Genomic DNA, 288,358 nt, shown 5'->3' with positions numbered 1-288,358 from the left:
AGCTGAGGAACCATAAATCTTTAGCACCTTAAGATTTTCCTGAGCGAAGGTGAGAGAAGAAGAAATTTGTCTCTAGCTGTCAGTGTAAATTCTTCATTAAAATGCTGCAAGGCTTTTTTTAAGACCAAAAGTAAACTGCTTGGGCAGCACTTTTAGCAGAGCTGCACAAGAGAATCGCAAAACCCCTCCAGATTGTGGTTCTCCAGCAAATACAAACCACACTGCAGCTTCCCTCATTGAAAACAGGATAAGAGCAAATTCGCTGACAAGGAAAATAGGAGTCTATACAACTTCACATCCAATTTAAACAAAGTTCACGTCCATTACAAGCTAGGAAGCATGTTCATATTCAAGAGGAACCCATTTTCCTGCACCTCAGCAGAACATTGCAAGAGATAAATAGGGGTTGGCCTCCTTCAGTGCAGGATGCTCACTCCTGCTCTCCCCTTGGGAATCACGCCAGCATAAGAAGCGACTTCTAAAATATGGCCTTGGAGAAGGTTTTTAAGTCAGAGTGAGCCTGGATGTGGATTCGCCCCACATTGTTTTTGAAGTAAAACTGCAAGTGGCCCCTGGAGGAAGGACCTCAGGAGGTCTCTAGTCCTACCTGCTGCTCAGAGCAGGGACGGCTGTGGGGTCAGAGATGGTTGCTCAGGGCTTTATCCAGTCAGGCCTTGAAGGCTTCCAAGGATGGAGACTGCACAACCTCCCTGGGCAACCTGCTCCACTGCTGGCCTGCCCCAACGATCAAGTGTTGCAGTGGGGTGGCGGTGGCTGCTGGAGGGTTATCAAATGCCTACGGAAATAGAAGTTAGGAGCAGAATAGGATTGTAACAGTCAGATTGACCCATTGCCTGGTGTAGGAGGAAGGCAATAGGCAATTGCTGACATGTGCTACTGCTCTTTTATCGATTCCAGGTGTACAATGTTCACTATACAATGAGCATTAACGGAAAAGTACAAGATGGATCGATGGAAATAGATGCTGGAAACAACTTAGAGACATTCAAAACGGGAAGCGGGAGTGAAGAGGCTGTTGAAGTTCATGATTTTCAGATTGTAAGTACCACCACACTTGCCCTTCATGTAACATGCTCCAGCGCTGGACTCTAAGGATACCCTGCCCTGCCCGGACTTCACTGCCCCAGCGGGTCTCAGGTTCCAGCCCCCAGCTGGCTGGAACCACAACCACTCACACTCTCCCAGCTTACCTTTACAAGGCAGGCCATTTCCTCCAAAACAAAGTCTAAGTGCCTTTTGGGGACAGGTCGTGCCAGGTCCCACTCCGGGAAGCAGTATGGATTAGGCTGCACCGGGTTTGGCTCCGCGTAACACTTTTCCTTTTCAAGCCACTGAACACAGCTGCAACATGTGCCCTTGGGGTCTTGCTAGAAAAACGTTCCCGGAGGCTGTGACACAGTCCCTGCGTGATTTCATGTGATTTGAACCAAAAAAACCACCTCCCCCTCCCCAAAACATCACCATTTTAGGAGCACAGGGTGAACACTGTAAGTCGAGTAGATGCCAGGAGAGATGACTATACAGTGCTGGACTCGGGCAGCATCTCCACAGCTTGGCCTGAGTTCATCCCCAGGGGAGAGGATGGAGGCATTTAGCACAGCTTAAGCATCCGTGCACCAAACGCACAGTGCTGGGCCACTTGGGCTGACAGCAAACACACTGGGGTAGCCCAGGGGGTTGGCTGCGGCAGCTCAGCACAGAGCCTGGGCTAACAGATGCCGAACCTCAGCGGAGCAGTTCACCGAGCTGCACCACCTTTGATCTACCAAAGGCACATCTAGGTGATCTTGCAGAAACCTATTTATAGGGCCCCGATCCTGCGATTGATGTTCTCAGGGGTGAAACGCTCTACTTAGCTTCAGAGTTAAGTCCTCTGTAAGTCCAAGCAACACCTAAAATAGAGGTGGTGCTGTCAGGAAGACTTGCCCAGGGCTTCTGGAGCAGCCAGTTCCCACTTGCTGAATCCAGAACGGTGAGGAAATTCAGCTCCTTGGTTTCTCGGGAGTACAAACAAATCCACTCCAGGAGACCCAGGACCCCGACTTATCCTGACAGCTGCAGTCCAGCCTTTGTGAAACTCTCGTTAACATCACCATAGCAACATTATTAGCAGCTGAATAACAGCACCCACAACGAGGTCTTCTCATTTGCCTTCACCATTCCACATCTGCACAAAAGCACAACTGATGTCCTCCACGTGTGCCTCTAGTAAGCCACCGTCTGTCACAACCCGGTCAGAAATCAGCTCCCAACACCGACCAGGAAAAGGCACCTCCCAGGGATTGTGCAATTACAGCTGGCCGGGGACAGGCTCAGCCAGGGCAAAAGGATGCTGCCAGTTGGGCTTTGCGCCAAAAATGCACATCAAGGAGAAAGAAATGGAAGAGATGCGCTTCCAACGGCCAAGCATTTACATTAGCAGCTCCAGATTGACTGGCACCGCTCCAACAATTGCACGCTGGGCGAAGACTTGGATTTGGCAATATTAGGATGCTCCTAGCACGCTTGGTGCACCACGAAGTCTCATTCCCCTGTGCGCTCATCCCTGCATAGCCATCCCCTCTCTCGCCGCTTCACAATCAGTCGTTTTGTTTCGATGGGCGTCTGTCCAACTGTACAGGACTTGCAGGTGCACGGGAGGAGACTCAGGCGCCTCAGTACTGTCCATCTGAAGCCCCACTAGATGCCTACAGTACCTACGATGCCCATACAAGGCAGATGAGAGAGGCTGTGATGACACCCATGCCTCCCTGGCCCGGCAGCTAGAGGCCAGGCAGAAAACCAGCATATCTCAAATGGCACTAGGTATTTATATTTAGGTGGTCGAATGGAGCTTATGCAACCCTATGAGAAACATGCAAACCTTGCCATCTCCAAGAAAGCATCTGAATTCATAACATAAAGGAGAGCTCTTTTACAGGTACCCCAAAACCTACAGCAGAAACATGGAAACTACAGACGAGGTTCCCCTGCCCAAGTGCTGGCATAAGGCTGGCAGATACAACCCCGGACCTACAGGAGACCTGCAGCCCTCTGGAGCTGCTGAGATACCCTTCTCTTGCTTTAAACTAGACATCCATGGTTTAGACAACTGCCTTTCACCCTCCTAGGCCAGATGAAGGAAGTCCCACACACAGATTTCTGCACCAAATTCCCCGTCACGAGCTTCCCCTCGCTGTCACAGCCACTTATGTGTATAAATTGGACCGAGCTGCCCCCATATTTTTGTTCAGTCTGTGTCACAAGGGTATCGCACTGCCAGCTAACACAATTTCGAAGCTGCCTACGTTGGGTGCTAAGTTACGGTTCAAATCGTGTCAACTAATTCCTTAACAGAGCTACTTTGAGTAGCCTACAGCTGGCATGGAGGCACTTATATAAAACACCCCCATCCTTCAGAAATGATGGAGTGAAAACTTCTAGACCCATTTGACCAAAACTGTAAAGCTAAAATGAAGAGGGAAGAGCATTTTATTGCAGCTGGTTTTAAGTAAGATTTAACCTTCAGACTAAAAATTCAGTGGGAATTTCAGCTGAGCTCGAGCACTTTCTTGGGGGCGGTGGGGAGCTGGAGGGCTGCGCACAACCCCCTGCCTTCTGCTTTTCCAGGGCATAACTGGAATCCGTTTTGCTGAAGGAGAAAAGTGTTACATCAAAGCTCAGCCGAAAGCTCACGTCCCCGAAGTTGATGCTATGACTAAAGCGAGCCTCTCATCCGAGCTGGTAAGGGGTAATTTAACTTATTTTTTAAAAACAAATCTTTGTATGGAGAGGGACTTAAAGGGGTATTTGAATACAAACAAAAATGACATATGAAAACCACTGAAGAAGTCACAGAATCGCGGAATGGCAGGGGTTGGAAGGGACCTCTGGAGATCATCTAGTCCAACCCCCCTGCCAGAGCAGGGGCACCTAGAGCAGGTTGCACAGGAACGTGTCCAGGCGGGTCTGGAATGTCTCCAGAGATGGAGACTCCACCACCTCTCTGGGCAGCCTGTTCCAGTGCTCTGCCACCCTCAAAGTCAAGAAGTTCCTCCTCATGTTTAGGTGGAACTTCCAATGCTTACGTTTGTGCCCATTACCTCTTGTCCTGTCACTGGGCACCACTGAAAAGAGCCTGGCCCCATCCTCCTGACACCCACCCTTTAAGTATTTGTAAGCGTTGATAAGATCCCCCCGAGTCTTCTTTTTTCCAGACTAAAAAGACCCAAGTCCCTCAGCTTTTCAAAGTCATAGAACCATAGAATGGCTTGGGTTAGAAGGAACCTGCAAAGCCATCTAGTCCAACCCCCTGCAATGAGCAGTCATCAGTGGAGTGTTGAGGGTTCATTGACTGATTGCAAGGGGTCCCTGAAAGGGAAGAAAAGCAAGACTGGTGACAGAGATGCACTTATTATGCTGCATCCAGGGGCATGGTGGGAGTCTGCAGGCTGGGGCGTGGGGGAAGCCATGGACCAGCATCTAGCAGATCCACAGGAGACCTCAATGACAAGCGTATCTGGCTGAGATCAGGCTGCACACAAGGCTGGAAGGGAGAGCGTGGAGGAAGCAACTGCTTTAGTCAATGCAAAGAGGGATAGTGGTAGATCCCAGAAGATTTCTATCAACACTCTTGAGCAGAAGCAGGGACTCCATTGCTCAAGTCCTCTGAGATAGTCAATAAGGGGGAACTGTGGAAAACATTATTGCAAAAATTTAGCTAACTCATAAGAAATAAGAGCTAAAAAATTCAAGAATTTGCCTTCTTAAATGGCATCAGGCTTCATTCTAGGACATCGTGTTAACTAAGTTTCATGGAATCTGCATCGCAACCACCACAAAAGCTGCAGTTCTCACCCAGATACTGTCAAAACCTCTCCTTACCTCACATTTGTAAAAATGCCCATGGCTTTAGGTGCGCAATGCCTGAGTTTCCCAGAGCTCAGACCCCCAAACCCATCGCTCAGACAGGAGTGGCTCCGGTGCCTTCAGTACAGCTGAGCCTGGGCACTGGCAGGGGCTCAGCCACCGGCAGGAGATCACAGGAGTTCCGCAACCCCTTTCCCTGGGTTTGCTCTGATCCAGAGAAAATAAGAGCAGATACAATTAATTGGCAGAGCGGCACTGTTAAGGCTGCACCTGCCTGCAATGCTGCCGTGATTACTAAACATCTACTTTAAAATGAATAGAAAAAAGGCGTGCCTAAATCCAGTCAGCAAGGCACCAGCAATGCTAAAAGGCCCCTGAAGTTGGTGAGGTTTTCCCCATGATGGGGAAGAGATCTTGCCCAAATCCCAGGCAAGGACCCAGATCTTTCCCGCCTTGCCTTATTTTAAAGGCAGGCTGGGCTTCTTGACTTCATTAGCACTATTGCCTACAGTCAAGGTTTCAATTTTTCATCTTTTCGTAAGAATAAAGTCACAGTCCTGAAGACGTTGTCCTAAAATAGTCAAAAAGTTATTTCTAATCTTCCACCTGGCTACAGTATACTTATTTCCTTGTCCTGTTTTCTCTGCATCTTCTCCAAAGATGCATCACCTACACAACCGCTGCAACAAATCGTACGCACGGAGGCCAAACCAAGCCGCCGACTCAGTGCTACCATTGGGATATTAACCTTTCCCTGTTGCTCAACTTTCCAGTTTAGATGCACAACGGGAACGGCCAAGTAGTATTTATTTTTCTAGAGCAAGTCCCCTCTCTGTATTTAGGAGAAAGTACGTATTCTTACAACATGCATCATAACCAACACTGCCTATAAAAAAATGGTTGATCAAAATAAGCTTTTATAGATACCCAAACTCCGCCGGCTCACAAGTCAGGATCATCTCAAACAGAAACAAAGGATATTTTTATTTCTGAAAATTAGATTCAGATATTTCTGATGCTGATAAAAGCTTAAGTGGGAGAATATAAATAAAGAGCACTTCTCACTAGACAGATTGGATTGAGAACTTAAATGACTTGAGACCTACAAAAGAAATCAATAAACACATTAAAGGAACAGCAACGCGACGGAATAAATTGATCTAGTCAGTTATATAACAAGTTTTGATGACTTTTATGGAAGCAATTTAGAATTTTAACTTTGAAATCATACTGGTTTTCATGATTCACAAGTTGGTTTTCTTTTAATATTTCACTGTTGCTATAAAATACTTACACATTTTATGTAAAGTAATACTTTGAACTAACAACTTTAAAGAATCAATCACTGGCATTTTCCTACATTACTTTGAAGATATGAACCAAAAACCTGCAGGGTACACTTCAAAAAGGCAGGCTCCTTTAACTCGCACTTCAAGCTTTTGGTCAATTGAATTGCTTTCACCAAACGAGACCTTTAATCAGACCGATCATGTTGCCTTAAAACTGGAAGCTGGAGCAGTTCTCAAGGTATAATCCTCTCCAAAGCTTTTGAATGAGATTTTTTTTTATTTTTTTATTTCCCCCCTATTGTAAATACAGTTAACTCTTGAGAGTACATCAAATGAGAACGGGGCATGATGAAAGATTAGGGTCTTGATTTTAGCTGGTGTATTTCATTGCTGCTCTGCTGAAGGTGGTAAATCTTCACAGTTTCTACCACCTGAAAAATCTGGTGCTTTGGGCTGAAAGATCTCCAACGCCTAGTCCTTGCACAGGGGGCAAAAGCCTTCCAAGAGAGAGACGGGTGAAATTTTAGCCCTAGCAAAGCTGACAGTAGTTTTGCCGTTCATTGCAGTGGTGGCAACCGTTACTCGGGCTTTGGCTCGGTACAACCCATTCACATTCATGAAATACAAGGATGCTCAGTATTAGCTGCAGCAGGTGATTATTCAGTTTGATGCTCAAGAATTAGCAGCAAGCAGGCACCTGACTGTTCACTGAGCTAGCAAAGGATTTATGCTCTTCTATTTGCAGGAAGATGAAATCATGCCTGTGAGATTTGACGAAAACTCCCTTATCTGGGTGGCTGCAGACGAGCCTATCAAGCATAACAGTTTCCTAAGCCCCAAAATTTTAGAGCTTTGCGGGGATCTTCCAATTTTCTGGCTGCGACCAACGTATCCCAAAGGTAACGCTTCTTTTATTTGAAAAGTATGTTATCCCTCCCTTCATCTAAATACCTCCCCCAAATCAGGTTTGCCACCGAGACTTGCACATCTGGAACACCAGGATCCTTTCCTCCTTTGCCCAGCCTGTCTTCCCAAGCCCTTGCGGGCTGGTGCCAAGACTGCAGGTTTGGAGTTTATCCATGCTTCCTAGATGTTTTCCATATTTGTATTTCCTGAGACAATTTATATAGCCCATGTGGGTGGCTTACTATGAGATGAAACCGTTCCAGAGAGGTCAGCCTCCTCCTACAGAAGGACAAGACTTACACTAGCTTAAACAAGGCTTAAACTAGCCCCCAAAACGTTTAGGCAGCTGACAGCAGGATATCAGGTACCTACAGGTATCAGGAACACTATACCTGGACAAGAATTGGGGAATATCAAGCTCCTGATCTGGGACCATAGCCTGTCCTGTTCTCTACCCAGCTTCTCCAGAGGATTTCACTGGAGTAGAGGGACAAGATGCTTTAGGTAGGCAACCGGCAAATGAAGTTTATGAGGTCCTGGTGGCAGTCCCAGGACTGAAGTTCTCCCATCACCCACAGCCAAGCTTAGCAAAAGGTGTTCAGGGGTCACCAGGGAGGCAGCAACTTCTTCAGGTAACTTCCAGGCCTGGGAGGAGAAGAGAAGGCTTGAAAAGATTTAACTCCTCCTTGGCCCAGTTAATACTGGACGCTCAAAGAGGGGGGGGGGGGGGTGGGGAAAAGAGGAAAAAAAAGAAAAGAAAAAAATCCCACCACATTTTCGAGCACCTGTGGATCCAAACTGCCAATATTTTCCACTTTTCTCACGACCCTGCATATCCCACTGGGCAACAAAGAGCAGTATCAAAGCTGTCCAGAAGCTGTTTCCACTAGTTTCACCAGCTGCCCTTGCGAGCAGGGCACCAGTCTGTCACAAAAGCACTTTAAAAAAAATGAGATGCACATGACCGGTCTTGCTAGTGCTGGCAGCTGCTGCCGAGTTAACATCAGTGACCACAGGGTGGCTCAAAAAAAAAAACCCCAAACCCAACCAAATCTCCTCACACCCGTTTTGTCTACAGGGGAGGAAAAAGCGGCGGGGGGGGAAGGCCATCTCACACCCCTTTGGACTGACACTGTCTGCAGATACAACACAGGGAGGCAAGCAGCTCCCATGGAGATGCTCATCAAGTTTGCCACCACAGTTTTGTCTCTCCCTCTGCCCCCCTCCCCCTTTTTTAAAAATATTTTAAAAAAAAAAAAAAATCACAAAAACCTTAGTGTGTGGATAAATACAAGGACACACTGAAGATTATCCTCCTGTGATTATTTCTTCAGATAGCCCAAGGAGAGAAATGAAGAGAAACAAACGCCAATCAGAATCAAACTTTGATACAGAAGACTTGGGAGCTGCTACTGAAGAAGTAAACACCAGATCGCCCACCACGCAGCTGACTCGAGAGCTCCATCACCAATCTAACGAGACCAGGCCAATGGGACAAGAAACCGATGAAACGCTTAATCCGGACAACCCATATAATGTAAGTATTTGCACTGTAATCTTCTTTCAGAGCCCAAGACTGTTGTAGACAGGTAAATACTGGTGATGGTGGGTTTTGTTTGTCTGTCTAATCTGCACAGTCTTTGGCTGTTCAGCTTTTCTCCGAAAGTAGAGACTTGTAAAACACCTTCCAAGAAGTTTAAAAAAAAGTCTTCCCCCAGTCCTCTTCTCTCTCCCTCAACATAGTTTTCATTAGACTTCAGTCTGAAACAAGGACAAGTGCTTGAAGTGCCAAGATTACGGCAATTGGTGCCAAGTGGCTTTTCAGGGTTCCGATCCACATGGAAGCAGCACTAGCAAGGTTCCAACCAGGACGGCAACCATCTGAAAACAAACCAAAGCTGCTCTTGATCAGACAGCTGATCCCCATCATGTACTGACAGTGTAAAGAAAGAGTCCAGTAGGTAGAAACATAGTTTGCCCTCAAACAGAAATTAGTAACAGAAGTGACTACTACAGAGGAAAGCAGTAGTAGTGCCTGGTTGCAAAGAGATTAGGGTTAGGCCAAATAAATCTGTTTTCTCAGCCCCTACTCTATGAGAGTAAACAGTCCTAAGTCTAGCAAGCAATTCACAGAAGAGAACCCGTTCAGAGGCACCAACAGTGGGTGGAGGATGAGAATCTCAAAGTTTATTCTCGCACTTTGAGACGAAGCAGCCCACAGAAAGAGCACAGGAGCCGCCACGCTGAGCCCCAACACCTTTGTCGCGCCGCAGGAGACCTGACTGTACGGTAGGCACCTTCCAGTCTACTGCACCAGCGCCAGACAATTTACACCCACCATTTGGTGCAGCAGGAGCAAGTCATTTTAATACAACACTGTCACAAGATAAATGCCTCCTGCTTTGGAAGTAAGTCCCAGCTCTGACTTGACATTTATGCAACAGCAGGAGATCATTATACTGTGACAGCGTTCTGCCGAGTTGACATCCCTTAATTAAACTTAAATTAATCACTCCAAATAAAGTGGATCTAAATCGACTCTCTCACGAGGTCAGTAAAACAGCAGCGGCTCTGGAATGTTAACTTCTCACAGCTACTAACGGGACCATGTCCCATGGGGTTCAAGCTGCCCTGTCTCTGGAGGGCAGCGGCAGAACAACTGCCGCGGGTCCCTTCTTCCAGCCAGAGGGACCCCGGGCCGAACGGAGAACGTCTCATCAGACACGGTCACCAGACTTCCCTCAGCCTGCAGGGCAGGATTCACCTTCACTAGCAGTTCTTCCATAGATGCCTATATCCAAGCTTTCTTTAGAGGGAGACTCGTTCAATTCAAAAGGACCACTAATTACACTGTAGGCCTTTCCCGTAGGATGAAACGAATCCTCCCTAGAACCATTTCTCATCACCTGCTATGAGTAGAGTCTGGACAATGAGCACAGGTGTAGAAGGTCACACTGCTGATATCTGAATTCAAGGATGATGGATCCTGCCCAAGGAAATGACACCCTCCCTGCTCTCACAGCTAGGGGCCCGAACGACACCGAGCTGTCACTAGTGTCCCGTACAAGCCCAGACAAGACATGGCACCCCCTTTCTGTGCCTCACCTTTTCGGTGTGCTGCTAAGTTTTCTGAATGAAAAATGCTCAGGTAAAAAGCTAAGTGTTACTCTTCAATTTGTTCTTTGCTGCTGCTTTTCTTGAAATAACACCAATGGGAAAAGAACAAATGAGTTTCAAAAAGCAGAATATCCAGGTTACTTTTTCTCCCAGAAAGGAAGAAAGGAATTTTGAAGGGCAGTAGCAAAAGCCTGCCTTTACATATTTTTTTTACATATTTTATGCATGTCTTGCTCCACATAACTCCTTACTGTCAGATACAGAACAGGCAGAACTCTCACTGTCCACAATGCACCTAAGTGTAGCCAAGAGGAAAAAAAAAAAGCAGACTGAAGACAAGGGAGAAATATTCAGAAAACTTCAGTGTACTAGCTTCCTGAATTATTTCCTGGGAATGCTGTATAAAGCATTAAAATACAAAAATTAAAACAAAACATTAAAAACACAGCACACACTTCAGACATTGTCATCTACATAAAAGACCCAGACAACGGTCTTGAAATCTTTTCCATCGCTAGTATTTATTGGGAGTTTACTGGTTCTGGATCTTTTGCAAGGACTGTAGAAGAAAAATAATGAAGTAAGAGCTCCCTGTTGTTTCTTTCCATTTTACATGGGTGACTGCACCAATTCCACACTTCCACCAAACAGAGCAAGACAAAAGAGAAAAAAAAAATAAAGCAAGATGCACGGGTCAGTTAGTAGGAGTTCTGTTAACTTTGACAGGACCAAGATTTCAGTTTTTATCCTTTGTAGGGTTCTACATTCTGTGAGAATGAGAGCAGCGGGATGACGTTGAGTATTTTCCATTTCAGCAACTGGAAGGTGAAGGGATGGCTTTTGACCCCATGCTGGATCACCTGGGCGTGTGCTGCATCGAATGCAGACGAAGTTACACGCAGTGCCAGCGAATTTGCGAGCCTCTCATGGGCTACTACCCATGGCCTTACAACTACCAAGGCTGCCGTACCGCCTGCCGAATCATCATGCCCTGCAGCTGGTGGGTTGCTCGCATCATGGGTGTCGTGTGAGAAAAAGCATCCGGATCCTTGGCAAAAGAAGCAGGAATGCAACGACGACAAACTGGTAAAAGACTACAACCAAAGCAGCAGTACCAATCCTGGGTTTTAAAAAATAAATAAATAAATAAATAAATCAAAGTGTGCGTTACTGCACCAAAAGCAAAGTCAGATATTCTAACCATAAATAAAAATTTGCAGTTAACATTCCATTAGCTTTACAAGCGATAAGGGTATACGAGCACTTACTGAATTCAAAAAACTAAGACATCCCCAAAAAAGACAGTATTAAACTTTGCTCACAAACTGGTTTAGCAGTCCAGAAGCTTGCTCATAAATCCAAATTCAGCCTTTCGAAACAAAACCCTCTCTTTCCAAGCTAGATGTGAAAATTTACGTCCAATTAGGCAACTAGCTCAACTTGTACACTTGGGAGTACCTTTCATCCATGTAGCTTACTTAAATAAATCACAAGTTAAGTTGCTCCCCGTTGCTATTCATACCGAGTTGCCAGGTCATTATGAATGGTTATAAACCAATTACAGCATACCTTTCCCACAAAGCTGCTCCAGGGGACACGGGAAAGCGCATATTGTGCTAAATCGGAAACAAATGGCAGGAAAAGGGGCTGCGGAAGGGAATGTGCGTGGCCGCAGAATCAAAACCCTTCGCACATCCCAACATCAAAGAAACCTCTCCATCAAGAATCTTGTATCCATGATACCACTGTAGTGTCTAACAAGTATCTGCTATCCAGCTACTACGGCAAAAGTATTTACATGCAGTTGCAGACCAAAGAGTCTCAAGACCCTTCAGAATCTACAACAGCCACTGTATTTATAAATCCTTGAACTAGACACTTTTGACACAAGATTACAACCCCTCTTTATTCCACATGGATAGCAGCCATTCATGCTAGCTCCTTTAGCTTTGCTGAAGCTAACCTCCGTTCCCTGCAAGAGAAACTGCTTACCAGTAAGGAGAAAAAAAAAAAAAAAAAAAAAAAAAGAAAAAAGGTTTATAACCTCACCCTTTTTGCTTACTTGCAAAACTCTGCAATTACTGGGATTGATCCTATTACATATTAAATCTCGAAGGAAGGTACTAAGCTGAAACACTCACAAAGATGGAATGACTTAGGATTTCTAGTCTTGAAAAACAAAGACAGAGGTACTGCACTGCCTTCATCCATACTGTACGTCTTGAACTCTACCACTGAGTTTATGGAGCCATCTACACAGGCTTTAAACACACAATGGTCCAATTTTTCTTAAGTTCAGTTTCTGGAGCATTCATTTTTGTGACTAAACAGCTCTTGAGGTGTTGCAAGCCCAGTAATGTTATTAACACTGCGTGACACACAGAAAAGAGGAATTAATTTGACATAATCGTGGCTTAAAGAAAATAAAGACAACCTCATGTGGAATGCTAAACTGCATATCTAAAAAGCAAAGTGTTAAATGAGAATAAGATGAGAATAGAATTCAGTATTTTGCTCTATTGTAGTTGTTTTTTTTTTTTTTTAATATAAGCTTCACCTTCCCCTAATCTGAAGAACAGACTTGCTTTGAAATATTTAAATTAAAAACTTCTTAAAGTGGGATTTCAAGGCCTGTTAAATTTGAGTTTCTGCTTTTCAAAATGAAAATGACCTTGATCATTTTGTTGTTTTAGAAGTACATAATTCATATGCTTAGAAAAGTCAGGTTTCCTTTTGTTTGGTTTTTTTTTTTTACTGCAGATTAAACAAATACATTAAAAAACAGCAACCGCCTTCTGTGCTTTTTTCAATGTAGAAAGTGTAACAGTACCTTTACGTACATGTTCAAGAACTGTTTGGAGAGGAAAACAAGGGGATCGGCAGGTGAAACACTGAAGGCAAAGAGAAGGAAACGTGACTGTATATATGAACTGGACTGTAGCCCTCTTGCATCTAAGGCCATCTTGAGGCAACCCATGACCTGCTTCTCCCTGTGACCCCCCAGTAAAAAAAAAAAAAAAAAAAAAAAAAAAAGTCTTCAGAAGATGATAAAAAAACCCCAGTCTCGTAGGTGATTTCCATGTCTACGCATTCTTAACAAAATTAACTTTTTTACCAAAAGCTTACATGCTTTGTTTTCTATAGGCACTCACAAAGCATGTAAGAAGTAAAAAAGCATCCTACTCATGGATGCATTAAACTGCCACGTACAGCATGTACATCTTGAGAACTCTTCTGTACGCAGCATGCCAAGAAAGCCCCAGTGATCACACGAGAAGCAGATACACTACTTACATGGTCTGTGACTAGTAAAATTGCTGGAACTACAACATTGCCTAAGTACTTCACAGAGGGCACAATTTACCCATTTCCGAAAGAAATGCAGCAAAATGCCTTCCTCAACTCATGCTTCAAGTAAGAAAATTTTTGTTTACCTACATATTGCATTCAAAGTAAAAAGTAAAGATCTCTTGCTGCGGCAAGGTTGAAAAATCTTATTTAAGTGCAACATCTAATTTTGAAGGAAACATTCTGAGGCGACATAGGAACAACAATAAAACCAATGATCCAACAGCATGAAAAGACGTAGCAATATTCCCTGCAGTGGTGGCTCAGGCTACAGTTCTAGCTATCCGCAGTGATCCCATTCATTTCTGTACAGCATTTACTACCAATGTTGAAGACAAGTCTTCCACTGCCACCACAAATATAATATCTTGCACACTAAAGAGGTTGTTACAACATGTCCGCATTTGGGCGGCTGGGGAGCTGGGGGGGGGATGTTCCTGGAATCTGACCCTGTGCTAGTACAAATCAGTTCAAAACCATCCTTTGGCCAAAGTTTAGGCGAGGAGGAAAGAAAGAGGGATGAGCTTGTCACCAACAGTGTTTCCCAGCCACAGGTGGGTGGATGTTAGAGCACCACAATTCTACTATCCTTAATCACCCATGTGGTTGCGTACTAGGAGGATTAGGATGGCAGAGCAGATTAAAGCAGAAAAAGGGGATAAATACAGGCTGGTGGAAAAGAGAAGGAAAACAGCCCACAAAGCCATAGAATTAGAAGGACTGAAATCCAGTGATGGGAAGGCAGGAGGAGTATCTTTTCTGCATCTACAGCCCCTTTTTCCTCCACTTACATGGAATGAACCTGAGTCTCCTCTCCCTTTTTCCTTTTTGACGTGGGAATCATCCTCCACTTGTATCTACACCGAGAAAGTAAGATGCAGCTGGGGGGCATAGTAGGGAGAGGTCTGTCTGCTGCTTTCCATGTAACACTTCACCCTGCTGCAGCACGAATAAATTCCAAGAAAGTTTCAGCGAAGAACAGATTGATCACTTGTTCCATGCAGTGCAAAAATAAAAAAAAATATTAAAAAGTGTAGAGAAGCATAAAACTACAGTTGGCAAAGAACAGGCTGTTGATTGGCACATTGGGGTGGACAGAATCTCTGCTCAGAAAGGGCAAAAGTTAGACTACACCAGCAGCAGCACCATCTTCTGCTTCTGAGAAGCTCAACTGATCTTTTACAAACACTGCATGAATACCAGAGATGAGAGGCAGCCTTAAGCTACAACAGACAGGCATTTTCTATGACCCCCAGAACAGTAGCAGAGAGTAATCCCATCTGTGATATTAAATGGGAAAGCTACTATTACCTCTTGCTGTCCTGTTCCCGTATTTGCAACAAGACCATAAATCAGAGCACTGAGGTGAAACTGCCTTGGTCTTCTGTACAGTACTATCTACAGATGACCAGAAGGCTTGGGGAAAAAAACCCTCAAGAGAAGCCTGAACACAATTAAAATATCATCCACTCTATCCTTGCAGGCAGTTCTCTGCCTCCAGCCAACTCATTGCCAGTCCTGCAACAAATTCCACTCATCCTCTCCCGAAGGAAATTCCCTTTGCCACTGGTACCCTTCACAGCCTCTATCCAACCTCCAAGCTCCCTGCTAGTTTTCTCTTGACCTAGGGCTTCTGGAATCATTCTGTGCATGTGTTTTGCCAAGACCAAAACATCTATTGTTCATAAAGCACCTTCACAACAACTTCATAAGGAGATTTTGACTACTGCTTTAATCCAATCCCTTCCCACCAGAAAAAAAACAAACCCCCTCCCCAGCCTCCCCCCAGTTCCACCCCCCCATAAGGTAACAAGGGCTGCCATTATCGGTTCACCTAAATTGTCAGGTGGAACAGATACAGATTATCTGTCAGTGCTCAGAAACAGGCTGGAATTATGTTTAGACCCACAAACTTGGCTTACAGGATTGAGATGGACAGGGAGGTCTACCACTTGATTGCTACAAGTTTTAGCCCGAAGCTAAAGCATTACATTTGCATTACATATGCCTCAAGAGTACATAAGTAGCAATGCATTTTATTTTACTTTTTGCCTTAAGCTAAGTGAATCGAGTCCTAGAGCAGTGAAACAGTACCCACTTAATACAAGAATACCCTGTGCTTATCTGACAAAATATTCCCATGGTCTTTCTGTAAGTGAAAGCAGACAGAGGAACCCCTACCGTATTCCCTTCAGTAAGAAAGAGCAACTTGATTGGCAGAAAACATCCTCAAATTACTTTTTCATTTCTATTTAAGAGATTTTTATCTAGACTTTTCCCATAGCGAGTCTTTGCTAAGCACTGTTAAGTGCTCTGAATGACATTTATAAAGTAAGGCTGGCCGGGAGACAAGAACCCAATTTTGTGACAAAGTGAAGCACTCAGACATTTGTCTTCCTTCTGCATTAGAAAGGAAGAAATGCCTTTCAGAGCATAAATAAAAAGCAGCAAAGCACTTATCCAGGAGAATCAAGTTCAAGTCCCTGTTCCAAATCCAGTCAACTTCAATGTTAGCATCCCATATGGATGCCAAATGCTCTAGGTATTGAGCAACTAGTTACTCAGAATTCTCTGAAGGGCAAGAAATTTCCCACTGAAGATAACAAACCTTCACTGAAACATGCCACAAGTATACGCTCTGAGAAACTCTTCCAAGAAGCAGACATTGCTCAGTGAGAGTCAAGAGGTAAGGCACACACAAAAACCTTCCTAAATCCAATCCATCTCCCTTCATCGTACTCAAAGCCCAGGATAACATTCAGTTCTGAAGGTCATCAAATCCAAGCTTTGGAAAACATGAGTCTGTTCTGGAGAAAAAAGTGATTCAAAAAGAAATCCAAGGCTTGCACTATAGAATAATCATGACTTAAGTGCATCAAGAAACTGCAGCTATAAAACTGCAGTCATAGTCTACAGCTGCCAAGTATGATGTTCTGAAGTTCACAGATATGGCATACATCCCAAAACAAGCTCTTTTTAAGATTTGTGAGATTTTAAACCCTTGGTATTTATCTACTGCACAGGTACAGTAACAATACTAGGAAAAAAACAACCCACTGCACTTCCTCATTGTCACTCCAAAACTTAGATTCCTAGTCCGCAGGAGGAACAGAATACTTACTTTCTTCCTCCTTAGTTTTCAATCATCTTTTACATACATTTACTACTGTAACAGGTGCAGACTTCACTTGTCCTATTAAAACACCTGTTCTAATAGCCTTTATATTTTACCAAGCTAATCCAATTCTCCCTGCAGTAAAATAACATATCAAATACAAAGAAAACAGACAGAATAACAAACAATCTGGAAAAGCTTACGTAATTAGGAATGCAAGAAAAAGTAGCAAACTTAAAGCAGCATCCAATGGTTAGCAAGGAATGAAGTGGCTCCCAGGGGGCTGCCAATACTTGCAGTTCATGGGGTTTTCTAGAATCATAGAATATTCAGGTATCTCTGAATTCCCAAAAGACAGCAGCACGTGGAATAGGCATGTTTACCACAACTTTGTAAGTTCATATTCCTTTCACAGAACCACAGAATGGTTGAGGTTGGAAGGGACCTCTGGAAGTCATCTTGTCCAACCTCCCTGCTCAAGCAGGGCCACCCAGAGCCAGGTGCCCAGGACCGTGTCCAGACAGCTTTGGAGCATCTACAGGCCCTTGCAGGCTTGTATTCAAGCACAGACGTTATCTCTTATGTTTCTCTGTTCTTTCGCTGTGAATACTGCTATTTAAAATTTGATCATGATGGAAAAGCTGAACTGATAGAAACAAGGATGTATGGGCTCTTTTCTAAAATATAAATGGCTTCCAGTATTCTGAAATAACAGAACTTCAAGCAACTGCTTGCTATCTTTGCTTTCAAGCAACTGCAATAGATCCTTCTTTTTGAATATAGAAGGCAGACAAAGGACCCACTTTTCTGTAGAAATTTCCAGTCACTACTGACTTTCTCCCTTCCATCGCATATGACTGCAGTTCAACCTATCACCCAGGTGGAAGGACTCCATAAGTAAAAATTTTATGTCTGCAACAACAGCAATCTCATCCTCTTCACTGAACACAAGTTTTGCTCCCACACACACCAGTTGCTTTTTTTTTTTTAAAGCAGTGTATTCACATCCTTACCTATATGCTTTCAGTGATGCCCCCACTGAAAAATAAGATTACTAAAAATGAAATGAAGCAACTTCCGTATAGAAAAAGTTATATTTACAGTTTTATTTAGCAGAGTTAAAGAGCAAACAATTTTAACACTGTTGTTGAAAAGTGTTTTTACCCAAAGTTGCCAAGATCTAATAAGTTATTGAACAGAAATATCGGGCGTAAGGCAATAATCCTGACCAGCCCATTAGAGATCACACCATCCCCAAAGAGCAGAGCTGATAAAGGCGGTAGAAAATTTAGGCTGTGATTGACTCTATTTCCAAAAATTAGACAGAGATGATGAAAATAGGGTTCCACTCTTGAGTATATCTTTAACATCTGCAGATGAAGGAATTTCTAAAGCACGCAAAATGCAAAGACAATTCCTGTTTCCAAGGGAACATTCAGTGCTTTGAATCCAAGAATGCTATGTCCATACACAGTGGTCAGTACATGACTATGGCAACACATAGATGGTAAAAGATTAAAAATAGGATTAGAATTTTTTCCATTCCATGTCATCAGGAGGATTTACTTCTACCTTCCTTTTACCAACGTCAGACCAGTTGGTGCTCAGAACTGTGCCTCCAGACTCCATCTGCAACATGAGAGAAAACTTGTTTAGTTTGCTAGAGAAATTCTAGCAACATAAAAGCCACATTTCTTATAGCAGATTAACAAATTCTGAAGAAAGGTGAAGAATTTAGCTTCAAGTAGAAGCAGCTTACATAGGAATTCTGTGTATCAATAGAATAAAATTTGACAAAGCTGTCATTCAATAATCTTCAGCCCAACAATACTTGGCCACAATGAGACGTTACTTCACTAACAAGAAGCTTTTAAAAGGTCAGTCAGGTTCTTGCATACATGGGCTACAAATACAAGGAACTAGATATAAACAATTAAAAAGTATTCGATCCCTTCATTCATGGCAACTCTTCAGGCTCTGGATGAGTCAAACCCTGTATTTCCTTTGATAACACTTATTGAAACAAAGAGATCATTGACGAAGCACAAGCTTCAGTGAGGCACAAACTTGGACTTAAAGAGTCACATTCGTTAGTGTACAACATTGTAGCTTTCAGCGAGACTCATTACACCAATAGCTCTGACAAAATCACTGCCATTCATTATAGGCCCAAGGCTTTGGTAGCCAGAGGCTTCCCAGTTCATGCAAAGCTTAGTAAATTGTGTCAGCATGCAGTTACACGTTTTTTTCAAAGAAAAAGAGTGAAGACTTACAAACGATTTGTTCATGGCACGTTTCACTTCATCTGTACCATCTGAATAAATCTGCTGGAAGAGTTTATTTAAAGCAGCGTCTCCTTCTAACTTCTCATTCTTCTCCTCCTCTTTGATTTCAACTACCAGTTTGTCCCAGTTCCTCGTATAGTGAGAGGATGATGGATATAAGTGCTGGGTATCTGAAAACAGAACTGTTACTTAACTAAGCATTTTCTCACGACTTTTAGAGCAGCAGAGAACACATAGATATATATGTATCCAATGAATCAAGAGACAATAATGGAACATGAATCCGAAAATGCAAATGGATTCTTCCTTATTGATATAAGCATTGCAGTAAGAAAAATAAAGGAAATTAAGAAATGCTACAGACTATGTTCAGCAGCTGCAAAAGTTTACATTTAAGTAAAGTTACATAATTTAGTTATCCAACAACAAAGTGGTGGATACCAGCAACGCAAATAATTGAAGTCAAAACAAGGCAGAAGATATCGGCTGACAGTAAGAAAACAAACAAAAAAAACCCCAAACCAGCCATCACCCTAGAGACATAGGAAAATTTGAGCTAAATTTCAAAAAATATCTGAAAGCAATAAATGAGGAAGTTCAAATTCTCTCAAAGACAGACTGTTAATCTGTCTTGAAAACCTGCAAAAGTATTACTTTAAGAGCGATGGAATACTGAAGTAAATAATAATTAATTATTTAAGCAACATCAGAGGCATTACAATGCACAGAACTGCAAAACAGTGACCAAAACAGATAGCAAACAGATAAAGCCAGAGGAGTTAATGACAAGCATATATCCTTAACAATCCATAGATTAATGGAAGTTATGACTAAATTTAATACTTAAGTTTTAGTAATGCCCTGCAGACTTTTTCCTGTCAATTCTTGGCAGCAAAAACAAGGCTATTAAGCTTTTCATTGTAAATATGAAGCAGTGTTTTTATAAACAATATTTAACACAAAAAAAATATTATTAATAACTGCAAGTAACTTAATACAAATAAACCATTTAATACTTAATAGTTCAGAGAACAAACCTGGTGTAAATTGCTTTAACTTAGGAGAATCTCCCTGCCCCTCCAGCTTCTCCCATCTTACAGCCTCCGGCTTCTTCATTTTTATCTCAACCTACAAAACACAAGACAAAGAACGTATTAATCCAGATGGCAAAGAACTCTGCCAAATAGGCTTGAATTAGTTGGATCCTGTCGCAGTAAGAAAATAAATTTGCTTTCAGAAACACAGTCTCTAATATGAAACCTGTATTTTAACAAAATTTACCCACCTTACAAGATGAAGTTACATGACTTCAAGTCACAGGTCAACTAAGCTCTTATGTGGCTGCATAGCTCTTGTATTGGACTTTTACCCTTTTGTTTAGTACCACATACTTCCTTTTGCTTACTATTCACTTGGTTCTTTTTGTAAATTATGGTATCCCAAAAGTAATGATCAGTCCCAATGTCTCTCTACTGCCAGGCACCAAAGTATTATCTTTCAAGCATCCCGTTCTTGCCAGCCAGCTCTAATAATTAAACAGTACTTTTGAAGGACTGCAAAATCCAACTTTATCTAGGTTTACATTTCATCCACCAAAAAAATTCATATTTTACGTGCAGTACATAAACCAGAGAAACATCCTGGGACTATGCAGATCTTCCCACTGGAGAAATTCAGAAGCTGTATTAATTTGGTTCAATGAACACACACTGCTATGGAGAAAACTGTCTAGTATTCATTGACAAAACTGGCAATTAAAAATAGATATGGTTGCAATTATCATAGGAGATCACAAAATTAAGTGAAGTATGTCATGCCCTATTCACAACTACACGTAATCCCATTAGACAACCATATTGAAATGTTTTTTCGTAATTAACCTTATCCTTTGGTTGCAGGGTTACAAAGTTGCAAAACAATGTCTGCAAAACAAGGACTGTCTAATGTCACTCCAAACAACAAATTCACTTAAGAAAATGTCACAAAGTTCACATGACGCTATTAATTAACTGAAATCAGTGCCTGCTAAACTTCAGCAGTTCCTTATTTGTGAGCAGCTCAGCAGAAATGAGTTCTTAGCTCTACCTAAAGCCACTACAACCTGGGGATCCCTGCAGACCCAAGAACAAAGGCACCACTGTACAAGCCAACCCTAGACATCCTAACAGCAAGCTCCTCGCACAGCATCAAGTTGATCTGAAACTTGAACCTTACTTAATCCATTCTTCAAATCAGTCACTGGTAAGCAACAGACTGAGATACCTTATAAAAACAAAGAAATGAGCTCATTTAAGGTTCAAAGCTTCCATGTTTGCAATCATGATGCATTTTAAGAATCAGAATATTTAATTACAATTGCTTCTTTTTGTATTTTTCCCCCTGGGGAAGCTACCATTTCCCTAGACAACTTTAAATACTTTTTTCCCATCACTAACTTGTAATAACTGAGAAAAACAAATGTTTAAGAAATGAGGCATGGAATGCCCTTCAAGGCAGGGAAGAGTTTCAGTAAGTTTTTAAGTCCAACACCCACATGCATTTGACTTCCCACTCCCCGTGTCTGTTGGATTTCCAATGTTTTTAGCAACTTTTTAAGTAACAAATTAAGCATCAGTTTTTAAAATAGTGCAAGTCACAGAACCAAAAATAAACAAACAAAATACCGTATTACTCTAGTTGCTCAAACTATGTCCCTAAAGAAGGCCTGTATTCCAGAGTTTAATATTGCAATCTGTAAGGACGCAGATTCTGTTCAAACTATGCAGAAGCAGCACTCAAACTGTGCCAATGGTTAGTCTTCAGTAGAACTAAACAAGTCAGCAAAGGTTCCTTCACTGAACTCTTCTAAAAACACTTTGGAAATTACAACCTGAAAGTTCATTTTTGAACACCTACACTCATAAATCTAATGCTCTGCAATTAGCTTAAGGAAGCTAAAATATTTGTATATCTAAGACAAACACGTAGTTCCACGAGTGCCAGAACTACCAGGGTTGGGGTTTTTTTCCAATGGATTTGGAGCTCAAGAGTCAAACATTTAAGTTAATTAGCCACTTACAAAGGCACTGATTTGAGTATTAATTATAACTCATTTCAACCTGAGGAAACTGTATGACCAATTCATTTGTACATTTCAGTTGAGCATACCCCTATATGATCTATTTAAAAAAAAAAAAAAAAAAAGAGAGAGAGAGAGAGAGTAAATGCTTGATACTGAGACTGCTCAACCCTATACATCTTCAATTTCTCTTCTGTTTGTTTCTTCCTTCACTATCTGCTCCTACTCCTTACACTTCAGGCTTTCCACCAGTGTCTTTCAGTATTTCAAATACAGACTATTTCATCCACACCAAGAATGACCTCTAATGCAATGTAACGCTTGATGGGAACTCCTAAACATGGACTTTTTTCTTCTCAGAATAAAACCCTCCTCAACGAACGCTTATAAAGACCTTTGGCTATTCATCAGAGCATTCTGCCCACACACAAAAAGAAGAAAAAAAGGAAGATCTTTACTTCTGCTGCTCCAGTAATCCCCCTCTTTTTTAATCTGCTAGTTCTTACACTTTCCTCCCTGAAACTGTCCCTAAGATGGTACTAGATGACAAACATCCCTAAGGAAAAGGAAATGCTACAAACTAATTCCCAGTGCAAGATGCAGATTTCTTAAATCTAAACCATTTCAACCCTGCCGAGCTAGAAGTATAGACAGCTGAAGAATTGAGACAGAATGTATTTATGACATGATTAAACCTCTACCCCATCTACTCCATCCACTTCAATTGAAGCTACTCATTAGGCAAAGTGGCAGGCAAGAGCAAAACTAGGGAAATCATTAGCTGTATACCATTATACAACCACGTTTTCCAAAAATATAAAGCTATAAAATTCTGCTTGTGAAGGCGCATATTTCTTCAACTTGAGAGCTTTATTTGATCTAAGGAGAAACAAGTTTGCAAGTCCCAATTATGCACACAAATGGCAATAAATGCATTTTAATGAACATTTTAAAGCAGATACTGATAGCTATCACACAGAAAAGTAACATCAGTATGGACATTTGTGTCATATCTAACACACAAGTAATGTTAGCTTTTTCCTCTCCTTTGAAAAAAAATTCAGTACTCAGGCAAGAGAAATACATCAACACTTCGCCAACTACTTTGATTTAACATTTATATTTCATAAAATGTATGCCTGTGTGCCTCCTGCCAACTTCAGAATAAAAGACAGGAAAATTTTATTGCAAATTAAATGCTTTGCATGCCACTTAAGGACAAGCCTAATTCCTCAGCCTCCACTTGTAGCTCATGCCATGCAGCCACCTGACCACCTTGGTAGCCCTCCACTAGGACTTGCTCCACGTTAGTGCCTTTCTTGCATTGGGATGCCCCAAACTGGACACAGTACTCCAGATGTATGAAAAGTTTCAACGCAGAAATAATCCACCTTCTGATGTAATTTTTAAACTCCTAGTATTTCGGGCTCAAAGTGAGCAAAGCAAAAAAGAAAAGAAACATGGAATTTTGATAGAGTAATTCATGCACTATTTGTTTGAAATACCATCTTGACAGAAACCTACCCTTCTGAGAAGAGGGTCAAATGGGGGACTCATCGTCTACAAGAAACCCGATCCTCAGTGAAAGGATACAGAGAAGTTTCTAGTCACAGAAGTAACTGATTTTTTAAAACCTATCAGAGATTTACACAAGTTTGTTTGCAGCTTAATCCAAGCACTACCTATCAGAAAAGATGCCACAGAGTTGCTCTCAAAAGCTATTCTAAACTATTTGTTAGTATAAGAACACAAAACCCCCTTACTTTAAGAATACTGGCATAAAAGAAGATTTAATCCAGTTTTAAGAAAGAATTTCTCCCCTTAGTTACAGATAAACACAAGACTAGTTAGCCAACATTAATTTCCTAGGTAGAAGCTTATTGTTAAAAAGTCTAAATCTTCGATGAACTAGATTTCACTTGAACTTACTACGTTTTGGGACAGGCATTGCCAATTTAACTGAGAAACATTAAAAAGGGAAAGAAATTTTACCTTCCTCCCTAGAAGAAGATGCTGGTATACACTGATGAGTTACAAGAATTTCTTTTTCTGATTTCTACTTCTTTTATATTTTACAGTCCATGCTAAGGGAAAGTTCACTTACCACTGTCAAATTTGTGTCAAGCTCTGATCAGATGGATGAAGGAAATCAGAACTGGCAAAGATTAAGCAGCAGTTCAGCCATTAATATTAAGATGCATCAAAAAAATACCCTTTTAAATTGTGATGTTTTGCTATAGCAAAGACACGAGAATTCAGGGTTTCCAGTCAACTACTTGGACATTTACTGAACTACTGACTGCCTTGTCCAAGTTGTAAATTTTAAGTGTTTAGAGTTGTAATTTTGCAATCATCTCATGTATTTTGTAATCTAAATTTAAGGGTAGGACAAAACAGCACTATCTTCTAAAAATGTACGACCTATTCAAACTTACCTCTAAGATCACATGCACATACAGTTTTGTTATCTCAGTTATTCAAAGACCTTTTATACATTGATTGAACTAGATGATCTGAAAGATCCCTTCCAACCTAGGCAATTCTATGGTCTTTGGTCCATAACTTTAATAAAGTATACTGAGATGAAAACAACTCTTATTTGTTTTCACAAATAAGTGAACATTAAGAAATTTATTCTGTAGCAAATATATTGCAACAGAAGGGATTTAGTGGACACCTTTCAGTTTCTTTGCCAGCTATGTACTATGGAGAACTGAGTGGAAAAAGGTCAAAGTTTCCACCTTGCTGATATTACACAGCAACCACTTGTTAAAATTTTGAATTTTACAGAATGAGCTAGCAATACCGATCATTTTGGAATCCTAATACTCTTTCTTAGTGCTTCCTCAATGTAAACAATCGCTATTCCAATAGTTCTTCAATCCATCTTCTGTTAAGAGAGAGAAAAACCCTTATGCATAGTTTTCCTATATGTATTTATATAATGCATGGGCACTGACTTTTATGCTTGTTTAAAATATAGTTCTGAGTATTTACAAGTTTAAACCTGCCCCACACCAACCTGCATTCATAAGAAGGAAAAAAAAAAAATCAAACTTATTTTCAGCCAAATAAATATCATGCCTATCATTGGGATGGTTTCTTTATGGTCTAGCCAGGAAATTGCTCCAACTAGCCCTGCCTAAGAGACACAAGAAATTTCAGAAAAGTATCCAACTCATATCTTAAATATCAGTTTATAATTTACAGAAAACACTCAAGAATACATACGGGAGATATGAATCTGCATTAAAGCCTCACAGAGAAAACAAGTACATGAGAGCAGGGAAGTCTGCATTGAAGTGTCTGCAAGCAATTTAATGAAAATATCCAAAATGAGAAAGTATCTTTTAAGGATCGGAATGCAACGGTAAGAACCAACTTCAGTTAAAATAAATCTGTTCCTCTGTTTATCTATTTGTGTACATTCGCCTCTGAATAGAGACTCTGACGACAGTCCAAGAGTGTTTGAAACAGTTTCACTCTTTGCCTCTTCCCAGACTTTGCAAGGCAAAATGTTGGTCTGAGGAAAAGAAACATTCCACTGATGCGCACTACCATATTCTTGGCATGAAGCTGCTGAGAGCGTGCTTCTACCTCAGACATCTCTATTAAGTAACAAATGTCAACTGTAAAAGAGGCCGAGGATTTCTAACGCCTCCCCTGTTTGCAGCACAACTTTACCCCAGAACTGTCCTTGAATTAGAGATCAAAGAAACCACTTTTCCAAATGGCTCTAAATTGCTGCAAGTCATTGCTTGCAAAAAGCCCAAACCACTGAAAACTGAAAACTCACAGTAATTGTCCCCAGACCATTTGTGGATGCAAGAGCAGAGGGGATGAAAAAGAGAAAGCACTATCTCAAGTTTCCTTCCAGTTCATAAGCACACGTGCTAAAAGCACATACTCGTCCTCATGCTCCTCTTCTAGGTCCTACAGAGAAGAAAACCCTGAGCATCACCTAGAACACAACAGAAGACCGAGAGAAGTGCTCACGTTACACAAGTTTCCAACAGAACACGGCAGAATATTCCCCTGGAATCCCCAAAACACTGACTGATAGACTGAATAAAAGAAGGAAAAGAAAGCGAGGCTGATTGTGCACAAAGAACTATTTCAGAACATTAGAAATCCTTACACTATTTATGCATTTCTACTTTCCTGCCGTATTTTCTGGACGGAGACAGATCAGATAGCTTTGTCTTAAACATATTTAGTCATTCATTTGAAGTTTTTGTGCCTTTTTTACTTTTATGAAGGGGGCACGATGATATTATGCACTCTGAGCTACAAGATAACTGCGCACAGGCAACTTCCTGAGAGCAAACTCGCTCCAGCCTTTACATTTTGGCTCCCTCTTCTGGAAAGAAGTAAAAAAACTAAATTGCATCACTAAAGGCTACCTTCCTCCTGTTAAACAGTTTTCAGTGTGGCACAGTTTTTCCCCCACTTCACCTGACACATGAACAGAACTAGGGATCATAGAATCATAGAATGCGTTGGGTTGGAAGAAGCCTTTAAAGGTCATCTAGTCCAACCCCCCTGCAGTAAGCAGGGACATCTTCAACTAGATCAGGTTGCTCAGAGCCTCACCAAGCCTGGCCTTGAATGTTTCCAGGGATGGGGCCTCTACCACTTCTCTGGGCAACCTGTTCCAATGTCTCACCACCCTCATTGCAAAGAGCTTCTTCCTAAGGGATGACCACCAAAATACACAAAATCCTACCTACTGCGTACAAAGTCACGCTACAGACAAAGACCAGATCAGCTTCCATTTGTAAGACACAAATCTCAAATTTATATGGTGCTTTTTGGAGCTGCTGTTACTTTTTGCTTATCAGATTACTACAGTCAGACACCTTTGACATGAGGAGTATAACCAATAACATCAATTGATCTAGTTGTTCTAATTATGATCTATCAACTGTGCTGTTCATCTACAAGAAAAAAATACCATGCATATATAGCAATTCCCTCAAGAGAAGGACTCAATACAGTTGTATTCAGCATTTTCTTACATGAACATTAGGTTGAGGCCTTAGATCATAAGAATTATACGCTGGACAACACGGGGCAATTCTAAGTAACTCATGACTAAATGCGAGCAAGAACCATAATAATAATAAAAAGCTGAATTCGCAACTAGCGTTATCTATTAAATAGCAAATTTTGAATTAGGTAAAAAAAAGTCTCCAAGCATGGCAGTAATACATACAGCCACTATTAAAGGCAGTCTGTATCATCTGTAAAACTGTTGACAACTAGAGTATATACAATACCAGAATGCATAAAGAAAGAAATGAAGATTTTATTTCAAAACTGGACTTCACCTACACATTATGCTGTTCTTGAGTCGGACTCAAGTGTTTTACCTCTTCTAACTCACAGCTTGAAGTCAAAAGTCTGCGGATTATGAACACTAATTTACTCCTGCTCATACAGAAACCATTCAAACACCTCCAAACATCTATTTGTGCTACCTCTGTACCCTTTGCTAGTTCAGTTCTTTTCCAAACAGAGACTTTGTATCTCAGAGCCAGATACAGCATGGACTTACTGAAAGGTATAATTTCTATTTCATTGCTAGTAAAGAACCAATTCTTAAGGTATCAACTGCATTTTTCACCACTGTTAACGTTCCCAGAATCAATCCCAGAGTCTGTAGGTTCTGTCTGCTCGCTCTTTGTAGTTATTTTAGAATTTGTAATTCTGCAAATGTAATTAAGGCTATTTTCTCCTCCCGAATTTGCATCTTTACCTTTATTCCTTTGCATTTCTGAAGTGATGCTGAATTTTCAAGCAGTATTGTGAAATCCCTCTCCAGCTTCTCTTAGTTACCAAAACACACAGGATTGTTCTACTATCTGCCAGTTCTGCTGTTTCATCCTCTATCCATTACGTTTATTAGCTTTATGAAGTTCATGGGAAACCTGAACTATCCACCACATAACCTGCACATATATTTGACTCTGTTTCCCCATATATTTCCTCATATAATTGGAAAAGAAAGACGAGACTCTTCGTTGCCTAGTGAAGACTACACGATGCTAATGGCAATGTGGCTCACACGTTCAAAGGAGCAATACAAAGTAAAGCAGAGTGAAAACATGCTGCTATTCTTATCTGAAATTATTAATCCACAGCTGTTCCTATCCCATGAAAATACAATTTCTTTAGGAGTGTACGGTAAAAAATTCATGTAATTGGGAAGATAATGAAATTATGTCTTTCTTTCCAAGTCCTTAGAAAAGGACTTCATGTAAACGGTACAAAAGAATTTTTAAAGCGTTTGAGAAGTTCTAAGTAATAAGATAGTTTACTCAAAGTAATAACTGTGTATTTTCCACACCACTTATAAGAAGAAAGTACATACACAAAACTTTTGAAAAGAAATCTGAATTTCTAGTATTCAAACACTAAGGCCACACTATTCCCTTGAAGTGCTTAATGTTTTTCAAAGTAAAATATTCTAAACTTTTAAAGAAGTCTTTGCAGGCTTTACGGAGACCTGCTTTTAAGTGTTTTTCTTCAGCCAGACTCCATCTGCTGGTCAGAACCAGAATTAGCTGGGGCATGATTTAAATTGTATTTCCTTCACTATGCTTTCACAGGTGTCCTTATATTGTTCTTTTCTGCAAGAGGAAGAACATGTTGAAGCACTGCATTCTGCTGTTAGAACACCTCCTGCGTTCTCTCTCATCCCATTTAGTCTCAAAAATATTCTTTCACAACTACATAGGAACAGTAACATTTGGAAACAAATGCAAAACATTTACAATTCAGACACTGCCTGAACAAAACTAAAGCTTTCACACCACTTTATAAACCTCAATCTAAACCAGGCTCCAGACTACTAGAGGTTATTCCAGAAATTAACCCAGGCTAGAGACAGTAGCAGAGAAAGACAAAGTCAAGTTCATTTCAACAGTGCAGATGCTTCATGAAAGTAATGGTACACTTCAAGACAAGTGAGAAGTATAACATAAGCTAGATAGGAACATAAAGCAAACAGGACACCTCACGGTTACTCCTCTTGACAAGGCCCATGCCCATTCCACTCAAATTTATACAAATACTAATAGACTAGCAGATTTCCTACATACTTTGAACACTCTGCTCATCTCCCACAGCGTAAACGCTCACGTGACTCAATCACATAAACTGCCCAGCTTCCTTAGAGCCAGGAGTGGAAAAACAAGACCAGCTTTCTATAGCAATCCACTCCTGTCATCTTGAAATCCCTCTTCCCTGAAATGATGCAAGAACTATTATAGGTACCTTTCTGAGAAAGGAACAGGTAAAATGGAACAGGAGAACACAAAGGAATTTCCAAAAGCTCTGCAGAATCAACAATACATTCCTGCTTCAGAGATTCATGTTTGGCTCTACGGACAAAGCATATGTCTGTCTATGCACTGTACCGACAATATATGCTATGCCAGACCAGTCAGTTTCTTATTTTTCTATACCTGTAATGTAAAAGAAACAAAACTGAGACAAAAGCATTCTCTCTCACACCATGTGATTTTCAAGTGCCTCCTACCACTTGAAGTACTATTTCCAGGAACAGCACAGAACACACCCTCTTGAAAAGCCAAGAACAGTTAACTGCACGGCTAACCTTTACCAGCAAGAAAAGGTCATGAAAGTCTAAAGAATTATTTCAACACCGAAATCCTCAACGTCTGACTTTTATTTATTGGGCACACAAAGACAACAATGCTTCAAAAGGCAATATCAGCTCCTAAAAGTTTAGTAAAAGGGTGTCCATACTTTCCCGATACCTGAATTGTAAGAGTGAAGACCAGTCTTCTTTCTACAGTAACAAGTAAAACCATCCTCAATATAACTGTCATTTGCACTTCAGTAAGCTCCATATTACTATTTCTGATATTTGCACAAGTTTAGAAAGCCTTCCATTGGCTGAAAGGCACCCTGAAGAAAGAAAAAGCAATTCTATATGAAAAATAAGATATTATGACTTGCAGAGAGACAAGACAATACAGCAGAAGCGTTTTCAACATGAGGGACAGTCAAGGAAATAATTTACACTTTAAGAAGCTTACCTTTGTTGAAAGCACTTTAAATGTACTTTGCTCTGGCACTATAGAATGAAGAAGAACAAGCTTTAAGTTGTAGTCTTCACCTGATGGAAGTCTCACTGATGCATTCATCTGTTAACAGTTGAAAACACGTCTCTGGTCATCTTTGAGAGCAGTTTTCTATTTCCAAGTAAAGCATTGTCATTTGGCACCAAGATTAAGTGATTAAATTAATGACCCTTCACTGGGGCACTTAAAGCATCAGGTGTCAGAATTTCAGACGATGCCATTACATTACTGCATTATTGAATAAGGTGTTTCTAAAGTACACTAGAAAATGAACAAGAGATTTCAATTCTTAGCCAGCAAGCACTCAAAAAGCCTATTATCTTGTCAGCTTGATCTGCATTCTTTGGCTGAAGAATTGTATGTCAAATGAAGTCTCAACACATTAATAATGGAACATGAAAACAATTCACAACTTCCCTTCTAATACACGCAAACTACGTGGCAAGTGCTCACACAATTTTAACCATCTAAAGCAGATAGCAACAACCGAGTACGTCCGGTAGTTCATGAAGGAGCAACTTAGTTGAAAGTAAGAACTTAATTCTTCAATATTCTCAGCTAAATTAAACGTGATCATCAGTACTGCACATGGTATTACAATAAAGAGATTACTGCACCTCCTTGAAATATATACGTTGCTGCCATTGACAATTTTTGTAATGCCAAAACCAAGAAAAAACCCACCCACCAACATTCACTCTTTTTCTACAGTTGTCCTAAAGCAAGGTATTACTCATTCATACATATTTTTAGAATACCTTGCTTCTGTCCATTCCTACTCCAGATGTATGCATACTCAAATATTTTAAGTCCAGATCACTTTCTCCTCCACCCCTCCAAACAAACAGGCAGCCAAAACCGAGATGTCTCCTTCGCAGCATGCACACTACACTACCGTTTGTGTATAAGTCCCATGGACACTGCTGGGACAACAGATCCCAGTTCACTTGATTGGGCGTATACACATCTACAGCACAACCGTACATAGAAAAGCTCAGACAAAGGACCTCTTGTACCATTTTTTTCATGCTATTGCAGCAGATAACATTCACTGGTTTAATTACTGCGTCTTAGGGAATCTAGGGACACGTATCAATAACCAACACAAATCACCTCTTTCTCTGAGAACTGCACACTGACATCATCCTTCTGTGCATTCTTGATCATTATAGTCACAATTACTTGAGATTCTGTTTGGTACCAGTCATACCTGAAAAGAAAAAAAAAAAATAAGAAAGAGGAAAAACTGACTGCAAAGAGATGTACAGAAGAATACCAAAAGCTGGAAAAGTGCATTGTGTAGTTTAACGAGGGAAGACACAGAAAATAAGATTTCTTCCCCTTCCTCTAACAGATCAGTTGCAGAATTGACAAGATAAGTGGTTGAAGAACAAATAATCATTTTTAATCAAGAAGCATATCAAAATTAGGTCACTTTCTTAACCAATGCATAATATTGTTTGCCTTCTATAAATTAAATGGCACTTTTTAGTTCAGGATCTTAAATGCATCTCAAAAACATTACCTATACTAGGCACAATGGGCCAGTCTTTGAATTAAGCTCAGCATGAGAATTAGAAACAGAATCCAAAATGCTTACTCCATTCCCCACTCTCTCAGTAGGCATAATCTCCGGAAAGTAAAATTCAGTCTGAACAGAAGCAATGTCACAGTTTGAAATACATTTCACTTAGACTACCATGTTCTCAAGCTACAGAAAACGAATTATCTTGCTTCTCCGATCCCCAAGCCAAAGAATAGCTACTTGTCAATTATTTTAATTCCCACAGTAAAGCAAAAGTCAACTTACTTGATCTTTGGTGGCAGAGGTTGCTGCTGCATATTCTAGTTGAAGCATATTCCATTGGAAAGAAAGTTACATCAGTGTGAGTGAAAATATACCATGAAGTACTTTCCAAAGACACAAGTTATTTTCACAGTGATTGCTGCCCTTCTCTTGATTTATGCATGAGCATTAACTTAAGAGGTAAAGCTCTTCACTGTTCTTCCAGCCATTTATGCCAGATTAAGAATTAAAGAGTTTCAGTTTACATTAAACATGTCAGTCTATAACTCAGAATATATTGGTAAAACGTCTTTATAAATAGCAGTAAGTTCAGCTTTAACTCATTTTCTTCCTGGATAAGAAGTATACCTGAAAGACACACAGTGGCTATGTTGCTAATCTAAAAGTCAGGAAGGAAACCTGAAACAGATCTGAGAACTTAGGTATAACTTTTAAACATAAAAACCTTTTAACTGTAAGATCAGTCTTTACATACACCCACCATATTTCCTGTACACTTTCCTCCTCTATCCTATTCTTAAAATGTAAAAAATGGAAATTACTATGAAAGAGGGAGTAGAACATGCAATGCAAATTCCCATTTTTGTCTAAAAAAAAAAAAAAGAGGGGGTCTATTTCAACACCACTTCTGAAGATTTCCAATAAAAAAGAAAATTAAAAGCTGAACAAGTTACAGCAGAAAAAATTCCACACAAACCACCTGCAGGCTACTGGAAAACAAAGTTACTTTCCAGCAGTCACAAGCAAGTTAGTATTAAGATGAGCTGGTTAATTTGTAGAATTAAGAAGCAAGAAAGTTAAAGTTTACTTCAATGAGTGCACTGTAATTGCCAGATTTAAATGCCATTCCTAAAAGTTTTCAGGGCTCAAATTTCGCAACCTTGGTCTCAAATAAAAAAAAAAAAACGCATTTAGAAGAAAACTTAAATCCTTCAGAACTGCATGAAATAGAAAAGATTAAAGTCTGAAAATTTTAAGAAGCCACTGAGGTTTAGAACCATGCTTTAGCTTAACAAAGAAATTGAAACTGTAAAGGTATTCAGGAAAACATCTTACCGCTTCTGTCTGTGATGCTGCAGAAAGAAAGGAAAGTTGCACTTTCAGAAGAGAGATATTGAACGTATATGGCATACATTTATTCTAGCTTTTCTCGGTTATTCTAGACATTCTGCATTTATTTCACTCTCAACAGTAACGAGTTAAAAACATGTCAGTTCTACCTCTAGTATATTGCTTTTATGACAACCTACTTTTTAATCAGACTTCAATCAGCAACTTGAGCAATGAAACAACTGTAATATAGAGCATGTTCTGATTAACAGAAGGAACAGACTTTCCACTACTTTCCCTCGTTTATCAGAAACCTTTTATAATGAAAGCAACATCACAACATACAAAAGTTTTCAAAATCCCTTCCCGTAAGTCTGTACTAGGTTTATCATCCATCCATAGGAATAGCACAAAGTTCTCATCAAATCTGTATCTCCTGCTAGGCCAATGCAATTGGTGAATGAGACAGAAACCTGGCAGAAAAATTCACTTATATGGCCTTAATAATATTGTAAATACTTTGATCTAAACTATAGCTCAGTATTTCCCCTTCTAAACATTTTTTCCTAAAATATGTTTGAAAAGAAACAAACTTTCCCCTTGCTTCTTTATAATGCGTACAGCTAAAAAGACATAAAGATTAATAAAAAGAAGAATATAAAGTTGTAATTAAGAAATTAGAGGTTTTGGGGTTGGGGTTTTTTGGTTTCTTGTTTTTCTTTCTTTCTTTCGACTCCTTTTTCACAAGGAGTCACATGGAAAAGATAAAGGGTAATGGGTACAAGTTACTCCTGGGGAGATTCTGATTGGACACAAGTGGAACATTTTTCACAATGAGAACTATCAGCCATTGAAATAATCTCCCCAGGGAAGTGGTGGGTTCCCCAACATTGGGCACTTTTAGGATTCAGCTGGACAAGGTGCAGGGTCACCTTGTCTAGACCGTGCTTTTGCCAAGAAAGGTTGGACCACATAATCCTTTATGTCCCTTCCAACCTGGTATTCTATGATTCCATGTTATTTATTTTTCCTGGAGTATCAGAGAATTAAGATAATGGCTCAAAAAAAGAAAAGACAGGGATGAATATTCAAGACGAAACAGGACAACTGAGTTGAACCAGACAAACACTGCAAAAAGTAATGATGACATTAGAGAAAAACATGTATTCTAACCTCTTTCCTTGAGAGGGCAAAGAAAGTTGTCACCCAAGATAACTCTTTGCAAATAAGACTACGCATACTGATCACTTCCCTAATTTCTCCAAATAAAAATAAACCTGGCAAAAATGTATCATGAAGCGGAAATTTATTCATTCCTATACAACACAGAAGGCTTCTCTTTTATTTGGTTTTTAGTCAAGAGGTTGATGTGAACTTGTATTGTTTCTACTGTGTGCACCACACAGAGGAGGGAAGTCACAACAGGTGAAGGAAAAAAAACTAAATCAGTTATCGTGTTGTACCTCACTAAAATCCACAGGCAGTTTAAGCTTGGTGGATGACTTCATTGCCAGGGATGTCAGTTTGTAGGAAGGTATGAAAGGAACCTATACTCACACTCACTGACCACCACAGATAAGACGTCAGAGCAGCAACTAGCACCTGACTAAGACACTCTCAGACTGTCTGGAATCAGAGTAAAATCCCCAAATTTCCACCTCTCTTTCCAACTTTACGTTCTGCAAGACTTAAAAACTGATTTTGATGCTGGTTTTAGAAAGCAAGTTGATACATGCTTCCAGTTAAAATTAGCTAGCAGTTGTATATGAAAGCAAGTTAAAATTATTTAAGATTGGACTTCAAATACGTACTCCTCTGTACTAGCTAACTATTACATTAAAAACCCAGTATTTGTGTTCCTTTAAATCTGAGGCATAGAAGCGTTCAGGATATATAGTCTGAGAGAAACAAAAGATAGGAAAAATTGACTTTTTTTTTTTTAAACAAAAATTTCTTTTGTTGTAAGTAAGAGATAAGCTGCAAGTCTTTGAAAAAACATGACACAGCTCCAAAGCACAGGGCATATCAAACCCCTTATCAAGTAAGTGTGTTTTTTCTTACCGTTTAGTGTTTCTTCACATCTTTTAATCCAAATACTAAAGGTATCATCTACATCTAGAAGAGATCAAACACAGTAACATTAAAACTCTTCAAGAACTACACATATTGCATAAAGAACAATTTCTCACAACTGCCAATTGGAAGAAATTCATCCCAAACTCGCATCAATTTACTAAAAAACAGTATTATTCCCAATTATCTTCTTGTAACCTGTCATTCCAGTTAAAATTTTAAATAGTAGAGTTGTGTAAAAATATTTAACTCTGTTACATTTAATTAACTTCAAATTAATTTGTAGGACACTCGATTTTCTTTGAATTGACCCAAATACACTATCGCTTTCCAGTCTGCTCAACCTCTATATAACTCTTTAGAAAGCAAGAAGTACAGTTTTACATATTTTTCCATTATTCTTAAGATATTTTTTTTTCCAAACACTCAGTCACATGCTTCCTCTCTAGAGGAATATCGGAAGAGACAGTCTGTTCTTAGGAAAAAGTTGCACAAGTTTTCACAAACACCATGTATTTTCTCCTGCTGGTTTTACACAAACTTTAGAAACACATCTGAAGTTTCAGGGATGTTAGGAATACGTAGGTGGTCATTCCACTCTATGAATCAAAATCACAGAAAAGTTTGCTAAGACCTTGATATTCTAGGAAGCAAGCTCTCCAGATAGAAATAAAGGTAGTGGTGTAACGATGGAGTGATCACCTTATTTCAACAAAATTCCCAGAAAAATCTCTCACAGTCAGGAAAATAAAAAAGTGGCAATGTTACTGACCAACTACTAAGAATAGCTAAACTTTTTATCTTTTTACAGTAGAGAGAATTCACACTGAGGGAGTTCACACAGTCAACTACCCAGCAAAGGGCTTGAACAGGTTCAAAAGAAAGAAGAGTTCCCAGCAGACATGCACGTAAGTGTGACTCCACTGCAGTTATGCAAAGTAGTCACAGCAACCCCTTCAAATATAAAACATACATCAACTTTAAGGTGTGCCTTAGGCCTTAAAATTGCTATGCCACTTCTAAGGCCACCTCCCCTTCCCTTTTATTCTGCCATCCCCAACAGTAATCTTAAAAGTTACCTAAATTTTAAGCTACATAACATTTATGTTACCTCTCAGTTCCTGCTAGAAAAAAGTAAAAATTCAAACAATATGGCTGTCTTGACGTTACAATAGAATCAGTCACTGACTGCACTGTCTTTTCTATAATCCTAACAAATCCTGGAAAGAAGATTCCTATTTTCAGATGGAGTTTACCAAAGTTAACTGTCAAAGGGTTCTGTTGGGATATCCAAGGGTTGTCTTCAATTATCTAATGTACACTTAAGGTATTCAAGATGACTGAGGGCAGACTGTTCTCAGAAGTACACTGGGAAAGGAAGTGAGGCAAAGGACCCAACATGCTGCAAAGTAAGTTCTGATCAGAGAAGGTAAATTCTTTACTAAAAATGTGGTCAAACAGTGGAGCAGGTTGCCTAAAGAGGCTGTAGAATCTTCAGCCTTGGAGATACCTGGAAATCCGCAGTAGAAGGATCTGAGCAAACACACACAAGTTCAAAGTTAATACTACCTTTGGCCAGGGCATGGAATTAGATGAGCTCCAGAGCTTCCCTGCAACCTAATTTAATCTATAATTTTAAAAACTAGGAGTCTTTTTAGGGTATGGATGCTAAGTTTTGCATCTGGGAACAAAGTTTATTAATCAAAAGAGGAATTAAATGAAATTAGTTCAGGAGTCTAAGCAAAAAGAAACTGAGTCAAGTCTCCACTGATCCAGCCTCTGACTTTCAGCAGCAGGTGAGAAATTCTCTTTTCAACTATGTAACACAAATTTTAAGAGAAAGGTCCAGTGTTATCTGCCCCATTTTCCTAGAAGACCCCCCTCACCAGCCACTGCCTCTTTCCCTGCAGCTCAGCACATTTTATAATTTGAGGCAAAAGAATTTTTTTTGTGTGCTCTATAATTGTGTTATTCTCCCAAAGAACTTACCAACAATTTCTACTAACAACTTTCTAGTTCAGAAAGCCTAACTGGGTCTTCACTTACCGATCGTCTACTAACTCTTGGAATATAAGAAAAGTACGTACTAAGATGTTTCTTTAAAAAATTGGCACATTACACCTTTATTAATTTCATTAGGCAGTGACAGCAAAAAAAACCCAAGAAAGTTTGATTATAATTGTCCTAAATCCACATAACATACTGAAAAGTAACAGATCACACTGCTTTTTCAATCTAAGGCACATTAATGAACTCCACAAATCCACATGCGTCTAGTCTCACGGTTAAGTGAAAGAAATCTTGTTTCCTAATGTTATTTTATAAAATAGAAACATTGCACATTTAACAATTCATCACGTCAAGCCATATTTAGATATCACCGTAGGTGGGTAATGGGAAGCTTGCTGTAGTACCCTGGGCCTGTCAGGCCTACCAGTAATGAGCACAAGTAGGAAGCTCATCATTGTTAGCATTCCCGACTAAGATCCTTACATGAGCAAGGAACAGAAAAACATACCGGTGTACTTCCACCCCCTTGCGTGGCAAAGACACCAGCCTTGCCAGCAAAGAATTCCCCACCACAGCAATTCTCTCTGAGGCAGGAACAGCTAAAGTCTTCCCTCTTTATCACCTGCTTAGCCGTATGTGGCAAATTTTCCCTCTGCGCTTTGTTCGTTTTGCACTAGCTGCATTTAACTGGAAGTTAATTGTTCTTCTAAAATGCTTATGCTCACAATTGTTTTCACCTGGGATCCATCAAACATTCCACAGAAATGCAAAGGCAAATTCTATTACTGACATAAACTTGCCAGCAAATTAGGTAATACACGGAAAAGAATCAACTAAAAATATGTATTTGTAAAAAGGCCTTCAGGAGAGTCCTCATCTCACAGCAGGTCACAGAATTTTGTAACGAGACACAGGAAGCACAGCGGAAACTACCTTCAGATGCGAGAGTAATCAGGAAGGACTGGGAAGCTTCAGAAACACTTGAACTGGGTAAGCAGCAAAACAATGGCAAATTAAATTCAAAAAGGTAGAAGTCAAGCAATTCAACACAGGAAAAGGATGTGCTGTATTTCAGGGATTCTGAGTTAGCTAAGACGGTCCTGCAGCTCTGTGTGCTGTTGCACCCTACAACATAAGTAGGACATGAGGTTAAACAGAACCAAAAAAAAAAAAGTGATACTCTCACCTGAGGACGTTTTTTGTATAACCTGGATTTTAAACAGTCCAACTGACAAACCAGAAAGGTGACAAAATCCATACATGTGAAAAGGCTCAAACTGACAGTGATTGCTTGGGGTGGTGCAAGAATATGAAAAAAATACAGATTAATCATTAAATTAATTAAGTTCAGGAGCGATGAGTTTGGAGATGTATGAAAAGTTACCTATCAAGTAAGGAAAGCTACAGAAGTCACTGGAAGGAATCACTTCCTTTCACGGGAAAATACTAGAGAACTTGGCTAGACTGCAGACGTGCTTGTCTTTTTAGTGTACAAACTAGTGGAGACTATCTAGTTATCCAAACTAACAAAACTGAAAGAACTTTAGGCAATGTCTTATATTTTAACTCCTATTCCAGAGCAGCCTAAGCTGACAACTAACAGTTGCTGCAATTCCACCACATCCCCCTTCCACCACCATTACCCCAACGCTGCTCTGCAGCTTCACTTCTGTAGGCTTCAGCAGTCAGACCCTTCATTGCTCTATTTCAACACATTAATCCAGGGGGAAAATACTTTAAAAATAGTAGTTTTCTGAAGACTTAAAGCATTGAAAGAAGCAGCTAAACAAGCACAAGAGTGGGAGGGAGCACAATCACTTGGCAGCAAGCATATAAATTAGCTTACACTCCCATGAAACTCCAGTTTTAGATCAGAGAAGCAGATCACTTATTTGGGGGAAGCAAAGTAATTACATTTTTGCTAAACCTTCAGGTCCCAGCCACTGTTACAGATAAGACAGCACACTAGAAACATCTGAGACCATGAAAATGCTTATCAGATTAGCACACTTTGCTCTGTGTAACCTTTCGAGGTACTTTTCTTACTATGTTCTTCTGCTGTTGGGAAGGGATGGAATGGGGTGAGTGATTTAAAATATGGGGGATATGAGAAAAGAAAAGAGAAAGACATCACAACCACTAGAGGGCAGAGAGGAGGGTGCACAGCAAGCTCACTACCATGGACTTCAGGAGAGCAGACTTTGGCCTCTTCAGGGATCTCCTGAGTAGAGTACCATAGGATAAAGCCCTGGAGGGAAGAGGTGCCCAAGAAAGTTAGTTAATATTTAAAGATAACCTTCAAGCTCAGGAGCAATGCATCCCAACAAAGAAGTCAGGCAAAACCACCAGAAGGCCTGCATGGATTAACAAGGAGCTCCTGGACAATCTCAAACACAAAAAGGAAGCCTACAGAGGGTGGAAGCAAGGACAGGTAGCCTGTTAGGAATACAGAGAAATTGTCTGAGCAGCAAGGGATCAGGTTAGGAAAGCTACAGCCCAGAGAGAATTAAATATGACCAGGGACGTCAAGGGCAACAAGAAAAGCTTCTACAGGTACGTCAGTGATAAAAGGAAGACTAGGGAAAACATGGGCCCTCTCCGGAAGGAATAAGAGACTTGGTTACCCAGGATATGGAAAAGGCTGAGGTACTTGGCCTTTTTGAGGGTTGTTTTTTTTTGCCTCAGTCTTCACCAGCAAGTGCTCTAGTAACACCACCCAAGGCGCAGAAAGCAAAGGCAGGGACTGGGAGAATGAGGAACCCCCCACTGCAGGAAAAGATCATGTTCAAAACTATCTGAGGAACCTGAGGGTGCAGAAATCCATGGGACCTGATGAAATACATCCACAGGTCCAGAGGGAATCAGTGGATGAAGTTGCTAAGCCACTATCCATCATATTTGAGAAGCCATGGCAGTCCAGTGAAGTTCCCACTGACTGGAAAAGGGAAATTTTTAAAAAGGGGAAAAAACAAGTAGGTGCTCTAGCAGGGGAGTTGGACTAGATGATCTCTAGAGGTCCCTTCCAACTCTGAAGATTCCGTGAAGATTCCGTGAAAAGGAGGAGCCGGCGAACTACAGGCCACTCAGTCTCACCTCTGTGCCTGGCAAGATCATGGAGCAGATCCTCCTGGAAACTGTGCTAAGGCACATGGAAAATAAGAAGGTGATTGGTGACAGCCAACATGGCTTCACCAAGGGCAAGTCATGCCTGACAAATTTGGTGGCCTTCGACGACAGGGGTACAGCATTGGTGGATAAGGAAAGAGCAACTGACACCATCTACCTGGACTTGTGCAAAGCGTTTGACACTGTTCCACACAACATCCTGGTCTCTCAACTGCAGAGACATGGATTTGATGGATAAGGAATTGGCTGGATGGCTGCACTCAAAGACTTGCGGTCAATGCCTCCATGTCCAGGTGGAGACCAGTGATGAGAGAGGTTCCTCTGGGATCGGTACCGGGAACAGTGCTGTTTAACATTTTTTGCTGGCGACATGGACAGAAGGATTGAGTGCATCCTCAGCAAGTTTGTCAACAACACCAAGATGTGTGGTGTGGCTGACATGCTCGAGGGAATGGATGCCATCCAGAGGGACCTGGACAGGCTTGAGAGGTGGGCCTCTGCGAATCTCATGAAGTTCAACAAGGCCAAGTGCAAGGTCCTGCACATGGGTCATGGCAATCCCAGGCACAAATACAGGCTGGGAGGAAAACAGATTGAAAGCAGCCCTCAAGAGAAGGACTTGGAGATGTTCGCTGATGAGAAGCTCAACATGTCCCAGCAGTGCATGCTTGCAGCCCACAAAACCAATCGTATCCTGGTCTGCATCAGGAGAAACATGGCCAGTAGGTCGAGGGAGGTGATTCTGCCCCTCTACTCCACCCTGGTGAGACCCCAGCTGTAGTACTGTTTCCAGCTCTGGGGCCTCAGCACAGCAGAGACATGGACCTGCTGGAATAGGGCCAGAGGAGGGCCACAAAGATGACCAGAGGGCTGGAACACTTCTGCTATGAAGACAGGCTGAGGGAGAAGGCTCCAGGGAGACCTTATTGTGGCCTTTCAGTACCTAAAGTGGGCCTACTGGAAAGACAGGGTGGGACTCTTGATCAGGGAGTGTAGCGATAGGATGAGGGCTCATGGTTTTAAATTGAAAGAGGGGAGATTTAGATTAGATATTAGGAAGAAATTCTTTACTGTGAGGGTGGTGAGGCACTGGAACAGGTTGCCCAGAGAAGCTGTGGCTGCCCCATCCCTGGAAGTGTTCAAGGCCAGGCTGGATGGGGCTTTGAGCAGCCTGCTCTAGTGGGAGGTGTCCCTGCCCATGGCAGGGGGGTTGGAACTAGATGATCTTTAAGGTCCCTTCCAACCCAAACCATTCCATGATTCTGTGATCTTGCAATTGTTTTGCAGTATGCATTCCCATAACTTCTACCAAAGCTTTCTGTATTGATCTACTCCCTTCCTGCTTCCAGATGAAAATCAGATTTTTAAAAAAAGCTCTAATTCTCCGCAAACTAAAACATGTGTGAGTCCAGCTGGGAGGCTAACACTTCAAGAAAGAGACAGATAGTAACTACGCTTCTGTAATTAAGTGATACCAAATGTGAGGTAAAAATCCATTTTTGCCAGTTTTAACACCCATCAAGGTACACGTCCTTTCTGAAGACCAGTCTATCAAATGGTTTAACTACTAAGAAATTCCAGCTGCATGTAAGGAGCCTTTTCCATTCAGAAGCTTTTCTACTTGACATTGCCACCATTTATTTGTGACCTCCAGGAAGCAGGGAAACACCGCCCATTTTATAAAGAAAAAAAATAAATTCATATACCACTTGCTAATAATTTTGATACACATTTTTAGGCAGTTTTACTCTTTAATGCAGTGATTACAAAAACCTCTACAAAAGCCAGACATCTCAAATCAGGCACCTAATTCATTAGCCTTCTAAAGAAAAGAAAGCCTTTATCTTTACTTTCAGCTAACACATTAGAAAAAGGTTTTTTCTCATTAGCAATGAAGTACTGCGCACACAAGAAATTGTAATACTTACTGTCCAACCTCTGTCCCTCTCTGAAAGACTGTAATGCAGATGCATAGTTTTTGGTATGGTATTCACCTAACCTGACATGAATAAAGGAAAACACAAGGAAACAGTAATTACTTTTCGATCTAATTGATATTCTGAAGATCACAACATCCTTAGTTTACACACTATATTGGTTAAAATTACACATGTAAGAATTTAAACCGACAAAGAGGTGTGTATTTGAAAAGGCCAGGATAACGTCAAGGTAAACACCCCAAACTAATTTGCTTCTTACAACCGCAGCTTTATTATGGATGGGTTATAAGCAGTATGGCATTAAATTTATTCATTCATGGTGTTGCAAAAAGCCTGTATAGAGCCATAATCCAAATGCTAATATTGCCCTACAGATTATCACAATATTACCAAAACACAATATATGATACATACCCTTTTCTAAGGAGAGCTACAGCATTACTGGGGTTGAGTTCTAGGGACTTCTTTGCATCTGCAACTGCATCTGTTGGAAGTCAGTTTAAAGGTGAGGAACATAATAACATCTTATAAAAAGCAGCAAACTGCGAGTCTTTTAGTAGTGAAAATTTTGGAAGGTGTACGATGCTAGCTTTCTTAAGTTGCACACAAGTCACACTGAATTAAATCCAGCCACAGCTGCTACGGGTGAACCCTTCATTCAGCTACAGAGCTAGCTCTATTTAAGACAAGGCATGACTTAGTGAAATCCTCTACTTAGATCTGAAGTGTGAACCTGTTTGTTTGGTTTTTGCTGTAAAAAAACCAAATAGACCAAATCTTAAGTTATTCAGTTAATCTTTTTCCCAGGCATTATTCAGTTACCACATTCCTACCATGACAGGATTCAGTCTCTACCAAAAACATAAGGATGGAAGATGCTTACAACACAAAACTTAAAATCTGCCTAATAACTCTGCTTAAAAAAAAAGGTGCCAAGATAATACTAGGCTAAAATCAAATGGAAAGCTGGGACTGCAGAGAACCCAATTCATTGCAAGTTTTGCAGAAACAAAACAATCAAAAAAACCTGTAAAATTATGCCCTAACTGTAGAATCAGCATATTAAGTTACAAATAACACTTTCTGCTACTACTATATTTGGCTGCAGATTTAAGATATCTTCTGTACAGAACATGTCATAATATACTTGTAAGAGGATTCTCAGTGTTGTCTGAAGATGTTACCAGCATATTTCTGTAGAAGGATATGAGCATAAGCTCGTTGACAATAACATTCGGCATCATCTGGATTCTTCTCCAAAGCTGTTGTCAGTTCCTGTAAAGACACATCGAAAAACATGAAATGGCACCTCAGAAGTCACCTGTCAATTAAGAGACTTTTCAGAAGAAAATATCCTAAGTGGAATGACCGTTTACCTGTCGCGCAGTTCTCACTCACAAAGCTTAAACGTTAAATCTTGAAGTACAAGGAACCTGCTAATTGTATCAAATTCAAGGAGCCTGTTTTCAAGGAAACAGGACTTTCAGCTGCCTTAAACATGAAGTCTTAACACACACATGATCCTCCATATTCCAAAGACCTTCCTACAATTCTCAGCATTTTTGTACAGAAATCTGCTGGATTTGAGGAAGCACTGCAGGATCAGGACTTTGGAAATCAACATGCAGTGTGTCAAAACACTTGTGTGGGGATAACACACTCAAAGCATTGTAACACATGATGAAATACCACATTACATGATATTAGTGAGCACAGGAAATCGTTCCGATTTATGCTGAGCACAAAAACAGGAGAACAAAAGACTTATGCAGCACAGGCCTCACAGGAAATATCGCACAATGGAAATAAGCATTAAGTAGTCCCTTGCTAGGGGAATCACTGGGTATACAGATTGAAATAATAATAGTATGCTCACTATGAGAAAAGTTTATGACTTTTGCATAACAGAATAAAATCACAATGACTCGATGCACACACCTGGAAAGAGCATCTGCAATTCCCCCCTTATTAATGAGATAAGTTCTTCTCTTCGCTAGAAAACAGTAGGTCTTCCAAAGCCACTAGAGTACATCGCTAAGTACAGTAACTCTGTTTACTAAGTTGACTGGACCCCTACTCAGAATTTAGCAAGCTCGAGGGTGGCTAAGATACAGGCTTCAAACCTGCATGAATATTAGTAGAGTGCAGCTGCCAGAACACTGTCCCACCAAGACAGAGAAAAAGAGCAGAAGGACCTGCCTTAGTTTTAATTCAGATGAGTACCTTGCTCTGTTTCACAGCTGTCACACAAAACACGCCAACTAGGAGTTAAGTGGCAACAACAGCTTTTTTTTAGCAGTAGCATGAGTTTTTATTAGCATAAAATACAAATAGGTACAGCATATGCTTCTAAAACATTTGGGGTCTCTAAAGAAAGTGGCAAGAAGTAGACAGTTGTAACCAGCAACACTTGATCAAATTATACAGATGCCCTCTTAAGATTTAAAGCCATGTAAAAGCAGTCATTACAGAAATATTCATGGCTATAGGTACTCCACACGGGATGGACATGAGGTAACACATATAATAAAATAGGTGCGTATTATGCTGAGAGGTGAAGTACAGCTTTTGATCCTCAAAACCAAGCACGGTCTGACTCTGATACTGAACATTACGGGCACTTCACAAGCAGAGTCACTTCTGTGACAGGTCACCTCTCACTCCAAACATTAGTTCCTGTGATTTACGCTGATGACAGAAGCCCTGATTAGAACCACCGCACAACATACGAATGGATTCCTCTGCAGAACTAGCCCTCACACCAGGAAAGAAAAAAAAACAAAAAACAAACAAAAACAAAAACCAAAACAAACCCAAACCCAAGCATCCTGAAGAGCATGAAACTCACCTCTTCGTTGGCTTTTTGGCAGTAAGTTGTGACATCTCACTCACACACATGCAAAGTTACTCCTATAATACAGCTATTTGAGAAGACAGCCAAGTAATACTTGACGAGCGCCACGAACTCCAGATTATGGACATGAGCAACAGTCACTTAGAACAAGCTTAGACCTAGTCTTCAAACTCTCAAGTATGTGCTCTCTACATGTTTTTACTCTAAAGGCCCTTACCATGCAACCAAGTTGCAAACATATTTCTAAATACATTGGGACCTCTCATGTCCCTCCATGCTCATGATAAGGAGTTTGTGTGAATTAAAGGTATTTTCGGTTTTTTGAGTCACTAGTGCCTGAATCTAAGAGGGTCAGCACCCTTGTTTCTCATTTGGCAAAACACCAAAACAATGAATGTTTGTTTTAACATACAATTCTGATTGTCTCCTGAATCATCACCACTCGCATTGAAGAGTAACTAGAAAACATCCTTATTCCACACAGTAAACTATTTTTTCAATTTAAAATGCCAAAAAAGTCTTTAAAGAGTTTACAGCTTTATCATTCAGATGGTATTTAAAGATGGATGATGACCTTTCAGTTGTATCAGATCCAGGTGCAGAAAGCTGAAGCATGCTCTCCAGGACTTAAAGGACTTAAGAGTCCTGACGACACAGAGCAGAAATGCCACGCCACGCTTCAGGCATGGAAGCATTACACAGCACCATTTATAGGGTATCATGTCCTAGATTAGAAATATTAAGCACATGAGCTAAAAGACCACACCTAAGGTCGTGCAAACATGGTGTACTACCCGTAGACCCAAGCTTCTAAGTCAGCAAAACGCTACATTGCACTACGGGACTTGGCAGTTCAGAGATTATCAAGCACAATCTGCCTACTCAATTCAGTACTTTTCAAAAAGGCTACACAAGTGACACCAGTATTACTGTATCAGGTAGCAAATATTGCCCACAGAATGTGTTACATATTGTTTTGAAGCACTGAATGTACAAAGAACTGAAATATAAACTAGAAAAGCAAAGCAGCTCTGTAAATACAGAAAAAAACCTAAATGCACATTCTGATAGTATTCTTTAATACTTCGAAAGGCCTTTTGGTGTTGGGGTTTTTTTTGGTTTGTTTGGTGGTGGGATGGTTTCTTCCCCTCCGCAATTGGAAAGACTTGTTTTTTAGATCTTAAACTAGTTTTACTATGCCAAATATATTTGTTTATTCCAAATTGCTTTTTAGATATCATTTATCTTCTGAAAAACTTTTACAAGCTACATCCTAAACCCCAAAGAACTTTCAGCTTCACCATTTTCCTTATGGAATGATAATTCAGCATCATCTTATGCTTCTGCCACCTACTCTACTGAAGCAGAACTAACCCTTTACATCCTCCCCCCTTCCAAGTACGTTAAATGGAAATGCTTATCCACCCTCCAGTTCTGTCTTCTCATTAACCCTCTGTTTTAAGTAAAAACAACCTTTGAAAGCACGTTAATAACTGTTAATGGGTAAAATCATAGAACAGGCCAGGTTGGAAGGGACCTCAAAAGACCACCTTGCCCAACTTTTTGGGGGAAAGGCCCAGGTGTGGTTATCTAGCACCCTGTCTAGTTGCATCCTGAAAACCTCCAGTGATGAGGGCTCTACCACATCCTTAGGGAGGTTGTTCCAGTGAAGGGCTGTTCTCACCGTAAAAAAAAATTATTTCTTACTTCGAGATGAAATGAAATTCAGTTCTGTTCCCCACAAAATATAGAAAGAGGAAAAAATATAGATCTGGGGAGAATAAAAACTAATGAAGATTGAATACATTTCTCCAATAAACTTGGGGCTTTTTTTTAAACTGCAAATAGCAATTGATTTAGTTAACTGAACCACCATCTACACAGAAGAAAAAGTTTAGGGTTCGTTTTTTTTTTTTTTCGTTTTTGCAACGCAGGTAACACAAGTATTTTGACAGAAGGGCGCTAATCCGAACCATTCTATGATTCTATGAACTCCTCGGTAGCCAGACCTCACCCCAAAGGGGCTTCCAAGAGAAAATCTGCCAGACACCCCCTCACCCCACCCCCGCTCGCCTCAGCCCTTCCCCTCGCTCCCACCAGCGGCACCGCACCCCAAAAGACCGGGGCTCCCGCCGGTACCGCTCCCCCCTCGGCTCCCTCCGTCACCCCCCGGCTCGGCAGGCCGGCAAACTTCACACAGCCATGGGACAAGGCTCACCGCCCCCGAACCCCCGCCGGCCCGGGCCGGCTCGGCTCGGCCCACCCCGGCTCGGCCCACCCCGGCCCTCACCTCCACCGCTGCCGCCGGGTCCCGGTCGACGTCGCCGTCCGAGAACCTGCCGAGGAAACACAGCGGCGTGAGAGGGCGAGGCGGGGGCGGGCGGAAGGAGCGCGGGGTGAGGAAGCAGCGATGGGAGCTCACCGCGGAGGGGACGCCGCTCCCGCCGCCGCCATGGCGCCCGCCCCCCCGGGAAACTTCTGGAGCCGCCGCGGCACCCGCGCGCCGAACCCCAAGGCCGCAGCCGCCGCAAGGCCTGACGGGATGCGGCCCTGCAAGCTCCTCCCGCGCCTCCCCGGGCGAGGCGGGGCTCAGCGGTAGCTACCGAGGCAAGCGCGCCTCCTCGCCGTAGAGTTGGAGGACCGGCCGTGGCAGAGGCGATCCCGGAGCCCTTTCCGCGCGCCTCTTTTGCCCCTTACGGCAGCCCTGAGGGAGATGATGGTGGCGCCTTCACTGACGAAGCTTGCTGCAGGGCTTCCCAAGCAGGGTCCGCGCAGACACGGGGGAAGAGCGGGCGGTTGGCGAAGCCGCGCAGCCGCCATTTGGAGTGCGAGCCTGAGGGGAAGGGCGAGGGGGTGAAGGCTGAGGCCGCCCAGGAGGCGCCGGGCTTGCCTGAAGCTCCGGCGCCGCCTCTCGGCCCAGCCCGGCGGGTGCCGGCGATCGCCGCGCCTCAGCGAGCGCCGCCGGGCAGCTCCCGCCCGGGCGGGCCCGGCGCTGGCAGCTTGAGGCCTCCTTCCGTCCTCCTCCCCGGGCTGCCTTCCGTGAAACGCCTCAGGCAAAAAAATGCCTTTTTTTTTCTCCTCCGCAGCCTCACACGCCTGCAGAAAAGAACGGCGGCCTCATTTTTTCCCTTTCTGAGTCAGCAGTGGCTGGGATTTGAGATGGTGGGTTGTGTTTGGCCGCTGCCACAGGCACAAAGGCATTGCCCAAACTCCGCTTTTATTATTTATTCCAGCTTCTCCCATCCTTTGTCCTAGTAAGGATAAAAAGTCTTTTTAGAGCACAAGTCTTGTGAGGAACGGCTGAGGGAGCTGTGGTTGTTCAGCCTGGAGAAAAGGAGGCTGAGGGGAGACCTTATCGCTCTCTACAACTACCTGAAAGGAGGGTGTAGAGAGGTGGGGGTCGGTCTCTTCTCCCAGGTAACAGGCGACAGGACAAGAGGAAACGGCCTCAAGTTGCACCAGGGGAGGTTTAGATTGGATATTAGGAAAAATTTCTACACCGAAAGCATTGTCAAGCATTGGAACAGGCTGCTCAGGGAAATAGTGGAATTGTTGTCTCTGGAGGTATTTAAAAGACGGGTAGACATAGTGCTTAGGGGGATGGTTTAGTGATGTTTTTTGTCCAAGTTAGGTTGATGGTTGGACTAGATGATCTGAAAGGTCCCTTCCAACCTAGGCAATTCTATGATTCTAAGGAGAGCTAGAAGTACAGATACACCCGGCTGGCAGACTGGAGCCTAAGGGACATGGGAAGGGAGTGATTTTCATTTACTGTTTGTTACACAACCGAGTCTGCTGTTGGAGACACTGTTACCGTCTGCTGGAGATTTTCTCTGCTTCTCCAAGTGATACAAACTAAGGAGACAAATCATTTTTCCTTTGTAACGTAGTTGCATCTATGGCAAGAGGTTTTGTTGTCAAAGTTGTAACCTTAAGGAGTGATTTATTTTTTTTTTAATTTATTTTCCAGGTTTCCGGTAAATTGGCAAAACAACATCCCTGCTTTTCAAAATGTCAGTCAAGCGTTATCACATCAGGTTTCCTAGTATTATGAAATACTTGCACTACAGGAAAAAGTCCCTATTTTAACCTGAATTAAAAAAAGCTATCCTCCCTCTCCAGTGCTTTCCTCAATCTGAAATAGCCCTCAGGATGAGAACTGTATCAGATCAGCATCCTTCATGCTTACCCACATTCCTAGCCATATTGCCAGCCCTCCCCAGCAGCGGGGAGCGCTGCCAGATAAACAACCCCCGGTCAAGCTGGCAGCTTCGGTGTGGGTATGCCCAGCCTTCCTGAAAATGGGGTGAAACACCTGGGATTTGCAGGTGGAAGCTTGACTGCATGGGAGTCAGAGGGAAGAAACATTGACTTAAGCAGGGTGTTTTCAACTGCCAAGAAACAGGGCGGCTGTGGCAAAGAACTGCTTGTTCCGTACAGTTTGTAGAGTTACATGTATTCAACTAGACCAAACTGTCTCTGCCTAGTTCTGCTCCCACTAGTTTTTCTAGTACTCATGTGCTTGTCTTTAACCTTATGAACCAATCCATAAAACTCCTAACATGAATTCAATCATAGAAAGTCATATTCCCTTTAATTTTACATTCCATGAATCTTACCAGGCATCGTATTTATTTTTAATTCACCTTCTGTTGAGACATTGCAATATGCAAGGTTTTGAAGCCCTAGAAGTTTGGGCCAACGGTTGTGTTATAGGAGCTACAAAGACCTTTGCAACGAATGGCACTCCAGAATGACATTCAAAGCTTTGAATTGTTGTCTGTAACATATTGGGAAGTGACAGAAAAGGAGAAGTTTAAGTCCCATTTCTGAACTTAGCTCAACTTTCACTGGAGCTACAAAAACATACAGTATCGCTATTTCAAAGGATACCCAGGGCATGTTGGGTGTGTTGGAGTCTGTTCAGAAGTGATTTGTGAATTGCTCGTGTCCCACCAGACCCACACTGATTAATGACATTGTCCCATTCCTCAGTGTATTTTGGTTATTTATGATGACCATCAAAACACTACAATAATATAAAAAACATTTCAGAGTAAATACAGAAAAATGTTTTTCCACTTGATTTATTTTCATAATAAACCAATTAAAAATACAAAAGACAAGGACCCAAGGTTCAGAGGGCTCCATCATTTAAAAATTTGTCTTTAAATACAAATTCACTCTGTAATATGAATACATATAACATTAAACCTCTAAACATAATGATCTTATTTGCATCTATCAAAAATTTGTTTGGAAACAAATTAGCTGAAAAAACTTCCTTGTGACATTGAATGTACATTATTTACAATCAAAAAAAGAACTCTTAGCAGTATTAAACTCCAAATACCTGCATAAATTTATATTTCATTTCCCTCCCCCCTTACAAAATAATCTGAAGTAGAAAGCAAGATTGTTAAGCTTCATAGTTGCAAAATGGCATGAAACGCTTGCACCTGCAGTGATGCTGTTAGCTTCTGTAATTAAATATATTTGATGTTTTCATATAAAATATAGACATGGCATTGTCCAGTACTGGAATAAATGCGTACTCTCAATAGGAGTGTATATTCCATTTTGCACGCACAAAAAGCTTGTGCTGCAAAAAATGCAAGAAGATACCTGGTTATCAAAGTCTAAAACTGGTGTAAATTCACCAGTACGAAAAAAGATACTTGATCATAAAAATTCATACACAAGGAATGAAAAGGTCCCACTAAAAGTAACTGTTGCTTCAAAAGTTAAGTGATACACGTACGGATTAAACAGAAAAGGTTATAATAACATTACTGCAAGGTAAATCAGTGACAGACTGAAAAGATACAGTAAGAAGTTTGAAACTTTGGCCAACAACCTCAGGAGAAAGTCTTCATAGCATAAAAAGCATGTTCCTTCATGCCTGTATTTTGAAACATAAGTAATATATACTTTTATTTGTATGATAACATTTAGCAATTAATAGAAAATCAAAATCCATTCTAAAGCATGAATTCTAACAATTAACTGCAGAAATTAAGTAGCTTTGCAACATCTTGCTTCAGAATCAAATCATATATACATAACTGAAAAAGGTCCCATCACATTTATGAAAATAGTCATCCACAGGGTCTTTTTTTTTTTTTCCCCTCAAATTTATTAATACGAATTGGGTTCCAATGGCTCATTTTCTTGCTTCACTTGCACGTTAGACGGGAAACCATTCGAACTGGACACTACCATCACAAACGGTTGCTGCTGGAATCTCTGCTCCGACTGCTCAGCATCATCTGATTTGTCACTGTCATCTTCTTTTGCCGCTCCTTGTCCGCCGACCTGTTTCGTTTCTGGTGCTTTAATGACTGAAGTGATCACCGTGCCCGATGGATGAGCCACCACCTGTGAGCTGCTCGGCGAAAACGTTACCACGGGGGTAGTGGCACTGAAGGATGGAGACGAAGCCATGTTGACTGTTCCATTGCAAATTGTCTGCACGCTGCTGGTGAGCACCTGCTGAACTTGCGCTGGGCTCAGCACAATGGAGGAAGGAGGCGAGACTGGCTTCTGAGACTGCAGCATGACGTTTTCTTTAAGAACCGTCATGGGTTGTGAAGTAGGAATGGCTTGTAAAATGAATTTTTGGGGCGTTGTTGCTGAGGCTGGATCCGTGCTGGCTATCACTGTCGTAAGAGGCACTGTCTGGAGTGTTACAGTATGCAGCTGCTGATTTCCAGGAGAAACAACCACTGGAACTTGAGTTGGAGTCTGTAAAGTCCTATTAAGATTAGAAAAGATTATAGGGTCAGAACACTTCCACGCTGAGTTTTGAAAAATAATTACAGATTTACTATTGAAAAATTGCTTGTCATCATAAACATTTCATTTACCCAACGGTTCCAGAAGAGGTAGCAGTCACCCTCCTAATAAAACAAGAACTGGACCTGACCCCTGATTTCAGCAACACAGTTCCCAAGGTAAAGGTACCCAGCACAAACGCTACTACCATCGCCAAACTGAACAGCCAGCCTTTGAGACGTCCTGTAGTTCATCAGAAAACCTGGAAATCACATCCAAGATCTCCTTTTCAAGCATCAACCAACATCACGAGCATGACGCGCTACATATCTGCCATCAATTTCATGAGGTACCCTAAATAATTCGTAAGTCACGAGCCTAAATAACGCGTAACTCAGGCCTCAATTCTCCTGACATCTGTATATACATTTACCTATATGCAAAAGTATCTGCACTGGAACAGTGAGTCTGGGCAGGACCTTCTCAGACTCCCAGGACACACAGTTCTCTCTCTGCCAGGCTTGTACGCACCTTCTGGTAAAGCAACTGAACAGAATTTGCTCCCAGAGCATCAGTTTAACTTAGGAATGATTCCATCAGTTTCAGGCTCACAGACTTGGGTACCACCTTACTTTCTACATACGTACAGCTGAAAGGGCAACATTAGAGAATTAACAGCCATATTGCTGAAGCACACAATTACTACAATGGACAATGGTGAATGAAGAGGTACGGCTGAAACGCATATACTCCAGTCACGCAAATCAAACCAAACCAAACAAACAAAACCCCCAAACCACAACATAGTCCTGGCGAAGTAAATGATTTCCAGGGGCGGGAAAGAGGAAGGAAAGGGTAAGTGCTTCGACACCCTCCCACAGCCTGCTGCAGCCCACCATGCCACGCTGTCTCTGACAATCTTTTTCTTTCCTTCTGTCTGCCCTGCAAGGTTCTCTCCAATCTTCCTGCTTCTCTTCAGTGGCAACGGACACAAGCTGGGACACAGGAAATTCCATCTCAACATGATGAGAAGGAACTTCTTGACTTTGAGGGTGGCAGAGCACTGGAACAGGCTGCCCAGAGAGGTGGTGGAGTCTCCGTCTCTGGAGACATTCCAAACCCGCCTGGACGCGTTCCTGTGCAACCTGCTCTAGGTGACCCTGCTCTGGCAGGGGGCTTGGACTAGATGATCTCCAGAGGTCCCTTCCAACCCCTACCATTCTGTGATTCTGTTTTCTCCTGCCTGCCCACCTCCCCTTTTTCAGTCTTAAGCTCTCCCTTGTGTTTTCTTGAACATGCTTGACACTGACTGAAAACAAAAATAACTGTCTCCTCCTCCTCCTAGCTTATTTCTGCCCCTGCTGAAATCCCTTTAAATGGAAAGCAATTTTCTGTCAACATTTGTACTTTCAAGTCCTTGCACGCTCTTCCTTCTGAAGCCTGGTCCTCAGCTATGCTGTAAGGGTTGCCTACTATACATCTACCATGGAATGTCCTCCTTTCTATAGTCCTTCTACCCATGTCGTACCTATTTTTTACAGCTCTGTGAAATCCTGCTTGCCAGTGTTTAACCACTGACCAGTCAGATCAGACTCAGCATATTCAAAACTTCAACTTAAAACCATGCTCTGGCTATCATAGTTACAAAAAAAAGCTTACCAAAGCAAGGCTTATGAAATGCTGAAGCCGTGGGGCAATGTGGATGCAGATGCTGCTGCTGGCAATAGTCCAATTGCACAGGGAGCTGCACTCCCCCTTTCTTAGTGCGGCAGCAGAGACAAGTGAAGGAATATTTGTAGAGGACTTCCCAGGTCCCTCTCCGCTCAGTCCTCTGGGAAAGGCCTCTAGTTGAGCTCCACAGATTGCGCCAGCAAGGGCAGCGCTCCAGTAACCCAACTGGTATCGGGCTCAGGGCGCATCAGTCCTCCCCAAGCATTGTCCAGCTGCCAGTCCCTGCTGTAGGCAATCTCTTCCCCACCTCCTGTGTGGCTTGGTAATACAAGGAACAAAATCTGTATCTGTAGCTTTCTCATCCTCACAAGAAAGACAGGTTGCAGTACCCAAGAATGCTGCTATAGCAAAACAAATCCCAATCCTTGCCCATGAGGCTCCCACGCAAGTCTCATCACAGAGGCCATAATAACCAGGACACAAAATTTGATGCAACGACACCAGAGTCAACCTTGAGCTCCAGTTTCACACAACTGGAGACAGCTCATGGAAATGGGGGCTGGACGGAGGTGAAGCACCAGCTAGAGCTTGGTGCTGCACAGCAAATACCAGCAACCAAACTTAAAGTGCAAGGCTCAGAATGACAGCACCAAAGCTCACACCAAGTCTGCTGAGGGTTATCAGTGCTAACTTCCCCCGCCCCCCCCACCCCCCCCGCTATCAATTCCCCCCTGGCACCTTGATAGGAAAATCACAAGTGTCTGTGTCAGAAGTAGTAACAGGATGAGGGCATCCACTAGCTTTAAAAAAAAATAAATAAAAAAAAAACCCAACAAAACTACCTACAGTTAAACAAGCTTGCAGTAAAATCGCAATGTCATATAGATACAGTTCAACCCAGGAAAGTCTACAGAAAACAGCAATGCAAGTGGAACAGCTAAGAAGGAAAGACAACTGACACTTGCCATCAGAAAAGCATTAAAAATATCAGAGTAGATACCAAGCCAGCTCTTAACCCATGAAGAAATTTACTTGAGCCTGAAGGATTAAGACCAACTCAACTGTAGCAGTTTTGAAAGCAGCAGCTGAAGCTGCTAGCCTGTGCTGGTATGCCATCCAAGTATTTCTTTGAAGCTACTTTCTTGCTCTTTAGCCATTTTGTTTTAAAACAAAACAGTAAAAATAAAAGCTTCTAGCCGCTAAATGGCTGTAAAGGACAACCTCAAGAAGTGTGAACTGGATCTAATCAGTGCAGAAGGTATTCTGCAAAGCAGTATGAGCAACAGCTCTGAGAGGACCGAACCAGAGTCTCAGCAGACTGTAATTAGTATTCGCATATTGATATTACACCAATTTATTTCTTGTGAAAGCAAGTCCCATACCTGTAAATCATACTGTGACTAGCAGTTTACTCCAGATGCTCTATCTTCTCCATCAGTCAAGATACATACATATGATACGCATACATAAACATGTATACACACATATATGTATACACACTCACAGAGTGTGAACTTGCTCCAGAGAAAGCATGCAGCAGATGTCTGTACAAGCACAGGATTAAGTAGCACACAGCACCATAAATACAAATTGTTATTTATGCTAATGGTGGCCAAGCAAGACATTTGCCTTAATTGGTAAGACTACAGACAACTGAGTCTGTTTACACACTAAAAATTTACCTGCTCAAACTATTTGCTTTGAACATCATTGAAAACAATACAGGTTTGATTAATTGTTTTGCCTGTTTAAAAAAAACCAAAGCAAAACCACATTACTTCAGGTGATCTGCTAACACTGGGCTACATTATTTTAGGTGCTTTAAACTGTGTATTTTGCTATGCTTCTGATGCTTCATCATCAATTTGTTCACACCCTTCTTACTCTAAGGTACAAATCTATTGGGTGAATAAAAGTTCCTGCAGAGGTTACAAAAAGAACAAGAACATTGAGCAACAGTGATGAAAAGGAAACGCTGCCATAAAACATTCTGGTTACAACTGAGAAAAGAATGACAAAAATTCTGAAGTGATTTTAGCTTGGCGGAAAATGATCATCTATGTCGTGGTCCACTTGGTATTACTCTTAACAGCCTGGAATTGTGCAATATCGTATTAGCTCATCAAGAGGTAACTAGTGATAAAGCAAACAATAAGTGACAGGCAGGAAAAACAGCTTTATTCACAGTAATTTATGTTAAATTTATTAAATGGAGAAAGAGAGAAGATACAAAAAAAACCCCAACCCACTGAAGCTATAAGGCAAGGTAAAACAAGTATTTCACAGCACAATAAGAAAATAAAACAGGGCAATATTAAGAAATACATAAAGAGAGAGGTAACAGAGGAGAATTCCCTCTCCAACATACACATTGTTCAACCTACAGCTATAAGGTAAAGGATGGCCTTGAGATAAACGGGCGGATTTCCAGGGACTTTCCCCATTTGTTCAACTAACTGGTTGCAAACAACTCATTTAGTCAAGCCAGGAAGAGCGAGGGAGGTGAAGGGGCGGGATGTGCCTGTTAGAATCACTTCAGATGCCTGAGTTGAGAGGCAATCTCTTTTGAGGGACTACGGGAAGCATCAGGAGCTCTACTGTCACTGCAAACTGCTCCACAGCTGCACTCGTGTACATCATCCTCACAGTCGCCAACAATCTTGTTGATACTGCACCCCAGCGTATCACTGTCATGGCCACTGGCCCTTTTACAGCACAAGCCACGCAGACAGGAGCTGCTAAGCAGTCTAGGGGGAGATGCCCACATGAGGTAGAAATGCACTTGATGCCTTCATGCCCAGCCTGAACACCGTCTCCTCCAAAGGTAAGGCAGAACTTGCCTGTTCTTGTCTAGCTCTTTGCCTAGACAAGATAATCTCTTACAGAGGTTAAGATAATCTCTAAAGGAAAGAGACAGAGGACTTAACTCTCAAGTCTAGCGTCCTTTTTACTGACCCAACACAGTCTTACAGTCTTCTTTCCAGAATTTTTCAAAACTGCACACTCGCCTGAATTAAAAATCAGAAACTTTGCTACTAACAGAGACATGCAGAAACCCCACCTCTTTCGACAGTGGCAAAGACACGTAAAGAGAACTCCTGTGGATAGTTTGTCATTGCGCAGAAACAAAACTGACATTTCTAGAAGACTCTGAAGTCCCTTCTGCCGTAAGCAACCTTCTTCCTACCTACCACAGAAATTAAATCAGAAATGGGCTGAAGAAAAGGTCTTCTCAGCTGCAGGAAAATCCAATCAAAACATCTGGTTACAACCAAAGTCTTTGCTCTGATAGAAATTGTCCCTATTGACCTTATTTGGCATACAAGTATCTAAAGGGTGGGTTGAAGGAGGATGGAGCCAGACTCTTTTCAGTGGTTCCCAGTAACAGGACGAGGGGTAACGGGCACAAGCGGGAACATAGGAAGTTCCAATCAAATATGAGAAAAAACTTCTTTACGGTGAGGGTGGCAGAGCACTGGAACAGGCTGCCCAGGGAAGTTGTGGAGTCCCCTTCTCTGGAGACTTTCAAGACCCGCCTGGATGCAGCCCTGAGGGATGTGCTTTAGGCAATCCTGCTCTAGCAGGGGAGTTGGACTAGGTGACCTCTAGAGGTCCCTTCCAACTCTGAAGATTCTGTGATTCTGTGATACCTATAGCAATGGCAGAGGAGTGATGGGCCACAACATTAGTTGATATCATGCAGATCTGACACTCATTCTTACTCAGGGAAAAAAGACTGAAAGCAGATGGTCAATGCAAAATCTCAGCAGGACGGTCCCAGACTGCCTCCCTGTGTCTCTGTGGTTATGCAAGCTTGAGTAAAACCAATATAGATAGGGTGTAAAAGTATGATTACAGAACATAACAGCGACATTCACTGCAGAACTTACACAAGCTAACGTCTATACATGGCACAAGATGAAGACACTTCATTTGAAATAGCAGCTGTAATCACATTTTCAGAGTTGATAAACTCAGGCTAGCCAAATCTGTCTGTTTTTCAGCATCAGCGTAGCTGCAGTCAGACCACCAATACATCACAGCCTGGACACCGAAACAGATTATGGAACAATAGCAGAAAGCGTATATGTTTGCTTGGGGTAGACATGACTTTCAAAGGTAATTCCCTCTGCTTATTGGGACAATCCCTTGTGTTAGCATATTGTTGGCTTTATCATTGTTCTCACACAGAATGCTCATGCCCAGAAAAAACATGATTCACTTTCAGCTACTTCCTTCTCCTCTTGAACAAGGATCTTGCCACTGTGGTCCACGCTTGTGTCACCTTCAGGATGCATTATTGCAACATTTTCTACCCCAAAAGCTGGAAAAAGGTCAAGCTGAAAGCTGTGGCTGATTCATCATGTAGCAGTTCTCTGGTTCAGAAGGGAACACGCAGAGCATATCCCACTGGTCCCCTGTGGACCCCAGCTACAGAACAGAGTCACGATACTGGTCTTCTAACATTCTCTGTCCATGCTATAAAAACAACAACTTGAAAATACAGAAAAGTAAAAATAAACTGAATTTTGATAGAAATATCGTGTTTGAAACCTTAAGTCCACTAAAGCATTACACAGGATCTGTCAGTAGTCAGCTAATTGCAAGTTTCTTGGTATACAGAGCTGCCAGCTGGAAGACTCGGCTATGTCCCGTACAGTCAAGAAGAAACAGAGACATGAAATTTTAAATTACTCACAATATGGTCTTCTCTGAACCATTAGTAACATGAGAACCTCTTTTGACTCCATCCAGAAGACACTCCACCTTGAATCACTACTACTCTAGATTAAAGGTAAATGAAAAGGCATGTCTCTACCTGCAGCCCTAATCATTTAAGGGAGCAATTTAATTGCCCCAATGCAGGCACCTTAGAGCCCTGTATGATGTCCTAGATTCTCCACAACAAGGTAAGTCCCTAACCTTACATGAAATGTACACTTTCTAGAGCAACAGAAGGGATGCCCTTTATGCTCAGAATGACTCGAGGAGCATGGAGCTGAATCCAAGGCCTACTTCAGTGCCTCTGAATTCCAAGCTAAAACACAATTACTCCAATAAACCAGGTATTCTGGTTAACCTGTATCAGTTATTCTAGTTTAAACAGAACAATTTTACAAGCACTAAAATCAAACACTTATTTTTTTTTCTTCCTTAAAAAAGCTGGCTCATCGGAAAAAGTGAGAAATAAATCATCTCATCCAGAGAGGCATTTTTATTTTTGTCCTATCACTGGAAACATGTGGTGCCAAATTCAGCTCCCAGTTACACGACTGGAGACTGCAGTAACTGTCCTTGCATCCACCAAGCCAGAGTGATTAGATCTGCAGAACAGCAGTGAGTTTGCAATTCCAAATATTCCCACTGGTGATACTAGATGTCTTCCCTGGTCCACCAAACCCAGTTTACGTGACCTGACCCCACTCCTGCCCCGTTTCCCAGCTTGGGTTAGCACCACATCATCGCCTTTTCGTTTAACCACTAGCGACGAAGAAGAGCCATATTCCCCTGACCACTTCTTGTCTCCTGCATACAGCAGCACCAGAACTTGTATAAAAAGCCCCTTAGAAGCCATCCAGAAAGACAAGACCTTTCCACTTTGGAGTACGACACTACCCTCCCCTCAAAAGTGCACAAAAACTCTACAAGAGCTTTGTGCAGCTATAAATGAAGCCACTGCCTGTCTCCTGCAAAGAGCCAACCCCTGATTTTCACTGTCCCTTTCTTTGAGAAACACAAAAAGGCCTTGGGGAATGGCTGCCACACACACTCCCAGCAATGCTCTAGGAGTAGGCTTTACCAGGCAATGCCACCTAGCGCAGGGGAGGATGGTGACACGAGCCCTTCATCACATTACACAGAATCACAGAATGGTAGGGTTGGAAGGGACCTCTGGAGATCATCTAGTCCAAGCCCCCTGCCAGAGCAGGGTCACCTACAGCAGGTTGCACAGGAACGCATCCAGGTGGGTTTTGAATGCCTCCAGAGGCGGAGACTCCACCACCTCTCTGGGCAGCCTGTTCCAGTGCTCTGCCACCCTCAAAGTAAAGAAGTTCCTCCTCACATTAAATGGAACTTCCTAGGTTCAAGTTTGTGCCCATTACCTCTTGTCCTGTCACTGGGCACCACTGAAATATGATTCTTTTCCAAATTTCTTAGCAGAGAAGATGCATGTTCAGACTTCTGCTATGAAGGATATGGTTAAGTGTCAAGAAGGCAGTTGTTTTGACCTGAAAAATCCTCAATGTTTTCTCTATAGCATGTGGTTAATCATATAAATCTTTTTCTTCTCACAACACAACAGAAGCAAATCGCTGCAGAGAGAAGAACACTTATTTCCGTGAAGAAGACCGGAGAACATTTATATTAACGAAACTTTAGAAGCTACATTGCGTCAAGATAAATTAGATGGGTCCAAGATGTTCATGCTTAAAGGCAGAGCCCAACCACTAACCAATATGCATCAGAAAAACTTCTGAGGATCATTCCCAAACCCTGGTTGCCCTGACTCCAGAATGACTTTGACTATCTACATGCTCCAACCTCTGAAGAGAAACTGGCAAGCAATGTTGCTATTTGTCCTCATGCTTCCTTGTAAAACGGCTATAAAGTGACTCCAGCCACAATCCCGCAGAGAGTGTGCATACATCAGAAGGTTTGTCAGCTCTTACTCTATAATGGCAATTGTACGTGCTGTACATTTTCAAATCATGTAGACCACTTATTTCATCCCTTATGCAAACCCCACTGCAGCAATTCAGACTGTGTACACAAACACGTTCAGCTGCTACAGATTTATGGCTGCTTGAACAAGCAAACCCAAAATCCAGTTCCTTTGTTTTAGCCTTATTATAAAACAAGACCTAAAACATATGCTCAAAAAAATATTCCATGTGTCCTTCTACCTCACAGAACTATTTTAAGTCTGCATTTTGAAACTGAGCAGAAAAGTATCTGTCATAAACTGTATTTTGAGAGTCACTGCCCGTTCCATACTGCACAGGACTCATCACCACCTTGGTCTGCAGACTGGCACATAAAATCTGGGTTGTGTTTTTTATTTTCACTCTAACTGCTCAGACACCTCAGTACATTCTTTCTTAATTAGCAGTGCCTCTATACCATTCAGTAATTACATACTATACTGAAAAGATCCGATGGGTCTTTTTTTTTTTTTCCCCCCCCTTCATCTGAGACACTTTGTCATCCTGGCTAAGGGAAGTGCAATTGAAGACTTCGTGTAATAATGTTTTAAGTTCCAAACACGGGATTAGAACCAATGCAATACAGAACTCTATGGCTTTAAGGCTTTTACTTCCTTGGAACTTACACATCTATCATCTCTACTACTTTTTTCCCCTTAGCTTATTGCCCAAAGTCTGATTGTGAAATGCCATAATGCAATAATTGGATGTCATAATGTCACTGAGAAACTTCCCAAATGTTCGCCTGGACTTCTTGCCTGCCTGCCTTATTAGGTCTTACAGATACTTCTGTTTATTACCATTTTTTATACCATCTATACTATAGTTATTGGTTTTGATATATAATCTAGTGTAGGTCTAAGACTAGAGCTATTTAACTCTGCAAATTGCAGATCTTTCCCCCTATTAATGTTTAATAGCATTATTCTACTGAGTTAAATGATACTGTATAGCTTCAATTATGTCTGTACTTGTTTCCTTTCACTATATTGCCCCAGTCAATTTCTACACGTAATTAAATCCTTCATCAACTCTGAAATCATAGCATTGATTTCAGAGTAGCTTCATGCCTAAGCTTTAAAAACTGACAAGACATCACCTTGATGCAGACTCCTATTAATTTTCTAAATTCATTCCAAAACCGGTTCTTTTCCTCGGGGGCGGGTGTGGGGGGGTGGGGGGTGGTGGTGTCAAATTCTTCATAATTATCTTTCAGTAAACTTCCGATCAAATATAATCCTTCCCTCCCCTATCTGCATCTTGAACTAATTCTAGTTGGTTAGAACAATAAACAAAACTCAATTGCATTTCAAATAACGCATTTCAAAATTAAAAGACAAATGAAAACAGATATTGTCTACTTAAAAATGGTAACTCTTTCCATTTTATTTTACAGTGCCTACCAGTAACTATGAAAAATACTTCTGCTTTCATGGTCCCATGTATTTATTCCCTTGCAGCCTTTACTAACCAATGAATTTCTCTTTTCCGTGTGAATTTTTCATGTTGCAGCGTGAATGAAAACATTTCATAACCTTTAAGGGAAACTTTAAAAAAAGCAGGATTCAAACTAGGAAGACTAGGGATAATTTTAAAGTTCGGGGGTTTTGTACCCCAAGTAAAGAAAAGATAATATAACTTTTTTTCTTGATTGAAGCTGCAGTCTGCGTTTGTCATTTCCTGTATATAAATCTTCAGCTTCCTCAACTACTCAGTTATCTCCTAAAGCGTTTCTTACTGATTCTATTGTATCAGTCACCAGAGGCTGATCTAAACAGTTTCAGTCGTTCTTTCAGTTGTTCTGAAAAATTTCTTACTGCTGTTCTGGACTTTCCTTTTATGTAAGTGGAGTTTTAATAACCAACTACCTTTTACAGCATCCCCCTCGTAGCAGAGATGAGAGGGCAAAACTTATTCTTTGGAAACAAAGAAATTATTTGGTCTCATTACTTTCTGACAAAATTGTGTGGTCAACCCCAGATAGTCAGCACCATTCCAAATCTATTGGTGGCTCTGGATGTAATTTTCAAAGGAAAGAATAGAAGGAGGTAGTAGGAAATAACATTATTGCCATTTTGCAGCACAAAGTTATACCCATTATAATGGTGATGTTAACAGAACAAATCTCAAAAAAATGCGATGCTCATAATTCATTAAGAATGTGCAGCTTCTGAATTATATCCTGAAATAGCTTTAAGGTCCTGAATCACAATATACAACTCTGACGTTCCTGTGAGGAACCTAGATTACAAGAACGTAAATTTGGTTTTGGTCTTTTGTAGTCAGTGGAGATGCACAAGCTCCATCAGGGGACGCCCTCAGGCTACGGTAAAACCAGGCTTAAATAATTGTTTTTAAAGCTTCTTCAATTAGGGTGCTGCTGCTAACGAGTAAGTGCAAAAGAGTCATGATGCTTAAACCCTGTGTAGCATTAGCCAGTTGACTGACAAATTAAGCACGGAAGCATGACTATCTCCCAAAATAGTCTGCAGATACCCAGCTCCCACGAGATTATTCTGTTAATTGTTTTCTGAAATCAAAAGAACATGCTCTTGTAACTGCAGCAACATGCTAGCATAACACCGAGCTTTCCCTTGTTGTAACTCGGGACAATACAAAAGATGAAAGAGATGACAAAAAATTCATAGGAAGAAAAATTAAGAAGCAAGAAGGAAAATCTTTTTGAAGGGGTCATACAGACACACCATGTATAATTCAAAAGTGAAGACACCAAACAGTCAGTGAAAAAGCAGAGCCATGAAATTACTGCCTCTGCTGTGGTTCAGAACTGACGATACCAATTTGAAAGGGAAGTTAGGTATTTTTCCTCTCTAAAGGACTTGCATCAGGCCTAATACCAGAGGAAAAATGCGCTTCCCTCCACCAAAGGCAGAGCATTTATGAGTGTACACGTCGCAGTATGCTGTAATACCTCCCAATTCCTAGGATCAGCCACAAAGACAACGTTTCGCTTCAACCAAGCTGGGAGACGAGCGTTTTTTGGAAGCACAACAAAGAATCTAGTCTATCTGGCCATCATCCAGGGCATTTATTATTATTCACACATTTATTTTCCGTACATTTTCTTACCTTATATTCTGAACTGAGGGATTTAACGTTTCATCCGAAACATTACTGGCTACAGCAGCATGTCCTTCTGTGAGGGACTGCAATGGCTGCATTACATGAACTGTCCGAAAAAGCTGAGTGGGATGTACTGGCTGCGGAGATTGCATTGTCCTCAAAACTTCTGAAGTCAAGCCAGGTGTCTGCTGCTGTACAACCTCTACGTGCTCCTTCAGCTTAGCAGGCTTTGAGTTTCCTGTTTTTAGCACTGTGGTCGATCCTCCCTTTGTTCCCGCGTTTGCAGACGCTCTAGATCTGCTTGACTGGTTTCTATTGGCCACAGGAGTTGAGAGCAGAGTTGAATCTGAGGGTTCAGTGCTAGGGCTCGCATCTTCATCATCTATGTAGACGAGATCTTTTGGCATTTCTTTAAATTGATATACTAGGCGCTGACCTTCTACTTTAGCCAGTATTCCTCTTTGGTAATAGTATCTGTTTAAAGTGTACACACATCAAGTTACAAAGTGTTTTTTGACCAAAAAACCCAAACAAAAACAAACACAAAAAAGGCACCAAACCCCCCAGAAAATAAGACCAGCAGTAACAAGTAAACGACATTTTAAGTGCCTAGGTTCTTCATTATAAAGGAGCAGCCAGTTTAGTAGCGTATTTTTATCACAAACAACTTTCTTTTACTGGTATTTCTTGTCACCTTTTAATTTCAACTTCAGATAACTCTGAGGAGAAGAGAAGAACTCCGTGACTTGGCAGCTCTGCTATCAACTCATACTCTTTAAAAGTTGCATGAAACTTGTAATCCTCCTCTTGACTCATACAGTTCTTTCAGTTACCTGAATTTATGGTAACGAGTAAGCAAAGGCAGACATTTTAGCTACAACAAAGCAAAGGGAATAGGACAGGAGAGCGCTACTACTGCTACATTTACGAATTATATGGCACTTTGAAATGACACACACTGAAGTGAGGGGTGAAGGGAAATAAAAAGAAATGCACAGCTGCTCAGTTGGACAATTATCAATCAGCAGGTAAGACCGAAACGTTGTGGATGTCTGCATATTATGTAGTCTTTTATGTATGAGAAAAATCCCAGCCTGGTAGGCAGAGGCACGTGATAAGATGCTTTAAAAATGTCTGTACACGCAAGTTCAGAGAAGAGCCACCAGACCTTAATTCTAAAACTATATTTTTCACTGGAAATGGGATCATTTGCAACAAGTAGAAATGATTTCATTAATACCCCTGAATTTAGGATTTTTTTGGAGAAAAGAGTTCAAATTTTATGTAAAAGGCTTGCCCCACTTGGAATCTTCAGTCTCTTACATCGTCTGGCTGACTGTGAAGATGCAGTTTTTGCAGCGGTACTGAAAATGTCTGAGCTGAGACTGAAGGTGACTGATTTGGGGTTGAGGTTAGTAAGGGTTTCTCTTACTTAGCTAATTTATTTTGCTGAAATAACTTAATTTCCCGAATGGATAGAGTATTAACTCTTTTCTGTTGTCACACGAATTAGATGAGGCAGTTAATGCATGCAAACACTAAGGCAACAATACCAGTCTATTATTAAAAATGCACATACCTGAGAGCTCTACCCATTGTTTCGTAATTCATGTCAGGTTTGTTTTTGTGTTTTCCCCATAACCTGGACACAGCCTTGGAATCTACCAGTTTGAAAATGCCCTTCTCTCTTTGAGTCCATTTGATATATTTAGGACACGTAGCTTTGTCCTGGAGCAGTGCTAGTAAGAACTCCCAGAGATAAATTGTATTTCCTAAAATAAAAGTATTTCAGGACACAGAAAAAGAAAAAAAAAAAAACATTAGTTGACCACATTTTATTAACGATGTAAATAATCTAAAAATTAAGAAGCTGGTTTTGTTACAAATACACTGTAATAGATCATCAAGACTAGGAAATAGTGATGGAAGGGCACAGGAAGGGACTCTTAGTTACTATAATCTGGGTGCCCAAACACCCCTGCCACTGTCTGTAACCCACGGAATCAGGTACCAGTCAACCTACGGTCACCCCGATCCAACCACCAATGTTAGACAGTGTTAGTCACCTATGGGGACACTTCCCTCCAGCCTAATCCAGTTACAAAAGCCGTCACTATTGCTTTGCCTCGAATAGGAACATGTTCAGGTCCATTCTCTGAAAATGCCGGAAATAAAGCCCTTGCTTAAACACTTTGCTGAACTGAGATGAGTGTTATAATCCTTTAAAAGGCTAAACAAAATCCTTTTAACAATTAGATTTATATGGGGCGATCAGTGGCATGTGCTGAGGTAGGCAAACCTTCAAGAGTAAAATTCAGAAAAAGATATTTTTTTTTAAATCCAGTGAGCGCTTGCACTTGCTGGTAAACAACATTCAAATTTAATTTTCCAAACAAAAAACTTACATACAAGCAATTTACAAACACTTGTATATGGAAATCCATCACACCTGCTTGGTGTTTACCACATATAAAGAAACAGTACTAAAATCATAGATTGTGAATACTTATAACTGCTCCAAAATTTGCATATTCTTTTTTCGAAAAGCACTAATTAAACCCTTTTTCCTGCTTTTTATAAGGTTTTTTTTGGTGCCTGATGTTCTTTTGGACACTTGAAGCTGCACATAAGCTTCTTAGTGATACGTTGTTAGTCTGAGAAAGGAAGAAAAAACTTTTTGTACGAAAGTATCACCTCCCACAAACAGCCCTGCAAAAACACAGCAAGGACAGCGTGTGCAGATTTCTTAAATTTCACAAAAAATGATGCCCAGTGCATCAGAAGGCAACAGGATCTCTTTTGTTAGTTTCAGTTTAACCCGGCGTTTTTTTCAACTTTAATAACCACCAGTCTGAACTTTTTTCGACAAGAGGAGGTGACTTACAAACTAAAACTCCCGTACAACTGCATTACAATCTACATTCTGCAAATATTCAGCAAAGTCACTAGCTCTGGCAGTACAAAACGTTAGCAGTTCCTTCAGCAGGTGGAAACTTGAAAAGGGAGCATCCCTAGAGAAAAAACACTGCCTTTGCAACACGTCTCCCAACTTATATAAAAACGGCCAGCCTGTTCACCTTCAGATACCCCGAAGGCAAAGGTTAAGACTGCTTAGGCAAGACACCATGTCAGCCAGGAGTAAGAGCATTCCCAGCCACTTAACATCTAATCCCGGGTGCTTTTGTCGTAGTCTAGACTAAAAATGCTCAGCTGCATCCAGGCAGTCTGAAAATTTGTCACTGCTTAGCTACTGAAAATCACTGCGAAGAGGACTGTCTGCGAAAACCATGTCTGCTTTACTCACAGGCAGAATTTTTAACCTCCTCCGAGTCACAGCATAAGAAGAAATATGTAGAAAACTGAGTTTTCTTCATGCATCACATCAAATAATTATATGGAGGGCTTGCTATTTTAGCATACATGTTCCCCTTAAGGGAACACTGTGGATACTGAGACACAGGCAACTCTCATGATTTTCTAGCTGCTTCCCTGCCATGGCCAGTTATATTAATATCCCTTTTACTTCAATTCTATGTTCCTCAAAATGCAAAACATGTGCTTCTGTTGTAGCTTTTTTCATAACAGGCAGCGGCTTCGGGCAGCAAGTTCCTTTTTAATTCCTTCTGAATTAGCAATTTTGTAACAATGGACAAATGTGAAACACAGCGTATCCTTGCTATCAGAAGGAAACTCTTCCACCCTTCAATTCTGTGGCTAGCTGCTTTAGTATTTTTTGTTATTTCCTTTGAGCACTACCTGTAGGTTCCTCTAATACTTTTCTTTAATTTTTACTTAAAAATCATGTTTTAATTTTTAAAAAAGAGGCAACAACGCATACTCAAAATTGCTGGTATTAACCTGTTAAATATTTATTGTTTGCCAACAGTTTGGTTTTTTTTCTCTGTTATTGCAGAAAATCCCTCTTCAGAAGAAAAAAAACCAAAACATAACATCCTCATTTGTCAGTGTAGTGATTTTTCTGATTTCAAGAAAGCCTGACATTCTTATGCCACCACCTTCCAGGTTTGGCTGGACTTCTGTTCTGGCAAGGACTCCACGCAGGCTAGCACATCAGTCCCTAGACATGTGTGCAGGCGCTCGTGATGACACCGGGGGGGCTCATTTCCAGCTCCCACCCAGCCCAGCAGAACCCAGTGAGGGCTGGGGCATCAGGCTGCCACCCAAACACCAGCCCGAGCACTGGTGTGGGCACCGGACCCAACAGCAAAGCAACCCAGTTGTTGACAAAACCGACAAGCACTACTAAACAGTTCAGTCTGGAGGAAATGATTTATTGTATCAGTTATGTGGTATTTATTTTCTTTCTTCCTTTTCATCACAGGAGGAATGAAAGAAGTATCGAAAATGCAAGTTTTCTGCCCAAGTCTTCAAGCTGTGTTATAACTTTCCTCAAAATTCACGGCTTGGTACTTCCTGCTGCCAACTGGCAGCCTTGATTAGCCCCTCATGCAGAATTAGACACACACAGATGGAAAAAGTTTTCAAAGATCATCTGTCAAAATAACCACAGCCCAAGAAACACTAATACAATGCAAAGCACTCCCCAAGACTTCACTCAAAATGCAGCAGCTTCTGCAGGGGGTTGAAAAGTTTCCAAGAACCCTTGCAACTAAAGTGAAAAATACATTATTCTCCCTAGGAACCGGGTATTTCACCAAGAAATCTCATGCGCTATTTTTTTCCTTGCCTTAAGATGAGATGTTAACCACCCCTGAGCAATAAGACCTAGTTTTACATCGCATGAGAACCAGTGAAGCTTTTCTTTTTACAGGTCACTCAGAAACAACGTCCTTTTAAAAATTTTAGTGACAACTCTTTGACTTACCCTTTCCATCTTTGTTTTTCTTTTTCACAGATATGTTTGGAGTTGTAGTAGGGGACTCAGGACGAGATGGTTTCGGCTTCTTCCCTGAAATAAACCACCAGTAAGTCAACTGCAGCTTAAAAAAAAAGGAAATAAAAAAGAGCAAAGACCTAAAAAGGGAAGAGATTTGTTTCCCAATTCAGAGAGGATTCAATTTCTGCTAAGTTAGGAGATCAGTTCTATGCTGAACTTTTTCAATTTCTACAGCAGGATTAGACCCCCCATGCTCTTAGTGTACTTCCAGTAAGGATTATGCTCACTTTTCTGAAGTCCATGTACCTTGGAAATTTCTATGTCTTTTTAGGTACTCTTAAGAGCACTTAAAACATACGAGATGAGAAGAATAAGCTATTAACTGTGGGCACGAGTTTAAACAGGAAAAGCCAGATAAAATACAGAGCACTATCTTGTTCGCTCACCACCAAAATGGAATTTGGGGATAAAACAATATTGTCCGCTTGTTTAATAGACTGGAAGTCTTCACTGACAGCAGCAAACTACACTGCCATGTGAAGAAAACATTTTTCAATCCTACTGTCTTCTACACCTTTCTCAACAGTGGCTACAGGTAAAGGAGAGTCACTTGTTTGTTTGTTAAGACCAGCAGAACCAGTAATGGGCTCCGAAAAACCACCAGTTTTTAGTCATAAGCATGGTGGCTCTATCTGGTGAGGAAGACTGAAAGGAAGAAGTTAGTTACAACCGATGACAAGAATGAAGAGCATTCATTTGAAAATGTTGAGAAATCAACTACCTAAACGTAAGCGGAGTAAAAAATATAAGTCGTGCTAAAGTATTTTTCAACATAAAACCTTGAAACTATTCCGTTACTAGTTCTCATTCCCTGCAATAGCAGCTTTTACAGGTAATGTAATTAATCAGAAACCTTCAGAACTTAAACATTTCTCTTATCAGGTTTTGCAGTGACCCCTTAGTACATTGACAATACCTAAATTATTCACATACTGCCTTTGCTCCTTTGTGAGGCAGAATAGACCACGCAGACACAGGACTCGGAGAAACATATTTCTAGTCCAAGTAGCATATTGTCATAATTAAAGATCTAAAGAAAAATATTTTTCTTTTTCTCTATTTATTGCATTTCCAAAGAGTTTATGTCCTAAGGAGGCAAGACCAATAGACCTGTGCAATCCCATACACTATGATGTTCCACTTTTGGTTTTGTTTTTAGGGGTTGTTTTAGAAAGGAAATGTCTCTGCTGCAGAGTAAAAGTGAGGGTTTTTTCACTAGCTCTGAAAAAAAATGCTCTGTGCCAGCCAGCGCTGTCTGCTTTATTCTAGACTTCCAGGTATCTATAAAGAAGTCATAAGAAACACTGGCTTGAGCACTCACCTTTTGATATGAGCAGTCTTGCTAAGCCCACCTTTGGACCTTTTTCTTTCTCTTTCTTTTTTTGTCAGGGCATGGGGGAGGAGGGATAGCTAGTTGAGAGCGCTACAGTGAGGAAACTCTAGTAATTTTCTTGCTTCCATTCAGACAGGATTCATGACTGAGGATGGGACACAAAGTTCAGCCATCGTCTTGGCCAGTAACGTCTTCCTTGATTTGAAAGAAGATGGGAGGGAGGAAATCCTACAATATTGTCTTTTTCATGTAACATCATACAAAAAGATAAAGAACTACTGGAGTATATTTTTAGCAGCTTTGTTCCACTCACCATTATTGGTTGCAGAAATGTCTGTTTTCCCTAAAATGTCTCAATGAAGTCAGTCATAGGTGAGTTTCTACTGCACAAGTCATCCCTCAGGGTAACTTTGATAAGTGCTTTGCTCCCCTTAGAGTTTTGCCATGGCAAGACTCTGTTGGGTGCTCACCCCCTCTTGTAGAAACGTGAATGTATACCAATAAGGAGCAGGGAGTGTTATTTTGATGTCATTAATTACCTTGTGTCCAAATGAGATCAAGTCTTAAAATAAAGTGAAGTGGATAAGGGTTCAAGTAGGTCATGACTGAACTTCTGCTGGTCAACTTCAAGAAACGTGAGTACCAATCACATATAATTTGTGCACTTCTGAGTAGGGATAGCCTAGACTACTAAATATGAATACTACTGCTACAGCAACTCGAGGCTCTCTTACTTTATCCTAGACTACTTCAGGACATCCTATTCGAACAAGTCTCTACCTGAAATCCGTCCAAAATTAGAAATCAGTGAAGAATGTGAAACTCATTTACGGAAAGGTATTGATGTTACTGCTCTATATCTGCGCTAGAGATACTTAAGATGATGGTTTCAGACTACACTGTGAGCTATAATCTCCAGGCGCTCACTGATACCATCAAAAGCACAGTTATCAGAGACACACAAGATACGTTTCCTTTGTTTAAAAGAAGGTATTTTCTGAAAGCACATTAAGCATTAGCACGCTTCCTCCTTTGGTTCAACAGAGCATGAATTTGTTACCTTTCAGAGTGCACCACTAAACTCCTTTTTAGGAGAGAATTTTACAAAGAGGAAGGATGAAGTATGTGCCAGAGCTAGGCCTTATGTGGGGCTATCATAATTTTGTATAGCTAACCAAATTTATAATTGGTATTTCCACTTTCCTATTTCCATGGTTGCAAAAACACTTAAGGTTAGAAATTCATGCTACAAATTAACGTGATATTTAGACAGTGAGATGCTCATCCTGATTAAAAAATTTATACCACACCAGAAAGAGTTCAATACATTTTCTTGCACTGTTTTCAGTAGTTTTTATTTAAAATAATGTGTGTATAACTTATGTGACCACCTACTGCCACACACCTCCCATAGCAAAAACAGGGCTGAAGGTATTAGCATAGGAAATTTCCAAGTTTCTTTCTCTGACATCCCTTTGTTTTTCCTGTCTTTCTGATCTGTAGTTTGGCAGCTCAGTGCTCAGACATTCATAAGTACAAACATCATGCTGAACATAGGTTTGGAGTTGAGCAGATGGGTGGATGCAGCTCTCCTGCTGCAGCAATAAGGCCCACAAGGAAAGGAAGTGAAATCACTCCATCACTTCTGGAGAACATTTTCTTGGAGGAGCTCTACATGGCAGTGCCATTCTGGCTCAGTTAGCTGCCAAAGCTCTGCACAATGCAACCCTGTAAGTGTAGCTGATGGGTTATATATGCTAGAAGCCTATAAAATCGTAAGTGGTATGGATAGGGCAAAATGGTCCTTTGCTGTGCCATAAAACTGACCAAAGGAAGGAAAACAGATTGCACTTAAAAAAAACCCAACAACAACAAAAAAAAACCCAAACCCAAAAGAACCCCACCCACACACTGCACATCATCCTAAAGTGCACTACAAATTAATAACATTTTGCAGCAACTGTTGTACACCAATGCCTTGCAAATCCCTGGAGATTTTGAAGTAACACTTCAACAGCACTCAGACCATACCATCTACCTCATGAAGTCTCAACTTCATTGAAAATGAGTAGTTAATGAAACACTAAGCTGATGCATCTTTTCTCGTATTTTTTCTATCCGATGTTAACTGTCAAAAACAAGCACACGCATTTGCTGTGAAGCAACTGGTTTTCTAACCTACGTCTAGGGAGGAGGAAGGAGTGGGAGTAAGCAGAAACACAACACTGAAGAGGGTATGAAAGCATCAAGCCAAAGAGGTTAAATGTCTGCCAGACAGCGGCTCCTTGTTTTGACCCAGATAGCAGCCAACATTAAAAAGAAGAAGAAAAGAAAAGAACAAAACCAAAAAAACAGTTTAAAATCCTCTTACGGTTGGTTATCTTACAGTAGTGCACATCGCACGGTAGTTTCCCCAGCAGCACTCTCGGGGCAGCTGCTGGTAAAGCTCTCCTCCACAGCGGTTTCAGTTCAGCTTTCTTAGGGGAATCGGAGACTTCCTGACCCACACCCTTCCCTACCAGACCTTGTGACACACACGGGGCTCAGGAGGCTTCCCCAAGACCTCCACAGGCTGATACGCTCTGACAGATAACAAGTCCCAACATTTGGAAGCAGCAGCAAAAGTAGCAGTAAAAATGCACTCTCTCATTCAGCAGGAGCATGGCAGGGTAGCAGGAGACCTGTTCTGCAAGGCTTCTATTTCACAGGAGAACCTGTCAAAGTCATAGTGCTCTGACTCAGCCCTATGATTAGTTCCAGAAATACGGCACTCTCGGTTTATTTTTCTTTTCTTTTTTTTTTTTTTTTTTTTTTTTTTAAATTTGTTGCAATGGCACCTTACATCTGCCTGCACTGCATGACTCCCTTCCACTGTAGACATCAGCTTCAGGACCTCTGGTAGGGTCCACGCTGAAGCAGCGTGAGAAAACAGGAGCAGAAAGTCTGGCTAACACCACCTCATTACTCTTTGGCGCAGCACCGACTCCAACGGAACATTCCTCGGTGGACACTGTGTAAATGTTATCTACTGAAAATGGGACTTACACTTATGATAGCACACAGGTACTTAAAAAAGTAAAATTAAACCATTTATATTTAAGAAAAGCTAAAAACCCTCCTGATTCTCATCCCATACTCTGAACAGATCAAGTATCTTTAGTCGAAGCTAAGTAAGAGCCAATTAAAGTGCTTCAGGATTCACAGTAACAAAAGCTCTATAACTTGTATAACTTTACCTAGGAACAAGCAGAGATTCGTGTTTCCTTTGGGATAAGCCATCATTGCTACCTCTTCAACATCATTAGTATCTGAGCACCAGTGTCTGTGCTCACATTACCCAGTAAGAAAACGCTTTCTCTGCATTTCTAGCTGAGCCCACTCAGTTGTTTTGATCTGACACCCAGAATGGTTCCAGACACCCACAGGGGAGGTGAGCACCCCACCCACTGCTCTCCTACTGCACGCCACTGATCTCCAGCAGCATCTTACCTTTTTTCTTCTTTGGCTGTTCAAATTCAGGAGTCTCTGGTGATTCAGCGTAAGGGTCTGGGGCTTGGTGAACTTCCACCACCTCAGGGATCCCATCAAGGGTGACGGACACATGTGTAATAGGAGGCACCATATCATCCTCTTCACTTGCACCAAACATAGTTGCTTATGCGAAAGAGACGATAGTAATATTTTCACACAGCCACAAGGACTTCTAAAAGGCTATTTATTTTTTTACAGCAAAAATTTAAACATAGAATAAAATAAAACTATGCCACTCAAGACCTTCATGGGAGAGATGACTAGTTCATAATGGAATACACGTGCCGATAAGATTTTACACAAGCAGAAGCACTATTAAAATAGAACAATTTAATGATATAACCCACTCTCCCAAAAAGCACGATTATTTGGTGATCACACATTTTTACTGATGTTTAAGGCAATCTGCAGATATAAGTGTATATTCTTTTATCGTGGTAACATAAACAGACTAATCCTCTATCAGACAAACAAACCACTGCAATATAAACCACCCGACTTCACTCACACCATCCCTCTGTAACTTCTGATTCCTTCCTTACCTGTTCAACTCTGGCATAGCAATGAAATCCTTCACTGCATGCAACATTGCACTTCTGATACCCAAACTATGTATGTAAAGGCTACCTGGAAGCAAAATAATCTTACCAATTCCATGCAACCATGCTGTACTGAATCCCTCCTTCTTTCACAAATAAACAAGGCAAATACAGATTGGATTTGCTTTCACAAAAAACTTACTTATTCTTTTTTCATCCAACATAGGACCAGGGGAGTCCATATTGAGAAGTGCTTCAGCAGCCTCGATTGTTTCCATTGTTTCATCCCCATTATGACAAGATGCTTCGACTAAAAGCAAGAGAGTAAAATTAATTCTTAACAAGCTACAAACTAGACTTAAAACTTGACATGATATTTATTCCTATTTCATTTGCAGAAAAAAAATAAGTGGTAAACACGGTCTTCCACTAGATCATTAGTAACAGGTTAGCTGGGGGGAAAATGCACACTGCAATCGTTTCATTTATTTATTGTATGTACTAAAAGTCCCACAAAAACAACACAAACCCTGTATTTCTCCCTCATTGTTCTAACTCCTCTCTTTGCTGATCAAGCATATGCAGCAAAACACAACACCCATGAACTCTAAGAAATATCACTATCTTCTGATGGTGTTCCAAAGGAAGTGGGTTCTGTAATTAAGAGATGCTCACCAAAAATATCCTGTCATTTAGCCTGGACGACAGACAAGAAAATATCCCTCAACTTCCATTAGAGAGCATGTGATCTGAACCCTAAACCATTCAAATCCATGGGGATTACAGGTAGGGCTAACAGTGCAGGCTGCAGGAACACATTGGAAAGCAAATGTCAAACACGAAAAAGCAATGCAGAGGGCTGGTAAACTTTTTTAAAAGTTTTGACTACTAGACAATATGTCATCAATCTCAGGAGGGTGGTGATCAGACAAATACAAAGTTCTTGAGCGTTAATTTATAATTAAGGTCATCTGAGGCTATAAAACAAAAAAATCTAGTAAAATATCATTTTGCAAAATAACAGCTGTCCAAGAAGATAATATTGGTTTGACTGGAGGAGTACCTTACCAGAGGATTTTTTTCAATATAATTGTAGCATGACAAATAAGTTAGATATTAGTTCCAGTACCTGGTACCGTAAACCTTTAGAACTGTTTAACACATTATTTTAGAAATTACTCTTTGTTGTATGGAAATGCTCGGGCCAGGCTTCCTTATCCTTCGACACAAATTTGAAACTCTGTTGGGGAATTCACTTGCATCTATCAGAGCGGTCCAAAGGGCTGCATTAGTATTCCCCTCCCTAGGATACCGATGAACCTCAGTTACTTTCTCAGTCCGGTAATGAGTCAGCTTCTCGCCCTCTCTCCCTGTTTAGCTTTGAGGAATTTTGGGTGGGGCAGTCACATACACACACACACAAAAAGGAGACAGACTGACGGACAGAGCAGGCACAAATGCACCATAAAACACAATGCAATGACCTTGGAACATTTCTTCTTCGCGTAAAAGCAAGAGCTTTATGCCAGAATTTCTATACTTTAAAAAATAATAATAAAAAAATCACTATAACAACAAAGCACCCAGCTCACTAGCACTAAACAATCCCACAATTAAAAAAACAACCAACCAAAAAAAAACCAGTTTCACCCTAAATATTTAAAGCTTCAGTAATCGTATCATTAGGAGAGGGCAAAGATGAATGGAGATGTTCACGCATCAGCCTTACCTCCTTCACCCAGCTGTGATTTACAGGCAGCACACCGTGTTTGCTCAGGAGCAAAACACACCATGTTTTGCTCAGTTCTCTCGTGAGCTCAGGAGAAGCCTCCTTACCTTCTGGATTTTTTTCTTGACCTTAGTCCTACCATGCCCCAAGAGTCAGAGGCTTAGGCTAAGACAAAGTAGATGAGCATTGGATACCCCCGACCTGTACAGCCACTCACCCTGTTGTCTACAGGACCCCCTTCACCCTGCATCTTACGCAGACATTCAGGCCGTTAAGGATCCTCACCTTCTGGCTGATATCTCCCAACAGGATTAAGAAATGAGAAACACAAAGTTTGGGAGGATAGCATGAAAAAAAAGGGGAGGTAGTGAGTATGGACCAAGGTCCTGGCTTGGGAAGCCACAGAGTGAGTCAGGGCAGCAAACCGCTGACACTTCTGTCATGCAGCTTGCAGGCTCAGGAGCTCAGCCACAGAATATCTCAACGCCCAGAGCCGAACAGCATCCCCAGGGAATGCCTGGCCAGCTGAGGAGAAGACAGAACCAAGCGTAGCCCATGAGTCTGCAGGCATGCTCACACTCGGCCTGGCAGTGCTGACCTGATCGCTTCTGGTTCTAAGTTTTATCTGGATGGGAACTTCCCATACCATCTACCAGCATAACAACAACCACAGTAAGGATGTCACCCTAAATAGAGGCACACAGCACTGCCAAAGCAGCTGCCATCACTTCTGACATTGTCTGAATGGATGGGAAGGTAACCCTCCACGATCCAGCTCAGCCGAAGCCATTGAGCGGGGCTGGTTTATGCTGCAGCAGTACCCCCTGGTTCTCAGTGCTATGGGCGGGGAGGAGGAAGCAGCCGTTGTTTGCTCTTTTGTCAGCGAGAGCTGTACAAAGAGCAAACCCTCCCGCTTGCTTCAGGAGCTGAGGTGACAGAGCAGGGTCTGCGAATTCTTCACTCTGAATAATGGCAAGCGAGGCAGAGGTTGCCAGCTTTACAATGCTGTTACACTGTGTGGCTAAAAATCGACCATCCATATCCAAGACTAATAAAAGGAACCTATAATAGTCATATAAATAATGTAAACATAGAAATTAATACAATCTGATGATCACAAAAAACCATAAAGAGTGCCAGCTATCTGTCCATCCACAAACACAGAATGGCAAAAATATTTTTTAACCACATTAATGCCCTTGCTAACACCCTTCAAGCCTCTTCTTAGGTGATGACTTCACAAGGTGGTTTGAGCCAAATTGATATTTCCCTGTTGCTGAATAAACAAGGGCCGTGGTTCTTCCTCCCATCTCTGCCCCTGGTTCATGATCCAAATTCCTGTCACTTAACACAAGCCAGGCTTCGCGCTTTTTTGATCATGCAGCGAGACAGTTTCGTTTTATAAAATGGCTCAAAATGAGTTTTTTGGGTTTTGCTGGGTCAGCAAGTTGAATTACAAAAACTCAAGAGCTAACACAACCAAGATGTGGGGTACTGTACAGAGGAGATGGAGAACCACGTCTCTGTCCCACTAGCAGCAAGACGCTAATATGCATCACTGAACTTGAGACAGCGCTTGGAGACAACCAACTCAACTACCAAAGACAAGTCGGTGTCTGTTATTTTAGTTCTGATGTTGCAGAGAGCTATTCCAATCACTAACAGTTATGATACATTCACAAATTTAAGAAGAACTGGGATGAAATACTTCATTTGTTACACTTTGGCAAAGCCAGAGCTGAAAGAAGGGGGGGGGGAAAGTAATCTCTGAGAAGCACCAGATTTGAAATGTTATCTTAAATAGTTAGAAATGTTAAAAAAAGAGAGGAAAAAAAGCGGGGGGGGGGGGGGAGGAAAAGGAGGGAAGGAAAAAAGGGAAAAGGAAAAAAGAGGGGGAGAAGAAAAAGGAAAAAAAGGTAGGAAGAAAAAAGGAAAAAGGGGGAGGAGGGGAGAGAAAAATAGAAGGGGGGGAAGGGAAAACCACACCCAAAAGTAACTTCATTTTTTTCCCAGGGTACTCTACAAGTTCTTGTTTATCTGAGCAAGCCACAAATATAAGCCTCTCTATCTGCACGCCAATTACAGCCTAGTTACTGCGAATCCAAGTTCGCTATGAATCAGCGCTTCCCGTTTACGCAAGGCTTGCCCAAACACACCTTTCTGCTCTTCTCACCTGGTGGAGAAAGAAACTGTGCCTCATGCTGGAAGCTCCCCACCTCAGTCCAAAGTCCTGCTTTCCCTACTCCTGCCTAGAGTTTTTTGAAAGCTTTATACCGCTTTTGGAGGTCCCATCCTGTTCCCGTTGCTCCCTCGGTGGCTGGCAGCTACAGAGAGTGGACAATGCGAGTCCTTGTCCAGGCCACGACAAAGAGCTGTGCTAGTCACAGCTGGGTTTAAATTCACTGCTGGTTTTACTATAGACAAAAAAGAGGGACCACAGAGCCTCAAAATAACGTCGGAAGAAATCTAAAGTTGCTAGAAGCAGAAAGAGATCCATTAAACATGGACAGAGCCCCCTTTTGCAGACTAGCTAAACGTAAGTGAAGAGTTAAATGTAAGCGATTGCTTTTTAGTACCAGCTCTGAGCTGATTGTTAACTGACATTGGAAAACCAAGTTTAAGAACAGAGGTATTTCAGGAGACCTACACATCACCCTTCATTTTCTCTTTTAAATAAGGCTTTACAATTTGTAAAGAAAATTATCTCATTGGAGAGCCATACCAAAAAACCTCTCACTAGTTTTAACCAGATGGTATGTGCAGCAGTGAATAATTTCTTTGCAAAGTAACTGAAACCGTATATATATTTTTTTTTTTTTTTTACACAATTGGCATCTTATCAACTCAAAATCCTCACGGATTAACACTATGAAGTTCAGTTTCCACCTAACTACTCCTTTGGATTTCTCTGAAGCATCATAAATGGTCACCGATAATGATGGGTTTCTGCAGGACTCGGTACCCAACAGCTTTTTGCCTTCGTTCTCCTACCTGACCAGCTTGGCTTGTGCCACGAAAGCTAGAGCTTCACCAAACGGACAAGCCAAATGTTAGCCAACTTTGAAGTGCTTTAAAATAACTTGTGAACTGGTTATTAAGTACCACTATCAATCTGTGAAAATGCACACTTCCATGCTCCCTATTCAGACCAGGGCACAGGGCATCTAAGCTCCATTTTTCTGTCCCTCCTCACTTATCCCCCCAAACTGTCTCAAGTGCAGACGCTTCCCTGATCCCATGAAGACAACTCCAGAAGAGGTGAACCACAAAATGGCAGAGTTTGATTAATTGTTATTTTTCTAAATTAAACTGTCCAGAAACAGCAAAGTTAAAAAAAAAAAATAAATTACTAACTAATTAAAAAAAAGTTTTCAGGAAGTTACATAATCCAATTAGTTCCTCCTTCCTATGCACCTTATAACCATAGTCAGTCACATTAAAAAGGTACATAAAGTGTAGCAAATTGTACCACCTGACAAGTTGGCCTAGAATTTATTCTGCACAAAACATTACACCCTGTATTTTTCAGAGAACAAACCCGCCACAATTCAATATTCCCTTTAGAGATAAAGCTTAATTCAAAGCCAAATGCTCCAATTTATTTTGTTAATCACCCTTTACTACATGATGGTTAATCATTTAAAATCCTATAACATTGGCGACAAACTGACCATATAAATTGCCACTGCAGCTTTACCAGGGAAAAGTGCTTTTAAAGAGGAAGGTGATAAGGCAGGTCTGCCTATTCATTATAAAAAAAATTGCTGCGTGAGCATTCACATAACTAAAAAGCTGGTTTTTAGCCATCTTTCAGCAGGGTTTCATGTGAAACAGATGCTGTTCTCAGTTTTCTGCATGGTACAACTTCTATTTCAGGTAAGTAATCACCAGCGTGGGATAGCTGTGGTTTTGAAGGGCTGAAGCTACATCCTATAGATGGAGAAACCTACCAGCATCTGTCGTTCTGCAGATAGATCCCTAAAAACTAATTGCTTCAGTTTCAGGAGAGCTACTGCTAATTTCTGTTAGCTTAGGAGAAAAGACAAGCTTAACGTATGACAGAGTCATTGAAGAGTACTGAAAAACTGGTAACTTAAAAAAAAAACATATCATGCATGTTAAGCAGCCATTTCTCAGTAACGTTTTGCACAAATGATGGCGATTTCAGTTTCATTTTGCAGTGAACTTCAGTCTTACGAATATTTTAATGTGGAATTAGTATAGTCTTTATTATAAAGTCTGATCCTCTCTCAAAGGCATGACATGGAAGTGATTGAAAAGACTGGTACAAACTTCAAAGAGCAAAACAACCCATTTTGCTGTTGAGACCAAACTCTCCCCATGGAAAAAAAAATAAAAATCAAGAAGGGAACTTCAAAGAAGGGAAGGGGGAGAAAAAAAAAGCAGCTGAATAAATAGAGCAGGTGGGAAATTTCAGTTATGATCAGCCCCATTTCAGAGGCAGCCTACAGGCAAGCCGTGCTTGAACTAGGTCTCTTCCACGGCAGCCTTGCAGTTCAAGCGAGCAGGGAGGTGACGGGGTGGGGGGGTACTCCTTCCCCAGTGTCCTCTCCTCACCTCCTGTGGGGTGCCTTTGCACCCCTAGGCCCCCGAATTCTGCCCCACCTGAGTCAGGCTGCCAGAAACTAGGGGCTGAGCTGCCACCACTGCCCGCCTTGCATCCTGAGCAGGAGCTTTCGGCAGTGGTGCTGGTCCCTGCCCGGCCTGGGCTCATCAACTTTCCTTTCCAAGGAAACCCACAGCATGCACAGTAGCTAGCAGGATGGAGAGTGTGAAACAGATAACTAGTTAACACCTCCTTCACAACAATAATCTCTGCAAAGTGGCGGCTCTGGTTTTCTAAGGACTTTGCCTTTACAGAAAACCAGACTGCTTGAACTACAATGGATGATGGGAACAATACCCGTATTTGTCTGCCTCCAAAGTATCCCAGAAACCCTTGGACACCATCGGTTACAAGGATTACATATTTTCAGTCTCTGGCAGCAATTTGCAAACCCTTCTCATGTGACCAGCAACAACAACAAAAAAAAAATGTTAATAAGAGCATTCACAAGAGTGGAGTTTCACCATTACTCATATGCAAGTAAAAATTCACACACAATATATTACAGTGAATATGGATTCATAAAAACGATCTGCTATGAAAAATTTGCACAGCCGCATTAAGCAGTGCTTAAGTAACACGCGGAGGAAATGCCAGTTGCAGTGTGAATAATTAATATGAATAGCAAGTGAATAGTTGGCAAGGGGTCTCAACTTGAAATAATGTTTAAGTATGAAAAACCTTCTTGAATAATCAGCTAACTTATTTGTACGGTCACAGTCTGTTCACAGATAATTCACTACTGAAAAAAAAGCCATTTTTATAATAAACCATTATAAAATGGTTTATTATAAAATAATATAAAAGATAAAGAATAGATAAAAAAGATCTTATAAAAGATAAAACCATTTACTGAGAATAGCTCACATCAATTTACTCTGTGAACTGTTCCTCATGTTAAGTTTTGTTGAGTTTTTGGTTTGCTTTTGGTGGTAAATGATTGTATCAGAGTACGCCTTTGGAAATAACGTCAAAAGCATGACTGAAACCAGTACGCTGTCTCCAGCCCTGGACACAGTCCAGGTGTGGAGCCTAATGGCTGAAAGAAGATGCAGAAACAGATCCTCTCTATGTGAGGTATCTACTCCACCTTTCAGACTTGTTCTGCACAAATGTTTCATTTGCATTCATTCAGTGAGGGGTTATTTTTTAAAAAACTGTGACATATCTTTGAGCCTTCCTCTTGAGAACTGTTTTCTCTTTGGGGCTCCCTTTTCTAACAGAACTTACACAGAACATCTGAATTTTAGGTGTTAATTATTATTAGCAATCCAAAATGAATACTATGCTGAGTACACTTACACCAGTACGTCATGCTAACATGCATATTTTATGGCTAATTGTATATCCTTGGGAAGCTAAAAGCAGTACATCTACACAAGCTGCATATTCCTGCTTTTTGGCATGTATGCTTACTTAGGTATGTACCAACCATTAAATAAGAGCAAACAAATCTTATGAAGAGCAAAGAAAGATCTTGTTAGTACTCTGAGCAGGACTCTGTCTTAATCTCTGTTGATGGATGAAACTCTTCAGCATTATCAGCTGCGCAGCTGGGACTGCAAACCACCAGCTAACAGTACTAATGCAATTTTCTCCATCTTGTACAGAATTAACAGTATTCAATACTACTACAATTTTGTTTCCTGTTTTTTGTCATTAAGCTTTTTTTCCACCATTAGCCACAGCCACCTTGGTGCAAAAGCATGTCACAGAAATGTTTTTATTGCCAACCTGTGAGGGTGATATCATCATCTTCTATGATTTGCTCTTCTGCGACGTCCAGAGAGCTCTCAGTGATCATGTCACTAGGTTCATCCACGCAGGTTAAGCCAGAGTAGTTATGCAGGAGGTCTGCGCTAGGAACATGTTCCACGATGACAGCAGGGAAAATAGACGGATCACCAAGCTGGGGGGTGGGGGGTGGAAAAAAGAAAATTAAAATAACAGTAGTTAGTCTACAGCGAATCTAACCCTTTACTTCAACGGACCTATACTACATCACTTGAATATTAGACAGTCAGAAGGGAGTACCAAAGAACGAGATGATTTTTAACACATAAAACCAAAGTAGCAGCAGTGTCCCACTGAGTATCACTGTAGTATCTAATATATTGACTTTACTCCAGTAGATAATACCAAACTCCCACAACGCTATTTTGCGGCATAAAAGCTGACAATACAGAGAAGTGGCACAGCAGAGTGAATGCTAAACTTTGCTGGCAATAGTACTGGGCAAGCAACTTGTTGCAAGCACCTTAACCATTCGCTCTTCCCATCAAGCTGGGGGTGGAGGAGTCCTGTGGCTGTCAGGATGGGACAAAGCTCTCACAGGCACCAGGTTTCCCCATGAGACACTAGTTGAAGATCACTATTTTAGGGGACGCTTGCTACAGGAGCAAGGGGTGTAACAGAGAGTGCTTGATACACGTGTTGTATTACTTTCCCTCTCTAATTCTTATGGCTTTAGTCACTTGGCGTTACTTCCCCCCTGCTTTCTTCCTTAGCCTGCTTTCAGACATCGTCTTTCTGTCTCGATAGCTATTTTGCATCAGATACAGAAGAGGCAGCTGGGAAAACAGAAGTCAAGCTGACCAGTCGTAATAATAAGATGCACATTCTCTGAAAAAGCAACCATTCAACAGAAAGAGATTTTCAGAAAATACCATTTACTACAGATACAGTATTTTCCAAAGCGAGTCTTTTAAAATGTCATTTGCGGGAAGAAAGTCATAGCTGATGATAGCAGAGCAGGCTCAAAGAAAGCCCAGTGTAATTCTAAGGCTCTTTCACTATAAAAATAAACAACATTCTGAATGCAGAAAGCTTAAAAACAAGAAAACAAACCAAAAAATTGCTAAGGCATGTTTTTGAGAAAACCAGCATATGTACATTTGGTCTCACCCTCCAGAGAAGAGTGCAGACATGCACAGATCAAGCAGGTTTTTTATTTTAACCACACAAGAAAAAAAACAACCCAGTCATACAATTATGAATGTGCTTAGGGATTGCGTATGTCTCAATATCTCACCACCATGCACACCGCCACCAACGGAAAATGGCATCAGAGCTACTGGCTCAACACATAGACAACGGCTATGGGAGTAAGCCTCTCCTAGGGAAGAGTCAGTCGCTTCAGGACTGAAAGTAGAAAGTGCAATTAGAAGTTTTAAAAAGCAGTAATTACCACTTTAAATTGCTCTGCGTTTTGTAAAACATGTCTCAGCAGCAACTGTGGTAAAGGGCAATCAGGAAAAAAGGGGAGAATCAAGAAACAAAATTAGGATTTCTATGAGCTTCTATCATGGACAGTCTGCTAAACAATAAACCTCAACAAAACTAAAAACAACAAACCTCCTACCTACTCTACCAAACATAAGCTTCCAAATAGAATAACACGGCTGGAGATCAATAAAAAATAACAAAGGGCAGACCAGTTAATGCCCCCTTGTGCATCCACGTTGCCAGATGATGGGCATATATCCAGTCAAGCCATGGGACAGCTTCTACCCCACACCTTTGCGGCCACCTCTATCCAAGGTTGCATCTTGCTGGAGCTGAGAAACCAGGAATCAATGGTGGCCAAGAGGCCCTCTCTTTTCCTCAGAAAGAACCGTGTTCACATTACGCATCCTGTTTGTTTACTGACCCCAACATCCCTGATCCCATTTGCTTCCAGGCAAGAATAAAAAAATAGATTTGATTAAATAAAAGCCATATCAATAAAAAAAGGTAAGGACTGTAAAGAGAGAAGAAAAATAAAATACTGTATGCATTAAAAAAAGGTTTTGTTTTCAACAATATATTCCATAAACTAGAAGGAAGATGGCCCATTACAGACTCATTACTGAGATACAACTCATACTGTAAAAATAGTTTAAATACCTCAATTTCAGTAATACGCCAGAGTCTATAACTTTTGGGATATAAGTTACATATTTTGTGCACCCATATATGTAACAACATTTAAAAAACAATTAAAAAAGGATGACATACAACACTCCACTCAGGCTCCTGTCACCTGCAAGCAAGAAGAGTACATACTTTGCAAGTACCTGTTCAGTATTCTACTGAGCAGGTAAAAACTATGGATTCTGGGTATGGAAGATGCAAGCAAGAAGACTTCAGTCCTCTCATCCTTAGTTCATAGACACTAAGGGTGAAGTTCATCTCATCAGACTTCAGACAGCTGTGGCGCAGGCACTCGGACTTGAGCTGGGAACCTCAGGTTTCCTTGAGAGCCAACGGAGACAAATAGGTATTTCCAGGGCACAATTTCCCTGACCAGTTTCAGGCTCCTGTGCTACGATAGGATGAACCATGCCCTAAAAATGCCTATTCCTCTCCGTTGACTATAAAAGGGAGGAGGCGTTGGGGTGTCTATTTCTAATGTAGGTGTCCATCTCCTACATGCTCATCAGCAAATGGCCAGCTGCCTCCCCACCGTGTCTTCGAAGTGAGGTGCTCCTTCCTCCCTGCTTCTGCCATGGCACCAGCTCGATAGCTGCAGCATCTTCAGCAACATATGGAGTTGCCTGTGCCTCACCTTAGCTCCTTCTGGATTAAAAAAAAATAAATTACTCTGGCTCAGCACCGTCCTTCTCTAATGACTGACACTCATGTCACTGACTTGGCCTCCAAGAGGCAAAACCAACTCCAGTGCTGCTGTTATTCTTCAGTGGGGACAAGTCATAAAAAACCGTTTCAGAATAATAAATGACACACAGATAAAACCAACCGCTTGTCACACGTTTTTCAGCTCAGTTTCTCAAAGCCCTGTTTATATTACACCCTACTCGTCACTCTGCTCTGAAACCTAATTACAAAAGCCCGATCATCCACATGTTACTGAAACACGCTTCACCGCTGACTGAAATGTTTCCCGTGGTACTGAGTATTGCTGCTGCCACCCATTTCAGCAGCAGTTGGCTTGATCCGTATGACCAGATGTGACCTGCTCTGCAAGGTTAAACTGTATTTTGACCATGTCTAGAAACAACCATCATACACATACTCCAACACGGTCCCTTTGTCTGTCTACAGGCAGAGAAACCCCCACGGCAGGGGTGTACCTGGTCACTTGAACTCAGCGCCAGACCATCCGAGGAGCTTCCAAAATACAAGAGATGACCAGAAAAGCACTCACTCATGGTAAGACACTTTCAGTGTGGTTCTCTTTAAATTAACAACAGTTTTGAGCTGGGAGAATCAGAGTAAATATCACTCCTTGCGGTCTTTTATTTTAAAAAGATTTTTACACCTGCTTCCAACTTGTATCTTATGGAGGTACAAAGTATGGATTTTCTTTCCTGCCACACTTGTGAAAAGGAAAGGCTGGAACAAATATATGATATGCTTTCAGAAAGAAAAGCAGTCATGTAACTGCAAACAAATCTGATTTGAAACACATTTTTGCAGAAACCGTCACCACGTTTTTGCAATTGGTTATGATTTCCTTAACAAGCATTTTATTCAGTTTTAAAAGCTACTACTAATCTACGCTGATGTTTATATGACCGTTGAGAGGTAAAATCCTATCTCAGTGCTTCTGTAAGTCCTTGATTTCATTGAAAGCACCTGGATCCCAGTCGAGAGCCAAGCTAAAACTTCCTGTAGCTCTGTTGTTGCAAGACACAGAAATAACTTTGTCCACATTTAGAACTGCAGAATAGCCCAGGTTTACTACAGCTCCCTTTGATGATAGTGTGTAATCAGAATTACACACAGGGAAAAAAACATTAAATACAGGAATTGAAGGTAGTGATTCAATTAAGACAAATTAAATTACTTATCTAATAGCAAGATCACAAAATAATTTATTTCTAACGCAAAGGTGGTTCTGCACGCACTAACGAAAAGTGCAAAGTATCCCAAAATTTAAAAAACAGTCCCAAATTAAAGTGTCAGCAATGATTTTCAAGAAATCAATACATAAAACCATAGAAAAACAATTTGTGCATTTTTTCTTTTGCCTACTTCTGCTGCTTCATCTTTCTTGTGCAAAATACAGTTAAAATATGACATGCTAGCAGTACCAAAGCTTTGGCTTGTCTTCAATGCATCTCCCACATCTGCTGGACACATAAAGGAGTTGAGCTACTGCTGAAACCTTCCCGAGTCTTAGACACCAAATTCCTCACTGTAGTTTATCTACAAACCAGTCCTGCAGACTGACCTTTAACAATTTGGAGGAGTGCAAAGCTTCAGACAGATGCTGAAGTCCATGGAAGCTCCCATGAGCAGGTCCCTGAAAGCACTGGTCATGCTCCATGACCCCCTGAAAACTGAACCCTGTCCTCCTGCAGGGGCCAAAGGCAGCGATCTTCCTTCCTGCTCTCAAATTCTTCTTGAGTGTTTGACATAATGACAAGGTGTTTCTTTTTTTTCCTTTGAGAGTTTTCTCATCAGCTGTCACCAACCGACAGAAGATCAAAACACCACCCTGGTTGTGGAAATGGAAAGTAAGGAAGGGGATTTCTTCTGCTTTGGAGGCATTGGCTTCTCATACTACAAGTCCTCTAAGGAAGAAAACTTGTCCTTGGAATAGGTGACTAACTTCTAACTGGTGTAGAACAGATTTTGTGCGAGTGATGGGTGGGAAGAAAGGCACGCAATACACAGGAGCATGGAAAAGCTACACAGAAAAAAAAAAAAAGAGAAAGAAACCTCAGTGAAAAAAAACGGCCTTTTAACAGAGCAACAGAATTCAGACTTGCGATACACTTGACCATTTATTTTTTTAAAATAAAACTAAATGAAACTAGGCAAAGTGACCTTGGTGAGTAGAAAATAGGCTTTAGTTTTATCTTGCTGAAGTTCCTGTGCCAACAGCAGAGGCAGCCTCTTGACTTTAAAGGCATTCCCACGGCCAGCATCTGAGAAATTACTAAGTTTCACGGAGGGACGCTGGAAGTAGATAAATGCCACTTGCTTTCCTGAAGAGATAACCTCATTATGGATCTCACAATCATTTCCTGAAAGTCTTCATGAAACTGCAAGTGGATAAGGGGGGGACTTTCAGCAGGAGCTGGAAATAGCCAAAAGAACGTAGACCTTGGTGTTGACCAGGTGACTCTATGTTTCCTGATGTTTCCCATGGCAATGTGGAAGAGCAAGCCAAGGCACGAGAAGCTGGTGCAGAATTCATGGCCCAACCTAAGGGTTTGGACCTCTCTTCCTCAGAGGAAGGGAAGAGAAAAACATCCCTTGGAGATACAGAAGGTGTCTTCAGGCACAGGTTATTACATATGTCAGAGCCACTTGTTTTGCTGGCACAGAGCCATCACGCTGGGGACCCTGCTAGTAATTTAATGGTTGCAATGATTCAGCATGTCCCTGGCACCATTTAAAACTTCCTAGTATGGATCCAGCCTCTGTGGCTGCTTTTATTCATCTTTTTAAATCAAGAATGTCCCGGTCAAGTGTCACGTTAAGAGTAAGTTAACAAAGGGCTAAATGAAAAGACATTGAGAGAAGCTGCAGACATAAAGAAAAGCAGTTTTAGGCAGCGGCACCGACTCAGCCAAAGCCTGTAGCTCCTGCCCAGTTTTACACGTGCAGTCTCTCTCTCAAAAAAAAGGGAAGAAAAGAATTTTAAAAAAAAAAAAGCAAACGGTCTATTTAACCAGGACCTCTGACATGTAGCCGCAGCCAGTCAGGTTATCAGTAGCATTGGTGCAAGCCACTTGTTCCCTTCTCAAAATTACAAGTGTATTTTCACCCCATTTCTTCCTCGCCATATATGCATAATGCGATAAACGAACCCCCGCAAGAAAAAAAAATTTAAAAAGAATCATTATTTTCTAAACTGAAAAGGATAGAGCTGATAAGAGAGAGACTCTCCCTTTCACACGAGACCACATGATTGAGTCCCTCCCACTGGCATCTGCCACTGGCTGAATGCTTACATTTGCAAATGGACTGTTCATAATTTATTGTTGTTTAACCAAGACTTTTAAAAAAAAATTAAAAAAAATAGCCATGAATTATGACTTCCCTGAAACACCGAGTGTAGCTGCCATCTAGACCCCGAACCTCTCCCCACAGCTGTTCCACGTCCTGACAGCTCTTGGCACACCAAGGCTCTGGCAAAGCTTTGACAAGAAAAAAATTACCAAAATTCTTTCAATGACAGCTATTGTGGGCATCACAAAAAGAGTTATCCAAAAGACCAGTTAACTGACACCCTTGTATCACCTTCTGTATTCTGATGAAGCTCAAAAAATGCTTTTGACCAACGCCAGAGCAGTTCCAGAGCTAAATTTTTTGCAAAGCATACAAATCATGTTATCTATCCTTGAATGCAATTTACCTGTCCAGGAATTAAAAACTTCAGGAGTAGCAATAGCTCCTATGTTGTAAGAAGATCAACGAGGGATACACATAATCAATCGTTTTAGGTTAATGTTGAAGCATAAATCCTTGTCTGAGCTAAATCTTGCTACAGCTTCCCAGATTTTTCCCTATGCAGGATTCCTTTTCTACAACTGAGTATTTAAGATCCATCTTTGGTGCAGCCAGCTAGCTGGCTACCTGTACCTTTGATATCTGAACTAAGGTAACCCAGTGATTTAAGAGGAACTTGCATCCAACTGTTTGCAGTGATGGACCTTCTGCTATGCACTCTCTCCGGCCTTTCTCATCTTTGATTTCATCATTTCGGGTATGCTACAGGACGCCTGCTTTCTTCAGGCTTCATCTGGAGTAGGATTTATTGGGGTTATGAGATAAATGCTAAAGTTGAGTTTGTTTTGGGGCTAGTGAAAGTTCTGTTTAGGGAAGTTTTACTGCCCTGTTGAGTGCTCTTTAATATTTTAAAAGTTTTTCAGGTGAGCATCTGAAGTTGCAAGAGGCAGAACACACAGCTAAACTGAACAAAACCACGTTTGCTTATATTACCCTTTCCAGAAACCACACTGAAGTTAGCCCTCCCCATCTCAACTCTCCCCTCTCCCATTGCCTTGTAAAGTAAAACCAGCAATGAACAACAAACAGAGGTAATAAATAAGGCTCGTTTTCCACTGTGTTTGTGCAATTCCCATATCTAAATCCCCAGGCTACCACAAGCTCTGGAAAAATACAGGGAAGGAAGTTACATTACTAGTTCCACCCAAAACTGAGTTAGCACTTTAGACAGACAACGCTCAGTTCATTGAAATGATCGCATGATTCTGACAGCAGAAACAGGCCACTGACCCAGCCAGACATTAGGCCATACAGAAACCCCAGAGACAAGATTATAAAGCCAGAAGTATTTTTGAGAGAGGGGAGAATAAATGCTTTTCACATTCACAAAAAGAGGAACAGTTTGTTGTGGCACTTCGCAGCCTTTTAAGAACTGTCTCTCCACAGTACCCAGACACCTAATTTCTTGTTAACAAATGCAAAATCCTACTATTAACCACCACCTACAGAGGATCTGCCTGATTTTTGTAATAGGAATCCTTCACTGAAGCCTCAGGACCCACGGGATGTGGTTTAGATAATCAACACCTAACTGAGAGCCTCCTCGGTTAGAGAGACATATTTTCCCTGCAGTGTGAAAGAAATCAATTTAAAATTACTTTGAAGCTTATTTCTGAATAGTTGATTCTGAATCAACCTGTAAAAAGCAGTGAGCAGGTACCTACTGCTCTTTCTAGTCACCTGTAGTGTTACCATTACCTTTATGCAGAATTTCATCCTAGCATGCTAGGAAAGTTAAAACTACTGTCAAATAGCATAATTTGGAGAATTTTGCATCACAAATGGATGGATTCTACTGGCACAAATCAGCAACACAGGAAAAACATTTTCGGAGGAGGATGTCTCTGCAATACTGCAGAAGTTATAACATTTCAACCAATTTCTGTTTTGCCCATGGAAGTTACAGGAAGCAACAGGAAGATTTTGAAACAGCACAAAGATCTGCTGCAACAACAATGACCTCGATATTAGCTTTTTTGTGTTTTACACCCCATTTTTTCCTCATGTTTTCATAACATTCCTAGCACCAACTGGGACGAACATGGCTTCTTACAGTATCCCATACCTGCTGCTCATCCTCCATGACGTTGCTGGCAAATTCAAACACAAGCTCATTCTGCTGTACAACTGCTGCCATAATAACGCATTCCCAGGTCTCAGCTCCACATACAAAGAAAGATGTTCTCGAATGCAAACGAACGGAGAGAGTCACCGAGGTCCAGCTGGGCAGAAAGGCAGGATCACAGGATGAATCAAGTATCGTTGTCGGTACTTCTTAGATCATCGGTATTCCCAGGTTCTTGTCTTCTTGAAGGGAAACAAACCAAGGGAAATCTTGTCCTGAGCTGTTCTTCCTGCCTTGATAGCCTTTATCGCTGTGGAGGGAAAAAATAAAAAAGTTATAATTAATAAACAATCGCTTTAGCTATGTGAAATAGTAGCAGTCACAATAAAGCTTGCTCCAAACTACAACTGTTCTAAGTCTGACGAAGTCAGACACCTTTGTATCTTCAGAGGTATCACTTTTACTGATTAATACATGCAAATTTTCATTCCCTTAAAATTACACTGTTTCAGGAAGTAAAATATCAGTTTCAAAGCGTTTAATATTAAAAGCATGGGACTAAGAAAAAGTTAGGAAAGGTAACAAAAAGAAAATCCATCTTTTCATTTGACTCATATACACAGTTTTCACATCCATTAGCAACTCTCATCTTTAAGGTATGTTCAAAGTAACGATACAAAACCCAGACGGACCTACTCAGCTGTAAGGTATCTCGAGTATATCACCTTTCTTCTTCATACACAGTGCAAATTTAGCAAAGTTACTATTTTAAAAGTAAAATGCTCTCGATCTTGATTCCCACAGCGTCAACCAGATGAAACCAGCACATAAATTCTTTGTGCAATCCAGAGAGCCCCCCGAGTTCCTACACGAAGCAGATCTTCAGCTTCTTGTTAAAAATGCACTGTAAACGTATCCTTATCTCTACCACAGGCTCGCAAGCAGCCGGAAGGAAACAGCACTGACCACGTCATGGCAAATTAGAACAGGCAAAAAAAAACTGCACAGTACAATAGCAAAGAAAAAAAAAAAATCCCAAACTATGGAATGTAAACAGCTTCACTGGAGGGATGCGTGCCTGCAGCTCCCACATTTTCATTTACTCATCAGTGCCAAAGGTAAACAAGAGGTTACAAAGAGATGTGCTGTATCACTCCTGGGGAAAAAGGTGAGCACAAAACATAATGTTTTTATACAACTAAGGTGACCAATACATTAAGAAAAAAAATAATCTAGCATTTCAACATAACAACAGAAGCAGGTGTCTAAAATTAGGAACCTAAGGGAGTTTAAATTAATATGTTTTTAAGGAAGCAAAATGTGTGCTGCCTAGCATTTTGATCAAAATTATTTAAACTGCCTTAGACTAAGGGCTGCTGTGAGAGAAGAATAAGGGGCAGAGGTCTACCACATACCCATCCAGACTGAGACCCCCAGGAAAGGCTCTGGGTGACTTCAGTGCCATTGGTGAGGATTAATATCTGCCTTTGTACAGGAGGTTTAGCTTTGCCTTGTTTTTGCAGTAGGCTGAAACTAAAAAAAAAAAAAAAAAAAAAAAAAAAAAAAAAAAAAATGAAGGGCATCTTGCTCTCCTCAATGCCAAGCAATTTAATTAGGGAGGATCATGTCACAGGCTCATACTCCCTCACTCTAGGAAATGTAACAGCTGTTTTTCCCATATAGATTGTGGTATTCCAAAATTCCTAAGTAGTGATGGCAGAGCATTCAAGCATTTAAGTCACTAGATCCTACCCTTCTAAGAAATCAGGAAACCCAAGATTATGCAAACAGGAGAACCTCCCCAACTTCCAAAGCATGCTTTAATTAGCTGTTAAAGGGTTCATAAGAGTAGCCACAACCCTAACGAGAGAATATTTGCACTAATGAGAGCTACATGCATGAACAGAAAAGGATGTGCTTTGGGAACCGTGACTGTTCAACCTCAGCCCTTGCCATTTTGCAGGATGCCTTAAATACTTACAAGGCTTTCTCTGTACTTCAGCAAGACTACGGCAGTGAAAACATTACATGCAACCATATAATGCTGGGTAACTTCCCTAATTTAATTAGTTGGCCTCGCCTTTGAGAAGATAAGAATGCTATTAAAAAGTTACACACACTCCAGCAGTGGGACTAACACCAACTTGTCCCATCCCAGACTCTTGCCAGCTTTGTATGCCAGCCTCAAAATAAAGTATGTTATCTATAAAATACATAGTTTAATCCTACAGTGGTTGAAATTGGTCAGTATGGGTCAATAGGGACATACCAGCTCTTTCAGAAGAGAGGACAGGTATGGAAATTTATTTAAGTACAACTTCTATTTTGGTTACTGCCTAGAAACAAATTATAACTCTCCAACAAGATGAAATAATAATACCTGAAGTCACTCCCTCTAATCAGTGAAGAGTAACTCCAAAAGATCACCGGGCAAATACAAGAACCTCCTCAGCTTCCAAATGGAGACTTATTTTAAAACGGGGGTTAACCTAATTGTCTAGGGAGAATGAGAGCCGGAATACAGCAAGGACTTATAATCATCTCCATTACACTAATTGAAGCCACGTGTATGAACAAACAGTACAAGTTCTTAAGGTCCAGTAACTTTCTAAGGTCAGTAACAATTAACAGCGTCAATGTAAAATTAGGATAAATGAAGTGCCGGAGACATGGGCTACCTAGGAAGCTCATGTGGTACAAGGAAAAACGGAGCTATAGCCACCGTGACAGATTTTAGAAGATCACTGCATGCACTGGGAACTGGCATATTCTTCCATTAATGCCAGATCATTCTCTGTAAAATAAGGATATTTTACAGTACATACTACAATACGAAGATGCACACTAAATGTGTAAGATCCAAAAGCTTTGGCAGCGCACTTACTAAAAGCCATCGAGGTCTTTTTTTACTTTTTATTTTTTAAAAAAACAACAAAACGCTCAATGCAAAACTAATCATCGTGATTTAACATCATTTAAGAGAAGACAGCAGTGTAATGCATTTGATCCTGAAGGGATCCACATGAACACTACTTACAATAGTCACACTTATTTTACTTTTTTGAAGTTCCTAATCATCCAATACTGTTGCGGGAACAGCTATTCAAAAGCCGTTTTATAAATTTTGCACCATGGTGATGCAGTGATGCAAGAATATATAGCAGACTGTTCCTTCTCCCTACACCCCCTCCCCAAAACCACAAAGAAGGAATCTATAAATAAAGTAGAATGATACCTTTTCACAAGAAAAGAGCCATCTAACCACAACATTGCCACCAAAGTCAAAGACAAGTGAGTGAATAGGCTTTAGTGGGCTTTTATATCTAAGCTTATAAAGGTTAGGCACTCAAACTATTCTTATTTATGGGAAATTTTTCATTACTTCTTTAGTGGTAAGCAGTAATAGCAAATGATCTATCGGGCAATAATAGCATGGCAAAATAATGCAAAAGTACTTTCCCTTAACCCATATCACTTTCTCTGGCATACAGAAAACAAGCACAGCTTTTCACAGAAGCCAGCGCAATTCTAAACCAGCTACATTTTCCTGCACATCTATTTTTATAAACTGTGCTTTCATTATTCCAAGTATCACAGGATCCTGCTGTCTATAGGCTAACACAAACATAACCGTTGTTTTTGATATATAATGCCACTTATCTCCCTGCCTGGTTATATGTACATCTGTGAGTAGAAAATTAATTATTTGCAAACAGCACAAAATGTGTACATTGTATTCACATGCACAATAAGCTTGACTACATACAAATAGTCCTAGGAGAAAGGGAACCCAGTATATATTACCATAAAATTTACATCAAATTTTCAGAACTACAGAATAAGTAAGGTTTTGCTTTCATATTTACTAATTGTTGTACAGACCTGTTATAAAAAGCTATATTAAGACACAGCAATATATATAAACATCTTAGTTTTCCTTAATCCTTGAAACTGAACATACAAATAAATTACTTCAATCCCTCTTGGAAATTCCCCTCCTCTAGTTATTTCAACATCTAGAAACAAGTCCTCAACCAGTCTGTCAAAAAGCACATTCAGCCAGTTTAACCCTTAGTACACTGCCGCTCTGGTTTCCCAGAAGATACATTGCAGGACTCCTTCCAGCTAGAAATCACAACATTTTTCCCCACCACCCTTCACCATATATACCCTGCACTTGAACCTTAGCCCTATTTAGCCAGTTCAACAAAGCTCATAAGAAATACTTCCAGAACGAGCGTTTTTGGTCCCAACGGTGAAGTTGCAATACTGCAACTAGGCTCCAACTTGGAAGCAACAAATCCACAATTATACGAAATAACACAGTGGCACCATGCTGGAGCAGGTAGCAGGCACCAAAGTGCTAGGCACAAACATAAAATTTGCTGAAGGAGCTCAGCTGTAAGCTAGGAAGACCCAAGTCTTGGCACTGAGAGCACCCCAGCTAAGCAGAAAGACACCTCCAGCCAGCTCCCGGATCCAGTCCCATTTAGGGTTATTACAGATGACTGTAATCATCCCGCGCTGCCTTTTTTTGGTGAAATTAGTAAGATCATTCATACATTTAAAATTAAGAACCAGCTTAGCTGCTTTAAGATTCAAACGCAGATCTGAATCCCGAGTCACTGCTGAAACAGCTCAACTCGTTAAGCACAGGGACAAATGACTTGGGACTGAAGTTTCACAATGATTTTCTATGACAGTCTGCAGCATGAGCTCTAGCCTAGAAGTATGGAAGTTGTGACTTAACAGAAACGCAAAGCTGAGCCCCTTTCTCAACACCATCTTGGATGTGGGAGGAAGATGGGAGTGAACGAGAGGAAAGGGAAGAATAAAGACATCACCTGGAAATTTTGGACTGAAGGACTGAAAACCATCCCAGGTGAAGTCAGACAAACACACGGATGGTAACTGCACCGTCTCACTCAAGTTTCTAATTCCTTTCTACCAGTGGAGGTTAAGGACAGATCAAGCCAGAGGCAGTCCACGCTCTGCAGAGTCACATCTTTTTAAGATAGAGTCTGGTTTTCTTAAAAAGGGGGGAAAAGCTGAATGATATTGCAGTTCTTGTAATGCAGAAATCCCAAACCCATGATGATCTTCTTTACATATGGTCCACACTGAACATAGATGCTAACAACATAGTCTACTGTGGCATTCTTCACAGATTGATTATTCCTATTCAGCAATATTAAGAAATTGCACAAAACAGGAGCTTTGAACCATGTCCTTAGACCCAGGGCACCTGTAGTTGTCAGAATGACAAGCAAGAAGAACAAGTTAATCTATGTTACTTGGCACAAAAAGTTTCTGAAGGCTCAGTATCTCAACTGCTCATACAAATTAAAGGAGATAGGAAAACAACATGGTAAGGGGCTATCACCGAGTAAGGAAAGAAACCACATAAGGAACAGCCTGAAATCTTCTGAAAGCATCCACACTGCCTAGGGGAAACTGCAAAAAGCAGCTACATAATAAAAGTCAACAGAGTGACCTTTGCAGAGCTTTCGTTAAGGACAAAGAAATCTTCGGTATCAATAAATCCCTGTTTTGCAGCCAGGCTGGAAACTAGCCTATGTCACCACGGGCTCTCAGTACACATCCAGCAAGAGGACAGAGAGTAAGAGGCTTCATCTGTTAAATACAAACAAGCATAAAAGAAAAAAGAATAGGCACACAATTCAGTCAATACAAAAGAAGTGAAATGAACCCCCCTTCCCTAAATCTCACATAAAAAGCACACGCTTACTCCAAAGAGAGCAGAAAGCACAAACGCAAGCAACAAGCTCTTCTTTGCTGTCACCAAAAAAATCACATTTTCAACGAGTATCTTTTTTTTTTTTTTTGCAACTACTTTTTTTTTTTGGCAACTACTTCTTTTAGCCTGAATATTTAATATGAGGCAAGATTCCTTTCTAGACTATTAACGGTAACAACTCCAGCACTGTTTACACACTCCCCCACCCCTGAAAACCTTCCTTTTCCTATCTCCCATGTTCCTTCATACTTTTTAAGTCCCTTTTATTTAGCACATTTATATAACACAGCTGTTGTACATAAACCCAGCAACCTGGTGAAGTGCTGCAGGGAAATCTGAAGAAAATTACAGTGTGGTTCATGCTTTTTTTTCCTCTGTATCCTCTCCCGCCAGCATGCTCGACGTATAGAGGTAGCCCCAAATCAGTGTAAGTGTGTAGACGTAGAGCACTGTAAATAATTGATTTATGCTGCAGCAACAAAAGATGAGACTATCACCAAAAGGCCAATCCTAAACAGCAAGCTAAAAGATATTGAGGCAAGGAAGGCTCTCCCCAACTCAACTACTGAAGCTCTTGAGCTCTGAATACAGTATTTGAATATCCGCTACGATAAAGAGCAAGCCTCCCTAATCCGATCAGGAAGAGAAAGGCCATGCTGGGTTTTAGTCACCTCTCTGCAAAGTGTTTGCTCTTTCAAAGTAGAGCCAACTCAACAGGAAAAGTTATCTGTAACTTGTCCTAAAGCAAGGGAGCCACGGCATTCCAGGGGGAAGCAAGGGTCCAAATCCTCTCCCCCCCACTTCTTCATTCACCTGAGAAGAAAATAACTGAATTTTGCATTTCTACAGGTTGGGTGCATGGTATAAGAAAAAGAGGTTAGGGAGATGGGACATCACAACATCAATCTCCCCAAATCATGTCAGAGATTGGAACTACTTCCCTGCCTGCCCCCTCCCCGTATCAAAACTGTTTAGTGGATTCAAACACCATTTTGCAGCTGCCCAAATTGCACTTTCTGGCACATCAGACACATAAAAGAGAAGATGAGGGTAAATTTTCAGAAGTGGTTATGTGAGCTGGCAGTCTTGGCCATCCATAGGGCTTTGAAACTTTTCAGATTGAATTTGGGTTACTAAAGCCTCAGCTCACAGATAAGCTGCATTACTTCAACTACACTTAGATAAAAGCCACATAATATTGCTTTAATGCATAGCACCTACTCAAGATGCCTGGGTGGATGCACGCATACACCTATCAGTTGCAGTCACATAAAAACACTTTACCCCTATTTTTGTATGTGTATGTGTACACCCAACATAAGAAGGACATGGACGTGTTACAGTGAGTCCAGAGGAGGGCCACGAAGATGATCCGAGGGCTGGAGCACCTCTCTCATGAAGACAGGCTGAGAGAGTTGGCGTTGTTCAGCCTGGAGAAGAGAAGGCTCTGGGGAGACCTTATAGCGGCCTTCCAGTACCTGAAGGGGGCCTACAGGAAAGATGGGAAGGGATTTTTTACAAGGGCATGTAGTGACAGGACAAGGGGTAATGTTTTTAAACTAAAAGAGTGTAGATTTAGATTAGACATTAGGAAGAAATTCTTTACTGTGAGGGTAGTGAGACACTGGAACAGGTTGCCCACAGACGCTGTGGATGTCCCATCCATGGAGGTGTTCAAGGCCAGGCTGGTGGAAGGCATCCCTGCCCATGGCAGGGGCGTTGGAATTAGATGATCTTTAAGGTCCCATCCAACTCTAACCATTCTATGACTCTATGAAATGTATGCTCTTCTAATGCTTTGACTTTTTACATTTGGTGTAGCTGTTTTGGCTACCAAAGAAGCAAAACTCCCACAACCTCCCACATCCCTATACAACAGGGCGATACGCAGAAGTGCTCCTTCTCTGCTTTCAGTTCAGTCACCTCCACCCATTGCTGCTCACCACCACCTCGGTTCCACTGGGAGAATATTTAGCTTGATCTTCCCCTCATCTGCTGAAGGCCAAACAAAGTAGATTAACTGGACACCGCCTCCCCCCTCCCCCCCCGCAAAAGGACAGTGTCCCCCCAGGCAGTGCACGGGGAGTTCACACAGTCAGCCAAGCCTGCAAGAACTCAGCAGTCGGCCTACCAGCCTGGGGAAGAGAGTAGCACTAACATCTCCGTCTTGCAAAGATAACATCTGTATGTAGTTATGGTCAAAAAGGGGAGAAAAGTATGTGCAAGTCAGGCCTTCACCACCTGAAAAACATTGGCCACAAGCACACCAAGCTTCCTGGTGACCGACAGCATGACTGCCAGTCTTTCTAAGAACTCCGTGATGGTCTGTCTAGAGTCCTCTTATCCTAACAACCATCAGGTTTTGTTATGAAGAACGTTTACGAAAGCGTGGCCTTATTTAGCAATATAATATAGGTCCAAGGACCAGCTTAAAACAGCAGCATTCACAGCAAAGACCTGCTTCTCTTCCTGCTACTGCATAATGGTACACGTGCGTGCTTATCTCCAGTAAACGCAGAGGCTGGGGAGTGCGGTTTGCTGGTCCAAAACTCTTGGGAATCACTAACATGGTCTGTCCTTTAATTCTGCCTTTGTAGTTAATTCATCACTATTGGTAAAGAGGAGGAACAAATCAGGTGCTCATATTTCCTAGTTGATAAAATGAGAACAAGGAGACGTTCAATTAAGTCGAGAAGCAACTAGTTTTGAAAGGACAAAAGGCAAGCATTTAAAAATGCATCAGCCTAGACGTACTTGCTCAAACTCCTTGCTACAGACATGACAGAAGTCAAAAGCTTAGGAAAATTATAAAATGTTTTAAAAACAGCTCGATGTAATTAGAACAAATCAGCTTCATTACATAAGGTTTTCGTTTTAAACAGAATGGAAAAGACCTGTCATAACACAAGGCAAACCTCCAGCAATGCAGATTGCAACCACACATTTCTACAGGCAGGATTTTGCTGCCTTTTTTTTTTTTCTTTGTACTTGCTCACTTCTGGACTCACTTATTCCCCACCAGAAAAAAAAATACATTAAACACTCCAAAACCAGAATAGATGGACTACAAGTTTAATATGACACTGCAAGTGTCCACATAGTCTAGCTCATCAAGAGGTAAGTGATACTGAGTATGGAGAGAAAGGAAAACAAAAGATCTCTCATTACTCCCTCTCCTAAAACACACTGTATATGCTGTTTTATCCAATACTAAATTGGATTGGTTTATGTGTTATCATAAGATAAACAAATTACCAGCATTAATAAGTAACATTAGTATCAAAGATGTCTTACTATTTTTTATATTTCAGAAAAATCTCAAAAAGCTGGTTAAAAAAAGATACCGAGAAAACTGTAAATTGATAAAATCCCCAACCTGTTTCAGAAATTTCTGCAAACAAAATGAATTATTCCAGTGACACAGAATAAATGCTTTAAAAGGCACCCTCAGGCGGTTTCTGGCCTTTAACAGCACCTTTTAAGGAGCATTCAGACCACGATCCTATAAGCAACTATAACAAGAGAGCGGCAGATAAATCAAATCTCACTGATTTCAAAGGGAAAGGGTCTCAACATAGAGACAGCCGAAGGGCTGAGCTCCAAGACAGCTACAACAGGATACAAGGAAACTTGTAAAGGAGGGTGGAGGGGGAAAGAACTGCTTGACCCCCAGAGGTTTTGCTCTTTTGATTAACACATACACACAGGAGAATGAAGAGGTGGCAGCAGGAGGAAGAAAGATCAGGGGAAACTAAATGTAATTGCTTTGGCTAGGTGCCAAATTTCACAAATTACCAGTTGCCAGTCTGTACCCAATACTGATATAAAACTGTCAACCGTTCTCTAAAAATTACTTTGCCCACAAATTAGTAATGCAGTCATTATTTTTAAATCACCTGCAGGTAAGTTAAGTTTACCAAAGAAAAATACACTGGCCAAAAGACATAGACTTTTTTTTTTTTTGAAGCTGGAATATAAATGCACATAAAAAATATACATTAAAGGGGGAAACTGAAAAAAGGCCAGCGGAGATCAGGTTCAAGTCAAAAGTTTCTTATTCCAGGCGACCTTTTCCAGCCAAGCGTTGGTAATTCTAGATCAGGGAGTTAAACTCCCACAGGATTTTTCAGCATTCTGCAGAAGATGCTACAAGACCAAGCTCAGTAAAAATCCCTGTTACAATTTCTGCAACACGGATTTTTAGCATTCTGTGGCTTTCCTTTTGCAATTAATTAATTTAAACTTTTCCAACTGGACTGTCAAGCACAAAGAACAAAACATTTAAACAAGTTCAAAATTACTCTCTGTTGTAGCCATAAAAATACTGTGTGATTTGCATTTCTAGGAGTATCCAAGCAGTTTCAGAAGTCTGAACTTGATTTAATTGATGTGCACCAACTAGAAAGGGGGACAAACTAATCGACGCAGAACTTGCTGAAGCTGCCCCTTTCCCAAACACACACAGGCACAGACTTCAAGCTTCAGTTTACTCCTATCGACGATGTGTATGTTCAAGGCTACATTCAGCAACTCTGCCCGGTTGAGAAATGTAAAATGTCTTACCTTTGCAGTGTCTTTAAAGAACCTGTATGAATACAGAGCAGATTAGGCAATGTTTCTGTTGTTTGCCTCTCATTCGCTGTCAGCTGTCAGCAATACGAACAGTCAAAACCCTTTGGAGCAGGCTGGTATTAGTCAGCTAGACTTGAATTTCCAGTTCTTTTACATTGCTCTCTATTTTCCTTCATTAAGTTAGGCTGTCCTACCCTGGCATCAGATTACACGGAGCCAACATTTATAGCACCTTGCAAAACAGTCAAACATATCACATACCTAAGTCTGCCTATACCTGTTGCCCTCAATGTTTAACCCTTGCTACCAATGGGAAAAACTTTTATTCTAGCATGTATCACCTAAAAAACATTTGTAGCAGAGGAGTCATTTTTCCTTCTTACCTGACAGCTAGAGGACGGCATGAGATTTCGTTTTAGGAACTGGAGGACACAGGCTGGCTACACCAAGAACAGCAGCTCTGAGATGCCCTCAAGAACAAACCCAGAGAACCAGCAGCAGAGAGACTTCTCCTACCTCCGATGAAAACCATGGCCAGGAAGCACTTGCTGCTTATTTTAGCAGGTCTCAGAAACCCCTAACAGCTTGTTCTGGGTTCAAGATCATTTAATTACACTAATTTCTCACCTCCCTTCAGACCCTGCTGCTACAGCAGGAGGCAGGCAGGTATATTTTCAGTACATGACCAGCACAGCATGAGATGATGGCTTTTCCAGCCCATGGCCCTCCCAGCACCACCAGCTTCCCTCTGCCCGGCCAGGACACGGTGCTGCCCTGGGCTTGGCTCTTCCACCTTTTCCCTGATGGCCTTTAGCCTGCCTTCTCTTTCTGGAGCATGTGCTGCTAATCCTGTTTCCACAGTCTAGGGTCTGCAGTCTAGACAGCGGCGAGTTAAACCCCGCAGTGCTGGAAAAAAAGTAGCAGCGATTTATCTCTTTATGCAAGATGCATGGCCATCCCTATGAACGTCAGCTGTGACAGTGACGCTTCAGAGGACTACATAAGGTATTTTATGTGTTCTTGTATGACAGGTGCCTTAGCTTTCCTACACGCACATAGAATGGTTAGAGTTGGAAGGGACCTTAAAGATCATCTAGTTCCAACTCCCCTGCCGTGGGCAGGGACACCTCCCACTAGACCAGGTTGCTAGTTATGAATGGGTTACTCCATGTGAAAGGAAGTCATAAAAAGCACACAATCAACTTGTTAGTGAATGTTCATGAGCTGGTTCAAAACAAGACACTGGCAGGTTGCAACCACTGGGGACAACATGCCACATTCTTTCCTCCTCTCCAGCTGCCAGCGTTGAGAAGATCCCCATAACACAAGGAAATCCACAATACACTTCAAAACCAGCAAATCAATGTGTTTCCCTGTGATTCCATCTCGGCCTTACTCTGCTGCTTTGAACAGGGGTGCTACGTTGCACGCCTCAATCCGTCGGTGTGCAACTCTACACCTCACCAGAATCCCACCTCCACAGCACACACTTCAGCAGTCTCCTAAGTTCATACACCTTGGAATTAAACAGCGTTTTAACAAATAAATATGTATACTCTTACAACTCACAGAGGACTACTCAGGCAGCATCCTTCTTGGGACAGGTGGTCCATTTTGCTAAAGCTGAGAATACAAGATAATACCCCATTACACTCACACAAGCGAGCTAACTTGGAGAGCATAGATGAAACAACCAAGAAGAGTTTTAATCGCATGCTGCTTTAACCTAAACCTTTATTTAAATAACTTTTTAACCCTTCAGACAAGAGTCACAGGCCCAATCAAAGCAAAGCAAAAAAATAAAAGGCTAAGAGAGCTTGTGTCAAGAAACAGTACAGCCAGTATCACAAAGCACTGCAACTATAAGCTGCTTTCTTAAAACAGCGTTAAACAAGCATTTCGGTCTTTCAGAGTTTCTAGCTCCAGATTTAGAAGAGCACTTAGGTTTATATTTAAGTTAGCATTGTGGTTAACAATGACGCGCGGGTAAAATATAGATAGAAACATCAGATTTTCAGTCTTTCTTATTAATAAAGCTTATCAGTTAAAACACATTTTTGCAAACTGTGCCTGAAGCTTTTTAATCTAATTGTCACAAAGATCCTCATTGAGCTTTTCCCACCAGCTTTACCTCAAATATAAGAAATGAAAGTACTCAGTCACGCATTTCCAATGGTTATACCACAGGAATTCATCAGTGAGGTTTTTCGCACCAGGCAAGAGGTGACCTGTTTTCTCCAGTCTGTGATCAGACAGAGCACGGCACCCACAGGGTGCCCCAACACACACCTTCCTTAGAAATCCCCAAGGGTCCACTTTGTCTCCTGCTCAACCACGACCGTTGAGGTTACTTCTTCTTATAAGTTCTTTCTGAAATAGTTTGATGGGTGTACTAAGACGAGTACTACTGTGAATTTTTTATGTTTAAGAGCTTGGAGAGTCTAATACTATTACTAACACAGCCAGGGAGTTATTTATGAGGTTGGGACAGGAGAGACACTTCTCAGTCAGCAAATCTTTCAGAAAAATTAAGACAAATCTTGTACTTCGTCAAAATCACAAAGCTAATGTTTGCACTAAGCTTTCATACAGATTCCAAAAAAAACCTCAAAAGGCAACAGAAAAGCCCAACCCAAGAGTGAGTGACACCACCTTCTAACATTTCACAAGCACAAACACTTGATTCCAAAAAGCCTGTAGAAACAGGAATGCAAGGTCATACAAGAGGAGGTGCAAAGTACCAAACCACCAAACCGTACCTACCATCAGGCAGACTGATAAGGAACAGTTGCACACAGGGAAGTCAAGAGATGTCAGTCAGACTCCAGGAGCACCCTCCCACTAACCTCCAGGACTGACGAGTCTTTTTTTTCCACACTATTTGGCTTTTCTAACGTAACTGGGTCTTTTTAGCCTGAGTGCATTCAACTTTATTTTTGGCTTAATCAGGTTCTTTAGCTCAGAGCGTTCATGTAAGAAGAATTCACGTAGGCCATCATAGTCTTGTTCTCCTAAATGGGACACCAAAACAAACTCCACACCTTCAAAACAGTGTCCCAAATCAAGGCGTGGGGTTTGTTACTCCTTTCTGAGCTGAACTCTTCCACCTGATTTCTAGTTTATCATATTTTACAGATCACTGTAGCTGCAACTCATGTAACTTCTACAGGCCTAACCAAAAAAAAAAAAAAAAAATGAAAACTGTACAATGAGGGAGCTTAGCTTTTAAACTCACAGGCAGAAGGGCTAAGGATAGAAGGCTGTAACCGTACGTTTTCCCTCAGCAGAACGAGTCACAGCTCTGAAGTGGTACGTGCTTACTGCATGGGTAATTCATACCAGCGTTCCTGGTCACAGCTCACCACAGAGAAAGGCAAGAAGCAACAAAATACTCCAGATATGCTCAAGTAAACACGATTAGTAAGCTCTCCGGCAGCATGCAGGAAAGGGAGCAAAGTAAGCCACCAACCAGTTTGCTCTGAACTCAAGGAATACTCTCAAAACATTATTTAAAACTGAACTTGAGCTGGAAACAACTTTAGGAAAGCACCAACACACACATGCAAAGACAAGGAGGGAGGGATGTGGCCTTGGTTAGAAAAGGTGAGCATTACATAGCCAGAGAGACTTGAAAAAACAAAACAAAGCAAAAATAAACCCCACCGAACCCTATGCTCTCACTGTAACATGTTTGGTACACAAACCACCTTGTTTCTAGACAGCTAGCTACTTAATGGGCGTGGAGCGCACAGCATGAAGAGCTCTACATGCAAGTTATCCCAATAATCTCGTCTAATGTAGACACACTGAATATACTTCCACTGTATACGGAAAAAGGTACAGAATTGTCTTTGTCTCTCACCCTTCTGGAGACGACAACTTCATCCATATAGAGACCGCAGGTTTGGGTTTTTTCTTCCCCAACCTTTGTCATCATCTTTTCTTCTTTCTCCTATTAGCATCTTCAGTGTTAACTCACTTGATATACTTAAAGAATATTGTTTTGAGAGGCAAATGCTTCTACGTTTCTCTTGTTTACCTCTTGGATACCTTTGTCTCATTTCAGCCAGCTTTTCAAAAGGTAATCAATCATCTGTGTCCAGGTTCCAGGTGTTTGCCAAGTCAGACATTCACTGAACAGTTGTGCTGTTTTCACAGAATGGTTGGGGTTGGAGGGAACCGTTAAAGATCATCTAGTCCACTCCCCCTGCCATGAGCAGGGGCATTTTCAACTAGATCAGGTTGCTCAGAGCCCCATACAACCTGACCTTGAACGTTTCCAGGGATGGGGCCTCTACCACCTCTCTGGTCAACCTGTTCCTGTGTTACAACACCCTTATTGTAAAATATTTATTCCTTCTATCTAGTCTAAATCTACCCTCTTTTAGTTTAAAGGCCGTTGTAAGGTCTCCCCAGAGCCTTCTCTTCTCCAGGCTGAACAACGCCAACTCTCTCAGCCTGTCCTCATAGGAGAGGTGCTCCAGCCCTCTAAGCATTTTTGTCGTCCTCCTCTGGACTCACTGTAACAGGTCCATGTCATTCATATGTTGGGGGCCCCAGAGCTGAACGCAGTACTCCAGCTGGAGTCTCACCAGAATGGAGCAGAGGGGTAGAATCACCTCCCTCGACCTGCTGGCCGCGCTTCTTTTGATGCGGCCCAGGATACAGTTGGCTTTCTGGGCTGCAAGCGCTCATTGCTGACCCGTGTTGAGCTTCTCATCAACCAGTACCCCCAAGTCCAAAGACACGGAATATTGTGGTGCCTTTCCCTTTTCAGCCTGCATAGCAAGAGTGGTCATCTCCTGACCTGACAAGCTGCCTTTTTTAAAATGATGCCCTTCACCTACTTATTCAGTACTACCCTTCCCCAAAAGCTGCTGCTGGGTTAAATCAATGAAATGCTGAAGTCTGCCTAAATTGGAGAAGGAGCATTAACAGTATGAAGAGTACAGGCATTTCTGCTCTACTGAACATCTACCCAGGACGCACCACGTGACAGATCTGATTCACTTAACTGTCTGCAGAAAAAAAAAAAAACTTAAGTAGAGAACCAAACAGAGAATACCACGTCTAAAATCATGCCTTAAACCTCTGCAAGGTGAGAGACTGCTTACACAGTTACAGTGCAGAAGAACATTCACTCAAGCCATAATTAAAAGTTAGATAATACTTTTTAAGCTGCCAATTTTAATGCACTCTAAAATGCAATGTATTCATTCATATTATTCTGAAAATGTGTGTACTTCATGATGCTTAGCGTAATTACAATATTAAATACATTAACTTGCAGCTATGTAGGATAAGACAGAAGCTAATACTCCCATGCCATCTGTACATTTTTATTCTTACAGATCAGTGTAGCTTAAATTTTATGTCCTAAAGTATTTGCATAGGGTGGGATTAAGAAGGGAGACTATTTGTCTGGGGAATTTCAAACTAGTGAACTTGGCTATTAAGGGAATATAAATTATCTCCTGGCTTGTTGCTAGACGAACAATTCCCACCGTGGGGTTTCAAACAATGAAACGCAAGTTAAAGACCAACAAGATTAATATAGAAAAGCAAAAAGATTTCTCTGAAGAGTGATGTGGAAAAGGAGCAGGGTCTGCAAAGGTCCCTCCAGGGAAGGCAACGTCTGGACAGGCCAGTATTTCTCATTTCGTAATGTCTGGGGAAATGTTCGCACTGAAGCCAAAGTCACTCTCATATGAGCACACACCTGCCCCTGGGAGACACGGGAATTCACTGCTAATGAACTAGACACAGAATTTATGAGTGCTACATTAAAAGACCGACAAAATCAGGGTATTCTGGAAAGTTTCAGAGCCCCCACAAAGCAGGTGTAGAGAAATTCAAGCCTCACCTCTTCCTCATTTCATCATTCAAGTTCCTGTGTCTTTTGCAGAACTAAATCCGGCATCAGAGGTGGCTGCTGTGCACGTCTCTGTGCCATCCAGCTGTAGCCCCTACTGCAGGGCTCTGTGAGCCAGCCTGACTCCCCAGCTGCAGGGGGAAGCAAGGTAGCAGGGCTGGAGGGGGGGGAACCAAATCACCTGGGGAAAACACAAAATTGCCCGGTCACCTTGGGCTGAGTTGCGTGCCCAACTTGGTCTCGCCCCGCAACAGAAATCAGCACAACCTTGCCAAAGTCACCGGCTCACAAGCCTGGAGACCTCTTTCTACCTCCCCTTGTCTCTGCAGAACAAATAATACAGATATTACGGCACCCGGGCCTCATAAAGATTTTGATATGCAGCTTGTCAGCTCAGGAGATGACCGCTTTTGCTATGCAGGCTTCAAAGGCAAAGGCAACACCATATCCCATGTCCCTATTCACAGAGGCAAACATGCACATGCAAATGTGCGCCCACACACACACACATGCACTTGCCCATCTCAGGCGCTGTCTGAACAGGGCCATTGCGCAAGTCCACCCATGCCTCCCAAAAGAGAAATCCCGATGGTGTCATACACAGAAGGGTTGAGCAGACATGCACCCACACAGCTTCTGCCATCCGGAAACAATTTTCTCCTATGACAGCTTTTCCGCCTTTGACCCACAAAGTAGGATTTTTCCTGACAATCAAGTCCTCTAAATTCAGATTAATTCTAAGAAACTCAAACACCTCGGTAAGAAAGGACTTTGGTTGCTCTAGCTTTTCCCTACAACCAATGGGAGGAAAGGCAGGCTGCATCTCCTGGAGATGAAAGGCCCTTCCTTGAGTCATTTATCTGAGTTGCCTAAATTATTAGGAGTTGATCCAGGCCTCAAGTCATAGAATCACAGAACGGTTTGGGTTGGAAGGGACCTTCAAAGAGCATCCAGTCCAACCCCCCTGCAGGGACAGGGACATGGGCAGGGACATCTTTCACTAGACCAGGTTGCTTAAAGCCCCATCCAGCCTGGCCTTGTGGGGCAGCCACAACTTCCCCGGGCAAACTGTGCCAGTGTCTCACCACCCTCACAGTAAACAATTTCTTCCTTATGTCCAATCTAAATCTACCATCTTTCGGTTTAAAACTGTGGTCCCTTTTCCTGTCACTACAGGCCTCGGTAAAATGTCTTTCTCGATCTTTATTACAAGCCCTATCTATCTATATATATATTGGAAGGCTGCAATCAGGTCTCCCCAGAGCCTTCTCTTCTCCAGACTGAACCACCCCAACTCTCTCAGCCTGTCTTCACAAGAGAGGTGTTCCAGCCCTCTGACCATCTTCATTTAGCTCTGTGGGAAAACAAGCACGCAGTGTGGTTGAAGCAAGCATTCCAGCCTTTCTCGCAGCACAACAGCCTCATCATGCAAGAAGCTCCTCAGCGGCTCAGCAGACATCTGCTCTTTTATGAAAACGTGCAAATTATCACAGAAACCAGAGATTAAAAAAACATTCTATCTATCATTTCTACCCTACCCTTTCCTCACCCAGCATGACATTCAACCTGTACACAGTCAGGACAAAAAAAGAAAAAAAAAAAAAAACAAAAAAAAAAAACAAGGAAAAGCTGAGGTTAAAGCAAAAGATTAACTAGTACCATAAACAAGGCAATGCAGGGAGAGGTTGCTTTACAGACTTTCTAATCCATCCCTTCATTTATCCTTCAGCCTCCTTTCTTTTTCTTCTTTTCTGTTGCCTATCATTTCATCTACTTCTGTGAAGTCTCAGTGGTTTGCTGTGATCACAGATATAATAAATGAGTATCAGAACTGTGGGTGGGTAGGGAAAAGGAAACAATATTACGCTTTTTTCCAAGATGCCATAGACTTCAAGCAGAGTTTTGTGGAGGTTTTACTATGTGTTCCCTCCAGAGGATTGTGCCCCGTTTGTACCTTTCCTCTTTCAAACAAGACAGTACTAAGAGAAACAATGCTCAAAACTGAAAGGAAAAAAGGTTAGCAGAAGCATCCTGTTGCTGTGAAGGGCTTCCAGCTCAGCTATGCTAGAAATGCGAGAGCTGGTGCCTTTCACAGAGGCAAAATGCAGAGTTTTGCCCTTGTGGTGCTGGCTGTGGCCCTGCAGAAACCCAGCGGGACCAGAAGCTGCTCCCTCGGGGTCAAGGCATCGCCAAGAGATAGGAGTGGTGCCTGCCTCTGTGAGAGCAGCTCTTCTGCCAAGCGCGCAAATTCTCCCCACCTCTCATGCAGGGTGTGATGCACGGTGCTCCATAACCCACGAGAAGTCAGGAGAACAAACAAAAAAAAACCGCAAACCCCTTACCCATCCAATCTCACTGCCCCTACAACCTTTCTACTCTTCCCCACCCAGAGGATGTGCCCCTCAGGCTGAGAGCCTCTATTATAAAGAGCACGTAGTACAAAAACATCTTATCACGCGGCAAAGACATCTCCACTCAATGCTGGCTAGTCAACAAATAAACAGTTTAAGGGGAAAAAAAACCCAGTATTTTGGGAGTTATGCTGTCACATGAGGACGAAAAGAGCATAAAATCAGGCAAAAAGGCTGAAATGAATCCACACAGTTTCAGTTCTAACATAATTTTGATGCGCAGAGTACTTGGTTCTCTAAAATCTGATGCTGGGGAAGATATTATTAGAGTTCTAGCTCCAATAAATGAAGTATGTTGTAATAATATGTGTATCTTCAGAAATCATGAGACCTACTTAAAAAACATTACATCTTTTAGAGTAGAAGGCTTTGCGTGCTTTTTCTGTGCATTTGTAACAAGTTATTTAGCTGAAAGCCGGAGCTGCCTCAGAAACACACAGATCCACAAGAGGATTAAAATGAAAAAATTAATAATAATTAAAAAAAAAAAAAATCACTCCAAAGATCACAGAATCTTACAATAAAACTCACCGGGTCAAGTAACATAGCAGCATCTGCGCAGAAAGATGTAAATGAAATTGCATGACTTCATGCTTAATCTGTCTGTTTCTCATATGCATTTAAAAACTCCTACACTGGCAGCAGTGGAAACAGAAACACTGGACCTCAGCTCTCACTGCATTAGGATAACTCCCATCGTTACTCTTTTACAGTCCATGCTCCAAGAGTTCAAGTACTGCTTTCTGTGGCACTAATTAAAATTCTGATCTTTACTCTCAGATATCTAAATGAGGGTCTCGGACGGATAACAAAGTCAAAAGCGTATGGGCACGAGTACGCTCTTGAGAAGACAGTTTGTTACACAATGGCTGCCTGGGGCAGACGGAGGAGTCGTCATCTCTGGGTGCATCTGCTCCCCTGCTCGTGGTTTAACTGACAGGAAGCACAGACAAAGATACCGGGACCCAGCGACGAGTGTTTCCTGCCAGCACAGCCACGTGTGTCGTGTCCGTCCCCCGCCGCCCCGCACACTTGTCACTGAGCGCGCCTGTCCTCCTGCACGGGCCACGGCCTCCCACGAGGGGGAGAAAACCCATGACACCTTTAAAAAAAAAAAAAAAAACCCAGCAAAAAAATTTAAATAAGTTAAGCCCACGCACAGAAAGCCAGACAGCTGGATGGATGAAAACTGATCAGGTCAAGCGTGTTGAAATGGGGCCCCAGAAAGCCACCAAAACAGGGTATAAAAAGCTGGTGGCACGTTCTCATCTGGCAAGCCATCTCTGGTTTTAGAGTCCGGCCTTCCTCAAACGGACTTGTACACCACCAAGGAACCAAGCTACCTGACTTAACAGATGAGGAAGCAAACAAGCAGAAACCTTCAAAAATGAACCGCAACCAGCGTCAGAAACCACACTGCCAAATAAGGCACCAGCAAGCCTACTTAATGGGACCACCCCGTCCTACAGAAGGGGACAAGTTAGATGACCTATGGGGCTTTTCTAACACTAATACCTAGAGTAACACCTGTTAGTCTACCACAAAATTGAAGTGCTGAGGAAGCACTGAGTACCAACAGGATAAGCACAAGAATGAATATAGCTTAAGTAAGCAAAGAATCAACGGCTAGATACAGAAAAATTTCAGTGAAAAGCAGAAACTCCTACTGTTACTCCTACTGTAATTTCTACAGTATCTATATGCAAAGCTATACTCAGCCCCTCTCTAAGTAGTCTTCTGCTCAGTCTTAGATCACCCCATAATGTCACCCGTCAGAAAACACCCTCTCCTACACCTCCAGGTAGGATGAGAAATTATTAAGATGGCCTCATATCCTTCCTCCACCAACAGCCAACTGGTGGTATAAAACTGAGGAAAACCGATTTTGAGTTATATCTGCAGGGTTGCCAACTAAAGCAACAGAAGACATGTTACTTGTGCAATTAAGTTGGGAAATATATCAACTGGTAGATATCTAGTACGTTTAATACTAGCATCTATTGCTATAGTATACGAACATTTTCTGCATAAACTTTAAAGCAGTAAAAAAGTCTTTATTGGATTTCATGGAGTTTCTGCCACAGTTCACCCTTTATGGAACCAAGCGTCTCCATCCTAACACGCTCTCCATCCTAAGGTGCTCTCCGTCCCTGTACCAGAACAGCTGGGAATAAAAATGCCTTTACATGGTGACTGGCGCTGTCAGTAGAACAGCCATCTCAAAGTCAGGGGTCTGCAATTTCCTGAAAATGACCAGCCTTCAAATTCTCCTCATTTTTAGCTAGAAACCTGTTCTGTAACCAGGTTCCTCTGACAGAGCATGCTTTGTCCCCAGCTTTCACGTGCTTCCATCTGAGCTCTGTGACCATCTGGGTTATCCCAGAGAACCGCAGCTGTCCAGTGCTTCAAAAGACAAGACTACATCCCTCCACGTCACTGGGCACTTGACCCCTTCAGGCCTTGAAAGTCAGAACAAATGCCCTAAACCAGGACCCATCAGACATTAACACAAAGCCAGTGGTTGAACTTTTAGCAGAAGTTCGCTTCTGCAGCGTTTCTGAGGTCCACTTAAGACACAAGTCCCACCCTCAACAAATACTCAAGTAACCCCAAGAAGCCAACAAAATTAAAAAAAATACAAAGTTACGGTTGCTCGAAAGCCTTTCTGAACAAAAAAGCCTCGCAGCATGATCTGAACCTTACAAAATTTTGCTGGATTGGCAAAAGGACTTAGAAGAGAACCGAAAAAAAAAATAAAAATGTATTTTCCATCTCAGATTCCAACAATACTATGTAGCCAACAGCATTTTGTAGATTTGCTTCTTAGCTTGTAAGTCACGTTGGTCATATCTTGCAACATGTACTGGCAGGATTCAATGTTTTCCTAAGAAAACTGGGGTGGCAGACGCTGACACTGATCCAGAAACGGTTTATTCTCAAGCTGGATATTCTTTTTAACCCTGAAAGTTCATCTGTGTCCCGCTAATGAATTACAGATTCTATTACAGCAAATATTTCAAAATTCTTGTATGTATTTATTTTCATGGTGTATTACTATTGTACTAGCTCTAAGCGTAACACTGAAAAAGTTATATTTACAAGCATAATAATTTCTATTATACTGATTATAAACTATTAAATTAGACAAAAAATTAATGTAACAGAAGCATGGGCCTAGAATAAGGGTGGGGGTGTTCTTTTGTAAATGATTTTGCGGCACCTTAAGATCACCTAAGTTTTCAAAGCTCTGTATATTTTAAGGAAAAATGGAAAGGTAAGTGTTGCGGTATTTATACTTACAAAAGCAAACCAAAAATCAGGATGCCTCAGTTCTTGCAAAATTGAAAACGTGAATACGGCGGCTGCTGCGTGGCATCAGCAACACACCCGCATGCTCCCAACTGCCTGCCCCCTGCGCGTCTTCCTCCGACGTGGTTTTACAGCTACCAGGGGAGGAGTGGTCTCCACAAAACTGCTTTTCCTGCAGAACAGCTATGAGTCAACTTGTCTCACGTCTCTGCAACCAGCAGCCGAACGGCCTTGCTACCCAGGGTGTTTTTTGAGGAGGTAGGAAGGATCACACCTCGCCCAAGCGCTGTAGAGAGAGAGGAGCAAAAGCGAAACCGAGCTCATCGGCACCCACTGACCAGGCTCCCCACACAGCAAGAAAGAAAATGCCTTCCCGGATTTCTATTTGCTATAACCAGCTGCAACAGAGGGGAACATGATTTTTAATCCTACCATGTCCCTTTAATAAACACCCCAAAGAAGACATTTTCCAGATAACCAAGGAATTTTTTACAGTGTTGACTTACCAAGCAGAGCACAATAACCAGCTATTCTGTTTGTACTACAAGGCAGTACAGTGCAATGAGTTAATAATTTATCACGGCACTGCTCTTGGCAACTGACCATAATCAACTTTTAAAATTCTTCCTCATTCTTACATTTTTAGCCTTAGCAAGAATATGGCATCCTTAGAGCTTCAGCTCTATCTGAACATTTTCTAGCTGAGGTAGGAGGTTTAATCTTCCCAAACACCTGCTTTCCTCCTGTATTGTTTAAGGCTCAGAGCAAAGGTCATCATTTCATTTCAATAACCTGATTTAGCAGGCAGGAATAACTAGAATATTTTTAACAAAGCAAAAAGTTAACACTATTCTTTTGAAAGCCTCGGCGGTGCAGTTCTCATCCCTGTGCTTCCTTCCCCCTCCTCTCACAGAAGGAAAAAGAACAAAAAAGCCCAAGCTTCTCCCTCAACGTGAAGCTTTTATTTGCAAATGTTCCCCAACCAACAAGCAATGAGCTTTTCGTCCCATTTTACATTATCAAGTCTTACGCCTCTATATAATTTTGAGCAAAACCTAATTTATTAGTTAACACGCTCTTCCTCTCAATCAGAAGGATCCAGCTGTGGTGTTCAGACAACTCACTTGGAAAACAAGTTTTCAAAAGAGTTTAGATGTGACATGTAGAAGAGCGTTAACTGTCCTAATTACCATTTTGTGGAAGCTTTGGCCATGGACAACAGTCCTCGTCCAAGGACAACCGTGCTACTTCATCCTCCCCCTTATTTCTCAACCACAGCTCTTACAAACTCCCCAGCTCCACCACTCTGAAATCAATCCTTAACCTGGTTCGGTCAACCAGCCCAGCAACTTCTCATGGTGTGGACACCTGACTTGCTCATCTTGGCTGAACCAGATAAGAGGTTGCTCACACAAACAGTTTGGACTGCAGATGGGAGGGGAGGGCAATAAAAAAACAGGAAAAAACCTATGCTGCCAGTTTGGAAAAAAGAGGGTGGCACGCCTCAAGCAGCACGGAGGCAGCTGGATGAGTACTCCTGCCATGGAAACATCTAGGAACGATCAGGCCCACCTCTAACTGTTTCACTAAGGGTACGCTTTAAATTAAATTAGGCTGGTGCAAGTTTGTACACTCACAAAAATGTACATCTAGAGTTTAAATTGCAACTTTACCTCAACTAGTTCAGCTTACTGTTGAGTCAAGAACCTGAAGGCAAGCTAAGGGCCTGGGCAGATGCTATATGAGCTAAATGAGCCATTTAAGGATTTATAACCCATCGCCTCCAGGACAGTTCATTACCTGAGTAAAACTTGCTTGATCCAAGCCTCCCTTCGGTGCTTCAGGGCCTATCCAGGTAAACCCTTGCCGTGTGTGTTTTAACGGGGTAGTTATGCACGCAGCCTTTGCTGATGAGTGAAAACGAGCAGCTGGGGTGAGGCTGAAGCACCTTCAGTCTGCACGTAAGCTGGGTAAGCACATGGTGCGTGGAGTTACTGGAGACAGCATCGAGGCACGAGCATCATTCTCTCATCTAGTCAGTAAATACCAGGCTTCTTCATGACAGACAGCATAGCAGGTTCATCCAAGGCAGCCTCTGTCAGAAAGCAAGCTGCTTCCTCCACAGTCGTCTTTTTTTACCAATTTCACCCCATCTAGATATCCTCATGTAAGGCAGCAAAAATGAACCCACAAAACTTGCCACTGATTTTTTTTTTTTTCTTTTCTTATTCCTGAATGCTGCATCCATGCAGCACGTATGGATCAGTGGTTCTGGGTCTCTTCTCTCGGGGCAGCGACTATTCTATCCAGCTAGCTATTTGTAACTAATAACTGCTACCATCTCTCCCCTCAAATGCACACATTTTAAAACACAGTATATCAATAAAACGTCATCACAGCTCTTTTGTTTACAAAGCCTGGTAGTACAAATTAACGAATTCTTCCTAACTCCACCTCAATGCAGGGCACCAGTAAGAGAAGCTTTAAACATTAGGAACGTCAGTATCTAGATACAAACCATACCCTTTCTAACTACATGGCTTCAAAAGTATTAAACCTTTTCTGCAAATATCCCTATTATTTTTAAACAAAATATTTGCAAGACCAAGCCCTTATCTTGTAGTTTGGCAAAAGTTTTCTGACATTTCTCACTGTTGAGAATTATTTCTAGTCCATTACCACTGAAACAACATTTAATACAGCTCATTCGAAGGACTGTATTAAAAGACAACTAGTTTGTTGGGTTTTTTTATAAAAACAAACGGTAGGATGTTGTATAATTAGACATATATCTTTCAAAAGTGTACACTTAGTAAAGCAGCCATCCAGCGGTAACCTCCTCCTCGGTTTTCTTCTCAGGAAATCCCTCCAGAGCCCATTCTTAAATGGTCAAAATTAATAGCTTTCTATATTAAGGCCCCACCAGACAAATGAAAATTGTATTTCACTTAGTTGCTTCAAAAGAGACTAATTTCATTGTTGATTTTAGCTGGTACTAAAAGAAAAACAATTTTTTAATTAGAAAAGGGCCAGTATTTTTTAAAATGCCACAAGCCAACCCTAGCAAACTTGCGACTGTTTCTCAACACAGAAAGTTTCATTTTCATTCATATGTCTAAACCACCTTTGTAAAGAAAAAAAGCCCCCGAACAAACACTTCCTTACTACAGTTCCTTCTTTTCTCTTTTTGAAATAAACAAAAGTTCGTTGTTTTTTTGAAAAAAAAAACCAAAAACAAACAACCCCCAAAAAACAACAGGATGGCAGCCTCTCAGTAGCACACCACCAAGGGCATCTTGAGCCCCTTGCTGGACTCATAGAGCTCTCGGCAAGCTGGTTCAGAGGCACCAGGGGCTGGCAAAGTAAATTCTTGCAATTTATGCAGGTTTCAGACCCTTTGCACTCCAGGGCAACGCAAGCTTCATAATTATTTTTTGATAGCTAACACCCTCATTGGCATGCTTAATTTACAGGCACCGTGACAAAGCCTGAATAGCTACAGAGAGTAAATAATTTACAGAGGCTCTGGAGAGGGGAGGGGGGGGAAACAGTACAAAACAGCAAACATACCAAGAGAACGGGAGTCGAAAATGTAACCCCCACCTCCAAGGACAATGTCAGGACAAATTTTGCCTTCAACAGACAACACGTAAGCCCTGGTGCCTTCAAGATCCAGTTTTCATGAAAGCTCTTCCTAAGAGGGTCATCTTCTGGTCAGAAAGACAGCTTCCACTAAAAACAAACCATGCCATCATATCCTTGGGAAACTATTCTTGTTAGCTACAAAATTATCTAGTGCAGAACATGTAGCATGCACAAAGAGGAGAAAACTAACAGTATCTTTGTGAACTTGCTTTTAACTTGAAATTGAGTCTGCTTGGAAGAGCAAGTTAAAGATTAATTTTCTGACAGTGGTCAGCCCTGGGTATCACAAGTTGTAACCGTAGTTTCACAATCAGGTTTTGCTGCTTCTTTCCCTCGCTGCAATATAAAACTGAACAAACACCGAGATAGCCAGGAACTGGAGAACAGCATTAGTGACCTGCTGCAAAGCTCATAAAAGCAAGGTAGCTTTCTCCTAACCGGTCAGCTTTATTAACTCTGTCGAAAGATTCTATGAACAACATTAGTAACCCTGGAGGAACATACAGCATGACAAAACAGCATATGCAGCCACAATAGATATTAACATGTTTTTTTCTGTCAACAGCAAACAACAATTTGAATCAACCAAGCACACCGCTCCATTACAATTCTGAAACCCAGTCTCATGTGGGATGACATTTATACTGAGAACACTGAAGAAGTTAAACCACTACCACGCAAGAAGGTAAATGAGGCAAATGCGGAAGGAGCTCGCAAATGGAGTGATGAGACCATTGGTAGGCTAACGGTAACCATTCAAGAAGCACAAAACATACCCCTCAAAAATCAAAAATATATTTGGTATATTCACACAGAAATGCTGACGATGAGTTAAATATAGGGTGTTCTAGAAATAGACTAAAATGTCTAATTATGGAAGTGGACAGTGACATTCAATCCATCTAAAAACAAGCCTTTCCCACAGTTTCCAACCTATGTATTTAGTATTCCTATTCCTAGCACATTATCTTAACCATAATATTTTTCCCCCCCAAACAGAAAGAAATAATTTTTATGTGCAAGTATAAGAACTGGAGGCTCTTCCCAGGCTAACAAAACGGCTATCATTTTCACATTTAAACCTGAACCTAGTACAAAGTCATACCTGACCCAAGATGACTGATCTCTTTAAGGACAAATAAATGACCTGAGCTCTAGCCATCCGATTCATCACTAAAGATAGCTGGTAGGTAGTTAAGGCCTAAAGCACATCAAAGTAAGAATGCATAAACTTCAGTCCCTATCTAATGGGATCCTTTTAGCACAAAGGCTGACGCGGTGGGAAGCTTTGCCGCAGGACAGACCCATACTGAAGAATAAATCGTTTTTACCTCTACACAGATTAGCCCCTTCAGGTCAGGAGAGTTGAGAATGTCTAGAGTCTTTCACATGGCTGCTGCAGACTTTTGATAAGCAAAAGACTTCAAATTTCAGTATGTATAGTCTCTGTCAACTACTTTATCTGTGAAGGAACATTTAAGTAAGATTTATGAAAGCAACATTTAAGTAAGATTTAAGGAAGCAAATAATCTTTAAAGCACATCAGTGGCGTTAAAAGGATAAGCACAGTAAATCACTGGCGTACGGTAGCAAAGCTTCAGTGCTTACGGAACGGATCATAACCAAGGCTGGAAACGTGAACTCCACCTCCTGCCACTCCTGTGCTGAATCACTCCGGCGGGGGAAAGTCCTTGCTGCTCCTCACACACCCAACAAAACTCCAGCGAGTTACCAAAACTGTCAGTGAAAACAACAAAATCTGCCAGCAAAAGCTGAGAAACTTTTGCTAACGCTTGCAAGAAGTGAAAGCTGTTTTGGAGATCAAAGCGTCTCCTCTGATACAGAGGGAAATCCCACGTTTTTCTTAAAAAGTCTTTTTCATCAGCTCACCGAACGCAGCCCTACTGTAGTCCCCTCCCTTGAATACAGCTGTGCTGAAGAGAGAGAAAAGGTTACTCTTCTACACCTCATATATTTATTTTTTTTATATATACACAGAAGTGTCCCAATAGTAATGCACACCACTGAAGTATGAGTTTGCAGCAATACTGAAACATCAGGCTATACCAGGCCAACAACATTCTTCAAATCTGGACATTCACTTCTTTTATTTTCTCATTTGAGTGCCAAGATCACGGACTTGGCAATTCTAATATTCAACATCAACAGATGAAAAAAAGCGCACATTAGAAAACAGGCACTTCTGTAAAAGCATGGGTCTGGAAATAATGTTCAAGCTAACTGGCATCTAATGATACCACTCCCATGGTTCATCTCTCAACAAGCACTCAATCCAAATTGAAAGATCCCTGCCTTAGGGTGGGGGGAAAAAAGACAAGTTGGGTTTTTGGGTTTTTTTGAGACAAACACAGGTTTCAGCTATAAAAATCAACAAAAACTAATGCCATTTCTCTGTCCCTTCTAATCCACCTCTCTGCCTTCTAGAAGATCTGTACAAGCTATCATCTGCAAGGCTTGGAGGACTTTCAAATCATGTTTTCCTAGCTCCACCACTGCATCCCAGATGATTCTGTAGCCCTGGCGCAGTCCTTTCGTAGCAGCGAGAGCCCAGACATGGCAGCTTTGCCATCAAAGAGGAACTGCTCCTTCACGAAGCCCTGCTCGAGAGAAAGCAGCAGCAGCAGCGACTTACCCTTTAGCACACAAAAAGTGTCCTGCCCAAGATAAGCAGCTACAGCTTGGGAGCTGACTGAGGATAACTCAAGGTTTTAAGGCTGGATGTCTTGGCAGGGTCCGGCAGAAAGAAGGGGAGGAAAGAGGCAAGGAAAGGGAGGTCTCTGCTCTGCCAGTTGCAAGCATGGCAGACAGTTGTTGCCTCAGCCCTAAGATCTGAAAATAAAACTCACGATGAAAAAAAGGAAGATGCAAATACCTTAAAGAATTTTTCAGTAAAAAAACCTTTTACCACTAACTCAAAACAATTTTTTTTCCAACTGGTTCCTCTGTAGTTCTATTATTTTCTCAGTGGATTTTTTAACATGAAACAAGGCACCAAATAAATCTCCCAAACCCTTGCAAAAACTGTTGCTTTTCGAAAGAAAAAAGGCAAAACATACAATCAAAAGATGGTAAAAACCACACCATACTGTAAGATGTAGAAGGAAGATACAGGTGAACACTGGAAAGGCTGAAGACAAGAGACAGCCTCACCCAAAACACGACCATTTACTTAATGGTTGCCTCCCTCTACCTCTCCCCTGTACCGACCACAGTATTAAGCAAGACTCCATTACTCCATTATACTTCACAGATAGAGGCTCCATACGCTAAATGAAACTGGAAAGTTTCATTTATGTGCAACAGTTTGAGCTCACTGTCACTTCATTCTCAGTAAGAAGATAATCAACTTTATTTCTCAACTGAAAGACTGAAATATAGGGTTGAAAGTTATGTGCCCATACAAAAATTCTAGAGGTATTAGCGTGCATTTCTGTTCAACTATAAACAAGGTCGAAACACTCATTCTTTTCTAAAATATTGTGCTGTTGTACATAATTAGGAGAATCAAGGCGGTTTTAATCCACTGAAAGTTTAAAAAGCAATTTGACACACCGCAATTACCTCCAGGATTTTCTTCTCCCATTACAACCACCACTAAGCCCATTTTATAATTGGTCTGTCCCTCTGCCATGAACACCATCCCCATTACTATTGTTCCCTAATCATTTTCAGGAAAAGGTGAGTACCTGCCCATTTTTTCCACACGAAACAACTTAACCCCCTCTATTTTAAAACGACACCGTGGCGGCTGGCGCCGATGGAGTTTGTTTCGGCCGAAAGAGAACCGCAGTTTTAAGGTGGCGGGCGCAGAGAAGTGATCCATCTTTGAAACGACAAACCTGCCATTTTACAAGCCCTCTCAGGACCACAGCGGGCGAAGGGCGGCGGCAACAGAGCCAAGGTGCTCAAAGGCGCTGCTGATTACTAATACTTTGCCCGAATCGCTTTGGACCAGGCTCTGCTACATGCTAACTGGGTCCCAGGTAAAGGCAGATTGGGAATAAATAAAATTAGTTTACCGTACGGCAGCGGCTGAGGGGGTCAGACCAGCAGCCTGCCCGACAACCCCACGGCCTTCGAAGGCGACAAAATTATAAAAGATACAGCCAAATTACCGATCAGGTCATGAAGCGTGTTGTTCAGAGCAGCACAGTAGCGTCTGCTGTGCCCTTCGCCCGCAGCCACACGCTCAGCTACCGGCACCTCCCGGTGCTGCTGCCCCAAAACCCAGCTCAATTTATTTTTTTTTCCGCTTTTCCCCGAGGACGCTGCACTTTACCAGAAGTTCCCTTTTTAACACACCCCCCCCGCCAGTCCTCCCCAGACGGCTGAGGAGAGCTGCTCCAGAAGCGGGCCCCGCACGTCGGAGGCCACCAGCCCCAGGAAAGCCGCGTCCCCCCCGCCCCGGCCGCCCTTCCCTCCCTCCCCGGGGAGCACGTACCGCCTCGCCGCGGGGCCTCCGCCACCCCGGCCGCCCCGCAGCTTCGTGCAGCTAAAATGGCTCCTTGTCGAGGGGGGGAAGTGGTGCCCGGGCCCCGGCCGGTGAGTCACCGCGGGGCCGGGCGGGCTCGACGCGGCTCGGCTCCACACGACACGACACGCCCCGGGCGGCGGCCAAGCGCTCCGCCGGGCCCGGCCCGCAGGTGGCGGCGGCCCCGCTCCGCTCGCCGGGCTGTGCTGCCGACAGGGTGCCTTGTGGGGAACCGGGGACGATGCGGGGGGCCGGCCGGCTTCGCGCCCCGCTTCGCCTCCCCTCGTGTGAGGAGCCTGAGCAGGCGTGGCTCCATGTCCCGGCTCGCACCAGCCCTGGGCTCATGGCGGCGGCTCCCCTCTCCGTCCCTGAGGGGGCCCGGGGCCAAGCGCCCACACCTAGGAGTGCTAAGGTTAACATCCCACCTGCTCCTCTTCACGAGTAACAAATAAATAAACACACACGTTTCTGTGGAACATCTGGCCCAAATCGCTGTGGGAAATTCAGTGAATGCACAGGGTTCAATGACGTACTGACACGCACCTGATTCCAGAGCCAGGGTTTTCAGGCATCCGCAATAAATCACCTATATCCTCCTTATGCTCTTCAAACGAACTTCTGTGAGGAGTAAACACGATGCTGGAAGCTGCCCAGCCCATGGGCTGACAGCAAGGAAAGGGCTTGGGATAGGCTCTAGGAACTTACAGGGCACTCCCAAAGGCCCCACAGAAATTCAGTCATAAAAACATGGCATGGAGAGCCATGCATCAAAAGAAGCGTGGCCAGCAATTCAAGAGAGGTGATTCTGTCCCTCTACTCTGCTCTGGCGAGACCCCACCTGGAGCACTGTGTCCAGCTCTGGAGCCCTCAGCACAAGAAGGACATGGACCTGTTGGAGCTGGTCCAGAGGAGGGCCACAAAGATGATCCGAGGGCTGGAGCACCTCTGCTGTGAAGACAGGCTGAGAGAGCCGGGGTTGTTCAGCCTGGAGAAGAGAAGGCTCCGGGGAGACCTTATAGTGCCCTTCCAGTACCTGAAGGGGGCCTACAGGAAAGCTGGGGAGGGGCTGTTTGCAAGGGCATGTAGCAATAGGATGAGGGGCAATGGTTTTAAACTAGAGCAGGGTAGGTTTAGATGAGACATTAGGAAGAAGTTCTTTACAATGAGGGTGGTGAGACATTGGAACAGGTTGCCCAGAGAGGTGGTGGAGGCCCCATCCCTGGAGACATTCAAGGCCAGGCTTGATGAGGCTCTGAGCAACCTGATCTAGTTGAAGATGTCCCTGCTTACTGCAGGTTTGGGACTAGATGACCTTTAAAGGTCCCTTCCAACCCAACACATTCTATGATTCTATTCTATGATTCCATGACAGAATTGCACCCACCTTTTACTGTGAAGGGTAAGCGCAGCCTCTGTTGGCAAGCTGGCATGGGCATTCGTTTTCCACCAGTTTCCAGAAGGACGGAGCCCACCACAGCACGCTGGCCCTGAGGGACAGCACGGCACAAAGACCCAAGCCCATGCAGACAAGGAGAGGGGCAAAGAGATGAGAGGCTCCTTGGGGAGGAAAGAAAGCAGCAGAGGCGACCTTGCAACAAGCAGGGAAGGTGTGAGTGAAAACCTGAAGCTACATCTAGCAAACACACTGAAATAATTACAAATATGATTAGGTTAAATCAGGTTGAAATTAATAAACTATTACTCCCCCCCTGCCCCGTAATAATTAAACAGTAGTCCCACAAGTGGTTCATTGTTTTACGGACATTAATATCTCCAACTACTGTTCATGTTAAATAACTGAAAAGAAAATTTTGGGTTTACTTCCAAGTAATTCAGTTCCTATGTCCTATATTCAGTCCTATACCTGCCTGGCACTCAAAGGCAAAACTGGCTCACAGTTTATTGTCTAAAGAGCAGTCATCCAGGTACAATTTTATTAGATGTATTTTATCATGTTATTTTGTAGCCTGCTTTAGCAGGAGATCTGAAAAAAGAAGGAGCAGGATATTTTTTATGACTTACTGAGCAAAGGTATCAAGTCACTACTAAAGTAGCTTCACTAGAGCTCTTTATTAAAATATGTCTTCATTTGTATTTCTCAGTTGAAAAAAGACCATGTGGAAGAAACACCACAATCACAGAATCTTCATGGTTGGAAAGGACCCTTAAGATCATCGAGTCCAAACAAACAACCTACAATCTCTGCCACTAGAGCATGCCCTGAAGTGCCACATCTAGACGTTTCTTAAATACCTCTAGGGATGGTGACTCAACCACCTCCCTGGGCAGGCTGTTCCAGCGCCTGACCACTCTTTCAGTAAAGTAATTCCTCCTAATATCTAATCTAAACCTCCCCTGCCGCAACTTCAGACCATTTCCTCTGGTCCTGTCATTATTCACCTGGGAGAAGAGGCCAACACCCACCTCTCTCCAACCTCCTTTCCGGTAGCTGTAGAGGGCAATGAGGTCTCCCCTCAGCCTCCTCTTCTCCAAACTAAACATGCCCAGCTCCCTCAGCCTCTCCTCATATGACCTGGTCTCCAGACCCCTCACCAGCCTGGTAGCTCTCCTCTGGACACGCTCCAGCACTTCAATGTCCCTCTTGTACAGAGGGGCCCAGAACTGAACACAGGACTCGAGGTGAGGCCTCACCAGTGCCGAGTACAGAGGCACCATCACTTCCCTGCTCCTGCTGGCCACGCTATTCCTGATACAATGTTATGTTAGTCTCCATATATTTTCCACCTCTCACAACAGATGTATTTTCCCTCTCTCCAACAATTCTAATCCAGTGTTACATCTAAAAGTATTTGTTTCGTGTGCTGCAAAGCCCTTTGGGGCTTTCCCTGCGGAAATCTTGGGGCATTGAGAGGAGAAATCTGACCCAGAGGCACAGCGGTTACAAGCAAACTGTAACATTGGCACAGGGAGAGTGCCATTTTAATTAGTAAAGAAAGTCTAATAGTTGTCTTTTACAGGGGGAAAAAAACAACAGTCTTATCCAGGCAATCAACTAAATTGAAAAACCATTTCGTAGTGATATATGAGCACAAGCTATGCAAACATTTCGCCGTTTCTAAGCTAAATCTGGAAGCAGTATTTTTTTTTAAAGCGTATGTAAAATGTAAACATACTTAGCGAGAGAGAATGCAGGTAGATGTTCATCCCCGGAACTGCATCAGGTTTCTTGCTAATTGTAATTTGGGCTTAAAGAAGTGACCTTGCCCATTGCTGGGATGAGTATCTCTACGAAACTTAGATCATCGTTTGCCTAAAAGACATAGCTAGACACTGACCAACAGCATGACTTAAGCCAATTTAAACAGCTTTATCCCTCTGCTCCGTCCCGACTGCATATTCCTCACACCAAGCTACTCCCCCCACTGTTTCCCAGCGCAAATATTTGTGCAGCCGCACAGGGCGGCAGAGGGTGGATACCCACCAGCGGAAAAGTTAAGGCTGCACAAAGAAATAAATAACGCATAATACAATTTTCACGTTGCCGTTAGCCCCAGCTCCCAGAGAGACGCATGCCAAACGACACCCAGAGGGGAGCAGTGCAGCTGAGTAGGCCACACACTGGCTGGGGCGGCAGAGACCTGGATGCAGCTCCCACTTCTGCTGGTCTCATGCGTGACGCCAAGGAAGCCGCTTCTCTTTTCACACCCTGGTTTGGTAATCGCTGTCCCCCCTTCTCTACTGGCTTTGAAAGCTAACAGTCTACAAGAGTGGGATGGGATGGGATGGGATGGGATGGGATGGGATGGTTCCCCAGAAGGGGACCACAGCAGCCTGCCTGCACAAGGGATGGCATGAGGCTCTGAAGCCACATGAGGACAGACCGGAGAGATGCGCTCTGGAGGTATGCTGTCCCATCTGAAAGACAGATACATTTTAGTCTCATAAAAATGGGCTGAAAGGGAAGGTTGTGACTGTGTAGAGCTTTTGGGTTTGGGTTGGGGAAGAAAAAATATTATTTTGACAAAGGAAAGGGAGCAGACACTTCAGATTTAAAAGCTCCCTGTTTTTTATTTTCCTGCTATCTTATACACAAGGTATATATCAGAAGCCTATGCTTCACCACATGAGAAGCCTAGCAAGCTCCCATTTACGTGGGACCCTGTGCTGCCATTCCTAAAGAAGCTCGAGATGCCGTAACTCCTCTCCACTATTCCAAGAGAAGATCCCACCACCCTGCTTCTCAGCTCAGACTCATACCGTCAACTCACATAGGCTCGGGGCCTCATCAAACTCTGGCTCAAGACTGGATAAAAACCTGATTTAAAGAACTTCTGTTTCATATTTGTTTTTGTAGGATCCCAGCATCTCAAGCCTTCACCCAAGCCTTTGAGTTAGCACCCGGACTCCTGCACCTTCCCTTCTTCTTGTATACAACATCAAGAAACAGTAGTACACTGCTACAATGTTTTAATGTAATACAGATCTATCATGGTGTTACTGTCCTGGTACTTTGAATTTGTGGACTGGCACCTCCCGCTGTGGTAGGTGCCACATAAAACACAGAATGAAACTATTATGGTTTTCTAACACTGCCAGATGCATAATGACCTAAATATTTACGCATGGAGAAATTCCATCAGGAGATAAGGTTACTTGCTCCTATCCCCACAGGAAGCCTCTGCTGCAGGACATTAGGTATAGAACAGTTCTCATCACTGTGTTATTTAACAACTTAATCACAAATTCAGACCGTATACTTCTGATAATTTTAAGATGATTGTTTGCCGTCTACAAACCTCTTGCATTTTCAGAGATTTCAGTAAAAAAGCATCTCAAAGCAGAAACATGGAACCCAGGGTTTCAGATACCTGGAGTGCATCCCAGGCAGCTCACAGTTCTTAATTTGCAATTTAAAAGTATGGTTCAGTGATGTCTCAAATTCAGCACAATGATTTTGAGAGAAAACAGGCTATTTTTTTGCTGTGCTGGTCTTCTGAACTTTAGTTGAATTGTAGGAAAGGAAAGGTGGTAGTAAACAGAGTGGGTATGAACAGGCCACCATTCTTTTCAGAGGCTGGGAGGGAAGGAATCCCAGGAGTCCTGTGTTTAATTGGAATCCTTCACATAGTAAATGTCATCTTCTTTCAAAACACAGAAGAGAGTCTTTTGCAAGCCTGTGGTCAGGAAACTCCCAAGCCTCCAGAAATTATGCCTTGGCAGCAGAAGGGGCAAGAGAGGTGTTTGAAATGAAATGGACTCAACTGAGCACCAGGCAGCTTTAACCTCATCCATTTTACGCTTCCAAGTTTGCCTCCAGTGGTTCCTAGTGAAGGCAGATTTGGCAAGGTGGCTGCCTTTGCCAGCAGCACAGCAACATTCCACACAGCTACAAACCCCTGACCTTGTACAGCCTTGCACAAACGCTTCTTGGATCACCTCTAAGGTATTCCTAGGTCACATCCCAGAGATGACAAGCCTCTAGGAAAATCGACTTATATAGTCACTTTTCCTCGCTCTTTTAAGTTCCTTCCTTCCTCCTTTTGTTATGGGTTTGCCTCTGCTGAGAAGTATGCTTCTCAGTATTTCTGAGAATGGTTTAAAAGGCGGTTATATCCTCCTTTCTACTGACAAGCAGGCTTTGGAGGGAAAGATTGCAAAAATCCAGGTAGTAAATACAGTTCCAACACCCGATAACCACTGATCCACTCTCAGCCAGAAGCTGCATGATCCAGCTTCTCTCTGACACTTCTCTACCAACCCCGACCACACTTTTCTCTCCTTGCATCCCCTCCTCTACTCCATGCGGTACCTGTTAAACCTTCCACTGATCCCATTAAACACCTTAATGCGGCAGAAAGCTGACTGGGGTGGGTGGGGAGCCACTGGCTGCTCTTCAGTCAGCTCAAAAAGGATATGATGAGCACGGCCAGCAAAGGACATAGGACCTCCCTCTGTGGGTGGTAATGCACTTCTAGACTGGCCCAGCACTAAGGTAAATTTTCACTCTAAGACTCACATGATTGTACAATAGCTGAAAAAAAAAAAGAAAAAAAAGCTCATGGCATGTTACCTGGGGAATGCTGCAAGCAGGAAGAAGGGACAAACATGCCACTTAACCCATGGATCTTAGACCTGAGCTAACTCTGTTCCACCCTCCCTCTGCACACTACTTGCCCACTTGTGTTGGACAGTGCACTGAAAGTCATTTAACATCCCATAAACACGCCTGCCTGTAGGTGCCACAGAAGCCACACTAGTAAATCCACAACTCTGTCGCACAAAGAAATCAAAACAAGGGCAGGACAAATTTATAGCTGACACTACTTCTCTCAGCAGGCTTTAGACCCCCCCCCCAAAAATCACAAAACAGAAAGAATTAAGCCACTATCTGCAAACATTTGTAAATCACATGCAACATTACCTGTTCTTCTCAGGTGACAGAGAGGAGAAATCCTTGTGCCTCACCTAATGTTATCACCAACCCCATTCAGACAGGCAGTTACGGCTCCTGCATCCTGAAACCCAACTCACTCACAAATTGCTGCTTCCCAGTCCTTCATTTGGGATCATGAAACTCTTCCAACAAGGCCAACATCCCTTACATCTTTAAATATCACCTCTAGACCCTGTTCCAGCACGGGCCCTAAAACAAATCAGGCAACTACTGGAAAGACTGGGAAGTAAACAGGCAGATAAATGTATTTTATACCATCAAATGGGTAACTCTATCTGGATTTTTTATCGTTTTTCATCTAGAAGAGCTTACTGCTTGAGAAGACAGAAACAGTTTCTGAAACAAGGCAGAAGACAGTGTAGTTCTACTTAATGCCCAAGTATAGCTATGCACTGTAACGGTAATGCTATTTTATGGACAGAGCACCTCACTACCATGTATTTGCAACAAAGCAAGCCAAAATGACCTCATTTTTGTATGGTAGTAATTACTGGATATCCAAAGAACCAGCAAGGACATAGCAACACAATGTTTTTATCCCAAATTCTCATGTAATATGTATACCAGCCCTGAAAATTCTTTAAAAATGTACCATAATATCATACAAGGCTATGCAATCCTGACTGCAGTCAGATTACGGTAAGATCCACAGCTCTCCAAAGGAAATTATCACCTGGGTGTACAGCTGGTTTGAAAGACAAGCATTAGGTCGCCTATGTATTTCTATAGATTTGCACTCCAAACGAAGCTTTTAGGCAAATATGGATTTCCCCACTCTTGTGCAAGACACAAAGGCGTAGGGATACTAGGCATGAAGTGAAACTAATAAACAGTGTTAAAATTTAAAAAAAAAAAAACCATACGCATGAAAGAAAAGGCCAGATTTTCCAAGAATAAGAAACAATCTTCCCAGAAAGAAAGTCAATGTTGATTTTTGAAGTAGATCAGCGCTGGACATCATCCCACAAAGTAAGCTTCAGATTCCCCACCATTGTACTCCCTCAGAGCTGTGTTGCTTTAATGGGATGGTTATATTTGCTCTGGAGTCCTTGCAAGGATAATTTTTAAGAATATAAGCTCAGTCTAAAACTATTAGAGATGTTACTATGCCAGTAACAGTAAACTTAGCCTTTGCTCTTTTCCTTTCTAACAAAAAAAATAGAAAAACTCCAGAACTATTTGTAAACATGCTGTTCTGTGGTTTTTGTTTGTTTTTAATGTCAGAATTTTGTCATCCCTGATACAAGGCAGAAAAAAAAAAAAATCGGGCAAATGAATGAATAAAAATATATACCAAGCGAAACTATGTTGCAAATGCACACAGAAGGAACATGAAAGCAAGGGCTGGGTGGGTTTTAGATAGTCAAACAGTGGTTTCTTAACTGGGATGCTTGTAGTCCTCTGAGAAATCCTCATTAAAAAGCTATAACTGTATTTTTCCTCTTCTATTCTGTGAGTCACTCATTACATTTTTGGATGTTGCAACACATTCATGCATAATAAACACATACTGGGAAGAAGAAGAAAAAAAAAACAAAACAAAACCCAGCGTTCGCACTGGATTTTTTTTTATGTCTATATTTATCAGGATAAAAATCAAATCAAGAATGAAGCTGAGATTTGTAAAAGTTTCTATGCAAGGAATGCTATTAATCATAGACGAAGTATTTGGTATACTAGGGAGAAGCGTACAGATATGCACAGAAGTTACAGCACGGCAATGTTAGTATTACTATTATTGTTTGGCCTTTATACAGAGCGAGAGGATCAGGGGAGGGATCATAATGTTCCCCATCAAACCCTCTCCTAAGGGAGAACAGCCAGGCGCCGCCCTTAGCTAGACAATTCTGGACCCAAAGCTGTACTTTTGCAGCTGCTTTTTTTTTTTTTTTTTTTTTTTTTTTCCAGAGGCTAGGGAGTTAGGTTGCAGAGACTGAGCAGCCCCAGAAAGTCAGCCATGGTACAGGAAATTATTGTTGACATCTTGAAGAAATACCAGGGAATTATTTATTCACGTTGGTGTTTTAGACAACAACAAAGAGCATCTCACATATGCTCATGTCAGGGTGGTGGCTGCAAGGTTTTCCACTGCTCCAGTCAGATCAAAAAACCGTTTGCTTCTCTTCCAGTTTTTGCGGTCCTTTCGATCCCGCCACCCCAGGCAGGCCACACTGGCTACCTCGCACACTTGTGCCGACTCCCTGTACGGATGCAGGCCAAATTTATGGAATTAAAGGAAATCCAGATAAACATCGGGTTTGGTTTTTTTTAGAAAAATGTTGAGCTAGAGTTCCACAAATATTTTACATGCTTGTGAGAGTGCAATGGGGTATTTCTGCACTGCTCAGGATGTGAACACAAAGGAAAGGAAAGTGTGTTTATTACTGCTCTTCCAGCTGCTCTAATTAAAGGAAAAAGATAAAAGTGCTAATTTGGAGAGGCAGGATTAAAAAAAATTAAGTCGTGCAAAAATTAAGCTCATGTGAGTGAACGCATTTTCCATCGCAACGCATTCAGATAGGGAATGGGCTATTAAAGAACAGTTAGCTAGAAACACAACCCGATTACTTGTTTGTTCAGGAGATAATCAATCCTTTTAGTAGCAGGCTTACCTATCCAAACACATGCTACGCTAACCAGTTGGTGAATACATAAATCATGGAGAAGAGAGAAAAGAAATAAAGACTGCGGGACACACAAAGGAGGGGCGTCTGGGAGCTTGGTGCCGCTGGAAGGCCAACATTTTGATTTCTCAGCTACATTTCAAGGTGCACAAACAGCAGCCTCCCATCTCCAAGCTGATCTCCGGACGGGTGAGCAATCCTACCAGAAAATCCTGTAGGATTACAATCTTGTGGATCGCTCCAAGAAACCAATAGTCACCTCTACTACTGTCACTCGCCTATAAAAATGAGGTACAGCAGTCGGACATATCCTAGAAGATACCACAAGCAGAGAGGCTCGGTTCCAGAGAGAATTGCTGCTACTGCGGTGTGTTTTCCAAGAGCCTCCCAGGAATCACCTTTCTTGACTCTGTGGCCTAGGGAGTCCTGAAAACAAAACCGGGAACCGGAGGCTAAGAGAATGAGAGGATGTCATGGCAGGCATGGTTTCACAGATGTGATTTTTCTCCTGCTTTCCACTAACAGAGGTCATTTATTTAGTGGAGGGACCTCAATATTCTCCTCAAGTAACCTGTCATAAAGACTTTGTATTCTCAATACTCCATTCAAAGTACTATGTATATATTTCTGCTTATTGTTCTAGTCTAATATTGTCAATTTAGCATTTTCAGTATATACATTTAACCTTATAACCCATTTTGTCCTGCATTTACTGAGGGTCCATCAGCTTTAAAGATGTCTGTGCTCTGGAAAACATCCCACTAGCCAGAGTGGAATGATTTCAAATCCCTCACTCCCTCTACCATCAAGGGACAGAGACCTAAATTTGAGGGTAGAGCGCCCACGTTCTAGGACCGTAGCCTAAATTCAGAGTGTTTCATCCACTGCTTCACTGTTACCAATTTTATTTCTTGAACTTCTACTTTTTAATGCTCTCCCTTTTTAGTGAGACACATTAGAAATGTCTTCCAGCTTTGCATATCAGACAAAAAAAAAAAAAAAACACTATTTGTAACTGTGGTCACAGAAATTTGCCTTTATTTCAACCACTACGTAAGAGTAACATCAAACTAATTTAATTTTAATACTCCGAATAAGAATGATTAAAACAGCTTTTCTTAGGACAGATCTCACTCAGGAAGGAGAAAGGGTAAAGAAAATGACTTTATTATTATTTTTTTTTTTCCATTAATTGCCCACATCCTCAGGCCTGTTGGTTTTATGATACGAGCCCTTGCTGCTTTGCACGAACTCAGAGCAGCTTTCTCCCTGCTACTCTGTTCCAGGAGAAAACTAATTCCCCTAGTGTAAACAAGCATCCTTTCATTCCTTCATTGCTAATCCTTAATTGCATGCAGCAGGCTGCTGCTTCACCAGAAGATCCCAAATAACCTATCCAAAGGTTTTGGATTCAGGTGATTCTAACAGAGTTAGGTACATTATTTCTACTTACTTTCTGAAAATATACGAATTTCCCTCCATCCTATTTGATTAAATTACATTATCCAGTGAGCATTTTCAAAGCTACGTGGGTATATCATATGTGCACTATTCCGGCAGAAGTCAGATCTGGAGGTGCAGGAATTACACAACAAAATCATACAGCATGTTGGAAAATTCATTTGTACCATTGAGCGCCAACTCGCAACACCAGGCAGCAAACAGGAAAGATACCACCTGTATCACCAGGAGATGCACATTTGCATTTTTGAGGTGAAATGGCAGCTGGATTCTGTGTAGGGAGAGAAACAGGGAGGAGGGAGCACCACACTTTGGGTACAAATCCATGGGCAACTTGGCTCTTTGCTTATAATGTCCAGGGAACAATTCACGTTTATAGGCAGAAAAGAGCAGTCTAAAGATCTGCAGGCCAAAGTTAATACAGCAAAGACCTTTTAATCCAAACAGACAAAACAAAAGAACGTGGAAAACAGCATATAATCATTGAGCAGTTGTGCTGGTTCAAGGATTGTTTTCTTCTACACTTCTGTATTCCCCAAAATGGGGGGCAGATGGGGGTGGGGGGGTAATGTAAGGTATAAATAGGCCTTCTCCTTCCTAATTCTACTTAACTATAGAAAATTAGACCCGGGCTCTTACCCCTTTGCCCATCAGCCTTTCACCTTGCACAACATCATTACTGGCGTAACCACACAGGTCTTAAAAAAGGAGAATGACATTTACTAACGCAAGGTCATTCCCCTTACCTCCATATCCAAAATGGTCAAAAAATGCTGCAAAGTCAGTTCTCCTAAAGGGATTTGGATGCCAGTGCTTCTGGATGAGAAAGCTCGTGTTAGGTGAGGTTTAATCCATGACAGGAGAGAAGAGGATAAAAGGGTCCCACTCATGACTTCATTTGATGTTGTATTCAAAATATCCCCAAAGTCAAGTTACTAAATTCCTATATATTTATAGGAAAGGTCAAAATACACAATGAAAGAGCAAAACCCTCAAGATAATTTAAACATGCTGTTACAAAGCAAACAGAGAAATAGGCAGAACATAGTTAAGGTAGATGCAAATACACCACTATAAATTGGTTAACATTTTGACTCCCAAGACTTGCCCAAAATCATGCTATTTATAGAGAGTATACTTATATACATGGTGTATATATACATACACTACATGGCTGTATATACAATATAATATATGGCTATACATACACTATACAGCTTCTGGTGTGCTGGGAAGCCATATTCAGAAAAACATTGCAAAGGAATTATGAGGAAATCTGAATGACATCTCCCCAGTTATCTGAAACACCACAGTTGGATACTTTTTGAGTCTGTATTCTACCCCCTATACATTTTGGCACACTCAGGTTTGGTTTTGTTATGAAGCCCTTCTCTGACACGCCATCCAACATCACAGAATGGTTTGGGTCAGAAGGGACCTTCAAGGATCATCTAGTCCACCCTTTCCGCCATGGGCAGGGACACCTTGCACTACATCATGTTGCTCAAAGCCTCGTCCAACCTGACTTTGAACACTTGTTCACCCACACCATCTCTCTGACTCTGAGCAGAGCAGAAATACAGTGTGCTTGCACAAGCCTCAAAAAGATGTATCCTCATCATCCATTTATTTTCATTTTCATTCAATGTCAAAGGTATAAAGACTGGAAATCCTCTGAAAAAAACCAGAAACATTGCTGGTGAGATAAAATGGAGCTGGTGGCAGGCTACTCATTGATATATTCTTTTTCCCCCACGTCCCTGATGGGGCCTTGTTGCTTCAGTTTCCCCATCACTCTCCCCTTGGGTCTGATCGCTGGCACCAATCCCAAGCTAAAACCAGCACCTGACTCCCCACAGAGTTGCTCAGGGCTTTCTGTACCTTCATCCCTGAGTGTAAAGCACAGCAAAGTAAGCCCAAATTGTCTAAAGGGAATGGGGAGAGGTTGAGCTCTTGGTCACACCCAATGGGGAAAGCTCTGGCACTTCACTGACGGCTACCGCTCACTTAGAAAATCTGATCATTAATTAGGTGAAAAAACTGCCTGTCCACGCTTCATGCTCTTAATCTCCTCAAAACTACATCACGCTAACACAATGTTTGGGAGAGGAGGAGAGAAATCTAAGCTGTAACTACAGATGATTGTTCTTCACATTGTCCACACATGAAGTTGGGTGCGAGGAATTTAAATTTCTCACCATGGGTAATGAATTCAACTCAACATTCTTGTGTACACACTGATCCAGCTCCCAGTTATTCTACAGCAGTTTAAATTATCTCTATTTTATCAGCAGGATTATTCAGAGTTTCTTCCGCATCTCATTTCCCTGACAGTTAAAAGGAGGCAACTACTTCGGATTTATCTTCTTCTATTTCCTTCCCTTTCTAATTTGTTTTACCTGATTTTCTTACATCCCCAGCTCTGTTCCCTATTCCTCAAGCATATGGACGAACTCTCAAGATACATTTTGGAATAAAGATGGAAGAGTTTTATTGCAGTGGCTCCACAAAGCAAAAGCATAGAGATGTCTGTTTTCAAGCCACCCAAGCTGTGACCTTCTTCCAGACAGAATCCAGATACGGGAGTCATCTCCTCACCTGCATATCTGGCAGATAAAACAAGTAATCTCAAGAAAGAGATTTTCCTCAGAATGTTGAAAAAACAAACACCTTTAGGATTTTTATTTCTGCTTGTCTTCAGTTTACTAAAAAATCGGAGAACGTGATTTAGAAATCTGACTAGATAAGAAAGAGGGAGCACACATACAAAAAAGTGCCAGCGACAGCGTTCATAAAGCCACCTTCTCACATCAGTCCTCCAATTTCTTTAACACAGTATCCAAGTTCAGTGGTTTTCCTAATACTTCCCATTTATAATAGCTTCCTCTGCTAAAATGTAGTCATTCTGCAAAAGTGAGTGTGGTCCTATACAAAAGAACCAGAATTATGCATTTTCTCCCTTAAACTGCACCTGCACGAATACTTGTGCCTATTGAAACACCTGTAATTAGACTACTGCTCAGTCTGATAATAACATATACAGAATGGATACCTAAATCTGAACATGCACATAACTGATCCTTCTCCACCTAAAAAAAAAAAAAAAAAGGAAAGAAAAAGCATTTTTTGGTTGTCCACCATATGTCTTAAACCAAAAGCTCCAATCAACTATGTAGTCTCTAACTACATTTAATGGCATTGCATGTCCTGACATCAATCCAAAACAAGAAAAGGGAGGATTAAAGAACTCAGAAAAGTAAGCAATGTTCTTGACAGGTATTGAAGCAAAGACGTAAGACCTGGTGCTTAGTCTGAGTCTTAAAGTATGTGAAGAAGTATGCAATATTTATCACTAATTCTCCACAATAAAGCCAATTCCCTGTATAACTACCTTTTTTCTTCATGAAATGAGTGATTTTCTTTCACAAACGTGTACAGATTTGGGAAAAGACAAAAACCCCACACCTAGCTAAGTGAAGACAATGAGGGGGGGTTGTACAGTAACAGCCTTGCCTATGACTTGACCTTCCAGCTGCTCGTCACACAGAGATGCTAAAACAGAGACTACGAACCCCCATTTCTGATGCAGCTTTTATTTCAGAGGGACAGAACACAACACCTACAAAAGTTAATGGATTGGTTTTCTCACAGAAAAAATACAGAGACCTCTTAAGCAAACAACATCCTGAAAAAGTGCTTCGACCGCTCAGCTGTCTGACCTCTGTTTTAGACTGACCCAGAAACTGTGTCCAGGGGCAAAGCAAGCAGCTAGATCACACTTTACATAATATATTTGCAATAATTCACCTTGAATGAGATACATAATGATGCAATCACCCCCTTCCCCTCCTGAAAGAGTATAAAAATTATAAAAATATACCAGTAAATTTGATCACATGGAAATGAAAACTATTTAACATCAATAGATGCATCCTGGAAAATTTTCACAAATGGTCATTTGCCAAAAATATGAAAGTATATTTCTGGCTCTCACCATCTTGGCTGCAATATGTTTATGGTCAGAAACCAATTCATTCATTCATTAAAATTTTACACCTGTAACAGCTGAAAGGTTTTACTATGCTGTAACACTAACATTTGAAAAGTGAATTTGAAAAAGCTTTAGTAAAGTTTTTAGAAGCCCTAAAGACTAAACCTGTTAACATATAAAATTTGTTCAACTAGGAAAACCTAAAAAAAAAAACAGCCCTAAAGGTTTGTTTTGGATGGCTCAAGATGAAGGTCTCACTTGAAAAGGCAACCAGTGAAATGCTGCACAGCAACCAGATACCCAAATACATAAGAAAAAAGCTCAGCGCTACTTCAGTGCAGGTAGGCAGGTGGTGGGGCACCTATTCTCCACACACAATTACATGTGGGTGTAATTCCCCTCTCCCAGAAGGAAACATAAGAGTAAAATGCCGGCACAAGGCTGGAGAAAGGTTTACAGTTCAATAGACTGCAGACACACCTCATTACCACTGTCTCCACTAACACACCACCAATTTCCGCAACCCACCCCCCAGCAGCTTCTCGGTACACTTACCAGAACCTGCCTCAGCTCCCCAGTCCACTTAAACCGAAATAAATCTACTGTTTACACCATGTAGTTAAGCAAAATCATTTGGGCAGAAACAGAAGGGTTCCCGTGTTCAGCCAGCAGGTCGGGGTGCGGCAGTAAATGCCGGCAAAAGATGAGCAACAAGCTGCTGGGGGGGTGACCGATGGAGAAGAGAGGTAGCCATCACAGCCACGGCAGTCATGGGCATGGAGACCCAGCCACCCTATACTTCTTAAACATGCCACCGACACTTTTTCAGCACAAAAAAGCTGGCACCTTTGCCTGCATGGCTGCCCTTCAGGCCCATCATCTTACTTAGATGTCTGCCTGCAGTTGGGATCCATATCAATTAAATGTCAGCCATTTCATTTGAAGGTGCTGTCTGGCATGTGCGAGGTGGGGATGTGAAGGGAGAGCAAAAAAAAGCTCTGGGCAAGAGCTGCCCAAAGGTGTTTGGAGAAATTACTGCTAAGAATATTCAAGCTTGGCAGTGGCTTCATTTCTGTGGGGTTCATCCGCACCCCAGGAAGTAGCACAGGATGGAAGAGGCCCAGGGTCCAGGCCGAGAAGGTGTTGGGGCTCTCTTGTCTCCCACTGTCATTTTCACTCAGTACAAATGGCTGCATGAAGACCAGGAGCAGTCTTCCTTAGGCTCGAGGGGAAATGAATTTGATGCATGAATGAATTCAGTTATCTGTACCGAGTTACTCAGTTTGCACATTGATGATGTTTAAATCAGTTGATCTCCCCCAAAATACTGAAGTTCCTGAAACTCTTTTCCCAGAGATTTATTGTTGCTTGGGTAACACATTATTATCATGACATGTTGGATCAGTCTGTGCTCCTACAGCAGTATATGAACGCTAAGTACCGTCACCATCCGTTTGCTGACTAGTCTTGCTGTCCTTTTACCCACAATACCACTTCCCCTGTCATTTATCTGAAATCTTAAAAAAATAGCAAATCCTATGCCACAGGGTAGCACAACATCCTCACCTCTTTAGTTGTTTAAACTGGTGAAAAAGCGGGCTCTTTCAGTTTCCCTCAAAACAAACCAGCCTGCTGTCATTCTCTTGATCAACATTGGAAAACCTTGCAATTTCTCATTAACTTCCCCTCCTAACAAAATTAAAAAGCAGAGAACAGATACCACGATGCCGTTCAACCCCTCTTGCCCAAAAGAGGTCTCTGAAGGTCTGCAGCAAGTTGCAGATCCAACAACTTTCCCACCAGCGGTTCCACTTCTCAACCACCAGCTCGTGTCCCCAAAAGCATCCGATACAGGCTTAACCCGCGAAATGACACAGCAGCAGCACCTCTCCGAGCAGCAGCAGATGTCGAAACAGAAGCTGCAGCAGCAGATAACACGTGAGCAACCTTCTGCCAGGGCTCGGAGCAGGCTTGGTTTCCTACCCGAATACATGACACGTAAACAAGTTGCAGAATATGGTCAAGCAAGCTGAAACACCTCATTAAATTTGCTCGATGCCTGTATGACCAGGTACTCCAGACACTGTAACTGCTTAACATCACTATGGTATAAAAAGAAGGAAAGAGACAGGAATATCTCGCTGCCTAGAGTACGTGGATGAATCTGAAATAGTAGGTTTTAACAAGAGAAAAGGTATTTCTGTATACACACCTAAATAAAAGAAGGAAATTAAACGAATTCTGGGGGGCAGGCAAAATTAGATCTTCACTGGCCGCAGATGTGCTGGACGAGGGACTGCGTGGGAAGTTTGCAGACACACGGCAGATACAGCATAATACATTCAGTAAAAACACCTAACTTGACTATCTCGATTACAGTTACATTTGTCACTAGTGAGGAGAAAAAAAAAAACCAAACCTGGAGAGAACTTGGTCCTACTGCTATTTCTAGCCTTTGTTAATTCGGTTGTTGGGGTGCATAATTATCCTACGCACCCAAAATTTATGCTGTTAGGCGTACAAACAGGCAGTTAAATAGCTCAGATATTTAATAGTATTATGTTCAAATTCGATATACCCCCCGAGATGGACATAGGTCACTTAACAATTCTGTAAATTTTAATCTCAGCCTAAAATACTGTTTGACTTCACAACCGGCAAAGGGATAAAACTCACTAAATATTACAAATACAATCAGATGTCATGAGGTGGAAAACTACAACCCGTGACTGCACTGTCAAAACAGACACCACACGGTGATTCTCGTTATCATCTCCATATTGACCCAAGTTTTACCCAACTACTGGAACATTAAAAGAGGATTCAAAATTTACTGTCGATTCTCCGATTTTGCCATTTTACAAGAAGAAATGTATTAAATAACCTGACTTAAATTATTAAAAACTGAAAACATCCAACCTGATTTGTACTTTATTAGTGAGTTGGATCCTGTATCTCTTGGAAATCAATAGAGCATTACCATTAACTCCAATGAGCGTAGCGACAGACATACAGGCCAAAGCCTAGAAGGCTGTACTCTCATTATTTTCTTTGAGAAAATAATGCACGCCTCAATAAGGCAGCTGAGGAAAGTGTTTTTAGAAATCATGTTTGAGAGGAGTACTTTAGCACTTAAGTATTTCCAAGTAAGCAGAAATGCTTAGATGCATGTTTTGGAGAAGTCTAGAGATACTGATTTACAAGAACTTAGGCTCCTCAAGTTTCAGTTCTTCTCAGCAGGAAAATTTCCGGTAATGTCATCCTGTACAGAAAATGCAATTCGTTACCTTAAAACATTCATGGGATATTTTAAAGCATGAACGAAAAAGCCCAAATCAAGACCACTGTGTGCAATACTGAATATCAGATCCTGGCACGCTTTTGTGTACCAGGTACCCTAGAGTAGGTACAAGAAAATAAATTTCCTACAAAAAGAAATACTTCACACTCCACTTCAAGTGAATTTATTCTAGTTCAGATGCCAGGGGAAAAAATGTGTCTGTTAAATTAAAAAGAATGAACTATGGAATGATAAAACATCATCTCATAACTATCTAGGCTGAAGTGCAATTCCCAAGCCAAATTAAACCTTCAGCTTTATTGTGGAGCTGCCTGAAAAGTAACTCTGCAGGTGATGCTTCAACTTGATTCAAGCAGTCAGTCTCGTGTTTTCAGGTTACAAAATTATTCTACTGCCGTAACTTCTGTTGTTTTAGCGTCTGCCAGGGGTGCTATGCTGCCAAGCCATACGCACACATGGCTCCCATCCCCGGTGCCTGCTTGCAGCAGGAGATCCGGTGGCAGGAGAGCCATGTCTGAAGGACAGAGAGGTGGTTATGGGGAGAGCAGACTTGCAGGTACCACAAGCCCTCGGCAACTGACTTCTGAACGGTGAGCGACATCCTTGCCTACCTAACGGCAGGGGAAATTTCTTCATCCCTGAATATAGCTGTCAGCATCCTGAGAAAAGAAAGATGGTATGCCAACCTGGAAACATGATGGGACTCTGTACTGACAGAAAGAAGTCAGTGAGGAAGGTGAGTACCCAATATCCTGCCTCCAGCTGCAACCAGATGTTGATGCTCTGGAGGCAAGTGAATAGTATACAATCATTAATCATAATCCCAGAAAGCAAATCAAGGACCAAGAAAAAATGGTCTTCCTGACCCAAGAGAAAACCAGCCAAGTTCTGAGGCATGACTTTTATTATAATCTTGTCCAAGGCAGCAATATGTGCTACAATACACGGAACGCACTACAAATAATCCTGTTTTCTCAATCCGGGGTAGAACGTGGGTGAACAGAGCACTGTCCTTCCCTCTTCTACATGCACTGGAAATGTCCTCCACTGAACCAAGCCAAAGAACATCTTTGGTAAGGAAACCTCATCTCACCTTAAACACTCCCAGCAGCAGCAAATCCATTACAATGCTTTATTTCCCACATTGCTACTTATAACTTCAAGGTACAACACACCTAACCAGCTCCTGGACGCTTTATGTCTCAGTAGGGTCAAGTAAGTATCATGTATTTTCCTAAAACATATGAATGATATATATACAGGCATCATTTCCCCTCCCTGTCTCTTCTGCGCTGAATAAACTCCGTACACCCTTTATTGTGAAGCTTTGTTTCCAAACCCTGGATCGCTTTCATCACTGCACTCTTACTAATATTTCACATCCTTCCTCACGTGCGAGCAGCAAAACCAGACACAGAATTCCCATGATCTTACTAATGCCACGTACTTTCCTATTTCTGTGCAATATTTATATTGCTGTACAGCCAAAGACCACACTTCAGTCACAGCATTACAATGAAAACTCCTGGTGAGATGATTCTCCACGCAAATTCTTAAGCTTTCTTTCAAATTACCAGTTCGAAGACAGTCTCCTATCCTGCTGGTGCAACTGTATTCCTGGTTCCTTTGTATCTGGCTGCATGAAAAATGCTTTCTGCTGGATGCAAACCATTTTTAAGAAGTGATGTTTTTTTAAAGTATGCCATACTAGTATCTCATTCCGCACGCGCACCAAACTGCATGTGATCTGTTGGTAACAATGAGATATCATCACAAAAACTGCAAATATAACGATATTAAACAGCCTTACACCGAGATCCAGCCCCTGGGGAACCCCGCAAGAAACAGCTGCACTCCCCTAGAAGAAAGGCACGCCTAAGTGCCTCGCTAAACGAAGAAAGATTTATGAAGCAACTTTGCCAATGTTTGTGGTATTTATTCCACAGTGACTCCATGGCACAATTGTTTTAAACTCACACTTCGCTGCAGAGTTAGTAGATATATCGGGGACACAATATAGGGTGAGTCTGCTACAACAGAACAGTTGATGAATAGCTTAGGAATTTGGGAGATGTGGTTTTTTACAATTCAGAACACTGGGAAGCAATTTGCTCTCGCTCTACTGTAAATTGGTCTTTAACAATTGTTAAGTCATTCTGAAAGACTCAGAACGAGTAAGCCCTGGCTTGTCACTTATTTCAGAGGCTCCATGTTAAAGTTTTCAATTTTTCAGCCAGGAAAACAATAATGAATAATGTGCATAAAGAAAAGCATTCATACAATTAACCGAAAACTTTTAGGTTCCATTGTCTATTAAAAAAAAAATCAGAAACAACTGGGTGCCAATTCGTCAACTGGGTAATCTATTAATTAATAATAGAATTCAGCAGCATATTTCCATGTTCATACACATACACACATTATTGATGAAGCTTGTAGCACTGCCTATTAGGCAATTGCAGAACACTTCCAATGCAAGATGCTGCTTCCAGCTGCTTGTAACTTGGCCAGACATTGACTGTTTGGGTTGAAATTTTCCAAGTTGAATGTCTGCCTCGGGCTAAATTTTGTTCCATGTGTTGTAGAGGTTGCCTCTGAGGGAGGGGTGCAGAAGGAGTTAGACTGCAATTAGAAGAACTCGGCCAAAATACTTCAGCTGTTTTCAGAACAAGACCAGGGAAAATGCTGTCTTTCAACGTTAACAGAAATCTTTGACAAACTTGGAAGGCTACAGCGCCCTTTCAGCTCTTGGTGACAGATTTGAAATCTGACATGAGGGCTGGAGCCGCTGTATCGGAGGTGTCCCTCTTGCTGCGCCCCAGGAAAAATCCACATGCATTTGGTCACTTTATGCATTCTCAGTTGGTAATTGCTAGGCCATATTCACATTCTTCTCAACTCCTCACGCTGATGAGACAGCATAGGTCACCTCCACAGCAATAAGCAACTCAAATAACCACGCTCCAAGCCAGAAAACGGCAGCAGGCTCCAGGCTTTCCATGTAGGGGCTGGTGGTGGTTGTGATGGCACCAGGTACTCAGGACACGAACATGAGTCCTGCTTCTCCTTGTCCTTTCCCTGCCCCATCCTATCGGTCTTTGCAGCAACACAGACCACAGCCATGACCTACCACCAGCGGTTATCCTCAACAGAGAGCTCCAAAAGCAGAGTGCAAGGTGTTACATTAGGAATCCAGCTGATGAAGGATGGTGACACAAGTACACTACCCTAGGCTGCCTATCTGCTTTTTGGCTCTTTTCCTGAGGGAAAGAAAACCTAGGGAATTACACACAAAAAGCAGTATTAAAAATGTGATTAACGCGGCAGAATTCAGGAATTATCAGAACTAAGTGGCGTACAGTAATTAAAACCATCTCCTAGTGCTTATATGCATAGAGGTCAATCTCTAATTGCAACTGACCTGGTCACATATTTTTCCCCATAGAATCTTTGCTACAATTAACACACAAATTCCTCTTTTTGCCCTTGTTCTCTAGAGCATGACTACACACTTTCGAAGCACAGAGGGAATTATTTCTTTTCTCCCAGGTTCTTTTTATGGTTCTCATCACTACAGTAATCTATAGGATAAAGGATACTGTTATCCACATTTTTTTTTAAAGATGGGAAGCTAAGACATGAAAAGATCAGAGCAAAAAGCTACAGGACACTGAGCAGGCAATTCTGACACTCAAGACCTGTATTTATAACATGCTTAGACCTACAAAACATCTTCTGTACATCAAGAGTGAACAGCTGTTGACTTTTGTTCCAGATGGCCAAGGTCAGCATAACTACACAGCAGATCCCAGGGACTCAGGCCAGGCACCCAGACAAACCGCGTGCGAAAACCTTTATGTTTATGTGGAAATCCCGCAGGAAAGGCAGGGGCTGCAAGATCCAATTCTCCAGCCATCTCAGGCATGAAACCACCTCTCCCTCATTCGTGTCACCTCTTCTGACTGCTGCACCTTGGTGGATGCACCGCTGGTTCATCACCCAAGCTGGACGGGAAGGATGGTGGCGGATCACGTCACATCATCGCACACAGGTCCAGCGCAGCCAGATGATCCCAGCACTTTTACAACTCCTCAGCACTTTGCTTTGCAAATTTACCTACAGGGTAGGGCTGGGAGGTAGTAAATGTATAGAATAGAGTATATAGAGCTCAGCTACATCCACTGGGTGGCAGACATGTTTCGTGGGATCCAGATACGTGCACATACAGAGGTATACAAACGAAACCTCTTAAATACTCTGCTTGTTCCCTGTCTCAGAAGCAGCAATTGAACAGACGCGGTAAAAAAAATAAAAAAAATCAATCCCACAGAGTGAAGTTAACATATTCTGCCTTCATTTTAACACCGGCTTCTCATCTGCAGCGCTGAGGTGTCTAAGCTGTCCTGGCACTCGGTCGGAGCTGTGCATACACGCGGTGCCCCACGTCACTTCTGTAGGTGGGTGCCCTAATGCGAGGCAGCAGGACCATGCAAGAGTCTTCAGGGTCTCTGATGCACTAATTAACGTGTAAAAAGCCATGCCTGCAGAGGCCAAGCCTTTAAACTCTTCCCTAATTTAACAAACTTTGTGGGGGGAAATTCTTTTTTTTTTTTTTTTGGACTAACAGCTGTAAATGTGTCCATGTGCGTAAGCAGCTAAGTTTTAAAGTTCAGAGAAACATAAAAAGCCAATATTTTCCATGGATTTCCACTTAACATCTAGCAGAGTAATTTCAAAATTTGCTTAAAAAGATGTTTTTGGAGAAGAGACCGCCAACCAAGTTTCAACCCAACGCATATTTTTATAACCAAGTTGTAAACTCCATAAAAACTACACTTATAATGGAAATGCTGACAAACGCATAACTACTGCAGCTAGCTATGACAGCCCGACCACAAGTCCTCCTTCAGGAAAAAGCAACGTTTACTTCCCCCCCCCCCCCCCCCCCCTCCTTTTTTAAGGCTGCTCGATCACAAGCCGGGGCAGGGGCTGGGTGGTACGTACGGGTACCTCTGCCTTAACCTTCCATTATGAATTTAAGCAGCTCTTATTCCGCTTTATCTCCCACATGTTGAATGAGCCACCCCCTCTGGTTTTGCCATAAACAACCAGAGGGCCTCTTAAATCCATGACTCACTCCGCTGGCTTCTCCTCCAACCCTTGTGCGCGACTAGAGCAAAAAAGTTGCCAGCCGTAGCCGGTGAATTAAGCTTTTTTATTTTTTTTTTTCGCGGCACCGTCGGGAAATGACCGACACAGCGCTAAGGGTGAATACAAACCCGGTATGACTTTTATTGAGGGGGTGGGTGAGGAGGACCGGCAGCTGAGAGGGCTCCTCTACCCCCGGCCACCCTAAGGCACGGGAGGGACGAACACCACCACCACCACCCCCCCGCCCCGGGGGCGGCAACGCGGAGGCCCATCGGGGGCCAACGTGTCGCCCGTGTGCGACCGTGTCCCCGTCCCGCCACCGGGGCGCCGCCGTCCCTCAGCTCCGGCCGCCGCCCCCCCCCCGCGCCTCAACCGCCGCCGCCTCAGGGGCGCCCGCACGCGCCGCGGCCTCCCCGCGCAGGGGCGCGCGCCCGCCAACCGTCCGCGCCTCGCGCCCCCCCGCCCAGCCCCGGGCAGCGCGGAGCCGCCGCCGCCTGGCCTCTCCCCGCCGTCCGTGAGGCGGCGGCGGCAGGGTGAGGAGGAGTAGGCGGCGGCAGGCAGCACCCCCCCCCGCCCTCCTTCCCCCCGGCGGCACACGCGCTGCCCGAACTCTTCAGAAAGTTGGCAGCGGCGTCCGGCGCGAGACGGGGCGCCGGCTGGCCCCGCACCGCCGTCCCCCACCCCGCCCGCATAGGGCCCGCCGCCGCCCCCCCAGCCCTCTTCGCGCACCCACCCCACCACCCCCCACACCTCCCGTCTCCCACAGCCGAGGTGGGGCAGGGGCAGTCCGGCCCGGGGTAGTTTGCCGGCGGCGGGGATCGAACCCGCGGCTCCAGCAGGCTCCGGAAGGGGGAGAGCCTCCCCGTTCCCCCCGAGCCCGGGGTTGGCCGCAACCTGCGGCGGGCGGACACTCACCGAGCGGCGGCGGCGGCTCCCTCGCCGAGCGGCTCCCCGCAGAGCGCTCGCCTCTCCCGGGGGCGGGGGAGGAGGAGCGGGCGAAGGGCGGAGGGAGGGAGGGAGAGCGCGGATTGAGCCCTGCCGGCTGCCGTCGCCGCGCTCCCTGCCCCCGCCCCGGCCCGCCCCAGCGGCGCGGCGAGCGGCGGGGACCGGCGAGGCGAGGCGGTGGTGTGCTGCGCTGCGCTGCCGGGGAAGCGGCGATGTGAGTGTCCAGGGGCCGGGAGGGAGCGCGAGTAGGGCCGGCCGTGTGAAGCTCTCCCACAACCCCCGGCACCTGCGCGCCGGGGCGGGCAGGGCCGGCAAGGCAGAGTGGGGGCGGGCGGGCCGGGCCCCCGGTGCCCGCAGGCTCTGGGGAGGCCTTGGGCAGCCGGTCAGAGGCTGTGCCCCCGCTGGGGCCGGCGACACCCGCCTTGCTGTCCGAGTTATTTCCCTCTCGCTCCGGTGCCTCTGCTCCCGTCTGTCCTGCTTTTCTCCCCGCACCCTCCCCGGTTGTTTGTTTCTGCTGCCCTTTCGGCCCCTTATCGCCCCCGGGCAGCTTCGCCTCCCGCCCGCGGGGACGCCGCCACCCGAGCGGTGCGGGGGAAGGCGGCTGGGTGTCCCCGACCACCCACACACCGCCGGCTTCCTCGGAGCCTCCGGGCCTGGGGGAAGCGTGTGGGGGAAAAGCCGCTGTGCCTCGGTTTTGCTGACCATCGCGACTTCCTTTACGTCTTTAACGAGAAAATTTGTGTTAATACCTGACCACATTTGGGGTGGGCGTGGTGTAAAAATCCAAGCTTTGGTCTTTATGAAGTGAGAATGTCATACGAATGGCATTTTTTCGTTTCTGCTACTTTTCTGGATATCCTAACTTCCCTGCTGAAAAAAAAAAAGAAAAAGTAAGAAATCTGAACCTGACCAAAAATATCTTTAGAGATCTTTTTTGTGGGGAAGTATTTGATGGTTAGATTGTGTCAGCCTGTCTTGCAGACTGGTACTACATACAGCAGTGTTCTTAATTTTAGTTATTGCTAAAATTATACCTGAACAATTTCTTGACCCAGTTTATGTTGCTGGGTTTTTCCTCTCCTAATTCTTATCATATTCTTCCTGACATAGCCCATATCCTCCTTCTGCATCTACAGTAGCAGACCTCTGCTCTCAGTAGATATCCCTGACTTCAGATACTGAACTTTTGAAGGCTGACTCAGGCAGTTCGCTTTAGGTTCCCTGTATGAGGAAGAAATACGCATCTATGGAGTTCAGTTTGCTTCTCAGATGCCTACTTAGGATGGAAAGAGTGGCATTCAGGAGATGACAGTCTCCCATCTATTGACATGGAGAACTTAGATGACTTGATATCTCACTTTTTAGACAACTGAAGTTAGGAGAGATGAGCTCCGTTGGAGCTCCATACATGCAGAAGGCTCCCTGCCCTGATACTCTTGTGCATTCTTGTATATTGTTAAAAATATTTGTAGCATTACCTTTCAAGTTATATAATTTATGATTTAGGAAAGAGATCTGGCAAAGCAGATCCATGCAAATGATCTTCAGCACCAATATAGGTCAGACTGAGCAGCTTCTGCAGACTCTGTTCTCCACTCAGATTGTCTTGCGGGATATGACGATTTGTATGTTGATCAGAGGGGGCTAATACAGTAATAAAAAAAACCAGCCGCTTGGGTTGTAAATTAGAATTTACAGAAGGATTGCAAAAAATATAATCAACTTGAAGGCCGGAAGAACTAAACCCCTCACAGGACTGCTCTGTTCCATGTGGATGAAACTGCCATCCAGTACTACTCTGTAGGAGCCTGCATATAGACCTATATTCTGTGATATATGCGAAGGCCGACACGCTAAGGTTAGGTAGAAGGACAGCCCCATATACTCAGTGTGCCAGGGATGCTATTTTCTTGTGTCCTTATTTTTAAATACCATTTTTTAAAAAATAAAAATTAAGGGTATGTATGTATCTGAGAAGTGTTTTGAGGGTAGGATTAGTGCACTATGAATTAATGGAGTTGCTGTGAATTATTTGGGAGCGTGGGCTGTTAGGGCCATGGCACCAGGACCTACTTCATGGGACAAGAAAACCTTTTCTTTTTTGGCCTTCATCCCTGCCGATTCTAGCATTGCATTCTTAAGTCTTACTAATACTGGGATGTTTGAATTAGAATTAGCTGTTCTTGAATGGTTTCCTATGTGGAGGAGGATCTATTGTGAAATATATGTGATTTTTTTCTTTCATTCTTTCTACTTCTTTCCATTACAAAACAACTATTTTTATTTAGAAGTACACAGTATTCCCAAATAGAATTTATTAGTATTTCTGAATACTGTCCTGTTGAGTGGCTGTTATAGAACAGCCATAGTAGCTAATCTGAATTCATTTCCTTCTGTAGTCAGGAACTTGAATCCGTGTATTTATTACTTCAGATGCCTGTATTCAAAAAGGTGATGCACGCACAGGCTGTTCAGTGTTCAAACCTGCAGAAAGCTGGAAGATACTAACTTTGTTCAAAGTCTTCAGAGGTTGTAGATATTAAAAACAAAGAAGACTGCTGAGCATGCGGATGATGTTTTCCCCCCCCCAAAGGCTTATAATTTGGACAGATATATCCCTGATACAAACCCCCCTTCATCCCTGCCAAATTTCAAGTCTGGTGTTTTAGAACAGAGCTATTCAAAGCAAATGCTTCCAGATTTTGTTTACATAGCCAAATTATTTTTTTTCTTGTGTTCAGAACCACCTGAAACAGTTGTTTCGGATTTTTTTCCACCTTTTTTTTTTTCCCCACCTTTTAATTTCAGCCAGTATATGGTAGGAACAAAAACCTACAGCCCAGTCTCAAAGTAAAGTTTGGCAACACTGTCCAAGCTGAAGATAGTTCTTTTATGAGGGTTTCTTAAGCTTCCCTATATAAAGAAGCCTGACTGCACCACCTGTTAAAACATTAATAATACTGTAAGTTGTGAGGAGAAGCAGCTCGCAGGTTGATGGTTTGGGGCCCTGGACCCTGGTACTGCTGGAGTTACTCTGCGGGTTACTTTCTGAATGTTGTCGACACAACCTGTCCCCTTGGCGTGCTCCCAAATGCATGGTTCGCATGCAGTGGGAGTGCATAACCCCCTCATTGCAGTTGTAGGTTGCAATGTTTGAGTTTTGGAGTTTTCTCTCTGAATTTAAATGTTTTCATACCTTTTGAGATGGCAAGTGTGGCAGGTGCTGTTAATGCAGAGTTGCGATTTGTTCTTCCCCATCTCCTTGTTCCCTCTGAAGTTTTAAATGAATTTCAGAAATCTGAAAATGGTTTCAAGATTGACACTACTTGCACTTTCCAGCTGTTTGCACCAAAGAGTTTGTCATTTCGTTAAAGTTTCAAGAAAACAGTTTGATGTTTGCTCCCCCTTTTTCCCTCCTTCCCATTTAGTCCTTGGAACTGTTGCACATTCTGCCCCTGGGTGGTTTAACGAGTAGAAGATGAAAGAAAATCCCTTTATTGTGTGTTTTTCTTATTGGAAAAAATCTTATAATTAATAAATCTTCTTACTATTAAAATCACAATTTCTTCAAGAGACTTGCATTTCTTGCAAGTTAGTACAAGATTTCCAGCTCTGGCTGAAAGATTACAGCAGTTTGTCGAGAAGTTGCCCAGTACCCATCTGTATCCGTGCTGCTGTGTTCTCTGTGTGCCAGGTAGCAGGTTGCCAAGCTGACTTGCTCGGCCAGCTCTGGAAAATCGGGCTCCAAGCGGACTTGGAGGTAGAGCTTCTCAGTAAAAGTTGCCCACCTCTCAGGGTCGGTGTCACCACGCTCCCATTGGGATAGCTGCACCTGGGTGAATGTGTACAGAGCTGAAGTCTCAACCCTGCAAACCTGGACAAGCCAGACTTGATGCACTCTGGACTGTCTCTTCGTTTTAGTGCCAGGAAGAACGATTGTTGCGGTGGTGATGGCTAGCTGGTCGGCTTTGTGGTCCTTAGCAGGTTGGCCCAGCTGTAAAGGAGAAAACAAGAATCTTAACTTTACTGATATAAGTGCAGGCAGAAGATAAGGAGTCTTAAAAGCTGTACTGTTTTTACTGGAATGACTTTTAAAAATAACTGCGTTTCCCTTGATTTGATTCAAGTGTAAAGGACTTCTGTACCACTTTAATGGCATCTCCTCTCAGGCGTGTATTTGGCAGATTAATAAAATAATCACATACTTAAACATTGTCTTTGATCTGGATTAACTTTAAGGCTTGTGACTGGAGCCTGTGAAGCACTTGTAGCACCTCACCGAAGTTGGGTCTCGCTTCAGTTGCCACTCCTTTCCAAACACTCCTCTTTGCTTTGCTCTCATTGCAGGGCCATTGGTGCTTTGCAGGCTCCATCACTGTTATAATGGCAGATGTTATTCACTGGATGTTTCAGCTGAGCTTGCTCTTTTATTGAGTGTTATGAACTCAAGTGGAAAATCTTTAAGAGAATTACTCGACATATAACACTCCTCATGCTCATAAGTCATGGAATTGGGACCATAATTTACACAATTAACTTCATTAATCATGAAGTGCAGGATTTAAGGTTCCCAGGATACCAAGTCTTCTGCACAGAGTATCATTTACGCTTAGATGTAACAACAGAGAGCCAGCTCCAATCTTTATCAAAACCAAAGAAGAGATGAAGACAAAAGGCTTCCGTCGTCAAGACCTGGATTTGTGTTTGAGCCCCAGGTGTGCCCTCAGGTTCTCCAGCTACACGATTACTCTCTGTGTAGCTGCAGAGGTTTGCAACAGATGTGGCATCCAGTAGCGCTTAGGAAAGAAATCGGTGGAAAATATAGCTGTGAAAATACAGCTCGTCACACTCTCAGGTCTTGACTTTTGGTGGGTGCAGCTGTACGGTCTTAATTTTGGCACTTACGCTTGATTCTGTTGAAGAGAAAGAGCCAGCCCCGTTAGGTTCAACTTGGAAATACGCAGATGTTCTTGCATCTCCGAAGCACACAGTGAGGCTCTTTGACAATTTATTTGTTTTCTGTCAGAATTGGTCCGTGGCCTTAGGAAGGTTAACCCAGCTTTTAGCTGCAAATTTATCTTAGATGACGTCGAAGGATTTAGAGACAATTTAGGAGCTATAGCTCAATAGGAAAAAGGGCCTCGAGGTATTTCTGAGCTCTGAATTTCTCCCTCCCACTCAGCTGGTTTTCCAGCCAGAGTGTTCGATTTCCCAGGCTTTGGCCCTAGGACATTCTGATATATAAATCTCGAAAGCCTTTTAATTAAATGTGTGACTAAATAATCACCCAGTTTTAAAGTACACCATTTAGGGATGAGCAGATTTCTGTTTAAAGGGGGGGGAAGCCCAGCTGCTTCTTTCTAGCTTCCCAGAAAATTGCTTGAAAAGCTGTGTGTTGCTAACGCAGTATTGCTTACAGGTTGATACATTTTTGCAGAGGATATCCTTCGTACTTAAACTTCTCAATAATCATAGCCTCGTAGAAATTGTGTTTTTTCATTAAGCATGGTAGGAGAGTGTATTTTGATATCTACTTAAATTTTAAAGAGTTGAATTGATCAGCTGTTTCTGTTATGAAAGATCCGTTCGCAGGTATCCTAAGGTGCTGTTCGAGGGTGCTGTTGCTGTGCATGGAAGAATTTTTGTGTTTATTGAATAAAAATGTCAGGAAGTATTTTCCTTGAACTCTGTACATTGATCTTCAGATGGAAGGCAAAGATACATTTTTTGGACTGATCTTTTTTAATGTTCTCAGGGTAATCTTGAATTGGTTTTGGTTTCGCCCCTCCGTCTTTTTCATTTTAACTTAAAAACATAGAAGTCTGTTGCTGGAAGGTGTTCTGTTGAACCAAAGCATTGCATCTGTTGCTGCAAGTCAATGACAAATGGAATTATTTCTGCACAAGCCTCATCTGGCAATAGAAAGCAGTTTTTGATGAACAAACAGCCATTGGAGCGGTTGTTTGTTTTATTGTTAAACGCTTTCATGTAGTAAGTTTTGAGCTCTGAAGAATTTCCCCCAAGTTTCCTCACACATGTGCAGCTTATCTAAATTGCATGGTTCAGAAATATTCACATTTTTACACTGAAACATCCAAACAATTTAGTGCTGTGTCTGTGACCCCACAGGTCAGAATCTGTTCTAGGATTCCCCGCAGTAGCTCACGTTGTCCAGAACTGCATCTTTGTGTTCCTAAGCGCACTCTGTACAGTATCCCAAGAAGACTTTAACATTAAATCTGAAGTTTTACACTTAGAACCGTTTGTTGTATGCATTTTTATGGAAAATAGTGCAAGTTGTACTTTTCTGACAGTTCTGTGTTTAATTAGGGTATCTAGAGATGCTTGTTTCTCTCTGGCTTGCTTTGTCTTGTATTTCTGGTTCTTACAGCATCGCCTCCATTGTAAAAAAATTGCAGTCTTCAGGGGTCAGATGAGCACAATCTCAATACTGAGCTGTGCTTTATGGGGACAGTAGTCAACAGTAGTCAATATAGCTACTCATGCTTGCTCCCCATAATTTGTTTTTTTTAAAAAAAAAAAGAAAGAAAAACAAACTTTTAGCACTCAATCACCCAAAGAAGACTAAATTTAGTTTCCGAAGCTATATATATATATATATGTATACAAAAACCTGTGGCTGGGATTATTGTTTCAGATTATACATCTTATTTTTTTTTTCTCTCCCCAGGGCCGATTACTGGAAATCTCAGCCAAAAAAATTCTGCGATTACTGCAAGTGCTGGATAGCAGACAACAGACCTGTACGATGGTCTACCGTACAATGTCAATGATTCTGAAATACTAGGAAATTGAATTACAGGCTTTTGACATCACTTTTGATACTATTCTCTTGATGCATGAAATGTGTGGTTTTAAAATGCCGTTGTAATACTTGTGATATTTAAAGTATATTATGTTGAGAGCCAGATGCTGCATAAAAGATGGTCTGTGCTGTTCTACTTGGCAGTACAGATAAGAACTGAAATATCTGACCCTGCTTTTTCTTCAGCTTCTGTAACTTAACATTTGATCTGTCTTGAAACTTTGTCCATGCCTGTTCCTAGCCTTTGTATGCAAGTAGAAAGCAAAACCTGGCATATGTGCTGTTTATATCTGGTAGGCCTGGTGCAGCCAGCACTCTAAGCGTTTAAAGCAGGTTTCTTTCATTTCAGACAGCCCACAGAAACATTACTGGGTTACAGAAAGGTGTTTCTGACTTGCAGATGCTATTTGCACACTGCTAGACCCATTGGTTTCTCACTTAGAAATAAATTTTGCCTTCCTGACTCGATGCCGAGGGTACTTCTGGAGCTGAGCTTCATCTGGCTTGCAATTAGATACCTGCAGTTCAGAATGACACGTGTGAGCTAATTGGTTTAAGTTTCTTCTTGTAGTCAGTGAAGAGAAATGCACGTTAAAGGGGTGGGGGATTTGGCTAACTTATATCTCATTTAACTGTCTTTAAATGAGATGAATCGTCCCCTGGATGTGCATCCTCTGCACATTGGTTTGTGCAAAGAAAATCCAGGGTTACTAGGTCAGGCTTATGCACCTGACATTTGAGCACCTAAATGAGCTCAGATACTTTTTGTAAGAACCACATGAGGACTTCCACTGTTGTACCTGTGGAGCCTCTGAACTGCTTCCAGCTCCTGCTGGCTTCAGTCTTTCTGGCGGCTTTTTGGCTTGCAGACTGTTCCGTTGTCCTTAGTCACCCAACTCTCCCACCTTACCTTTTCCTCTCTCAGATTTGCGGACCTGCAGACTAGTTTGAGTTCATGGGATATTTGTGGAGCATAGCATAATCTAATTAAGGACCGTAGCTAATATTTGGAACTCTAAATAAGCCATACTGTTTTTAAAAATTTGCATGAAAACAGAGAGGTAAAAAAAAATAACAAGCGATGATACTTGGAAGGATGGCATGGAGAGGGAGCTCAGATTACCTGTTACTTGTCTCTAATCTGTGTTCTGAACAGTATTATTTGAAAAAAATTAAATCTGATAGACCATGAAATTTTATTATACCATTTTGGAGTGTTACTGATTTTTCATAATTTCTATGTTGAGTGTTTCTCAGTGTTCCTGAATTCCTATAGCCATTTTATAGCTGTAGTGTTTGCTGTAAGTGTTTTCAGAACAGATTACATTTAGGCTTGTTCAGCTAAATTTAGTCTAACTAAATTTTAACTATGTAAATTAACTGCATTAAAATTGTGTAATACATATTATTTTTCTTGGGTTTTTTCTTGCTTTTAAGAGCATTGATTTTCATGAAAGAGGGAAGAATCATAAAGAAAATGTGGCAAAAAGAATTAGTGAGGTAACTCAAATATCTTATTTGCACGAACACTTTTTTTTAATCTCTCTTATTATCAGACTTGTTTTATTTATTCTCTTGGGGTTGTTTTGTCTTGTTTTGTTTTAGATTAAAAAGAAAAGCTTGGAAAAAGCAAAAGAAGAAGAAAACATGTCAAAAGAATTTGCAGCAATGGAGGAGGCTGCAATGAAAGCATATCAAGAGGACATGAAAAGGCTTGGAATTAAGCCAGGTAGTTCATATAGCTGCCAAAGGATTAAAGACAGAATTGAAAGAATATTCAGTAGGAATGTTTTTTCTTAAATTAGGTTTTAGGAACATGAGAACAGGCCTTCAGGACTGTGTTTGCTCATAAAAAAATAAAATCAAAAGCAAAACAACAAGGAGTCTGCAAATTGCCAGTAGTAGAAGTTGCAGTACAGAACGTTTTTAGCTATGAAGTCCTCTGGTCCGTGGAACAATATGATTTGGAGTAAAAAAATTAAACAATGTGATAACAAAAAATAGGCTGTAGCTGGTGCTTTGAATCAGCAGTGCAGCTTCCCTTAGGTAATTTTATGTTAGATTTTTGCCAATTGGAGACGAAAGTTCCTATTGAATAGGAGAGGTTGGGTTCCCGCTGGGGTTAAACAGTGGAGATGAGAATCTCCTACTCAGCTTGCAGTTCAGCAAGTGCCTTTGTTTTGTCCAGGTGAAGACATATTATCCTTTAAAATAGTTTGTAGTTTCAAGCTCCTGTAGGATTTATCTTTTTCGTAACTCTCTTAGTTTCTTTTTTGTTGTTGTTCAGTTAAAGATCATTGGTCCTTATGGTTTTTCTCTTTAGGTTACTCATCTTTTGGTATTTGGACTTTCTTATGACACTATAGTATTGCTACAATGCAAGATTCTTTAAATATAGTCTTTTAAACTTACCTGCTATGAGTGTAATACTAGTGAGTGAAAGTACTCATAAAACAACAATTCCTATTTGCTGTTGCTCAAAAGTGACTAATATTTAAGATCAGATTATTACTCTTTTTTAAAAAGAGAATATTATTTTCTTTAAGATGAGGTAGGTCCCAGTTCGACACAGAGTAAACCACAGAGTAACACAGTGGAAACTCCAGGAAAGAAAGAAAAGAAAGAGAAGAAGGAAAAAAAGGAAAAGAAAGAAAAGAAAAAAAAGACACCTCAGGACCCCTCAATGCCACCAAAAACTGAAACGAAGGAGTGGGTGCAAGGATTTTCTCCCGAAGGCTATACGTATTACTACAACACAAAAACAGGAGGTAAAAAATAGTGAGAAGCAAATGCAGATACAGTTACTGGATATAAATGAGAAAAGACTGCCTGCATTTCTTTACTCTTCTGCTCTCTCAGTAGTAAGCTGATTATTAAAAGGTGAACAATTAGGTGGAGTTTTGATATTCAGCATTCAAGGCTTAGGCATCTAGAACTTCAGACTGGTTTTGCTGTTTGTTAATAATGTAAGAATGCAGTAATTCCAGTTTCTGGAGATGTTTAGCCTTTCACAGGTTAAGTATACAAAAGATAGCTGTGTTAAAGAAGCTTCCTTATCAGGAATGTGAAATAAATGAGAGTAAGTAAATGAGAGCTGTTAGGGATTGCTGTCTGATTGTTTCTTTCCACATTGACAGGATTTATCTGACTGACTTCTGTTGAGGAGCTATGTGTTATGATCTACTTTAGAGTGTAAAAGCAACCTTCTTTTAATTAGACTTAATGAGACTGTTACAAACTGTTTCTTATAAATTTAAGAATTGCCATTAGTATTTGCCGTAGTCTTTCCTCATGCAAGATAACTTCCAAAAGGTAAAAATCTCGCGTGTTTCGTTTCCCCTGGTGTATGCTACCATTTCAAAAACAAACACCTTTTTTGTATGAAGATTCCAGTATCTGTGTATCAGCCATAGTTTAATAGTCTGGGAGGTGGTTAATCCTCATAAAGCCAACTGTAATAATTATGATACTTTGGTTTATTGTTCATACCGTGGTTTGATCAAGGCAGATTTATATTCCAGTGAGGTGTATCTGTATTACTTGTTTGTATGTGTGCACACATAAGTGTCATACCTTTTACATCTGTTTTTTTCTAAATATTATTAAACAGGATTGAATGATGGGTGAAATATGGTTTTGCTTTTTTAGAATCACAGTGGGAGAAACCTAAAGGATTCCAAGGCAACTCTCAAAACTCACAAATGGTAATCAAATACTGTTATTCAAACTTTTCTTTGTCCTTGTAAGCACTTATCAGAAATAAGAGAAGCAATTTGCAAGTCTTCTGATTGCAGAAGATAAATTGTTTGCTCTTAGTAAACTTAGAAAAACATAATTTGAATATATGGAATGTTTTACGATGTACTTGATGAAAGCACAAATTTTGCTATACAAATGTTTTTTGGCTAATTTGTTTATCAAGGGAAGAGAAGTCATAGTGGTGGTTGTGTTTTTACAGAATATGTTTTTTGGATGCTTCAACCCATAAATTCTGTTCAACCTTTCGTGAATGAAATCTAATTAAAAAAATTAAAACTTACACATTTGAAGTAGTTAAGACTCTTTTATCTTAGGAAACATTGAGATTGCATTGTCAGAGAGTGAAAAAAAAAGAGTGCCTATTTTTTGTGTTTGCTTTAGGATATGGCTGCGTGATAATTTGTCTTTTTCATGGAACCTATGTGCAAGCAATATTTTGAGAATATTACTTTTAGAATATCACTTTCTTTTTCTTATTTAAGGCACTGGAAAACTTGCCAAATAGCCCAGAGAGAGAAATATTTCTTATTACTATTAGTGGGCTTTGCCCTGATGCTTACCACTCGAGGATTTTTGTGCTTCACAACATTAAAAGTTTTTTTTTGTGCTTCACAACACTCCTGTAAAGTGATGTTACGTTTCTCCATTTTTGAGATAGGTATCATAGGTATAGTATGATTTAAAGTCAGTGTTGTTTGCTAATGTTGGTTTTATGTTAGAGATCAGAAAAGCCTGGCTTTTTCAGAGCACTAGGCCAATATTGTTGTATCTGAGAAGTGGCTTATGCTTGGTACTCGGTTACTTACAGTCAGAGGAGAAAATGGTTATAATCGTGTATATTTTTAGGCAATTGAATCAATTCACAAAATGTACGTGAAGTTTTGTCAGTATTCCCTCTCTTGATAAGGCAGTGTTTTATCTCAAAAATGCAGGCTTTTTCCATCCAGCGTTCATTCCCAAGAGACCGCACACTTCGTGTCAGAGCTGCCCATCACATGCTATTCTGGCTTTCTGATTCCTTTATCCTGCGGTTTTGCACAGCTTGTTAACAGCACTTCAACTTTATCTTTTCAGTCAAGGCCTAGCTTTGCAATATTTATAAGCCAGTCTTACTGTAGCCTTCCCCTGGAAGAGGTGGTCCTGTGACTAATCTTGTACGTTCCTTGGTGCATATTTGCCCTGACAGTAAACTTGTTTAGGGAGTGAAGACATCAGAGTTTAGGTTAGCACTTTGTAGGCTTAATGTCCTTGCAATCAGCTCTCGGGGTGATCAGAGAAGTGCCGGTGCGGGGAGAGCAGATGGAGGAGAGAAGGAGCTGCCTTCTTGGCAACAATTTGAAGTTAGCTCATCTCAGCTATATCATAAACACACACCTTCAGCCTCGGGTATCTCTCCAGTGCCACATGGCTGTATTTTGCCATTCCTCCCTCACCCTCCTTGGTGACTTTGTGGTGTCTTGAGTTATTTTCGCTATTGCTAAAAACAAGCATTTGATTGCTCCCTTATTTAGTCTGAGCTAAAGATACTGGGAACATTCCAGATCTCTAACAAGGACTCACACTGCCCAGAAATCAAAGGGCATGCTTGCAGTATGTAGCGCAAGTGAGATTCACAGGCCTTCCATGTTTTGCAGCATGTTAGCCTGCTGCTTAGACTTTGTGGTGAGAGAGCAGAGTAATGAAAAGGCATGTTGAAGACTTGAAGACTACCTACAACTTCAGTTAGATTGACATCATGCATGTTAGCATTTGCATAGGAGGATACTCGGTGTGCCTAAAGTCAAGTATCTGCTGAAAACCTCTAAGAACCAGGTCTAAAATGTTCAGGATCTAACTCTTAACAAAAAGGATAAGTTGTACTTAAGACTAGTCTTTTGTCCTCTTTCAACTTAGATAAAATAATTTTTCCTTTTGCTTCTTTTGTTGAAACTAGTACACTGAAACTTTTGAGAGCCAAATCTCGAGGAAACTTGCTCACTGACGGCTTTCTTGCTTTTTTGCCTGCTCTGAACCTGTTATTATTCTGATATTATTAATCTGTTTCATATATAGCTTTCTACAGAGCAGGTATGAGAACGTTAAGTCCTGATTGTTTTGTGTTTTTTTAAAAAAACGCAAAGTTTTAATAGAGTATTAAGCAAATGCATAGGAACGTGTGTGCAGAAGCCTATTTGGGGTGAGGGGAGAGGTGTTTATGTGTACCCACAGAGAAATTCATTAATGCAAAAATCATGTGTGATGAAGCGGCATAGAAGTTCTGCCCAGTACAGGGGAATGGGCAGTATTAGTATTTAAGGAGCAGTGAAGTAGTGTATGTGTAAGTGTTTATGTGTCGGTGTTAATGGAAATCAGGTTCTTAAGGAAGATGTTAAGCCACGTGTAATGACTGACTAGCTGTGTCTGATTCTGCAAAACATCTTTATTTTAATTACACATCCACAGAGCAGAGACATAACAGCAACTTCTGCCGCATTTCATATTAATTAGTAGGGAAAAACAGTGCTTTGCTGAAATTGGTGCTTTACTAAATAAGTAAATTCACGGCATGCATTCCTGCAAAGTCTGCTTCTCCGGTATTTTTGGTGAAGATCTATTTTGGAATAAATTTTAGATGTTTTGGTTTTGTTTGTTTATGTTTAATTTGTGATAGTATTTATCGTACTGTTTTTCTATAGCCCTCATAAAACCCTGAGTCTTCCAGAGAAATTTTTTCTTGGTCTCTACTTAAGACAATAACAAAACCAGGAAATGTTAACTTCAGGTGTGAATACTTTGGAAAATAAAAAACATGGCCTTTTATGGCTTTTATCATAATATGAACTGTATGGCAACCTTTACTATACTGCTTCATACTAATTATCTACTGTTTGAAAAAACTGTCTATGTGCATTTGCAATACATTAAGTTAATTCAATCTCACTTGAGTCAAAGGGAATACTTTCTAACAACTTCAGGGGTTCAAGCTTAAAAACAGTAAAATTATCATTAACAAAAAATACTCAAGGTTTGAATAGTCTTGTAAGCGATGCTTTGGCTGATCCTTAAAACTCTCTTGTTTAACGAGCGCCTGTATCGTTTTCTCAGGGAGCAGAGTGGGTAGAAGGTGTCACTGAAGATGGTCATACCTATTACTATAACACACAAACAGGAGGTAAGGAGAGCTTGTTTTCCAGTTAATCTCTATTTCAGAAGAGAGGGTTCTCAGAGCAGCATTTTATTTTGCAAATAACTGCATTTTAAGGCCATTACTAAGTTTTCTATTTCTTAAGCTGTTGCCTTGGTTGAAATATACTAGTTGTTAAGTCAAGGCTGGCTTTATAGTTGTATCATCAGTGTATATGCATTTGTGCTTCATAGGTTTTATTTGACATTCCACTTACAACTCTAAAATATGGGTTCTTCTTTTCTACATATATATCGAAATTATTGTTTGAAAAACAGAAAGAAGCAGGATGTTTGGGGGTTTTTTTGACAGAAGAATATCTTGAACTTTTCTTCCTGCTGACGTAGCGTTGATAAGAGAGTCCAGAATCTTACCTCCTACTTCTTTTCCCCATTTTTTTCCCTACATGGGGAACTTTGTGGTAACTCCCCCACAACAAGCATCTGTTTTCTGAATCTGTTTGAATCGTTTTAAGGTCAATGATTCCTCTCTGGAGAGCACATGATTTTATGCCGGCTATGAGTTTTCCTTCTGCTGTTGGGTATGAAGTGGCATTCCTGACGATGCCAGGAATAGCAAAAAAAAAACCAAACCCAAAGCCTTTCAGTTTTTCAGCATGCCACTCCCCTGCTCAAATGATTTGTGATTTATTTTTTTTTTGAAAGGGAAATGACGTGATGGTTATTTTTAAACAGTACCTTCCAAGTTCAGATACATTTTTTGCCTTTGGTTGTATTGTTTTTTAAAGTTCTTCATGGACACATGACACTTGTGAAGAATGTTTTTGTAATCATTGTATTTGGTTAAATTTTGACTTGTGAGATTTTAAAGCAATGCCTGACTTTTATAGAGCTGTAAGTATCTTGGAAATGCTTGAAAATTACTTGTCAGTTCTGTTAACGCTAAACCCATCCTCTGAAGACAAGACAAAGTGTTAACCGAGGGGACTGATCGCAGTGTCTCATCTCAGGTGTATAACTTAAGAAGCCAGTATCTCTAGGCTTAGCTCCTGCTACGAGTCATGCTTTGGGAGGCTGCACCTTACTCCGCTGGCTGTATGTGACACCCAGGAAGGTGAATTTTTCCAGTTACTGGTCTAAAGCTACGTGGCGGCAGTATCATTTTTTGTTCATTCAGAGCCACTTATTGCCAGTTTCTTACATCTTTACTTCTTCAAGATAAATCTAGAAGCATACCTGTTAAATGTTGTTTTCAGGTAGGGATTTCTCTGGAAATAGATAAAATAATTGGAAAAATAGTAGTTTTATCACATTTGAAAGCTTAAATAAAATTGTAGTTTGAAAGTTGGTGTACTTTTGCCTTATTGTTACCAAAAGCAGTTTTAAGACCATTGAGTCAACTTTTATTTAAATATTTCCTCTCAATATATTTACTGGAATATTACGTTCTCATTGAAAATGAGATTATACCCCGTAGATACTTTAATGTCTTTTCAGAATAATGGTTGTATTTCCTTGTTTACTTGACGGCTCTTTAATTAGAGACCTAATGCTCCCAAGCCAAGTAGTACAGGGAAGGGGGTTATCTGCCCGGGGAGCTGAGGCTCACAGTTAACATTCTTTACCTTATCCTTTCTTTGTAATCAATGGACAACTCAAATCAAATAGGCACCTCTAGAGGCCAATTTGTCTGTCCTGTGATAGGATGGGACCACAGTTCACCATGCATGATATTTTTCTTAAGCACTAATTACAACACGCTTTATCAACAGTGAACTCAGCTGTCATGACAGTATCTCTGCTGGGAAGTGAAATGTTGTCTTTCTGATTATATTTATGAAAACAAACATACCAAACAAAGGCAAAAGCCTTGTGCTAAATTATTTGCTGTATTTTTGCATAAGGCAGCGCTGCTTCTGAAAGGTAATGTTGTCAAAGCAATAACAGATCAGAGTTAGAAACATAAATAACGTGGTTATTCAAATATCTTGGACAGTATCTACATGGGAGAAACCGGCTGGTTTCGTTTCATCTTCAAATGAGAAAAGTCAACGTGACAAGCATTCTGAAGAGCTTGCAGAAACAGATTCCAAAGGGTCTGATTCCGACTCGGAAGACAGTGAAAATGAAGCACAGGGTTCAGAAAGAAATTTCAAGGTACGTTCTCTCTTCAGATTTATTTTACATACAGTATTAATTTTCTAGCTTAAAATGATTTCTCTCTTGTGACAGGCTTTACTCATTGTAATGAGGTTAAACCGTATGACTGAAAGTAGAAGTTTGCACTTGTTCGAATAGCAAAATGAATCTTTATTCAATTATTTGGCCCATGGGTGTCACCATTCCAGAATGGAAAGCATGATCTTTCCTTCAGCCCACCAGAAGTAGATTGAATTCTGCCAGAAATGTGATGTTCTCTGAGAAAGGACTGTCATCTCTCTGAAGTAATCCACAAAATGATTTGGATTTCAGTGTGAGCATATGACTTCTAACCTTCATTGGTACGTGTGACTGCCAAGAAATCTTCAGGGAATGCCTTTGACTGAAAATTTCTTTATTAATTGAGGAAAACATTGGCAGCACACAATGCAAAACCTGTATCAATTAAATATTTTTGTCTTCAAATTTAAAACTTAAGATAAGGGTGTGATTATGGCTCTGGTTGGGTCAGATGGTTTTTCTGAAACTGGTATTTCAGAACAGGCAGAGACAGTTTAAATATAAAATGTATTCATAGACAGGTGTTAATTCTACAGTACATATTTTTATATCACTGTGCATCATTATAAACTACTAGGTACTAGCTGGAAAGTGTGTGTATCTGCATGTACAGAAAGCTGTATGTGAATTTTTGCCTTTTTTTTTTTTTTTAAACATGATAAGCTTTGTTTTGAAGTAAGTCTGTATTGGCTACTCCTTGCTAACTTCAGCCTTCATAGATGGGATTTTCCAACTTTAACTTTTTGTAACATTTAAGATTTTTTTTCAACTCTGTATGTGACGAAAGCTCAAGGAGAAAAATTTAAAGATTTTATTACAATATGAATTTATTGTTTCAAGTTACTCTTGATTGAAAAGTATGAATAGTAGGTAATAGTAAATAAAAGATGTAAAATAAAGCTGCATTGTGTTTTTATTTAGGCGTTTTTGCTTAAGGTGGGTTTTTTCCTCTTTAGAGGAAAGGAGATAATGGTGAAGAATCAGAGGAAGGGAAAAAGTCTTCCAAAGCTAAAAAGTTAAGTCCTTATGGGAAATGGCGAGAAGTTAAACCAGAAGAAACAGCTGGTAAAGAGGAGAGTACATTGGCTTCCCAAGAATCCTCCAGTGATGCACCTAACAAGACCAACCCTTACGGAAAATGGAAAGCAATTAAGCAAGAAGGAGAAGAAGAAGAAGAAGAACCATGGTGAGGATCTTTTTACTGTAGTTATTTTCATAATATTTGCTTCCGGAATACTTGTTTTCAGAGCTGAAGCTTTTTCGTCTGAATTCTGGCAGAATTAGCACAGCAGTGATTGGAAATGTAGCCCAAATACAATTCTTTCTGCAGTGATTATTTTAAGTAATAGCTCTCCATGGCAGACAGTGGTGGTGGTTTGGTTTTAACGTAGAAGTTCACCATGAGTACAAAGTAAATTAAAGTGATTTAAAGGATGATTGTAATCCATCGTTCTTCTCAGAGGCTGAGCATCAACTTTACATGCAGTTACTCTAAGCTTATGTTCCTTAACATCATCTTCAACAGTCTCGTTCAACTGCCTCTTGTTTTTTCAACTGCTTCCAGCCTTGAAACGGCACGGGCAGCTTTCTCGGGGCCTCTAGCTTCCAGGCTAAGTTCTGTTTCTTTCTAATGAGTAATTAGCTGGGCTAACTTTGCCTGGAATTCAAGATCTGTCTTGATCTTCGAGGGCCAGCAGCAACCTGATCTTGATCGTACTGGGTTAGCATTGTTTTGAATCCCTTCCCTGTGGGATCAATAGTTGCTGACATAATGAGTATGCTTTTTGGACTCCGAGCAATTTCTACCTAAGCCTGGTATGTTTGGCTGAGTTACTTCCACAAGCAGTGAATTATTTCTCACTTTGTGGTCTTGTACTAACTCTAAACTGTTCACTTGAAGGACACAGCCTAAAAGACACTTCAATTTTTTTGTCTTACTTTCACCCAGTATTGCAGTAAAAGACTTCTGATGGCCCTGTTTCTTGTTCTCTCATTTCCCTCATTTTAAAACAAAGTTAAGCAAGACCAAACCAAAATCGACTACGACCTTTTCTGCTGTCACTCTGGGTGAGTCCTGGAGGCTCTTACAATGTGGTGGGAGACACTTTCTGTAATGATTTAAATAAGTAGACGAAAGACAAAACATGTGTAATCTGTTTATGCCAATTTTAATTTTGGAAGCTCTCTCCCATGTCCAACCGATGTACTGCAGATGTTTTCATGACATGCGTCCGACCAGAAGGGTTTTTTTTTGGTTTGTTTTACTGCTTAATGCCTGAGATGGCTCCTCTTCTTTGAGCTGAGATGGCTCTGTCTGTCTTTTATGGCCAGTTTCTTGTTATGGGGCCTCTAGGGGTCTCGAAAAATTAGGTTTGGGAGAATGAAATCAATCTTTTCCCTCACACTGACCCCATTCTCCAGCATTATTGTTCTAAATTATTCAGCAGAAACAGTTTTGACACTTTGAACTAAATTACACTTCCGTGGAGATGATAATGTCACTTGATCAGTTCCCCTAACGCCTCCTGTATTGGACCAGCTAATCGCTCCTTGACTTCAGAGCTGATAAATTCTTTCAGATTTTGGGGAAGCACTGTCCAATAAAAAGTGCTTTCACCTACTGACCTACATTCTAGGGATGCTGCAACAGTCACATTTTTTTGACTTGCAGTCATTCTCATGGCTCTGTTTTGGGTGCTTGAGCTGATCCGTGTTTTCCTTGAAGCACAGGACCTGAAACTAGGTATAGGACACGAGCTATCAGGCTAGCACTCGGTAGTACTGAAAGATTTATTGGATGGATTGGCCAGGAATACAATGTGTATCTCTTTGCAATAGTGTTATGCTGGTGTGATTCCCAATGGACTTGTGATTTAGATCATTTTCTGTGAACTGTTCAGTTGTTCTCCATCGTATGTTTGTGCCACAGGTTATTCTTGTAGAACACAGTGTTTTGCTGTTGACCTCTTAAAACTGACTGGTCATTTTTAGATCGTCTGATTTGTTCAGATCAATATTAGCCGTGATCCTGTCCTCCAGAGCTGCTTTTCCCAACTTGGGGTCATTGGCTGATTTTGTAAGCCTGTTCTCTGCTCTGACACGCAGACCTTCAAGGTTGGACACCTGCAGAAAACTACTTAATATCATTTTGGCAATGAACTATTGCTAATTACTCACCAACTACTGTCTTTCAACATTCTTAGATTTACACACTGAAGTCCTGTTGTCTTTTACAGGACTATTTATGTGATGAGTGCTTGGGCCATGGTATAAGCTCTGCAGCGAATGAGGTCTTAGTTTTTCACTTTTCGTAACCAGCCCACACAGAAGAAACAAAGAACATGTTTTTTTTCTTGATCCCTGTCATGATGATGATCTTGGCTAGAAAACTGCATCTAGCTCAAAGCTGCTTTGACAATTAAATACGGACGTTTGACAATTAAATATGGGGTGCTGCGTCCAGCTCTGGAGCCCTCAGCACAGGATAGACACGGACCTGTTGGAGCAGGTCCAGAGGAGGGCCATGAAAATGGTCAGAGGGCTGGAGCACCCCTCCCATGAGGACAGGCTGAGAGAGTTGGGGTTGTTCAGCCTGGAGAGGAGAAGGGAGACCTTATTGCAGCCTTTCAGTACTTAAAGGGGGCTCATAAGAAAGATGGGGATAAACTTTTTAGCAGGGCCTGTTGTGACAGGACAAGAAGTAATTGTTTTAAACTAAAAGAGGGTAGATTTATACTAGGTATAAGGAAGAAATTTTTTACAGTGAAGGTGGTGAAACACTGGCACAGGTTGCCCGGAGAGGTGGTGGAGGCCCCATCCCTGGAGACATTCAAGGCCAGGCTTGATGAGGCTCTGAGCAGCCTGATCTAGTTGAAGATGTCCCTGCTCATTGCGGGGGGGTTGGACTAGATGACCTTTAAAGGTCCCTTCCAGCCCAAACTATTCTGTGATTCTGTGTTACCATCTGCAGTACACCATGTTGTTTTCTCCATGTAGATCAACCCTTTTATGTTTTCCTCTCTCCTCCCAGTGAAAAAGTGGACCTGGAGCTTCCCAGTACGGAGAGTGACAATCTACCACCACCAGTGCTAGATGTTCCAGAAGATGCGACAGTGATATTTAAAGAGAAGACAGTCACCTCCCTTGGAGATATGACAGAAGGGGTGCCAACATTTAAGAAGAGGAAATTTGAAAATGGAAAATCTAGAAACTTAAGACAAAGACTAAGTGATCAGTAATACTTAACAAATCATTTTAGATTCTGTTTAAGCTAGAGTGAATCAAAAGTTTAATATTTTAAACAGGCTTTTATAAAGAAAATGTTGGATAGAAATTAAGGATTTATAGGTATTAAAACATGTGTGAGTTGTAATATTTTTTTATTTCATTTTGATGTGATTGATTTTGGAATGGAAGTTTGTGTTATATTACTTATGCAATATTGTAAATACGTTTACTTTTTATTTTAACCATGCCATCTAAGTTCAATTTGCTCTATGTATGCTGTTTTAAAATCATTGTGTAAGGTTTTTTACTCCTTTTCTGAGTATGGGAGAAAGTAGAAATCCTTAATCTGGCAAAAATGATGCAGACCTTTTATTTTTACAGAGGAAATGGATCAATGGAAGGTACTAGAGAGTAAAATCATCCCCCAAGATTGTTTATGTGGAGTAGTTTCCCAATTAATTGAGTAAAAATGTTGTGCTTACTAACCTTTGGCTAATCGCTCGCAAAAGAGTACGTTCTGAGAGTGCCAACATTTTCAAGCATAGACCATTTGAAAGCTGTTTTTAGAGGAATTAGTTGCATCAGTGCCACTCATTTCAAACAACTTTCTGAAAGAAATTCTTTGTGTCCATGCATGATAAATGTCTTAAACCTCTGCAGAAGATTTAAACCTGATGAATTTTAACTTTTAATAACAGCACTGGAGCCATCCTTGTTGGAGTAGGTATTTCTGTGGTGTCTTCCTGTTGTGTTTTGCTCTATTGTTGTCTCTACTTGAATTTTTCTTTCTTCTTTGTGTCAAGTTTTCTTTTTTTGGTCTTGTTTTCTTTTTGTCTCTTTCCCTGTAAAAAACCAATTCCCTGATATTTCCAGGAAAAAAAATATTCCAAAGACCTGGGCCCGCTACAGCATGCAGCACCCTTTTTGAGGCTGATGGGTTTTGTCTGTTGATAAGAGGAATGCGCTGAATAGTTGCGGTGTTCGCTAAGCTGGGAGGGGCTAAGTGTATTGAAGCTTCGTTTTTCTCAGTACCATAGGAGAGGAAGACAAGAGATGGATAAGTAGAGCTGATGGCTGTACTCTCCAAGATGGCTTGGACACTTTCTTAAGGATTGGACATTTGATTTCTTCACTCGGTGGGACTGGTCTGCGTTTAGCATCATCAAGATTCATTGTCTGCATAAGAACACAGCTACGCCCATTGCTTCTCTTGGTATCAAACAGGGGACCATAAAGGTTCACATCATGAATCCATTAAAAAATATGTCTCTGTTTCTAAAGCTGACAGTGTTTCGTTCGGAGAGTCTCAGTCAAAAACAGAGGGTGCAACTTAGACAGTTGTCAGAGTCCAGCTACAGCAAAATAGAGTTGGTAACTGCTGAGCTTGAACTTAATTGAGAAAATGACTGTTCATCTGTCAGGTCGGCGTAGAAAGGAGTGCAAGACAGGGAATCTGGCTTATCCTGTGTTACAAAGGCAGCTGAAGTCCTTTTTTCTCATCTGCAACATTTTCTCTGTGTGCAGAATTAAGTATTGTATTTAATCCCGTGTGTTTCTTTGGCTTCATCAGGGTTGTTGTATTTCTTCCAATGTTTGTTTTGAGAAATGTGAAAGCTTCCTGTAATATCTTCCCCTGGATTGTCATTTAGGGATGCAGGATGCGTGCCGGATGCTCTCATAGTCATAGATGCAGGAACGTACAGCATATACCCCACGTGAGAAACCTCCCATGCAAGGCTACAACAGAAATGTCCTTTCTACTGAGGAGAGGTTGCCAGGTTTCTTAAAAAGCAGGTTTTTTAGGTTTTGCTCTTACTCGAACTTTATTCCAGCAGCTAAGAGCCTGCTCTGACTTGGAGCCTTCGTGTGTTTGCCACCAGTTTGCACTCATTTCCTCCCAACTAAGACGAGTATTGCCCTTCAGCTAAGTAGCTTTTCTTCCTCTTGAATCCATCACGTCTTTTCTGAATCACATAAAGCGTCCTTGTATGACAGGACCTTCAGCGCTCCACCAGCGCTTCTCTTCATCCATTCCAGCCTGAGTTTGCCTAGGCTTTGTGTTCAAGGAAGATTAAGGCCACACGTGATGTCACTAATGCTTCCTTATCGTATTGGAAATAACTTTTGATATGTCCCTAAACCACATTTGCCTTTCACATGACTGCATCGTGCTGTCTGCCGTGGGTGCCCTGTGATTTACCAGTACAACTACCCCTTTCTGCTCCTTTGCCATGGCCAACTGCTGAGTTAGCAGCTGATCACGCTTTCCTTTCAAGCACAATTTTATTTTTTCTTACAAATTTGTTTTGTACTGCTTCTGTTACTCCAAGCCTAAAGTATGTATCCATTTCTGTATGATCTCTGTACAATGATTGTATTGTTCGCTAGTACAGTTTTAGACAGTAGTATAGGTGTTTCGCAGGCTCCGCTTTTAATATCCTCTGAGGAGCACATCTTTCCGTAAAAATGTTTCATCACATTGAAGTGGTCATAGGCAGTGATTTAAGATACCCTAAATTGCTCGAGCTGATGTTTAAAACCATCTGGAAACAGAAGCGTTCAAAACTTGTTTCCTTAAGGAGCTGCTGTTAGTTGTAACATGAACCAAAGATCTTTGTCAAGTACTGCGTTTAACAGACCAAAGCAAGTATTTACGTTAGGAAAAAAGATGAAATGTTTTCTTTGTTCACTGCTAGTAAAGTTGGTTTAAATCCCATGCGCTTGCTTTTGCTGATGTGACCTCTAAAGCCTGCATTTTACAAAGAAATACAGCGCTTCACTCCCCACTACCTCTGAAGGGCAGTTTGAGGAGAGACCAGTTTATACTTTGTCCTTAAGTGTAAATTGTAACAAGGGCCAGTTGAATCCAGTTTGATCTATCCAAAGCCACTGTTTAATTTTGCACCATGCTGTCATTCGATTTCCTTATTGTCTATCTAAACCAAATATTTTCTCTTCTGTACAAAAATACTACTGTCTTGTGTTGAGATTTAAGGCAGACGCTGCTTTTCCAGGACATCTGTTCTGCACAGACCTCTCTCCCTTCTGCGCTATCTCCCTGCAAAAATCTTCTGCCTTTGGAATTTGCCGTAGGAATCCTCTAGGTATTACCACAGTTAGGCTCCTCATCTGCTCATCCTTCCTTGGGCCGGAGGACAAGGACAAAGGAATGTTCCTTTTACTGTTTCAGAAGAACAGTGTTTTCGGAAGAAGAGTGCTTTTGTTTTCTGACTAACCCATTTTCTGTCACGCGGCGTGTTTGTCTCTGCTTGCCTGCTTTTATTGCAAGCTCCTTGAGTGAGGGCTACATCCTTGGCTTTATAGGTGGTCGTAGACATTATTAGCAATATGAGAAGGGGAGTTGGAGAGAGAGGAGGAATCACTGCCATTTCTCTTGGTGATTTCTGATTTCTTTTGTGTGATTTTGAGCAAGTCAGTTCACTGCTCTGTATTTTTCTTTCCTCGTCTCATCTTTCACTTGTCTGACCTGTTTAGAAAGAGCTTCGTGGTACAGGTGTGCGTGTTTTTACAGTAGGGTCTGCCTGAAGTTGGTGATGCTTTTAGAAGTAAACATATTGCACATACTAAAAAAGAAAATTATTTTGTTGGGCATTTGTTATGCCAGGAGCTGTGCAGCGACTTGCTTAACTTGACTCAGGTTACAGAATAATCCTTGTTCCTATTTAGGCTCACACAAATTTTAACCCTTCACCTGGGAATTTGTAGATTTAAATCCAGACTTACCCAACAGGGTGAAGTTTGGTTTTTGTTTGACGCTTGTAGGCAAAATCTGTGCTGCAGCATCATCTAATCCAAATATTCAGATTTAGAAGGTGGGGAGGCCTGGTCATGACATGCATAAAAACATTTCTCCTTCCCCCTCCCTCCCCAAAAAAGATTATTTCAGTGCATATTTTGGCATCTCAGAAAGGGAGTAAAAAACCGTTTCATGCTGCTTGGTTTCCTTGATTTGCTTTTTGAGTTGTGCCTCCCCTTTTTCGTACTTTTCTTATTACTGGTGTCTTCCTCAAACCGTCTTCCTCCAGCATTCCTATATATGCAAATCTATGTGTCACCGCTGTGCCGCGTTTCTGGTGTCCACCTTCACCTTCCCCCCCTGCTCTCCCGAGATCTTCAGAAGGCCTCACCTTGGCTTACGTCGGCCACCGTGTCTCCAGATCCCAGCTTACGCCGAGCGCTTCTGCTGCCTGTTCGCGTCATGCCCTGAAGAAGCACAAGCTCACCTATTTTCAAACAACACGCGAGCTATTTCAAGACCGGCTACATGCGCTCTTTTGATTTTCTTGATAATTTGTTTTCCTGAGATGATAGATTTCATTCCATTCCTCATAGGGGGTTTTGCAGCCCTTAAATCCTTCTGCTTGTTGGTGCAAAAGCTGTCTGCGTACCTTCTGCTCTCTGCTGCGGCAACCCTGGGGTTCTGTTTTGTCAGACACATCTCTGCAGTCTCTCTTGTATCTACCTCTTAAGTCCTCGTACCTTCTACCTGCTAAACTATTTAGCCTAGAAATCATGTTAACCGTTTGTGTGATTAACAGATCTACCTTTTGTGCAACGTTTCGGGATATCGCTTGAGTGAAAGTTTCTGTACAAAGCAAAACACGTTGCAAATAATAAGCTGGAAAAGGCAAAATTTGCCCAAGAGGATTCCCAGAGAATGTTGGCAAACACGGGTTTGATTTCACTTATAAAAGCAGATATAGCCCATGCTAAAAACCAGCAGTGTTCCACAGACCAGGGGCTGAAGACAGTGGGTTTTAATGGCTTGCTTAACTGAAGACGCAGTGAAGAACAGTGGGGTGACTGAAAAGCGCTTATTTTAGTTTATAAGTATTGTCCGCAAAGTTAAACAGCTGGTTGCTCTTTAGCAGCTTCCCAGTTGCAATTACAAAACATTGCAAGCTCTTGAAGTGGAGTTTGTATGAAAATACCGAATAAAGCTTTCATTTGAACGATCTCTATTACTGTTGTTCATTTGTTCGAGGGTTTTGGGACAACCTGAGAGATTTATGGGTGCATGTTCTGTTACAAATGGGGCCCAGGGTAAATAATAACCAAAATAGGTATGTAAATACGGAAATGCTTCTTAAAAGAAACACTTTTATTTTGTGGTCACCAACGTAGTGTCTGGGTGCCTCCCAGCAGCGCATTAAGCAGTTACCGGAAATCGGTTTATTCTGTGCATCAATTATGAGTAACAAATGACCTGGGTTACAATTGTTAATCTTAAAATTCCTAGCAGAGTTCAGGTAAGGTTTGTTGTCGCTCCTATTTAGTAAAATTCAGAATGTAGCTGAATATATAAACTTGCTGATGGTAACAGATTGTGATTCAGTAGTCTTCAAAGATACACCCTTTTAAAAGGTGGGGAATGCGTGTAAATTATTTATGACATTTTTCTTTTACTGAAAAAAATGTTTCTGTCAGCGTGATTTTTTTGGCAACTTTTTTCACAGCAAGTGAAAAAACTATTCAGCTAGAAAAACCTAAGTAAGTTATGATCCGGGCAAACAGCTCTGTTTGTTAGAGTAGGAAATATGTTTCGTTGCTAACAGCATTTGGTTATTTCTTCCTTTTAGCTGAATGAGAACAAGCAGCTCGCTACTTAAAGTGAATAAATTCATGATTCTACGATTTGTAGTTCCAGGATTTCCGAGACATTCCCTTGTATGTTCTGCTGGTGATTAAATGGAGGTAATGGAGGTAAGGCACCAGGGCTGTTCTTCGTACGCAGAGGGGAAGCAGAGGGCTACTTCCAGGCTCGGCTTTTGTCTGGCTTCCTTTTTGGCTGGGTGGGATGCCGCCGCTCCAGACCTCAGGAGAAAAATGAAAGAGATCCAGGAACTACGTTTCGTGTCAATCACCAGGAACTTAGGAGAGATGAAGCTGGTGCCTGGCACCAGCTGCAACATCACACCCATGCGCAAGGTCCCGGTTATGCACACGGATGACCATGAGGGGAAGCCAGGCGGAGGAGGTGGTATTTTGTTCCCGTGGTTGTAGCACTATTTGACAATGGAATACGAAGCTGCAGGAGAAGGCTGGTCCTACCAGGTGAACCTGCTCTTGCTCTGCTCTCCCATGACCCCTCGTGCTGTCCTGAGGGGCTTTGCTGCCTTCCAAGGAAACACTTTCCTTTCCATTTTCCTCCCTGTGCTTAGTTATCATAATTTTTCCTGCTAATGGTTTCACTGCTGAAAGTCAGGGTTGCTTTTCAAGCCCAAGTTCAGAGTATTCCATCCTGAAAACGCCCCAGCGATGCCATCATTCTACGTCACACCCCTCCCATGAGGAGAAGCACCATCACACAGGCAAACCCCATCACAGTCTCTCAGCTCCTACTTCCTACAAAGAGACTGGGATGGGAGAACTTAGAATTAAGTTTCAAAAAATAGTTTGGAAGTTAGGAGAAAGCATTGCTTCAAATAATGCTTCGTCGACGAGGAGAAGCAAATATATCCGGTTGTAGTAAAAGAGAGCGCTGCAGGCAATGACCTCCCATAGAAGTGGGTCTGCTCTCTATCAAAGTCTCTGTCGTAGCTGAGCAGAGCAGTGTTTTGCTGTCATACACAGATATGAGCTATTGCAGCATAAGCTTAATATGACAAAGATCCTTCAGAATGCACCGGACCAGGCTGGGAGAAGGGATTGAGCTGCTAAATTTCAATCCCTACATTGGGGGCACCCAAAATGTAGCAGTAGAGGGGAGCTGCCTCCTGCTTTCCCCTTTCTCATCACCCTGCACAAAAACCATCAACAACAAAGCAGCACTACAGAAAATGAATTATCTTTGTTGCAAATATCCCTAAGGCCCAGCAGTCAAAACACGAGCATCTTTCTTCCCGTAACACGTGAGGCTCATTTTTTAAAAGCACTGCAAGTTTTTCACAGTAAAGAACTTCATGGGCATTAACCGAGCTTAGAAGGACAACCTCATCACTTAAAAGGCGTACTTTGTACGAAGTTTCCAAGATTGTCAGGATACATAATTAATAAAATCAATTGGCTTGCATCATGAAAGCGAGCATAGTAACTGGATAAGCAGGTTAACTGGATACTCTAATATTGCAGCTGATCATATTAGTTATTGCCAGCCTTTCAGCACCGTGTAAGTATAAGCTGAGTTGTGTATCTTCCTGGAGGTCTTTTTTTTTTTTTCTGAACTGCTTTCTGCAAGTAGTCAAAGTTCAAGTGTGCAAATGACTCTAAGTCACGTGGTAAGAAGTTTCCTGACTGACTTAGAGTACTATAAATTAAAAAAAAAAAAAACAAAAAACACAAAAAGAACCAATAACAACTCACAAACAAACAAAAAACAAAAGCTTTTCGTAATTAAAGTGTTGGAAGCAAGTCAAAAATTGTCAGACAAAGCTTGCTGATAAGAATGTGCAAACACACAAAAGAACTGAAAAAAAAATCCAGAATTGAGAACCTGAGTATAGTTTTCCTGCTTTCTTCCTGCTACAAATTGTCTTTCTTAATATAGCTGAATAAAATTAAAACTGTTGTTTGTTATATATACAGTAGTAAAACCTATGCCATTTAGAACTCAGTTTTGAAATAATTCTTTTTCCTAAAATAGGTGACATTTTCTCAGTCCTGTATCATTCGTGATTACAAAATAAACATGTAAATATAAATCAACCACGAGGCGTCATTTAAATCGTTAACAACGAATTGATTCTTCACACACAAAAGACGGTGCAGAGCAGCTCTATAGCATAATCTGGGAAAAGCAGGATAAGAAGAGCATGCCGTGATCCAGCAAGTCAACCCCGGTGGGCAGAGCCCTTGCGTGTTTTTGTGGAACGTGAAAATACGTGAGTATTGCCAAATTGCTGTGTACGACTCCTGACTGCCTACAGCATCCCGCGCAACATGCGCTTCGGTGAAAACATGAACACAAGTCCTACTAAAGCCAAGCGCGATCTACAGATACTTGGGCCCTGTACTCGGTCGGCACTGGTGAGGCACCACCTGGAGTACTGTGTCCAGTTTTGGGCCCCTCACTACAGCAAAGACACTGGCGTTCTGGAGCGGGTCCAGAGAAGGGCAACAAAGCTGGTGAAGGGTCTAGAGCACAAGCCTTACGAGGAGCAGCTGAGGGAGCTGGGGTTGTTCAGCCTGGAGAAAAGGAGGCTGAGGGGAGACCTTCTCGCTCTTTACAACTACCTGAAGGGAGGGCGTAGCAAGGTGGAGGTCGGTCTCTTCTCCCAGGCAACAGGACCAGAGGAAATGGCCTCAAGTTGCACCAGGGGAGGTTTAGACTGGATATTATGAAAAATTTCTACACTGAAAGGGTTATCAAACACTGGAAGAGGCTGCCCAGGGAAGTGGTGGAATTGTCATCCTGGAGGTATTTAAAAGACGGGTTAGGTGTGGTGCTTAGGGACACGGTTTAGTGGTGGTTTTGTCAGTATTAGCTTGGACTAGATGATCTTAAAGGTCCCTTCCAACCTAGACAATTCTATGATTCTATATCTGGATCGCCCTCAGAGACAGGCACACGTTCCCAAAGACATCAAGGCAGAAACTGAATTCCAGAGCTCCCGATTTGCTAAAATGCAGCTACACTGTGAACTTGTTTTCTCTGCCAAAAAGCAGGGAGCTGCCTGTTATCACTGCTAAACTCCTTCCAGAATCTCATCAACTTAATTTGAAACTAAAACACGCACTTTCACGCTCCATGGCAGCATGTGGTCCAGACCCACTCTAAGCTGACCCAAGAATGGCTGGAAGAAAGCTTGACAGGCTTCTCTGTTAAGATTCTGGCTCCTTGCCTGACACCACTCCCTTTGCTTTTGCGTGTTCACTCTAAAAAATAAAGCATCATAATGCAGAGTTATCTTTAAGGGACTAAATTTAGGAAGCTCACCCAATCAATGGATAAAAATATGTATTATTCATGAGGCCATATTCTAGACTATACTGGGGGAGCTTAGGTTCTGTCACCTGCAGGGGAACATCTCCCACCCCCAAAACAAAACGTGCACTATACATTGTATTTATTCTGCTCCATGACCACGATTCTGTATCTTTACAGCTGAATATGGTCAAGAGAAGAAATAGCTTAGCAAAGCCACGCTGTCAAGACAGAAGGTACGTGCACACAGTACTCCAAGGTTGTTCTTTTCTGCTAGGGCTGCTGTAATAAATTCAACCCATTTGCACCAAAATATATATATATATATATATATATATATATATATATATATATATATATATATATATATATATAAAAAAAGAGTAGTATCACACAGTGAAAAAGAGAGGCATGGATTTTAATCCATTTATCATCTAACAAATGCATTCGTTTTATTTTGCTACTGAACACAACATTTCTGCTTTAACTCTACCTAAGGTCTTCAGCAGCCTCCTCCTTCTAAAGCCTGCAGATTTTCTAGATATTCGGTGACAGCCTCTATCTCTGCAAACTCCAGTAGTCTGTTGATCAGCTTATCCAGTGCTTCTTTCCCGCTTAGAATTTCCTATGGAAAAAAAAAAATAACAACAGACAAAAGCATGACTGACTGCATACATCAGTATTATTCTGCAACGCTGACGACTCAAACGAGGAGCTCCTGGAATGCACTTTGCCTGGAGTCTTATCTTAGCGCATCCACCTGCTGGTGTCCGCAGCTCCCTGTGTGACACCGACACAGTGAGATGTGCAGCCCCCAAGACTTCTGCTGCCTGCCTGTGAAAAGCACGGTGCCTCTGGCAGCAACAAGAGGAGCGATCAGTGCCCTCCTGCCATGCTTTCATGGAACGCAAGGGTTTACATGAAAATCTCCCAGCAAGAACAATCCAGGACTGAAGAACCTAATTCAAATACTGTTGTTCGTGCCAAGAACTAGTTCGCTTTCCAAGCAAAGCTTAACTAGTTTTTCTTAGGCAGTTGACCGTTTCCGTTTCACTCAAGAAAAGTAACAAGTTCCCAACACTGAAAAGCTTGACTAACAAAAGTTATTTTTATATAGTGATGGAAATTCTTCCCATTCTCCTCCACCGTTGTATTTGTGTAGCTATTCCCCACTCCACGAAATATGAAATATTCCACATGCCCTGTGTTCTCTGTAGTTACCCAGGACAGCTGTGGGTACAGTTCAAAAAGTGTTGCTTCTTATGCAACAGCACTTACAGTAAACTGGATACCTAAGCCAAAATATTGAAGGGTCACCCTAAATTTTGTCCTCAAATTAAAAACATTTTCATAAATTTAATACAGAAAAATGCATTACTAGGTACTTTTTTCCCTGTAAAAGAACCCAATAAATAAGATTCAAGCCTTAAATAAAGATTTACTCAGAAATAAGACATCAGGCAATCTTAAAAAGAAAGCATTTGGTTTCAGGCTTTTTTAACTGTGGCTTGTGAGGCAAACATAGAGAAAAGTTTTTCTCTTTCTTCACTCCGTTGTTAGAAGGAGGAGGAAAGATTGGCTTAAGGCAAAAATAAAAAAAGTCCTTTGCATCAGGTTTTTCTTTTGGATGTACTAAGCTTCAAGAACCTCAAATGTCACTTGCCCAGTTTGGCCAAGGGACTCTCAGAGTTCACTGAGGACTACATGCGGGATCATTTTTCACTTATATAGTAGGAGAAAAATAGGCAGAGAAGTAGAACAGCGAGTTATATCCTGTGCCAGTCACCTTTAGCACTACCCTACAACAAGGCAGGAAAGGAAGTTTAAATTTTCTAAATCTACGATGTTCTGTCAGAGCACAACTAGAACTTTGATTTCCTCATATATATTAAATCATTTTCACAAGGTTTAACTTTTCTTCATATGGTATACATAAGCGTCGTAAGTTTTAAAACTCTCATAAGAAACCATTACCTTGATATTGCGTGCATCATACGAGATCCTGTGGTCAGTGACTCTGTCCTGGGTGAAGTTATAAGTACGAATTCTCTCTGACTGGGCTCTTGTTCCCAACTGTAGTGAAACAGCAAAAAACAAATTCTACTACATTTTGGTTAAAAAAAAAAATAAAAAAATCAACTACTACTCTAAAACAGAATAAACTTTAATAGATCAGCCTGTTTCACCTACAAACCTAGTGGTCACTGACAGCTTTTGTAAAATATCATGGCATTACTAAACTGTATTGTTTGATATTTTGCATCATAGACCAAGATTTTACATCCTCCAGTATACTTTTATTCCAGCTCTGCAGCTGGAAGAACTACATAACTCTCAAAAGCCATGCAAGGCAAGAGATATGTCTATACATGTCCTTAGTTCAAAAATTTAAGTGTGTTTTTCTTTTTTGGAGGGTTGTAGCTCCCACAAAAGCTAAGGAGAGTAGGCACCAGTAACAACAGAAGCAGCACAGTCAACGTTGTGGCAAAGCAGTTCCACTAACGTTTGGCTGCCAGAAATTAGCACTGAAGAGGATTAAATTGAGACTACGAAGAGTAGTCCTCTAGTGGTAAAGTGCAAGACTGCAAGCAATTCTAAAAGTTTTAAAGCAGAAATCCAAATGTAGCGTTGTTGTGGGGTTAAACGCTTTATTAAAGTGGAGAATTAAATGCTAAAAATTGCTTAGACAAACAGGTGTCTACTTCAATGGGCTTTTTTGAAAATTTCACCTGTACTCACATGTATATTGCAAAACAGGGAATTTATCGAATATATTCTGAAAGAAAAGGTAATTTACTTTTGCCTGGGTTTCTGTAGTATTCATATAAATGTACTACATCTAAGTACTTTATGCAGCTTTGAAGATTCTCAAGATAATAACAAAAGACAAACGGCTCACTGCTTACAATGGCTGAGTTAATAATCTGCAGGAACAATACATTTAAATGCAACCTGAAATTAGTGATTAAATAGCTAAGAAGGAAATTCTGGAGTACTGAATAATTCTGTAATTCTGAAGTATTTTTATTCCTGTTGATCACTGTTGAAGTTTGCACCACAGATGGGAAAATACTCGAAGAATGGGAAAAGAGAAAGAAAAGCACACTTTGCAGCATAACTTGAGGTAACTCCCTCAGGGAAGTTGCTTCTTCCATAATATGTTACCTAAACCCATAGCAAATAAACTGTTACCCAACTGCGAAGTGGCAGGATTGTTTATATTCTTGTTTCTTTCAAAAGCTCTGTATGATCTTATCGAATACTTTGTTTTAGAAACAGGTTAAAATACAACTCTGAGAACTTCTGATCCTAGTTTTCATGGAGAGTAACTCTTTAACTGCTGCTCTAACTGTGTAACTCTGGCCTTAGTCGGGGGGATTCAATACATGATGATGAGTGCTGCCTTTTGGATAACTCCAGCTACAGTCTTTTGACTCTTTTCTTTCCAGCTACAGGTGATGTTTCTTTTTCATTGTCTGCAAAGTCTACCCTAGCATTGAACTGGGATAAGTAAAAAACGGATTTACCATTTCAAAGCAGACTTATCATCTTGATATACTGGACTCCCCTCTGCAAGCACACCTGGTCAGACACACACACTCATTTGCTCTGTCACTGTCACTCAAAAAGACCAGAAATAAATCTACCACAGAGCACCCTCTCCAAATTTCAGCAATCACGTGTTCTCACCTGCAGTTTTCTGGCACTCTGCTCTTGACTTAGTTGTTTTTCAATGACCTGCTGGTACAGCTTAGCTCTCAGTGTCCGCAGAGCTATTTCCTTGTTCAAAAGCTGTGATCGCTCCTGCTGGCACTCAACCGCTAGTCCTTTACAGAGGGATTCAAGAGAGCTCAGATCAAAAGCCCATTATAGCAAAGAACAAACAAGCTAAATTAATTCTAACACATTAGGCAAATGAAGCCTTCTAGAGTGCTGGTTTGTAGGGCCTTTCAGCCGTAGGATAAAAAGTCATTTTAACACACTGGCCAGAAACATCAGTATGTTTTTAAATTCTTCTCAGCTGCATCAGCGGCTTTGTTCAGTGCTACAGAAAAGTCAGGGATATTTTAAAATTTCATGAAGCAAATGAGTTTCTGACATTCCCTCCAGAAAATGGATTCACTCCAATTAGCTATCACATGTTAAAAATGTAATTTGCACGGTCTACAGAAGCATGTTTAAAACAGTGTCACACAAGTTTTTAAAGTCTTAGCCTAGACAAGCTCTTAGAGACCAGAAAACTCAATATTCTAGCAGAGCAAGGTGTCTAAACAATACTGGAGAGTCTTGAACTTAATTATGAATAATGAAATAAAGTAAAATAAAGGTCTTTAAAAAAAATAGTATTTATTTTTACTTCTCATTTGATTTCTGAAATAAAAAGGCATATAGGAAACAGCTGTTTTCAGGTCACTACCGGAATTTCAGAGAGTCATAGAATGGTTCGGGTTGGAAGGGACCTTATAGATCACCTAGTTCCAACTCCCCTGCCATGGGCAGGGACACCTCTGACTACACCAGTCGGCTCAAAGCCCCATCCAGCCTGGCCTTGAACACTTCCAGGGATGGGGCATCCACAGCCTCCCTGGGCAATATGGACAGACAGCAGAATTTCAATACAAAAAAATCCTGAGAAAGACAGAGTGGTCCAGTATATAAACTACCTTCCCATTCACATACATTTTCCTTCCTATTCAACATATGATAGCATTATCTAGTACTGAGTGAAAACCTTCAACTCTTCTTTTTTCTCAGCCACGTAACTACACAGGTTGCAGCCAGGCAAAGTGCACCCTGGATTGCCAATGGCCATTATTTCTGAAGGTACAGAGCACACAGCACGAATTATTTACATCTTCCATCCCATCCCTGTCACCCTCCATTTGTTCTTTCATCCTTCGAAGACAGTCTATTCATTAAATACTCCCTCTGAAGATAAAACTGGCATAATAGCAACATGCTGACCATTGCGCAACTGGTCCATGACCCCTTTCTCACACGTTGCCTTGCTGTAAGAGGGGCAGAACAAGAAGGTGCTACTTCATCGTTTTGCTATAAGGTCCAACCTTGCAAACTCACTCTAAGAGCCAACTTGCAGGATGACAAGTTTTCTCTTCAGGATGCAGATTTAGGCTCATTAGAATTTCGAAATACAGACAGACTTACCTGTGGGAAGGTGTACAATTCTCACAGCGCTATCGGTTTTATTAACATGTTGCCCTCCTGCTCCTTTGGCCCTGAATGTATCTATACGCAAGTCTTTGGGATCCACTTTAACATCAACCTAGAATCAAAGAAAATTACTACTTTCTACTTATTCTAAAAATATTTTGAATGTCTTTTCAACGTTGAAAAAAAAAAATCACTCCTCAAAAACCTGCTCTTTTACAACTGTTCCTAAGTAACAGCTATAATTATTATACTTTAAAAAAATGCAATGTCAAATATCTCCGCAAAGCGAGTGATGCTTTAAATATCTAACTTATTTTTTCAAACTCTTTCTCCAGGTGCTTCACAAAACAATGTATGTGTGTGTGTGTGTGTGTGTGTGAAACAAAACAAAATCAACAACTTTGTGTAAAACCACTAGCTTTGGCAGGGAGACTAAGAAATAAGCAAATAACAAAAAACTATTTCTAAGGATCTTGTGCAAGGATCTCGTCCATGAGTCAAGCCAGAATTATTCTTGCAAGACTGCTTAAAAACATATAACTGAGGAAAAACTGGGTGTATCCTGATCCAACATTGGAAACATGAGTCCATGATGACCTGGAACATAGTTTGAGCTCAGTGGATAGGAAAGGAACATTCAGATCTGATCAATGTTGCAAGGAAAGCATTACAAGGAAGCAGGAGAATGTGCAGGGAAAGCCTACAGGATCTGGTTTTGTTTATTTTGTGTGTAAATTGCTGGTTTAAGTGAGAACTGCCGGTATCACCGGGATCTCACAAAGACTAGCCAACACACTCACTCACTCAAATTCAAAGTCCTTGGTTTAACAGAGAAGGACACCAATAATTTGAATGAAACAAAAACAAACCAAAAAAAAAGACCTGCAGAATCACATTACTATGCAACACTGAATATTTTCTTGGATATATTCCCCGTCTTACTACATGATGTAATTTAAAATTGGCTTACTCATAGCAGTCAGCTTCGTGAGTGTTGGGACTGGAATACTCATTGAAGCAATTATTGATTTACATGTCATTTCAGGCAATAGCAAATCTCTGCAAAGCTGCTTCTGATGATCCATTTGAACACATAAGGTACAAAGCCAAGGACTATTGCCTTTCAGAGTCAGAGAACTTGTGGTTCACTTGCTGAAACTTGCACAAAGCACTTGGGTATCAATAAAATCTCAAAACAGTAACAGTAACATCATTTTAAACACCTATTCCAATGCCTAAATGAGTGAGCGGGGATACACCACCTCGTCACCCTGATTAACAGTTATTTTACCTCCTCTGGTTGAGGGAGGACAATAACTGACATTGTCCCAGTGTGAATACGCTGCATTCTTGATGACAGGCCTGTCTCAGGGATTCGCTGGACTCGATGAGTCCCTCCTTCATATTTCAGATGCCTGTAGACATCATCTCCTGAAATATGAGCAGCGGCGTGATGCAACCCACCTAGAGAGACAAATAATGTGTGACAAATATAGCACAGAAACACAGCTTTTAATTTCATTGTCTTGGTGGAATGTCTGAAGAAGTACTGTACCTATCTCAGCCGGCGTATAATTCACAATGTCAAAGGTCCAGCTTTTATAGTCTGCATAGTTCTGGTACATCTCAAACATTTCTTTAGTGAACTGTTGGCAGATGTCTCCTAAAAATATAAAGGCACTACAACATAAAAAGCAATTCACAAAATGGCAGCCACTGGTTTTTAGATTTAGCCGCAACTCTAACCACAATCATTAGACAGATTGACACTCTTCTTCAGAAAGTATTACTTTATACCATTAAAGTACAAAAAAAGGCATTAAGAATAACCCATAAGAGGTTTAATAAAGTTGGATGGAGGTTTTAAGCAACCTTTACTGTAGGAACTTTGCTGACCTCCAGTTGTTCTGCCAGCTGTCACTTCCAATATGACATGACTTCTATCATATTTTTCCTTTGGCACTAGAAGCTGGAAAAGCTGAAAAGGAAAAAAAAACCCAAAACAACACAGAATGTCATTATCTCCTTCATGACTCTGTATCTCCTCTTAATCAAATTTACGGCTGGCCTTCACAATTGCCACAGCTTGACCACACACAACCACTGATTTCTTTTGGCAAACTGGTAAGGAGGACTGAAAACTAGTCCTACTAGTTGCAACTAGTTGCAATAGCCATTACAACTCAGTGCAGTCGGAGTGGAAATGGGATATGCTGGTGCATCCACAATAAAGCTAGCTGAAAATTTGATCCCGCAAAGTCAGGTACCAGGTCATCCACTCCAGCCCCAACTACCTATGAACACAAAGTTATTAGCTATAACCCAGCCAATCTTTACATTAATCTTATTTTTCAGAAAGTCCCATTTCATATTATCTCAATCTGAACATAGAAATGAGACCAAATATTGAGCTCTCCACTGAATCGTTTCAGCTTCTCTGCTTATAATTAATTTCCCCACCCATGGAGTGCTGTCCGCTGAAGAGAAAATGAAAGACTGCAAGTTCCAATCAGAAATCTTTCAAGAATGCATGCCCTGCTGCCACAAACAGTTACTAGGATGTCATGTCAGGTCTCAATAGCACAGACTTGCCACTTTTTTAATTCCCTTCAGCATCTGCAGACAGACAAGCAAGCAATGAAAAATGACTAAAATAATAAGCTTCTAAGACACAGTCGTCAGCAAGAAGCTTACTAGTAATTAATGTTGCCGCTTCTTCTCAGGGAGAATAGAGAGGCTGGACTTCTATTTCATTAAATGCAAGTGTCAGAAGCTATTGGTAAGATCACAAAGGAATGTTTTTCTGACAACTTTATTTACAAAGCCATATAATTTTACCTCAGGCTCACCTTTCTGCACAACATGTTGATTTTTTTATCCAGGGTTTCCTTCTCTTCTAAGGCAAGCTCTAGAAGTTGTTTCTCATCTCTGCTGTCTAGCTCTAAATTCAACAGGAACAGATGTTAGCCCATGTCACCTAGCTTAGAGCAAACTGAAATACAGCTGATCAAAGGCATGCACTGCAGCACATAAAAGCTTGCAGTTGCATTTTGCCAGTATGAAATATCAAAGAAGAGCAGCCCAAACCAGGATGCATACTGCTAACTAAATGATCAGATTTTTCACGCATGCTGAAGGAGTAGCGGATATCTTACCTCTCAATCTCTACCTTAGGGCTCAAAGTCTGCATTAAATAGATGCCAGTCCCACGGGACAGTTACTCAATCTCAGTTATAGTGATGGTTATGTTACACAGATTGACAGTCCAGGGGTAAACCCAGAAACTGATTTAACAAAATATGCCAAAAAACATGCCTGCAGACAAGAAGTGCCTCAGTTTCCCGTATTACAATTTTTTCATGAAGCAAAATTTTTTGTTTCTAGGCTTGCCCAGATACACCCATATATTCCACAATTCTTAGGCAACTCATTAAGGTGAGCACTACAAATAATGGTATGATGATAATAATGAGGTTTCTAACCTTCTGCCTCCTGCTACTCAAGAGATCACCGAGACGTGGGAGTTATGGATGCAAGTCATCAGGATGTGGGAGACCTCACTTTGACTCTTTGCTTTGCTTAAGGAGATTCCCTTCCCCTCTCTTCAGCACATGAGACTACAATCTGGACTACCGTGTCCAGTTTTGAGCTCCCCAGTACAAGAAAGGCATAGAAATACTGGAGTGAGTCTAGTTGAGAATCACCAAGATGACCAAGGGCTGATGGAGCAAAGGATGTATGAGAAGAGGCTGAGAAAATTGTGTTTGTTCCCCCTTAAGAAAATCAGAGGGAGGAAAGGTTTTATTGTTGTGTACAACTACCTAAGAGAAAGACGAAAACATGGAGACAGACTCTGTATGTCATGATAAAAGGAGACATAAACTGGAATATGGGAAGTTCTGATTAGATATTGGGATAACTATTTTCACCCTCAGGATGGTCAGACATCTGAACAGGGGCTCAGAGATGTTGTAGGGTCCCTGTCCTTGGATATATTCCAAACTCAACTGGACAAGGCCCTGGACAACCTGCTCTAACTGGTCCTGCTTTAAGTAGGACATCAGACCAAATGACCTTCGGAGGTCCCCTTCAAACTGAATTATTTGATGATTCTGTGATTAGCCTGCCCCTTTCCACATTTTAAAGCTTACTACCAGACAAGGAAACATTCTCAGGTAAAGCTAGGAGAAGCTCCAACCCTCTTCTGCTATGGAGGCTCCAGTTTACAATAGTTAAAGAAAACCTGCCACTACCAAAATAGGGACTATCCTCTCCTTTTTATCTTTCTTCCCACCAGCTGAGGAGTGGCTCTGTCACTCAGCTCACCAGAACGTAAGCCAATTCAACTCACCAAAAGAAAAAAAGCAGGTCTGGTTAAATAAATGCATGTATTTTACCATGCCAAGCTGAACTAGATTTAATTTACAACCGAACAATCACCAGCACAAATGAACAGCTGGGAGTGCAAGCAAAGGAAGAAAGAAACAAAGAGAAGGAGAAAGCCCTATGCCTTCTGGCCAGCTTGGAAACCATAGGTTTGCCTCAGATGCAGCATAAAACCAGTCACTTAGCAGCTGAATGCATCTCCTCGCCTGGCATTACCAGTTGCCTGAGCTCTGGATTCTGCGGCAGAAATCAGGTATCTCAAAGGCAGGCGCAAGGATCGTGGGCTACACATCTCTCGGCATCTGGAGCCTGGTTCCCATTCACAGCAGCTAACACACAGACACACAGACATTTACTGGTGGCCCCATCAGAGAGTTTTAAGAACTAAATGGGCTGGGATGTTGAACCAGCTTTGTACACTGGGCAAGGACAGCAGCAGCTCTTCCATATCACAGTTCTGCATTTATGCCCTGGGTCTTTTTTCCTTAAATAAAAGATGTCAGATCAACACTTGAAACTAGCATCCCCTGTACATAAGGCAAGAACTGTATAAATTTCCCGACCAGTATGTCATGACTCCAACTCAAAGCTCGTACTGAATCAAACGCTTCTAGCTGGTCCAAAAAGCATCATTATTGATTAGTTACATAAACAGTATCAAATTAACTACTGTCAGCAGAGATGAAAGAATGGTCTGGTGGTGACCAACGAGCTTGAGGTTCAAAGGATTGGCATCCTATTCCTACCTCCCTGCAAACTTGACCTTTAAGAATTCACTTAATCTACCCTGTGATTCACATCACCAGTGGCAAACCAGGAAATAAAATTTTTCTCCTTCACTGAGTGTTGCAAATATAAAATCCTAAAGCAATTGTGAGGAACTACAGAGAAGAGGATAAGTTAGGGAGCTAAACGGAATGCAAAGAGCAGTCAAACGAAGGGAACACCTGTGTTTTAAATTGGCCACACGATAAACAGTACAGATAGAATAATTTGGCTCCATTTAATTAAATTCTTGGCTGTAATTTTCCTTCATTCTTTTCATTTCCCTTCTTTCAACTAGAACTCACTCCATTCATCCACATCATAATTTATGGAATTAGAAAAATTCTTCATTATGTTTACTTGATCCAAAAATAGCCTTCTTAAGTTGAAGTATGAATTTTCCAGTGTTTTCTTAATACTTTCTAATTCTTCCAAGAACATTTCTTTTTCAGTTTTAAATTTTTGTCCCTTCTCACCTTCACTCTTTTTCCTCTTTCTCCAATGCAGGGAACTTGAGAGGGGTGGGGATTAAAACATTTTCAATAACCACTGTTTTTTTCAAAAGCACAAACATTATTTATTTCTAAAACTAAAGAACACAAATGTTTTCTACCTTTCTAAACATTTTACCAGCTTTATTTCAACATGGCATTTATTGTTTTATCAATAACCCTTCATTCTCTCTGAAAAACACCATGAACTTTCATACTTCTCCATTTACACTGCTGACTACGCTTTTCTCCTGTCCTTTGTTTTTCCCTTGCTTCAGTTCTTTAATGTAAACCCCATTCTCTCCAGGCCAGCATTCCCCTCTCTTGGCTTAATACCTCCTCTCATGGTTTAATACCATGTAGCAGAATGGATGACATTTTTTCTTTCCTACTTTGTGCACCTCCTCACACTTTTAACAATGTTTTTTTGTCAAAATGTTGCACCGTTACTGGTGGTGTAAACTCTTCTACTCCCTGCGTACTTTCTTATTCCTGAACGGTATAAAAAACAGCGACAATTTTTAATTCTTTTTTACCCCAACTTCTATTGTAGCAGAGTATTGAAAAATTGAAAAGCAACAGCTTCTTAGGCAACCATCATTTTTTATTCCTCGAAGGACTATTCAAACATTTTCAAAGAAATATTAGCTTTTGCCATTTAAATTGGAATCTGACAATGCATGTCATAATGAAAATTCATGTAATTTACTCAATAAGTATCAATGACCTGGCTAGATGGAATCCCGTTTTAAATAACACATGTGAAGTCTGCATTTATCAGATGTATTAGGCTCACTAAATTTTCCTCCTTCAGCTCACACTGCTCTTGGTTCTTAAAACAAACATTTTCAAACTATTTCTGCTAGACGGATAGCCCTGAAATTCCAGACGATCCCTACTCTCCCAAGCTGACTATACGAAGACCTCAAACTGAAGTGAGGTGAGATGAAAAATGAAAGGATTTGGTCGGATGCACAAAGCCCTAGCAGCATGCAGGCTCTCAGGAGCAGGCAGGACCAGAGTGTTCCAGGGCTGGCTTAACTAACTTAAAAGCTTTCTTTAAAGCCTGGGCAACGAAGTTTATCGCAAGCAAAGCTACTGTTTTGAAACAAGTAAGTAGACGTCTGCTCCTTACCTCTGCACATAGCTTCTAACTCCTGACCTTCCCTTTCAGCCTCTTTGATTTCTTGAAATGCAGCTGCAATGGGGGACAGATCGGCACATCTTTTCCGCAGGGTTCTTTGCTCAAAGTCATTTATTGAGTCAGCATTTAACAGATGACTAATCTGCTGGTATTCTTTGCTTAGAGTCTCCAGATACTTCTGCACAGCCTCATGCTTCCACAACGCTCGAGAATCCTGATGTTTTTTCCTATGCCGACTGTTAAAAGACAGAGTGAATCTAGACGTGTCCAACAAAGATTTTGGCCTCCAAAATCCACACTTGTGCAGTCCCACCACATAAGTTATCTTCTTTGCAAGAGGAGGGAGAAGACAGCTGTGAAGTTGACCATGACAGTAGCAACTGGCAAGCAGGCTCTTAAAAAGACAGACGCTATGGAAAGGCTTCATTTTTTTTACTTTTCCACCACCTGAAATTAAAAGTAGACAGTACATGGACCACTGTTATTCTCTAGTAAAAGAGCGTGTTCTATTAAAAAAAAACCACAACCGAACAAGAACTGCATCAGGCCAAATCCTATTCTTGATTACACCAACACAAATGCAACTGTCATGGACAAAACCAGCATAAAAGTCCTGGTTTAAAACAGGAACACTTATCAGCACCATTACACTGACTGAGGGCTGGAAAAGGTCTCTTCCCCTCCTCCTCAGTTTATTTATGCTGTGAAAAAGCTACTGTAGATGTGGCTTTTCAGACAACAGCTTTATTTTTCCATATGTCTCATTGGAAAAATCCAACTATTTCATGCCTTACCAGTGAAAAAAAAATATTGCTCAGAGAAGAGGTGCAGAATTATACATAGAGAATGTATGAAATGTGCAGAACTAATGTGCAAAGTTATACCCACTACCATAACAAGATATAACTTTGGCAGGAGGACATTAGGAACATCGAACTGACCTTGCAGCAGATTAGTCAATAGGACTACAACACACTTGCAATAAATTACTCATGCATATATGTACTATGTAAGACATAAGCACAGCACTTTATGTCCCATGTACTCCTTGCCATGATATATTTACATATAAGTGTTATAAATATTTTCTGTCCAAAAAAGTAAGTACTCTGAAATGCAACCCCTGTATTTTTCTGAGACACTTGGCCTACAGCTTTGCAGGACAAAGGCTCCCTTTAGCATCACTGTTGCTCTAGGAAAGATCTTTTCCCTCTTCATTTTATAACACCAACATTGCAAACTACACTATGAATTCTTACTATGTTCTAAAAATGTATATTGGAGTGCAAGGGTCTACCAAGAGGACTAAAGTGAAATCATTCTTATTCTAGGACTACTCACACAGAAAAGGTCTGACAAATAAAGAAGCACTCCTTAATATCTCTGCCAGTGCCACAATCCCATCTGTCTACTGATTTTTACAAAAGTGGATTCCAAGAAAATGAGAGTATGAAACTTTTGCAGCAGGATCTCCTTGAAACATACACTTCAGTTTTCTGACACAATTATTTTTTACTCATCAGTGACAAGACCTTCTGTGCATCTTCAGGCATTTTATTAACAAATTACTATGACATTCTGACTACTCAACTCACCCATTATCCTCCCCTATTTACTTTCATCCATTTGTCCACAATGACTAATAAGCAATATGCAGTAAAACCAGAAGTACTGCATCTTGCTAGCCAGGATGCCTGTTTTACTGCCTACAGAAGGAGGGAGGCACCTTTATTGTACTTCTGCACCTTCCACAGATTCCCAGCCAGCAGGTGGTACTGAACCCTCAGTGGCATCTTCAGGACTGCTGTAATTTACAGAAAGCCAACGATACCCCTCATGGCTTCTTCTAGTGACTAAAGCTGGCTGTAGCAGAGGGATCATGTTCCCTTCACCAGCAACACAGCAAAAGGCACAAATCAGGCTCATCATTTACAATCCTGGGCTTAGTTGCTCACAGGCACGTGTAGACTCAATTCCAAAAGACCTAATTCTGCTGATGGTACTGGAATTGCTCCAGGCCTGCATGGCCCACCACAGAATCATAGAGTGGTTTGAGTTGGAAGAAACCCTAAAGATCATCTAGATCCAACCCCCCTGCCATGGGCAGGGACACCTCCCACTAGACCAGGCTGCTCAAAGTCCCATCCAGCCTGGCCTTGAACACTTCCAGGGATGGGGGTTTGGTCAAGTGCTAACCATCATTAACTCATTTTTAAAATATTAATTTTACATCTTGTTTAATTAATTAATAAATTCAATATATTTACTATTAATATTTATTATAAATTAATTTATAATATAAAATATTAATTATAAAAATGTAAAATCTTTATAGAAAATATTAATTATATTAATCTTTTTTTACTGGCATAGTTAAGAAGCAATGTACTCAAATAATAACAGATTTGTACTATAGTACACCAGATTTTAGTAACTTCTTTATGTGACAAAATTACCCTGTGCACATTCACAAATCAAAACCAGTAAGCAAAAGTGACAACTGTAATTGTCTTATTACAATATAACTTAGTTATGTTACTTACATAACAAAAAAAAAATTTCCAGACAAGAAAGCGTTATTAATGCTGTGACCACTTTTACGAGGTTTTAAAAATCATTTCTAAGACACCATTAACCTCATGCAAATTAATTCAGGCATGTAAGAATATGTAGGTACACGGAAGGAGCATGTATTTCAAAGCATGCTGTAAGAGGAACAGCTCAAGGCCGTGCTGCCGAGGCCACTTTTCATACACCTCTGCCTCTCACCCAGAGCAAACCCCCCAAAAGCTGTGCACCAAGTCCCCCGGCAGCCCTCCCCCATTCCAGGGGTTACGGGTGGACGCGGAAGGCAGCAGCAGGCAGGAGCAGGCAGAGGTCATGCAGCAGCAGCGGAGAGCGGCTGTGTGGGACACGGGGGGATCCACTCCCCATCACCCACCGAGGAGCTTTGGCACTCACCGTCTGCACGCATTGGCGCCAGATGGATCCTACCTCGAAATAGGAGGCCATGGCAGACAGGAAGTAAAGCGGAAAAACTCCCAGTCCCAGCATGCCTGCTAAAAAACACGACTCCCGGCATGCTTCAGCTTCGGCTCAGGCCTGCGTGACCAGCTGGCCAGCCCTCCACAGCACAGCCAGCCTGCAGGGGCACGGGGTACCCTTACCAAAGGTCTACCCGCATCGCTCCAGCAACGTCGTCAGTAAAGGTGGGCTTTGCTTGGCTTTGTGAAATGCAAGCCCCCAAATTAAAAATGGGGAATGCGACCGTAAAAACAGCTCTTAATTTTCTGTATCTTCCTCACAGTAACACACTCTGACTTCAGCAATGCATTGGGAGAAAGGGCAAGAGTAACAACACCTGGGAATATTTCACTTCTGTTTCCAACTTCTAAGCTGTTCTATTACATACACTCTTCCATGTATTTTCCCAAAACGTGGGCTGAAAATACACATCATTTCAAATCTGGTTATTCAAAGGCTAATTCCAGAGAAGTTTGCATAAAACAACATTAAGTTCCACTTTATGTCAAAGCTCCCTACTGAATTATATTTAAAATGAATTATTACTATGCTACTAAAGACAAACATCAGTTATAAAATGTTAATAAACATATAACCATTCAGATTATCATTCCACTAATGGGCTGCAGCTTCCTAATAAGGTATGTTTTAAAACATACTATGCATATGCACATTTTAATAGATAATATTAAACAGATTATACAACTACCTCCCTAATTATATTTGCATTTTAAAAAGACTTAAGTAACATTGGCTTTTTATGCCTATAATCACCTAAAAATACACTTTACTTACTCTTTGCTATATATGCTACAGGAGGGAAATGTATTCAAACATTTAAGATGAAAAATTCTGCTGCTTGAGACTGTTTTATGTTTCCCATAGGTGCACACTTGAATTGAAAAGCCATTCTTTCTTCTGAAGTTTGCTTTATTCCAGTAACTTTCCCCACCTCATTTATATTTAAGCAAATTCAGCTCCGCTGTAAATGCTTGAAAACCCACTGTGCACTGAGTTTCTTTCTTCCCAGCTACTGTCAATCAACAGGATTTTAAAAAGGTAAAAATTTGGTGTTTGGCACATATCGCATCTATGGGGTTTGCTGAGGTAAATACTCCAAAAGACCGAAAATGAGACTGATAGGGAGGATTTGGATCAAACCTCACTGGCACCTAAATGACAACTAATGGCATGTCTAGATCTGAGCACAGATTCTGGCTCTGCTCCATCCCCCAGGACAAAAGGTAAGGCAGACAAATTAAAAGGCTCTTCCAGAGAAAAGGACCCACCCCAGAGCAGATCCAATCTACAAAGGGGCCACAGCAAACAGCACCCTGAAAGCTCCAAGGCACTTCCCCAGGCCTGAGCCTGCTGGGCTGCGCTGTGCAACGCCACCGTCCAGACACCGTCCCCACCACCCCTCACTCTTCTGCCGCTGCAACTTAGACCTCAGTCAAAGGAAATAATAAAATTATCCTTGCATTGGGACTCTAAGTATGCAATCTGATACTTAAAAATCTTGGGAAGGTAATCTATGGGAGGACAACCGAGAAGCTAGTAAGAACATGAAAGCAAACCACAAACTAAAAAATTGATTTTAGGAGAAGAGGGTAGGCAAAGGAAAATCAAATAAACTTCTACTCTAGCCAGTAATAGTTCTTGCATTAAAGCCTCTGATTAAATATGATTGTGATTCTCAGCCATCCCTACCAGGCAGCAGCCCGGGCAGGGACCACATGGCCAAGACAGGAGCTGGACCCCATACTGTCAGCAGGGTTCCCAGATACACCATCAAGCACAGGACCTAACCCATGTATCTCATATTCAAAGCATATAAGATAACACCCTTTCCCCATATTTACCATATGCTTTTAGAATGCAATATGGGAACTGAGTATGAAGGATGGGAAATCCCGTTGCCATCTGTCCTTCCACCTCCTTCATGGTTTGCTTTGATGCCTTAAAACCTGCGTGGCTGAAGCAGCTGCCTACGGAGCTGGTGAGGACCAGAGGTTTGGGGATGGAGGCTGCTTGGGGCAGGGTGCCACTGCCTTCCTCAGCCACCATGGCAGCCCACAGAGACATCGGGTGGAGAAGGGAAGAGTGACAGAAGTACAGCAAGGCTTCAGGGCTTCAGGACCGATTGCTTTAGAAACTGGAGGTAAAGAAATGGCTCATGAGACAAAGCAGGCTCCAGGCCTTACAATGTGCTTGTCCCTGCCCACACAGAGGCCCTTTTTCGCTCAGGGGGCCCTAACCGGGTTTAGCGATCTGCAAGCACCGTGCCACAAACTTCTACGGATACCAAGTGATTTTGACAGGTCATGGAGCAACGTGAGAGACCTGGCAAAATGACACAGTTGTTATAATGTACATATCACTTTAATATTGCTCCCCCCTTTCAACCCAAATAGCTTGTCAACTGACTTCTGAATTCTTTCTGTTTGAAGGAAAAACTGGTGACAAAACCATACGCGTCTCGAATACAGTCCTGTTTATTAACAAAGCCTGTAGAAAGAGCTTTGTTTTGCCCAGCACAGTGGGATTAAACGACAAGAAGTTTTCTTGACTGCGATCCCAAACCTCACTTTTAACTAGAGCTCTGCCTCCCCCAAAAGCTCCCTTCTTTGTTTATTCTCTCCCAGCTAGCCTACAAACATTTCTTTTATTGCCTCCTTGCTTTCCTTTTCTTGCTGCTTTTAACACAGATTTTTAATACAGACACATGTCTAAATGCAAATCGAAGCCCTGCCTCTTATTTGCAATTTGTTTATTTTCAGACAGCATCCCTTCCCGTATTTGGACTAGCAGGAAACAGAGATCTTTAGCTGTCAAGAATAGCCTTACTGCTTCAGACCAAAGGTCCACCTAGCACGATATTTGCCTGACCATCTCAGAGATGCATCTGTTTTATCACTCAAGCCAGCCGGCGGCATAACATGCCTTTTGCTAAGACAGAAAACTAGAGCTCATAAAGTCTAGGCTTCAACTAGTTATAAACAGTGCCGAATACATGCTGTGGTACAACCAGGCTCTGAAAACAACGCAGCAGGGCAAAGCCGAGTTGGCCATCCTTGTCAACAGTACTCCTGCTTTGAAAAAAATCAGATACCGAATACAGCAGTACTCCACCATGTAGCAGAAAGAACAGTGAATTGGGTACAGCATGTGGAAAATACCCATACTGCTGTCAGTGACCCAGTGACCCATGATTAGAAGCATGCCGGAACAAGAGAGTGAGAAATAAACACAATAAAGATAGCCCTTCTACAAAGAAACTTATTACTGACCATACATCTAAACAGATTAACAAAACAATACCGAAAAGAACCACCATCTACAAAAAGTGGCCATAAACTGATGCTCAGCTACGAGGAACCGGGAAAGCATACACTGTGCTGCTTTAACATTCTCCTCACCCTTGCTATTTTCATCTCAGGAGGCTTCCAAAGCCTACCACAGTATTATTTTTTTTTCTAATTATTAGTCCCCAAGTTCGGCCATCATCCAGGTTACTCTCTTCCGAGAAAATGTCCACTCTCTTGTTCCCTCTTTTCGCCTGAAAGGAAAGCAGCTATCATGTCCATCAGCTTCAGCACTGGCCAAGTCAAAGACATGCTGCTTGGGATGCTGTCACAGTCACACAGTCACCTACTTTATGTGTAACCAAATAAAATATGTTAAGTACACAGCTTTTCTAATTAGCTCTTGTTATAGACTAGTTTCCACACACTTGCTTTACTGTGGGTATCTATCATGTTCATCATCTGGGACAGTAGGTGGATAACCACATTATTACAAAATTAATATCCTTTTAAAACATACCAAAATATAATTAATATTTTTAAAGGGTAATTACATAAACAGAGATTCTAATTGAAGCTGCCTAATTTTTTTTTCCCCTGTAAGATGGTCCTTTTTAATTGGTTGTAACCTTGACAGTTTAACTAGTTTTCCTTCTAAGCAAATGCCCCAGGCCATGTGGGTTTGGTGTTTATGGTTGGTTATTTTTTGGTTTTTTTTTTTTAATTTTTGCAAAGATTCATTTAAGAACGATTTCTGGGAATAACGAGAAGAAAAAATTATTTCCAAAAGACCTTAAACCTCCTTTGGCGAAGGAGCCAAGCCACAAATAAACACTTACTGTTCTAAGCGGGCACGACAGCGCTGCGAAGCTTTACATAACCAGCTGCTGAAAAATGCATTAAACGCAATAGATGACATCCCCGCTTGCTCGAAGTCTGACTGCTAAGTTTGCTGTTCTTTCCTTAAATTACCAGCCTGGGCACAGCGAGCCAGCAGCCGCTCAAAGCTCTACAGTTTTGTACAGACTTTGCTCTCCTCCAGCAATCCCTCCCAAGGCTTTCAGGCAGCCTGGCTCTCCGAAATAACCAGTTTAAAGCGAGCTGGTGGGATGGCGGCCACCACAACTGGGTTACCAGGGGTAGAGGAGCAGGGCGGCCACCACACAGAAGGACACTTTCTGCCCACCCAGCCGCGGCCGGAGGAGGCCAAACCGCTGCAAAAACCCCCTTCGCCTTAGAAACCGCCGCAAGCCGGGCGAGCGGGAGTCGGGATTTGGGACAAACCTCAGCGGGTGGGAGCCCCCTTGCTTCCCTCGGGGCGTTGCCGAGGGCTCCCCGCCTCAGGGCCGCCGGCTGGGCCCGCGGCAGGTAACTCCCCTCAGGGCCGACCAACAGCGAAACCTCCCCTCACGCCGGGGGATAAGAGGCCGAGGCACCGCGGAAGACCCCCTCGCGCCCTGGCGGATCCCCCCCCTTCACGTCCCGGCTCGACACGGAGCAGGGTGTATGTGTGAGGGGGGGGAAGCAGCGGGTGGCCGCCTGGCGGCGGTGCGCCTGCGCGGAGGGGACCCCGTCTGCCATTTTGCAGCGTCAGGCGGGCCGGCGAGGCCTCCCCCGGCAGCTGCGCAGAGGGGCCGCGCTCCCGCGCCGCGTCTGAGGGGAGCCGGCGGGGAGGGCGGTGCAGGCCAATGAGTTAAAGAGTCGCCGCCGCCGTTCGGGCAGGAGTCGCGCCGCCGAGTCCGGGGTTCTTCTTCCCCCTCCCCTTCCCCTCACTCGTACCGACAGCCGCTGGGCCACCCCCGACACCCCCCCCTCCCCCCACCCCCCCTTCCTCCTGTCGTGCCTGCCCTGGGGCCGCCCGCACCATGCCGTCTGTGCCGCTGCCGCCCAAGGAGAGCAACCTCTTCAAGCGGATCCTGGTGAGCTACCAGCCGCGCTCCTCTCTCTCTATCTTCTCTCTTCCCCCGGCGCTTCTCCCTCCTCTTTCCGCTCGCACACTGGCCTTGCTCGGTGCCCTCCGACCCGCGGCGCGCCTCACTTCGCCCGCTGCCGGAGTTGGCTCTGGCCGAGCGAAAGAGGATGCGGCGGCCGCGCTCGCCCGGTGAGGGAGCCGCCGGCGCCTCCTCGTCCCGGTTCGTCCCCGTTTCCTTCCTTTGTCTGGGGCCCGCCGAGCAGGCCGGGCGAGCCCCTCTCACTCCTGTTGGCGGGGGGGGAGGCCGGGAGGGGCCGGTGTCGCCCCCGGCCGGGCGAGGGCGGGAAGGAGGGAGGGAACCAGCTGCCGCTTTCCCCGGGGCCGCGGTTCTCCTTCCTCCCCGCCCGCGGCGGTAACTCCGGGGCGAGCTCCGGGCCGCCGCCGCTCCGTCTTCCCCGTCCCTGCTGGCAGAGGCGGGCCCGAACCCGCGCCTTGAGGGGGCTTGCGGACGGCTGGGGACGGCGGCTTTGGGGCGTGGGGGGAGCTGTCACCCCCCCCACACCCCGGGGATCCGGCTCAGGGCTCGGCGTGGCACTCAGCCGCAGCGGCCTCCCGCCCCCGGGAGGATGGGAGAAGACCTCGAAGCAGGCTGGAAGCGTAGCAGGGATTTGGTGTTGCTAAGTTGGTTTCCATAGGTGCCTCACTTCCCATAAGAACATAATTTATTAGTACAGGGACTCGATTAAAGCTCGTTTGCTGAGCCATCCGAAGTGTAGCTGAAGAAGTCTGGCAGATTAAAGTGTCCTGACCCTGTAGACTTGTCTCAACTTCTATGTGGGGGGCTACTTTGACTAAATTATTATCTTGGGCTGCTTCAGCTCTTTGATACTTAATGGTGCAAAGGACATTTGGTGTTTGTGAGGTAACTTTAAAGGAAGAGCTCGCTTTAGCTGTAAGTTTCTACTCAATCACTGTATATTTCATAGTGCTAACTCGTTATGGAAAGAAACGCACTGAGGTGCATCCCAGCCTCCCAAGGGGGGAAAAAAAAAACTACAACCGACAACAAAACACCAGATCCCCCCTTTCCTGAGCTTTTCAGTGCGTTACTAATGGAATTCTGGCTTCAATAAAGTTGAGGCGTTTTGTGCCAGTTTGCTAGTCAGCAGGCAGAGGAGGTCTATGCAGCACAGTGGTAATCTGTTGGCAGGCACAAATTTCTTCACTTATATGGGAATTTGTTACGCTAGTTTCAGTAACTCTGTGGTTGAGAGGTGGGCACTCTGTCTTCAGGAAACTGAGCTCAAAACAAGCAGTGTGTGTAAGCCTGTATACTCTGTACGTAGCTGGTGCATTTCGGCAGGTGCTTCAGAACTGTTTTCTTTTACCTGCTTTGGGTAGTATGCAGATTTTAAGACTTAATGGTTCTTAATGGTGATTTGTTGCTTACTGCATGCTTATGGTATGCATCTTAGTAAGTCATTCTAGCACTCCTCTTTCTCTCTGCTAAAAATAAGTGACTAATATTAGAACAGTTAAGTGATTATTGTTACTAGTAGCAAACAAGTTCACAGTAGCAGTCACTTCTGAAGTTTTTTCAACTGAAATATAGAAGCGCTTTTCTGGAGATCTTATTTTAGACAAGCTTTATTTTTTCTGTATTAAGCACTGGACAAAACATAAGTGCTTAGGCAAGGAAAAGAGATGCATAGAACTTCATTGAAGCTGATACGGAAATTTACTTGCTTCCTAAAACCTTCAGAAGGTTTAACTGGTGCTGTTTAGCACCAGGGAATTTTTTACAATTCCCAAAGTTTTAATTACAAACTTCTTTACTTGTTAGGTGGTTACTTCATGTATTGATACTTCTTGAAATTTAATTTCTTATTACTTATTCTAGCTTTGCCTGTTCATGACTCTCTCCGGAATACTACTGTCTAAATAGTACAAATTGAACCCTTTGGTTGATTGACATATTTCAGAGTATTTTAGTGTAGTAATACAGCTTGTAGTGCTAAAGGCTCTTCTCTAATTGAAGCAGCTTTTGCCTACTCTGGCGCTGTCAGCATACTCGAAATTATTAGGGATGCTATAGGCATTTTAAAAATTGTAGGGAGAGAGGGGAATTATGTAGGATGCTGTATAGTAAGACCTTATAAGCATGTAGTGATTTAATCACTCGGAACAGATATGAGGAAACTGTACTCATATATTAAGACTAAGTATTTTTACAAACACTCTGCGGAGAATTAGCAGTTATGAAATGGGAAACTCATTTGGAGATCATTGATAATTACTTAGCAGTCAGTGACTTGGTGTGTGGTGTAACATGTGAGACAGGTTATCAACAGTCTGAACAAGATGTCCACATAACAGCACACCAAACTTAGAGGTGCCCAAACTAGTGTGGCCTCATGGAGTTCAGCGTAAGCTGTGAAGTCTGCTCAGGAAGCTGAGTAAATAGTCTTTAAGCCACATCAATTGGTGTGTCTGCATGCTTGGCAGTACTTGAACAAGCTGACTTAAAACTAGCTGTCATGTGATTAGAGAACTAATAGCAATTGGAGCATAGGTAACAAGTTATAGTTTCTCAGTACTACTGTAAAGTAGTGCTAGAGCTCAATTCTCTCACTGTCCTGGCTTCCAGGTCTGCTTTGCTTCTTAAGCCTTGCTTCTACTCTGCTGCAGGGGCTTTTTCTAGGACTAGTGCTCTTCCCTTGGAAGCTCTGATGGTGCTTGAAGGTGTGATGTTGGTTGGGAGGGAGGGGCTGAGCAACTTCAGGCTCTTCTCTTTCACTGCTCAGCGTCACAGAAGGCATGGAGGAAGTGTTTGAAAGCTTCCTGGCTCGCCCTTTATGGAAAGAGAGAAAGGCGTCCATAAAGAAGAATTAATACAGGAATGCTGGAGTGTTTCTTGCCACTTAAAATCAGTCTTCAGCTGATGTCACTTGAGTGGGGCAGATGCAATCTAAAGTAAATGTGTAGACTAGTAATTTAAAAATACTTCTTGTTAACATTGAAGTTTGGTAATGTGCATTTGGTGTTTAATTCTAATAAGCCTAGGCAGATCTTTTATGTATTTAAAACAGAGTTGTAAGCTTGCCTTCAGAGTATGTTTCAGTTTGAGCAGCTTTTATTTATTTTTTTCTCCACCTGTGAACCTAGATTATAAACTATGTCTCATCTTAAAATTCAGATGTTTTAAGATTTGGCTTTATAGAATCAAATCAGCTCTGTCTGGACAGGGCATGGCAGTAGTCCTTATGAGTGCTTTAGAGGAAAGCCATGGGGTTGTTGTTGTACTTTCATGGCTTACTTGCCAAATTGTTTTTGTTTTTAAGAAATGCTTAGTGTCTTTTAATAACTATTGGTGTCTGCCCAGTGTCACACAGTGTAAGTTATTGTCTACTGTTTGTTTCATGCCTAATATAACTGTGGATAGTATCATGCTTGTAAATAACTAATCCTTTGATTTCTTAGTGAATTCCACATATTGTTGTTGCATAAAATAAGGTTTGCTGCTTTAATTGCAAATGTGTTTCCCTTGAGGAAGGGCTAGCCTGTGAGTATTTCATCCTGTTAGGAGGGAGCTAAGTTCTAATACCTCTTCAGATACAAAGCATTACTCTTACTGAGACCAGTTTAGCCGTTTACTCTTCTTTGACTTCAAGTAATTAAACACAAAAAGTCTGCAAGTATGTCTCTGTAGCAGTCACTTGTTGCTGCATAGTTCATTCAGGCATGTATCTTCCACTTCTTTGGGTGAGGGAATCTTAAAAGTTATCTTAAGTGCCCTATCTCTGAGGAGTTGTTCAACTTCTCTGTAGGGTCCTTTTTGTTTCCTGACTTCTACAGTAATCTTAAAAGACTACTTCTTTGATAAAAGATAAATGTGCAAGCGTTTGTAGGAGTTAATTAAATTAATTCTGATTCATAAAATTCTAAAGATCTTTTCCATTTTATTTAATGAAATAATAATGGATTATAAGCATGCATAAGTCAGGCTCCTAGTAATGAAGTGGTGGAATTACCAAACTATTAAACTCAATAATTGGGAAGGTATGATGCTATTCTAGTTAATGCCTCCCAAATGACATGAATAACATAGCTGAGGTAGCCATTGTAATTCATTATTGGAGTAGTGGATGTTGGAAGTCAATGTTAAAGACCCCTTTCTTCAAAGGTAAGGGTATGGAGCTGTCATTAAAAATCTTCTGGTGTGACTAATAAAACTGATTTGTGGTGCAGTTGTTACTTGAGCTGCTAAGGAGGGGCAGCATAGGAAGAGTGCAGGCTGTTTCCTTTCAAAAGAGGTGGTGAGGATGCCTGGCCAGCTGCAGACTACTAAAATGACAGAGTTGTGGAGGATAGATGGTAGACTAATGGTAAGAGTAAGATTTTGATAAGGGAAAATCATGCTTCACATTTGTCAGTGATTTGAGAGAATGTGATTTGGAGGGGACTTTATCCCAAATAAACATTCCTGGTTTAATTTTTCAAAAGGTGTTTGTAAATGTCATCGTGAAAGGCTCATAAAACAGACTTCCATGGAATGGTGCTGGTTGTTTATTCACCTGGGACTTTTTTTTAAGGAAAGTTCTTGTATGAATAAATGATAATTTTCCAGAATTAAGTCCCATAGTATTTTGTGCTGGAACTTTTTCTTAATTGCCTATGGTTATATTGAACAGAACAAGTGATGAATAGCAAGAAGAGTTCAGTTGTACTAAACTACTCAGGGCACAAGAAGTGAAGGCCATCTGAAAACATGCAGAATTACTTCATGTTTATGGAGTAAGTTGAGTCGTGGCAAGTAAAATTGTTTGTAGGTGAGTTAGACTTGGAAGTACTAACTTAATGTAGACCTAGTATGGGCTGTGAGCTGGATTGCCCTTAAGATTTGAGATTTTTAGGGATTTTTGAAGTTCTTAAAAACTGTTTCCTTATACAGTAGTTGAAAGCTGGTGAATCCTGGTGTCATGAAGAGAAAAAATGCTGTTATCCCACTGCTCAAGTACACTGCAAATCTAGATTTGCAGTGCTGTTCCCCTGGTCCTGCCCCCCACTGCCCACCCCCAGGCCTCCTCAGAAGAAGGATGCAAGTATGAAATGACCTTCTTGAAGGAGAAAGAACTTAATAGAAGATTCTCAAATTATGAATAGTCTGGAGAAGTTAAGTAGGGACTTGTCTATTTTCAAGCTATTGTGCCTAGTTTGTATTTTGGTAGAAATGGTGGCTGCAAAGTAGCAGGCTTCAGACAAAAAGTTCTTAACAAAAAGATACTTACACAGTGGAACCCTTTGCTGCAAGATGTAGTAGCTACAAAAAGTTTTAGGCACTTCAAGGTGTGTGTGGGGAGCCCTTTTCTTCTTTGTGTGTGAATATATACCCTTTGGCTTGGAGGATTGGTGAGGCACAAATACCTGGAGGCTGAGAACTTTCTGGAGAGAGCTGTAATAATGCTTATCTTATAATAAGCCTCACCCTATGCATCTCCCACTTGTATCTTACCTCTAATGGCCTATACCAGGTAGGTCTGATCTCTCTGGCCTCATCTGTTATGATTCATGCAACTTTTTTGTCTGAATCACTGTGAAACCTTCTAGGGAATGTTGAGATGCAGTTAGTGTTAAAGGCTTGCATCAGTGATTGCCTTGAACTTGCTTTAAGATGTCTAAATAAAAGCATAACTTTTTAAAGTGTGAGTTTTATGTTTATGTCCATCAGGTCTTGCAAAACAGTGCTCATGTTGATAGTTTCATTTGTTTAACTGCTCACAGATGCAGTTCCACTAGCTTGTGGAGCACCTGCTCTGTCTGAGTTCTTGCTAGGCAAATTGCAGTTTCATCCTAGGAGATGTGGCAGATTGGTCTCTTCAGTACTTCTACACAAAGTGCAGATTAAAAACTACTAGAAAATGTGTGATGGCTATCTAGTGTTGCTGTTACAATTTCTGCTTTGCAGAGGCATACACATGCTCATAAATGGTAGAGAACTCTACTAGCTCAAATAGTGAGGAAGTTACAGATGCTAAGTGCTGGTAAGCAAGAGCTCTTTCTACTGTGTGTTCTCTTGGTTTTGCCCCTTCAAAGAAAAGGATGTTCTAGGGATTCAAGTTGCCTTGAGCGTGTATGCACGGTGCGGAATTAGAATGGGCCTTAATTTAAGACAAGCTTTTAAATAATGAGTTTCCCTCTTTAAAAGGTTTATAGGGCTGTTAAAGACATCTCTGACAACAAATGTTGAAACAACATTCTCTTATCACAAATGTTCTTTCCAATAATAAATACAAAATCAGTTTTATTCTGCCAATAATAAAGTACAAACAGCAATGATTACAACTGTTTATACAGAATGCAGGTGGAAGTATGTTTTATGTATTCTGGAGATTTGAACTTAAATAATTGGAAGAAAACTGGTTAAACGAAAAGATGCTGTTGTACACAAACAGTCATGATAGTGAAAGCTTAGATACCACTGTGACATTAGTACTCTGATCAAAATGTTACTGCTATATATGATGCTGGCCACATGTTCTATTGTACACTACCATCTGTGGTCTGACTCAACATGGTTCTGCATTGCCAAGTCCCCAGCTCTGGGGAAGAACTGTGTGACCTGCCCATTTTGACAATGGGAGCAAGCAAGGCTGGAGCCAAGTTGTCTTCCTCTTCCTGTCTACCTCCCAGAAGGAATGGCCATGCATATATAAAATACCAGTAGGGCTTGGGGGAAAGGGTAGAAGAACATGTTGATACTCTGGAAGGGTTGTCCTGGGACTAGAAATCTAGGATTCTGTGGGAATGGGAAAATGATAATGAACTTTTTCCTTGGCCTCCATGAGCTGAAGCCCCTTCTGGCTGAGAGTTTTTGTTTCTGTTCTCTCAAACATCAGTGAACTGAAATTGTTGTGGAGAGAGGCTTGCTGGTTGGGGAACCTCATGCAGAGGACCCCAGCCTGTCTCTGAAATTTAATAGTATCATGATTTCTTTTCCTGATTAAGTATTGCAAAGTATCCAAATATTTCATGATACAAGGAGCATTTCCAATGCAGATGGAAAGCTGAACTCTTTTGGAACTTAATCATATATCATTCAAACAAGATGGTGTCAGACCTTGCTATCAAACTGGTGAATAATTTAGTAATTATTATTTGTTAGCATAGAAACAGTACATGCTGAGTTCTGCCTGAAGTATCATTAAGGTGCTTGGATAACTAATTTCCTCAATGGCTGTGAGAAACATAGGTTGTCTGTTAGATGCAGATGACATTGTTTTATAGATGTGCAATAAAACAAGGAAGGCTTTTTAAAAGGTCCAAGTGTTAAATACTAATTAAGAAGAATACTGACAGTATGCTGATGTTCCTGTATTGATTGTGCCTGGCTTTGGTTAGAAATTCGTATTAATAATTTGAACAGCCCCTAAATAGCTGTCAGATAGCTCCTAGGAAAAGTTGCTGATCAGGATCACTGTCAGTGATAACTTTGACGGCTTTTTATTACTGAACTTAATAACCATTGTGGCTTGGACAGATTTCCAGCACAACTGACTTCCAGCATTCTTTCCGTAGGGCTTGATGTGTAAGCCTTGTCCTTTTCTCTGGGCTTGGATGTTCAACATTTAGCTCTTGGGTTCCTTCCTTACCCAGCCCAGTTTTTTAAACTGTGTGTCTGCTGTGTAACACTGGTGGGGATCAGTGTTACACAGCAGACACACAGTTTAAAAAACTGAAGATGTAAGCATTGCTAACACTCCAACTCATTTAAAAATAAAATATTAATCTTATGTTCTCAAAAAAACCCCAGAGTTTTGCACCAAAATCTTGGCAACAACAGAGAAGATGCTATGTGACAAGAAGAATGTTGAAGCTGAGTGTTCTGCAAGCAGGATTATGTGGAAGTACAGTAGCAGAAGACTAATAAATTAAATTCTTCTAGTAAAGCTTGAAGCTGCTGTTATTCAGCTAGTTAGAAATCCGTTGAAATGCTTATTTTTCTTATTGGTGATTCTCGTGGTCCAGCATGTTTCTGGTGAAGCAGTCTATCAATGTGCAGACCTGTATTAATAGTGTGTGGACTGCACAGGTAGGATTTGAGATTAGTGTGAAATTGCTGGCAGTAGTTTGGATTTATTGTTTGACAAGCTCTTGTCAAGAGGTACAAAACCAACTTCTAAATTGCAGTGTTGTTATTAAAGAAAATTGCATGTAGAATCATAGGATAGTTTGGGTTGGAAGGGACCTTTAAAGGTTATCTAGTCCAAGCCCCCTGCAATAAGCAGGGACATCTTCAACTAGATCAGGTTGCTCAGAGCCCCGTCCAACCTGACCTTGAATGTCTCCAGGGATGGGGCCTCTACCACCTCTCTGGGCAGCCTGTGCCAGTGCTTTACCACCCTCATTGTAAAAGAATTTATTCCTTATATCTAGTCTAAATTTACCCCTTGTGCTATTGAAACAGGCCCTCCTAAAAGTCTGTTCCCACCTTTCTTGTAAGACCCCTTTACACATGCTCGCTGTGAGGCTGGTCACTGTGTCTCATTTCGATTGAACTTCTTCGCACATCTGTTATAGTCACAGGACATCTTAAACAAAATTATTAAAACATTTAGGTTGATCAAGGAAACCTGGTTGCTGTGCTTAACACTGCTATTTGATTTGATGTAATAACTGTCCTCGTTCTTCAAATGTGATACTGCATTTTATTCAGCCTTCACATGAAAATGGTTTATGAAATAATATGTCACTTCAGTATGTTCAGAGGCACTAGGGACAGGGAGTGAGGAAGGGAATTGGTTGCTGCAACTGCAGTGTCTCTTTGAGTAGCAAGTTGAGATTTTTTTTTTTTGTTAGGTGGCTTCTCAGAAGTGAGTGTTCTTGTCTGAGGGCCATAATGAGATGTTCTTCAGCCATAAAACTGCTGATCTGTGTATTACACTACTGTTAGTATGTGAAAAACATAGCTGTTCTCCCAGTGCAAGACCTTTTTTTTTTTAACTGGCAAATGCTGTGTCTAGGGAGATGTAGTCTGTAAAGCCTCCCTTTACTAACCTGATCTTGCAAATAGTTAAACATAATTTATGTGTAAATTGCATATGTGATTGAGTAGTGATACATTAAGTCCTTCTGTTTTATAAGCAATGTTAGGGAGCCACTCAGATCCCTGATTCTGTTGATATTTAGTCGTGGAAGGGGGTTTTGTCTGTTTAAAGGGTGGAAGGGTCTTTGTCTCTTTAAAAAAAGATGGCATGGTACAAAAAAAATTGGAATTTGTGAATGGTAGTTCCTTATGTAGAAGCAGCAAAGCACTGTAATATAGGATTAAATTCTCCTCTTGCTCTTCATTGTTGTTTCCTTGTTATTAGTATGTTTTTACCTTTACAAATATAGTTACTTCCTAGGTGCTGTGCCCATTTGACCTCTGTGTAGTGACACTTGATACTTACCTGAAAGGGCATAAAATGATGTCTAGCTTAATTGTATGGTAAAGTCTACAAGTAGATTGTATCTTTGAATTAGTGTTGAAAAAGGGAATAAACCAGGATGTGATGTTTGCTAAAGGAGGTAACATCCTTCGGGAACATCTGGTAGCAGAAGTTCTGGATAACATTTTGGCCTTGCCAAAATCTCCCTTTGAGGTTTCAGGCTTGTAAACATTCATGATTTGGCTTTAATTTTAGCAGGAAACTATTGCCATAAAAGGGTGATGAGGAACATCACATCAAGCACAACAGATAAGGCTGTTCTTATAAAAAAACCAAAACAATCCCAGAAGAATATCTTGAGCCTTTAGTATACCAAAGACTTAATGCAATGGGACAGATGCTAATGAATGCATTTCAGCTATATTTGTGCTGATTGGTACAAAATTTGAGAATACATATGGAGACATCAGATCTCTCAACTATGAAATTCTCATCTGTACTACGAGATGAGATGGTATCGTGTGGCATCAAACTCTGGTCTCCTGTAAACAAGTTACAGGTGGAGTGTGGTGTGTTCATTCACAGTTTTTGGACAGACAGAAGTTTAAAAGCAGTCCATTCACAACGTTTGGATGCTTTGAAGCCCCAGGCTTATCCAGGTAACTGAATCTGTAAGCCTTTCAGTATATCTATATATGTTGATGATGAGAGACAAATAATTTGCTTTGCTGAGCAAGGTCCTGTTGTCTTATGTTGGTGTATGCTTAAGCCAATGTACTGGTACAAATACATAACTTATTTACAAATGTGTGTGTGTATATATATCTGTATGTATTTGGAGGGAGTGGGGCTCCGAGTCACCTTTGACTAACCGGCAAGGCTTGTCCCATAAAGCAGTAGAATTGCATAAAGTTGTGTTTCTGTAATGAGCTCCTCTTTTTGTTTAGTAACTAGCAGCTGGGCAAAAAATGGTGTGATTTGTGTCTAGTTTTGAGCTAACCTGTTTGTCAACATGTAGAAGTATGTTGGTTCTATATCAGCAAGCCAGACAACTGTGAATGTTGAACTCATGCATCTTTCTTGGTGGAGAGCATTAACTTCTCTCTTCCATCCATCTATTGGCCTTTAGAAAATGTGATCTTGTTTATCCTCCAAAAATTATTTTTCTGTAATTATCTAAGTGGAGTTCTTATTCTAGGCCTGAAACTGAACTCTGTAGGATAAAAATGTCAGAACAAGGATAACAGATGTGATTTCCTCAAGTAGTTAATCTATTTTAAATGCATACTTGACTCAAATAGCTTCTGTTCTATGGTTAAGCATTGTTTTATATTTGGAGTTTCAGACAACATTGCAAGAGTTGTAGAATCGTGGATGAATGTTCACTATTCTGTTACTTTTTTAGGCATATCTGAATAAACTTATAGAATATACTTAGAGAATCTTATTATGATTCTGTAAAAATGATACTAAGCATCTTATGTCAAGAAAGGAAAAAAAAATAAATAGATGAATGGGAGAATTTTACTTTCCCCTGGAGGGGACTCCAAGTTTTGCTGCAACCTGGGTTATTTCAGATGAAGATGTGGAAACTAGTTCTCAGCTTAAAATTCTCAAAGCTTTTCTGTTGCTGTTGTTTAAATGTTAATTGCTGTAGTATAACTATTTGCCTCTAATGGGAACTCCCTGGCAGAAGTCAGCCAGGCAAAGCAACCTGATCTAATATTAAGGTTAGCTCTCTTTGTTTTGAGGGGTGATTTAGGTGACCTCCAAAGGTTCCTGCTGACCTAAATTATTCTGTGATGTAGTCTCCACTTAATCATGGTTAACTACAAATGTCTTGAGTTTCAGGCAACAAAGATTTAAAAACTGTGGTTAAGCCCTTTCCCACAGACTGGAGGAGGACCCTTGTTTTGGCACCTTAGCCAATTACCCAAGAGTTAGCATAGGCATGTGTCTGTATTGCTTGTACCCTGGGAAGCAATGTGGTGATGTATTATGTCTGCAAAGGAGTTACTATGTTCTGCATTAATTTAACATAAACTTTTACTGTCCTGGAAGATTGATGCAGTGTGAATGACCAGTTAAAGTACTCAAGCACATAGCTGAAATGACATAGTTTCTCCTGAGAATAGCTGTCTAAATTACAGCAGGACAATGCACCTTATTAACTGAAAATGGTGCCAAGTTAAGCCTGTTGGCTTTTGTTTCCTTCAAGTTAAACGTAAATGACCTTAAATCATTTTCATGCTTACTGATACAAGCATGCCTTTAACTGGCTTAAGTAAACTTGTTTTGAAGTGATCAGCTGTAGTGATCAGTAATCCATTTAAATTACTGAGACCTTACTGATGTATTAACGTCAGGTGGCGTCTTTCCAAAGAAAGGGGACCCAGGTTCACATGGTTGGTTTTTTTATCTTGTGTTCCCACAGTTGAACCACATTGTTTTCCAGTTTACCTAGTGATTAGGTAAATGGTACCCTACATAAATCTAAAAGTTACTCTTAGCTGTACTATTCCAGCTAACCATTAGATTTTTTTTTTTTAATTCCCGGGTAAATTCTCCCTCCTCGTATCTGTATATATAGATTTTTGAGGTTACAATAGGTCTATCCTACTTCGTGGTTTCTCTCTTCCTCCCAAAATTCTACATCAGCAACAAGGAAAGTTTTCTGTCTGAGGTCTCTTACTCTGGGGGGTCACTTAGGCTAGGGAAATGGGACGTTGAAAGGAGTATTTATACTCTTTAAGACTGGCTCTTCTCAAAATAATTTCTGAATCGAAGTGGACGCTCGTACTTGCCTTTCCTCTTTCTGTTGAAAAGGAATTACTAACTTTTCTAAAAAAGGAGACCATGAGGTAGAACATTGGCTGCATGTAAATGAAGGCAGATGCTGTTCTGAATGCTGAAAAAAGGGAATGTAATATAAAGTCATATTCAACTAGAGCTTGTTAGTGATCTGATTACCATACCTTACTGAAGGAACTACTGCATTTGTACTAGTATGTTAGGGTAATCAGTTTTTAAATGCATTTCAGTGATTGTATTCTACCTTTTTTCCAGAAATGTTACGAACAAAAGCAGTACAAAAATGGACTCAAGTTCTGCAAGATGATCCTCTCTAACCCAAAATTCGCTGAACATGGAGGTAACTTCAGGTTCAAAAGTTGTTTTTTCTTTTTTCTTCTGTCATGAGTTTAAATGTGTAATCAGTCTATTCCATACTATCGTGAAAGAGAGGAGCCAGTTGCTGGGCATTATTCTGTCGTTATGACTGAATAATTACTCTGGATTTTCAGTCTTTCTGCATTCAGACCAAGTTTCCACCCTAGCACTCCTTTGTGGTGGGATGATGAAGATCAAGGTATATGGTGGAAGCACACTTCAGTGAAGCTTCCAAGTAAGTTGCCTTTCTAGGTTTCTGGGTCAGAATGCTCATGTGGGTTTTTCTTATGTTCCTGTTTAACAGCAAGCTCAGCCTTTTTTGGAATATTACATAAAGGTATTCTGCCAATGAATTAAAAATCTTGCTCTTCTTTTTGTCAAGTACATACACTAAATTTTCTGTACTGCATACCAAATTGTTAGTAATAAGGAGCGAAGTTAAGTGTAATATTTATTGTTGCTGCTAAGATGTGAAGCTGAAGACAGAATCTGGAGATCTTGTTCTGAGAAATACTGTAGGAAACTGAACAGCAAAAATGTGGCTTCTATTTACATCTGTCAGAACTTAATCCTCAGTAAGATATTTTAGTCTTACTGTATTATAGGGCTTCTGTTGCATGGTTCAGCCAATCTTTACTTCTGATGCAATGAATCTTTCTTGCTTGTATGCTGTTGAAGCAGCCTAACACTGACTGTGCTTGTACTGTGTCAGTAAAATTATTTTCCTATTTGACACTGTCAAATCTTGGCAAAATGTTCGACTAATCCTTTTCATGCTTCTGTCAGTGTCTGCTTTTTCTTCATTGTCTTCATTACTTCCCCTAGAGATAAAAGTAAGGTTTTCTTGTTGTTTCAAAGCTAGTGGCTTGTCCAGCTCTGACCTCATGCATTTTTCTCTACTAGCATTTGTGTTTTTATAACATCTCAGTATATATCTCTGTCTTTTCTGCTCTTGCTGCCTCTTAAACTTTTCCAGGACAACTAGCTGCCTTGGCAGTACACATACTACTTGGGCTCTGAGCCACTAATGGCTTTGAAGCTTGGGAGCAAAGCCTGGAATGAACAGCTGAAGCAGAACTAAGCCAATGAAATGATCTGATGGGAAGCTGCACTGTTGTCACACTTAGCTTCAGAGACAAGGAATTTGAAAAATTTAGTGAGAAGGTGACAAACAGATGGATTGCTGTGGCTGGACAGCTATCTCCCTAGTGCGGGAAGGTAGGAGTAGCTTGCCCTCCTTCCCACAGTGGGGATATTCTTTTTCAAGCTTCCTGATGTTATTGGGAAGGTATCATTCTAGCATTCTCTGTTCTTATAGTGTGGATGTAGGACAACTTAAAAACAAAAACTTTGGGTCACTTCGGGTCATTGTTCCCTTTATGTGTACTTTTACAGAAAACTGTGTTGAACCGTTTGATAGACCTTATCAATGAAACTTCAAACTGCTCTTATGGCTGGTCTTGAGCTGATGGGACATTGCCATTAATACTGGGGAAAAGGTTGCAATTGGAGGAAAACCAGAATGCTATGATGAAAATGTGACTCATAATCTTCTGGCAGAGACTAGAAGTGGTCTCTTATTTAGCAAAAAAAACCACCCCAAAATATGAATCTGGAACAAGTTTCAGGCATAGCACATGCATTGCATGCAAGGTGTTGCCCACAATGTTAGTTAATGGGGGAAGAGGGGAAGCAATAGTAGTACCAAAGTATTATGTGGCATCTTGTGCCTCTTGGAATGTTGATTAAAATGCTATGACTTTGAGAAGGTCTTTTACCCCCAAAATACTGTAGCAGAAAATATACTTCTCTTAACTAATGCTTTGTAAGCAACCTGTAGTAGTGGAACTGACTGTGACAGAGGTCTGTTTCTTATGGTGTGACACAACCTAATGAATTTTTCTCATTCTGTGTACCTGGAACTTTAACACACATTAAGCTCTCTAAAATTGCTTTAGATTATTATTAACTCCCTTAAAGCCAGTTAAACATATTTATTAAAGGTTTATGTTGTCTGTGTTCATGACATCTGCATGATATTCTGCAGTGGTCTTTTTAAGACTAATTTCAAGAAAGGAAATGCTTCCATATAACAGTCTTCAGCTGTGCTAGGCTGCTGTCCTGATCTAAATTTATCATTTAATGGGGAACTTCACTGTGTAACAACTTCAAAGGGTATCTGCACTGTGAAACTGGCATATGGGAAGTCAGAAACATAAGTATATGATATGTCTTACAGAGACGCTTGCGATGAAAGGACTGACCTTGAACTGTTTAGGGAAGAAGGAAGAAGCATATGAATTTGTTCGTAAAGGACTTCGTAATGATGTAAAGAGTCATGTCTGTATCCTTTGTAATACAAAACCTGATCTTTTTGCTGTAAGTTCGCACTCCTGTGTATAATTTTGTTGCTACATGAGTGCATACTTTTGAAGTACATAATGTGGCCTTTATAAAAGCAGTCTAAAATAAGGTGCGTACAGTGAATATTAAATGGTAATCGGATACTTGAAGTCTTACTTTCCTTCTACAATTTTGCAGATTCTTTAAGGAAAAATGCCTTTTAGGAAAAGACCATCTATGATATTTACTTTCTGCAGAGAGTAGGTATGACTTGTAAAATCTGGCCTTTTCTAAAATTTTCTTCTCTGTTAAAAAGGTATAAGAAATCCAGTCTAGAGGTGTTCTGAAAATAGCTATTTTGACACTAAATTTTAGATAATGGCTTAGGTCTACTGGCTTGATGACTACTACTCTATTCTGAACTTGTCATTGAAAACTTTATATCTCTGAAATAACTTAACAGCTACCCAAGAGCTTCGGGAGTAGCTGTCTTATGTTTAAACCACAGATAGGAGGCTAATTCAGATTTGCACAGAATGCCTCACTTGTTTTGTGTGAATTTGAGTTGCACATTATGGGGCAAATTTACCATTAAATATTTAAGTTTTTAACACTTTTAAAAAAAATCTTCCTTTAGTATCACAGTTGAAAGAAACACTTTCAGATGGCCGTCTAGTTAAGACAAAGGGATGGTTGTTTGCACCATTCCCATATTAAATATCCAGGAAGCTTGAGATTGGGAAAAACCTCTAAGGCTATAGAGGTTATCAGAGTTACTAGAGGTATGCCATAGAACAGTCAAGGACAATTTGTACTTTCTTGATCTTAAAAGCTGAACAGCTAAGGAACACCAGACCAACTTTAATGTATGTGTAAGAAGTCTTGCATCTTAAATCAGGAAGCAAAAGGATCTGGGTGAGGTAGTGGAGAGTTTGTGGGGAATTCTGATTCCTAAACAAATTTCCAGAGTGGGATTGATCAGCATCCCTAACTTTTTCTCTGCAGTTCATACCAACTCTAAAACCGTCTGGAAGACTTCCGTATAAATCCGGGAGGGATATGTGCTTTTTCTGATCTAATTTGGGGGGTGGGGTGGTCAAAGGGACCCTCTTCCTGGACAAGTTTGTTCTTTGTTTTTTTTAAAAAGACGCATTGATATTTTTAATGAGTTTTAGTGAATTTTATCACTGTTTTGCTGACTTCTTAAACTTACCTTAAGAAAACAACAAGGATTTTTGTTTTCTGAATTCAGAGAAAGTGTGAACTCATCTAAATCCTATTAGGCACAAATGTGGTGGTGTTTTTGCTGTGTCCATAGAACTAGCTCTGACAAAGCAAGGAGTTCCAACTTTTTGCATTTAAGTGTATTGTTATAGCTCTACAGAAAATCCCCTTGAGTAATCTGTCTATGCAGAATTGCTTCTCTACTGAGCACAAGCTAGCTGATACAGAATTAATTCCAGGCTGTCACAGTACGTTCAGTTATCAACTCTTGGTAAATTCTAAAGAAATAGCAAACCTCTTTTACTATTACCATACTTCAGGTGCACCTGATGATCATAATGTCACTACCCAAATATCTGAATGTTTCCTGATGGTGGGGCTCCAGTACATGGGGAGAGTCAAGACTAGGAGAATATATGTTCTAGCCCATGAGAAACTGAGATCTGAGGCTGAGATTTTTAATAGAGGTTCTGCTACATACTTTGCCAAAGGCTTGTGGCCAGCTATGAAGTTCTGATGAAAACTTGAAGGCCTGTTGATCCTCAGTGCTATCTAAGCAGAACTTGGGAGGTTCTCTAAAATAATTGTTTACATTTCCTGTTTTATGTGAGCTTAATGCCTATCATTTGGTTTAAAGGGAGAGGTGGGGAGTAGCCATTAAAGTCACCTCATTCCATTAGCTGGTTTCAAGGATGTACAAGACATCTCTGCGTTCTTATGTTCTTGTGGTAGCAGGTGAAGATGCTTTGGTGTATTTTGTCATCTGTGCCTTTTAGAAAACACCTGGTAGAGGGTGTTTAAAGTACAGCTGGTCACTTCAGTGTTCTGATGTTTAAGGAGGAGTAGAAGATTTTAATTCTTCTGCAGTTCCCCATATTGAGGTTTGGGGAAAATGGCTGCTGTAAAATTGTTTAGAAATCTAGAGGTTTTCTGGCCAAACTACAGATTAATTCTGACCCCTTTTTGGATACAACTTGAGTAATGATCTGGTCAGATATCTACACTTATTTCAAGAATAACTGTTTCAGATAGCGCCACGTTACACTTGGGACGCTATGGGAACACATGCAAGACTGCTCAGAGCTGTCTACTAGAATAAACTGGTGGCACTGTGCGTAATTGACTTGTGTCAGCTGTTAAAATTTCTTATGCTTAGTCTTGACTACTGTACACACTTATTTCTGGATGGGTTTATGCTTTTCTTTACTTGATTGCTTGGTGAAGAATATGATTTATGAAAGATTAAGCCAGATTACCAATTGTATCCAGGAGTGGTAATGATCCCTGATATATTACTCAAAGCATTATCTTAGTCTCAGTACACTGTAAAAGTGCATATAAATTCTTTTGGACTGAATTGTCTTGTCTTAGGTGAGAATCTAAAATATCAGTAGTTCTGAGGCAGGTGTAAGAAGTTGTAGAAAGACAAAACAGGGTCTCTTGCTTATGTATTGGAAGCTTCCTTCAGCCTATTAATTCTCACAAGTCTTTTCTTTTGTCCAGAATCATATATCTTTTCTTCTTGATAATTACAGACCAGCTTTGTATCTTCATATCTAGAAGACATAAGTCTTTCTAAGAAAGAGGGAACTTACGGTTCTGTTTCTTTGATTAATTTGACCAGGTTAACACATTGAATTTTCTATGTGCTTTCTCAACTTTTTGAGATACAAAGTTTAAAAATGTTAATATCTTTGGAGGGAACAGTTGTTTCTGTTTCAGTTCAGTAGCATAAGAACTCTTAAATATTTTGGTTATTAACACTATGAGTTATTTGTGCCATCTTAGTTGGAAGAGGGTGAAGGATGCATATACCTCTCCCCAAGATTTGCTGTGTTTTGCTGCTTCGGGGCACATGGGACAGCTTCTTGAGAGAACTGTTTAGCCACTTCTAATTTGAAAAGCAAAGTAAGTTCAGATTTACTGTTGTGGAAGGTGTTGCCTCAGTGAGCTACCAGTAACCTGGAGTAGCAAAAGGTAGAGCGTGTCAAGTAAACTACACACACAGTGTAACACGTTGCTCTCACGTGCGTTGGTTTCATACTTTGAATTCAGAATCTTTCCAGGACAAAAAAAGATGCTTGTGAGAGGAAAGTCTATTGAAATGACACACTACTGATGGAAATCTGAGATGCTGAGAATGTGACAAAGACTTCTGACGCACAGAAATGCTAGTATTTCCTTTTGTCAATGAATAAAATGTAGCTCTGTGTGTATCCATTACTGTAAAATCTGGAGACTAAGTGAGGTTACAGATAGGCAAGTGAGGAAAAGTAAAACTTGTACACAATTGTATTGTTAGAATGAGATACTTCTAAGAGTAAGAATTCTTACTGTAATTACAGTAGTATGTTTTAAACAATAAATGTCTAGGAATAACTCTTCTGAAGCTTGTAGGTTTTGGATCATTTAGTTTCTATAACTGTTTTGGGGGGGTTATGAATGTGGCTTAGAAGATTTTTAAATGAGGTGGTGGTTTATTTGGAAGCATTTAATATTTAAAAATGTATCAGTAAAGTCTGGCTGCAGTAATCAGACTTAATTTATAACGGTGGTGGTCTTCAAGGAAGGTGTCATGTTGTTTAGTCTGTAACACAAATGCACTGCAGTTACTTTGTGAAAATTTTGAATGTATTTTCCTTAACGTGCACTAGGTTGGCACGTCTATGGTCTTTTGCAACGTTCTGATAAGAAATACGATGAAGCCATCAAGTGTTACCGGAATGCACTCAAACTAGATAAAGATAATCTACAGATCTTGAGAGATCTCTCTCTGTTGCAGATTCAGATGAGGGATTTAGAAGGATACAGGGTAAGTATTCCCTTTGAATTCCCACTTATTGCTGTTAGCATTCTCTTGTTATTCTACTCCATTAAGTCTTTCATTTGTAGTCGTTCTGTTGCTACTTGGTTTTGCTGTTTCAGAAGTGTTTTAAGATCTTGTTTAGGAAAGCATGAAAACATATTGCAGCAGAGCTCCATAAAAGTTGAGAACAGAACTAGAAGTACAGTCATTCTGTACAATTTGACTTGTGGATCACTTCTTAAAACTGTAGCTCTCAGCTCATTTTTCACTAAAATAAAAAGGATGACTTAAAGCTGAACAAGTAAGAGTACTTACTGTGCTATTGTGAAGTACCGCAAATGATGTTTTGGGTGCATATACTGAAGGTGGCTGCTTTTTTCTTTTTTTAAGAAAGACACTGACATGTTTCTTGGAGTATGCGGGGAAACGCCCCATGATGACTGATTTCTTGAACCCCAATACTGATTTTTATCATAAATAAAACCCTATAATCTGTCTAAAAACAGATTTAGTGGTTTCAAAATGGCTGAACTGATTTGGCTGTGAAAGAGCAAAGTCCTGTTCCTCTCCCATCCTCTGTTTCATGTGAAGTAGAGGGCTGGGCTGTAGGCTTTGGCATAAGTTGGCCTCCTTCACTGGGGATGTTGAATTTGCTCATGCAAGAAAAGGGAATAACTGATTTAGGAATGTGATTTGACTCAGGAAGGGGGTCTGAGAAGTCCTGCAGCAGCATAAGCCTAAGGACTTTGTTGCCTGGGTATGAGGAGGGTGGGACTGCTCTGTCAGTGGCAGTGAGTGCATGTTTTCTAATGGAAACCTCTCCTGGAGTTTTCAAAGCTCTATCTTTGGAAATAATGTAGGCCCTTAAGAGGTAGTCTTGAAAATGGCACCTTTTGTGTACCAATGATCTTGTGGTATGACTTCTATATTTAGTATGTAGCTCCGAGATTTATGAGACAGAAACATGCTGCTTTTTCCCATGCTGTTAGAATTCCAAAAATGGCCCAGGGCTTTTAAGATTAACTGTAGTGGTGGTGAATTGTGATAAAGATGTAATAACTCTTTTTTTTAACATCTCTTATTTTTAAATTGCTTTTCTATCACCGAAGGAGACAAGATACCAGCTACTTCAGCTGCGCCCTACACAACGGGCTTCCTGGATTGGATATGCCATTGCATACCACTTATTAAAAGATTATGATATGGCCTTAAAACTACTTGAAGAGTTTAGGAAAACCCAACAGGTAAGACTTTCTATTCTGGACAGAGAACACTGTCTGTATGAGACCCACAATCTGAGGAATTGGTTCTTCGTAATTATGAAGAACTAACTAGGAATGAGTTAAGAATTAGAGAAGGAACTTGCTATTTGTGGAGCTTTCTGGTTTGAGCAGTAAGATTTCCAGAGCTTAGCAGCTGATGCAAATAATACAGGAATACTTTTTCCCTTTGCATTAGGCTGTTAGGGTTGTGGATATAAGGGTAGATTGATGTGGACTAACTTAAAGTTTGAGATTTCTAGCTAAAGAAAACGTGTGATGATCCTGTCCCTTTACAGTAGGTAAAACTTCAGAAAATACTGTTTAGTGTTGGATGTGCTCATGTGCCCTCTCCTGCGATAGCCTGGATGCCATTACACCTCCACAAAGAATGTGAAAAAGTTTTTCATTGCTTTGTATGCATCTGTATATTGCGCTCTTAAAGTCAGTACTTGGTGTCAAAGAAACCATAGCTGAAAATTCTTTGAGAAGATTTGGTGTTACTGAAACTTGTTGGAACAAATCAAATGGTACAATGCTAAAATCACTGAGTATAACCTTTTTTTTAAGAGAGACCATTCCCATGTTCTGTTATTGGTAACTCAGAACTATAAAATCTGAGTTAACAGAACAGAATGGATGCGTTGATTATTCTGTAACATGGAAAGAAAAACCATGTTTATAGATGCATTCAGCTTGAGAGGTGTGTTGGAATTAACATGTGCAGATACTAAGCTATTACTTGACCTATAGATTGTGATTTATTTTTTAAACAAAAAATCTCGCATCCTTTCTGAGAACTGCATTTGAGATCTTGTACAGCCAGAATGGGATTAACTGTAAAAAAAAGGAAATTAATTAATTGCTGTGAGCGACCAGTGTTTGTCTTGGTCATGTATCATGGTCAAACAAAGGATGTTGCAAGCCAGGGATATATATAGCTTAGTATTTCAAAAGAGCTGTAACTTCGAGGTTGAATACAAACTGAAAACAAGAAGTTTAAATGAAAACTGGGTCATCCTCTATGAGTGTTTGACAGCCAAAAAGTCATGGCTCTCGAATGAGTCAGCAGAGCCCAATCTGAGTTCAATGTCTAAATGACTACTTGAATTAGAAAAAAAATCTATAATAGATGGAAAAACTGCAAATGAAGTGTAAGAAATTGGGGCTCTTCTAAGGACTAAAAGGGCTTAAGAGTGGTATTGACCACTTGGAGAGAATGGAAGTGATGCTGTTAATGTTGTTGTCTTTTCTAAAAGGTTGTGTGTAAATATGCTTCTTGAGGGCAGACATGATAATAGTTCTTTAGTCTAGTGACTAAGCCGGATTTAAATACCATTTACTGTAGATTAACGTATTAAATCAGTTGAGTCGGCTGTGCAAGTTATCACGATCTTCAGTCTCACCCTAAAACAAATCATTAGAAGATCTTAGGCTCTCATGCCATTTTTTTAGTAAAACTGGAAGTATTTGGTAAACTTCCATAAATAGGAAAATGGTTTGTACTTGAACAGTATGAGCTGTTTAACTATTGCTTAGCATAGTATCAGTGACAGGAAAATGGTGGAAAAGCTGATTAAGTATTTAAGGACAGAAATATACTAGAAATTTTGGACAAGGTGAGTTTATAGAAAACTATTTATATCAAGCCTCTCCTCTTTTTTGAGACTGGTAGAGACAGTTAAGTGGTATACTGTGTTTTCTCCCCAAAAACACTAAAAATAAGGATCACCGCATTAGTATCATTTCTCCTGCAAGTAGAGACTCTGGTGCTTTGCTGTGCTAGCTCCCCTGAGGAGTGCAGGCCCATGGAGACCCCCAGCCATTGGAAGAGAAATATCAACGTGTTGTGTCCAGAACAGTCATGAGAGGCCAAGCAAACTCACAGCTTAATTTTGCCACTCTTTGGCTCTTCCATGATAGTCCCCAAATGTACTAGTTGTGGTGTCTCTATGTATTTAACAGTCCTGCACTTAAAATGGTTGAGTTCAGGATACTCCATTGATCTTTGAGGAGGTACATTTCTTGCTTACTTTACTTTTCTAATCTCTCCTCTTGCCCTGTCCTTTGTATTCACTCCAACTCCACAGATGAACTTTTGTGACTGATTTGATAGAATATTGCATGTGACTGTGATAAAAGGGCGTTGGGTGTTCAAGGTTCAAAAGGAGGGTTGAAAGACTGAAGGGTTTCAAAGTCACTAGTGAATGGGAAGGTTCAACAGACTGATGGTTTCCGGGAGTCTTACGGCAATCTGTATTAGGTCTGATACTGTTTACCGTTAATGAACAAAGTAGTAAATGTAACATGTAAAATGCTTCTGTTGTAATAATTGGTGATTAATGGTGATGTAGGGTGGTCATATTCATTTACTTGGATTACTCAAGCAGCTCTGTCGATTCAGATGTGAATTAACACAGCCAAAGCCAAGCAGTAAGATTGAGAAAAAGATCAAGGAACTTTAGAGTTTGTAGGTGAGTATTTAAAGATGCAGTATTACAAAATAATGGAGCTAATCTAACTACAAGCTGTTGCCAAAGCCAGCAGTCTGACTCTTTCCTGTGTGCTCCCACTGCTTCCTTGTGCAGCACTGGTTGACTCGTGAAGGGCTGGTTCAGGAAGCCAAAGTGACAGAAAAATAATCACTCTTTTGAAGGATTGATTGGCTGAACTGAACAACTGTGAGGTGAGAGGGGAAAGAGGAAGGGGAATAATAGAGGGAAGTGAACTGCCTTTGTTGATCCAGACTGCGGACAGATTAACTTAGCTTACTGTAAAATTGCTCCTCAGTGCAGGCTCATGGGTGAAAAGCAAAAGCCACCCTTATTTCTGTGGAGAAGCAGGGATTTTCTCTATATAGCACTGATTACTGAGAGATCAAGACTTACTGATGACCCTGTTCTTAAAAAGTTAGAAAATAAAAGGAACAATATGGGAAGATAAGAGGTCTAGTGAAAATGCTGTCTAGTGAAGGGCAGAGAATTCTCTTTGTTTACTGTAGGCAGGAAAAAACCCTAGGTGATTGTAGTACAGTTTAGATTCTGTATTTTGGAAGAATGATAGCAGAAAGACTGCTTAGTGGGGAAAAATAAAGAAACAAGTAGCTGCAGGAAGTTGAGCAACAAATTCAAAAGATAAATCACTTTTTATCACCGGCGTTTTTATTCTAATGGCTAAGTTATCATTGGAAATGGTGAATTTTCTGTCTCTTAGTGTATCCAGATCAACACTGCCTGTCATCTGAAAGCTGCAAGTTAGCCAGATGCACAATATTTCAGTCAAAAACAGGTTATGAGGTTGAATGCAGACATCACTGCAGGAAATGTAACAGCCTGTGCTGTCCAAGTTAAATCAAATGATTTAAGAGTCCCTTCAGAATTTAAATTTTGGGAACAAAGGTGTAAAACAACTATGCAATTTGTTTTACTGTTGTATGTCCCATTTTCCTTCTTTTCCAGAATAAAACTTTTATTCTTAATTTTTATTTTATTCCTAATTTCTGCATCAGGCCCACAATTACAGATATGGACAGAAAACCTCTGGAATTTTGGGGGTCTGCTCTTAGGTATGTTTTGGCTGCATCTTGTCACATTCTTTCAGTGACAGTTATGTTAGGGCATCTGTGGTTGTAAAGTTGACTCTTTTTTTTTTTGGTCCAGGAGAGGAAGAAATTTATTCTGAAACAGCAGAATTGAGTTCAAGAGGAAGTTGGACATCTCATGTGCAAAAATCATAATTCTGGGGGGAGGGAGGAGTAAAGATGTTGTGCAGCAATAACAGCGGTGTGGAAAAAAACTTTTTATAGAATGTCTTATTCTTTATAAGACAATCTGATTATTCAGATAAAGTACTGGGGTTATAAGCTGCTTGCCTTCTGATGAATTGCATGTTTAAATCATCATTATCATGAGGAGATTTCAAAATCTCTTTAAAAATGGACTTCTAAAACTGCTTTTAAGATGTCTCTGGTAGTGACAGTGAGCACAGTATCCTTCTGGTAGATTTACCCTATGTGTAAGAGGGAGTTAATTTGATTTTTTTTTTGAGATTTCATAATCTCTTTTCTTAGTCCTGCCAAGCCAGAATAGGTTAATACATGTTTCTTCTCTTTTTATATATATAGTTTTTTTAAGGGTTGTTGGGGTATTCTGTTTTGAAGGCCTAAAACCAATTCACGATATGCCAAAAAGCTGTGCTACTTGTGGACTTTAGATATGTGTATTATATTGTATGAGAGGATATTTTTGAGGGAAGTCAAGGAGAAAACTAAATTGGTGCTCTGAAGTTTCAGTTTCGTAGTATTGCAGGAAGACATGTTTAAATGCTTAATCCCTGTTGCATGTGTCAATTCTGTGAAGCAGTTAAAAATGCTTTCCAGGTAACAAAGTTTTTTTTTATTAGTGCCTTCCAATGTTTAATAGGGATAAAAACTGAGCAAAGGTGGGAACAGAAATGGAGCTGCAGATGGAGGAAATATACTTAAAGAAATGGGTAGGGCGTCATGCTGCCTGCTGACTAGTATGCACAAGGTCTAGTCTTGTTCCGTTAGCCATCATTTGCTATAATACATTAACAGTTAGCAAAAAATACTTTAATGCTGTTATTTTCAGCCCCAAACCTGATGTTTTGTCAGATATACACTTCTTTACAACATTGTAATTTAGTTATGCTGTCTTTAGAACATTTTTACCTAAAAGGAAATCTTCTAAAAGCTCACAGCTATAAAAGCTGCCTCTAAAAATTCAAAAAGCATGTAAACAGAAATGTTAAATCTCATAAAATTGATCTGTGCTTAGGGAAGGACTGGAAGTAGTGGTTTAGGACAAGATTCTTCTAATATGAATGTTAATTTCAACTGGTTTAATGTTTTGGGGTGTTTTTTGTTGTTTATTAAATTACTTAGTTCTTTAAAGAAGACAGTGGAAAAGCTTTACTCAGGGAACAGAAAAGTAATAGTAAACCATTTGGTGACCAATTTGACTTCAAAGTGTTGCTTGCTCAGGAAGAAACAAAGTATCTACTGTCATGGGAAAGAACATCAGTAACATTTATCAAACTGAACTGCATCTTATCCATTTTTATTTAAAAACAACAAACATGTAGACTATAACTGTCTTTACTTCTACAATTTCTATTTAGGCAGTATATTTCATATATTAAACTGTTGCATAGATCAGCTGGGCATTGTCTGGAGACTTCCGCATTTGGTTTCTGAAATTCTTGGAATTTACTTGTGGTTGAAGTAGCTTCTGTGCATATTAGTGAAGAGTATTTTGTATGAAATAATTACTATAACTCTGTCAAGAGTTTTCATTGCCTAAATGCACTTTCGGGAGTTATCCCTAGAAAGGAATACTTTTGAATGTCATCCTCTTCCAGTGGCTGATGTATCACTGGCAGGTGGATGACCCACTAGTCTTGTATAGCCTGTAGGCAAAGTCCTCAGTATACAACTGGCAGCAAACCTCAAAATAATTACCCGTTGCTTGAAAATGCTCTTTGCATGCTTCTGCACTCTGTTTTCCGGGGGATTGAACTGCAGGAAAAAGAACACTTGGTTAGAGAGAACTAGCGTAAGCTTCCTGTCTGAAAAATTCTAGTTGTCAAACTACGGCTAGTATTTGGGTGGTTCATTGCTCTTGGAAATAGTTTAATCCAGAGTTTTTGCTATGCTGAAAATGAGTCTTGTGATGTCCCAGCAATTTCCTACAGAACTTAGGTCAAAATTGTTGTGGAGTACATGAGTCCTTCAGAAGGAAAAGATTACCAAGATCTTTGCAAATTTTACTGAATTGCATGAGAGAAGGCAAGGATTCTTTTTTAAATTAGCTCGCCACAGTGATAGAGATAAGAGAAATATAGGAATTCTTTTGAACTGTTCTCTAACAACATCCTGAGTGAATCTAAATTAATTGCGAATAACAGGAGTTTTACATTTTGAATGTTTGGATGGGTATATAAATAGACCTGACTTATTCTGTAGCCTGAATCTTGTGTTCTGTAATACTGCATATAGTTGATATATGGGTAAATGTTAACTAACCTATTGCTTTTTTCCCCTGCAGATTCCTCCTAATAAAATAGATTATGAATATAGTGAACTGATTTTATATCAAAATCAAGTGATGAGAGAGGCAGATCTATTTCAGGAGTCTTTAGAACATATAGAGACATATGAAAAGCAAATATGTGATAAATTAATAGTAGAAGAAATCAAAGGTAAGTCATTCTTCTGCCCTCAGCCAGTTTTGTTCTAAACATTTGCGACTGCCTTTCAGATACAATAAAGCAGTAAAAGAAAAAAACCATGTGAAATCTTTTATTTGAAAGAATTACTATAAGGAAACTGGTAATACCAGATTTACAATTTTGTGCTCCAGTAACTCGCCCTACCAAAGTGGAGAGTGGATGCAGGTAGTTTAATTTAGATTGACACAGGAACAGAGATCTCGGAGATTATTATATTGGTGTATATTAGAGGAGCCTTCTGTAAATCGGAGCTCTTACAAACCAGTTTTAATCTCATGAAGAATACTGTTTGTAGTACAGATGCTGACTTTTTTTTGACGGAAGTATCAGATTCTTGTTTCCTCCTTAAGCTTGCACTTACTTGTACTGCCCTACTTAGGTGAATACTAAAATTGACTTTTTTGATTAAAAATAACCCACAGTTGTTTTGGGGATTTGAAGTACTGAGTTCTGAATATGCACAATTATACAGTATAATAGCATGTATTCTTTAATTGCTCCTTGGTTGCACAGTTGTGGTGGGTTGCCCCTGGCCAGCAGCTAAGCCCTGTACAGCTGCTCACTCACTTCCTCCAGCCTCCCCCATCAGGACAGGAGAGAGGAAGAGCAAAAGCAAGAAAACTCATGGGTTGAGATAATGATGGCTTGAGTGAAGGGGACACCCCACCACCACCACAACAAAAAAAAAAAAAAACCCCAAACACCAAACCACATCCCCCAGTGATGCAAAGGCAATCACTTACCACCTCCCACAAGCAGACTGATGCCCAGCTAGTCTGCAAGCAGTGGCTACCTGCCCAAATGCTCCTTCCCCTCAGTTTTTATTACTAAGTGTGACATTATATAGCAGGAAATATCCCTTTGCAGTTTGGGTCAGCTGTCCACATTGTATTGCCTCCCAACCTGCTTGCTGGGTGGCAGTGTAGGGTTAAAAAGAGAAAGCCTTGATGCTCTACAAGTACTGCTTAGCAGTAGTGAAAACATTGTAGTGTTATCAGTGTTTGCTCACAAATCCCAAAACACAGCCATGTATGGGCTGCTGTAAAGAAAATTAATTCTATGCAAGCCAGACCTGGTAGAACAACTTACTTAGTAGCAAACCAGTGTCATTTAACAGGTTAAAAACTGGTTAGTTGGTGTAAAAAATGTATGTGTAGTAAAGTAAACAGCCTTGTAAAAAATGACAGTCATGTGTTGGAGTCCTGGAAGGAAGAGTTTCTTGTTTCTTTGATATTTTAAAGACTCAGATACAAGCATCAAAATAATAATTTTTTTCACAGGTGCTGAATGCTCCAAACTGTGTTGATCTGTGTGTTTAGTAGCTTTAAGTAGCATTTGTAATACATATTAAAAGCCTCTTTAAAAGTATCTACATATGATTAAGCCCAATTTTATGTATCTATTTTTGTAAACTTTACTCCAAAGCCATCAGTGTTTTCCCATGTAATTCAGTTATTTACTGCATTGTTTTTAGGAGAGATGTTACTGAAGTTGGGAAGACTGAAAGAAGCTGGTGAAGTATACAAAGAGTTAATTGAGCGCAATGCAGAAAACTGGTATTATTATGAAGGCTTGGAGAAGGCCCTACAACCTAGTAAGTTAAGATACACAGATACATTGAAAATACATATGATATAGGATATACTTAAAGCTTCTGTTTGATATATTACTGTTTTAGATTAAAAGCCTTACTTGGCAGAAAACAATGTACTTTCGTATCTTGGATATGATATAGTTGTGTTTATCCATTTAAAAAAATGTTCACTGACAAACTTGCATGCATGAAAATAGCAGCAGCAAGTCTTTCACTTTTTGGAACCTGAGGTGGTGTTTGGTAATGTGCTTACACGGAGAATACTTCCTTGCCACACACAAACTTGGAAACCAAATTGCAATTCATTCCTATCTAGTTAGTTGTATGTCAGACTACTATCATATACCACAACATAAAATTGTCATTCTGAAACTTGTTTAGGTGGTACCTCTTTCAATGAGCGTATGCAGAAATACTCAAATATCTATTTCAGATGGCCTTTTAAAGATAGGTTATCTGAAAAAAAAAAATATCTTTTTTAAGCTGACTGTTCTTTGGAGGAAAAGGTGATAAATGTGATAAAATCTTTGTTATTCCAGTGCTAGTTCACATTACTGCTGTTCTGTCTTTCCAGGAAAATAGCTAGTTGTTTGGTTTTGTTTTTTCTTTTTAAATTACATTATTTTAACAATTTATACTGTAAGTGTTTTGCAGTTGTAACTTTCCCAAGTGTTTACACAGGAGTGGTTTCCTTGTATTTCACTGTTCACTAATTAGTGGAAATTTTATTGGAATTATTCTGATGACATCATAAATCATAAGCCCACAAGGATATCATTTGTAGATACTATAGTTGCATTATATTTCTCTACCAGCTTCCTCCTAAACCATTTCACAGTTGGTTTTTTGTAAGCTCTGTCAATATGGCTTGTGATTGGGAAACGAAAATGATGGCATTTGTTATATTTATGCAGAGGGTAACATTGCCCTTTGAATGGTTTTCCTAGCATATCCATGGAGTTGGAGATCGTGATTATTGTCTCAGAAGATAAATTACCCAAGAACTTGATTATTCTGTTTGATATAACAAATATGTTTACGAAAATGTGTAGTTCTTATCAAAGAACCAATCTAGTAGTTTATTTGACCTATTAAAATCCTATGTAGTTTGAAACTGTACTAATTTATAAAACTAATAATGCTACTTTATTTTTTAGGTGGTCTTAGGACTATTTCCTCCCCCATGGTAAGTTCTGGAGCTCCAACTTGTGACTTCAATTAGGGCTTTTATATGCTTTAGTTCCAATCCAAACATTATTTTAGTGTAACTCTTAGAACTGTACATCTCTTGGAGCCACTGGGTAACATATTCCCCCCCCTTCCCCAACGTCTGAGCTCAGTGACAAGACAAATTATTTTTCGTATGAAATTAAACCAAACATATTTATTAAATATATGTTGTGTCGTAGTCTTGATCTGTACACTCAGTTTTACTTAAATTGCTTGATCAATTTAAAAATATTCAAGCAAAATTGATCTTAATTATGTGAAAATGGCATTTCAAAGCAACAGATTAGTTTTATTTAAGTTGTACCACATTGGAGCTCCAAAGCATATTATGGGGGAAAGGGGAGGAGTGGGAAGAAAAAAAAAACCTAACAGAAATAAAGCTACTTAAACATTAAGGTATAAAAAGTTCTGGTGCTCAGTACTCACACTGGCAGTGTTGTGCCTTGTTTTTGCTGCCACCAGAGGACCTATAATAAAAACATGCTTGCATAGTATGTTATTTGTATGCCTATGACTTAGAAACACAATATATTTCTCTGGATGCTTTAAGTATGTCTAAAACAGATGCATAATGAAAAATAGTTAATTGAAGCTATGAATGTCAAACTACTGCGTGAATGGGTCTGCACAGCTTGTAACTAAAAGAAACCAAACTTTAGTACTCTATGATTGAATGTGCAAGGTAATTGTTCTGTCTGCAGTTTCTTTACTGTGATTGATGCTGGTAGTTGTGTATTGTACATACAGTTTGTTTTCAATACAGTTGTACACAGTAATGTTTATGATTAACTGGAAAAAATAGCTTGAAGTATTTAATTGTTCCAAATCCAAACTGTATAACAAATGTAGCTAAATTAATTCTCAACACTTAAACATTTAGAAGAATAGATTTTTGTCTCTGTTACTTATGTCTATTATATTTACTGATAATAGGCACTTTAGAAGAGAGGCTTCAGATTTATGAAGAAGTTAGTAAAAGACATCCCAGAGCAGTTTCACCTAGAAGATTACCTTTAAACTTTGTTTCAGGTAACAAGTTGCATATCTGTTCTGTAATAGTTTGTTTGGTTTTTTAAGTTTTCATCAGGCTGTTGAATATGCATTTAATACCTATTTGTACATGTACACAAATCAAACCTAGGCATTTTTCTTGCAATAGACAAAATTATTTGTTATGTCTTAGAAATTGATAGAAAAAGTTCATGTGCTCTAATGGTGATACGAATGATGTAATGTTTGTATTGATAAAACTACAGTATGGAATGGCATATAGATTGTAGGAATTCTTCTACATAACTCTTCTGCATCATGCAAGTTAAGAATTCTAAGTTAAAATGTAGAGGGTATAGCACACTTGAATTAAAAGTATAGGGGGGTGTGTATATACCTCCCCCATACCTTTTAATGTTTTATATATAAACTGACTTACATTACTTATGAACACTGAAAAATGTAAATGATGCATATAACAATCACAATAGCATAGGACTAAGAAATTTCCTATCAATTTTTGTACTGGTGGTATACCAGAAAATACCAGATCTTTCTTGTGACTCTGGATATCTTACTGGGTGTACAACATATTGTTGTAGAACCATTAGAATTTAAATCTATAACATGAACTAACTTTGTGCTGATAATTTAATAAGAATAGGAATAAAAAGCAGGTCTGCAGAGTTACATAGCACAAACTTTTAATTTTATAGCAAAGTTCTTTCAGTGACTCTATCCTTTCAAAAGTTTTATTGAAATACGGTGCACAAATATCCTCAGTTTTGGAGTGAGTATGTATATACTCTTTAAAACAGAAAGCTATGATCATCCAAAATAGAAGGAAGGACGCTAAATGAAATGGTAAATCCCATAAAAATATACACTTGACACGTAGTCAAGTCCTGGGACAGGGAACTACTGGAGCGAGTCCAGCGTAGGGCAACCAAGATGATTATGGGACTGGAGCACCTCCCTTATGAGGAAAGGCTGAAAGAGCTGGGACTCTTTAGCCTGGAGAAGAGAAGGTTGAGGGGGGACCTGATTAATGTTTACAAGTATCTAAAGGGTGGGTTTAAGGAGGACGGAGCCAGCCTCTTTTCAATGGTTCCCAGCGACAGGACAAGAGGCAATGGGCACAAGCTGGAACATAGGAAGTTCCGTTCAAATACACGGAAAAACTTCTTTACAGGGAGGGTGACAGAGCACTGGAACAGGCTGCCCAGGGAGGTGGTGGAGTCCCCTTCTCTGGAGATTTTCAAGACCCGCCTGGATGCAGCCCTGAGGGATGTGCTTTAGGCAATCCTGCTCTAGCAGGGGAGTTGGACTAGATGATCTCTAGAGGTCCCTTCCAACTCTGAAGATTCCGTGATTCCGTAGTTGTCTAGCTGCTGTAGCTCCAGTAGAGAACTTTCGGAAAGAAATAGAAAGTACACAAGTTAAAAACTTCATGACAGCTAGATATCTAAGTTCAGCTGCAAATTCCCAATGTATCTGCTCATGCTTTTGGTTTTCTGAGGTTAGTTTTCTGTTTCTCACTTACTGAGCACCGCATATGTGTACCTTAAATGCTACAGAGCATAGCTAGTCCACCTTTCTGTTGTTGCTCAGGAGTGTGTGCATACACCTCTCCTTGTAAAATTACAAGATTTTAACTGCTTCATAAGAGATTTAGACTTGAAGTTAACACTTGTGGCTTACTCAGTCCCAGATGTTTCAGTTTCTTTGAAGACACAAGGGCAAATTTTAAGGCAGTTCGGCTAGATTTGGAAAGCTAGGTGATAAGTAATTGTTTTCCTCTTGTAATAAAATTATTTATGATAATGAATAGCAAACAAGGAAATAACCTGCAAAATGCTTTTCCCTGTCTTTGTTTTGCTGTTGACTTCATTTATTTTTTTCACTGGATGTTTTGCACTGTTACCTTACAATATCTGACAGTGTAGTTTCACAACTAATGTTCATTTAAATAGAAATATGTTTGGTAATAAGGATTAGTTGTTCCTGCTATAGTATTACTCTAAATGAAAGCAAAATTCATTATTAAATCAGTCCAGAAAAAAACTCATAAGTAGACTGCCTTCTGCAGTGTTTCATAGCACATAAGAATTTTCTGGAATTAAAACTTTTGTTTCTATTAAGCTTGTATCAGTCATGATACAGTGTTTTCGATCCTGTAGAAATTAATACATTAGGTTTACATCTATTTACTAAATGATTTCTTGTGTTTATAAGTACAGCAGATGAGGCATCCTGTTGGCGAAAGTTAATAGTGAATGTGAAGGTGTAGAAACAAACTTCTTTTTTTCAGAAATGTATTTGCAAATTTCAATAGGGTAGAATTTTTGGTGAAACGAGGCTGTTTGTTCCAGTGTGGTCACTGACTGGTTGCTTGCAAAGAACACTGGTTGATTCAGAATTGGCTTAAAATACTTTAAAGTGCAGGGTTGTATTAAAAGAGCAGCCCTTCCCAGACTTTGTCAGGCACTGCATCTTAATAACCTTGTATTCGATATAGATCAGCTCCTTGATCCAGTTAGAAACCACCTTTATGGAGGAAGGCTGTTCCAATTAATTTCAGTTTTAGATTTGTTTGTGCTGCTGTGGATTCACTGTTCCTGTGGACAGGTCTTTTCTGTGCCTCAGAGACTAAATTTTGAGCTGGGCTTCATGTGATAGGTGGGTGCCTAGCTGTATGTTTTGCGTATTTCAGACATTGTTTTAAAGCTGTTCTGCCTTCTAAAAATATATATGTAGTTAATGGAAACTTGAGTCTTGCTTTCCTAAATTCTGAATTACAATTCTTCCATCAAGAACATAAATGAGAATAATTCAACAGAAGAAACTGAGAAACTGAGATTGGTATATTTTTTTTTGTCATATAGGGGAGTTTCTTATAGTGCAAGAAAACAACTTTTAATTAACCCCTGTGTAATAAAGCATGCGCTTATAGCCCAGTTATGGATCCTCCTCCATAAGTAGCAGGAGTTTCTATGTACAGCAGTTTGGTTTAGTACAGCTAGAGAAAAACATGAGGTACTTGTATTAGTCTTGGTAACAGTGCTTGATATAATAAGTGTAGGGAAATTAAGAAATGGTGGAAATACCTGAGAAACAATGTTATATACAAAGCAGTAGTATCCTCATTTTCTGAATATCTCTACAACACTGTTAATCAAACTTATTAATGCATTCTTAATGAATTGGAGTTTTTCGACAGTTTTGCATGTGTATATGTTAGCGTTATGTGAAGTGCACTACTTCCTTGTTTAAAGACTTGGAGAGGACCACAGTAGAGTAGGCAGTGAAGTGTAGCAACTTCATCCCTATGCAAAGCAAACAATACCAATAAAAAATTAAAACCAAATTGAAACAACTGGAAACAACCACTTTTCATCATAGGAATAAGAATGTGAATAAGAATATAAGAATACATTTTCATCCTGACTGGATATCTTCTCTTTGAAGTCCTGCTTTTTTTTTTTGAGATAGCATTTCTCAGAAAGGTAGCATACTGCAAGTACTGTGATTTTTACCTGAAAACATGATTAAATCACACTTTTAGCTTTTTGCCAGTATATTTTGATAAAGATGATTCTGATGTGGTGCTTATCCTTCTGAAACCCAGTCTTCTATTCTGTTTCTGATTCCAGAAACAATCATATTATCATCGGAAGTCATGTCCTACTCATAAAAAATAGGACTAGAAGAGAGGTAGAGGGTTCATTTCATCCATCCTTCTCCCTCAAAGCAGGATAATTTATATCTGCACTATTCCTAACACACATTTGTCTAACTTAATCATTAAAACTTCCAATGATGGAGCTTTTACAAGATCTCCAAGGTAATCCATTCAAGTGCTTAGTTATTCTTACCATTATATTTTTTCCAATGTTTGTTTAAATAGCCCTTGCTACATCCTCTGTAGCCAGCAGTTAATACTTTCTCTTTTTAATAGCTTCTACAAGGTTTGAGGACTCTTACTGTGTCTTCGTCAGCAGTCTCTTAAACACTAGCCATTTAAGCATTTTAGTCTGATTTATTTTTTTAAATCTGGAGCATATTAGCATCTTATTCTTAAATAACAGGAAAGATGAAAACCCTTAATCGCAGTTTCTCAGTTGCTCTATTACCTGAGTTGCACAGCGATTAGTGCTTATATTTATACAACACTTGTAGTCACTGACATGTAACCAAATACACTTTTGTTTCTAGGTGAAAAATTTAGAGAACTAATGGATAAGTTCCTGAGGGTTAACTTCAGTAAAGGCTGCCCACCCTTGTTTACCACTTTGAAATCTTTATATTACAATCCAGAAAAGGTAAAATTTAGTATTTATTTGGTTTTAATGAAGTCTTCTATACTGAATTTCTAATGTATTATCTGTTTTTGTATAGACTTTTCCCTTGTAACTTACCAATAACTGTTGCTGAACACTTTTCTCATTAATGTGCTCTTCTGTGCTATGTGAAACATCACTTGTTGATGCTTAATATGTATGAAACTTCACTTCTGTAGACAGTTGATGTCAAAATATTTGAAGTTGGATTGGTGCAGAATGCACTGAAGTTCTTGAAAAATCAAAGATAATAACTTTATTTTTGTATACGTTGAATGCAAGTGTGTCAGAATTCTTTCAGCTTATGGTTTATGATGTCACCAGAAGTCATGATTTTAAATTATCACACAGATGGCTATTGTTCTACATACATTTCTGAATTGCATGGATGTATTATTTACCACAAAGGCTTGTTTCCTGTTTCAGGCTTTGGCTAAAACTTTAGTGCTTAATTTTTGCACTTCTAAACTCTCCGAGTTTTGGCAAAATTGTGTCACATTAGAACTGTTTCAAATGTAGTTCTTTGTTGCAAGCTTGTCAGTAAGGTATAGTAAAAATAAATTTTCAAACTAAATCGTGTTACTAAAATGTGTCAAAAAAAAAACCAAACCCCAAAACAACAACAACAACAAAAAAACCAAACCAGAGCCTGTTCTGATGTTGCTATCTTTGCTACAAGCAATAAAAACTCTGGGTATTCTAATCCATTCATGACTAGGTAAGAAGAGGTTTTTGTAGCTGGAAATACCCTAAATACACGATGCAGCTTTTTAACCAGCCTTGGATATTCCTTTAATTGGACTAAAATTACTCTTCTTTCAAAGAGCCTCTTTGTTAGTTGTCCTACCATGAATTTTTTAATATGCTTATGTCTGAAGAATGTATTCTGTACTATGTCTCCATGGTTGACATAATTTTAGTAAATTCTGGTATTGTGTATAGTACAAGGTGTTCTACAGTGCCTACTGCTAATGCAGACTTTCCAGTGTAAACTTCTGAAACTGGATTGAATTATTTTTTTTAAATTAAGATAGACTGACTACCTAGACAGAAAGACAGTGCTGTGAAAGTGTTCCCTGCTACTTGAAGTATGAAAATCTAGAAGTTAAGATACAAATAAACACATTTGGCTTGCAAAAAGATTTTAGCACTTAATTCTTTTTGAAATGATGGGTAAAAAAGATGAGGACTGCCATGTTTTGGGACAGACTTACCCAGAAAGCTGCCTTGCTGCGAGTTATCTTCACTGACTCAAATCAGCAGTGCTCAGAACTGCCAGCTTAATACTAAAAAGTAATTAAAATTAAAATCAAGAGCCTCACAACTTCCAAATATGCTTGGTTTTGTTTGCACTGCTAACTTCTGCAAAAGCATTTTCCTCTTCCTTCTCATCCTTCTTTTCCCAAGAGAGTTTCTTTCACATTTCACTTGGTTGGGGTTTCATGAAACTGCAGCGTAACAGAAGGGACTTTGAAACTTTAATTTTAGTCTCTGACAGTTAATATTAGAATTGCTATAACTTAGGGCTTAGGGGGCAGAAAATTGTGTCAAACTAATGTGTGCTACACCTTTCAGGAAAATGTTATATGTTAGTATCTGACTGGTCTAAGTTGGTGCTTAATTCTAGCTTCTCACATAAATTATTGGTACATTTTGACTGAAAATACAAAGAATTGTGGTCAGGATCCTGTTACGTGTACTACAAAATACCTAGGAAACGACTCAATTCTCTACAGGTTGGGAATGAGCAGTTCCCTCTTATTTCTTTGGAAACAGGTGTAATTTGGTGTAGTCAACTGCAGTTGTATTTTGAAGTGGCATAGATATGACTATTTTATGAAGAGTTTGTTTTTAAGCCTAGAGAATTCCTTCTTTCTAGAAGTCCAGGTGTGTCCAGGATCTTTCATAAACCATGGCTCTGGGAAAAGGTCAAATAAGCAATATTTATATTAATAGATGTTTTCTATTTATATGTACTTAGCTCAAACAAAAGTCCTGCAATATTTTATATGTAGGAAAGGAAAATGTAAGTTAACTCAATACCTGCACAAATACAGAGGGATTTAAAAGCAGACTGTAGTCTACTAATACTAGTTAGCGGGTTTTGGCGAAATCTAGCTTCAGGTACATGGAGCTGCAAAACTCTGGGACTTGCCCAGATCAAAGTGAAGACTATTCAGGAAGGTTTTAGAAAATCTTCAGTACTTAGACTGCTTAGAAAGACTCCAAATACGAAGGTTATATGTTGGAAGTTGCGCTTTGTCTTCCAATACAGACACTATTGTGATAAAGATCTGAACCAGATTTACTGTACTTACGTAAGTTGTAGGAGTAACATCAGAAAATTAGTTGGGAAAAATTCTGATTTTTGGTCTATGTAAGGAGTTAAAGTTCATCTGTGTTTTTGTGATGACCCACTAGCTGTGTTTTAGTATGTTAGCATTGACTTGATCAAAGATCCTTTAAGCAGTTAAAAAGTTTAAAAGGTAAATTGCTCAATGAGTAATCAAATCCACCAAGAGCACCCTGGAGTAACTTTTAATTTACACATTAGCCTAACATTACATTTGACTTTTTTCTTTCAGCTACACTTATTTTTGTTCTGAGAATTGTTTTGACAAAAATCTCTCTGGTACTATTTTTTACTTACTTGTTGCACTTGTTACACTCAGACTTGTTTTAGGGAGACTAGAAGTGTGGCTTTTGAGGTTGTGATTCTTAAAGTTTTGTGCTCTTATTCTAGTCTGATAAGAAGCATGTGAACTGTTCTTTGTCTGCTTCTTCCTCTTTGTCAAGCCCCCTAGACTTGGGGGGAGATAAAAGTAGTAGAGACTGAAGGGTGAGAAGCTTGAAGAAATGGAGCTTACAATTGTCTTTTGCCTAGAAACTGTGCTATCATTTAAACTTGATTGAATGTATTGTGCTGTGGATAGGGCTTTTGATTATTAAAATGCTGTATCATTAAAAAAAAAAATCGTGCCAGCTGTTCAGTATCCTGAGTGCACTTCTATACCATGTTGTAGTATAAAATCGACCTAATATTGAAATAAGAAAGGAGCATTTAATTGCAGGAGGAAACATTGGACAAAGGCCAACTGAAAAGGAGATGTTTGTTTTACCACTTTCTTTAATACTGGCAACTGATTTTTCTCCGGGTAATGTGGGATGAGTAAGAATACAAGTTCGTTCTTGAGTGATAATTGCTATTATGCTCACTGTTTGCAGATACCAAAGGCATGCACTAATAGCTTCCCAGCTTGCTACGTTGGTACACAGCCAGATTCTGTGTCTTTCCAGCTGAAGAAAAGATCAGTTAAAGGGTGATAAGAGACTGTCAGACTGAGTATTACTGTATTTTTCAGGGTGTCTCATTCAAAACAACTTTGTAATACTATATAGAGTATGTTCACTGGTATATCATTGTGGATATTGAGTCATAGATCACTTTTAACCTACAACATATTAGAGAAATCATTTGATGAAACACAGTCTTGATGGCTTTGTTCTTAACTCTAAAAAGAAAAAAAAAAAGTAAGAATAATGATCATCACTGTATCTGGAGTGACTATTGGAGTAGCCACTATTTGTTGTGAAGAAACTGTCCAATTCTTCCTTCTGTTCATTGGATGTCAGCCTCTAGAGAATGCTGCAAATGCAGCCTGGGGCTTTTTAAATGTGAAAACTCCTGGTCATGATGAATTAGTGTAAAGTGAGCATCGTTACGTAAAAGACAAAGCTCATAAATGTAAGAAGTACAGTACCAGGTTCTACTTAGCTGTTAGGGTTGGAGAAAAGAAAGGAAACGGCTGGTCTGAACAAGAGCTGAGACCTTTTGTGCAGGTTACCAGTGTTAAGGAGCAAACCCGCATTCTGAGATCAGTATTTACTTTTCTCAACTGATCTTGTTATGTCTTGTAAGGACAGTATGTTTGACTTGTCATGTCAAGTAGCTGACTTCTACGTTGCTGAAACATCTAGCAGACTCTCAAATACACACTTCTTGTATGGGACAAGTGCAGGGAAGTATCTTTTACACGTAGCAAAACAGTCACAAGCAAAATGCAAAAAACCCTCTTTATATCTCTTCAGGAAAATTAAAATTCACTCACTTTCCTGCATAAGCTGTACCATATGTAACATATGTGTTGGATTGGGTGGATAGTGGTTTCATTAGTGTGTATTTAAAAAGTATGATTTTACTAAAATATGGATAAAAAGAATATTGATGGTTTTGTGGTGTTTATAGGTGTTGCTATCTGTCATTCAGAAACAATTTGCTGTTTTCTGTCAAAAATAGGAAATTCAGTCTTCAGAAGAACATGCTTTAATTAACCTACATGAATCAAATTTTAATTAGTCATCTACATTAATCTATGGCTGCTAATTTGAAGGAAGAAACGAAGATGGGGAAAATATGAGTATAGACTTAAAGTGTTTCTATTCCATGTATTAAAACAAATGCCAGCAACCTGTGGTTCTGTTCTTCATCAATATCTGATTTTTAAAATAGCTTTTAGAATATGGAACCATTACAGAGATTCCACAGTAAACACATGCGCCTTGGCCATGAGTTCAGTCACCTTCTCAAATACCAGCCTGTGCCTGTTTGTGCAAGTCTTCTTCAAACACACTCTTGGTTCCGGCTATTGCTCAAGACACCAAGAGGGAACCCTGTGAATATCCTGCTGCTCTGCAAAACTCCTTAAGTTAATCCCTTGTTTGTTTCTTGGGACATTTTTTCCCCTTGTTAACTTTATTTGGATAATTTCTGTCACAAAATGGAAGAATTCGGGGGGAAGAGTTATCTAGAAAGGGAAGGCACTCTGTGCTAAATCCCATCATGGTGATGTTTAAACTGCAGATTTAGTGTAAACTGTACCCTTCATAACATTGAATCTATGCCTTTAATTGGCAGATACAGCTGCTCTTCCTCCGAGGAAGATGTGCCCCAAGCAGCTACTTTGTAGGTTGGTTTGGGTTTTTTGCGTTCTCAACCTGTGTCTTCCCCCATCCACTAGCGCCAAGACAAGCATGGATATGGTGGTGCTTTTATTCCTGTCTTCTAAGTATCATTCACTCCTCTGATAGTCTCCTTCTGATCTAAGAAGTGTCCTAAGTAAGGCAACTGCATCTATTCTGTACTTTGTGCAACAAAACAGCAGTGGATGGTTCAGCTGACACCTAGTTGATGCCCTTAGTGCTGTCTTTGTGATACTTGCCTTTATTCTCTTACCCATCCGAGAGTGGATTCCTGTTACACATCAAGGAAAAGCAGAAGATAACAATTGTCAGTGACTTCACTGACAACTTTCACTGTTGTGGTAAAAAAACCCACCAAAACCCAAACATCTTCAGCGAGGCCCAATTCAGAGAAATTCGAAGCCCCTTTCATGGTAATGCACTTCGTCATTTTTCCTAACAAGATTCTCATTTCATACTCAACACCTGTGGTAGACCATCTTAAAGCCTTCTTGAGAGTTGCTGAGAGAATACCAAGCATATATTGCCTTCTCTATACCAAGGCAATAGAGAATGTACACATTATCTGTGATTTTTTTTTTTTTGAGAGCGTATGGGTGTCACTTTCATTACTTTATTAAATACATGCTTCTCAGCGAGGAGGATCATAGGTTATAGAACATTTAAACAGATTGGATGTGCCCATGCCCATTAGACCTGATGAGGTGTGTCCACAACTACTGACAATGTCACTACACTGCCACTTCATCTTTGAACAATCATAGTGATGGCTGAAGTTTCCTGAGGACTGGAGGAAAGCAAATGTCACTCCTGTTTTCATGAAGTACAAAAAGGAGGATCTGAGGAGGTTATGGGCCTTGTGAAATCAACAGAGCTTAATCTCAATCCTTGTGAAGTTAACAGAGCAAATAATCCTGGAAACGATTACCAAACACACAGAGGACAAAGTGTGGCTGGGAGTAGGTAGGATGGATTTACGAAGGGCAAGCCATGCCTCGCTAACTCGATAGCCTTCTATGACAAAGTTACTACCTCGGTGGACAAGGGGAGAGCAGTTGATACTGTTTATCTGGACTTCAGCAAGGATTTTGACACTGTCTCCCATAACACAAACAAACTGTTAAAGTACAGCTTAGTAGACAGTAAGGTGGACTGAAAACTGACTGAACTGCCAGGCTCAGTGTTGTGATCAGCAGCATGAAGTGCAACTAGTGTCCCCATGCAGTTAATACTGGGGCCAATAATATATAACATCTTCGTTAGTGACTTGGTTGATGGGGCAGAGTGTACCCCTCAACAACCTTGCAGATGACACAAAACTGAGCTAGTTCTGGGTTCCCCTGTATGAGAGCTACATGGACGTATTGGAAAGAGTCTAGAGACAGTTGATGAAGGGACTGGAGTGTTTGGCACATGAGGAGAGGCTGAGAGCTAGAATTGGTTAGCCTGGAGAAGAGAAGGCTCAGCTGGAACTTTACATGTATAAATACCTGAAGGCAAGAGTGCAAAAAGACAGCTAGCTGCTTCTCAGTGGTGCCCAGTGAACAGACAAGATATTATGAGCACAATTTGAAATATAAGAGAATATTTGAGCAAAAGAAAAGATGCTTTTATCATGGGGGCTGTCAAACATGGGAGCAGGTTGCTCGGAGAGGTAGTGGAATTGTCATCCTTGGAGGTAGTCAAAATGTGACTGGACGTGGCCAGGAGTAACCTGCTCCAGCTGACCCTGTTCTTTAAAGGGGGGGTTGGACTAGCCGGTCAGTAGAGGTCTCTTCCAACCTTGATCATTCTGTGATAGTATCTTCTTACTGGGTTTCACCTTCAAGTCTAGGACCAGCTTGTAGAGTTGACTTGCTAGCCAACAAGCTAGTCTACGACTGCTACTTCAGTATTGGGGCAAACGTGTTTTATGCAAGTCTGGCAACACTGAGATCCTATAGCAAGCCATGTGGAAAGGCACAATAAAGATGGACATGCCTATATATATATGTGTCTATATACAGAAGCATTGAGATCCCTAATCTGGATACTGTGATTTGGAATCTTTGTGATTTTTATATCTGTTTGCCAGCATAGCCCTCCTAATCAGTTCCTAGAATTTCTTGCTTCTTCCTTCTCAGACCATTCATACAGGCAAAACCAGGCACTTGTTGCAGAATCTGCCTTTTAGAAATGGATTAACCTCACACAGAGGTGAATTACTGCAGACTTGCCTCAGTATTAGGTTAAATGTGAGTACATGCATGGTTCACCATGTGTCAAGTGAAGCATCTGTAATTGCTGCTTCAGGGTAGGGACTTTCCAAAAGAGCAGGTTGTTTATTCAAGAGTGAAGTGGGGTTAAGCTGAGGACGCTATCTATAGATATGAAGGGATCTAATCATTATTTCAGTGTAGTCCTCCATCCATCATTCTTGATTTTGAAGCTCTTTAAGTGGCACATATGGCATCCCTGTTTATTTCTGCGGTGTTCCACAGTGCAAATTCTAATAGACAATGTAATAATTTTGCATTTGGTGTTTTGTCACTGATCATCTGCTTGTAGTCTCACGTAAAGAGAAAGAGCTTCCTAGCTCTTGAACTTCCTAGAAATTAGCAGTCAGTTGGCCAAGCTGTTGATGTAGCTGTTCACTGAAGTTGAGTTTGCCCTTATCTAGTTGGTAAAGTGGAGATACTGATAAAATTCTAGGAAACTCGTAGTTGTGTCCAGGTTATTTCTCAGGTCAGATAGCTCACGTTCAACTTGAGTAGTTGCCTGCTGATGGAAACAGTCTGGTCCAGCAAACCTGCTGATGTTTGTAATGTTATTGATGTGACAGCGGTGGGATCGCAGCATGCTGTGCTCTCACTTTCGACGCCCTGTGTTAATGCACAACTGTTGGGAGGTGCTCAGTGCAGCTGTTGTTTTTAATGCTTCACAAACGCCACATGCTAGGCTTTAAATGAGGTGCTGTATTTTGGAGATCAGTACTTCAATTTTTAACGACTGTTATTTATACTCACTATCCCGAGTACCTATTGCCGCCTTCTACTCTTCAGTGGCCTTTTACCCTAAAGTAGGCTGCTCTATGAGATGTGATAATGCAAGTCCCACGATCTGTCATCTTCATTTTGGAGTTCTGATTTATGTAAATTCTGCGCCAGAAAAGTTCATGGTCTTTGTATACTCTGTGTGTTGAAGGTGAGAATAATGGGCACAGAATCTGTACGACTCCAGCAGATGATGCTGCTCAGGGAACTGATGCGTGAGCGTGCGTGTGTCATGCAATTCAGAATGGATTATCTAAAGGCCCTGACTCATGGACAGAGTGGTTCACGTTCCCAATTGTCCATTCCACCCTTGTCCTTCAGTTGCCACTTTTGCTGAAAGAACAGCGCAGGTGTTTGAGTACCAGTTTCTGAATCTGTACAGCTTTAAATTTGTACTCATTTTGGGTTCCCTTAATACGTTGCGCTGTTTAGCTAAAAGCGCAGCTGCTCAACAAACCATTTCTGCAGTGGCAATCTCTAAAAGATGGCTGGATTGAACATATGAAAATTAAAAACACTAGCTGTCCTTCCCTGAAAAATCCACTGGCATAATTTAGAAAAAAAATCACATGCTACGAAAGAGGTGTTTGTGTGTAGTGGGGGCAATGTTGATAGTGTGTTTTGAAGAACTGCAGTTTTTTCTGGAAAAAAGTAGTTTCTTTTAAGAACGTTATTTAAAACATGTACTTCTCATACTGCTTTTGGAGATTTATCCACTTGATTTTCTTGATCTTGCCATAGAATACTAAGCTTCTGCATCATCAATTCATAAGCATACTGTGGAGGTAATTTGCATTTTAAAGTGCATTTGTCGTCTTTTCACTTTTAACCATGGACTAAGTAGTAAGAATTGTAGGTGACAGTTTAACTAAAATGAGTTCATTATAAGCAAGTGAGATACATGGGAGGATATCAGAGGAGGCTATAATAAAAAGGCAGCTTCACCCTACATAAGGAAACTTGTGAGTTTGTGTTTTGAGTTTTTTTCACTAACAAGATATCCTGCTTTCCTCTAGAACTTTGAAGTGTTATCTAAACAAGACGTGGCTTTAAAAAATGTGAATATAGTGGAATTTTTTTTACTTACGGTTGATACTTCTAAAATAGCATGAAAAGTTTCATTTTTTGTGATTTGTGGAGCCTTTTGGAATAACCACTTTACTGCTGTGTAAATGAAAGGTTTTGAAATGTGACTGAATATGTGTTTTATTTACATGCTAAGCCCCAGAGCATTTACAAGGAAAATGTCTCAACACAATACAGTATGTGTGTACATTAAATACTTTGGTATGGGTGTCTTAATCCTTTTCTTGGGTATAGGAGACTTACTATCTAGCCACTGGGCTTTTCTTCTTTTATGCTACAAGTGGTTTTACAGTTTTTATTCTTTGCTTAGTGCTTTAGTTTTGAAGTTTGTTATTATTAAAAAATGGGTATCAGCAAAGTAGCCATTCTCCTTGAGTTTTCTATAATGCTAAACCTTTAATTTAAAAAGCCTGCTATATAGCATGGAGGCTTATTAAATTTTTTTATCAGGCTTCTTTTAATTTCTAAATAGCAAGTATACTTGGCTATTAGAACTACGTTCATCATGTTGATATAATAATAAAATTCACACAGTTGACACAATACGTATTCTGTTGGCAAAAAGCTGTAGTCTTTGCATATTCAAGAAGCAAAGTCTTGTGTTTAGGAGTACCGCTGCGTTATTATGAGTTGTTCATGCAAAGTTACTGTTCAGGGTGAATGTAGCTCTGGCTTTTGGTAGAATGTTTCTTCTGGAAGCTGATAACCTGAGGTATAAGCAATTGTATGGGATATAGTAATGTTCACATTCTGTAAGCTGCTGTCCAGATGTATTAGAAGTAACTGTGAACAGCCTTATTTCTTATTGTTCCTCACAAGAGAAGGATCTTGAAATGCTACCCTCACCTACCCAAAAAAAGTTCTCTTTGTACTTGAGCAATATTCAGAAATACTCTTTCGTTCCCCATACGTGCTGGTCTCTGTGCCCATGAGATAAAAATCCAAAGAGTGAAGATCTTCAATTAGTCAACATCAAGGTTTGCGTCGATTGTGTTGCAGGTGCGTTGATTCCATTGAAGCTCGACATTAGTGCACATGTGCCCTTTTTCTGAGTAACTAAAAACATGGAGACTGTGAGGAAATACTGGATGAGAGAAAATGTCTGACTGGAAGAAACATCAGAAACAACAGTCTCAAAAAAAGGTGTAAGACTGTCTACACAGGAAGGTAGGCTGTCTCCAGTGAAGATCTTTCTTTAACCCTTTCAGGAAAGAAGGCATTTTCCCCTCCTTGATGTGTAAAGCTAAAGGAATTTAAAGCAAGTTGCAACTGTTTTTGTAGTTAGATGCCCTCTGTGAACTATTGGTGGCTTTCATAAGGAAGTAAAAAACATTAGTTCGGCTAGGAGTCATTTTAAGAAGAAATAATGCTGTAAGATCAACCAAGGACAGCCTTTTGTTCATTCAAATTTTAGAAAGTAGTGTCTTTGAGTTAAAATTCCAGGAGGGGAAATCTGGTAAGTGGACTTGCTCAGGATCTGGTTAACAACTGGTACATTCATAGCAAAAGATAGTATGTCTGCTATATAACTGTAGCTTGAGGAGGAGTAAGGAAATTATGTTAAAGTAAGTGGAGGAAGGAGAAGGATGAGAAACTTCATTGCGGGTACTGCCAGGGTAGGATGCTTCCACTCTGTAATAAGAATGGGTAGTGTAAAACATGATGGCTGAGAATTCGGGTCCCTGAGGTAACATGTAAACCAAGAGCCAACCAATGTAGCAGCTGACTTACAAACTACTTTATCAAGAGAGCTTTTTTAGTCTTGAGTGGTCTATATTGGGAATAACTGCTCCAGTTACCCATCTGAAGACCCACAAGAAATGCTTTCAGCAACTCTGCTGGTAGTTGCTCCTGTTGATGGTCTCCTCATATGAAACTATTTGTTTTCTTTTGTGCTGTCTTAGCGCGTTTGTTTGCTCTGAATTTGTATTATGAGTGTCTTAAAACTTTCAGTACAAACTTGTACTGCTGTTGCTAACTTACTCCATTGTGCCAACAGTTTTATGGCTTGATCGTTAGGAGTAATAGTAACACTGGAAAGTCAAGTGCTCTAAAATGAAGAATACTATTTTTCTGAGTGTGTTTGCACACTGTGGTATAATACAAATCCTTTGTTTGGCAGTTTTCTCATATGCTGTGGTTTATGTCACGTCTCGCAAGTTATTAGTCTTGACACAGTACAATAAAGAGGGGAAGTATTATCCATACGTCACAGGCAGTAAGATGTCAAGGCCAAATTCTGCAGGCATTGAGCATATAGCTCAAGAGTTATGGTTTATGGGATGTTGGGATGTTCATCTTCAGAAGCATTCCCTGACCTCAGCTGATGCGGAATGCTCAGCATGTTAGAAAATCTGGTTCTGGATGTTTTAAGGCAATAGGAAAATGAAAGCAAAAAATCTGTTTCGTGGGTGTCACTACTTTACTACGTTACCCTGTTTCTTTCCCATTTCATTCATACTCTGGTATATGTTAAATGAGGCAAACACTCTTCAGGAAAAAATAAGTAACAAAAAAACTTCACGTTGTGTTGTTTAGTATCTGTATTTCTGTCACTTTAGGGCAGCTCCTTGATTTGTACCTTACAACCTGACGTCTTTAGTGTAATTCAGGCATGTGACTGCTGTTGGAACAGTAAATCTGAGCTAGCCGGTCATTTCTGAATTTTAGTATTGTTTTTCTTCTTCTGTATTACACTGATATGAAGAAAATGTCAGGTTTTTTAACTTATCAGATATTTTCAGTTCACTATTAAGTGTAGATTAATTTGGGGTGAGGTCTCAGTCCTCCATATGAAGGGCTATCATAGCAGAACTTTCCGATTTATCACTATGTAACTTTAAGAGTGTTTCATAAGGCTCTGTCATGTCTGTGACGGTACGTCTGGGGAAAAATAATACCCCATTTATGGTCTGTTTATCCTTTTGGGCTAATTCCTAGATGAAAAATGTCTAATACATTTAAGCAATGTGCTTTTTCTAGAGATCTATCTTTGTAATCAGAAACAGCAGATAAATGAGTGGGCTTCTCTAAGTTACAGGCAGGCTTCAGTAGTAGGCTGGCATGTGAAATGTCTATAGTTTATTTTGAAAATGCAGTGAAAGATCAGTGTTTGGAAGCATAAAATCAGAAAAGAAACTCAATCAAGCCTTTATTAGCCTTTTGTGCAGTCCATAGGTTTTTATTTTAATTTTGTGTTGTACGTTTTACAGCTTCACTACTGTGGGAGAGTTTTCCTGGGACAGCCTGTTCTGTCTGTGATGATGTTGTCCTACTGAACACTGGGTTGCTGAACAAAAGTCTTCTAAATTGTGTAACTTCTCACTGGCAGTTTTGTAAATTGCTAGTCTGAGGTAGCTTTCAGTTCCAAAAAAAGATATCCTATGTAGAAATCTGATATGAACATCCTAGTAAAATCAGTTTATATTTTTGATACAGCTGAACACTAATGTTCGTACTTGTAAGTGTTCTGTAGCTTTACGATAGGCAGTGTATTTGCTGCACCTGTAGACAATATACATTTTCTTTGAGGTTTCCTTCAGTTTTTGAGGGAAGTTAAACTTTGTATTATATAGATAATGTAGCTAGATGTGTGGTTGGATTTGAAAAATTATTTAATTAATTGTACTTTTATCATTTTCTGAATGGAAAGATGCTACATTTTATGGAAAAGACTTGAGCAATTCTGACAGTTCCCAGCAATCTCAAAGTTAAGACCTCATTTCCAAGTCTGGATGAATCTTACATTTTTTTCCATCTCAAATAGATGCCTAACAGTTTGTTCATAAAGATATTCAAGGATTATTGCTTTAAAATAACTTTTAAGGAGTTGTTTTAATATTCAACTCGTTACATTTGAAGAACTTAAAATTCACGGCTGTCTCTCGTATTTATTGTCATCTTACTTCAAGTTCTTAACGTGAGGCTGATCTCGTATTTCTAATAATGGTTGCACAGTTCCAAAGGAGCTTGTGCAGTTGTGCTTTCAATGTGTAAACATACACATGCTAGACCTTTCCAAAGCAGCAGTAAATTCTTTAATGAAGAATGTTCTTGTTGTGACTTATTTGCCATTCTGCTGGGGTAGTCAGCTCTCTGCAAAGCTGGTGTACTGAGCAGCTTTCTCCTAGCTGAGAGTTCTGTCCTCTGAGAATAACTCAAAGTGCAAAACCTGTTATATATGGGACAAAATATGTTTCCAGTGCAGACGTTCGAGACAAAAACTGGTTAATGCAGTCACATGTGACTAGAAATGTTGTGTGGTTCAGTCAAAATCACAAAACAATCGGTACGTTTATCAAATGCCACTTGTACTATAATCTTCCCAGTTCATTATGCTTGTACACAGCATGCCCTAAAAAAGAAAGCAAGCTGTTTCAACAGAGCAAATGTACAAAATACCATGTCACAAGTTACTTTTTGAATGACAAATAAAAACTAAACTCATTTAGATAAATGGAGGAAGTTTTTTCTTCTGGAGTTTAGTATTTCAAATAGCCTGTGTGTTCATTGGTGGTATTGACACTAGAAAAAAGTATCACCTGTTTTATTTCAGGAGTAGCTGTTATCAGTGCTAGCAGCAATAGACAGCAACAGTAATCTTCACTTACAGGCTAAGTTAGCTTTATCTTGAGATGCTAAATCAGAGTAGGATTTGATGGCGTACGTTGTCAGCACAGATTACTCACAAACTTACTGCAATGCAGCTGTACTGTTCAGGAAGACATGCAGTTTACTAGCAATGACGTGTATCATAAGGCACACCTCAAAACGTAAGCCAGGGCAAAAAGGAGCCCTAGTTATGCTTGCTTTTTAGCAAATTTTAAATTCTGAATGTATCTGCCACTGCAATGGATGTATTTCGCGTTTGAAAGTGATTACAAGTCATTAATGGAGGTGTTTAGTTGTAATGAACTAGTGTAAAGAAAAATCTAAAAGCTAATAAAGCTCATGTCTCATTTTTTCTATGAAAATATACAATAAACCAAAATGCGTGAACTTCCTCTGAGTGTAGACCACCTCTAAAGAAACATATCCAGTAGAAGGCTACTTTTTCTGCTGCTTACAAAGCATGTAACTGATTTCTTAGACGGTCAGGGATCAAAGAAATCTATAACTTTCCAAAGTTGTGGGGTGGGTTAGTTTTTTGCTTTTAATTCTGTTTTGTTTAAATACAGTACTGCAGAGTTAATGCTTTGTGGCTAGCCAGTCTCTTTGGTGAAATTGGTAGCTCTTTGGTGAAATTCCTGAGAATTATGTCTGCTTAGCCACTATGTGCTGAGAAATGCTGAAGTTAGTGACTAACGATGATACTATAGGATTAGCGTTATAGAAAAGTAAATAATAAAAAATTCCTACTAGCTGGGTCAAGATGACTTGGAAAAAGGGGTTTTTACAGGTAGTTGAAGTTGACTGTAGAATACCTAGGTTCCCACTGAGAGGGACTGCAAGGTTCTGTGCAGCTGCTTAGCGAACTAGATCAAGGAACACATCTGAATGAAAACCCACTGATTTTTATTTTGTTTTGTTTGGCAGTTGACTCTCATTTAGGTCAATTTAAAAAGACTGTGGAACCTCCCTTATAGATGTGTGTTTTACTGCAAGTGACAGATTTTTGTCTTGCCGTGTGTATGCATAAGCATACACGCGCATTTAACAGTGCGTTTCTTAGGGAAGCAGGAGTGAGTATTGATGGCTCAGCTGAATAAATTTAAAAATAGATGCACCTATGTCTGAACTGCTGTTAGTTTCAAAGCAACACTTTCATTGTGTGTTATACAAAATAGTAAAGCTTCTTACAAAAACATACTTAGCATCTGTATGTGTCAAAGATACATAGGAAATTTAAGGAGACTTGTGTTAAGTAGAAGGCTGCTTGTCATGTTTTCCTGTTTATACTTGCATGGCATGAGGTGGTCAAATAATTTGTAATGGATTGTGATTTTTTTTTATTGCATTCAGATGTTAGCCACATAGTAAAATGTGCAATGGAAATTCTCCGTATGAGGCTGAGTAACCTTTCACAATTGGAGTAATTTATTTGAATAGTCTCTGTGGGCTAGTTCCGTGGTTCATACCTCATTGGGTGGGGTAAATCTGTATGCGCTATACTACAAGTTGTCGAGCAGAAACTCTTCAAAGGAGACTAAGGAAGTTGTTGCAAGTAAGTGAGTGCATAGCTGCTTTGAGTAAAAATGGAAATATTCACTCATTTGCATACCCTACACCTTTTCTGTTTTACACTGATAAATCAGAGTGTCAATATCTTATGTTTAAAGTAGGGGACCTTTTTTAAATAGTGGAGGAACATTGCTTTAAAAAAAAAATCAATCAGTGTGAGCCTTGCTGAAGAGGTGTTTTGGTTCTTCTGTGAACTGTGTCAGTTTATAAATGTTGTGATCTTAGATATTCTTTCAGTTAAATTTATAGTAAGTCATAGGAAATAGCACTTCTTTAGGTGGCTGCCCATATACACCTCCCTGTGTGGATACACTGTAAAAGTCTGAACTCAGACCTTTTGTGCTGTGCCGGTGTGCCAGCTGGCTCATGTGTTTGGCGTGCTCTGTTCTTTGCTGCCTTGATTAAAAAGCACATCTCGATTTATGCCAATCACCTCTTGGCTATAGATGAAGATGCTTCTTGTCTTCATTAGGCTGTAGTAAACCCCCCACCCTTTTTTCCCTCAATGTAGTTAATTGAATTTATGAGCTTTTTTACTCCATTGTCAGCATCTTTATTTGAAACTTCCTTCCGTTTTTCAGTATTTCCATCCAGAAAGGTATGGTCAGAGTGTCCTGGATTGAAATACCGTTAATCATGTGGTGGGACTGTGCTAGATACGATAGGTGATCAGAAGTGTGCCTCTTTGACCACTTGTAATATTTTTCGGGCCTCAAAGTTCACATCTAAGTGTCTGCATTTGTAGAGATGGGGACTTCAGGCTGGCTTTGAACCCAGGATCCTCCTGTACAGCATCTCTAAGGGCATAGAGAAGGGTGTACAGTTCCTTGCCAAGCTGTATGTCTGTCTCTTCCATCACAAGTAATAAAGTAGCCCTTTTCAGGGAGGCTGGGAAGGTGCCTCTGTGAGCAAAGGGAGTTTTGAAACAAAATTGTTCAAGAAATATTACTTCAGAAGATGTTCTTGTTTGTGCCGTCATTGTATTGGAGCTTTTTTTAGTGCTAAACTGTTTCTGGGGAAGGTTCTGTTCAGAATGGTGTGGAGAGCGTAGCATCAAAAGAAAAGCAAGGAACCAACTCTTTATGGTATTCCTATTTTGTGGGTTCAGCTCCCCAGCTTTCAGCTCTGTGTTGGCTGGTTTTGTGTGTGTGTGTGAATGATTACCACGGTCTCAGAAATGGACTGATAATGGAGGCAACTCAAGAAAGGTGTGGTTTAGTACTGGTATTGTGTGCCACAGACCAGCTGCGAGTGCTGTTCAAAATGTTGCCATCAAAGGCTTTCTCCAGAACTCTGAGCCAGCAACTGCTTTCTTTTTTTTCCGCCTTAACTTATTCGGTACTAAATTCATAAATATCTTTCAGAGTGGATTGATAGCGCTTCTGCACGTTGTAAGCACCTTCTTATGTCTCTATTAAATAACATCTCATTGTAGCAAAGACTTCAAGTATTGACAGCACTCTTATGGACTGGTTTTTATTGTTGCTTCTCTGTTTCCCATGAAGCATTTAGGGTATTGCCTCAGGGTATGTTCTGGATACTTCTTTCTGTCTTGTGAAAGATACTCTTAATAATTTGATCACAAGGGCTTTATCTGTTAACGTCAACATGATTTTCTTCTGCCCCAGGGAAAACAGTTTGCCAGGGCTGCTGTTGAAAAGGCTTAGTTTGTCATTCAGTCTTTAGGTATCCCATCTTTTCTGGATGATGAGGAGTGTTTTGAAGTTGCACAACAGCAATTTCCTTTAGGTACTCTGTAGCAAAAGAATTTGCAAATGTTTTCTAGGTATTTTGAAAAGTACAACTATCTTTCGATTTCTCACACAGACATAAGGATCCTTAGCAATTCCAGTGGATGTCTCTCATGCTGTGCTGGAAAAGCGGTGTCACAAAGTCAACTACACCCCACTTCCCTGAATAAAGAATACTTTTCTTACTCAAAGCTTTTACAATACTGGTGGTAGGAAATACAGTCAAAATTCAATTGTACTTTGTTTGTACTTGTACTCTTTGTTTTTTCCAGTCTAAGTACTCATTCTAGATGGCTTTTGAATATAGAATGATCCTTCTATGTCATCTTTCTCTTACAGTTTAATTCAAGAGCTTTCTGAAACAGATGAATCTGAGTAGGTGAGATTCTTGTGATAGTTCTATTTTTTTTTTTTTTAATACCTTTCTGCTGTAATTACTGAGAAGTAAATACCCGAGGTTTCGTAAGAGAAGCCTCATTGGGTCACCTACTGTAAGCTGAAGAGCTGTTGTCTAATTTTTCTCCTCTAGCCCTTTGTGGATGGTTATGAAAGGAGTTAACCATAGTGTTCCCACATGGAAAACCCTCCAGCTCTGTCATGGGGGTCTCAAACTTGTAGGATCCATTGAATTCTATTTGAAGAACAATTTGAAAGCTTGTAGGTTTGACACTGAGGTGAGGTTGGACTATTTTCTGAGACAGCAGCATCCTCTTAAAGACACCAGTTTTGGAATGGGTTGCAGTGAACTGTGCAGCTGTGTTTGAAGCAGGAGAAAAAATTGCTCTCATTAAAGTAACGGAATAATTAAAATTATTCTGGATGCAATACGAAACTGTGAATAGCTAGTCGTTATAATTTTCATTTCTCTTAAAAAAACCAAAACAAAAAAAAAAAAAAAAAAAACAAAAAACAAAAAACCCCAACAAAACAAACCAAACAAAAAACCCCAACAAAACCACTAACCACCACCACCCCACCCCCAAATGCAAAACAACAACATGCAAATATTTAGCTTCTGGTATGTATGATTATTAGGCATTCCTAAGGAAACAGTCAAAGTGGTTTTCTAAAGTGTCAGTCTCCTACTGTGTGGTAATTCCCAGAAGTCATCCATTTGATGCATGATGGTGATGGGCTATTTCAGTGATTTTAATGTCACTCTGCACATATTTGTGCCAAGTTATGTGTGATTTGTTCTTGTCTACTGTCTTTTTCCTCGTCTGCACTGTTTTTTATCCTTTTCATTGTTGATGGTGTTCAGGGCAAGATAATGTATCCGTTGCCTGTGTCTCAGTAATGTAAATGTGTATTAATTTTGTAATAGTTAAATCTTTTTATAAAACAACATACCAGAGCACATCTTTCTAAAGTATTTATGGGATTTGCTTGAAGATTCTTCCGCACTAATGTGTAACTAAACTTTCTTAACTTAAGATGACCATTGCATTTATATCTACAGGCCAGTAGCATATTTTCTTGTTTGGGCAGCCTTATAAATGCACCTTGAAACTTTATACCTCAGTAGCAGTATTCAAACCGTTCCTTTTGGTTGTTTGCCTTTGAGAACAGTGCAGATAATACTGAACACGTTCTCAGGAATTCAAAAGGCAGGGGCTGAAACCTGTGCCAAATGTTAAACCTATGGATTGCTTCTGAAACTGCCTACAGTAGCTTTTAATCGATTTGTGCACTGGAAGTGCTGGTACCTTCTTACTGATTTATACTGGCAGCAATTAAAAAAAATACTTAAATTGTGACTGATAAATTAACAAGCTGAATTCTTGGGGAAAAAAAAAAGCTATTGGCACAGCTTAAGTTTGACCACTTTATAGTACATTACAGTATTTCTGTATGATTGGTATTGATAATTCAGTTCCTTTTCTTACAGTTGTTTCACTGAAGAAGGAAATGCAGTATTAGTGTTTTGAAGGTTGTCGTTGAAACAGAAGTCTATTACAAAATATTTTGCCTAGCTGCTGTAATAATAGGTTATACAATCAATGTAGTAATTTAACTTCCATAGTAATGAACCAGAGAGTTTTAGCCTTTTATTTGAAAAATTTGCATCCCTCCTTTGTGCTAGTGGGTGTTGATTTAATCTTTTATTGCATATTTCACCTCACCTTTGTTATATGTTTCTTAAAAACCTTTCTGTATTGCCTTTCTCTTTTATTCCTTTGTCATTCCGTTCAACTTACCTCCTACATGGAGTACATAAAAAAAAAAAATCAAACTAGGATTTAGCCTACTGAAGTACTAACACCTCATTTTGGATCCCCATATTATTGTTCATATCTTCAACAATCCTCTTTTGCTCTTTGTCTAAAGAAAAATTTATGTGGTAGTAGTCACCTGGTGTATGGCATAGCATGCAGCACAGATTGCCATTTAATGACTGGCCCATAGGTGCCACCATAACAGCTACAAGTCATGACAAAAGAATTCTAGCCATCAGCCATTTACCTGGAAAGCAGTAACCTTCACTTAGGCTGTCCCATACAAAAGAGGAGACAAAATATTTCTCAGTATAATCAGATAAGTAAAAAAACCCTAAAGCTCACAGGAAAAAGTAATTCAGAATTGGGGTTCAAGTAAATTGGGTTTCTGTTGCTTACAGTTTAAAAAGAAATTAAGATGTGTATGCATTATATTTATTTCAGTCTCAGTTTTGCTTGCTTTTTTTATTTTGCAAATACTTAATTTAAGGCATTTACTTATGAAACCATAATTTCCAATTGAAACAAACTGCACAGAAATGGAAAAAAAAAAAAAGACCGTTCTGGCCTTTGTGGAGTCTTTGTTTCAAGTAATAAGGAGCGTGGAAGATTCTTTCTTAACTTTCAAGATTATTACACTTGACAAGAATCTGTACTGGTTTGTGAGCATGTGCAATTTTAATCTTGACATAAGGTACAGGAGGGAAAACAAGCACTTCACTTGTCTGTGCTAATGGGGAAGGCTAAAGCCCATTTCCCCCTTCTTGCATTCGTGCTCATTGTTCTTTTGTAATGAAATTAAAGTTGTAGGTTGTAGGTCGTTGACCTATGAAGAGGTTTGAATTTTGATTACTTAAGAGCTGTCTGAAACTGGTGACCCCAGTTCTGGAATTGGCTCTGTTCTTGTTGTAAAACCTGAGATTTGCTGATGACTTCAGTTATGCTTTTGTAATACCTTAAGCTTTTTCAGATGCATGGCAAGGGAGTAACTGAAACTTTTTTCCTCGAATAATACCGTTTTAAAGTAACTCATCGTCAGTATCATGATATTTCCAGGTACCTCGGCTTGATTTTTAGAAATTGTAACACATGATCTTTATGAAGAATGCTGCAGTGTTTAGAAATAGTCAAGTATTATTGTCTTAAAGATGACAGTGGTGACTCTAGAATACAAATAATAAATGGTAGTAAATCCAAGAGACACAGTTTACTACTAAACTTGCAGTTGATATGGACACAGAAATTAGGGTTCATATTTCCAGATCATTTATTCCCTGAAGCAGCACATGAACCTGAAATTATTTTCCTAAATGACTAGCAAGACACAGAAGCATAAGCATAAAAAGGGAGAAGGAAGATTCCGAGTAGTCATGAGAAACAAAGATACTGTCACTTACATCAAAAATGTCTGCAATAACCTACCTGCCTGGTTTGCATGATTTTTGTAGCTGTTGCTATCACAGAATACTTTTTTCTAGATGTATTGTTCAAAGTAGTTTTCAGAATGACAATTCCAGTGTAGTTTCTGGGAATATAGAAGCCAAAACCACTGCAGAGTGAATTTGGAAAAACTCAGCATCTTTTAAAACACGATACAGCGTGGTGTTCTCCATCGCATCAGGATCAGAGGGTTTGAGCCAGCAGTGTGCCCAGGTGGCCAAGAAGGCCAACAGCATTCTGGCTGGTATCAGGAATAGCGTGGCCAGCAGGAGCAGGGAAGTGACCGTGCCTCTGTACTCGGCACTGGTGAGGCCTCGCCTCGAGTGCTGTGTTCAGTTCTGGGCCCCTCTGTACAAGAGGGACACTGAAGTGCTGGAGCGTGTCCAGAGGAGAGCTACCAGGCTGGTGAGGGGTCTGGAGACCAGGTCATATGAGGAGAGGCTGAGGGAGCTGGGCATGTTTAGCTTGGAGAAGAGGAGGCTGAGGGGAGACCTCATTGCCCTCTACAGCTACCTGAAAGGAGGTTGGAGAGAGGTGGGGGTTGGCCTCTTCTCCCAGGTGAATAATGACAGGACCAGAGGAAATGGTCTGAAGTTGTGGCAGGGGAGGTTTAGATTAGATATTAGGAAGGATTACTTTACTGAAAGAGTGGTCAGGCGCTGGAACAGCCTGCCCAGGGAGGTGGTTCAGTCACCATCCCTAGAGGTATTTAAGAAACGTGTAGATGTGGCACTTCAGGGCATGCTCTAGTGGCAGAGATTGTAGGTTGTTTGTTTGTGGTGGTTTGGGTTTTTGGGGGGGTTTGGGGGCTTTTTTGGGTTTTTTTTTTTGGTGTGTGTGTATGGTTGGACTCAGTGATCTCAAAGGTCCTTTCCAACCATGAAGATTCTGTGATTCTATGATTTCACTGGTGCTGTAAGCTGATTGAAGACCCTCCAGCTAAGAAGAGCAGCTTTCTTACTGCCTCACTGCCAGCTCCCTCTGATGATGGAACTAGTAATTGGGCATCTGTACGCTGAGGGTGGAGCAGGGCGTAAATCACTTGTAACCCTGGCTACAGCCACTAGCACTCACCCAAAGCAGGGACCAGGCACATGTGGCTTGGAGGTGGTGGCACCATTCTTTTTGGTGGTAGCATGGTCTTTGTCCAGCTCTGAAGCCATTACTCCAAGTGTGCATTAGTGGAGAAAAAAAAAAATACATGTAGAGTTTGGTAGTGGTGTTTGTTAAGGAAATGAAGGGCTCTTTCTCACTTTACACACAGTTCATTTGCAGTCTGGCTGCTCTCAAGGGAATTTGAGTTTACCAACAGCCAGATGAGAATAACTTTGGGAACACTTTGAAGTTCCAGTGAAAAGCAGCAAGGAAATAACACTTACTCTGTTGCACGTACACACTGCAAGCCTGCTACCTGAAGCAGGTGCTTACTTCTGCATTTAAACTCATTTTAGAGAAGAGAATCTTCAAAGATCTTCTGAGGTTGTTGAAGGTTTCTTTTAGTAAATAGCTGTCTGCAGTCAGAGAACAGCTTAATGCATTTATTTGCCTTTGACTTGTGACTTCTTCACGTTCTTTTATCACTCTGTAGTTATTTGAAGTCTAGTAACACTTTATTGTATTTGAGATTTTGCTACCAGAAACCATTCCTTAGGAGACTTGCCCAGAGCTTTCCAGAATGCGTGTGTGTTTATACGTTTTATTACACTTTTGAGACATTTACACTGGCTGTGTGTGACTTGGGTGTGTCACTTTCTCTGCTCTCTTTGAAAGAAAATGTTTGACATTCCTTGCTTATTGTGTTGAATTAGGTTAAATAAAGTAGTATCCTTCAAATTGTATATTTTGATCTTCAAGAACAAGATTTATTCCCTTCCCCTCCTCTCACAAAGTGTATCTTGAAGTGGATGCATGCTTTTTTAAACTTTGATGTCTCTCCATGATATTTTTTATTTTACTCTTGCAGCCAGCTTTTTTTTTAATGTAGGATTGTCTTACTTTCAACCATTAAAGTGTTAGGTTTTTACTGTCTATAGGTTTCACCTAATTGGTGAACGTAGCCATTATCCTACTATGCTTACAGTCAGATCTTAATTTTTAAATCCCTTCTGTGTTTTGGGTATATATACATAGATCCTGTTTCTTTCTTTTTTTCTTTAGTATTATTCGTGTTCCATAGGAGGCTGGTTACTTGGTGGATATGGCAGGCACACTTGGAACGTAGCTACAAAACAGGTTGAGCCTTTCATAAATGCTTAGAAATACTACGTGGCACTTGTAAGCCACAGACCCGGTATTGGACTAGTTCATTGTTATGACATGCACAGATAATAACACTTGTATGTATTGTAAATGTCAGACTTGTGTAGTGTGAATTCAGAACTGTGTGGGTGACTTTTGAGTCTTCGACCCTTGGAATGAACAACAATATTGTTGACAAGGTCTGATTTCAGAAAGTATTAGCCTTAAATTAATCAATATGTAGATTTTTTTATGCAAAAAGATGCAGTCCGTATTCTAGGCAGCAATACCTTTTTAACAAAAAAAAATATCTTTAATGGTACATATCAGCCTGCCAGGAAACCACAGAAGTCTCTTCTGTACCTTCATTGTTATGGGAGGTCCATGCAGGGTCTTTTCCAAAGCACCTTTCTTCAGTTGGCTTGGTTTGGAAACTTAAAAATTCCAAAATACAATTTAAAAAGGATACTGATCAAATGTACTTGACTACTTTCTGCCGTAAACTGCCAAAGATTACACCTGTTTCCCTGCCACGTCACCAGTTAAAAACAGTGATCAAAGGTAGTTTGTGAAAGGTGAAGTAAACTATATGAGGATACATCCAGGTTTTTTTTCCAGATTAAGTTTTTATGGTTTGGTATACTATTTTTAATTTTGCCAAGTACTTTTTCTCAGTGTGTTAATTTATGTAAACATGATAGTAAAGCATAATTTAAGTTGACATCTCTTTATATGCAGGTTTCTACAATCCAAGAACTTGTTACTGGTTATGAAGCCTCATTGAAAACTTGTGACCTTTTTAGTACATGTGGTAAGTTTCCATTGTCTTATATTAATTACACTGTAATTACCAGTACTGTTTATGGCAGTTACCAAGAACTGTTGAAGTGATGATACTTTTAGCAAGAAAATAGTTGTAATACGTCCTAGCAAATGCACGCATTACAGCAAATATTTGCTGAATTTGCCAAGCTTTGTTTTCTGTGTGTGTTTTTTCAAATGCAGTCTTCACCCTTACTGGTTACTGTAATTTTTTCCATTTTGTTGCAGAAAACGGAGAGAAAGAGCCCCCAACAACACTGCTTTGGGTTCGATATTTCCTGGCACAGCACTTTGACAAACTTGGCCAGTGCTCTTTGGCCTTGGATTACATTAACGCTGCGATTGCTAGCACTCCAACATTAATAGAACTATTCTATTTAAAAGCAAAAATTTACAAGGTAAGAAATTAATTTGGACACATAGAGTATCTAGTTTATAAAAAACCAACCCATCTAATTGGTGTGAATGTGTAGATAGTATGGTTATGGGCATCAGTTTTCATGTGGGTTTCTTTTGGGGCACTGTTCTGTCAGTAAGAAAATGAAAACCCTTTTGTTTAGATTTTGCAAAGCAACTTACAGCGAATTGTCATTCTGAAAAAATCTGGGGGTGGGGGGAGCGAACAATAAATAATGCCTTTTGTTATTTCTGAGGGAGAAATACCAGTAGCTGTAGATTTCAGGAGCTGGTCAATAGCAGGCTTATACTGAAAGCTAACTATTTAATTTCTCCCTAACAGCATGTAGGTAACCTCAAGGAAGCTGCCAAATGGATGGATGAAGCACAGTCTCTGGATACTGCAGACAGATTTATTAATTCTAAGTGTGCTAAATACATGCTGCGAGCAAATATGGTAAAGGACGCGGAGGAGATGTGCTCTAAATTCACGAGGGTAAGTATATGGCTTTAATGAAGAGAGGTTTTGTTTGCCTCTGGCAGTTTATTTTTCACTCGTGTAACTTTTGACCAAAATAAAAAAATATATTTTATTAGTGTCCACTTTTAAGATAATGCTCTTACACTTAGTGGTAAATAAGTATGTAGAATCTTAGAATGGTTTGGGTTGGGAGGGACTCTTTAAGGATCATCCAGTCCAACCCCCCTGCCATGGGCAGGGACACCTCCCACTAGAGCAGGCTGCTCAAAGCCCCATCCAGCCTGGCCTTGAACACTTCCAGGGATGGGGCATCCACAACTTCTCTGGGCAACCTGTTCCAGTGTCTCACCACCCTCACAGTAAGTTATTTCGTCCTTACGCACAACCTGAATTTCCCCTCTTTCAGTTTAAAACTGTTAACCTCTTGTCCTGTCACTACAGGCCCTGGTGAAAAGTCTCTCTTTCTTACAAGCCCCCTTTATATATTGACAGGTCGCAGTAAGGTCTCACTGGAGCCTTCTCTTCTCCAGGCTGAACAGCCCCAACTCTCTCAGCCTGTCTTCATAGGAGAGGTGTTCCAAGCCTCTGATTTTTCGTGGCCCTCCTCTGGACTTGCTCTAGCAGACTCATGTCCCTCTTGTGCTGGGGGCCCCAGGGCTGGACGCAGTACTCCAGCTGTATAGATCCCGTAAATACTGGAAAAAATGGTCGTTCAAAGGTGGTTGTCCAGAAGTACTTTATACTGCCGTACTTCCAAGTACCTCTCTGAAAATGCATCTGATGGATACCTTGTTTGCCAAACCCGCTATTCCCCAGTAATACCATCTGAGTGAGTGCATGGGAATGTGCACTGTATTCATTATGATTTAGCATTAATATAAATTAATTTGGACTTGAACATTTCGTTCCTTTAAGCTAGTTCTAAAGACGAAAGTTTTGTTAAAGCAAATCCTGTCCTTAAAAGATGGGGTAAGCACTTGAAATTCTGTATTGTTTGACACTGAACAAAATTTAGATTCATAAAGACTGGATTTCCATATTATTTATGTAACTAAATATGAAGACAGCTACTTGTAGGGATTTTCTGGAGCAGATAAATGAGTCAGGCTCCTTAATCCTTCTTAATTTTAGGTGTGAAAACACTTGAAAATTAATCTGAACTTTGTGGATATTTCTAGGAACGACTAAAAATTTGATCACTAAAACTCATTGTGTATGCTTGTCAGAAGTGTTAGAGCAAGAAATACAGAACTCTAGCCATAGATATTGTGGTAAGATAGGATAAATCTGATCCTGAATAATTAAATGTTGTGAGTTGAAGTGGGTTTTCTTTTTAGTAAAAAGGCTGTTCTGAAAATTTGGTGGCTAACATTCGTGATATGTGGAATGTGCTTCCAGTTTGGTTTAGAGCAATAAATCCTAGGATTTTTTCTTGTAAAAGTATGAAGGATAAATCTAACTTAATTTATGTAGACTAACAAGTTCTAAGAAACTTATTATTCATACTACATGATAAAGCAGTAAATATATTAGTGAATTTTTAGACTAGTAGATGACACCTGACAAGGGGAAAAAACAACAAAAATTATGTACTGAACTTAAAGATTTTTTTAAAATAATGTTGTTTTCTGCCCCCAAATTGTAAAACTAAGACTGCGTATACAAGCATGAGTTAATCCTAAAAATCTGTTGAGACTCTAATCTTGTTCAGGTAACTTTTTTTTAAAAAATCATTTAATCTGTCCTTTTCTATCTTGGGAGCATAGGCTATCACCAGTGTTATTCTCGGTCATTGGGTGGTTGTATCTATTTTCTATTGTATTCCAAGTAGTTGAAGGATTGATTGTTTCCTACTAATGGCCTGAAACTAGCCATAGTTGAAAGAAGCCATTGATAAATTGTAATAGCAAAAAGTGATAATGACACTTATTTCAGGAAGGAACTTCTGCTATGGAAAACCTAAATGAGATGCAGTGTATGTGGTTCCAGACTGAATGTGCCGCAGCTTATCAAAGGTTAGGAAAGTATGGTGATGCCTTGAAAAAATGCCACGAAGTAGAAAGGGTAAGTAGGTACAAACACCATCAGTTTCTTTCCCAATATTTCTCACACACTAATGAAAATATTTGAGGTAATCAGCATGATTTTCTTTGCATATAAAGTTTCTAGTATAATGATTTTTAAAAACAGGTTGATACTTGATGATTTATTGTAATAGATGTCACCCCTAGCTATTGTGTGAAAAACATTTGAAGTGAAAAGGATTCAATATAAAATACCATGTCTCCCAACTATACAACTATTTGTACAGTAACTTTATGCTGTCTTTTGCCAGCTCTTTTTTTTTTTTTAATCAGAACAACAACATTTCAGTTGGCTTTTAAAGGGTGCCTAAGTCTTTGAACAATCACATTATAGTTTTTGTTATGAAAGTGAGATTTTTCAGTATGGGTTTTTTCCCCTGCTGAGAGGTTCCCTTGGACAGTCAGTATTATACGGATATTTCTATGCCTGTTAAATATTTTATGTAAATAATCAGTTGTAACTTTATTCACCTCCATCTAACTAAAAAAATACATGAAGCAAGGGAAGCGCGTAAGAGTTGTGTGTGTGTTCTTTTTTGTCTTGAAGCATTTTTTTGAGATAACGGATGATCAATTTGACTTCCACACATACTGTATGAGAAAGATGACTCTCCGTGCCTATGTAGACCTTTTGAGATTAGAAGATGTGCTCAGGAAACATGCCTTCTACTTCAAGGCTGCTCGGTCAGCAATTGAAATCTACCTGAAGCTCCATGATAATCCTCTTACCAATGAAAGCAAAGAACAAGAAGTGAATTCAGGTACCTAGACCGTAATGGAGGCTCATATGTGTATGACGCATGTAAAAGCTTATTAAGCTAAGTAAGTTATGTGCTAATAGAACAAATATGAGTTGTAACATACACAAGTTTTTCCTCTTTTCTGTCACGATTTGATGACTGGTGAGATCACAGATAACATGCTACAGCTTTCTTCCTCTCTTTTCTCTCATCGTGTTGTAAAACTAGTACACGAATGAACCTAGCTGTAGTCGGAGTCCTTGGGGATGAGTGGCATTTCAGAACATTAAAAAGAAAAATCGAATTCAGTTCAGCCATTTATCCATTTAAACAAAAGATAAATGTCAGTAACAGACGAATTATGAAACACTGGATAGATTTTGTGGGAAAGCAGTCTGAATTGTAAGAATTTAGTTTTGATTTAGTGTATTTAATTTATTCCATAGTAATACTAGTTAATACTGTGTTACACTTCAGCCTTTTTTCACATGACTTCAGGACCAAAGAAAACATGCATAAGTGTATATTAGCAAGATTAATACATTTAGGAAACAATTTAAAACTAGCATTAAGTGAAAAGCAGGCTTTCTTAAGAAACCAATGGGGTGTGGTTTGGAAAAATGAGGATTCAATGACAAATGAGTTATGAGGTTTTTTCCTTTAAGATAAGTAGTTGCTTCTCCGTTTGTGGAATCGCAGCTACTGTCAACACTGCAGTGGCTGTTGACTAAAGGGGTGCAATTAATGTCTAGCTCTTTACAAAGGGAAAAATATTTGACGTGGGTTAAAAAAAGTTAAACTGAACGAAAAATGCCACTTAATATTGCCAATACAATTTTACCTTTCATTCAGAAGTGAATAATAAGTTTTCTCCATATCTGCCTATGTATAATGAAGTACATATAAAAAGAGACACATTTCACAGCACGGTTCGACTTGCATCTTTTTTTCTCTCCAATTTTAATTTGTTTCTGTATATAGTGGAAGATCAGTGTGTGACAGAGGATCTTGATAGCAATATGTCATAGAAACATAGAAATTCAGTAGGCTCATCCACAGGGGATGATAGCACTGTATGAACTGAGTTTAAAAGAACACTTGCTTCTCCCTCCTTCCCTGTTTCAGAGTGGTGGCTGGCCCCAGTAGAGAGGTCATGGTGCCATAGCCACGAAAAAAAAAAGTGTTAGTCCCTCAGTAGCGCATTCTTCTGTTCCTTGACACATTATTAGCACAGATTCTGTTCTCAGTGAAACACCACAGTAAGCAGACTGGAAACTACAATATTATTCGGGCTAAACTGGTCAGGTCAGTGGGATGGCAGGGAAGGAAAAAAAAGGGTGAATGGAAAGGCTGGAGGCTCCTCGCTTCTGTGTGAAATGTAGGAAACCCATGTTTTGTGTGTTCTGCTTTTCATGCAGCCGTTAAACTGTCTTGGTTTATGTAAATGCTTGTCCAATCTAAAAATCTGAACACAGCAACCAGACTGGAGGTACATATAATGGTCCTGCTAATACATACCAGAATATTTGACCTCTCCTCACCCTAAACAATATCAGTTTTTACTTGCATCCATTTAGCTATTCCGTGGTGTTTGCAGAAAATCAATGCAATTATCATGGCTGTATGTTGTTCAGACACTTTAATGAAAGATAGCAAGCTTGTTTTAAGATGGAGTGTAAATCCGTCTGTGTGTTTCTAGTTAGCATGGAAAGGAAACTGAGCTATGGTCAATATGGGAGCTTAGTATTACCCTTGAAAACCACTTCTGAGGCAAAACCTGCCATAGATACAACAATTTTATGTAGTTAACCTTTCAAACAGTTGAGGCTTCTATAACAAATACATGAGAGTGTTGTGTTATGCCGTAAATAGTAATCCAGTAGTAATGTTGGACTATATAGTGATGATAGTCTGGCAAATGCTGATATTTCTGGAAATCACTGTAAAAGTATGCCATTTTGAGATGGGGAGGAGCTTAGTGGGATGTCTGAGTGTTTGAGAGAAACAAGATTTTTTTAATTAAATACTCTGTGAATATAAGTTATCTGTTTGTTACTTTAATCTGTAGAAAATCTCTCAGCCAAAGAATTGAAGAAAATGCTTAGCAAGCAAAGAAGAGCACAGAAGAAAGCAAAACTTGAAGAGGAAAGAAAACATGCAGAAAGAGAGCGACAACAAAAGAATCAAAAGAAAAAGCGAGATGAAGAAGAGGAGGAAACTAGTGGACCCAGGGAAGAGCTAGTTCCTGAAAAACTGGAAAGGGTTAGCATGGTCTTTCATGTTAAATTCATGTGATTTTCATAAAAAGCCTATAATAAGCGATTACTGTCAGGTTCCACTGAAAGAATCCAGGTGTTTCTATAAAATTATTTTTCTATGCAAAGATACCTTTTTGTAGTCTGTTTACACTAAAAAAAGTCATTTTTTCCTCTAATAAGTCAAATATTATTAATAATATTGTTACTTTCTTTAAATTTGAGGTTTTTTTGAACAGTAGGCCATCCTTCATTAAAATAGATACTGAACAAGAAGATGGTTTTTGTCTGAAGAACTCTGGTTTTTGTACAGTGAATAGAGGAAAAACTAACAGAAATGTGATAGCAGTTCACAAAATTTGAAGACATGAGCCAGTATTGCTCTAAGTACAAAGAACTGCCTCCTTTATCACAGTGACTTCAGAAGTTTAAGCTTGCTGTCTAAGGTGATTGTATTTAATTGTTTCCTAAATACTAAATTACAACGCTGAGTACGCTACATAGGCAGTGCCAGAGTTAGCCATGATGTCGTCTTTGTCAACATGAAATAATGAGCAAACACTTTTAATTCAGAAAGTTCGCCTTTGGCCTCTGATTATTTAAATGCACTGAATAATGGAAACTATCCTTGGTGGGTTTTCTTTGACATTTATTTTAAGTTTTAAATTTCACTGTGTTTTCATTAAAACAGGTAGAAAATCCATTAGAAGAAGCCATTAAGTTCCTTATACCACTTAAGAATCTTATTGGAGATGACATAGAAACACATTTATTAGCATTTGAAATATACTTCAGAAAAGGTAAAGTACCGCATGATTTTATTTTGCTCTACAAAATTTTAAACCCTTCACTGCAACCTGTGTTATCTGAGCGTAGCCTACAGTGCTCTGGAATAGATCTTTACTTGACTGAAGTTGGGGTGTGCATCATATCCAGTAATAATAGGAAAAGTAGAGGAAAGAACAAAGTAAGTTGTAGTAGATACTGATAAATGCGGTAGAGAGATATTTGCAGTGTGATCTTTAATTATCTAGGGGAAAACAAAGCCAAACAGTAACACCTATGCAGTGTTGCCAGAGTTTGAGCAGCAGACATTTCTGTTATTCAAGAATTAGGATGGGAAAAATTAAATCTTCTTTTTAATTCTGTGTGGGCATTGATGTTTCTAATATTTGTACTAGATTTACTAAAAGAAACAGTGAAACAGAGAAGAAGTTCTGTATTCTTAATCTTGGTATGTTTTTGTTTTTTTTTTTTCCTTCCCACAGGAAAGTTCCTGTTAATGTTACAGTCTGTCAAAAGAGCTTTTGCCATCAACAGTAATAACCCATGGCTACACGAGTGCTTGATTAAATTCTCTAAAGCTGGTATGTGTGTAGGAAGTACGCATGTATGTAAAAAGATACAGGAAGTTACGTTGTACAAAGGCGTAACTACATATTTTTGCAATGTATAAATACTCTTGAAGCACAAACTGATATAAAATAAGAATAGAAATAGACAGCTTGTTTTCCGTGGTAATACCCAAGAAAACACAGGTTGTACTATGCAGGGTACTGTGCATGTATTATATTATGCTCCTTCCTCCGTTAATCCACCAGGTGGACCCAATAACTCACTTTGGCTAGATTTCACAGAGAGTAGGTGTTCCAGAGATCCTTGAAATTCTTAAGTTTTAAGAAAAGTGGCAAATATGGGAGATTTTGACCTGAAGCAAAGCACACGTTCAGCAGGAAGTTTACATGACAGAGCATCCTTGATGACTGTTTCATCTATAAATGCATCAGTATAACTGCTTGTGATGTGTTTTGAATGGAAATTTGTGTTTTCTTTCTGTGCCCTAATTTTAAAAATGGGAATTTTAGCAGTGTTGTTTGTGGTTTCATGCTGTTTTCTAGTTGTTTAAATGGCTCTTTTTGCTTCTCTCACTCTTACCTTCCCCCTTCTAGTATCTGACCATAGTAACCTCCCGGAAATTGTGAGCAAGGTCCTAACTCAAGAAATGCAGAAAATCTTTGTTAATAAAAACTTGGAAAGTTTTAATGAAGAATTTCTCAAACACAACGCTACCTCCATTCAGCACCAACTGTCAGGTTTGTTTAGCTTTTTAATGCTCTTGAAAAGTAGATGATTTAAGTGATTTAAATCCAGAATCTTTATCTGCAATCAATAATTCGTACATAAATTCCAACGAGCTAGAAATTCACATGTTTACCTTGAGTTTTTGCTGCCTGCTTTTACCATGTTAAAAAAACCAAACACCCTCATTGACTTCTTTATTAGATGCATAAGGAATGTGCTTCTTACCTCCAAAAAGTGTGCAATAAAACCACTAGAGATATTCAAGTATGGAAGCACTGTCATCCCTGCTGTTGCAGGTTCTAATTTTGAAATGATTAGAAAATACAAACCAAAAAATCCTACATAATAGAAGCAGTGCTTTCCCCTGCTTTCTCATCAGCTGGAATGTCTCTCTTCCTACTCCTAGCTTTGTCATGTAGCAACAGCATCAATAAAAATATCATGACAAACTTGTTATGCTAGTTTTGCTTTTCTGCTTCATGGTCAACAATGAAAATGTTGAAATATGAGAGTCTTCCCCTATTTGTGTAGAAGAGGTGCAAGTAGCTGCTGGAGGTAAGTCAAAGGAAGGTGGAATTGAAATTTGTCATGTCTACTGAGTACAGAAAGGTTTGGAATAAAAATTGATGTCACCTGAGAAGCTAGAAGAGGAGAAAACAGAACACCTCTCCAGCAGTTAGGAAGAAAAAAAAATAAGTGTAGATTTATCAGGCATTTAAAGTACTTAGAACAGTACTAATCTCACCTAGTTTGTAAAAGTTACCCAGGGCCTGTCCAGAATCACTGGAGAAAGTTAGCCTCAGAGGATTGTTTATGTCTTAAAGGAAGGTTAGGTAACTTACCCCAAACTTACAGAGGCCACTAAAAGATCCCTGTTTCAGGGCAGCATCCTGAGAGGAATACTTGCACTTCTTTTCCTGTGAGCAGGCTCAAGATTTGGGAAGTCAATATAGATTTCTTGGCAGGCAGTTGCTGCTCATTCTTACAGATGTGTCCTTCCACTCTTGTCATTGTTGGGCATCTAACTAGATGTTTTCCGAGTTCTATTTTCTGGCCCTCCGTTGTTATGGAAAATAGTGTAGTCACTTTGTCATAGTAATTGTACAGGCGAAGACTGTCACAATTCCGAGTTTGGCTTCACACTGCCTACATCTTTATTGACTTTGAGAAGAAGCCAAGCTAGATCATGGACAGCGGTGGCACCCATGTTAAGAGAGATGTCAGGGAGCCCTTTGAAGAAAGTGAGTCTATTCACATTCAGTGGAGATGAGGGACTCCAATGTGTAAAACCTCCGTAGGGTCAATCAATGAACCTTAGGGTCCATTGATGGCTGTGATCCAACAGTGTATCAATTTACAGGCAGTGGGAACAAATGTGGGATTAGGATTTTAAAGTGAAATGAGTGAACTAACTGTAGACATGCCCTTGGTAGCTCTGGGTCTTCACCTATGTGTCAGTCTTCTGTTTATGCTGAGGCAGATTTGAAGAGATTGACTTATCTACTGTACAGTAGATAACTACTTAAACTGTCACCTTTAATTCAAGTTTGAAGATGTAAAGGTCTGAAAGACCTAAACCTTTGTTGTCTGAGAGTACAAATGAGTGTTTTAGCTTAAAATGATTACTAGTAAAAAAATTATGAGCAGAATTTTAATCCCTTTGGGTTTCTGTACCATAACCTCCCTGTAAACAAATGTAACTAGGTTAAATTTCATAAGTTTTTTGACAATGATGAATCAAACCCAAATATATTCAGTCTGGCAATTTATTTTCTGAAACCTGGATACAATAAGCAGTAAGAATTAGGAAGCTTTCTTTAATTAGGAAAAAAATTTTAATAATCTGGGAAATGAGCAAGAAGAGATAATACACTCAGAATGTGGGGTTTTAATTATTTCAGTAAAATGATTTCTTAAGTTTTTGTTCTTTGTAGTAGATTATGTAGTCAAGTGTGCCTGGACTTTGTGTTTGGGAAAAGGAAAGTGTATGAAACGTCTGCATGTTCATTAAGATGAGATTTTAAATCAAGGCAGTTACGATATGAGGAGCAACATAATATTTTGCTGCGATGCCCAGATGCATCTTAATAAACTGTTCGTGGTCCAAGAAGCTGGAGAGTGTCTTCTGGACTGTGTTCCATAATTTTTTCATAGCTCTATTCGCTTATCTCCAGTACTTTTCAAAAGAATTCAGAGTATCACTGAGAAAATATATTTTATTCACTTGTACATTTGGAGGATGGATTTCATTTAGCCTGCTGATTTGAAGGGCTTAGTCACCAATATACTCTGTACGTGTGTTTCAGTAACGTGAGGCATTTCAGTTTTGCAGAAGCAGATCTCCTCCATTACTCAATCCTTACGCTTCTAATAAATTTCAAAATAGCTTAGAAAATAGAAAATTAGTTTTGTTAGTTTTAAATTACAAATAAGAGAGGAAAATGTGGTTTATTAAAACTTGCAAGAAGTCTTAATTCACATTGATTTGCACGGTTTCGGATTCTGTGTGTCTGTACGTGCGGTATTGCATTTAGGAACACTGTTATCTAAATATTGTGTTGTTTCTTACGATAAGGTGCAAAGATGATGTATTTCCTGGACAAATCAAGACAAGAAAAAGCAATTGCTGTTGCTACTAGATTGGATAAAAACATGAGAGACAAAAACGTGAAGGTAAAAGATACAGTACCTCAAGCCAAAAAATGTGTGGGATCTTAAATAACTTACATTTAACTGCAGGGTAAGGTACATGCTTCATGTACCATGATATATTAGTAGTATTTGAAAGGACAAGGTTTCATTTTTTTTTCACCTAAGTAACTATAAGATATCTGAATGCCAACAGAGAACTTGCTGAGATTAATATTGTTTAACAGTACATCTTTTAGTAGAAAAGCAATTCTATAAATCACATTTATTAACTGTTACTTTTGTTTCTTTAGACGTTAACAAAGGTTTTTGAGGCACTGCTTGATGGCAGTTTTGGAAGCTGCCACAGTCAATGCGAAGAATATCAAGCAGCATGTCATAAACTGTTTCCTTTTACGTCTGCCTTTATGCCTGCCACAAACGAGGACGATAGCAGCATTGCATCTGTGAATCATACAGCCATTAACCATGATTTGCTGTCTAATGAAATTTGAAGTCGTGTGCGCGAGCCCGGGTGTGCGTTATACCCAACATGCACACGTGTACACGAAACTCTGACTCTCATTACATGCTGGCTGGATACAGATCAGGGTTTACTTCTCCAGGTTGTATTTTAATATCTTTAACAGGTATAAAACAAAATATTTGGATAGTTAAATGAAATGGAGTATGCTTTTAGTTATTTTTTTTTTTCCTCCCAACAAAAACTGCCAATATTTATGTAAACATTATCCTTAATCAGCATTTTTCATGTTTATACTTGTACAGTTTTAAGTCTTCTAATAATCCATCAGCCCTCCCTCACAAAAATTATGGATGTTAAAGACTGCTTTCACATAAGTGTCATTACGTATACAGATAAATGTGATCATATCTTGTTAATAAATTATCATTTGAGCATTATTAGCAGATTAAGACTGAGGTGCTGCTTGAACTGCCCTCTTTGTCTTTTACTGGTTTTTTTAGGTTTTTTTCTGGGTTTCTTTGGGTTTTATTGTTTGTTGGGGGTTTTTTTTGTTGTTTTTTTGTTTTTTGTTTTTTTTTTTTTAAATCTTTGGTCAGCTTGGTTTGTTTTGAAGCACAGTGACAATGAAAGCATTGGGGCTTTGCATGTTTTTGTCAGGTGTGTGTCTTACATGGAACCAGTGTTGATGGATACGAAGATTAGGTTTGTGTTAAAAAAAAAACTAAGGCTTTTTGAAAACTATTCTATCTACCTTGTGTTCCATAGCTATTGTTTCCTTAAGTTTATGGTCAGTTTAACATTTTTGAGTATCCTGAAGCAATTCCCTGTGAAAACATAATGAATTCGATACTGTTGTTTGTCTTTCGTTCCATCCTTCCCCTTTCCTTGTCTTCCTTCTGGTTTCTCCCCATCTGTTCCCCTATTGACACTTAAGTTGAAAAAGCTGCTCCAATTTTGGGCAAGTGCGTAAGGTACAGTAATGGGGGAATACAGTTCTTCTCCACATCGTAAAAAATTCACTGGTAGGTTTACTGTATTACCTCCATTAAAACGCCTTAGTTGTCCACTTACGGCCAATACTCCAGTACTTCTCACGACTAAATACTATTGCTTTAGGTGCTACAAAGCACATGGTATGTGAGGAGTATGTTTTACATTTAAAAACTACTTAAGGGAGCACAAAGAGGCTGACTACAAATCACAATGAACCTTTTTCTTACTTTATATTCTGGTGCATTAACTATTAAATATACAACACATCAAAACGGAAGTCTGAATCTAATATACCTATTTAAAGCATAGTATTGCCGGACAAAATGGCTACATATGACAGCTTTACATTCTATAAGAACTGCTATCAAAACATAACTATACTGTGGCTTGTACAGAAAATCTGTTTTCTGGAAACTGTAATGGAATCATTCGATCTCGGTTTGTTTTTATTTCACTGCAATGTAAATAATTTCAGTAATATTAACTAGCCCCTCAAAGGCAAATATAAGTTCATGAAGAGGGGATTTTATTAAGACAAATAAACTGTTCTAATTAAAATTCTCCTTTGTGTGTCATCTGTTTAGATTCAAAATTGTTGAATGGAAAACTCACTGTAAAATATTGCCAACATATGTTATGCTGTAATAAATTATTTTGTACACACTTGCCTTTGGTTTGGAATTTTTGCGTATTTATGGACATCAAACTTAGGTCCATCACATTTATTAGGTTTTTTTCCCACTCAGTTGCAACATTCACTGGTTTAACGGGAACTCTGTAAGTAGTTAAGAAAAAAAGCATAAAAATCACTATTTAGCACATTGAGACATGTATCTCTCTATATAGTAACACGCTGCCCTGAGAAATATGGCGAGGTGTTTTTATCCTATATATTCACCGTGCCGCTTGCTGTGGAACAACTTGCTCAAAGGTGTCTCAAGGAGGGAGAGGTGGTTGGTCATAATGGGATTGTTCTGGCTCAGCTGTACCCTAGAGGGATACTTCTCATCCTAGGGAATAAGCCTGTTCCAAAAGCCCAGGCCCTAATGGAAAATCCTGTACCTGATAGTCGTGTGGATCACAAAAGTTTAGTCCAGAATTAGCAATTACGGTGGAAAGGGCAGTTTCTCGCATCTCTTCAGCTCTAGCGTCTTCAGGCTTCCCAAATAATGAATCCCTCGGCTAGGAAGGGGTCAAGCTTTAAGTGTGTCACAAAAGATTGAAGCATAATGATGTTTCCGGATGTGAATGCACTTGCCACTTGCTGGTTCAACAGCATCATTGTACGTACTTTTGGCATTTGGTTTTTTTGGCTGAAACCAGAGGTGTTAACGAGAAGTGGTCAGTTCACGGATTTTCCCAGTAGAGGGAAGCCTTGCATCCAGAATGCTTTCGTAGCCACGAAAGGCTGTGGTCGTGTTTGTTTTCTGGTTTCGTAGTAAGAGCGCAAGAAAACGCTGTCTTCTTTTTTTTTCTTCCAGACAGTGCAGAGGGGTCATTGGTGCTTTGTATCTGCTTAAATGGCTGAACTAGACTCGTATTCACGTAACCCAGCACTCCTTGGCATTGACTTGGGGATCTGAAGTTGAGAGCGGAGTTGCTTGAGTTTATTTCATACCTGCTGAGAACAGAGACACCGGGAGAGGGTATCTGAGCCCACAGATGGTCAGAAGCACCTTTTGGGAGATCCCAAAATATGCAGAAAGCGTCGGTCAGGCTTCTGAAGAGAAGCTGTAGTCTTCCTCTACTGCCTCTAAGCTGAGGCAGAATGTATTGGCCTTGATGAGCCTTGGCTCCAGTTAATTTATCATGGACTAAATATGCTGTCTGTCCACCACTCAGACATCGCTGCTTAAGCATATTTCAAGTCTAGACAAAGTATTTGAGAACGTGCTGTTGACGCTTAAGAGGAGCTTCACGTTTTGAGAGGTTCCTAGAGGTATTTTAGGTATGCAGTAAGGCGGGAGAAGGAAACACATGGTAGTTCCAGGACTGATTTCATATGAGAAATGGTCAAACTTAAAGCAAACCAGGGAGGGAGGACCAGAGCAGAAGCTGTTTTCCTGTTCCCTGGGCAGAGTGCCTAGCACAGAGCAGTCCTAGTTCAAGACAAGGGTTTATACCACAAGTAATAAACTGTCATAAAAACGATCTATAAACGTAAGCAAACTATACCTGCTTGAGGCCTGGCTCTGTAAATATTAGTGCAAAAGAGATCCAGGGATCCACAAAAGGTGTCAGGCGTAAAAGGAGTCTGTTAATTGTCACTGGATATGTTTAACCAAATTTTAGCTAAGCCACACAGTGATTATATTTGAAATGAGCTCAGAGAGTACCTGAAGTTGAAGGAACTATTATTTCAATTAATAACGTTCCCTGCAGGTCTAACTGTCTTTCTAGGGAAATTCAAAGCAATGAACTGAAGCAGTTAGGTTTGCCATGGATAAATTTACTACTTTGGGATCCATAGGAGAGACCATGAGTTGTTTGCTCAGAGGCTGAGTGCTAATCCAGGTGGTGAGGACGTGCTCTGGTGGTTAGCTCAGGTGTTGCAGACCATCCAGACATGAACTAGTACAGAAATGTCAGCAGGTACTTTACTGTCATTGCACTGTTCGGGACTACGACACTCAGCTGTGGGGTTTGCCCTTGTGGCCAAGAAGGCCAATGGTCTCCTGGAGTGCATTAAAAAGAGCATGGCCAGCAGGTCAAGGGAGGTCATCCTCCCCCTCTACTCTGCCCTGCTGAGGCCACATCTGGAGTACTGTGTCCAGCTCTGGGCCCCCCGGTTCAAGAAGGACAGGGAACTGGTGGAGAGACTCCAGCGGACGGCTACAAAGATAATCAAGGGACTGGAGCACCTCTCTTATGAGGAAAGGCTGAGAGACCTGGGTCTGTTCAGCCTGGAGAAGAGAAGACTGAGAGGGGACCTCATCAATGCTTATAAATATCTAAAGGGTGGGTGTCAAGAGGATGGGGCCAGACTCTTTTCAGTGATGCCCAGCAATAGGACAAGGGGCAACGGGCACAAACTGGAACACAGGAAATGCCATCTCAACATGAGGAAAAACTTCTTGACTTTGAGGGTGGCAGAGCACTGGCACAGGCTGCCCAGAGAGGTGGTGGAGTCTCCGTCTCGAGACATTCAAAACCCGCCTGGACGCGTTCCTGTGCAACCTGCTCTAGGTGACCCTGCTCAGGCAGGGGGGCTGTACTAGATGATGCCCAAAAGCCACTTCCAACCCCTACCATTCTATGATTTGTTTACACTGAAGTATCCGCCAGGTGCTTCTCCAGGACACAGAGACAACAAAAGCCAAACAAGCCTGTAGTGACATCAATAGGTGCAAATCTTCTCTTTAGAAGCCTAAAGCTTCCCTAGGGAATTTCTTTTTCAGTAAGCAGGGAATTCATCAAAAATCAAAAGGTTGGACAGCTCTGCTGCCAGGGAACCCCAATGTCCAATTCAAAGCCATGGGTACCTCAGGATGCCAAATATCTAAAAATAGTTATTGCAATACGGAGATCTGCAAGACTGATATCCTTTTTGCTTCTGAGGTGCCACCTTGACTGTAACACGTTGTGCTGAAAGATGTAGATTCACAGGATTTCGTGAGCGCATCTGACAATTTGCTGCTAAAAACTTTCTGCCGTCTCCCCGCCGTACTTCTCCTCCAGCCTCTCTCCCTGCTTCAGGCTCTGGCACTTGCTGTTCGCTTCTGTGAGCGGATTCAAATGAACAGCTTAGCAGGAACCTCACCCAGCCAATGTAGGTTGGTTATCTCCCAATTATACATAGATAGACAGGGAAGAGACAGCAAAGTCTAATCAAATGTGAGTAGCAGTCAAATCAATATGAGGAGCAGCCCAAACACAGCTGTATCAGGCTTTGAATATTTTGTTCATGGCCTTCCATTCACAGAAGGTACAAATTCCTCTCAATTACCTCCCAGAAGTAAGTTTTTCTGGAAGAAACTGTGCTCCTCCTGGGTTTGCTCAAACAGAGCCCTGGCTATGGCCGTGCATGGTTTCTCCTAGCGTGTTTCACGGACGATCTCACAATACCGGCCATCTCTAAGGAGCAGAAGCGGGCACTGGGGAAATGGCAGCAATAACTAATTGATCCAAATAAAGTTTCCTCGGTGTTTGGCTGTTTACTATTAGACAACCTCTCGTCAGCATTGCCTGTCATGGCAGAAGCCCGGGCCTTCCTGAGGAATGAGGACCACAGCGGCTGGTGGCCACACTGGCCTGACCTACCACGACAGAATTGGCTGCAGAGACCCCTTTTTTCTCCAGAAACATCAGCTATTGCTATCTCTGCAGGTCTTCTCTTTCCTTCTCTTGTCTCCTCCTACTTGATGAGGGCTTGTAAACTTGCTCTCCATGACAATTCATGTCTGTGTGGAGTGCTAAGCCCAGCACAACACCACCTAAGTGTTAAGTTGGTGTCTGCTCTTTGAGGTCTGCTTTAAGGAAGACTCGTAGCCTGAGTAATCCTGGATGCAATGGCTTAACACACACCTTTCTCAATGCCATGGCAGGATAAGAGGTAACGGGCACAAACTTGAGCACAGGAAGTTCCACCTAAACATGAGGAGGAACTTCTTGACTTTGAGGGTGGCAGAGCACTGGCACAGGCTGCCCAGAGAGGTGGTGGAGTCTCCGTCTCTGGAGACATTCAAAACCCGCCTGGACGCGTTCCTGTGCAACCTGCTCTAGGTGACCCTGCTCTGGCAGGGGGGTTGGACTAGACGATCTCCAGAGGTCCCTTCCAACCCCTATCATTCTATGATTCTATGATTCTATGATAAACCTGGATGTGCAAAGCCTGTATTTTCCAGTGGTATTTTATGTCCGATGATTTTTTTTTTAAACTGCTGTCCTCTTGTGTAAATGCTCTGACTCCAGTTGTGTATGCAAGTCCTCTGCTGTAGAAATAAAACTGATAAATCAGTGCTGGGCAGTATGGAGTGGGCAATTCTGAAAGCCTGTTATTTATGACATAAAAGTTGGAAATAGAAAATGAGCATATGGAAGAAGTGGCTGCCGCAGATCCTCCCTCTGGCTGGGGGAATTAGAGTACGGTTTACTTAACTTTCATTTGTGAGGTGGACAGGATGCTGCTATGGCTTGTCACAAAAATTACTCAAGGCTGAGAAAAATGGAAAAAACCCAGGGCTTTTAATAATTATTCTTAAATAGAAATGCAGTTGTCTCAGTCAGAGGAAGGAGCTGGATGCGGTACGCGGTCCCTGGCTGTAACACTGATTCTTTTCTTCCCATCTACACACCCCCCTGTGCCCTCCTAACACGAGAGGCTCCAATGGACCAAAGCACGGTTATTTCCCAACCGTAAATATGCAAATCCCCGTCCCTTAAAGGAGGGTGATTTACTGGCTAACCAAAGTGCGAGGATTACTGCTTTTGTTCCAGGTTTGTATGGTGACTGACTCAATGGGGTCCCGGTCCATGATTGGCACTACTGCAAGACAAAGAAATGAAGAGCTCCACTTCTGTTCTAACATATGCAACCACATGCCTTCGGCAAACAAGCTGCCTTGGCTTCTCCTTTGGCCTCCTACCACCTTAATGCCAACAGTGCACGGGAGGGAGAGTAAGACTTGATTTTTTTCAGCCTGCTTCGGTAGCTTGCCTCAGCAGGGTGGACGGGAACGACATCCTGCCCCACCCCGCCATTCCTGACGTCCCCTATTCTTGTGGCTGTGCCGGTCTGAGTTACCTGGAGATTGGTGCAATACAAGAGAAAGATGCTTCTGGACATGGAAAAACCAAAGCATTGATTTAGTCCCACAAGGGGAAGTAAAACAGACAAAATGGAAAGCCATGTACATTTTTAAAAAGAAAAAAAACCCAAAACAACACGCCACAAAACCCAGAGGATATTCAGCGTTCCCAGAAAAATCTAATAAGGATTCTTCTTGGGTAAGGAATATTTCTCATTTTGGGGATGTGGTTAATATCTTTTTGGACAGGTATTTTGTCCACAAGTTTATTTTATTATCATTGTAATTATCAATTACTTCAATGTAGAGCATATATTTCTCGGCCGGAGTTAAGGCTCTGGAAAGACACAGTCCCCAAACAATGCTGGATGTGAATTACAAGATGACTGAGCCAAACAGGCTACGGGTACGTGGCTGAGTGAAATATCACAATAGAAACAGGACAAAATGCATAAATTTTAGTTGGAGCAAATAGCATTGATGTATAATACATCTGCCTGAAAATTTCACTGCCTTTTATTTTACTCGTGGAGGAGATGAATTGGGAGAGATGTCTTATTATTTTAATTAAAAGCTTCCTTATATGTTTCATTTCACATGACTTAAAATTTTTCCAATGTGGTTTGCGTGTCAGGTATTTTTCATGAAATGCAAGACTCTCAAGCCTTAAATTCCCATTTGTTTCTTATATGTAATCATCCACTGTTGAGTCAGCATTCCTTCTTCTCTTGACAAAATTACCATTTTTCTGAAGTAGCACGGTATCCAGCCACCTTAACTCCTCAATTTCTCAACAATTCAGAGCAAAAGCAAGTGGAAAACAACAACTGTTTCTCATTTGCATTTGAAATGGTACAAGTTTCTTGATGGAGTGGTAGTCATGGAAGGGTTTGAAGCAAAACTGGCAGAAAAGTAGAGAATGCAGCTTCTGCAGTTCATGGTCCAGCACATGAACGTACACCAACCCTGCTATGGTGGCAGGAGCATCAGGTGGAGGTAGAAACGGCGGTTTGCCTTGAGCTAGAGCTCATGATCTAGTGACACGGAAAATACAGTTATCGTTACATTGCATTCATGCGTATGGGTTTTGTGCATTTTTTAAAGTTTCACATTACCCTATTAAACTGATGTTTACTGCTACTGGACTCTTTTAGATGACTTCTGCTGGGGGAGAAATTAATGGAAGAACAAACTCTTTCCTTACTCAGTCTTGTGCAGAGTCTGGTGTGCAATCTGCCGAGGCAGAGGATACGTGCACAGCCTTGTTTTCCTGAAAACAGAGTCAAAAGGAGGCAATTTCTTCACTTCCAGTTGCCACACAGCACTCCAGCCGCCAGGCTCTCTCCCCCTCCTGGCTTACTGCCATGGTCCCTTTGCTTACATTTCTCTTGCTGTCTTCTTGGCTCTTTGACCGCTTCTTTCCACTTGTTCGCTGGTTGATCCTTTGCACTACAGGGGAAAAAATACCATACGACATCCATCTCCTTGCATTAAGATCCAGAAACACTAGTGCGGCTTTCAAGCAGCGTTTTGGTTGGTTTCTCCTACACCTGAAACCATCTCGTTCTAGCAAAGGAGCTTCTTATATCTCTCCACTGCCACTATAGCATTATCTATGAGTATCTATTATAAGAAGAGGATCACGAAGATTGTGAAAGGTCTTGAGGGCAAGACCTATGAGGAGCAGCTGAGGTCATTTGCCTTGTTCAGCTTGGAGAAGAGAAGGCTCAGGGGGGCAGTGGAGGGAGAGATGTTGATCTCCTCTCTCTGGTGACCAGTGATAGGACAAGAGGGAATGGAATGAAGCTGCATCAGGGGAAGTTCAGGTTGGACATTAAGAAAAGGTTCTTCACTGAGAGGGTGGTCGGTCACTGGAACAGGCTCCCCAGGTCATGGCGCCAAGCCTTCCAGAGTTCAAGGAGTCTTAGTCATAAGGTGTAGTGATACAGTTTAGTTTTATGTAGTCCTGTGAGGAGCAGGGAGTTTGAGTTGGCGATTCTTATGGGTGCCATCCAACTTGACATATTCTGTGATTCTGTGATCTTTTGCCTATATACTTTCTGGTCAGTGCACGCTCTGTGCAGTTGGATTTTGAGGATTTTCTGATGGACATGAACTTTTGCTGTGACTTTCAGTGAACTCCAGATTGAAGGTTCCCCAAAACCTGGCTGTAATGTATATTACAGCCCAGTGTCTCTCGTGTTTGGTTTTATAATGCACTCCTTTCAGTTTGCTCTGCTCCTAGCCATTCTGTTCTCAGGATATCGGCAATGTTTTGTAGTTGCAAAACAAACTTACGTATAATTGGAAAAACCTGGTGACCAATAAGGAAAGGAAGAAAAAGACTTGTCATGCAGCTTGATATTAGAAGTGTTTCTGCAAATATGTGCTTTAGGCAACCCTGCTCTAGCAGGGGAGTTGGACTAGATGATCTCTAGAGGTCCCTTACAACTCTGAAGATTCCGTGATTCCGTGATTCCGTGAAATATAACCAGGAATTAGATTGTCAGCAGTGTCTCTTTTGACCCAAACAGCTGAGATTTAGCTTGTTATACCAACATGAAGAAAAGGAGGTGGTCCTAGGTACCTCCAGCAGTTCTGTGCCAAGAATATGCAAGAGAGTACTTTCCTGAGTACAGAAGAACTAAACAAGCAAAGACCAACTCCATGTCTTCAGGTCCAAGCCTTTGGTTGGGACCTATATGTCTCCTGTAGAGTTGGAGTATGTTTGAGATGGTCTTGCAGTTAAGTTTCCTCTGAAAGTGAAGTCAGCTCCTGCACAGGAAAAATGCTTAGAAACTGAAACCACCAGAAGGCAGCTGGAGACAATAGCAGATCTGCATCAAAGTTACTATTGCCCCAAGTCAGATTGATAATATGAACGTACCTTTCATTAAGTGACACTATTCCTTTAATCTTCTCTCAAAAAGGCACCAAACAGAATCTGATCGAGTTCTTTTGAAACTTCCTTATCTCTCCTTTTTACTCACTGCCATCCCTCTCTTTACCTGAACTCCTCTCCCTTTCCCATGCAATGCTCAGCCAAAGTCCCTTGACCCAGAACTTTCAAATTCTTGAGTGGTTTTGCATATCTCTTTGCTGTGGACAGAAGCTCTCACTAAACCATCCCTTCCAGCAATGTCAATATAGGTTACAATTGCACCTATCAGTTTCAATGACTTTTAATCCAGCTGCAACAATAGTGATTACATTTAAACTGCCATAAACATGTTTCAGAGTAAATAACTTATTTAAATATATCCACTCAAAACTCCAAGACCTTCTGCCTCATGTTACTGAAAGACAGAGGAAGAGAAAACCGCACAGGCTACATTGTGTTCGCATTTAGGGGGTTAATTTACAAGCAGAACATTTAGAAGTGTAACAGGGTTGAGAAAGTGAGTTTAGGTTTTCGCAGAATTCAGCAGGAAGACGTCTGCTTTGCTTGCAAGGCCACAGTCATGGGTGGCAGTGAGCTGGTCCACGAGTTTGCATCCACTGTGTGTCAATCAGAGTGAGAGAGAAAATCAAAAGGAGTTTGCGGTAAGTTCAGGTTCAGGCTTAAGGTCCACAGAAAAGGTTGGGAGAAGAGGAAGGAAAATCCTGTGAAAGATCTCTGGCAAAAAGTTTGGGTTTTTTTTTTGCAGTTTTTCAAGATGAATTATATTGCTGTGTGACACACACTCTTCCCGCTGCTGTCGTGGATTGAGCTACAGGTCACAGGCTTGTATTTAGCCCGACTGGCAGCAAATGCAGGTTGTTACGCCTCTGATGGTAGTTAGGTAGCCTATGTAAAATGCATGGCTCATCTCAGCCAAGTTTTAATTAGGCAGCTGTCCTCATTACAGAACAAGTTTAGCAATTCACTCACATAGGCAATTCCACTTGCAGCGCGAAGGATGAAATAGACTGGAGTGTTAACCACCGTCACACCCTTCAAAAGAGCATCCCGAGGGCAGGGTTGTGATGTGCTGAACAGGAGACAAGTTATACCCATGATGTTGGGTCTATTCCTGCTCTGTGGCTCAAGGAGTTGGGTTTCCCCGTGTGTCAGTCTGGCTGGCACCTGTGCTTTTTCATCCTCCGTCAGTTTTCATTTTTCTTCTCCACAGCTGTCTGAATGTTGGGTTCCCTTGCTTTCCATCAGCTAGAAGTTTGGCGATGATAGGCTTACATTTCTCATTCCCAGGTTTTAAATGAAGCATCTACTCTAGCCACTTGGTAGTTACTTCTGTAAAGAATTATTATTTTCACAGACTGAAAAATATTAGAAGACACCTGGAAATTGCATATTCAAAATTCCAGGCTGCTTCCACGGGAAGGGATCTATCACTCTAGCTTTTGTCTAGCACCAAAACCAGTGAGAAGACGGGATGAGATTTCACAAAACATCTGCTTTTAACTGTGGAAACATGGTGCTTACTCAACAGGATTGATATTTTGGGGTACTCTTGATCTTTGAAGCGGTGAAAAGAAATGATTGATTAGACCAGAAGTTTTCAGCCATTTCTGACTTGCAAATTCCCCCCTTCCGCAGCTCCGGTTTCTGCATATGTGCATATGGGGCTGCATATGTACTGTGAATTTTAACCTACTTCCAGTAAATTTGCCTTTCTTTTTTTTTCCTGTCTTAAGTGAATGTCTCAGTTGTTGTTCATGGATCTGTAGGCATCTCTGGGCCACAGTTTGAAAACTACTACGTTAGCCAACCTGCAGCAAATGCCTGTGTAAACCAGTCCTAGGATTCTCTTTGGCGTAGCAACACAAGGTTTTGTGTCCCAAATTACTCCGTGTTTCACTTAGAAAACTAGTACCTTGAGAGCCTTGCAACTTGGCTATATCAGACTACCTGTTTTAAAAGTCTTTCCCTGAAGCATATTTACAGGCAGGATTTGTTGGTTTAAATAGCTATGTGGCTTACAAGGTTGTGAGGTCAAAAACGCAGTAGGAAACCACTGTAAACATTGCATCACCAGCTGAGGAGGAACTGGAGACACTGTGTCGAATGGTCAAGAAGAAATTCACTTTAAATACAGCTTGGACGGCTGCCTAGAAGAAGGGAGGGACTCGGTAGCTGAGGTTTACATTACAAGTTGCGTTGGATGTTTCCACCGATAAACAAGCGCAGCCTGCCGCGTCAGTCTGCAGGGTTTGAGGGCACTGCGCTTAAAAGTCACCTCTTCATTTTGCCGGATGTGGGCTGATCCTGTTGGCATCAATGGCAAAAACGCATCTAATTCAGTGGCAGCGTGTTGGGATCCTTTGAGAATATTTATGGAGACGCATGGCTACGTGGTCTATAACAAAGAACCGATAGGCATAAAAATCAATCTTTAATTCCCTCATGTATAAGATAATGGCTTATGCAGAAGATTAAAATTCACCAGCTGGATCTCAGCTGCATTCAGTGGAATCACGGGCTGCTTAGGAGAAAGACGGAGCTGCAGTAGAAAACATGAGTATTTACTGGAAGAAATGCTAAGAGGCTCGTCTACGGAGCAGTAAACGTGACCAAGGATTTTTAAGCCCGGGTTTTCTTAAGGAAAGGAGATTCCCAAACACATGGCTGTAAAGAAGGGAAGTTTATGGAATCATTTCTTCAGCATGCCTAGAAATGATTCTGAAAATGGTAAATTTGAGTGTATAATAATAATTTAAAGAGAATGCCAGGGATAAACTCTTGTATCCCTGTGGGGAAGCAGTTGTTTTCCTCCCCTATCCACATTGCTCGCTCCTTTTACCGGCTCTGGAGCTCAGCTATCCGAGATGAGTCCGTTCAACTCAGTCCAACAGAAAACAACTCACTCTCTCGCAAGATTAGTTTTCTGCTATTTTAATGTGTTGAATTGGATCAACAGCAGACGAGACAAACTCGCTACAACAGAGATGCAGAAGGTCTATGCCAGGAGTATGAGAAGGAAGAAGTAGGACAGGTCATTCCCTGTTTTGTGGCCCCTGAACAATTCAAGCCTTATCGTACAGCTTCCTGTGCTACATGTGTGCGCTTCGTGATGATGTGACGCCGTCCCAGACAGCTGTGAGACTGCTTGACCATCTTCAGAAGACATAATAGGGAGGGCACAGGAGGACTGTTAGCCTTTGGTTATTTTGCCTGTCTTCCTCACAAAACAGATAGGCTCAAGCCTGGTCTAAAACACCATTTGCCTCCACGCCATGTCTTGCTATACCAACAAGCGTGAGACTAAACAACCAGTGCTTGATGGGCATGTGTGTGGACAGTAAGGCTGATCATATGTGTAGGTGCTTGGGCAAAAGAGAGTTGATGTCAGCTGCGGGGCCAGGTCCTTGCCTTTTTGGGCGGGGAGTCACGTACTCGACGGTTCTCCTTTCTGCCTGGTGTCTACTGTCGTTCATCCTGCTCGTGCTCTTGACGTCATGCCCTCGTTATCTTCTGGTTCCCTACGTTTTAACCTCGCTTTCCGCCTATGTCACTACTGTCTTCAAAAAGGATTGTTTGTAGCCACTTTTATTAGCAGAAAGAAAAACAGAGGAAGACCACAAGAAAGGAGGAAACCGCAGAATAAATAACGACTGAACTTCACCATGAAAACTTCTTTTGATCCACTGTAAAAATAAATAAATGCCTCCATATCAGCTGGTAAGGAGAGGTGAACAAATCTGTCAGATACAGATGGTTTATTGTCTAGAATATTGTTTTTCTTATTTTATATCTTGCAAGAGCAATGACAACATGTCTGAAAACATCGAGAAGTTTCGGAGAGATGTTTTTCTTCCCTCTCCCTGTCCTCGGCTCTTCTATTTTAATTCTAGATAGTCTCATCAACACACAAACATAATCATAGCTCCTGACGCATGTGCACGGAATAGCACCTGATGTCTGTTTTCAGTATTACTGGCCGTAACTAAATGCGACAGAGCCTTCCCCGGTGGGTATTTAACAGAACTGGTATTTTGCTGCTCAGGCAGCTTTTATTTAAAATGAGCGAGAGGCAGCGCAAGAGCAATACTCGGTAGCAATGGCACATATAAACATCAGGTTAACCTGATTCAGGACAAGTGCTAATATCTTTCTCCCAAGCATAAGGAAAGCTCTCCACTGGAGAACGCTCTGGCTGGTGCAGCTGGGGCCATGGCTCTGTGTCCCTGCACAGCCCCACGTGTCACCCCTGACACCTGCTCCTCTTCTCAGGTCACCCTCTGTAACAAACCATCCCAGCTGGCTCCGTGGCTGTGTTTGCAGCAGCTGAGCCATAACCACAGACAGATGCCAGCACAAGGCAGGGTGGGGGGCAGGCAGCCATGGCGATGGGGAAGGGGCTCCCAGCGGTGTCCGAAGTGGCACTGCTGCCACATGTGAAGCTACAGGCTCACTGCAAGGGTAAACCAAGCTACACAAGGCAGGCTGCTGCCTCTCCATCCTGCTCTGTGCCCACAGCAGGCAGCAGCCACGGGGCTGGGTAAGAACCATCTAGTCATGAGTTTTTCACAGAATCACAGAATGGTAGGGGTTGGAAGGGACCTCTGGAGATCATCTAGTCCAACCCCCCTGCCAGAGCAGGGTCACCCAGAGCAGGTTGCACAGGAGCACATCCAGGCGGGTTTGGAATGTCTCCAGAGAAGGAGACTCCACAAAGTAAAGTTTTTCCTCATGTTGAGGTGGAACTTCCTGTGTTCCAGTTTGTGCCCATTGCCCCTTGTCCTATTGCTGGGCATCACTGAAAAGAGTCTGACCCCATCCTCTTGATACCCACCCTTTAGATATTTATAAGCATTGATGAGGTCCCCTCTCAGTCTTCTCTTCTCCGGGCTGAACAGACCCAGGTCTCTCAGCCTTTCCTCAAAAGAGAGGTGCTCCAGTCCCTTGATCATCTTTGTAGCCGTCCGCTGGACTCTCTCCAGCAGTTCCCTGTCCTTCTTGAACCGGGGGGCCCAGAGCTGGACACAGTACTCCAGATGTGGCCTCAGCAGGGCAGAGTAGAGGGGGAGGATGACCTCCCTTGACCTGCTGGCCACGCTCTTTTTAATGCCCCCCAGGAGACCACAAAGGCACATTGCTGCCTCATGGACAAGTGGTTGTCCACCAGGACTCCCAAGTCTCTCTCTGCAGAGCTGCTCTCCAGCAGGTCAGCCCCTAACCTGTACCAGGGCATGGGGTTATTCCTCCCCAGGTGCAGGACCTTACACTTGCCCTTGTAGTTTTGTGAGATTCCCTCCTCGCAGCGGGCTCTGATGCTCGTTGTACCCTCCACCACCACAAAGCCAGTGAGACACCCCCTCCTGAACCACAAACAGCAAACTGAAATCAGCCAGAAGGTGGGATGGGAGGACGAGGGGAGACAATTCCCACCTGTGGTAGCGGGGAGCTGTTCACAGAATCACAGAATGGTAGGGTTGGAAGGGACCTCTGGAGATCATCTAGTCCAACCCCCCTGCCAGAGCAGGGGCACCTAGAGCAGGTTGCACAGGAACGTGTCCAGGCGGGTTTTGAATGTCTCCAGAGACGGAGACTCCACCACCTCTCTGGGCAGCCTGTGCCAGTGCTCTGCCACCCTCAAAGTCAAGAAGTTCCTCCTCATGTTTAGGTGGAACTTCCTATGCACAAGTTTGTGCCCGTTACCTCTTGTCCTGTCACTGGGCACCACTGAAAGGAGCCTGTCCCCATCCTCCTGACACCCACCCTTTAAGTATTTATAAGCGTTGATAAGATCCCCCCTCAGTCATCTTTTTTTCCAGACTGCAGAGACCCAAATCCCTCAGCCTTTCTTCATAAGAGAGGTGTTCCAGCCCCGTAATCATCTTTGTAGCCCTTTGCTGTACCCTCTCTGGCAGTTCCCTCTCCTTCTTGAACCGGGGAGCCCAGAACTGGAGTGTTCAAGGGACTCATGTTGGTCTGCAAACCCCAGCCTCCGGCCGAACATCCCTGCCGGCTCGCAGGCCGTGGGGCTTCCCCTCCGGCCCGGCCCGGCCCGGCGCACCTGCACCGCCCGCCGGCCCCCCTGGGCGGGCCGGGCCGGGCCGGGCCGTGGTGCCACCTCCTCCTCCCGCCCCCTCCGCCTCAGCCCCCAGCCCGGGCGGGGTATAAGAGGCGGCGGCGGCGGGGCCGGGCCGCCCATGTTGGCGGCAAGAGGCTGGGGCGGCAGCGGTGGTGGGGCACCCCCGCCCGCCGCCGCCATGAAGTCGCCTCAGGCCCAGCGGCAGGCGGGTCAAGGTGGGAGCGGGTGAGGGGGGGGGACGCGGCGGGACCCTTTCCCCTTCCCTCCGCCGGGGTGTGGGTGTGGGCTCGGGATGCTGGGGGAGGGGGCTGCGGCGGGTGTCCCCTCACAGCGCGGGGGGTCCGGAGGGCGGGCAGCGCCCGACGGGCCCCTCACGCTGCGGCCGGCAGGGCTAGGGGAGGACGGCGGCGGGGGCCTGGCGGAGGCGCTGGGGGAGTTCGACGCGGTGCTGGCGGAGTTCTCCTGCCCCGCCGGCCGGCGCCGCTTCCACTACGGCGAGCACCTGGAGCGCATGAAGCGGAGGAGCAGCGCCAGCGTCAGCGACGGCAGCGGCCTCAGCGACTCGGAGAGTGAGTGTCCGTCCATCGGTCCGTCCGGCCGTGCCCGTCTCTGGGGCGGGAGTGGGGTGGGTGGGTGAGGGAGGCTCAAAAGCGGGTGTTAAACCAGCCTGTCCCCCTCCTGCCTGAGAGAGGCAGGCACCCTGTGCGAGGAACCCGTGTTAAAAATAATAATAAATAAATCGCGTTTTATTTGCTTTTTTGGGGGTTGGAAGCGGGACGGATGCGGAGTCTGGCCCCGCTGGGTTTGAACAGCGGGGGAGGGGGGGAAGAAGCCGCAGCAAGGTGGGCTCCTGGGCAGACCAGGCTGAAAAACTGGCCCTAGGTAAAGGTCAGGGCTTCCGCCAGCCTGCTGGAACACCCAGGCATCCCGGTGTTTTAAAAAAATAAAATAATAATAATAAAAAAATCTCTGGATTTAACGGGGTCCATCCGTTGTATCTCAGTAGCTGAGGAATCAGTTTAGAGACAGTGAACTGAAGTTGTGCTTTCCAGAAGAGGCTGAAGCTCACCCAGGCTTCTGGTTTAGTGTTATCACTGTTTTGGAGGTGATAATTTTAAGCTAACTTGTGCTGGAGTGTACTAGATGCATGGGAACAGTGCATGCAGAAACTAGTACAAGAAGGGTGGGAAGCCGATACCGACTCATGACCCGCTTTGAGCAAGAAAACATAGAATTGGAACTAAGGTTTTTCTAGTTAGCTTGGAAAAAAAGTTTTACCCCTCTTACTTTTTTTTTTTGCCAGTCAGGGAGAGAAAACATCTTTTCTCTTCCAGACAGTGAGGTTGGAAACTGCTGTTCTCCTCGGGAGCAGTAGACCCAAGGGCTGCTTTGTCAGAAGTAAGTTCTGCTAAAAACAAACAAGCTATACCTATTTTTTTTTAGATCCTAAACTGTACAGGAGGTTTTAAGATGCTTATCTGCTTTTCAGTTACTTAAAGTTGCTCCTTTTATTTCTGTTGTGCATTTTCATAAGTTCAGCAACTTACCATGCAGTTCTGTTGATTTAGCACTAAAACATTAATATAATCTTCCTAGTGCTTAAGCTGTGAGAGCATAGCTTCTCCGTATTATTGGAGCCCTCTATTCCATCATCATGGGCAGGATTAATTTCATTTCATTGACAGGTAACGTTTTAACTGCCCTGAACTTGGATACCTTTCCTTGTAGTGCTTTTGAGTTTGTTTTTTTTCCCTGAAGTCAGTGGAGGTATGTGGATCCAGATGCTGCTATGCTGTTTCGTAATGTAGTGCGTGAACCACTCCTTGCAAGTATCTCTTTCCCTCCGAGGGAAGTTTAGAAATGCACACCCAATTTAGGCTGGACACCAGCCTTTTGGATGGCAGAGGGTGCATAAGGTGAGGTCTGCCTTTACTGCATCAGACTAATGAACTATGTGAGCCATGTTGTAAATCCAAGTCTATTATTAACTGCAGCAATACAGCCCTAGTGTTGCTCTTTCTTGTGCAGTCTTCAGTGTTGTAATATATTAACCTCTCATATACTTTTACCACACATGAGACACTTAGAAAATCTTCATTCCATCAGTTTATCTAGTGAAATAATTTATTGTTGAGAAAGCAAGAAAAAAGCCAAAACAGTATCAAGAACTATGTCTTCTTGCATGGATAAAGACATCTGTAGTTGCTTAGTATATCTGCTGTGGTTCAGAAAACTTAAATCCTGAACAGAGCTTAAAATAGCTAGCTTGTTTAGGATGGACAGGAAGGGTGTTTTGAGCAAGATGGTGTTCTCTGACAGGGCAGGAGGCCTGGTGAGAAACAACGTGCTCATGCAAATTGGCAGACAAGATCTTCAGGAAGATCTGGGAAATAAAAGTCGGTGTCAGAAATCTGCACTGATTTAGGCTGAAGGCATTAACAGGATAGCAGGATAGACAGGGTTTGATGGTTCTGTAAAAGTCCTTAAGGATCTTGTAAGAGGAACTTGTCAAGCTCCCAAATCCTGTCCTGTGCTGGGGTTCTTCCCTTGGTGGTGCATCATGTGAAAAGTGACTCTGGAAAAATCAGAAGTCACCAACTTCTGGAAACTGGCATATACTGGATCAGGAGGTGCACTAAGAGTGCTCTGTTGGCATCCAACAGTGTCAAGCATATGAGGATATGTCTAAGGGAAGGGAAACGGAAAGTTAGCTGGCTCTCCTCATTTCTCAGAACAGGCCCAGTAAAACTCTTATTCCTAAAGGCGTCCTTCAGCGTGGACAACTTCTTATTTTGAAGTTATAGTAGGATTGGAGAGGAGTTGCAGATTTATAAAGAACTCCTTTTATAAAACAGGCTCCAGTGTCTGATGTAATACAGCTACACTCCCAACATCTATTTTAAGAACAGAATTCTTACCCAGGCTCTTTTTGTTCAAACTCAGGCTTTTCTTCCCCCTAGGTTCACGTTCCCTTTGGTCTCTATCATTTAGTGCAGATGTAGTGCTGAATTCATGACCTGGCTTTTCCCATGGTAGTGCTTAGGCTAAACATTGCTGCAGGATGAAGGACAAACTGGGCTGAAAGAGCAAGTTCTGACAGCAGGAATCTGTAGCAACCCAACAGAAATTCCAACAATATATCTGCAGATAGTTTGAATGATCCTCTTGTTCATGAAGACTCTTTACGTCTTTGCAAAATCTTGTTATCCAGAGCCAAGACTATTTGAAGTACACTTTGTCATGTATGTACAAAACAGTTCACACTATTATATTTTATCTCTTCTTGTTTGTTGGTTAATCTAAGCGTCCTAACTCATGTGATGTGGCTGAAGGTTAGGCGTATGTGTCTTTTGGCCACTCCTGCAGTGATGTCTTTTGATTCTAGACTGTAAGGGGGAGGTAACATTTTAAACCATTGCAACTGTTTGTTTCGGGGCCCCTGAATCAGTCTTAAATTCAACTTTACGGGAAGCCGGTGACCTGTGTCAAGTGGTCATACTCACAGTACTGTTTTGTAGTACGGTAAGGAAAGACTTTCCTTTCCTGGGACTTCTGCCATGAGGATGAGCCCATTTAATTTAACAGAAGTATTTACAGAAGATTTTTATTGATATACTTAATCCTGGAAATATTGCTTTTAACCCAAAAATCCCCTCTTGAGGGACCTAGCTCCAAAAGTACTACCTGAAATTCTTATATTACATATTTCAGGCTTGTAAGAAAAAAAAAAAAATAAGAATTTGAAGACACTACTGTGGAAAATGGGCATTATAGTACTTGGCTCTCCCACAACTTGTCCTGTTATTTGACTAAATGATCTTTGGACAAGACCTGTCTTGGCTGTGGTTAAGCATTGTACCTAACACAATGGACTCTAGACCTTACAGTAATAGAAAGGCTCACATGTGCAGATGTTCGTGATGATCTTAGTTCTTGGCCCACAAGTATTACATTAACCACAACAGCTGAGTGGGTCAGTGCTGGAAATCATGATACAACTGCTGACTTACTCCAGCAGGCATTCTTGAGTTGCTGGGCTGTGAGTGAGTACCAGTTATGTTTCAACTTGATGTACTCAACCGAATCGAAGTGTAACAGCTTTGTACTTTAGGTTATTAATCGTGCTGAAACTTCTAAGCTGAGGAATACCTTATAGCTCTTTGCAGCATATGTTGGTTGTCATAAAATAGGATTTGTGTTAAGAGTGCTGTGCTGGCAAAAGTCACTAGTGCAGTTGTAGTTACATTGATGAACTCTTACAGATATCATTTGCTGATGTGCTGGAGGAAGCTTGCAAAGTGTGAACTTGACCATGTACGTTGTATGTCCACTCAGTGCATTGTGCTAGTACAGTACATGGCAATGTCAGGACAGCCTTCCAAGCTTAGGCTTAGGATAATGAATAGAAAGTTGGACTTTGAGGGGTTGTGAAGGGAAGCACTCTAACATTTCTTGTGCTAAAGCTATGACACCACCAGAAAGCTAAACGATAATCTGTTGTTGTGCTCTCAGAAATGTTTCACACTTGTAGCTCCAGATGTGTTTTCTTGAGGCAGGTTCAACTTCCAGCCTCTCTGTTAAAAGCACTGCAAAATAAATGTCTTCATTCAATTCTTGCACTCATACAGCCTGCAGTGTATCTTCATAGTTATTTTTAGGAGTGTGTAAATGTTTTCTGACAAATACCTCCTGGCTTTTAAACACAACAAAAGACCTTGAGTGGATCTAGAACTCTTAATTTTATAATTTCAAAATCAAACAGGTGCGGGTCAACTACAGGATTGCGCAGTAGCTGTTAGCACCCAGTGCCTGGTGTAGCGTAAGCATTTGTGGTTATGTGCCATGGATGTCTCTGCGTGGTTGTGCCAATGCCTCCCCTATCTAGAGATGAAGCATACGCCACTGTTAATACTGCAGCACCCATCCTGAAAAGCCTGCTTGCATTTGCAATCTTTTATAGAGAAGGTGCAGAAAAAGGCAAAAGAAATGATTGAAGAAATAAAATAGTTTCCGAATGACTAAATAGACTGTGACTGTCAGCCCAAAGGAGAGATTGACTTGGGTGGGGACAAGCTAGTCTTCCAGAAAATCCTAAGTGACATTAGGAAAGTGACTGCTACCTCACCCAGTATGAGGAAATCAAATTAAACCAGCATGTTTCAGAGAAATAAGAGGAGCCATTTCTTCTCATGGTGTATCGTTAAACTGTAAAACATATTGCCTTAAGGTTATCGTGGATGATAAAAGTTTACATACTCAAAAAATAACTAGGTAAAATCATGATGGGAGGGACAGGGCCATCGGGGACTGCTGTAGGCTAAGATGCATCTGCTGTCTTAGAAAAAGTATTGATCTGTGCATCACTAGAACCTGGTAGAGTTTATCTGGGAACTATCAGTTCTGTGGCAGCACCACTCTTAAACTCTTCTATAGGCATCTGCTATGAGATATGTGATAGATGAGCAGCAAAGATGGTCTTAACAGCAAATCCCAGTATTACATGATGAAGAGGAGAATATTTTAAGGAGGTAGACTGTTACTGCAAATTTCTAATGGCCTGTCTCTATCCAGAAGGCAATACAATATTTATAAAGAAAAAAATGAAGTGAGACTCATGGAGAAATTACCTTTTATTAAATCATCTGAGAAATAATGTTTTATTAAATTACTGATACATTCGAAAGGAAGAAAACCCAGAAGTTTCAGGTGTGTAGGCTTCTCTCCTGGTATTTCAATTTAATGAGAAATGTGCTTTTTTGTAAGAGTTCCTGTTCTTACCTCTCCAGCATACCTGTTTCTCTTACACTTTAGAAGGGAAGCATTAATAAAGGGGAAGGTTGGAGTTGGAAACACCGCCTCACAGATAAGTGTGGTGGGGGAGTGGAAAGGTAGGCTTTGTATATGATGAGAAGGCACGCTTGTATATCTGAATTTCAGGCTTCCTAGCTAACTTCCTTTTAACTATGTGATTTGAAATCTTTTAAATCATGAAGCCTAGACATATAGAAGATAGTGAAAAGGTGTGATTTTTGTGTCAGTGTTGAAACAGATGTTTGTTAGCTTGGCAAAAACAAAAAAAACCACCCAACTAACGCAGCCGAGTATAACTGTGATTATGATAAAAAGAAACACTATCCTTGAGGGCTGCAACATATGTATTGTGAAACAAGCTCTTTGCATCATGAATGTTTCTTGCTTCTACTGTTGGCATTAGAAATTCCTGATTTTATCTTGTTTATTATTTTAACAAGTAGGCTATGTTCTCCCTAGGAATGAGTTGTGCAGTCTGTTCATTAAATGCTGAACTATTGTTTTATAATAAATCTATGGCTTGTAGAGGCTTACGTGGAATTTTAAAGCTCCTCTCTGAAAAATTTTGAGATGTGATTTATTTTTTCCTCTAAAAACTTTCTCCACTGAAAACTGCAGTAAAAATTTTACCCACTCTAGGGCTCTTTAAAATTGTATCCTGAACTACGGTACTAGAAAGAGCATAATATTAAAGAAGTCAGACAGCTGAACTCTTCTATTGTCTGTTTTAAAATGAAAAGTTTGAGGTTTTCCTCCTTCAGTTATTACTGCCCAGAACCTTTCAATTACTCATTTCATGGGGACATTCTATATTTACATGGTATTGCCATGGTTTTTCTTTGTGGTTTAACCATATAGTGGAACAGCAAAGGTCAATACTAACTACAGATTACTTTGCCAAAGTAAAATACACCTATATTTATTCCAAACCCCTGATTTTGCAGCTACTGGCTTAGTTTGACTCACGTAAATCAACTCAGGAGCTTAACTCTCAGTTTTTAAGGCCCTTTTTTAAAGAGATAGTTTGAGTGTTTTGTTAAAATAGCTAAAGGGGCATAGTCTATATATGCACACAGGCAGTAGAATGAAGATACCAAGTGAAAAAATAAGTAATGGATGATAGATGAACTTGTGTGGCGGTGTGTGAGAGGGGCTGGATGAGGAAGGACAGCAGTGATGAGAGATCCTTGGCATCAGCCTCTGGCTATTGAATTGCAGGGGATGTTGTGTTTGTGTGGCAGCGGAAATCTTCCAAGGGCCATTATTGGAGGTGAATGAGCAAATCTTGGCTGTGGCAGCTGGTAGAAAGCAAGGACTAATGCGTCCTTTTCCCAGAGCTTTCTGCCCTACAGCCACGCTTTGCCAAAGCAGATATTTTTGTGCGATGGGTACCGCAAGTATGTTTTTTAACAGCACATCGTTTTCGGCAGTTATAATGACCTTGATGGTGGAGTCAATGCATTCCTCCTTCCATCACCAGAATTTCTGCTGCTTGGTGGCCACAGCCAGTAGCTACAGTATGTTTTTGCTTTTTGAGAAAGATAAATGTTGATATTTTCCTGAAAATATTCATTTTACAACCCATCAGAAGATGACACTGTTTTGCGAAAACATTTCACCTTTTGAAACTGGAAAAAAACCCTTCAGATATTTAAAGCAACAGTTCTGTCTTATTTTCTCTTTGCCCGGTTGTAAATATTTCGCAGCATAAGGCTTGTGGAAGCCAGTATGAAATAATGTTTTTTTTGTCTCTATACATTGCGAGGTGAGCGGTCAGTACTTTCAACTGCTTATAGAAGAAGTATGGAGAGAAAAACCACAAAAAGAATCAAAGGTGACTGGTAGCTCGGATATGTACATGGATATGAATAAAAAGAATTGTGTGAATAGTTTGTGGCCAATTTAAGTGGCTTATTAAAGCTTTCGTAATTTGAGTTGCCCTCACAAGCATTCACAAAAAGAACACTTTATTCCAGCTATATATAAGAGCAACTGGAGCTTTAGATTTGGTGTATGGGGATTGGTTTGTAATACACATTCCCAGCGTCACTGCACTTAGTGTCTGCATACTAGTAGCATAGACACCACATTAAAAGTACGCTCTGTTTTGTAGCCGTTGTTCCCTGGATTATTTTTTTATTAATTCAACTAGCTCTAAAGCCTTTAAAATATGAAATCATTTGGAAGTTCTCGCTTTGCTGTTTTCAGATACACTGCTTGGAAAGTGTTCTGTCTTTTGATGGTCTGTTCCGTCAGTGTTTCAGTGAGTTGTAGTCTTGGCTACAGGTCTGTTTGTGTGAGGCATTACGAGATACTTGGCTTTTTTGTGGTGGTAGGGGCTTTCTTCTGAACAGCTGGAATTTTCCATTCTGAATTTCATGGTCACTGGGATTTGCATCTTGGCTGGAAAGAAATGTGGTTTTAGTTGAAATTTGGTCTATAAACTGGAACTTTATCATCCCTTTAGTTGTTATTTCACTCCATTAATGTACAGGGTTTGTATTGTGTAGCACAACACTGGTGACACATCACTGCAGAACAGTGTCAGATTTTTTTACCTCTTTAGGTTGTTTTTTTGGTAGCTACTTTTAAAATTGCTTATTTTCCCATTTTTCTATCTAAAACTATCTCAATTCTGCATTGTATTCCTCAAATCTTTCTAATATCTGAAGTTTTAATTAGGCTGGGTTTGATCTGCTCAGGTTTAGAGAGGAGAACAGGCACTTAAGAGTGAAGATTAAAAAAAAACAGCAACCAAACACACAAACAAAAACTAGCATGGAGAAGCATACCACCCTTTCTGAACAAGAAATACCAACTGGTGGCTGATTTGGGCAAGCAGTAGTCCCAGGTAACAGGTGTCACTCACATCATCGCTCACGTTCGCACAGAGCTGCAGGTAGCATGTGCATATGCTGGAAGAGGTTGCCAGATGATGGTGGAGCAAACTGAAAGACATGGCACTACGGTGGGTCACCATGCTTGTGAAAGAATTCTAGGGTGAAGCTTGTAGCACAAGCCTCTTCAGTGTGTGTTGCAGCAGAGGTAGGCTTGGAAGCTAGCACAGAAGAAACAAATAGACAATGAGCCTACAGCTGAGGAAACATCTGACAGGCTTAGATGCAGTTGTCCTGCCTGGCCTGATTTTGCACTGTACCTGTATACTCCTGTGGAAGGTGGGTTTATGCTGGTGAGGGCTCCAGGCTAGAGGAGATGAGGGGTAGACACATGCTCTTCTTCCCAAAGATAGGAGGAACTTATGGTAGAGGAGTGGTCAGCTGGGGGATGGTCTCTGTTTGATATCTGCAGACATCATGGTGATGTTCAGTGAAGGTGCAGATGTGCAGATCTTGGTAAGGTGAGCTGTGGTCCTGTCCCCTTTTTGCTAATTCAGCAACATACCTGAGGCAGTCATCTCCTGGCACAGCACATGGGATGGGTGTCCAAGGAAGTGTGACAATTCTGACTTGGATGGCCTTAATGCAGTGTAACCACCTCCTATGCTGGGGCTCCAAGGACAAATGCTACATGTGCTGCAGGTAGGCAACATTGCTGCCCTCAATGATAGCAGTGGTAGTCACCACGCTGTATAATAAGACGTACATTTATTTTCCTAGAACATGTGACAAATAAATGGAGACTGTTGCCATGTTCGTATTACAACGGTTTCTTTTTGTAGAACTACAGTTTTCAGGTCACTGGCTCAAAACTGCAGGAACCAGCGGTTTTAGTGTCTCCAACACAATGACAATTCCTCCTTCCAGTGGAGCCATGACTAATACTTTGTGTGCACTGTGCATCATGGAACTCTCTCTTTATGAAAAGAGAAAAAATAAAGATCATTTCATTGAAAGTTAAGGCCTTGTCTAAAATCCAAGAACATCAGAACAGTATTGGAACCTTTCCTGTTGCTTTTCATGGCGTATAAAAGCTTTCTTTGAAAGACCACCTAAAATAAGATTGCAGAACATCTTGTGTACAGATTTACTGCTTTGTGAACTCCAGAGAGTTACAGAATAAAAGAAAATTAAAAGATGCTGTACAGGTTCTCTAGAACACAAGACTGAAGCAGCAGAGTATGGAGAAATGGGTGAGTTTGCTTCAGGGATGAAGACAGTGCTGAATATCTTCTCTGTTCTGGGGGACTGTCTTTGTCCTGGAGCTCTTTATACAGCTTTTAAAATAGCTTTTGAAAAATTCAGGTAATTTCTCAAACTAAT

At 41.0% G+C, this 288,358-nt stretch overlaps 7 protein-coding genes across 24 annotated transcripts in view; 4 read left to right on the top strand and 3 right to left on the bottom strand.

Moving 5' to 3' along the window:
* Window positions 1–11,212, top strand: part of CNMD (chondromodulin) — a 13,673-nt gene extending 2,461 nt beyond the window's left edge. The window contains exons 3-7 of the mRNA XM_054191191.1: window positions 919–1,059; window positions 3,631–3,744; window positions 6,904–7,057; window positions 8,399–8,601; window positions 10,997–11,212. Of these exons, the coding sequence (XP_054047166.1) occupies window positions 919–1,059; window positions 3,631–3,744; window positions 6,904–7,057; window positions 8,399–8,601; window positions 10,997–11,212 (828 nt within the window). The remainder of the gene's footprint in view (window positions 1–918; window positions 1,060–3,630; window positions 3,745–6,903; window positions 7,058–8,398; window positions 8,602–10,996) is intronic.
* A 6,523-nt stretch (window positions 11,213–17,735) lies between these two features.
* SUGT1 (SGT1 homolog, MIS12 kinetochore complex assembly cochaperone) lies at window positions 17,736–47,518 on the bottom strand. 2 transcript variants are annotated; one of them, XM_054191172.1, is made up of 13 exons: window positions 47,381–47,518; window positions 47,249–47,294; window positions 43,289–43,379; window positions 42,519–42,588; window positions 42,093–42,163; window positions 35,017–35,070; window positions 32,962–32,978; window positions 31,909–31,943; window positions 31,212–31,308; window positions 30,054–30,161; window positions 19,967–20,057; window positions 18,918–19,099; window positions 17,736–18,273 (listed from the first exon to the last, which is right to left on the bottom strand). In XM_054191172.1, exons 1-13 carry the CDS (start codon window positions 47,410–47,412, stop codon window positions 18,172–18,174), a joined length of 996 nt encoding a protein of 331 aa, XP_054047147.1. In that variant the 5' UTR covers window positions 47,413–47,518; the 3' UTR covers window positions 17,736–18,171. The 2 variants fall into 2 exon arrangements, with proteins under 2 accessions (XP_054047147.1, XP_054047154.1); XM_054191179.1 differs by having other exon boundaries at window positions 43,252–43,379; window positions 47,381–47,487.
* Window positions 47,519–50,029: 2,511 nt separating this feature from the next.
* ELF1 (E74 like ETS transcription factor 1) lies at window positions 50,030–143,930 on the bottom strand. Of its 4 annotated transcripts, none has more exons than XM_054191106.1 (9): window positions 143,816–143,930; window positions 89,899–90,208; window positions 81,603–81,777; window positions 73,715–73,822; window positions 72,932–73,096; window positions 68,038–68,121; window positions 64,771–64,963; window positions 63,198–63,665; window positions 50,030–51,712 (listed from the first exon to the last, which is right to left on the bottom strand). In XM_054191106.1, exons 2-9 carry the CDS (start codon window positions 89,968–89,970, stop codon window positions 51,097–51,099), a joined length of 1,881 nt encoding a protein of 626 aa, XP_054047081.1. In that variant the 5' UTR covers window positions 89,971–90,208; window positions 143,816–143,930; the 3' UTR covers window positions 50,030–51,096. The 4 variants fall into 4 exon arrangements, with proteins under 4 accessions (XP_054047081.1, XP_054047089.1, XP_054047110.1 ...); XM_054191114.1 differs by lacking the exon at window positions 143,816–143,930 and adding an exon at window positions 119,928–120,083; XM_054191135.1 differs by lacking the exon at window positions 143,816–143,930 and adding an exon at window positions 106,092–106,248.
* WBP4 (WW domain binding protein 4) lies at window positions 143,930–168,978 on the top strand. Of its 2 annotated transcripts, XM_054191150.1 has the most exons (10): window positions 143,930–144,059; window positions 150,537–150,609; window positions 152,109–152,171; window positions 152,277–152,400; window positions 153,218–153,439; window positions 154,320–154,375; window positions 157,515–157,581; window positions 159,550–159,710; window positions 160,730–160,959; window positions 163,804–168,978. In XM_054191150.1, coding segments are annotated over exons 1-10 (1,206 nt in total). In that variant the 5' UTR covers window positions 143,930–144,057; the 3' UTR covers window positions 164,012–168,978. The 2 variants fall into 2 exon arrangements, with proteins under 2 accessions (XP_054047125.1, XP_054047135.1); XM_054191160.1 differs by lacking the exons at window positions 143,930–144,059; window positions 150,537–150,609 and adding an exon at window positions 150,691–150,714.
* Window positions 168,979–173,281: 4,303 nt separating this feature from the next.
* MTRF1 (mitochondrial translation release factor 1) lies at window positions 173,282–193,556 on the bottom strand. Of its 6 annotated transcripts, none has more exons than XM_054190405.1 (10): window positions 193,015–193,556; window positions 184,834–185,289; window positions 180,906–180,997; window positions 179,929–180,034; window positions 179,612–179,719; window positions 179,348–179,520; window positions 178,051–178,168; window positions 176,575–176,711; window positions 174,859–174,957; window positions 173,282–173,509 (listed from the first exon to the last, which is right to left on the bottom strand). In XM_054190405.1, the coding sequence occupies exons 2-10, from the start codon at window positions 185,267–185,269 to the stop codon at window positions 173,387–173,389; spliced, it is 1,392 nt and encodes a 463-aa protein (XP_054046380.1). In that variant the 5' UTR covers window positions 185,270–185,289; window positions 193,015–193,556; the 3' UTR covers window positions 173,282–173,386. The 6 variants fall into 6 exon arrangements, with proteins under 6 accessions (XP_054046380.1, XP_054046360.1, XP_054046369.1 ...); XM_054190385.1 differs by having other exon boundaries at window positions 193,036–193,556; XM_054190394.1 differs by lacking the exon at window positions 193,015–193,556 and adding an exon at window positions 192,456–192,941.
* On the top strand, window positions 192,993–264,268 carry NAA16 (N-alpha-acetyltransferase 16, NatA auxiliary subunit). Of its 8 annotated transcripts, none has more exons than XM_054190295.1 (20): window positions 192,993–193,090; window positions 205,578–205,662; window positions 207,919–208,023; window positions 211,901–212,058; window positions 213,162–213,296; window positions 219,377–219,530; window positions 221,035–221,154; window positions 223,318–223,413; window positions 227,590–227,696; window positions 251,376–251,448; window positions 251,688–251,857; window positions 252,199–252,351; window positions 254,272–254,400; window positions 254,968–255,181; window positions 257,229–257,422; window positions 258,107–258,215; window positions 258,684–258,782; window positions 259,365–259,508; window positions 262,073–262,170; window positions 262,440–264,268. In XM_054190295.1, the coding sequence occupies exons 1-20, from the start codon at window positions 193,037–193,039 to the stop codon at window positions 262,638–262,640; spliced, it is 2,598 nt and encodes an 865-aa protein (XP_054046270.1). In that variant the 5' UTR covers window positions 192,993–193,036; the 3' UTR covers window positions 262,641–264,268. The 8 variants fall into 8 exon arrangements, 6 of the variants coding, with proteins under 6 accessions (XP_054046270.1, XP_054046280.1, XP_054046311.1 ...); XM_054190315.1 differs by lacking the exon at window positions 192,993–193,090 and adding an exon at window positions 206,656–206,897 and having other exon boundaries at window positions 205,595–205,662; XM_054190305.1 differs by lacking the exon at window positions 223,318–223,413.
* A 14,177-nt stretch (window positions 264,269–278,445) lies between these two features.
* RGCC (regulator of cell cycle) overlaps window positions 278,446–288,358 on the top strand; it is a 14,205-nt gene continuing 4,292 nt past the window's right edge. Inside the window, exons 1-2 of the mRNA XM_054190428.1 lie at window positions 278,446–278,542; window positions 278,717–278,896. Coding sequence (XP_054046403.1) covers window positions 278,446–278,542; window positions 278,717–278,896 — 277 coding nt within the window. The remainder of the gene's footprint in view (window positions 278,543–278,716; window positions 278,897–288,358) is intronic.

This window comes from Rissa tridactyla, chromosome 1 (assembly GCF_028500815.1).
Source record: "Rissa tridactyla isolate bRisTri1 chromosome 1, bRisTri1.patW.cur.20221130, whole genome shotgun sequence".
NCBI classification, from domain to species: Eukaryota; Metazoa; Chordata; class Aves; order Charadriiformes; family Laridae; genus Rissa; species Rissa tridactyla.
The sequence above is the reverse complement of the archived record's forward strand: the minus strand, read 5'-3'. Positions and strand labels throughout refer to the sequence as shown.

Bases quoted from the DNA above. Each gene is read 5' to 3' on its own strand.
- SUGT1 (XM_054191172.1), bottom strand. From the start codon at position 47,412: ATGGCGGCGGCGGGAGCGGCGTCCCCTCCGCG. The intron at 42,164-42,518 runs GTATGTATCATA...TATTCATGTCAG, and splicing joins GTAGCTCTCCTTAGAAAAGG to GTTAGGTGAATACCATACCA. The intron at 35,071-42,092 runs GTAAGTATTACA...GATCTCTTCTAG, and splicing joins AGAGGGACAGAGGTTGGACA to ATGTAGATGATACCTTTAGT.
- ELF1 (XM_054191106.1), bottom strand. From the start codon at position 89,970: ATGGCAGCAGTTGTACAGCAGAATGAGCTTGTGTTTGAATTTGCCAGC. The intron at 73,823-81,602 runs GTTGGCAATAAA...TCTTGCTTTTAG, and splicing joins TGATGATATCACCCTCACAG to TCGAAGCATCTTGTCATAAT. The intron at 68,122-72,931 runs GTAAGATGCTGC...GGTTTATTTCAG, and splicing joins ACAGCCAAAGAAGAAAAAAG to GGAAGAAGCCGAAACCATCT.
- WBP4 (XM_054191150.1), top strand. The intron at 157,582-159,549 runs GTAAGGAGAGCT...TATCTTGGACAG, and splicing joins CTATAACACACAAACAGGAG to TATCTACATGGGAGAAACCG. The intron at 159,711-160,729 runs GTACGTTCTCTC...TTTCCTCTTTAG, and splicing joins GTTCAGAAAGAAATTTCAAG to AGGAAAGGAGATAATGGTGA.
- MTRF1 (XM_054190367.1), bottom strand. From the start codon at position 187,924: ATGCCGGGAGTCGTGTTTTTTAGCAGGCATGCTGGGACTGGGAGTTTT. The intron at 180,998-184,833 runs GTAAGGAGCAGA...TGTTGAATTTAG, and splicing joins GTTAGAAGCTATGTGCAGAG to AGCTAGACAGCAGAGATGAG. The intron at 179,720-179,928 runs GTTGCTTAAAAC...TTATATTTTTAG, and splicing joins GCAAAGTTCCTACAGTAAAG to GAGACATCTGCCAACAGTTC.
- NAA16 (XM_054190295.1), top strand. From the start codon at position 193,037: ATGCCGTCTGTGCCGCTGCCGCCCAAGGAGAGCAACCTCTTCAAGCGG. The intron at 213,297-219,376 runs GTAAGACTTTCT...TTTCCCCTGCAG, and splicing joins AGTTTAGGAAAACCCAACAG to ATTCCTCCTAATAAAATAGA. The intron at 252,352-254,271 runs GTAAGTATATGG...CACTTATTTCAG, and splicing joins TGTGCTCTAAATTCACGAGG to GAAGGAACTTCTGCTATGGA.